Genomic DNA, 288,358 nt, shown 5'->3' with positions numbered 1-288,358 from the left:
CAACTGTATCTAGAGGATCAAGGAGGCAATATAAAAAAATAACTAGACTGTAAAAAAGTTGTTTAGACAATGCATTGAGTGGTAGAACCTCCAACTGGAGAACAACCCCATATATCCATTACTCTTGTAAATATATGGAATATGTAAAATTTTAAACTTCAATGCACTGAAGACCAGAGAAAAATATGAAGTTATTAGAAAATGTGTGTATACAGTGCATCCAGAAAGTATTCAGAGCTTAACTTTTTGCCACATTTTACGTTGGCCTTCTTCCAAAATGGATTAAATTACATTTTCCTCAATTTAATGACTTATGTACTTTTTTTTATTAAATTGCAAAGATTAAAAAAAAGTATTTACAGCCTTTGCCATGACGCTCAAAATTGAGCCATGGTACATCCTGTTCCCACTGATCATCCTTTATATTTCCACAACTTGATTGGGAGTCCACCTGTGGGAAATTCAGTTGATTGGACATGATTAGGAAAGGCATAAACCTGTCTATAGAAGGTCCCACAGTGAATGTCAGAGCACAAACCAAGGAATTGTCTGTAGACCTCCGACAGGATTGTATCAAGGCACAGATTGCTAGGACCAAATGTTATCCTCATCGCTACTTATAAAGATTTGCCCCCACTATTTATTCCTGAAGCATCACTTCCAGAGCCATCTTAAAGATGTTCTAAGATTTAAGTGTTCAACTAGGACAGGAGGCTTGTACAGTTCCCCAGAGTGGATTCAACAAGTTGGTCTCTTGATTATTAGGTGGTTGAAAGGACATATGCAATTTCTACCTCAGCTCCAATAGTCAGTGAGGTTGTCTCATGGTCAGGTATAAGACATGCGGAAGCACTAGCGGTAGCTCTGGAATGGACATCACTTGCTCTGTATGCCATATGTATTACAGTAGGTCTTGTAAGGTATTCTGAAAGCATTTCTGCTTTCCATGGCAAATGAAGATATTTTAGAATATACATGGCTGAGCACCTCTCAGAGGCATTGAGGGCCAAAAGGTCCCAGAACATTTGCCTTAGAACTTCCTCCACTTTTCTGATGCTGAAGTCAGATCCTTTAACTTGCCACCAAGCAAAGTCCCTATACATTGGGTCATGGCCCTCTGCTCCTTTTCAAGGGACTGATTCAGTCATGGCTGTGTAAATCATGACACCAAAGGCCCACACATCAATGCTTGGGTGTAGAATCAATTTTTCTCTTTTCAGGCTGCACAGTTCCGGAGCTGTATAAAGTATGAACCAGGCCATAGATGGAGCTTCGGTACCCTGGAGCCTTGCCAGTCCAAAGTCTGCCACTTTGACCATATTACATTCAAGCCGGACAATATTCTAATAATGGACTTTGATGTCACGGTGGACCATTCCTCTGTTGTGCATGTATTCCAACGCACTCGCTATCTGAGGAACACATCACTTTACAACATCTTCATTTAAACCAACCTATAAAAAAGAAACCAGGACAATTCGTCACTAGACACCGACATGGAAAAATGTAATCATATAAATGCCCATCTTGTCCATCATACAGGGACATAGAATATTAGCTCACTGCACTCAAAGATGCTTAAAGGAAACCTGTTCATATACAAACATGAGAGCTGCTGTTGGTGCAAGATCCTTAAAGACTTTAAAGAAACTAAAAATGATGTCTCTTCTTAACTTAACGATAATTATTCTTTTCAAACTTGCATTTGGCTTTATTGGAGTACAGAGTTCCAACTGTTGTCACCTCCTGGATAAGTGCATATTCTCTGCTTCTATGAAAGGCAACTTCAGAGGTCCTGATGTTCGGATGGCCGCTGAGGCTGACAGACATCCCATATTCAACTAGTCCATTAGCAGAATATTGTCCAGCTTGATGACACGGATTATCCCATTGCTGTGCATGTATTCCAACGCACTCGCTATCTGAGGAACACATCACTTCACAGCAACTTCATTTAAAACATATAAAAAAACAGGACAAAATTAGTCACAAGATGCCAACATGGCAAAATATGGACAGGAACATGGAAAAATGTAGTAAAATCAATCATACATCATGAGACATAGAATATTTGAGGAACACATCGCTTTACTGGATCTTCATTTAAACCAACCTATAAAAAAGAACGGGACAATTAATCACTAGACACCATATGTACTGTATAACAGTACTTGTAAGGTTTTCTGAAAGCAATTCTGCTTTCCGTGGCAGATGAAGATATATTAGAATGTCCATGGCTCTGCACCTTTCGGAAGGCATTGAGGGCCAAAAGGTCCCAGAACATTTGCCTGGCTTCAAGAGAACTTCCACTTTTTTGGTGCTAATGTCAAGTCCTTTGACTTGCCACCAAGCAAAGTCCCTAGACATTGGGTCACAGCCCTCTGCTCTTTTCCAAGGGAATGACCTAGTCATAGCTGTGTAAATGACACCAAAGGTCCATGCATTGATGCTTGGGTGTAGATGCCTGAAACAAGAACAGTTGCTACATTATTCTAGAGCTGTGTATGGTATGAACCAGGACATGGATGGTGCTTCCGTACTTTGGAGCCTTGCCAGTCCAAAATCTTCCTCTTTGATTACATTCAAAGTCCATTAGCAGAATAATGTCCAGCTCGACACGGATCATCCCTTTGCTGTGCATGTATTCCAATGTACTCGCTATCTGAGGAATGCATCACTTCACAGTATCTTCATTTAACCACTAGCCTACAGGGCACTTGTACCTCCTTCTTGCCCAGGCCAATTTCCAACTTTCAGCACTGTCGCACTTTGAATGGCAATTGTGCGGTCATGCAACACTGTACCATATGAATTTTTTTTTTTTTTGGTATTTTAATCACCTCTGGGTTTATTTTTTCTTAAACCAAATTTTGAAGAAAAAATGTTTTTCTTAGTTTTTGTTATAATATTTTGTAAAGTGATTTTTCTCCTTCACTGATGTGTGCTAATGAGGCTGCAGTGATTGGCACTGATTGGCATTGATGGATGACACAAAGGCAGCTCAGATGGGCGCTGATATGTGGCATTGATGGGCACTGGCATGTGGCACTGCTGGGGCTACCCTGATCATCAGTATACATGTCCCCTCCGCGTAAAGCCTATTACCAGCTTTCCTCTCCTCTCAAGCTGTCAGCGTGACAGCTCGAGAGGAGAGAAATGCCGATAACCGGCATTTCCGTGTTTACATGTGATTAGCTCTGATTGGACACAGCTGATCACATGACCAAGCCAACATCTTCGGCTCTTTTTCGTGATTGGTGATCCGCTGTGTCCGAGGGACACAGCGCATTGCTGCGCATGCGTGGTGAGAACGGGAGGACGTCATATGACATCCTCTCAGAATGAGAGAACCACCTTGTGCCAGTCATTGGACTATATGGTGGGTGGGAGGTGGTTAAAGAGCCTATAAAAAAAAGGACAAAATTAGTCAAAATGCCAACACAGCAAAGTATGGATAGGAACAGGGAAAATGTAATCCAATAAATCCATCGTACCATCCTGAGACATAGAATATTTGCTCAATACACTCAAAAGGATGATTAAAGGAAACCTGTTAATGTACAATTGTGAGAGCTGCCATTGATGGTGCAAGATCCTCATACTTTAAGGACACTAAACAGATTAATTCTTAAAGATTCTTTTCATACAATTTTACATTTGGCTTTATTAGAGTGCAGAGTTCCAGCTGTTGCCACCTCCTGGACAAACATTCTCTGCTTATATGAAAGGCAACTTCATGAGTCCTGATTATGTTTGGATGGCCGCTGAGGCTGATAGACATCCCATATTCTACCAGGAAGTTGTGCATTGGAACCTTTTCCTTGCTAAACCACTTCACAGCCACTAACTGACCTGTCAGAAGATAATTAGCAACATAAACCAGATGCAGAATCTTACTAAAAGCCCATTGAAGTGTGCTGAAAGCTTGATTAAATCAACATCCGTGACCCATTAAGATCCATAATCATCACCCCAAAACTGGAAGCGGGGGGGGGGGGGGGGTGCTATAAGAACTTACAAGAATGCTGCTTAAAGGAAGGTTAATCTTTTGTCTTTAGCCTCAGCATTGTGTACAGGAAGCATTTACAAACATCAATGGTTTGAATCTTGGCCAGTTCAGCAGGGTCCAGCTAAGATTCAAACCATGTATGGGCAGGCTGAATGTACCAAAGTTGATCTATCATTCAACTTGGGTACAACCAATCTGTCTAATTTTACATTTTATTGCTGGTGGTTATAGCTTCTAGAAATAACTGCTCCTGGGGACGGCACCCCCTGACCCCCGCTGGGAGAGCTCAATGGTTCCACGGGAAGGAAATCAACAGATTGTTACAGGGAGAAAATTGCCAGCTTTATATTCACAAACTAAGGGTAAACAATTTGTGTACACATGGCTTCAAAGTCATCCTGTTTGACATCCAAGAATCAATAGAATTGCTTACCTGTAGACAGATTCTGCATAATCTTAAACATGCCTCTTCTACCAGAAAAAAAACTACCTGCTGGCAATTTTAGTTTTTTTTTTTTTTTTTTAAAGCTTTGTTCTGCTCGTTCCATGGATTGGTTGTGATGGCTCTGATATGATTTAGAAGCACAACTAATACTAAGTGTTGTCTTTACACCAATTAAGCTGCAAAGTTTACCTGAACCCCGGTGTTTGGCCAGGAGAACCTTTCCATATAAACCCGGCCCAAGTTCTTGGATGGGGTCCGTGTTCTGAAACCTCCCATCAGGTTGTCAGAGGTTTGAGAGATGAGTTGAAGGACATGCTTTGCGGTGGTTTTAGTCACCACCTGGATGTGAGAAGCTATTCTGCAATCATAACAAAAGGGAAATACAGTTCCTCTTGACATTGTTACAAACCACCTTAAACATCCCTCTGGATATTGCCCAGCATCTAGGGACAGGTTTATGTAGGCATATTTGTCCCAGTTGGGGAGCTAACATGTTCTAGGTGTTACATTTTCTTTAACTGAGAGACGTAACAAATTTAAAAGCGGACATAGATGACAAACCAATAAATGAGTTTTGGCTGGAGCTGAGCTTTAACATTTTCCCAACCACCCTATAGCAGATATACAGCTACAAGGCGGCACGGGTACACAAGATTGTCAGTTGTCCTACCTGTGCTGCCATTTGTAGCCTCAGCTGTCAATCACCAGGTCCCGGCCGGTAATTACTCTCCGGCACCCAGTGATCACAGAGTAATATCAACTGGGGGGGGGGTAGAACTGTATGAAGGTGAAGCACGCACACACAGCAGATAATGTGCAACACAGTTAACCCTTTGATTTAGATGTTAACCCCTTCCTACCCAGTGCCATTAGTACCATCAGTGTTTGTTGCTTTTTTTTAAGCACTGATCACTGTATTGGTGCCACTGGGGATGTCAATAACAATTTGTTCTCCCAAGTGTAAGAATGCCCACCACAGTCCTATCCATTGATGATCCTTTGCAAAATCTTGTTGTATATAATCTTTTACAAGCTGAGGATTTACATATAAGATATAGGAGAGGCTAAATATAATTTTTTTAGTTATATTGAACTGCTCACTCAGCACTGCACTTATACATATATATGTTCATCGGAGAGATGGAAAGGAACTTTCCTTGAAATGGAGAAATGTCTATCTTGTAATATTTGTATTTTGTTTCCACAATCTAATTTACTTTAAATGTTCACTTTGATGTCACAAAACGTTGTGCCACTAATGACCCAGATCCCATTGGGGGGCCAAATTACTGTTTAACTGAAGATTAATAAACCCCCCCAATGGAAAAATCCTCCCCCCCCCCCCCCCCCCCTCTAATGGAAAATAATCTTTTTTGGGGTGCCATAGTAAAGGTAAGGTGGCCTCCCCAGTGTGTCCCATACTTCATGTACCTTGTTGAGCAAGGCATAGGGAATCATAGACCAAATGTGGAGGAAATGCAGGAAATGACCAGCTACTCTGCATTAGGTTGGATAGTAGAACATGCTTGATAATTACCTTCTATATCACTAGATTGCCTGATTACCATATTCAGAAAAGCATATTGGAAGAACCAATCAAAGCTGGTCAATTTAATATGAATGTGGAAATGTGTTTGCTTAATTTTTTTTGTAGTTTTATTTTCTTATAAGCAAAACAATTGTGAGTTGCCAGATTATAATTTAGTTTTTAGTTTATATTTTTTTTATTTAAATGAGTTTTGTATTTGTATGAAATAGAAAACCTCCCTGCTACTTACAGCTTTTAATACACATTTTTAACATCCTTTTTAAAAGTAGAACTTTATAAAAGATGTCTAAAGTAAACAAAGTACTAGTTACACTTGGCAGTAACTGTTTCTGGGAAATCTTGCATGATGGCACACATGAGATGACGAGCTCCTCCTGACAGGATCATACTACATTCAAAGTCCATTAGCAGAATATTGTCCAGCTTGGTGTCACGGTGGACCATCCCGTTGCTGTGCATATATTCCAACACTCACTATCTGAGGAACACATCGCTTTACAGTACAGTCTTTCAAACAAACTAAAAAATCACAACAATTAGTCACTAGACACCAACATGGAAACATGTAATCAAATACGCCTGTCTTATCCATCATATAGAGTAGACATATCAGTCACCATTGATGGTGCAAGATCTAGGACTATTGTCCATAACATTGCTTCACAGCTGAGTCACATACCTAAAATAAATCTCACCAATTTATAGTATTTGAGCGTTACGGGACTCCCCACTCACACAGTAAGGAAATTAAGAACAGATTAGATTTTACCTAATTATTATTTATTTTTTTTTATATATATATATATATATATATATATACAAATTTACATTTGGGTTTATTAGGGAGTAAAGTGTTTCAGTTGGTGTCACCTCCTGGACAAATTTGTGGTTTGAAGATCCAACTGAAGTTAAAGGGGCACTCCACATAGGTGCTGGTTCCAGGTATGAGGCTTGTCAGTTTACAGCAGACGTGAGACAAGAACGCACTGGTGAGCAGAGCTGATACAGATAACAGCCAGGTAGGCACTCTAACCAGATGCCAGAACAGAGCAAGGAACAGAAGAATGGTCACAGGGATAGCCAAGGTCAGCTGCAAGTTGGCAGCGAGGTACAGAATCATAAGGCAGAGATGTGGTCAGGAATGGATCCAGGGTCAAACTGGTGACAAGGCTGAATCCAAGTTCAGGACAGAGGCAAGCCGGATCATCAAGGGAACAAGCAGGGAATAGCTAATAGACCAGTCAGCACTTAAGCATGAGCAGAAGCATCCTTAAATAGCCTGTCTGGTGCCAACATGCACTGATTGTGCCCCTGTGGGTAGTCCTGTTCTCTCCAGGTCACCATTCTGTAATGATTTCTGCACCCATGCACACTTCTGTGAGCCAACATCTGATATGCATTATCTGATACCATCCTAAAACCCTAAACCAAACTACCTACTATTAAGAAAAGGAACCCCCTAATTAGTCCTAAAGAAGAATTGTTGGGTCTCATTAAATCCGTGAATACAAGGGGGTTTACACTCCATTCTCCCTAGTCAGATGCTGCAAAAACATCAAAAAAATATATACAGCACACAATATAGTAACTCATATAGCACTGAATACCACTTATAGCACCGCACTGACAGCACACTACCCTAAACTGTCTTTCCCTTTTACAAATGTCAGCTGTACTTCACTCACGCTAAAGTCACTAACACACTGACAAAGGGTGCCGTGAAGTTGGCCTTTTATGGTGTGTGGGCTGATACTTTACTGTGACCCAACATTGGCCAATGTCTTGCACCTGACTGGAGGTCAAGTGTGTGACCTTGGCTAATGACAGCTCAAGCAATGCATTGGAGGACAATTGGTGGGGACATTCCAGCCAAATGTCCTTACAGTTCAGAGTTTCTGCAAATCGCCAAAACAGAATGTTTAGTTAGAAATTCTTCTTGATCTGGAAGTTAGGGCCTTCCCTACCTAATGTATCATGAGTTGTAGATGGTCATTTTTAGCAGAGGTTCCCTGAGATCAGAGGTATTTCAAGGGTTCCTCTGTATTGAAGAGGCTGACATTTTTGCCTACACTGATTTATTTATATTTTTTGTTCCTAAAACATAATTATCTTAAATGTTCATGATGGTTTGATCTGTAGTTCAAGAAAATACTGTATATAAGAAATGATGTGAGCAAAAAAAATCTGTTCTAAGATTTACATGAGGTCAGGTAGAAGACATGCGGCAGCACTTGCTGTAGCTTTGGAATGGGCAACATTTGCTCTGTATGCCATATGTACAACAATACTTGTAAGGTTTTAGAAAGCATGTGTGCTTTCCATGGCAGGTGTATGTATATGTGGTGCTCTCAGCTTGGGAGTGAGGTAGTGAGTTTACCTCAGGAGAGGCTGGGAGGCTTTACAGTTCAGGGCTTATGGGGCCCTCCCACCCCTCCAGAAACCCAGTGAACTTTCTGAAAGGGGTGATGGGGAGAAGGAACCAAATCTGCATGTTTGAGGTTACTTGGTCACCATGCTGAGCCCATCTGGGGATTGGCTAAGGACAGTCTTTAAATGTGTCACTCTGCAGCAGGGAAGTCAGGTGGAAGATGGACAGAAGGCTGGAGTGTGGAGCCTTGGATGCCCCAGGGAGGGGAGCCTACCTACAGCAGTATGCTGGAAATGAGTATCTCCACTGTCCAAGGTCTCTTGGGAAGGACATCCTGTGCAGCAGCAAATGAGCCAGCCTAGTGAAAGGCCTGAAAGCAGCTACTAACCCACCATGCTGACAGGACAGTGAGCACTTCTGCACCCCCTGCAACAGATGGAGGGAGAGGGTGGTCAGGTGCAATACTCAGCTAGTTCTCATCCAGGACTATTTCATTGGTCCTTAAATTCCTTGCCCAGGTATACCCTCAGTGCAGCTGGGTGAAAAGGAAAGATTCATCTGGGGTCTGAGGAGGTACACCAAGGGGACTTTAGTGCTCCTAAGACAGTGCTATGCCATTTCTCTGGACCCACATTTTTGTACAGTGTACAGATTGCTAAGTGTCCAAGTTTTCAGCTCCTTGGGCATCCCATATACCCCCTAGACCCCATCAAAGTTCTTAACTCTTAAACTAAACCCCAGCTCTAGTACTGTTTTACAGACTTGGTGTGGATATGTGGAAAATGCATGTTGCCTGGCCATGCAGAGCTTAGGGCAATCCAAACAAATCCAGCAGCCCTCAAGAGGGTAATGCTACAAATGTGATTGTTTACTTGGATTAAGCTACATTTACCTGACCCCCAATGTTTGGATAGGAGAACCTTTCCATGTGAACCTGTCCCAAGTTCTTGGATGGGGTCAAAGTATAACCATCTCCATCTTCAGGTTTTGAGGTCTGGGAGAGGGGTTTACTTGCCTTGTGCTGTATTTGGTCACTTTCTGGATGTTAGAAGCCATTCTGGAATCATGGCAAAGAATATTAGTTTCTCTTGACATTGTAATTATGGAACACATTAAACATCCCTTTGAATATCTCTCAGCATCTAGGGTCAGGTTTTTAGAAGTATACTTATCCAAGTATTAACATCTGACAAAGGTCACAAAGCAGAAATGGGCTTAGTTGGAGCTGGTCTGTATACTACAGAACTTGTAGAGTTTCTGGTCAAAATAATCAACATTCTAGCCAGAAATATAGGTGCTAATGTGTTATGGTCATTGTGAAAAAATGTATGGCAAGAGATTAAATAATGCTTCCATGTCTATTAAAAATAGAAGGGAATGGTGGAATGTGGAACCCAAGCTACTGTTAAAGAATTGGATTGTACTGTCACATCCAAGTGTTGGATCATGGAGATGGCACAGTTTGATTTTACTTTTATAGATATGTGAAGACAGAACATCTCCATGTATAAAGTTTTTTCTAAAAATGGAAGTGTAGGAAGATAATGTGGATGGTAAACAAATGGCAAGAAATCAAACACCCTAAATATAAGGAACATTAAATATAGTAGTCTACTCTTTTTGGAACAGATAAGCCAGTTAAATGGACAAACTATTTAAAGGAAAACTGTTCTTTAAATGTGTTTAAGTAACCTCAGAAAATGAAGGTGTCCTGGTCTATCCTGCAGAGTTTGGTTTGTATTTCTTACCTCCTTGCTGCAGTGGTTCTGCTAAATCTGATTTAATTCACATGTGCTGCTGGCTTCTGTTTACCTATGGGCGTCACCTGTTCTACTGTGTATTTATACCCTTTTCCCTTCTATTTAATTCCTGGATCACTCCCATTCATGTTCAGCGCAGTCTGTTGCTTGAGCAATGTCCGTTCTGATTGCCTGGGTGGCTGACTGACTTCCCATGTACTGATCCAGGCTTTGTCCATGGTCTGTGCTTTTCTGCCTGTCCTGACCTCAGCTTGTCTATTGGATTTCCTGTTTCCTGCTGTTTTACTCTGCTCAGGTGAGTGGTCTCTGCATCCTCAGCTGGGTGTACCTGGGGGCCGTGACCTGGTTCCAGCTTGCTGCAAGTCCATCCCCACCATCAGGGGAACCTTGAGTTGGCCATTGACAAGATCTCACTACCACAGATGTTTGACAGCAGGTACAGATGGCTTCTCAGTCAGTCTTCACTAATATAATCTTTGTAAACTTCCCAACTGGTCAGTTCTTCTTGAAATAATTGCAATATGACATTTAATCCACCCACATGCTTGTATGCATGCCTGACCATATCTGGGTATGCTTCTGAGATGGTGTCTTGGGGTTGTTCCTCCCAGATCTGGACCAGGGCATCACTGAGCTCTTGGCCAGTCTGAGGTGCAACCTGGCAGCTTCAGTTGGACCAAAACCTATCCCAGAAATGTTCTATTGGGTTTAGGTCAGGTGAGTGTGGGGGCCATTCAATGGTATCAATTCTTTCATCCTCCAGGAACTGCCTGCATACTCTCCCCACATGAGGCTGGACATTGTCATGCACCAGGAGGAACCCAGGACCCACTGCACCAGTGTAGGGTCTGGCAATGGGTCCAAGGATATAATCCCGATACCGAATGGCAGTCAGTGCCAGTCTCACCTGTAGAGGTCTATGCATCCCAGGGATATGACTCCCAAGACCATCACTGACCCACCACCAAAACGGTCATAATGGATGTTACAGGCAGCATAACATTCTCCATGGCTTCTCCAGACCCTTTCATGTCTCAATTTCTCCCCGGGTATGTAAACTTTTGAGCACAACTTTAAGTACCTGACCAGATCAATATCTCATGAGTTTGACGTGATGCTAGACTCCTACTTTTTTACATATGTCAAATCTGTATATCCAAAGCTTGGTGATTGCCAAAGGTCTGACATGGAGGAGATGAAAGGGGAAGACCTGGATCTCTGCAGCATAGCTCTCCTGTTACAATTTTCTAGAGTGTGTGTGTGTGTGTGTGTGTGTGTATATACAATTACCATCCCATTATATCACACTTTTCCATCAAACATTCTATATTCAATACTTGTTTATAGGAGCCCAGAAACATTGTTGGAGTGACCACCATGCTCCATTATAGAAAACAAAAATCAGAAGGAAGATATGTTCTTCAGTGTTTCTTGTCATTGGGGACATCCATTTAATCCTACCAACTCCCCTTTTTCCCATACAGTGGCCAAACCTATAATTCAGGAAAGCTGATCCAAAGGTCATTACTGAATTGGCTGTACCAAATTAAAACTTGAAATGGAAGGTTGATCCAGAAGCTGGTGCAGCATGATCAGATCAGCATTTTGGAATTCATTATTGGACTGTTAATGAGGATCCTTTTTTATAATAACTTGTTACATCTGAAGTCCATTACTGGCTCTAGATACTGAGATCCAAAAATCTGGACTGTACAGATCATTAGATGCTTAAAGGGTCTTTTCAGAATACACTGCCAAAAGCTCCAAATATTAAAGGAGATGAGACAAATCATTATATATGTCCTAGTCTTACTGGGACCAGAAAGGTTATCTGAAATTTCCATTAACAGATGTAATTCTTGTAATTAAATATTTTTTGTTTGAATGTGGCTGTGGAATGTTCTTATCTAATCATGTTCTGGGGATAGTTGGAAATTTATTTATTTATCGAGCTTATATAGCGCCAAAGGGTTTGCTCAGCGCTGTACAATAGAGGGGGGGACAATACATGAAACAGAACAGTAACATCAAACAGCACACAAAGGGTAAGAGGGCCCTACTCTTTTGAGCTTACAATCTAGGAGGGAGGGGGTAGAGGCACAGGAGGAAACGGCTGTGGGGGATGGAGTGGTAGGAGGAGGCTGTTGGGTGAGGGTGGGGTAGGCTTCCCTGAAGAGGTGGGTTTTCAGGGAGCGCCTGAAGGTGAGGAGGGAAGGTGACAGTCTGATGGATTGGGGTAGTGAGTTCCAGAGGATGGGGGAGGACCTGGAGAAGTCTTGCAGTCGTGCGTGGGAGGAGGAGACCAGGGAGCAAGATAGAAGGAGGTCCTGTGAAGAGCGAAGGGTACGGGTAGGGTGGTACCTGGGAATCAGGTCGGTGAGGTAGTTAGGGGCAGTGTTGTGAATGGCCTTATAGGTCAGGGTGAGCAACTTGAATTTAATGCGTTTGGCAATGGGGAGCCAGTGGAGGGAGAGGCAGAGGGGGGTGGCAGAGGTGGAGCGGCTGGTGAGGTGGATGAGTCTGGCAGCTGAGTTCAGGATGGTCTGAAGCGGGGAGAGTTTGCACTGGGGTAGGCCAGTGAGGAGGGAGTTGCAGTAGTCAAGGCGTGAGATAATCAGGGAGTGTACGAGTAGTTTAGTAGTGTCTGGGGTAAGGAAGGAGCGTATCTTGGCGATTGTTCCGGAGGTGGAGCCTGCATGTGTTTGTAAGTGATTTGATATGAGGTTGAAAGGAAAGGTTTGAGTCCAGAATGACGCCAAGGACCTTGGCTTGCTGGGCGGGATTGATGGTGTTGGTAGTGATGGAAAGGATGGGGGGGGCGCGGGCTGGGGGGAAGACGAGAAGCTCGGTTTTGGAGAGGTTGAGCTTGAGGAAATGGAGCGACATCCAGTCAGAGATGTCGTTTAGGATGTGAGTGATGCGGGCGGAGAATGTGGGGGTGAGGTGAGGGGTGGATGGGTAGATTTGAGTATCATCAGCGTAGAGGTGGTAATTGAAGCCATGGGAGTGTATGAGTTTGCCAAGGGAGGAGGTGTAGATGGAGAAGAGGAGGGGTCCAAGGACAGAGCCCTGGGGGACCCCAACAGAGAGGGGGAGGGAAGAGGAGGTGGCATCGTTGTAGGAAACGCTGAAGGAGCGTTGGGATAGATAGGACGAGAACCAAGAGAGAGCGGTGTTTATAAACTACTCTCCCTTGGCATCAGAAAGGAGGAGGGGGTGGTCGACTGTGTCAAAGGCCGCGGAGAGGTCTAGGAGGAGGACAGAGTAGTCGGCTTTGGCGGTTAGTAGATCGTCGGTGATTTTGAGGAGGGCAGTTTCGGTGGAGTGTAGGGGACGGAAGCCGGACTGTAGTGGGTCAAGGAGGTTGCTGTCGGTTAGGTGGGCGCTTAGGCGATCGAAGACCAAGCGCTCAAGGAGCTTGGAAGTGAGTGGCAGCAGGGAAATTGGTCTGAGGTTGTTGAGGTCAGTGGGGTCCAGGGAGGGCTTTTTGAGTATGGGGGTGATGTGCGCATGTTTTAGGGGGGAGGGGAAGACGCCAGTAGAGAGGGAGAGATTGAAGATGTGGGTAAGGGAGCGGATGAGGGAAGAGGGGGGGGGGGGAGGTGACCGGAGGAGTTGAGAGGGGATAGGGTCCAGGGGCAGGTAGTGAGGCGGGCTTCTGAGAAGACTCTGGTGACTTCCTCAGTGGTAGTAGGGCTGAAGGAGTGCAGTGATGGGGGGGGGGGGGGTTACGGCAGGCAGGGCCTTGGGTGTGGTGGGGAGCAGTGCCGTTGCGAGGTCAGAGGAGGGGAGAGATGAGGGGGTGATGGAAGGGGGGAGGCTAGATGGGGAGGTAGATTGCAAGTTGACTATGTCCTTGCGAATTGCGTCAATCTTGTTGTGGAGATGAGTGGCAATCTCGTGGGCGATAAGTGAGGTACTGAGTGGAGGAGAGGGGGGAGAGAGCAGGGAGTTGAAGGTGGATAAGAGTTGGCGAGGGCAGGTGGAGAGGGTGTTGATCAGGTTAACGAAGTAGGCCTGCTTGGCGGCGTGGAGGGAGGAGGTGTAGGTGAGGAAGGCAGATTTGTAGAGGGAGAATGCATGAGGGGACCTGGTTTTGCGCCATAGTCTCTCCAGCGCACGACTGCGACGTTTGAGGCATTTAGTATGGTCGTTCTGCCATGGTTGGAACGGTCTGGGTTTGATGTTGCATGTGGTTAGGGGTGCCAGAGAGTCTAGGGTAGCTGATAGTGAGTCGTTGTACGTGGTGGTGGCTAGGTCAGGACATGACAGTGGAAGGATGCTGTCGTGTAAGCGGTCGGCAGCCGAGTGGAGGGGGGCCGGGTGCAGGTTGCAGAGGTTGCGGCTGGTGATGGTTTGGCGCACTGGGGGGGGGGAGTTAGGGGAAGGGGAGATGGAGAACATGAGGAAGTGGTGGTCGGAGAGAGGGAAGGGGGTGTTAGTGAAGTGGTTAAGGGTACAGAGGTGGGAGAAGACTAGGTCCAGGGTGTTCCCATTGATGTGGGTGGAGGATTGAGTGTATTGTGTGAGCGCGAAGGAGGAGGTTAGGTGGAGGAGTTGGGAGGTAGCTGGGGTGTTGTCGTTGATGGGGATGTTGAAGTCCCCGAGGATGATGGTCGGTAGCTCAGAGGAGAGGAAGGGAAGCCAGGCGGCAAAGTCATCCAGGAAGCGGACTATGGATCCGGGGGGCCTGTAGATCATTGCGATCCTTAGGGGGGTGGGTGAGAAGAGCCAGATGCAGTGAGCCTCGAAGGAGAAGGTTAGGGAGGACCTGGAAGGTGCTCAGCGGTGATAGGAGCAGGCCGACACCACCGCCTTTGTGACCGCTCAGTCTTGGTGAATGGGACCAGACGAGACCTCCATGGGAGAGTGCCGCAGGGGAGGTAGTGTCAGTGGCCTGTACCCAGGTTTTGGTGATGGCTAGGAGGTTGAGGGAGCAGGAGATAAAGAGGTCATGGATGGCAGTTAGTTTGTTGCAAACCAAATGGGCGTTCATAAGTGCAACCGAGAGAGGGGGGATGGATGCGGGGAGGAGGTGCACAGGTATGAGGTTGAGGGGGTTGCGGGGGCACGGGGATCCCTGGAGGGGGGTTCCTGGAGGGGGGGAGAGGTGGTGAGGGACCAGGGTTCGGGGAGATGTCCCCAGCGGATAGAAGGAGAAGGGTGAGGAGGGTGGAATGGGAAGTGTAGGAGCGTGTGGGTCTGGTAGTGGTGGCACGTGGGTCGACCGGGGAGTGGAGTACCAGGAGGAGGTGGTGAGTGCCGTAGTAGGGAGAGGGCAGAAGTGAAGGGGCAATGTAGAGCTGTTTTGGGGGGGTGGGCGGGTAGAGGGAGGCAATTTTTGGGATGGAGGAGAGGAAAACGAGAAGTGCAGGTGGCATGCTGGGGTGAGTGCAGTGCTGTTCGGGTCAGGGGAGGTGAAGGGATACAGGTCAGGGCGAGGTGATGTGGAGAGTCTGCAGCTACTGAAGGACTCTAGTGGACTCCTCCACGGTGATACAATCTGTGGGTGCAGTATGCTGGTGTTCGAGGGGTCTTCAGTGGGTCCGGTGGATCGGCGAGTGGAGGGGTCGTAGGGTGTGATGTCTGGGGGTGTTGGTAGGCACGGCGTCTGGTGATGCTGGCAGCTCGGTGACTAGAGATTCGCTGGGTGGTCCAGGAGATTCGCTGGGCGACGTCTTGATTCGCTGGGTGGTCCGGGTGTTGGGTGTCCAGAGGTGGTAGCTGGGTGCCCGGTAGCTGGGTGCTGGGTGTCCAGGGGTGGTAGCTGGGTGCCCGGTAGCTGGGTGTCCAGGGGTGGTAGCTGGGTGCCCGGTAGCTGGGTGCTGGGTGTCCAGGGGTGGTAGCTGGGTGCCCGGTAGCTGGGTGTCCAGGGGTGGTAGCTGGAAATGGTTTGATTTGGCTCTAATCTGCCAAGCAGGGTAATCTATTCATTACGGGTGATACTGTTGAATAGCATGACAATAGGCTGAGGGCAATCTGGTGGCAGGATAGTTTATCCAAACAATAGGAACCAACTCCAGATATCGGCTTAAAAGGAATCCATTGTTCAGATAAGCACTAAAGCTGGCCATAGACAGGCCGTTTATTGGACAAATTGTCGGCCGATAAACAAAATTGGTCGTTGCTGCCACCAATGCTTATGAAAAACGGATGTTTTTCGTGGATTTTCCAGCATGACCAATTAAAAAGAAACAAGATTTGCGAAAAATGGCCAAAGGGAAGGGGGTGTTAGTGAAGTGGTTAAGGGTACAGAGGTGGGAGAAGACTAGGTCCAGGGTGTTCCCATTGATGTGGGTGGAGGATTGAGTGTATTGTGTGAGCGCGAAGGAGGCCCCACTTGCCCCACTAACAGCGTGCATATCTGCTTTTTTTTTTTCTTTTGTGTGCGAACAAAAATTTGGCTGATAAATGACCCATCTATGGCCTGCATAAGTGTGGCCAACCTTCATCACTCTCGCATGTTTTTAAATCATGACACTTGCATTATTTAACTGTCCTTCTTAGGCATTTTAGGTAAAGTGTTCTAGTGTCAGGATGATTTAAATCGGTGTGACTTTTATTTATTTCACACTTAGCAACAATATAATACAAAAGATAAAATACAGATCAGTGTAGTAAAATAGAACAAAAGCCGTAGCTTATAGAAATGAGCTTTAAAAAAATCAAGCTTCTTGCCCGTTCTATTGTGAAGTAGCAAAGTGTTTCAGCTTTTTTTTTTTTTTTTTTTTCAAAATATACTTTATTTTTTACAAAGTATATAAAAAAATACTTTAGTCGGTACTTCTCACCCTGTACTGCTACACAGCTCTTAATGCACAACATGTCAATACAGTTCCAATTGTACAACAAATATTCAGTGAGCGGTATGATGCCTAAAGTGATGTGCACGGCAGACAAATTTCCCAGACAATACATCATGCATGACACCGCTTACCCCGAGACTGACTGTTGGCCCCCTAAGGGTCCACCAGAGTATCCTGGTTGTGTGATGTCAGACTCCGGTCCCACACATCCTACATGGCACCACCACATAATCATAACATGCAGAATAAACCAATTCAAACAAGCATCGGGTGTGTTGGTGGGGAGGGAGGAAAAGAGGGACAGAGTTAACAGGCCCAAAGCTTTGTTGAAAGGACAAACACACGCAAGGAAGAGGATGTCTGAGGGTCTCCCCTTCCCCCTAAAGTCCAAGTTAGTCTGAGTAAACTAAGGATCCGTCTGCAACATTCCTCAATGGACATCCTCTCCCGCTGGTGGATGAGGCACTTCCTGGCACACAAAGCGTCCCTAAAACACGGCACGTGTCAGGTGCTGTCAATGTCCTCCAGGGTAAAAGTCCCACAAGTCCGTTCAACAGACCAAAGTGTGTGATGGCTGCCTGTGGCACAAAGTCCTTGCTCTGGTTCCAAGGGAAGAAAACTGCTTGTAGACCTTAAGTAATTTGTGTGCCAAAAGTCGACCCACTAAACAGCCATTTCCTAATTCAGTGTGAGCTAAATATGTAATAGCCGTATTTGTAAGTGTGCTAAACATGTGTATGGTTCTTGGCTGTCCTTTGCAAAATATTTTGGTTGACAGAAATAAACAATACTGTTAGACTGTTATGTGATCTTCCCATCACAGAACTTCATTCTTTTTAAAACCTGTTCAACCTTCAATTTAAGGACAGAACACATAAATGCATAAACATAATCCACTATAATTGAGAATATATATCACACTATTCCTAACTAATTCATTAACTATATGAAATTTCTAAGCTATACTATAGTTGGTTATTTTTCTTTATAAAAGACATTGCTTAGCTCTTTACTGCATTCCAAGTGATATATTTTAGGATGTGAAGCCAATGACCTTCTGATCTTAGCCATGAAATACTATGGTACACTTGAACACCGGCTTACAGAGCCATTCACACGCACGGTTCATTTTAAGCTAGCTAATGCTGAGTTTCAATGTGGCTTTGGGGAGTCGGAAATATTAATGAATACAGATGTCTGCTATAAGCTAAATTAATTATATTCTATAATATTCCCCCTAAATATAATTGTCTAATATATGCATTCATGGCCCAACTACACATGCTCTGAATCAGTTGTTCCAGATGCACCACTTTCCATAACCAGGTCCATTAAGCCAGAGAATTCTCTGCCTAAATACCTGACCTGATTTCTTCACTTTTTTTTTTTAAATAAAATCATAAATATTAATGGATGTAGTAAAATATTTCCAGCAGCTGCTGTTACTGAGGTTTCCCCCACATTAATACAGTCATTTTTAAACTTTGACCACCATGAATGAACTGGAAATTCAGACTAATGTCCTATTTCTAGTAGATTTCCCTGTTCATGCTTGAATTGAATTTCTGCTTTCCGAAGTTCTTCAGAGAAAGCAATTTAATAATCCCTTATCCTTTTGTATGATGTCTGCCTGTTCCTTCCATGGAAACTCCTCTACTTGAGATATTATATTGTATCGGTGGAACACTTACATTTTTCATAAGCATATTGGTTAAATTTACTCTAATCCCATTTCTCCTGATTCCTGTAAGATCTCCTTCTATACAATACAAGGCTTCACTGAAGATATCTGTGTGCAGGATGGGAAGAAAGCTTTCAGTGTCTCATGACTTGAAAACAGACCTTCCTTTTACCTACAAGAGTGACCAAGTCAAATGAAGTCACTTTATCTATTCTTGCTGTACATAATGAATGATGGAACCAAGAATGAAAAATACTTTTTTTTTTTTTTTTTTTTTTTTTTTGTCCTGTTTAGGCAAACAGATTACTTTGGATAGGAAATGTAAACAGATCTAGTTCTGGATCAGATCTATTGGTATCCAAAGCAAAGTCTGCAAACTGTAGCTGATCATATAACTGAGTATTACTAACTGGCAGTCCTAAGACTGTAATTGGAACTAATATTTGTTCTTTCCCAGCTATGGGAATCATTGAGGTACCATAACATTCATGTTGATTACATTCTACACACTTATTTACCCATAAATCTGTATGATATTTTTTTTTGCAAATACATATTCATTAGGTAAACTTGGCGTTATTCCACTTTGGAATGCTTGTGCAATTTATTTTTAAAATTTGTAGAATATTCTGCATCTCTAGACATGTCCTGGCTATGTGGGAATGTTCTGTCCATTAATTTTAAAGTAACATCTTGTAAATGGACTGCAGATGGTGCTACAACCGTAGTTTTCTTAACATTTTCTAATACTTGATTTAAATTTCTTTGAGCTTTAATATTTTTACTTCCCACTAAGCCTGCTGTTTCCTGATCAGACTTTAATGTATTAAATCCATACTATTGGTAATACTTCTAATAGTACCAACTCCTCCTAGAATTCCTTCTAAGATACCTCCCGTTCCTGTTTAAATATTGGTTCCAATCCATTTATCCATACCCAATTCCATATTAAATATTATTTGACATTTTTGTAAATGTTTTGGATTCTATACTAGCTTGTATTCCAATAGTTACTATTAAAAAAATAGTTGCATACAACAAGTAGCTCCATAACCTATACAAGCAAGTCCATACAAGTCTACGGCTGTCAGTGTCACTATCTTGGAAAATGTCTCTTGTTTCTGGATAAAAGCAAGTTTCTTTTTGTAGATGATTAGACTTTTGTTTTCTGCTGGGCTGGAAAAAGTCATACATTCTTATAAATAAAAATGTCAATGACAGAGTCCTGTGATGACTATGCTGGAGCCTTCTGCAAACCCTTTCAACACTTCTAAAGCATTTTTCTCATTTAGGACCGCATTGGTCAACTATATTATCTTTACTCCTCAAAAGATGATATAATGGTTTAACGTTCTCAGTAAACCCATGTATGAACTCTCTGCAATGATTTATTTTATTCAAAAATTGCTGGAATGGAAGTGGTGGCGCTCACTGTTTCTTACAATAGTCTCTTTTCTTGACTAATCTGCATGTGAAGGTATTTCACCGGACTTCTCATCAGTTGAACTCTTTCCAGGTTTAACTTTAGGTCTGTAACAACAAACTCTGACAATAGAGCAATATGTTCATCAATGTTCTGGGTACTCAGCATAATTGTATATAAAAGCTGAAAAATACATTCTGGCCTTGAAAATTGTTAGTATTGTCACTATAGACAATTGCTTTGTTTGTAATATATTTATTCAGTGTCCTGAAGTCAACAAACAAACAATATGAATTGTCAGCTTTTTTTTTTTTTTTTTTTGATAGGCCAAATGGTTATTTACCACAGATTGTGCTTTCTTTAAAATGCCAAGTTGTACTAACTCTTGAATGGCACAGTGGTCCAATTGATTCTAGTGGTAACTCATACTGATGAAGAGGTATTGGTGCTTTTCCCTCCAATATTCAATTTTGTATTTTTCAAAGTTCCTATGTCATTTTTGTAAACTTTGACCACAAACTTGGAAAACGTTGTACCACTTCCTTTTAAAGCACAATTGCCATCAGTATCAGGTCATTTTTGTGCTGTAGACCTATTAGTAATGGAACCAACATTCCTGTATATGGAGGAATCCAGTAACACTGATTTGGGCCTAGATGGATATTTTGAAATGGTTTCCCAAGTCAATCCACATCTGTTTAATTGATTACATCAATACCAAGAATATTCTCTGCACCATGACAAAACCAGATGTCAGTGTTAGTTTTCACTAGCCCAGGTACTTCAAATGTTTCATTAGACACCCGTCTAGCAGTGGAATGACCTGTAGTAAAACCCTTTATATTACACGTGGGTGATTTTTAGGTTTCACAGGTATGTTTTCTCTGGTCTGACTAATGTCAGATCCACTATCAACCAAAAATATCATCTTTTTACCATTTAGTAAACCTTGTACATATGGTCTTCCAATACAATTGGAGCAACATATTCCAATGGTATTGGGGATGAATCTCTGATTCTTATATTGGCAATGGTAGTAAACCATCTGTCAGTGACAGCCCTTTTCACCATGTTGTCTAACTAGTTGTTGCCAGTTATATTACTAATCTGACTGAGGCATACAGCAATTCAGTCACACATTTATCATGACACAAGGCAGGTTGTACAAGCTTTTTCATTTTCTATTTCCATAGTTTTTTGAGCCTTTTTAAAATTACCAGCACTGTCTTCTCATATGGCCTGGTACATGACCATAAAAACATGTGGTACTTTCCTTGGTCCGCCTGTGTTTTTTTTTTTTTTGGGACCTGTAGTTCCTGACAACTGCTGCCTGACTATCACATTGAATCATGGATACCTCATAATGAGATTGCTGTTTCAACTGTCTCCTAACTTTATCAATGAAACTTGCTATCTCATTAAGATTTCTTTCCTGTGCTATGGCTAATGTTGGGTCAAGGTACTTAAATTTGCTTTACAAAAGCTTTACTCATAGCTGAGTCTTCCTCATTTTCTACTCCAATTATCACTTTATATGCTTTGGAAATTTTTAATTTTAAATTAAGGGTCTAATTCTGTGGTAGTGTATATAATAGATCTAGCATTTCTATGGAAGGTACGTCCTCACCAGTTGTTCATAACAGCAATTGCTGCAGTTTATCTGATGCGTCACTGTTTCTCATTTCCTTCATCAGGTAATTTTCAGAAGTCTGACAATGTGCAGGTAACCAAAGATAATAGATACGGTCACGCTGTTCATCCATAAGGTGATTGTGATCTGTGTAGGTCTCGAACACGTTGACATTATAAAATGAGTCTGTCTTTGAGTCCTATGCTGGGATGTCTTTTAAAATTTTCATTAATTGATCATGTATTTGTAATTTTAATTTAGTTGCATGATCTAATAGTGTGATTTTTCTTAACTTCGGTTTCATAATCTGCGTCATCTCCCCCCATTTCAGGAGTGCAGGAACTGTGAGGCTTTGACTTCAGTCTTTTTGTCACCTTTTATTACAGCAACTTGTTAACTGTCTTTCTGAAGTCTTAACAAAAGATTTGTTCTGGAGTCAATTTGTCCCTCAAGGTTCTCTATGTAATTACACAAAATTCACCGTTTGGACAATTGAGAGAATCTTGGGACAAACTTTCATACATTGCTGTATTCTGTAAGTGTTACATTCTGTCTGATTTGGTGTACAAACCTTTTTTAGCAGGTAAATCAACATTAAAAATCATTTTGAATATTCTTACCAAATTTTAAGATTGGATATCTTTTGCTGTTTACAGTAAATTCAGATTTATCTATCTGAACATTGGCCTGTAAACATTTTATTGTACATGTGTTGCCATAAACATCCATCAGGATATAAAACATCCTTAAACTCTAACTTGCTTTCTATAGATAGTTTATCAATAAATTCCATGACTTTTACTCATCGTAATCGGATGATTTTCTTGTTTGCAGCCGGCTCAGTCATTGGACTCCACGTCTGACTAAAACTCCTTGTCTATAGGTTCCTGACTGTGGTTTTCCCCCAGACTTGATCAGTCACAACTGTGCTGTATGTCCCCTTGTTGAAGAATGGGAAACTGGTGGAGGCTGGCTTGGCTAAATATTGTCAGCTTCAGTGTGTATGAATGTGTCTGTATGTGACAGTCGTTTCTAAAATATTTTTGAGTCAGCCCACTATACGGCCAATTCCTAATTCGTTTGCAAAATATTTCGGTCGACAGAAATACACAATACTGTTACATTAGACTAATATGTGATCTTCCATCACAACTCATTTTTTTAAAACCGGTTCAACCTTCAATTTAAGGACAGAAAACACAAATGCACAAACATAATTTACCATAACTGAGAATATACGATCACACACTATTCCTAACTAGTTAATTAAAATATGACATGACTATCTAACTAAATTATAGATTAGAAAGTATTTTCTTTATAAAAGACATTACTTAGCTCTTTCCTGCATCCCAAGTGATATATTTTAGGATGTGAAGCCAATGACCTACTGACTAGAGATGAGCGAAGTATTCAAAAATTCGATTCGGCGAATTCGTGGACAATATTCGATTCGAGTCGAATATATTCGCTGTGAATTTAACTTAAAAAAGGGTGTTTCTAAGCTTCAGAGAGACTTAATATTAGTGCAGAACACTGTACCTTTAATTTAAATGCCCTTGGAGTCTGCAGGGGAAGAGAAATAATACTGTCAGTCAGTATGACATGCAGATGAGTGCCGTCGATCTTAGAATCACCGCACACTTCACTCATTTGGCCAGTCACGGGGCCAAAACCAGTGTTTGGAGCCACAGTGTGGCGGTGGAGGCAGCAGCAATGGGAGGCCATACAGCACCCTATGACAAAAATGGAAACCAGCAGGAGTGTGAGGAGACCTCAAAGTGGCACATGGCAGAGTGGGAGCAATGGGAGGCAGTACAGGGACCCATGTCACACTGTGGACCCAGCAGCAGCGTGACCAGGCGGTACGGGGGCCCATTGCAGATTACAGGCCTGGCAGCAGCAATGGGAGGCCCGTAATCTGTCAGCACCCTATGACAAAAAATGGAACACACCAGCAGTGTGAGGAGACCTGAAAGTGGCACATGGCAGAGTGTGGCGATGGAGACAGCAGCAATGGGAGGCCGTACAGGGACCCATGAGAGACTCTGGACTTGGCAGCAGCATGAGGAGGCGGTATAGGGGCCCATGGCAGATTAGGGGCCTGGCAGCAGCTATGGGAGGCCCGTAATCTGCCAGCACCCTATGACAAAAAATGGAACACACCAGCAGTGTGAGGAGACCTGAAAGTGGCACATGTTTGGGGCATGATTCATGGCGGATTTAGTCAGTTGTGTCAGGAACTGGTGGTTTGAAATCCAGACTAATCCATGCCTGATTCATTTTCACAAACGTGAGTCTCTCCACACTTTGGGTGGACAGTCGTGTCCTCTGGAGTTGCAATACCTCCTGCCGCACTAAACACGCGCTCCGATGCCACGCTACTGGCCGGGCATGACAGCCTTTCAAGGGCAAATTCAGCTAGTTGGGGCCAAAGGTCAAGTTTCGTTGCCCAGTAGTCAAGGGGATTGTCTACCTCGGTTGGCAGGGTGCTGTCCAAGTAGGCCCAAGCCTGTTGTTTGAGGTCCTGCTCCAGGTCCACCTGATGCTGCTGCTGCTGCGGCTGGTTAGTAGTTTCCTCACTGCGCTGGTGAAGAAAGCTACTCATCATCGACTGCAGACTGAGGCAGCCGCTGCTGGTGGAGCTGCCACTGCTCCTACCACCCCACCCCTCCCCTGCTGCCATGGCAGCGGAACGCGAGCGCACAGGGTCCACAGTGTCTGAGGATGGACGTTGGCGCAGAAAGGCAGAGACCAACTGACTACATAGGTGGTTTTTATAGTACGTTATTTTGGCCTCCCTCTCAGCAGGTGTGAAAGGCCACCATTTTTGAACGGTAGCGAGGGTCCAACAAGGTGGACAGCCAAAAGTCATCCCTCTGTCTGATGGTTATTATTCGGCTGTCGCTACGCAAGCAACCGAGCATGCTATGGGCCATTTGTGCCAAGGAATGCGAGGGACTCCCTGCCTCCATCTCCACAGCATACTGCCACGGTGCTTCTGGGTCCTCTGTCTCCTCCTCCTCCTCCTCTACCAGATGCTCCTGCTCCTCCACTCCTGTCCGCTGAGTGGAAAAACCACCCATTTCACTCAATAATTCCTGAGCACAAATGTCCTCCTCTACCTCCTCCTCTTCTTCCTGTCCTGCCCCCACAGGGGTCATGTGGCGTTGAGATCTGTGCGCCACGTCTACCGCACCCTGACCAGCCATTAACAGCATTTGTTCCAGGACGTGCAAAAGAGGAATGACGTCGTTCATCCCATAGTCCTGGCGACTCACGAATAGCGTGGCCTCCTCAAAGGGCCTGAGCAAGCGGCAGGTGTCACGCATGAGCTGCCAATGGTTGACATCGAAGTTACACAGGGGAGTACCTTTATCCGCTTGTAACATCAGGAAATCGGTGATGGCCTTTCGCTGTTCGTAAAGGCGGTCTAACGTGTGTAGGGTTGAATTCCACCTTGTTGCAACGTCGCAGATCAGGCGATGCTGTGCAATTCCGTTCTGCCGCTGCAGCTCAAGGAGGGTGTGCTTTGCGGTGTAGGAATGGCTGAAATGCATGCAAAGTTTACGTGACATTTTAAGGATGTCTTGCAGTGGGATGGTGGATTTTAGGAACCGCTTGAAAACCAGATTGAACACGTGAGCCATGCATGGAGCATGGCACAACCTTACTTGACGCAGAGCAGACACCATGTTCTTTCCGTTGTCGGTCAACATGGTTCCGATTTTCAGTTTGCGCGGAGACGGCCATCTGTCGATTTCTCTGTTCATTACACTGAGAAGTTCCTCCCCTGTGTGACTACGTTCGCCTGGACCTGGCAGCAGCATGAGGAGGCCGTACAGGGACCCATGACAGACTCTGGACTTGGCAGCAGCATGAGGAGGCGGTATATAGGGGCCCATGGCAGATTAGGGGCCTGGCAGCAGCTATGGGAGGCCCGTAATCTGCCAGCACCCTATGTCAAAAAATTCAATACACCAGCAGTGTGTGAGGAGACCTGAAAGTGGCACATGGCAGAGTGTGGCGATGGAGACAACCCACCGACTGTTTTGCTCGCTGCCAAGCTGCCACCCTCTTCTCCTGATAATGCGGAAGCAATAGCCTGATGACGACGAGGCTGCCAAGTGCAATCAGCCTCATCATCATCAATTAGGGTCTCCGCCTCACTACTAGCCCCCTCGGCTGCGTGTGGGTCAGGAGACAGACCTGTCTCTACACCGGCTACCGAGCCACTCTCCTCGCCACTACTTCTTCGCCTGGCTGCTGAAGAGGTGGATGTCTCCCCCCGTTCCTGACCGCCCTGTTAGCTCTTCCTCACTGTACTGGATGAGGAGCCTCTGGCTGCGAATAGTGCTGCCTCGACCCCTTCCTCTGCTGCCACGTCTGCTCGCTCCTAAAACATTGCCTCCTCTGCCACTCCTCTGCATGTTGTCTGACATACTCTTTAATTAAACGATTCTGTGGCCCTCAGTAACAATTCTGTGTCTGTCCCTGAGTAACAATTCTGTGTCTGTCCCTGAGTAACAATTCTGTGTCCCTGAGTAACAATTCTGTGGCCCTCAGTAACAATTCTGTGGCCCTCAGTAACAATTCTGTCTGTCCCTGAGTAGCAATTCTGTGGCCCTAACTAACGTTTCTTTGGCCCTAAGTAACGATTCTGTGGCCCTCATTAACAATTCTGTGGCCCTAACTAGCGTTTCTCTGTCCCCAAGTAACGTTTCTGTGGCCCTAACTCTGTCCCTAATACAGAGCGGTCTGCCTCTCTTGAATGACTGGAGGCAAATGAAGAATTCTAAAATGGCCGCTATTTATAGCTCGACCATTACACAGTGCTGGCTGGCTGCTGATTGGCTAATGCGATCACATGTCATTAAGGAATGCATTATGGGTCAGCGCGCCTTGTCTGCGCGCCTTCCCAGACATCCCCGCTCCGTCGCCGCACATGTCCGCCGCCATTTTAGGAAAAATTTCGATTCGCGCGTCCGAAGTAGGCTATTTTTCGGATTCGGCGCGAATTGAAAATTTTCCAATATTCGACTCGAATTCCACTTCGCCTACTTCGATTCGCTCATCTCTACTACTGGCCTCTTAGCCATCACATACTATGGTACACTTGAACACCGTCTTACAGAGCCATTTACACGCACGGTTCATTTTAAGCTAGATAATGCTGAGTTTCTATGTGGCTTTGGAGGGTCAGAAATATTAGACTAGACTTCTGTTATAAGCTAAATCCATTCTATTCTACACACATGCATGATTTTCTCTCCAAAGGGGCCCTCTTGCTGGGCATAGAGTAATGGAACTTTTACTATTCATAAGGGTCCAGCTGAATTTTGATCTGTGACCACTCCTGCTTCATAGAAGTGTATTTAATGATTATAAAACATCAAAGTGCAGCGCTTAGAAAAGTAAATAAGTGATAAACAATAGCAAAGAGTCAAAGCATCCACAATGTTTTACTGGAGAAATGCGAACTTCCACGGCACTTTACTCCTTCAAATAACAAATGCGCACTCACCAGAAAACGCATGTATAATCAAACATCCCAGGTGATGGGAACATCGAAGGTTAGGCAGCAGGCATTTTCCTCATGATGGGTCATCAGACTCTTTAGTCAGGTCCAGAGGTTCCCCTAAGGTCAGCCAGGTGCTCCACACAAAAACTCCTCTTAAGATGGCAGTGTGCTCTCTCTGTGGGAATGATAGCTCTACATAGGAGCCCCAGAAAACAGATGCCAGAGATAGTGTAGTACTTCCCAAAAACTTTTTATTTATAAAAAACGCATAACAGGGCAGTGTGCATAATCAGTTTCATATGTGAATAGAAAAAGTAGCCGTACTGACTCCAGTAAAGATGCCCGCCGGGCCTCCTCGTGGCTCCGGCGGTAATATGACGTCACGCTCTGCACAGCTCCTCCTTGGGCCTTTCGTGCTACAGGCACATCATCAGAGGGGAGGCTGTACAGAAGCGTGACCGACGTCAGTGAAGATATAGGAAAACCGGCACATGCGCAGTTAGTCGCAGCCATCTTCCCGGAGACAACAGGAACTGCGCATGCGTGAGCACGGCAGCGCCATTTTGCCGTGGATCCGCAGTCCGATACATAGCAGGGAAGAGACAGAGATGTCTCATTACACAACCCTTTGGTAACGATTACCTACTATGCCGCAGACCCCAGGGATTTATTATAAGCACTATACTCCCAAATAAATGACAGTGCAAAATACAGTAACAATAACTGTGCGCATATTAATATATGGGGTATAAGAATCCCCTTAGTGAATGGCTTATGGTTGCAGTAACGGACCACGGCAAGATGAAAAAATATAAAATTCAATGTATGTCACAAACGTCATGATGACTCGCAAAATAATTAAATGCAAACAGAACAATAAAGAGGTGAACCTATGCAAACGGATGACATATCTGATCTTAAATTGTCAGACCACATCCAGATAAGTGTAATAGATATGTGTATATACCCCAAAAGGCGTAATAAATAAAAGCAGACAAAGGAATAAAGAGGTAAAAAAAAAAAAATAGGGTTGAATGAACAATGTGAAATAACCCATTAAAATCTAGTACAGTCACAATAGTTCCTCTATTAATCCCCACACCAATGATGCAAACTGGGTAAGGAAAAACATCAGATTGTACATGGACTAATATTTAATAGTCAATGATGAAGGGAAAATGATCCATGATCATTTAGTAAAGGTGAAATCTAAAAAAGCATAAAAATGTATTAAAACATCATACTGATGAAAAAATACCCCACATACTAATAGTAAGAGAACACACTAAGAATTCGACTAATTATGGAATGTAAAAACTTGAATATAACACAATAGGTAAAAATTGGGAAAAATATCATAGAGGGTAAAAGAGAAAAAGGGGGGGGGGAAGGGGCAGATACAGAGATAAATCCCCTCAGCTGTTAGCAATAAAGCAGTTAACGTCTACCTCAATGTTGTGGCCTAAGGGGTGTAAGGTATGAAGCTCAAACACCCATTTTGTTTCGGCTTGGGAAACTGCTCTTGTCTTAATACCCCTCCAGTGGTTGCCGATCACATCAATACCAATGAATTTTAACAAAGATGGATCATTATTGTGATGAAGACGGTAGTGGTTTGATAAAGAATGCTCCCTGAACCCTTTCTTAATATTTGAAACATGCTCGCGTAACCGGTCGCGTAACATTCTTGTTGTCCTGCCAACGTATTGTTTACGTCATGGGCACTGTAGTAAATATACTACGAACTTACTATAGCAGGAAATAAATTGCTTAATATTGTAAGTTCTGCCAGTAATAGATGATTCGAATGTATTGACTTTCTTTTTTCTGGTATTGTTACACTTGCAGATGATACACCTATTACAAGGGTGAAACCCTTTCAGATCATTAAACGGGGATATGTTTTTAGGGGGGTCAACAACATTTGGTGCAATTGTGAGCCTGACAGCGGTAGCCTTGCAGAATACAATTTCCGGTTTGTCAGGTAAAATTGCTGATAAGATTGGGTCCAATTTTCAAAATACCCCAATTGTCATTCTATTAATCGTCTTATATTGGGTTGAAAGACGTGACAAAGGGGCATATTTTCTTTTGGTTATTCTTAGGCTTATTCATCAGCATGGTGTTTCTATCGATCTGCGCCACTGTTTGAATTGTGTGATCAAGGGTTGCCTCATTGTATCCCTTCTCTAAAAATCTGTTTTAAAATATTAGCCTGAGTTTGAAAAGTCTCATCATCCGTACAACTACGCCTAATCCTCATCTGTCCCTTTGGGATATTCAATAGCCATTTAGGATGATGGCAACTCCCAAGAGGGATGAAACTGTTACGGTCAGTTGATTTAAAAAACGATTTTGTGGTGATTCTACCCATATGGTTAACAAGGGTCAAATCTAGAAAATTAATTTCATCCTGGCTATAAGTATAAGAGTTTAATATTGAGGCTGTTGTTTAATGAATTAAAAAAATTTATAAGACTCCTCCTCCCCATTCCATAAAAGCAAGATATCGTCAATATACCTTTTTATAAAACAACTCAGGCCAGTCCCTAGCAAAGATAAGGTCCTCCTCCCAACGGGCCATAAACAGGTTTGCCAGGCTAGGGGCAAACTTTGCCCCCATCGCTACGCCTCTAATCTGCAAATAAAATTCCTTATTGAACCAAAAATAGTTCCTAAACATCGCGAATTCCAATAGGCCTAAAATGAAATCCTTCTGGGTGGCGTGTAGGGAGCTGTAATGCGTCAGAAGTCAGCCGCTTCCATCCCATCATTATGATTGATGTTGGAATACAAGGAAGCAACATCAGCCGTTACCAAAAATTTTTCAGGAGAAGTAACTATAGTGCTGACCTCATTAAGAACCTGTTTGGTGTCTTTTAGATAGGCTGCGGTTTGTAAAACAAGCGGTTGGAGAAAAACGTCCACATATTCACCTATCCTAGAGCATAATGAACCAATACCACTTATTATTGGCCTACTTGGTGGTTTAATGGGATCTTTATGGACCTTCGGCAATATATATAGGACTGGTAATCTCGGTGCTGTTGGGCCCCTGTCGTAAACAATACGTTGGCAGGACAACAAGACGGTTACGCGACCGGTTACGTGAGCATGTTTCAAATATTAAGAAAGGGTTCAGGGAGCATTCTTTATCAAACCAATACCGTCTTAATCACAATAATGATCCATTTTCGTTAGAATTCATTGGTATTGATGTGATCGGCAACCACTGGAGGGGTATTAATAAGACAAGAGCAGTTTCCCAAGCCGAAACAAAATGGGTGTTTTGAGCTTCATACCTTACACCCCTTGGGCCACAACATTGAGGTAGACGTTAACTGCTTTATTGCTAACAGCTGAGGGGATTTATCTCTGTATCCCCCCCCCCCCCATTTTTTCTTTTACCCCTCTGATATTTTGCCCAATTTTTACCTATTGTGTTTTATTCAAGTTTTTACATTCCATAATTAGTCGAATTCTTAGTGTGTTCTCTTACTATTAGTATGTGGGGTATTTTTTCATCAGTATGATGTTTTATTAATACATTTTTATGCTTTTTTAGATTTCACCTTTACTAATGATCATGGATCATTTTCCCTTCATCATTGACTATTAAATATTAGTCCATGTACAATCTGATGTTTTTCCTTACCCAGTTTGCATCATTGATGTGGGGATTAATAGAGGAACTATTGTGACTGTACTAGATTTTAATGGGTTATTTCACATTGTTCATTCAACCCTATTTTTGTTTTTTTTTACCTCTTTTTATTCCTTTGTCTGCTTTTATTTATTACGCCTTTTGGGGTATATACACATCTATTACACTTATCTGGATGTGGTCTGACAATTTAAGATCAGATATGTCATCCGTTGCATAGGTTCACCTCTTTATTGTTCTGTTTGCATTTAATTATTTTGTGAGTCATCATGACGTTTGTGACATACATTGAATTTTATATTTTTTCATCTTGCCGTGGTCCGTTACTGCAACCATAAGCCATTCACTAAGGGGATTCTTATACCCCATATATTAATATGCGCACAGTTATTGTTACTGTATTTTGCACTGTCATTTATTTGGGAGTATAGTGCTTATAATAAATCCCTGGGGTCTGCGGCATAGTAGGTAATCGTTACCGAAGGGTTGTGTAATGAGACATTACTCTGTCTCTTCCCTGCTATGTATCGGACTGCGGATCCACGGCAAAATGGCGCTGCCGCGCTCACGCATGCGCAGTTCCTGTTGTCTCCGGGAAGATGGCCGCGACTAACTGCGCATGTGCCGGTTTTCCTATATCTTCACTGACGTCGGTCACGCTTCTGTACAGCCTCCCCTCTGATGTGCCTGTAGCACGAAAGGCCTAAGGAGGAGCTGTGCAGAGCGTGACGTCATATTACCGCCGGAGCCACGAGGAGGCCCAGCGGGCATCTTTACTGGGGTCAGTACTGCTGCTTTTTCTATTCACATATGAAACTGATTATGCACACTGCCCTGTTATGCGTTTTTTTATAAATAAAGTTTTTTTGGGAAGTACTACACTATCTCTGGCATCTGTTTTCTGGGGCTCCTATGTGGAGCTATCATTCCCACAGAGAGAGCACACTGCCATCTTAAGAGGAGTTTTTGTGTGGAGCACCTGGCTGACCTTAGGGGAACCTCTGGACCTGACTAAAGAGTCTGATGACCCATCATGAGGAAAATGCCTGCTGCCTAACCTTCGATGTTCCTATCACCTGGGATGTTTGCTTATACATGCGCATATCCATGCATTTTCTGGTGAGTGCGCATTTCTGTTATTTGAAGGAGTAAAAGGCCGTGGAAGTTCGCATTTCTCCAGTGAAACATTGTGGATGCTTTATTGACTCTTTGCTATTGTTTATCACTTATTTACTTTTCTAAGCGCTGCACTTTGATGTTTTTATGGTTATATTGATATTTTGAAGGCAGTGTGGTTGCCTTTAGTGTTCTAGCTGCTTTATTTATAAGAGCGCTCACTATCTTCTAAGCGGAATTCTTGTATTTAATGATTGACTTCTGTTGAATGGGAATGTTGGAAAAACATCCAAGTTGTGTGCCGCTGTGACAGCAAGTGCAGAGGTGCTGAACCTTCCCAATCTACTCTGGCTCACAAAGTATACCTTCAACTGCTCATCCTTGTGCATTTCATTGTTGCCAACATCTTCAGGGGCATGGAGCAAGAGGAACATAAGTGTGTGGACCCAGCTGTGTGAGCGGCATCTGCATAACGAACACTGCTGTATCAACCAAATGCAGATAGAAGCATATCTAGAGGACCACAGAGGCAATATAAAGAACTAGACTGTAAAGTCTTATAGATAATAGTAGTACCTCATCCACTGGAGAACAGCCCCATATAGCCATTACTCTTGTAAATATAAGAAATGTAAAACATTTCAACTTCAATGCACTGAAGACCAGAAAATATATTATTTTGGAGGGGTCTGCATACACTTTATTTTTTTTTTTTTTTTAAATCCCTTTTACCTATTAACCCAGAAAATTGCCATTTTTGATTTGGCTACCATTAATTTAAATGAGGTTAAAATTCACCATCTGGTTATCTTTGTAGTTGCCCCAAACCCTGCTTTAATATAACTCAGGGTAGTTTGACTCTTCCCTAATGCTGCTGTTGCTCTCTTAAAATATTATATAACCAAAATAAAATAAAGCCAAAAACTCCTACCCAAAAACATTAAACCAAACTAAAACCTTTTTTTTTTTGTTTACAAACGATTTTATTGTACATGAGTAGACAGTAGAACAACAGCACACTTTAAAAGTGATATTGTCAGCAAAAACAAGGCACTTTTGAAAAGTACAATACATAAAGGTATATTAACATAACAAAGAAGATAAGGAAAAAAAGAGGAAGTTACAAGTGCATGAAGTACGTAAACGACAAAATAGGTTAGGTGATACACCTGTCAATAGTACATGCCAGCCAACTTTTACTGGGGATGTTATTAAGCATGTAATAAGTGTCTGCAATCTCTCCATGACTCCCATTTTTTATCGTATAAGTGCATCTTATCCAGTAGGGTTTAATGAATGCGTTCCATAAGCATTACAGTGTCAATTCTGTGTAAAACGGAGTCCAAGGGTACAACATTGGACCTCCAATGTAGGGCAATAGACCATAAAGTGGCAATACATAATGTGTGTATCAATCTCAGATTGGCATCAGAGACCCCTGGGATATGGGCCCCCAATAAACAGGTCTGCATGGACAATCGTATCGGGGCACCCGACAATAAGGCAGCGACCTCAGAAATCCTACGCCAGATCAAAGATATGGTCGGGCAATCCCAAAATATATGAACCAAAGTACCCATGCAGTCACAGCCCCGAAAACATAGAGGGGACGTTTGTGGAAACAGTACATGTAGTCTTGACGGGGTATAATACCATCTGGTTAGAACTTTAAGGGCCGTCTCACGAACCGGAAGAGATCTAGAGCTCTTGCATATATTATCCACCATGGAATCCCAATCCTCATCCGAAAAAGTGACGCCACAATCCTCCTCCCATTTTCGTCTGTACAAAGGGGGAGCATGAAAAAGACAGATCAAAAATTGGTGATAAAGATTTGAGATAAGACCCCTACCTCTGGGAGAGTCACGGCTGATACGTTCAAAAAAGGAAATCGGAGAGGATGGGGTAAGGCCAAAGTGCGCCTTAAAGTGCCTAATCTGTCTATAACGAAGGTACTCACGAAGAGGAACATCAAACACGCGCAGCATATCAAAGGTAATATAAGATCCTCCTCTTTGGAAATCAGATAATCTGATAAAAGATCGATCATACCACCAACGAAACATATGAGGGGAAGAAAAGGCTACAACAAAAGTAGGATCCCCAAAAAATGACACACCTGGGGGAATAGAAGAGACTAAACCCAATTTAGATTTGTGTTTGGACCAAAGCGTCAGTGAGTGAGTCACTATGGAGTTATGAAAAACAGTCGATCGGGGGGAGATGTTAGACCATAAAATTCCCGGTAAATAAAAAGGACGTATCGACTGAGACTCAAACTTGATCCACGGGATTTGAGAGTTAATAGTAGCCCATTGTGACAATTGCGCAAAACGAGCCGAGAGATAATATAGCCAAAAGTTAGGAAGACCGAGACCTCCCGACCATTGTGAGCGATACAAAATGGATGAGGCAAAACGTGGATGCTTATTTCCCCAAATAAAATTATTAATAGTCCGCTGAAAATGATCCAAAAAGGTTTTTGAGACCGGAACTGGAAGTGCTCTAAAAAGATAAAGCAATTTGGGCAAAATATTCATTTTAACCGCCGTGACTCTACCCAGAAAGGAGATATGATAACCGTGCCAGATCTTCAGTAGAGTAGAGAGACGCGATACACATGGTGGATAATTAGCCGCAAATATATCCGAGTATCTGGGAGTGAGGTTAATCCCCAGATATGATATCCTGTCCTTGACCCAGCAAAATGGGAAAGAACTACGGAGAGATGCACTTAGGGAGTCAGGAACATTAACAGGCATGACCACAGATTTGGTAAAATTAACGGTGAGACCTGACACTTTGGCAAAATCGTTCAATACAGCACACAAGTTAGGTAAAGAAGTCAACGGGTTAGTAATAAAAAGCATAACATCATCGGCATACATGCTCAATTTAAAATGTGAAACTAATAATGAATAGCCAGAAATATCCAAATGTGATTTAATCGCCAATGCCAAAGGTTCCAACACCAGCGCAAATAAAAGGGGTGAAAGAGGACAGCCCTGGAGGGTACCTCTACCCAATGTAAAGAAGTCAGAGTTACAGCCAGGAAGCCTAATTCTCGTTTTAGGAGAGTCATACAGGGCATGTATGCCTGCCAAAAACCCCTCATTAAAGCCCATTTTCTGTAACAAGGAGAACAAGTAGGGCCAAAGAACACTATCAAAGGCCTTGTTTATATCCAAACTCATCAACAGAACCTCTTTGGAATGTAAATTGGCGTCTTGAATAACATTTAGAGTGAGACGAATGTTATCAGTAATAAATCTGTCGGGAATAAAACCCGACTGGTCTGGAGAGACCAAAGAGGAGATGATAGGGGCCAACCGGTCCGCCAAAATACGGCTAAATATCTTTAGATCATTATTCATGACTGAGATTGGTCTATAGTTTTGTGGCAAACAGTGGTCCTTCTGTGGCTTGGGTATTAGAGACATGTTAGCCAATAACATCTCCTCAGGGAACTTACCCCCCTGCAAAACATCATTAAATAAAGTTATCAAGTATGGAGCCAATGTAGAGGCAAAATGTTTATAATAGCTAGCGGTAAATCCATCAGGACCCGGCGCAGTAGAGCGCTTGAGCGCGCCTATCGCACATGTTATTTCCTCTAAAGTACAGGGGGCATTAAGAGTGACAATCTGAGAGGGTGTAAGGGCAGGGAGGGGTATAGAGTCCAGCCAAGAGTCCGACAGAGGGACAGAATCCGACTGCAGAGCAGCTAGTAGTTTAGAATAAAAATGTTCGAAAATACCCAAGACTTCCTGAGGTAGAGATGAGATAGCACCCGAATTTGTGCGTAATTTATACACGTGTGGGGGGCGCAGAGAGTGGTTCAACTTCCTTGCGAACATGGTAGATGCCGAGTTACTATGTAATAGGAATGAGGCCTTCGACCAGCGAAGGGCCTTTTCAGTTTTTTGGGAAAGCAGGGCATTCAGTTCCAAGCGCTTTTGGGACAGTAGCTGTTTATTAAGTAGAGATGGATTAGCGACATGGCTTCTATAGTGTGCTTCTAATTCTCGGGTTAGAAGTAATATTTGCTGCCAACGTTTTCTATTTCTGGATGAGGCCATGGAGATAAGTCTGTCTCGTAGGACCGCCTTGTGGGCTACCCAGAGTGTGGCTGGGGAAATATCAGGGGTTAAATTAGATTGAAAAAATTCCTGAATAGATGTAACCACTTCCTGGCGAGAGTCAATATCGGTTAGCATAGAGTCATTAAGTCTCCAAGAGAAGGGAGTAGGTGCCAATCCCACAAATGTGATAGATAAGGCCACAATACTGTGATCCGACCAGGGGCTCAAATGAATGCAAGCTACCTTAGAGTTAGCTAGTAAAATTGGGGTACAATATATATAGTCTAATCTAGCATAAGAGTCATGTGGATGGGAATAAAATGTGTAATCCCTGGCTCCGGTGTTGTGCGCTCTCCAGGCATCCACCAACTGAAGGGTATCTAATTTCTTAGTAAGGGATTTTGGGAAAGCCTGGGAAGAATGCGAGGGGGAACTACGGTCCAAAAGAGGATTTGCCACCAGATTAAAATCCCCACCCACCAAGAGATGAGGGGACAAAAACCTATCCAGAGTACCAAAAAATTTTGAAAAAAAGGTAGCTTGAGCTGAATTCGGTGCATATACATTAGCAATAGTAAGTTCTCGACCTGAAAGGGTGCCTTTAAGAATAATAAACCTACTGTCCGGATCACGATACACATGTTGAACCTCAAAGGGGAATGAATTATGTAGAAAGATGGCTACGCCCCTACTCTTGGAGGAATGCAGGGTATAATACCCCTGCCTATAAGATCTATGAAAATATGTCGGGTGTTTTGCAGCTGCAAAATGTGTTTCCTGTAATAAGATAATCTTGGCTCCCAGTCGTTTATATTGAAGAAAGGCCGTTTTGCGCTTGTTTGGCGAATTGAAACCCTGGACATTATGCGAAATACATTGAATTACCATAGCAAACAGAGCTTATTACTATCATCATAAAAGTATACATTACAGAGATATCCCCTAAAATTAATTGGCTAGACATAGAGATCCGCAGGTCTATAGCAGACAGACGTACAGGTGGTAGAGCCAGCCCAGGGGACCCCCCGGCCCCAAGATGGGGGCCATGATGTCCATAGACCGACACAACACAATCCTCATGCACTAAAGTGTTGAAAAAAGAGAAGACAAAAAACAATAGAGAGGAGATTTGAAGAGCTCCTACAAATAAGGTAACTAAAGAACATGGATCAGGCTGAAAATTTGTCATACCTGATAAAACAAAAAGTTCAAATATTAAGGGGCCAAATGGGCCCAAACCCTGTCTCCCTAAAACATGGAAAACGGAACTGCCACCCCTCAATCGGGCAGCGACACTTCCGGCCATGTCAGGAGGCAGGGTGGGGTAACGTGTCAAAGAGTTGTGGAACCATAAACCAATGGGCGCAATTAAGAGGGACCAAAGACCCTTGTTATACCTTAACTCGTCCAGCTATCAATGCAAGGCACACATATATTACTCAGGATTATAAAATTAACATAGCAGTAACCATAGAAATACACATCCTGACAGCGTAAGATGTAAGAAACAAAATCCCTGTGTCTCAATTCTTGGTAAAGTCATAAAAGGCAATAGGCAAGACCAAGGACTGTCAAACAATAGGTAATATGCAAGTGAGAATGGACCTATCAACCCGGATCCTGTCTGACTCTCCTTCTATCTCTCCGTGGAGATGGGGTATGCCAAATGGGAGAGACACGAGGGGTAGAGGGTGGACGTTGAGGTGATGGGGCATCCGCTAGGCCCAGTTTGACCAAGATTGCTCTACCTTCAGAAGGAGATGTAGCTATATATGTGCTCCCATTATGTGGAACAATCAACTTAAAGGGAAAGCCCCATTTGTAGCGAACACGAGCTGAGAACAGGACCGTTGTGACTTCTTTCATTTTTCTACGCTTCTCCAACGTGGCCGGGGAAACATCCGGAAAGATTTGTAAGACCGAGCCTTCAAAGGAGATCGTAGGGGTATTGCGAGCAGCTCTGAGTATTTCCTCTTTGGTCAAAAAGTCCCTCATGCACAGGACAACATCCCTAGGTGGCTTGTCAGTAGGAGGTTTAGGGCGTAGGGCTCTATGGATGCGGTCACAGGCAAAAGACCCAGGGTCACGATCCGGGAGGAGTGATTGAAATAATTTGGTCACGATTAAGGAGAGGTCAGACATAGACTCCGGGATTCCCCTGATTCGCAGATTATTCCTGCGATTGCGATTATCAAGGTCCTCCACCTGCGCCTGTAGTTGAAAAAAGGCCGTTTGTAAATGATCATGCTCTCTGGAAAGTTCACCATAGGCCAGGCTAAGTTCATCGTGTTTGGTTTCTAAGCGGTCTGTCCTGGAGCCCAATGTGGCTATTTCCTGAGAGAGAACATTAGTGCTTTTATGCAATTCTGATTGAAATTTGGCGGCTAGTTTGGCGTACATAGATTCCAAGCAGGACTCCAAGTCTCCTTTTGTAAGTTGCTGTGTATTTTCACTGACCAAGGCCGATAAGGGAGCGGTGGTATCCCGCGTGGGATCGGACAGGGATGCTCGCACTGTATTGACTGGAGACATGTTACAAAGTTTGTGTGCCTTAAGTAGGTATGTTGTGAGGGACTTCTGGGCTTGTCCCTTTTTTTTCTTTGTGGACGGCATACAGGGAGTCTCCCGGGGGTGATCAACTGAAAATAGGATAAGGAATGGAGATTATAACCCCAGGGGACCTATAACGCCCAAAATAGGTTCAGGGTTGTAGTTACATGAATGCGGTTAGATTCATCTGCGAGAACATTATATTGTAAAGATAATTAGCAAGTCATGGAAGGATAGAGAGGACATAGATCACAGTAACACGCAGATATAGCACCGGAGCAGGCTGATGGCACCAGATCCCAATCTAGGACACAAGAGGGACAAGTGGGAGGCAGAGGACCTCCAACACCAAGCACAGGGCCCTCCAGGGAGATACTCCACGGGGCAATATCAAGGCCCCAGTAGGCCTCTGAGCCCAACAGGGGCTGTGGTTACAGGAGATGGCAGGCTCCGGGGTCAGCAATGTGAGGCCCACTCCCAGGCCACTGCGGGGGGAGCTAATAATAGGGGGGCACCGGCATCCCCCACTCACTGTGACCAGATGGAGGCTCCAGACCGGTGATGTAGGCCGCCGCCACCGCGGGAAGCAGCAAGGCTCAGTGGCGTCTCTCCCCCAGTCCCAGCAATGCAGAGGGCGCCGCAGATGTTTCCAGGCGATCTCCCACAGCCCGGATGGCAGCAGGTGTGGATGGGATAGCTGACGGGTGGCGCCGGAGCCCCGGCCCGCGCGGCCGCACCAGGCCGCGGATGTCAGCCGCCACGAGGGGCGGAAATATCACCCGGGCCCAGACTCCCCGGGATCAGGGATACCACCCGGGTCCTCCGCCGGCACTCTGTGATCCGCCGCCGCACGGATGGCAGCGGACTTGAAAGTTCGGCACCGGATGGCAGCAGGTGCGGATGGGAGAGCCGATGGGCGGCGCCGGAGCCCCGGCCCGCGCGGCCGCACCAGGCCGCGGACGTCAGCCGCCACGAGGGGCGGAAATATCACCCGGGTTCCGACTCCCCGGGGACAGGGATACTGCCCGGGTCCTCCGCCGGCACTCCGTGACCCGCCGCCGCCCGGATGGCAGCGGATCTAAAAGCACGGCACCGGAGCTCCGGATTATGCGGCCGCTCCGGTCGCCATCTTGGACACGCCCCCACACGGGATGTTTTTAAAGTGGCTTTTTTTTTTTTTTTTTTTTTTCCCCTACAGACAGTAAACTCCCCAGCATGTTATCCTGGGTGTCAATGCACACAGACTAGAATCCATGTTTTTGGCTGGAAAAAAACCCAGGACTATTGTTTCTAGAGCACTTTAAATGTAAAAAACTATCTAACAGTGAAAACCGCACAAACCAGTGTTTTTGAGCAAAAAAAAATACATTTTTGGGGGGGGGTCAAAAAAACCTACTAAAGGCTGAAAAACTTGCAGCCTTTTTTTTTTTTTTTTTAAACTTTACTTTATACAGATAACGTTACACCCCCCCCCCCCCCCCCATGTGCATGGAGCCCTAAATGTATACACTAGCAGAGTAAAATAACAAAACCCTGGATTGATCAACGGTTAGCAAAATGTTCTATTTCAGTATTCGGTGCAGTTCCTCTAATGAAGGAAGGTGGGAGACTACTTCTGATATAACAAACTGAAACACTTAAAGTGCATCCTAAAACCATACGTTTTCAGCAGAGCCATAAAGAGGAAAAAAACTCTATTGCCTACAAACAATACAACCCGATACGATAAATAAGCACCCAACTCCCTAAACATCATCCAATCTCAATGTTTCAACAAGATTTATACAATTCCGGAATAATGATCAGTTTATATCGCCATGCGCAGTACCAGCACTACAGCTTCATAGAGACAGTTAAAGTTCCATTAATGAGTTTGGGATGGATAAGTTATGATACTTGGGCCACAATATCTCACCACTCCCAGGGATGGTGGTCTGGAGATCTTTAGATGGGACAGTAGGCAGGTACAAGTGGTGTTCCTCAGCAAACAGTCTCTCCAGCCAGCAAAAAGTGTGTCCTTTTCAGTAATTGAAAGTGTTAACAAGAAAAATCAAGTGTGAGCAGCAAAAGTCTTTTTAGCAAGCAAGGGGTTTTTTTTTTCCAGCTAGCAAAAGTTCTCCTTTTTTAAGAAAGCAAAATCAGTGTGGTGTTTTTTTTTTTTGTTTGTTTGTTTGTTTTTTTTTCTCCCCCTGTGTAACTACTGTGGGGATCCGTTGTCTGTTGGATTCCCCATAGTAAGTGTTGACTGTCTTTCAGTTTGGGAAGTCAGGATACATTGTTAGTCTGTACCTGTCCACTAGAGGCAGTCGTGTTCCATGAATGAGAATTTTGATTTTACTGTCAGGAAGACTTCTATGAAATGTCATTAATATTGCATGGAAGGTCTGTCATGATGAAACATGCTTTCTGCCTGAGTGCTGTTGTTGTTGGAGTGCTAAGAAGCAGTTGAACACAGCAGTCTAATCATGGCTTCCCTGCTTTTCACAGGTAAATTGCTGCTGTCTGCTCTCCACTCTAAACTGCAACCTCAACAACGCATAGACTCCGGCTATCTCCGAACAAATAGTATATATATTTGTGTCTGATTAGTTCTCACCTCTTGTTGCACTTTTTATGACTGTGGCCTGTGTCTGGTTTGTGTTTTTTAGAAATATCCCCCCCAATTCATGTGATCCTTATCAGTTCCTAATTGGGACGGACAAGAGTGCTCATTTGACCATCTCCCTATAAATTTAGATCAGCTCATGGGGGGAGGTCACAGATCAGGGGAACAGTCACAGATGGGGTGCTGTTTTAACCACTTACCTACCAGGCACTTATACCCCCTTCTTTACTAGGCCAATTTTCAGCGCAGTCGCTCTTTGACAATTGCGCGGTCATGCAGGATTGTACCCATATGAAATTTTTTTTTTTTTTTTTTCTCTCACAAATAGAGCTTTCTTTTGGTGGTATTGAATCGCTGCTGGGCACTTTACTTCTTGCGCTATAAACAAAAAAGTGGAAAAAAATTTGAGAAAAAAAAATTTCCTTTTTCTATTATAACATTTTTCAAACAGGTGGTTTTTTTTTTTTTTTTTTTTTTTCTTCACTGATGTGCGTTGATTAGATGGCACTGACTGGCACAACCGTTGGGCACTGACTGCCAGCACTGCATTGATGGGCACAGGTGGTTGGCACTTCTTTGAACAGGTGGGGGCACTGGTGGGTGGCGGCACTGGTGGGTAGCACTGCTGGGCACAGGTGGGCACTGATCATCAGTGCCCTGATTCGTACCGATCCCCGCTCTGACCACTGCCGATTCTTGGCAGTACTTTCCTCGCGCTCTGACAGCATGAGGAACGTGCAGCCGAGAACCAGGAATTGCATTTCCTGGTGATCAGCGTGTCATTGGATACGGCTGATCATGTGGTAAAAGGCCGTTGTGATTGGCCTATACCACATCACGTGATTAGCTGTGTTTGTAGGACACAGCAATCATGGAGATCGCCGGGGGCGTGCAGGAGAGCGCGTTCTGGGAGGATGTCATATGACGCCCTCCCAGAACTGGCCGGCCGCAGTGTAGCCATCAGTCGGCTATCTGCTGTTGGCAAGAAGTTAATGGAGTGCTAAGAAGCAGTTTAACTCAAGCAGCAGGAAGATACAACAAGAAACTCTACTGCATGCTGGACAGACTGCGAGCAAACACCCCGGGAAACATCTTCTACAAGTCCCACTCCATGAACCCTTTTTTTTTTTTTTTTTTTTTTTTTTTTTTTTTTTTTTTTGTCCCCTCCAACTTAAAAGAAACCATGTTTCCTTTCAGTTTCTTAAAAGATACAAAGTATCCTTTTAGCTCTGGGGAAACTGACAGCTAATGTTGTGAGCTATAGTGAAGAGGCAATTGCTTTTAAAAATCAGCATTGACATACACTTCGTATTGTGAAAAAAAAATTTGTAAACCAAGGCATGATTTTCAATCATAAACCGAAAATTACATTAACAGAGGCATTTGGAAACCGAGATGTTGTGGTTGTCAGCGCTTTACAATATAACGGGAGACAATACAATTCAATACAAGAGGGTTAGGAGGGCCCTGCCGCTTGGCGTTTACAATATAAGAGGTATGTGAAAGACCAGGATGTACTAGGCCAGTGGTCGGCAAGCCGCGGCTCTTGTGTGCCGGGCGCCCACTCCCCTCCCTCCTCTCGGGCGGCAGGGACTCTGCAGCGTGATCCAAAAAAAAAAACAGCCAGGGCAGCGCGCTCAAATGCAATGATTGGCCAGTCTTGCTGCCACTCACATCCTGATAGCCAGTGATTGGCTGTCAGGATGTGTGTAGGCGGGGCAGCGTGACGAACGTGAGAGGAGCTAGGCTCCTCTCTCAGTCCACCCTGAAGACCGGAACGGCGCGGGAACACGGCGAGAGGAACGCGCGGAGCAAAGGTAAGTGAATTGACACAGGGGGGACTTGGCTTACTACTTGCTACTTACTACTACTATATGGGGGGATGAATTACTATATGGGGGGATGAATTACTATATGGGGGGATGAATTACTATATGGGGGATGAGTCTTTGCCGGGACCTGGCAGGTAATCGCCCACAATCGGTGCCGCGGGCAAGGCAATGGCGCGCGCCCCCTACCATGTAAACAGGATGAAGTTTATAAATGTGATCCTGCCTACAGGGGCCACTTTGCAGCAGTAAATGTACTGTGGGTGGTCCCCTTGTGGTTAAACTGTGGCAATTTTTAGTTTGGTTTGAAAGCACAATGTGGGGGGGGGGGGGGGGTTAATGCAATCAGGTCCCAAATTCCACTATTCCCATTTGTCATATTTAGTACATGTGGGGTTCTATGTTCTCTTCCACTATATTGTTACAATGACAAGCTTACATAACATTGACTAGAATGTTGGCAACTCTGACCAGCAACTCAATACAATGGCTGTAGCTAGAGGCCAACTCCAGCCAATCCCATTTATTTGCCTGATTTATGAATGAGTTATAACTTCTGTCAGGTTTTTATTACCACCTGGGTCCTTATTGGGAAGATCCACTAGTGACCCAATACTGGGACACACATGGCAATAAACACCTGACAAAGATATCAGTCTGAGTGCTCCAACTATCTTGTCCTATGACCTGTATATTGCAAAACCTGCCTTTTTATTTCTATCCATGGCTTGCTAGTCTGGCTAGAACTTTCTGTGGCAGATTTTATTTTTGTTGTGTTTTTTTTTTTTTTTTTCCCCAAACCAGGGGGCTGGGTTCTTCAGCGGAGACTTGGAAAATTGCCCCAAATTCCCCAATGACAGTAAGTGGATCAGTCCTGCCTTTTTGTTACACAAACCACAAGTTTGTATTGTGCAGCATTACAACCTTGGGTTCTGTGGGGTCCAGCCGCTGACATCCCAACAACGGATGATGTAATTGGTTGAAAAGGAGGACATCAGTCACCTGAATCCTTGTTTGCCCCTCTCCATCAGCACTGGGGTCACTTTAGCTGAGTGAGGGAGAATGTTGGGACATGTTGGTAGCAATGTGCAAAGGTGCAATAGCTATGAAAGAACAAACCACTTCTAATGTTGGGGGTCCTACTTGTGTGGATGTTGCTGCGTTACGTAAAATGATTTGTTTAGTTCTTTACATTTTAGCATGGGGTGCCTCAAGACTGTGTGGAATTTTAAAGGGCACGTTGACTAAGAAAAGGTTGAGAAACACTCATCTATGGTGTATGCATAGCAAGACCAGTATAGGTCCATGATGAGGGACCCCTTGTATTTCCCTGTTCCTAAATAATGCTAGAATGCAGTTTTTCATTGTCCAGTTATACCTGACTCTGGTATATTTCCTATTGTGAATTGATATTGGTCACCTTTTTAGTCCCCAAAGCTTTGTTTAATAAAAAAGATTGAAGATCAGGTACATAAAGTTTTTTTGCTCTACAATTTTAAACCCTAATAAAGGTTTTCATTCTTCCCCCACATGTGCCTCTTAAAGAGGCTTTGCTGACCACACACATGAAGTGAGGGAAGATCGGACGTCAGAAATGGCAATAAAAAGTTAAAAGATGTTCTAACCTTCCCTTTTTTTTTTTATCCAAATTCTTTGGTTGGATTTGTGCTTGAAGTCGCTTATCTTTAGTAAATTTACTTTATTACAGCAAAGTAAAACCAGGGACTTCCTAGGATGGCATGTAGGGATAGAAAAAGTCAAAACCCAGCTATGAAAGATACTTTCAAATGGTTTAGTCACATCATGCAAAAGTGTAAAGGATTCACACATTATGATCAATACAGAAACTGATGTATGATGTAACTAATACATTTTTGATAACAAGTTTGTTTTGCTCGCAACATGTCAGGGGACTCACCCAGCTGACGCCACTGTACGCCAGGGAGCCATAGACCACCGGGGAGGTTGATAGGCTCTCATTCATTTTTGCATGTGAGTTTTATACCTTCTTATGAAATTTTTCAATAAAGACGTACTTCACCATCAATACTATTTTGCTTTGTGACTCGTTTATTTGCGAGTCATGAAAGTTGAACCGCCATAGGAGGAGTATATACCGTGAGGTTGGACGCCGTTGGACCTACCGGTGAGCTGGATGTGACCCCAGAGCGTGTGCTGACGTCCCCTGAGTGCTTATCCTAGTAACCGGATGCTGTCCGCAGTGTGAACCTGGCTCCTCCTTCCATTGATGACACACCTGAGTATATACATACAACGCTCAGTTTGTATGCCCTAGTGGTAAGCGCATAATTTTGTTGGTATCTTCAGGATTGCACGCTCATGTTATGCTGTTATGAACATTTTTTCCTACAAGTCTACATGGTTTAATTACCATACTGGGAACTTGGGCAAGCTATTAGCATCATCATTTTGTTCCTACAGAACCATTGGGAACAGTGTTTTCTTTATAGCATCTGTTTAGCGCTGCATACCTTGTTTGTATGTTTTTCTTAATATTTTTATATCCCTGGCTGCCATCCTAGGAAGTCCCCGATTGTTACCTTGTTGTAGACATTTGTTGGTTTGGAATGATGGCACTCTCGGTCCTTTGCCCAGTGCCATTCTACATCACTCCTTTCTCTCTTTGGAATCTATAAAATAATTTTACTTCTTGTATTTATCTCTAACATCACAGTAAAGGGTTTGTCAATAGAATCAGTTTTCTATTGTATATTGACAGTTGAATTTGACTGACTTCAGGTGGGTTTTGCTTTACCATAGACTTATATAGGAAAGCAATATCCACTTGCTGTGAATAAAAGCTCATCAACATAAGCCCAACATGTATTTAATTATAATTCTACGCATATAGCAGTTTTGAAACGTAAAATAACTGTCTTAGTTACAATACAATTTTTTTTATTTAATTCCATAATGGCTTCTAACATTGTAGAAGTAACAAAGAACACTGCAAAGAACCTTCTTGAGGTCATCACCGAAAGCTCTAAAAACCTGAGGATGATGGAGGTGACAGACCATTTCCACCCCATTAAAGAGCTTTGGACAGGGTTGTATGGAAAGGTTCTCTTGGCCAAACATCGGGGTTCAGGTAAATTTGTAGCCTAATTCATGTAAAGAGAATGATTTACAGAATCAGTTGTGCTTCTGAATGAGTGGAAATAAACTAAGGAAAAGAGTAACTAGCAGGTAAAGGTTCTTCGGTTGCATGGTGCAACAAGGGGGAATCATACTGTAGATATTGCATCACCAGAGGAGGGGAGACTATAATGAGCAAGTCTGCCATAATATACAAGTCTGATATTTACATATTCTAGTTAATGCTCTGGGTTCCCTCTGCAGATTTAGTTCTATTTACAGCTCAGATGTCTAAAGGATCTTTACTTCTAAACTGAGATATGAGTGTGACATCCAAGATCTAAGAATCCACAGAATGCTTCGGCTGAAGAACATTTCCAAAGCTTTAAGCAGTATTTTTTAAAGTTCTCCAAGCAACCCTCACTTACTGTTTTTGAGTGATTATGAATCCTAATCAGTGCTTTAGATTTATACCAGATTTTAACTTCAGTAGGTTTTTGGTGAGTTTCATTATTTCTCTGTTGGGTTTATGATACTCATTGTCTGTCTGGCTTTTTCTTTTCAACAGATAAGTTGGTGGCTTTGAAACTGATGAGCAGAGACCACTCCAATGGACAACCTCCTAATGGAATATAGAATGTCTTAGTCTCAGCGGTCATCCAAACATCATCACGACCCATGAAATTGCTTTCCATACCAGCAGCAACTATGTATTTGCCCAAGAGGTGGCACCAGCTGGAAGCCTTCAGTCACTGGTAAAGCCAAATGCAAGTTTCTATCAATCTTTAAAGCAACTAAAAGCAGAAATTGTGACTTTTTAAAGCATTTCTGAGTTTTAAAGATTCCTTTCCCAGGGCAGTGAGTTGGTAGGATGTATAATGAGCATATGCTTGTTGTTTTAGGTATGTGTCTCACTCAAGTTATGAAGCAAGGTTTAAAATGGAGTAAGATGGATCTTGCACCATTTTGCATGGTCACAGGTTTCCTTTTATCCTAGTCCTTGTGTATTCAGCTAATGTATGTTTCCCTGTACAAGAGGTAAATGGGTTCAATATGTTGGTCAACCTTGTGCTATTTGTGTCTAGTTATTATATATATGTCATATGCCTTCATCCGCTACAAATCTGCCTTCCACACCTACACCTCCTCCCTCCATGCTGCCAAACAGGCCTACTTCTTGACCCTCATCAAGGCCCTCTCCTCCAATCCTCGCCGACTCTTCTCTGCCTTCAACTCTCTACTCTCTCCACCCCCACCTCCACCCAGCACCTCACTCACTGCCCTTGAGATTGCCAATCACTTCAAAAACAAAATTGACACAATTCGCAAGGACATTGCCGCAACTCACACACCCTCTCAACCCGTCCCCTCTCACACAGCTACCCCCTTATCCCCCCTCCCCCTCGACATAACCCGCAGGGACTTCGTCGCTGCTCAAACTCCCTCCAACCCCCTTCACCCTCACTCAGCTACCCCCTCATCACCCCTCTCCCACAGCCCCACCACTGCTCTGACCTCCTCTTCCACCCCACCCTACATTCCTCATACTGAAACTCCCCCAACACTCCACACCTTTGACCTTACTACCATCGAGGAAGTCTCCAAGATCCTCTCTGATGCCCGCCTCACCACCTGCCCCCTCGACCCTATCCCCTCAACTCCTACGACCTTCCTCCTCCTCCATCCTACGCTCCCTCACCCACATCTTCAATCTCTCCCTCTCCTCAGGCACTTTCCCCTCCCCTCTGAAACATGCACACATCACCCTCATACTTAAAAAGCCCTCCCTGGACCCCAATGACCCGAACAACCTCAGACCCGTCTCCCTGCTCCCATTTACATCTAAACTCCTCGAGCGCCTCGTCTACACCCGCCTATGCTCTCACCTCAACGACAACAACCTCCTCGATCCCCTACAGTCCGGCTTCCGTCCCCTACACTCCACCAAAACTGCCTTACTCAAACTCTCCAACGACCTGCTAACCGCCAAAACTAATGGCCACTATTCAGTGCTCCTACTCCTTGACCTCTCTGCGGCCTTCGACACAGTCGACCACCCCCTCCTCCTCAAAAAACTACACTCCCTCGGCCTCAGAGATTCTGCTCTCTCCTGGCTCTCATCCTACCTGTCACAACGCTCCTTCAGTGTTACCTATAATGCTACCACCTCCCCCTCACTCCCCCTCTCTGTTGGGGTCCCTCAAGGCTCTGTCCTCGGGCCCCTTCTCTTCTCCATCTATACCTCCTCCCTTGGCCAACTCATACACTCTCACGGCTTCAACTACCACCTCTATGCCGACGACACACAAATCTATCTCTCAACCCCCCACCTCACCCCCTTGGTCTCAGCCCGAATCACACACCTACTGAGCGACATATCAGACTGGATGTCGCTCCACTTCCTTAAATTGAACCTCTCCAAAACCGAGTTTCTTGTCTTCCCCCCCAGCCCGGACACCACCCCCCATTGATTTCTCCGTCACATCCAACAACTCCACCATCAAACCCGCCCTGCAGGCCAGAGTACTGGGTGTCATTCTGGACTCCAACCTATCCTTCCAGCCCCAAGTCCAATCTTTAACAAACTCATGCAGACTCCACCTCCGCAACATCGCCAAAATCCGCACGTTCCTAACCCCAGAAACCACTAAACAGCTCATCCACTCCCTCATCATATCACGACTCGACTACTGCAACTCCCTCCTCACTGGCCTGCCTCGCCGCTGGCTATCCCCTCTTCAGTCCATCCTGAACACGGCTGCCAGACTCATTCACCTTTCCAACCGCTCTGTCTCCGCCACCCCCCTCTGCCAATCCCTCCACTGGCTTCCGATTGCGCAACGGATCAAATTCAAAATCCTAACGCTGACGTACAAAGCTGTCCACCATACTGCCCCGTACTACATCTCTGACCCAATATCCAAGTACCGCCCAGCACGCACACTCCGCTCCTCAAAAGACCTCCTTCTCTCTAGTTCCCTGGTCTCCTCCTCCCATGCCCGCCTCCAGGACTTCTCCAGGGTGTCACCCATCCTCTGGAACTCCCTGCCCCAACCCATCAGATTATCACCTACTCTCCTCTCCTTTAGGCGCACCCTGAAAACCCATCTCTTCAGGGAAGCCTACCCCACCCCCTGCTAACTTGCCGACCTCCTCCACTCTTCCTACCACTCCATCCCCCACAGCTATCTCCTCCTGTGCCACCACCCCCTCCCTCCTATATTGTAAGCTCGAAAGAGCAGGGCCCTTGATCCCCTCATGTTTTGCATTATATTGGTATTGTTCTGTCACATGTTCTGTCTCCCTTTGTAATGTGCAGCGCTGAGCGAACTATTGGCGCTTTATAAATACTGTATAATAATAATAATAATATATATATAAAAATAAAAATTGTGTTTTTTTATTTACAGGTTGGTTTTAAATGAAGATGTGAAGCGCCTTGTTCCACAGGTAGCGATTGCATTGGACTTTATGCACAGCAGAGGAATGGGACATTAAACTGGACAATATTCTGCTCATGGACATTGAATGTAATGAGGTCAAAGTAGCAGATTTTGGACTGACCAAGGCTCTGAGGCACTCAAGCACCACCTATGTTCTGTTTCATACCATCACTGCTCCAGAACTGTGCAGCCTAAAAGAAGGGATCAATTGCTGCTGCAATCGAGCATTGATGTGTGGGCCTTTGGAGTCCTGTTGTACACAATTACAACCAGCTCATTGCCCTGGAAAGAAGCAGAGGGTCTTGACCCCATGTATCGGGAGTTTGCTTGGTGGCAAATGAAGAAAGATCTAACATTGGCACCAGGAAAGTGGCTTCAATTCTCCATTGAAGCCATGCAGATGTTCTGGGACTTGTTGGCCCTCAATTCCTCTGAGAGGTGTTCTGCTATGGACATTTTAAAATATGTCCACCTGCCATGGAAATCAGAAATGCCTCCAGAGAATCTAACCAGGAATACGGTCATACATGTGACATAACAGAGTGCATGATGTCCATTGTGGAGCCTCAAGTGCTGACTCATGTCGACATCATGTCTCAGACTAGATGTTGCTCCATTTCCTCAAGCTTAACCTCTCCAAAACCGAACTCCTCGTCTTTCCCCCTGCCCACACCCCCTCCCCCCATCCTATCCATCACCACCACCAACACCACTATCATTCCCGCCCCGCAAGCCAAAGTCCTTGGCGTTATTCTTGACTCGAACCTCTCCTTCCAACCTCATGTCAAATCACTTACAAACACCTGCAGGCTCCATCTCCGCGATATTGCCAAGATACGTGCCTTCCTCACCCCAGACACCACCAAACTTCTTGTACACTCCCTCATCTCACGCCTTGACTATTGCAACTCTATTCTCACCGGCCAACCCAAGTGCAGGCTCTCCCCGCTCCAAACCATCCTGAACTCAGCGGCCAGACTCATCCACCTCACCACCCGCTCCACCTCTGCCACCCCCCTCTGCCTCTCCCTCCACTGGCTCCCGATTGCCCAACGCATCAAATTTAAACTTCTAATCCTGACCTACAAAGCCGTTCATAACACTGCCCCTGACTATCTCACCAACCTGATCCCCAAGTACCACCCTACCCGTATCCTTCGCTCCTCACAGGACCTCCTTCTATCCTGCTCCCTGGTCTCCTCCTTCCATGCAAGATTGCAGGACTTCTCCAGGTCCTCCCCTATCCTCTGGAATTCACTGCCCCAATCCATCTGACTGTCGCCTTCCCTCCCCACATTCAGGCGCTCCCTCAAAACCCATCTCTTCAGGGAAGCCTACCCCTCCCTCACCTAACTGCCTTTCTCCCTCATTCCTCCCACCACTTCATTCCCCTCAGCCACTTCCTACTGTACCACTACCCCCTCCCTCCTAGATTGTAAGCTTGAAAGAGTAGGGCCCTCTTACCCCTCGTACGCTGTCTGTTTTTGTTGTACTGTGCCATGTATTGTCCCCCTATTGTACAGCGCTGAGCAAACCCTTTGGCGCTATATAAACGCGATGTAGGTGTAGGTGACGGTAAGAATCTTAATCGTAAGACTGCTGGATTTTTCTGTAACTGGTCACATGCTTGCTTATATACAGAACGTGCATTTTCACAAAACATGTCAGAAAGCTGCCCTCAGTGACCTTTCCATCCATGTGACTTCTCCTCTTTTGGCCATAAGGCTGTTTGCAATTTCATGTGAGTTTTTTATTTTTGTTATGTCTCTGCACCATAATAAAACAATGTTGCACTAAGATATTTTTGTACTTGGGCTCTTTTTTTCTTGAGCCTATTTTCCCTAAGAGAACCGTTGGATGCTCTCCAGAGCTCTATCTCCCTCTGGTGGTCTCTGAATATATCACACACTTCGGGAAACCTGGTTTTAAGAAGTCTGAAGAGATGCTGGTTGCTGGCTCCCTCTGGTGGTCTCCAATCAGAACTGTCATTCAGAAGCCCTGCTGACATACTGTGATACATGCTGCTGCCAGTCAGAACACCCGGCCCAGATGTTCATACCCAGATGACCTCATCATTTTCATGCGCTTTATATAGCCCTATCTGGTTAGTGCAACATATTCTAATTTTTTATCGCTGATGTCACGAATACAGTTTGCTGGCTACCTATAGACTGTCGCCTATCATCACGACTTTACCTATGGAATCGAATTTATGAACCTATTTATGCATAGTGACTTTAATTTGTGTGCTATACAAAGTTTTGCATTTTATATATGATTAATATCACTTTTTGCAGCGCTGCATGTTTTATATACATTTTATCTACAGTAATTGTTTTCAGGAATACAAACTCGATGAAGGGAAAACCATATATGATCGGCCACAGAAGCACAATTCTAATTGAACCACATGTCTTTTCCACCACAGTTCTCAAAAGCAATTTCACTATTCAAACATTTACCTTTTTTTTTTTTTTAATATATAACACCAACGTATGCTTACATGGTCCCTACTCTAATTACTCATTATATTTTGCTAGTCTCCAAATGCCTCCCCTGTCTAAAACAAAAAAAAAAAACTTGAATTATGGAATCCCCTGCTCCAGGGCCACAGAGCAGCTAAATAGCATGGCCATACTTCATACAAATTACATTACACTTTGTGTGATTGGATCTGGAGGCCTCCCTCCTATCTTTTCCAGGATTTGACACCTAATGTTCAAAATCTTTGAACTCTCAGGGAAATGATTCAGGGAGCAGAGTTCCCTTCATCACATGATCCCAGTTCTCTGCAGCATCATTCAGGACCTGTTTCCTGCTGGAGGATGGGAAAGGCATGTGAATATGTCCAGCCCGCACAGCAAGGAACATTTTTAACTAAAGCTCCTAAAACGTGTGGGTGGTACTGGAATTGGGTTTTAAGGTACCTTACACTATCGCGTTGCACGAATTCAGATTGAAGCTGCATGTTTGGTGTTTGTCCTGGCTCATTCATTCTAAATGCCACCAAACACACATACAGTTGCAAGAAAAAGTATGTGAACCCCTTGGGATTACGTAGAGTTTTGCATGAATTGGGCATAAAATGTGCTCTGAACATCATCTAAGTCACAACAATAGAAGAATACAGTCTGTTGAACATAATACTACACAAACATTAGATGTTGCCATGGTTTAATTGCACATAACATGTAAACATTCACAGTGCAGGGAGGAAAAAGTACGTGAACCTTTGGACTTAATAACTGGTTGACCCTCCTTTGGCAGCAATAACCTCAACCAAACATTTCCTGTAGTTGCAGATCAGACCTGCACAACGATCTGGAGTCATTTTGGACCACTCCTCTTCACAAAACTGTTTCAGTGTAGCAATATTCTTGGCATGTCTGGTGTGAATCGCTCTCTTAAGGTCATGCCACAGCATTTCAATCGGGTTGAGGTCAGGACTCTGACTGGGCCACTCCAGAAGGCGTATTCTGTGCTGTTGCAGCCATTGTTTTGTTGAATGACTTGTATGCTTTGGGTCATTGTCCTGTTGCATCACCCATCCTCTGCGGAGCTTCAGTTGGCGGACAGATGGTTGTACGTTTCCTGCAAAATGTCTTGATAAACTCTGGAATTCATTTTCCCATCAATGACAACAATCCGTCCAGGCCCTGAGGCAGCAAAGCAGCCCCAAACTATGATGCTCCCTCCGCCATGTTTTACAGTGGGGATGAGGTTTTGATGTTGGTGTGCTGTGCCTTTTTTTTCTCCACACATAGTGTTGTGTGTTCTTCCCAAACAACTCAATCTTGGTGTCATCTGTCCACAGTATATTTTGCCAGTAGTGCTGTGGAACATCCAGGTGCTCTTTTGCAAACTTCAAACGTGCTGCAATATTCTTTTTGGACGGCAATGGCTTCCTCCGTGGTGTCCTCCCATGTACTCCATTCTTGTTTAATGTTTTCCTTATTGTAGATGTGTCAACAAAATGTTAGCATGTGCCAGAGATTTCTGTAGGTCTTTAGCTGACACTCTGGGATTCTTCTTTACCTCATGCAGCATTCTGCGCTGTGCTCTTGCAGTCATTTTTACAGGACGACCACACCTAGGGAGAGTAGCAACAGTGCTAAACTTTCTCCATTTGTAGACAGTCTGTCTTACCGTGGACACATGAACATCAAGGCTTTTGGAGATACTTTTGTAACCCTTTCCAGCTTGATGCAAGTCAACAATTCTTGATGGTAGGTCTTCTGAGAGCTCTTTTCTGCGAGGCATGGTTCACATCAGACAGTGCTTCTTGAAACCAGTAAACCCAAAACAGGTGTGTGTTTTTTAAGGGCAGGACAGCTGTCAGCAACACATCCAATATCATCACACTGATTGGAGTCAAGGTTGGCTCACTCCTGGCTCCAATTAGTTCTGGGAGAAGTCATTAAGCTAGGGCTTCACATACTTTTTCCTCCCTGCACTGTGAATGTTTACATGTCATGTGCAATTAAACCATGGCAACATCTAATGTTTGTGTAGTATTATGTTCAGCAGACTGTGTTCTTCTATTGTTGTGACTTAGATGACGTTCAGAGCACATTTTATGCCCAATTCATGCAAAACTCCACGTAATCCCAAGGGGTTCACATACTTTTTCTTGCAACTGTACATTGCAGTGCACTGCCAGATGTATTAAAACTAACATTTTGAAAATTTTTGTTTTTTCTTTTCACTTTTATTGTTCATTGTTAAGTGTATTGGAATGTGTGTTCTGCAATCCTTCTGTACAAGGCATATATGGTAAGTATAATATTGTCATAATAAATGAAGACTTTAATGACTCTATTGCAGGATGAACTAGGGAATCCTTGGATACTGTCAAGGTCCTACCTTTTCCCAGCGGTTATGCTGCTCCATGTGCTGGCATCCATCTTGGGTTTCTGCAAAGCATGGTGGGAGCCTTTTATGCTTTCAGGCCTCTGCAGTCCAGCCCCCAGAGGGGTGTGGTTGAGCACATTTAAGCATGTTGTCTGCACTTGTTCTTTGCATTCGTGTCCTGTTTGATAGTGTTGTTGCAGTTCTTATTCTACTCTCCTGGAAACTGACTCGGCTTTGTCTAAGACTATTCTCAGACTTATCTCTTTATCTGACCTCCCATTGCTGAACCCGGCTTGTGACCCGTGTATTCTTATCTACTGTTCGGTACTGTCTGTCCAGCTGTTATCGACCCGGCCTGTCCGACTACGCTATCGTTCTTATCTGGTTCCTACCAGCTATACGCCATTGGCGGCGGCCATTACCACTGCTGGGGTTTCTCGGGGGCCACGACCTGGTTCCTGACTGTGTCAAGTCCATCCCCACCATCGGGGGCCCTGGTGAAGGACAGCCTGGGGCTTAGACTCTGCTCCCTGAGGCACTCCGGTCTGTGGGTGGTGGTTGCCGTCAGTCTGTGCATGACCCTGCCATTAGGCCTGCCTGTCCATTCCACAGCTCCTGCCCTGACAGATACATTGATGGAATGATGTTATATTACCGAGCCTGCTCCAAGACCATCTTAATCATAGCCCAATAACCCGTACTATGTGGAGAAGCCCAAAAGATGTGTGCCAAGGTGTCTACTCATCCCATGCAACTGTCAGACAGATTTGGGTTGATCACATGAAGCACTTCAGGGGTCCTGTACCAATGCGGCAATATTTTTATATAAATTTTCTTTGTACACAACGAGAGGTCTTAGTAACAGTCCCAAATCATCTGCCAACATTTCAAAAAGATTGGGCATTGAAGTTAGTCTTCCCATCTCTTGATATAATGGTGAGGCTTAACAAGAGAACCTGTATGGAGTAGTTTATATAAAGAGGTAATAAGATGTTGGGAGGGACCTTTAGCAGCTATCCTCTCGCAATCTTTAAGGCGGTCTAGTGTTAGAAATCAAGGCATGGAAAAAGTGATGGAACTGCAACTGGGTATATCTGGCTGATACAGGTATTGTGAATTCCCCCCCCCCCAATCTCCTCAAATGACTGAATTCTATGCAAAACTGGATTGATCAGATGACTGAGTTGAAATATCCTATTGGTTGCCGAAGAGCTCATCTGTGGGTAAGACCGACTATCTGGGAGCTCCGGATTATACAAAACCTTCAATAATGGTGAGTACACAGACTAACTGCTGGGATTTCACACAGGCAGACCAAATTTTTGAGGGTGAATTTCATAGATTCAAGCGTAGGAGGAGGAGACCAGGCTAATGCATAATGAAAATGGTGTAACAATGAACATGTGTGGATCTGATAAATATAGCCTAATTCAATCTTTGCCCATCTATTCTGGGATGTTTGGATGAACCATGATGGTTCATTTTGTCTCAAATGAGTGGATAAATAGTATTGGGTAATATCTGGTACCCCCAGACCTCCATTATTTTTAGATTTCAGAACTGTTCTCGCTATTCGAGGCTTTCTGGCATGCCAAATCAATCTAAAACGCTTGCTGTAGAGTGTGCAGTTGAGCTTAAGGTATTGCCACTGGGGGGGGGGGGGTCTCAAAAAAGGTAAAGTAACTGGCAAAGATGACCTCTTTAACACATTCACTCTACCCCGTAAAGGTATCTTATAGGTATCCCACTGATTTAGGAGAGTGTAGATTTCCCGAAACAGTGGGGAGAGTTGGCTTCAAACGAGCATAAGTTGGAGATATGAGTGCCAATATATTTAATAGATGACCTGCACCAGTGGTAAGAGGAATTGTGTTGGAGCAGTAAAAGGTCTTGGGATGGGATATTAAGGGGCAGAGCTTCCATTTTTGAAGTGTTTCTTTTATAGCCAGACAAGTCCCTAAGCTTGTAAAAGTTTATGCAAAGCAGGTAATGACAAGTGTGGTTTTGTAATAGTCAATACAAGGGGTGGAAAGTGTGTGGGGTTTTTTTTATGGGGGGGGGGGGAGACTTTAACGGCACAATTTACTTAAATGGAAAATTTCAACAATTCAAAAGCTTTTTTAAAACCATATGAAGGTGTGTGTTTTTTTTTTTTTTTTTTTTAATTTTTACAATCTTAAACAAAGCTACAATACATATTGCGGCGGTGTCCTCAAAGATGGGATTGCAAATCTAGTCATGGATCATGCATGGTTTGCTCTTGATGAGTTTCGATAGCAACAAAAATCTCTTCCTCAGAAGTGCTCAAGAAGGCATGATGCCTATAACAAACATATCAATATACATGATGCAATCTAATTATAAACAGTTTGGTAATTTATAATATGGTTCTACACTTACATGATTCCATGTGAGGTAAAAACAGCCAGGAAATTTAAAAACTAATTGTTATATGAACACAGCCACAGATTTCTCACATCTCGGGCAGAAATGATGAAGCAGAAATTAATAGACTGAGACCAGTGGATGATAAACGCCTCCTGCAGGGGCCCTGCCCAAATGCACAGTCAACAAGATTACCTGCTGGTTGGTACTGAGAGGGCAGTGCTGCAATAAATAATGAACAATGATATTAATATCAGTTCGATATCATCAACCCTAGAGGAAGAATTTTAATAGCTAAACCCACTTACTATGGGTGCGGAGCGATGACCACAAGGAATTTTGAGTGAGAATCAGGACTGAGATGTGACAAACGGCCTGCTATGGGGCAATATACCTAAAGAGAAAAGCATGTGTACAAACCATTAGTGAAATGAAAAAACAAATATAAATATGAAAAAAAATACAATGAATAAAATATAAAACAAACCCCTATACTACCCATGTTGCACCTTAAAAAAGACAAAAAAAGGGAGTGAAAAATATAAATTAAATAAATGTTGCAAAAATTGAGTGAAATATGTGATGGACCCACCAGGTCTATCCGAGGCACTCTTGATGGCTGTGAGCAGAGAAATGAGCTCATTAGCCTGGACTAAATGCAGCTAGGGTGGGTTGAGAAAGCGCCAATCCTCTGCAGGCAAAAATGAGTTCAGTGAAACGGACCAATAGCATGGTACGATCAAAATATAGATGGTCCCTCCCTGTCCACATGGCGTCACCACGTCAGTGGTGTAAAGACGTCACGCCGATGCATGGAGACAGACTCAGGAAGAAGGGACGGCCAGAAAGAAGTGGGGACTAAGTCTCACTTTGATGGTATGGGGTGACATGGCTTGAAGGACATGGTTTCATTTAATCCTGGAAAAGAAGTGACTTAATTTGTAGATCCATCTGAGCTCACATTGGAGCAACATTTTTGTTCCAATCACCTCCTCGTGAGCTTGGATGGATCCTGTCAAGAATGAGGAAATGACCTTTGGGAAAAACACCCCTATGAATGCCCACTATGTGACGTCCTAAGGGTAATGCTGTATTGTTGGCCTTCATACTTGAAATCTGGTGATACATTCGATGCCAGCGCTCCAATGTTTTGCCTACATAAAAGCAATTGCAGTCACGTGAGCAGAGAAACTACTCCTTAGTTTTACAATTGCCGTAGTGTTTGGGAATACATTTCTCTCCATTCGGTAGTATAATATATTTTTTTGGTGTTCATAAATTGACAATTACAGCCACCACAGGTAAAGGTACCTGGAACTTTACAAGGATCTCTATTCTTTTGTGAGTGATATTCACTTTTTACTACATTACTTACAGAGTTGGCTCATATAAAAACAAAACTTGGAGTATCTGGTACAAATTTATTGATAATGGGATCAATTGTTAGGAGATGCCAATATTTTTGAAAAATTTTCTTGAAATTGCATATTTAGTTATTCTTACTTGGTGATCCTCTCTCATTCCCCCCCCCCCCTTTTTTTTTTTTTTTTTTTTTTTTTTGTACAGAGGGGAATCTCTAGATTTATGGTCCACTTTCTTTGTGGGCTTTTTTTTTTTTTTTTTCAAGCATGTAGAAGAATATCCTCGTATAAGGAGGCATTTGTCTGCTTAATTTTTATAAGAAATCATCACCGCAATTGCGTCTGTGTAGGTACTGACCGTAGGGAGTGGAATTAACTAAAGTAGCATTTTTAGAAATTTGGATGTCCAGAAATGGAATTTGTTTTTGAGTCAAACATTGTAAACTTCAAATTAAAATCGCTGACACTAATTTTTTCCATAAATAAATTCTCTTAATTGAGTAATGGAACCCTCTCAAATCATGACTACATCTTCAATATATCTATACCATAATAAAATTTTAAATGAATAAGAGCAGCCAACTCAGGAGTGTCCAACAAATTACAATCTCGCTCCCCCAGGTACAGGTTGGCATAGGAGGGGGCACAAGTGCCCATAGCCACGCCTTGCATCTGGAGTAAATGGGGAAACATCAAAAGAGAAAATGTTAGATAAAATTAGCAATACAAATTCTTTTACATTCTCATACAAACATTCACCATATTTTCCCTTATATTCTCCCGTCTACCCCTCTAGTAAAAAAAAACCTCCCTTTCCCTTCCCTGCCCCCCCCCCCGGTCCCCTCCATTTTCCATCCTGCGCTTCTCATCATCCTCCGAAGAGAAAAAAGACTAGAAAAGTATTTTTGTTTATAAAAGTCACCTCTTCGTCATTCCACCTTTGATCTAAACTCTTCCCATTTTTTCCATTTCACGTAATACGTCCCCAACCTATCCTCCTGCATGTAAAATAATTTCTCCATCCTACCACTGTGATCCACTCTATCCAATCTTCCTCTTTTGGGGCCTCTACTTTACGCCAAAACTTGGGAATCAGACTTTTAGCAGCATTTAAAAAGTACCATATACCTGTTTCTTTATATTTATTAACTGATAATTCTGTACTATGTAAAAGGCAGATTCCAGGGTCTAGACTAACCTCTATTTCCGTGATCGTCCTGATCTGATGTACTACTTTCTTCCAGAATACTTGTATTTTTGGACATTCCCATGTGATACATCATGCCCATCTCTCCACACCCCCTCTAACACCAAGGTGATTTCTCCCCACTCATCTTGTGTTCTATACTCCGTGTAATATACCACCTTATCAAACATTTGTAATTTCGTTTCCACCTCACGCATACTTATATTCTCGTGAATCAATCTATATATTTTTCTGTTTAACCTCCTCCTATCTCCACCCCCAAATCTTTTTCCCATTTTTATATATACATTTAGTTTTTTTTTCTGTGTCTAACTCCAGGGAGAATTTTATATATTTTAGCCGTGCCATGTTTCCCATCTTCCCGTGATTCCAACAACCTCTCAAACAAATTCCAATCTTTTTTAGATCTCAAGGGCTTAGGAAGATTCCCAACAAAATATTTTAATTGATTATACCTCCATATATCTTAGTGAAACTCTTTCCCTCTTCCTTTTCCACATCCTTAAGTGATCTCAATTCTACTCCCTTCATTATATCTCTCAACTGGGCATCCTCCTTCTTAATCCATTTTCCTGAGATTTCCTCTCTACCTGGTGGAAACTCTGAATTCCTCAATGGCATTAAAAGTGAGTTAAAATTCCACTTCATCTGCTTGTGCATTTTATCCCACACTCTTAAAACATTTTAAAGTATACACACTTGTGCTCTTTTAAACCTCTATACTGTGTTGGCACCCATATACTCTTACTTAAACTATTACCACTAAGTGAATTTTCGATTGTAACCCAACTTTTCTCTTTTAATTTATGTGTCCAATCAAATATTCTAGCTAAGATTACTGCTTTTTATAGTATCTTTTAAAATCTGGCACTCCCAAACCACCTTTTTTTTTTTTTTTTTTTTTTTTTTTTCTTTTTCTGTTTCACACTTCATAAGATACTCTGGGTTTTTTATTTCTCCAAATATATATCTTGTAATTATCTTTTTAATTTATCTTAAAATATACCTCTGGAAGTTTGAAAGTGACCATTTGGAATTTATATAGGATTTTGGGGACTATTACCATTTTTATTAAATTTATACGTCCTATCCAGGATGGATTTCCTCCTCCTAATCTTTTTAATTACTCTCTGATCTCATTTAACGATGATATATAATTTGATTTATACAGGTTTTTATATGAAGTGAATTTTACCCCTAAATATTTTAATCCTCTCTCTTTCCACACAAAGACTCCCTTTTTTTTATCCCCTCTTTTGTTATTTGGAAGATTTTATATTTAATATCTGTTTTAGTGGGGTTGATTTTTAGATTTGACAACTCCCCATATTTCTTCAATGCCCTCATTAATTTAGGGAGCGTTATCCTAGGATTTCCAACATAAAACAATAAATCATCCACAAATGCAGCCACCTTTTTTTATGTTCTGTATTTCCTATGCATATTCCCTTTTCATATCTGAGTTCTTCCTTATTGTTGACAACAGTGGCTCCAAGGACAAAACATATAACAATGGGCAACCCTGTCTTGTGCCATCTGACATCCCCCCCATTTACCATAACCACTGCAGAGGGCCCATTGTACAACTTTCCTATCCATGCTCTCATTCTGGCTCCCACTCCCAAGACCTCCAATGTATCCATCATAAACCCCCAATTAACTCTATCGAATGCCTTCTCCGCATCGACTGAAAGCACCACCATCAGAGTCTTCCCCTTTCTACTTTTCTGGATAAGCAGCAATGATCTCAACCCATTATCTCTGCCCTCTCTCCCTTGAACAAATCCCACCTGATCTCCATGTATCCACTCCGGCATTAAATATTTCAACCTATTTGCTAAAATCTTTGCATATAACTTTGTATCTGTGTTTAATAACAATATTGGTCTATAGCTTGAGCACTGGGAGGCATCTTTTCCTTTCTTATGAATAAGGACCACCTGAGCCTGCAGGGATTCCCGTCGCATTTCCATCTCTCCCCCCAAGGCATTAAAATAGGACTTCAATTTAGGTATTAACAATTCACTGTATTTTTTATAGTATCTAACAGTGTATCCATCTGGCCCTGGACTTTTACCCGTCATGGAGCTTTTTAATGCTATCTTTATTTCTTCATATGTAATTTCAGAATCCTAGGGAATTCAAAAGTTCTTCATTTAATTTCAGTAAACCTGCGTTTTTTAAGTATAACCTTCTTTTTTCAATAATTGCTGTTCCATCCTTATTTATAGAATCATGTGAGGCAATAATTGCTGTTCCATCCTTATTTATAGAATCATGTGAGGCAATATTATATAGTTTACTATAATAATCCTTAAACACCTTCGCAATATCTTTAGTTGAGTGAACCAGTTCTCCCTTGGGGTTTTTATTTTATCTATATAATTCTTATTCTTCTTTTTCCTCACCTCTCATCAAAAACTTTACTGGTCTATCCCCCCATCTATATCTTTCACATTGTCACTTTATTAAAAACTCTCCTTCTCCTCTTCCATCATTCTCTAATTCTCTTTTTTTCTTACTTTTCTGCATTATCTCTTTTGTTATATTTATTTTTATGCAACTGTTTGAACTCCGCTAATTCCCCTAGGAGCCCACTAATTTTCTCCCTCCTTTCTCTTTCTTTCTTGCCCCAATTGCGATAAGGATTCCTCTTTATACACCTTATGGGCCTACCACACTGTAGCCACCGACACATCTCCTGTTTCATTTTCTTCGACATATCTCCTAATCTCCTCTCCAATCTTCCGCTCCATTTCCTGATCCAGAAGAAGTGCCTCATGCGGCCTCCTTCCCCATCCTATTTTCACAACAACAGGAGCGTGGTCCGATAAGGACATTACTTCTATTGTTACTTTAACCAAAGAGTCAAATAATTGGTTATCTATCAATACGTAATCCAACGTAGAATATGTCTCATGAGCCCTTGAGAAGAATGAATAATCTCTATCTTTCATGTGCATGATTCTCCAACTGTCCACTAATTGATATTCTCATCACTTTCCTCAATCTCAGGGACTTACTCCCCTCCCTTTGTACAGAACATGTTGTATCCATTTGTGGATCCATATATACATTAAAATCTCCAGCTACTATCCAATATCCCTTTCTGAAATCCATCAATCTTTTTAAAACTCCTTTCAAGAATATCTCCGGCTTCTTATTTGGTCAGTAGATGTTAGCAACTGTACATTCAATGTCTTGTAGTGTACCTTTTAGGAATAAGAACCTCCCATCAGGATCAGTCTTTCTATCCTCCAACTCAAATCTAATATTTTTTGCAAATCCTATGACTACCCCTTTTGCTCTCTTGATTGGGGAATCAGCATAATACCATGATGGATGGTATCTGGAGTTCAACCTAACGTTTGACTCTAATTCAAAATGCGTTTCCTGCAAAAAAAAACCCACTGAAGCTGTTCTATGCTGAAATTCCTTAAATAATTTAAACCTTTTCCCTGGACAATTCAACCCATTTACATTATAAGTTATAAACCGTATATCTTCCATTTTCCTTTCTCTACCTTCTCCTCTTCCCTCACTGTCCCCATTACTTTTTTCTTCCCGCAGGATGTCAGCCTTAAATTTTATCTTTCCTATGATCTTGAAAAATATTTAAATTAAAAAAACAAAAGAGAAAATGTGATTTTTAAAATGAATTCAAGTGATTTGCACAATGAACTCACTGAACCGCCAGTTGTCGGGGGGGTGTGTGGTGTTTTTGGGGTTTTTATTTTATTTTTTTTTTTAAATATATATATATATATATATATATATAAATATATATGTCGAATGCATGCTCTAAGCCCTTGGAGTGTGGTATAATGCCTCAACATCTAGAGCTACCAAAAAAGCTGAAGGAGGAACTTTGAAGTAGATGGATTGTGTCCAGCTAATAACATATGGGCTCAAATGTTCATCTATCCATTTACTAAGATTTTCAGCCAATGAACCATTGCCTGAAATGTATTGGTTTCCCTGGGGGCGTTGTGGGGTCCTATATGTATTTTTGGTAGAGAATTGAATGTGGGAGTGCGAGGAAAGCTTGTTCGCCAAAATTCCCATTGGGCTTTAGTAATAACACCCTTTAGTAATAACACCCTTTTAAGTCAAATCAAGAAATTGATAAAAATTTGTCTTGAAATTTGTGAATTACTGTAATAGAAATTGGATGATACTACTCTTTTATTTTGAAGAATTTTAGAACACATTACGATATTGATGTCCATAATTACAAAATTGCCTCCTTTATCGGCTGGCTTTATGGTAATGTTGTGATTAGCAGCCAAATCTCGCAACACGTGTTGCCCTGAAGAAGTCATTTTTCATTTGATTTCTTGATTTCTTGGCTTGTTAATTTAGCAAAAGCTGCAACATTGGCGTTGAGGCTTAAAGAGGGAAATTTGGTGTGTGCGTGTCTGTCTGTCTGTCTGTCTGTCTCTGTGTCTCTCTGTCTGTCTGTCTCTGTCTGTCTGTCTGTCTTCCCAATTCCTTCCTTCCCAATTCCTTCCTTCCCAATTCCTTCCTTCCTTCCTTCCCAATTCCTTCCTTCCTTCCCAATTCCTTCCTTCCTTCCCAATTCATTCCTTCCCAATTCCTTCCCAATTCCTTCCTTCCTTCCTTCCCAATTCCTTCCTTCCCAATTCCTTCCCAATTCCTTCCTTCCCAATTCCTTCCTTCCCAATTCCTTCCTTCCTTCCTTCCCAATTCCTTCCTTCCTTCCTTCCCAATTCCTTCCTTCCCAATTCCTTCCTTCCTTCCTTCCTTCCCAATTCCTTCCTTCCCAATTCCTTCCTTCCTTCCTTCCTTCCTTCCCAATTCCTTCCTTCCCAATTCCTTCCTTCCTTCCTTCCTTCCTTCCCAATTCCTTCCTTCCCAATTCCTTCCTTCCTTCCTTCCCAATTCCTTCCTTCCCAATTCCTTCCTAATTCCTTCCTTCCTTCCTTCCCAATTCCTTCCCTCCCAATTCCTTCCCTCCCAATTCCTTCCTTCCTTCCTTCCTTCCCAATTCCTTTTTAAAGGTTGAACTGACATTTTCCAAGGGGAGAAAGACTTGAACTCTCAGTCCACAGGGATTGATATCTTCTTTGATGTAATTTTTCAAAAGATTGTTCATGCCAAAAAATACTTTAATCTCCAAACTTTAACGTAATTAAAAAAAAAAAGCTGAGAGTTCAGAATCCTTCAAATTCCTTCTGCCCAACCACAAGTCTGTGTATTTATAGACTGTGAATTGCATTATTATACATATATGTGCATAATTAACTTTTATTTATTTATTTTTTTTCTTATTTAATCATCATGATCTACTACAAAGGTGGAGAATGGAAAATCCTTATGTCCAATCACTGAGGAGGATTCCAGAGAAAATCTGGCCTCTGTATTGTGGAGAGTTGATATGGTAATGCTCATGGAACGCATTCAGTACACATTACTGGACAGGATCCATTTATTCAACAGAAAATGCGATGGTTGGATGGTGCATTGGCACTTAATGATTAAATCTCTGCTGTACCATTATTTGTCTTTGACTCTTGTCAGTTATGTGGTTAATCTGCCTCCAATGTTGACTACATCTTTCATGTATTTGATCTTTATTTTTTTGTAATTATCTTTATTTCATTGTAAAGTATTTATGTGCATTTTTTTCTTGCTGTTCATTCTACCTCATGTATGATGTGCAGTTTTTGTAGTCTTTCAATAATGTTTGTAAACTAAAAAACTGAATTAAGTTTGATGTAGATTTTTTTTGGCTTCACTTAAACGTCTCTTTAACATGTTTAGAAATAATTTATAACAAAACCAAATGTGTGGCTATTTATAAAGTATTTACGGCAAAGGTTTGCTGAACATTCATTCATCTGTATCTTATGTTACTAACAGGAGATTCCTTCTCTTGGAAAACATGGAGCAGATGGATGAATCTTATGTGAGAAAGGTAAACAATCTTTAACCGTCATCTACATACAGCATAATAACTTCAACTAAATTTAAGATTTGTCCATTGTATTTAAATAGGATTCACCCATCATTTTCCATCAAGATTTACTCATCAGCAGTGAAGCATATAATTCATGAAAGTGAAAAATTCATTCTCATCAATTCCTATAAATCATACTTCTAATTAAACAATTACATATCCTTATGATCAATATAACTGTGCTCAGTGCAAAAAAAGGGATTCAGAGTAAGGATCCACTTCCAGGAATCCAGCCAAAAAATGCAGCTGATATTAGCGTTCCCCACCCCCACAAGGATATGCAATGAATTATTTATAAATATCACGTATATGGTTTAATACAAATGTATTTGTCATTTTCATGAATTGATTATATGCATCCCTGAATTCATTGAGATGTTACAGAGCTAGCACAACACATTTGATCTGATAATAGTTGGGTTGTTGATGTTTATGGCAACTCTTGTAGCAGCTGCTAATGTAAGCAGTTGTGTCCCTTCCTATAGTGAGATAATCATGTAAATTTGGCATTCCCAGAGGTCCACAGTTGGACATTACTAGTCCCAACAATGGAGGTTGGTTTCCATAAACATGGCCATTGTGATGGAAACAGTATAGGCAGTTACACCTCAGCCAGGTATTCTACCTCCTCTTTACCATATCAATTCACAAGCCCATCATCATTTGAGATGGTCAGTTCTGTCCAGGGGTAACATTTCTCTCTTTAACCGCCTCCCGCCCGCCATATAGTAATATGACTGATGCAAGGTGGTTCTCTCATTTTGGGAGGACGTCATATGATGTCCTCCCATTGTCACCACGCATGCGCGGCGATCAGTGGTGCGCTGTGTCCCTTGGACACAACTGATCACCTCTCCACTGAAAGAGCCGAAGATGTCGGCTCGGTCATGTGATGAGCTGTGTCCAATCACATGTAAACCGGGAAATGCCGGTTATCGGCATTTCTCTCCCTAAGAGCTCGTGAGGAGAACAGGTAATTGGCATTCCTTGGAGGGGACATGTACACAAATCATCAGAGCACTGATGATCTATGTAGCCCCAGCAGCGTCAGTGCCAGCTCTCAGTGCTCATCCATGCAACCTATCAGTGCTGCATATGAGTGCTACCTTTTAGTGATGCCTGTCAATGCCCATCAGTGCCACCTATCAGTGTCCATCACTGCAGCCTCATTAGTGCACATCAGTGAAGGAGAAAAATTACTTATTTACAATTTTATAACAAAAACTAAGAAAAAAAATTTTTTTCAGTGGTTTTTAGTTTAAGAAAAATTTAAAAAACCCCAGAGGTGATTAAATACCACCAAAATAAAGCTCTATCTGTCACAAACAAATGATAAAAATTTCATATGGGTACAGTGTTGCATGACCGCACAATTGTCATTCAAAGTGCTAAAGGGCTGAAAGCTAGAAATTGGCCTGGGCTAGTGGTTAATCTGCAATTACATTGTCATAGAATGAAGAAAAACCAAAGCATATATTAGTGAATATCACAATCTCTGTTGTATTGTTACATTTACCTAAATTGTTACATTATTTGTTTTGTATTTTTCACTACATTTCAGATTTTAGGTGATTCTTTTAGTGACCATCTCCATGCAGTAGGCCTCCTTGATGAACAACAGCTGACATGAGGGGGAAGCTACACAGCAAGTGTATTGATTTTATTCAGTCTGTTCAGACAGGTAGAACAATAATGAGAAGAGGTGAATTACAACAAATATGATAAGATGGAATCAGATTCTCCTTATAATGAGCCAATATGACTACCTTCCTGCACCCCGGTCTATTGTTATGTCATACAGTATCACCTGTAATTAATAGAATATCGCCCCTTGGCAGCTTACATTTAAATAAAACAATTCCCTTCTATCTTCAGAACCCGGACATTATTTTACAGGATTTATATAGCACCAACAGTTTGTACAGCGCTTTGCAATCTAAGGTAGACAGTACAATTACAATACATTTCAGTACAGAAGGAATAGGAGGGCCCGGCTCGTGGAGCTTACAATCTAAAGGAAGGGGGAGGTGATACAAAAGGTGATAGCTGCAGGGGATGATTTGGTGGAGGTGATTCAAGTACATTTCTTAGGTGGAGGTGGGTTAGGCTTCCCTGAAGAAGTGAGTTTTCAAAGATCACCTAAAGGCAGACAGGGTGGGGGCTGACCAGACATGCTGTGGTAAAGAGTTCCAGAGGATGGGAGAGGCTCTGGAGAAGTCCTGGAGGCGAGCGTGGGAGGAGGTGATGAGGGAGCGTACAGTATGGACATACAGTATAAGATATTACACAAAATCATTAATCAAACTCTAGCTAATATATATTTCTCAGTACAAGAACTATTGATATCTACCAATGGAGATTTCACATAAACTCATATTGTAACCGTCACCCCCTTGTAGCCAGTAAAACCAGACCACACATGTAATATTGGTTTATATGCAATCTCCTTTAAGATTTAAACTTTTGCCTTTGTATTCTGAAGACTCTTTAACCACAAAATTATGTCTACGGGCACATTGGACCCCATAGGCAGGCAGCAGGGAGGGGGACTAGACCCCATAGGCAGGCAGCAGGGAGGGGGACTAGACCCCATAGGCAGGCAGCAGGGAGGGGGACTAGACCCCATAGCCAGGCAGAATGGAGGCAGATTGGACCCCATTGGCAAGCAGCATGGAGATAGACTCCAGTACAGCTCTGTGATCTATCTTCCATAGATCTGGATCTCAATATCTATAGTCCATCATTTGCTCTGGCTGTACTAAGTTCATAATCACAAAAGAAAAAAAAAATCACAGATCACAGTTCTCAGTTATCCAATAATAAATAAGTCTGAAATGCCGATCTGATCTGTTGCACTTGTTTCTTGAACATCCTTCCATAATGATTTTAATTTGGTAAAGCTGACTTAGTAAAGTCCTTTGGATCAGCTTTCCTGGCTTCCTGAAATTATACTTTATTAGCATGAGCACAAATTATTATTATTATACAGGATTTATATAGTGCCAGCAGTTTGCTCAGCGCTTTACAATATAACGGGAGACAATACAGCAACAATACAGTTCAATGCAAGAGGGATAGGAGGCCTGGGTATCCAAAGATACTCATTCAAAGTTCTTCTTTTTGAACTTTTAAATGTTCACACTGCTCAACCATCCAACAGCAGCAAATGTTAGCCTTGTCTTTCCATCACATTTACTGAATTTTATCGAACAGCCTTCATTTCACATCCTCCTGTGTCTGGTGCCATGGGCTTCCTTCATTACTTTTATCATTTCAGTCCTTTCTTCAACTTTACCAATCTTGTCCATCAACTTCTCCATAAAGTGCAAAAGTTTTAGTAGCTATTCAACAGTACACCACCACCAAATAAAAAAAAACGTATCCCACAATGTTCTAAGACTGGAATATTCCATACACAGGATGGAGACACAAAATGTAGAATAACAATGGTGTCTACTTTGAATAGCCAACACCTGATAGTCAATAGACAGAGGGGACATGATGAACAATGGTGATGGGATCCTGTATGTACAGTAAGCATGGAATGAACAATAGTACAGGTGGACCCCCCCAGGAGGACAATAGGAACAGTAAACATTGGCAGTGTTATGCTAATAACTACCACAAGCAATTCAACAGCCAATGTTAGGGGGGCAGTACACCTCAAAAGTCAACCTCAACTTATAATAATGTATTCTAGATGTAACAAATATTAAAAACACAATCCAACAAATGCGTATCTGCTAAACTGACCCCACATACACAGCTCCATACCCTAGAACGTTTTTTAGCCTTGCACAGAAAGACCAAAACTCATCTATTTAAAATAATTGGAAGTAATGAATTAATTTCCACTTTCCCAGCAATGAGAATGCTTAAAACATTAAAATCATCTCCATAAGTTTCTCCTAGTTTCACTTTCCTGCAAAATGCAATGGGGTTGATTTAGTAAAACTGGAGAGTGCAAAATCTGGTGCATCCCTGCATAGAAACCAATCAGCTTCCAGGTTTTTTTGTTAAAGCTTAACTGAACGAGCTGAAGTTAGAAGCTGATTGGCTGCCATGCAAAGTTGCACCAGATTTTTCACTCTCCAGTTTTAATAAATCAACCTCAATGCATTTAGGTGACACAACATTTAAAAAAATAAAAAACTGTTAAGTTTTTTATTTTAAAAGTCAAGCTTTTTTCAAAAATCAAAAAATCATAGTGAGAAAAAATAAGTAAAAACTTTAACAAAAAAAACAATCTTTCTGTTAAGAAGTTAATAAAATTATGTCACCAACAAAAACACAAACCCAAGAAACTGAAGTAAGTTGAGCACATTTTAAACAAATCAAATTAAACCCAAAAATTCCCTCTGCTGGTATCCTCCCCATTAAATTGAACTGTGTTTAATGGTTCTTCCAATATATTTATGGGAGATCTAAATATTGAATAACAATTCTGTGGTGTATCCTCCCTGTTTGTTTTGGAGGTCTTCAAATACCCACTATGTTGCACTGAAACCCTCAGTTGAGTGTTCTGACAAGTGGTCACAAATTAAGTTACCCAATCGATATACTTTACTAAATTATACCACTAGAGATAATAGATCCCAGAGAGTTCATTGTCTCAGCAACCTTTCAGCACATTTTTTTGGAGGGAAAATTACAGGGTCAATTTATGCATTCTTGGAAGGCTGGACACTCGTAATGCATATCTAAACAAGAAGATCCTTTAAAACGGATATCTGGAAAACAAAGATTTGGATCCCATTGTCTAGATAACTACCCAGGCACTGGATAGTCTCCGCCTATTGTCACACTTTCAGGCATACAGTATCACCTGCAATTAATAATAGAATATCAAACAATTCCCATCTTTCTTCAGAACTTGGACAGATAAGACAACATATTACACAACCACATCCATCAAACTCTAAATAAAATATATTTCTTGTTATCAGATTATTTACACCTGTCAATGGAGATGTCACATAAACGTAGATTGTAACTCATGGGGACCATTATGTGTAATTCCACTTTAAGCTGAACATTGTCATATACAAATCTAAATGATTTACATTTTGTAGAAAGAGTGTCTATGCCATCCATTCTCAACTTTTTCAACATGGAGGAACCTTTGACATAACTTCCAAGTCTCAGAGAACCTCTGCTAATAATAGATAGAGCTTCATCTCCGTGTACATCAGTGTGATGGTCAGTGGGAAGAATGTTCCTTACATTTGTGGTCAATGGAAAAAAATGTCCCCTACAGATAGCTTGAAAAGATCATTGGTGTCAGTGGCAGAAATTGCTTATTTCTCATAAAATTATGTCACCAACAAAAACACAAACCTAAGAAATTGAAGTAATTTGAGCACATTTTTAAACAAATCAAATGAAACCCAAAAATTCCTTCTGCTGATATCCTCCCCATTCAATTGAATTGTTTTTAATGGTTCTTCCAACATATTTATGGGATATCTAAATATCTACAGATCTGGGTTCCTTGCCTCAACACTTGGTTTGTCATTCACCCAGAACATCATGTCAGTATGATATTTTCCATTACTTGATCTACACATGGCTTGTTCTAGGTCACTGACCCACCAAGTAGTGAAGAAATGATGAGGATGTTTGGAGATGAAACTCTAGAAATAAGCTCAGATATGGAAACTCCAATATTTCTATCCTGACATTTCCTGTTAATCCTGCAAACTATTTTTCTATTGATTACAGTTTATAGTCATTTATTTTTTATTTTCAATCAAGTCATTTTTAAACTAACCCCATTGGTGTACAATGCTGCCAGAAATAAGACCTAATGGTATAAAAGAACAGTAAGAACCTACAGCCATTGTGACAATGAGATTTGTTTCATTTTTTTCATATTTCATTATCTGGTTAATACTCACTCTTGCATTAGTTATTTTAAAATTCTAAGTTCTTCTAAAAATATAAATCTTATAAAATAAAACTAATTTTCCATTTCATTGTTAATATGGTGGAAAGTTTCATTTTAAAATTCAGTAAAGTTTCAACATTCTTGGGTTTCATCATGTTTAATTGTATCACCTATTCTCTAGAAAACCTTTTAATATGCAAATCAGCAACAACAGTCCGGGTTTATTTGCACAACATTTCTATTAGAACTCAGTCAATCAAAAACCTCCCTTCTCTGCCTTTCCCGCCCATCTCCCTTGTATAAAGCGGGCCTCTCCCTCCTCTAATCAGTGACTCTACTTCCAGAGATTCCGGTATACTCATCTACTACAGCCCAGCTGGAGATTTGGTGACGTTGTCCGGAGCTGATCTGCAGAGGAACCCAATACTCAAAGAAAACTAATTTGACTTCATCACAGCGGAATCTTCACCACATTAAGGTAAGGTCACTTTCATCCTTTTCTTTTTTTTCTCTCCAGGACACTATGGCCTCCAGTGCTTATTATGTGGAACGTCTTCTGGATAGAAAGGTCTCCTTTTATTCCCAAGGATTAAAGAAGATAGACTTAGAGAAGCACGTCCACATTGTGAAGAAACTTGGAGAAGGTGGATTTGGGAAAGTATTCTTGGCAAACGACAGGAAAACAGGTCAGTGAATAATTCTATCCACCATTTCAATATCCTCTATAAATATTTATGTATATGCATGTAAATACGATCTGCAACACATAGACTTTTTTTCAAGAGCTCACTGATTTTAGATGTACTCTAAAAGCAGAAGTAAAGTAGAATTCCCATGTAACACTTTAAAGGAAGAATATCAGGAATATGGAGTGAACCTATATGGCCCAATGATAGAATTTATGACATCTTTATGAAAGGAATACTTCAGGGTGCAAGAGATCTTATTAGAATGATTTTCAAGTAAAATATTCAGAAATTACCGGCTTAAAATGTCCAGTTATTGATCTAAGGTAAATTTTTTTTTTGCACAGGTGGAAGAATGGCATTGAAGGTCACAGAAAAAAACCGAACCACTCAGCGATCTTTCCTCTGGGAATTCAGTATTTCGTGTATACTTTCAATCCATCCCAACATCATCAGATGCTATGGCAACGCCTTCATCACCACTGACCACTTTGGATATATCCAAGAATTGGCACCTTTTGGTGATCTGCTCTCCATGATTATACCAAATGTAAGTACATTAAGATTGAAGTATAGAGAATTATTTTTTCTTTGGTTTGCATAGATTTAAGGAGAATTACAACTCCTGTCAAGTTATTTTATGTTGTCTGTATCCTTTTGGAAAGATTTCCTTTCACTTCCTCGCCTAGAGATGCAACAGGAAGTGAGAGGAAACTCTCTTATTTGACATTAGTAGAGGTGTCCATGTTGAAAGATTTTCACTTGCCTTTTGTTCTGACTACTCGTACTTGTTCTGAGCACATACAGATATACTTATGACAAAATAATCCATCCCTAGTCTAAAACTAAAAATGTTGCAGCTATACATATCATTTAATTGTTTCTGGATAAATACTCTATATTTCCAATCTCTGGATAATTAATCTGAAGTTCCCCTTTATTTTTTTAGGTGGGAATTCCAGAAGGTGCAGTAAAGAGGTGTTCTGTGCAAATTTCAAGTGCCCTTGAATTCATGTCAGAAAAAGGACTGGTGCACATGGATGTGAAGCCAGAGAATGTTTTAGTCTTTGACCGGGACTGCTATTCCATCAAGCTCACAGACTTTGGCCTTGCTAAGGTCAAAGGCACAGTGATTCGAGGCAAGTGTGGCACCATGTCCTTCATGGCTCCAGAAATGTTCCAAATTGACACTTCAGTTGGCCTGGTTGTAGGTGACAGCCTTGATGTGTGGGCGTTTGGAGTAGTCATCTGTTGTCTACTTGCAGGAGAGCTTCCATGGGAGGATGCCATTCCGGACGATGAAAAATATCAAGGTTTTGTTGACTGGCAAAACAATGTCAAGAGTGAGAATCCTCCGGAAGCATTGACCAAGGTCGCCTCTGGGATACAAAGGATGATTAGTGATCTTCTGGCCATTGACCATACTAAAAGAAGTCGGACTACGGAAGTGCTGAAATACACAAAGGAAAGCTGGAAAGCAGAAAGCCCAGGTTTAGCCACAAGGCAAAAGGATGAAGATGCCATAGAAATCTATTCGTCTTTGGAATCTGATGAACCCTTGTGTGAGGCCTCCCACCAGAGCAGCAAATCCATTGTGTCAAGTTTCAGCTCCACATCTGGCCAGTTGATCATAGACACTTCTGAATCCCAGTCGGAGATGACTCCAGATCCACCCAAAGATGACATGGAAGAGGCACTAGTGATTTTTGACGATGAATTCTCTTTACACATTGGAGCAGAAATACACATTGAGTAAAGAAGAATTGGTGAGTGATGGCACATCTGAAAGAACATCACATATGGTCAACTTTCTTGAGAAAATTAAAGCATCAAAAGATCCTATATGTATTTTGTAGTAGTCAGCTCCACAATTCAAACTTTTAGGGACAAGCCACACTAGCATTTCTGATCTAAGTGTGTAGTCATTACTCTTTGTCCCACCATATTACCACTGTTGAACTGACCACATGCAGTTTGTCATTATAAATTTAATTTTCTTGTTTGCATTTCACAGATCATTTCTTTATTTTCTTCTAACAATATTTCTTTAATTTTTTTAGATGACAAGTCTTGACTATCCCCAATGGATGAACAAGACCCCTGCCTGGTACATGGGAGATGTAACTTGTACATATATAAGTAGTTACTCCTCCTTGGACCGGGTGGTGCTCTTGATGTGTCTCTGTACAGAAAAATACAGTTTGATCCTGCCAGAAGTCCAGTGAGCTCCTAAATTCCTGTTTGAGCTAACAACACTTTTTCTGTTGCACTGAAATTTCAAGCAAATCTTTCAGCCAGGTTTAGAAATACATGCCTATATGCATACATTAGTAAGTCAACCACTTAGCCATATTTCTTGCATGAATTGGGTTCATCATCTCTTCATCTTTAATCCTCAGCAAAACAACCAGACTTGTGTAGGACAGTCAGGTACATAGAATCTTTAGAATGAAAGGTCAGCAGTGACTCTGTAATGATCTCATTAGAGGTTCTCTCTCTCACTCCCTTGTTTTTCCTTCTCTCTTTTTATCCATTTTCCTCTCAACTTTCTATTCTCCTCTCCATCCTCCTTCCACTCCAATTTCCTGCTCTCTCTCTCTTTCCATTTTCTCTTTCTATTCCCTTTTCTTTACCCCCCCCCCCTTCACTCTCTCACTTTCCTCCACCCTCTCTCTCTCTCTCTCTCTTTCCATCCCTTCCAATCTTTTTCCTCTCTTTTCTCTCTTCCCCTCCTTTCTTTCACCCATCCTGTCCCCTTTCCTTTCTCTCTTTGCCTTCCCTACCCACCATTCTCGCTTCCTCTCTTTTCCATTTTTTCTTCCTCATTTCTACTCCTTCTCTCTCTCATCCTCCTCCCTTGTTCTCTCTCTCTTTCCCAATCTCTACCCTTCTCTCCTCTCCTTTCCTCTCCTTGGATTTTTATAATCATAGTGGTATTAACCATTAAGAGGGTCCAATTATACTGTTTTCAAATATTACATACTTTCTATACATCAGGTATTTATACAGGGCAGGCGGCTTGCCCCCCCCCCAATTTTGTGGGGTCCCCTCATTGACTGGCCTCTCATGGTATGCCCGGATGCTCCCTCCCATTGCCTATGTGCAGATGCATGTATCTTAAGGTATTTTAGTTGTCCAACTGGTCTGATATGTATTTTTTGCAGACCTGTGTAATAGTTGGGTTGTTGATGTTCATGGCAACTCTTGCAATGGTTGCTAATGTAAGCAGTTGTCTCCCTTCCAATACTAAGATTATCATGCAAAATTGGCATTCCTGAGGGCCACAGTTGGACACCCCTAGTCCCAACAATGGAGGGTGGCTTCCATAAACATGACCATTGTGATGGGAACAGTATCATCAGTCACACCTCAGCCAGGTGTTCTACATCCTCTTTACCATATCAGTTCACAAGTCCATCACCATTATTATGGTCAGTTCTGTCCTGGGGGTAAAAGTTCTCTCTATATTTAGCAACTACATTTTGCTATGAAGCAAAACCAAAGTGTATTTTAGTGAATATCACAATCTCTATTGTATTGTTACATTTACCTAAATTGTTACATTATTTGTTTTATATTTTTCACTACATTTCAGGTTTTAGGTGCTTCTTTTAGTGACCATCTCCATGCAGTAGGCCTCCTTGATGAACAACAGCTGACATGAGGGGGAAGCTACACAGCAAGTGTATTGATTGTATTCAGTCTGTTCAGACAGGTAGAACAATAATGAGAAGAGGTGAATTACAACAAATATGATAAGATGGAATCAGATTCTCCTTATAATGAGCCAATATGACTACCTTCCTGCAACCGGTCTATTGTTATGTCATACAGTATCACCTGTAATTAATAGAATATCGCCCCTTGGCAGCTTACATTTAAATCAAACAATTCCCTTCTATCTTCAGAACCCAGACATACAGTATAAGACGTATTACACAACCACATTGATCAAACTCTAGCTAGTATATATTTCTCAGTACAAGAATGTAGTGGATTGTGATAGACAGTCCACGTTTTATTAGATGATCAGTAAAATGACAATTTTATAGTCTTGCTACTGTCTGTATCTTGCTCTTTAAATTCCTTACTCTCTTAAGTAAACAATCAGATATAGGTTGACAGAACAATGATGATAATTAAGATGGCGCCTTCATCCGGAGTCTCACCCTTGGTGACTCATTAGGAGAAAAGTATCTTTTAATGTAAACAACCCCCATAAAAGGGAATGAGTCTCTTTGGGGACAATGATTGGAAGGTATCAACACGGATGGACGAACACGCAGAAACCCAGTGGACTTTTCACCCAATCAATGTATATGCTTTGCCTGCATCATATGCCCTATAAATGATACTGTTAGTTCCTCAATAAAACAGAATTTTAGGAAGTTGGCATTACTGCGAAGTGTCAGTGTCTTACTTCCACGTGCACGTATTCTCATATTAATTTGGCTCACTGGTAGATCACGGTAAATGGTCTGTAAGTGACCTAGTCCAGGACATTTGGCGCCCAACGTGGGGCCCGGGTTCTGAACACCGGCTCAGCCCGACCCAGAGTGGATGAGGGGGACCGTGGAGCATTCCAGACGCGGAGACTGATCACCTCCGAAAGCGGTAAGTGAATTTTTATGTCTAATAATTCCTTACCTGCGTAGTCTGGAATTGCCCAGCGGGACTACTCACCCGTCTGGCTGTCCGTTGATCAGCAAAGTGACAGGTATACTTGCCCGGGGCTCCTTTGAACCCACCTGTCAGTGTAACGTCATCTACCAGTGTGATATGTCTTGTCTTTTGTGTTGTCTGTGTGTACCAGTGTGATTGGTTGGGTTGTTGTTGATGCGCCTGTGAGGGAGGGGAGAATTACGGCAAAATATTCCTCGTCAGGAGTGGACAGGATACACTCTGATTTGAGAGAGGGTGCCGGGCACTCGCAGTCGCGGTGATGGTGACTGTCGAGGGGAAACTCGTAGTCGCAGTAATGGTGACTCGAGGGAAAAAATAACCACAGCCAGGGATTGGCTTGTGGGGGAAAAAGAAAACTAAAAAAAAACAAAAAAAACATTTTACTCCCGACAGGCGTGTCTGAAATACTATGTCATGATCACACTGTGTATGTGGATTAATGTTTGGTGTACACCGCGAAAGAGTGAGGATTGGTGCAAAGAAGTACAGTGACAATCGTAGCTCCTGATATATTGGTTTACAGGGTTAATGTACATTATTCTCAGTGTAGCTGAAAAATAGGGAAGTTACTGGAGGAGAAGCAGGGGGGGCAAGTGCTGCGCCTAAACGTCTCACGACACAGCACTTTCAGAACAAGAGAGAGTGACGGCTTTGGGGACCACCTTAGGGTCCCCGGGAGGGAAGTAAAACAAAATGGGACAGAAACTTATAAAGCCAGAGAACAGTTCGTTTGCTTGTGAACTGGTGGAGGAGAGAGAGGAACCAGAGTATGTAAAAAAGTTAAAACAGTTAAACAAGCTGGGTGGAACATGTAAGAACGGTGGGAGGTTGCAGGCGGAGGACTGGAGAAAGCTGTGTAAAGAGAAGAAAGGGCTTCTACTGAAATATAACATGTTAAAGACAGCAGAAACTTGGTTTAATGTGGCCCGCACCCTACACCAGGAGGGGTGGGTGGAGCAAAAACTGAATCAGGACAGGGGAGTTGTATATGTATATTACAGGAAAGGAGATGCGCCCGGCAAGGCGCCGCCCCCCTATGATGACGGCCCGTCCTGGAGGCGCGAGGCATGTGGAAATACAGGAAGGCCCCACCCCGAGAGTCCAGATTTTTGCATACCGTGTAGTCAGAACCTCCGGATATGTAAGGGGTGTTCAGTTAAGAATCCGGGGTGGGAGGAGATTTGCAAGGGATGTGACCGGAAGCTGACTATGCAACATCCGATGCTTCCAACTCCGTCACCTCCATTTCCGCCTGCGGCCCCCTGCCCCTTCCGCTTCCGCCCTCTTCAAAGATGGCGGCGCCCAGTGAGGCCACCGGAAGCCATGTTGACTCTGGGCTTAGTACACCGATACACCATACACACCTCATACCAGCTACCACCTTGTGCCCAGTGCTTACTGTCTCTGGCTCCCAACCACCTTCGGCCCTCCACACACCCCTAATGCCTGTAGTACCACCACCACCAAAACAAACAGAGGCTTCAGCCCAAGTTGAACTGAAGACACCCACAGAATGGCAGGGCTGGAATTTTACAGATGTGGTAACCCCTACCTCTCTGCCAGACAGAAGAGGATGGGCTCAAGAAAAGACAGTGGCTGCGGCAGTCCGCCAGGGTACCCGAGAGGATGATGCTGTTTCCATTTGTTCCCAACAGAATGATCCGTTCTCAGAAGGCCATGGTCCAGAAAGCAAACCACTCGTTCAACTTCCCCCAACCACACAACCCCATCGTCAAAAATTATCTATGTATGAGTCTGGAATGGGAGCAGACTCAGCACCTCATCCCTTTTCTTCCACTTACCACAATCCTGTCTATCGCCCCCAAGGATCTGAAGAAGACCATCCCCGCCCGGTGCCCAACCTACCTGATGCTCCTATCATGTATGTGGCCTTCACTCCGTCCCAAGCCTCCGCACTAGTCACAACTCTCCCGGACCCGGAGAAACACCCGATGCCTTTTTACCGGCGCATAGCCCAGATCCACAAGACCTATTCCACAGCCTGGAGGGATTTGGTCAGTCTGTGTGAGATCAAGGCTGGGGATGCATATTGGCCTATAATGGAAAAGGATCTCACCAGAGTAAAGCCAAATGAGGACACCACTTATGCCTCGGGAATTTCTTTCTGTGACCAGTTGTAGCAGTGGGCCAGAGAGAGACTGGCGGACCAGGCAACCACATTGCAGGACATTACCCAAGACAAGACTGAGTCGGTGGAAAAGTTCCATACCAGACTAACACAGGTGTTTACAGACCTGGGATTCAGTGTCCATAACAAGGTACATACTCAAATGCTGGCCTCTGCATTTGTATCAGGACTAAAGGAGTCTGTTCGCAAGGGTTTGATCACTGACCGTCCAGAGTACCGTACCCTCCACCTGGATATACTGCTATTGGTGGCAAAAGGTCTAGAGACCGCCCAGGTGGCCCGGAAGCCGACACCACTCATGCTGTCGGCTGGAGAGCAGGTCTCCAGAAGAAACCCACTTATCTGCTTCAACTGTGGAAAACCGGGACATTTCAGAAGGGAATGCAGAGCTCCCAGACGTTCACGACGACCCAATGACTACAACTCAGGGTGGGAAGAGTCTGCAATGCCACCACCTCCACCGCTTCCAGGACCCCCACGCACAGGTCCTACCCAAGAACATCTAAACCTTCTCCAATAGGACAGGGGCAAACCTGTGTCCACTCCCCTTATGACAGTTTCTTCTCATGGATATTGTGCTAGTGGGCCCCTAGCACAGGTCAATGTCCCCATCGAGGGACATCCTACACAATTCTTAGTGGACACAGGTGCAGCCAGAAGCGTTTTGCGGAGAGAAGATTTACCCAATGAAACATACCTCTCAAACATTGATGTTTCCTGCGTTGGAGTAGACGGCTGCCCACAACGCAGTTGGCTTACAAAACCTCTACATATCGGCACCTTACCCAATCTTATGTCTCGTTTTGTGGTGTCAAATACTTGCCCGTTGAATCTGCTGGGAGCTGACGTCTTGTCCAGGTTGCAAGCAACTATATCCTACCAACCAGATGGCACCATTCAGCTCTCCACCCCCTTGGGAGAGGAAGACACCTCGGCTCTATGTTCATTACCACTGATGATGTCTCTACAAGAAGTTTCAGGCCACCCCTTGACAGACCATGTAGAACAGGCCTTACAGGAACTGCCACTCACTCTTTGGTCCACCGGCCCTGAGGATATTGGCCATCTGAAAGTTGCTCCAGTGTTAGTCCAGCTTAAGCCTGGAGCACCATTGCCACGGAAGCCTCAATACCCTCTGAAGCAAGCCCAGATGGACGCCATCTCCAAACAAGTCAATATACTTCTGGAAAATGGGGCATTAATTCCCTGTGTGTCCCCATGCAATACACCCCTTTTCCCAGTGAAGAAAAGAACTCCAAAAGGTGAGCCCACCAAATATCGCATGGTTCAAGATCTGAGGGCAGTCAATGAGGCAACTATTTTGGAAACCCCCATTGTACCAAACCCCCACACCCTGCTTGCAGGGGTACCTCCCACAGCCCAAGTGTTCACAGTTATTGACTTGGCAAATGCCTTCTTCAGTGTTCCGCTGGACCCCTCTTGCATGTATCTCTTCGCCTTTACCCATGCTGGCCGACAGTATACCTGGAGAGTTATGCCCCAAGGGGCCCAAAATTCGCCAAGCCAATTTACAAAGGCCATGACAACTATCCTCAGCACCTGGCAACAGTCACACCCGGAAGTCATAGTGCTCCAATATGTGGATGACTTGCTCCTATGTGCCACCAACCATTCTGAAGGAAAAATCGCCTCTCTGAGCCTCCTCCACCACCTGGCTGAACAGGGCTGCAAGGTTTCTAAGGACAAGTTACAGTGGTGCCAAACTTCTGTCATTTTCTTGGGACATTGCATTTCCCAAGCCACTCGTCACCTCACACCGGATAGAGTACGGGCTATCCAGAATGTCCCAATATCTCAGGGACCAAAAACCCTGCATGCTTTTCTAGGGTTGGTTTCCTATTGTCGTTCCTGGATCCCAGAAGCTTCCGTCTTGATGCAGTCCCTTTATGATGCCCTGAAATCTGAACCCTTTTCCCTGACAGAAGAAGCTGTACTTGATTTCCATCGCCTGAAAAAAGCCATCTCCACTGCACCTGCATTAGGTCTACCAGATTATGATGAGCCCTTCAAGCTTTTTGTGGCTGAGAGACAGGGTCATGCAACAGGAGTTCTGGCACAACGCCATGGGGGTCGCCTCCGGCCTCTGGGTTATTACTCCTGCAGGCTAGACCCGGTTGCACGAGGTGGTCCCTCCTGTCTGAGGGCTGTTTTTGCTGCTCATCTTCTTCTGGATAAAATGGCAGATTTGGTCTTAGGACATCCACTCACACTTCTGGCCCCCCATGACATTACCGCAATACTGAACCAAACCCAACCAAAACATCTATCTGCCGCCAGGCATCTGCGACTGCAAGGCTCCCTTCTTTTACCTGATCATGTCACCCTGGTCAGATGCACCCAGATAAACCCTGCAACTCTTCTCCCTCTTCCAGGGGGGGGGGGTAGACGAAGTAGAAGAAGACACCAAAGACATGGCACCAGAGGATGTGGTACATGACTGTTTGGAACTTATGCAGGCAGAAACTACACACCTACCAACAGTCCATGATACGCCCCTATCAAATCCTGACCTAATACTTTTTGTGGATGGATCCCGTTTTGCAGATAATGCTGGCACCTACCACACTGGATATGCTGTGACTACCGACACAATGGTACTGCAAGCTAGACCTCTTCCACCTTTCATGTCTGCGCAAGAGGCTGAACTAAGGGCCCTCACCAAAGCCTGTGAATTAACAAAAGGACAGACAGCTAACATTTACACGGACTCCAGATATGCACCGGGGGTTGCACTGGATTTTGGCCTAATCTGGAAAATGAGGGGCTTTCTCACGGCAGCTGGGACTCCTGTAAAGCATGGAAAGGCGATCAACCACCTTATGGAAGCACTTTTACTACCAGCCCAAGTGGCCATACTGAAGGTGAAGGCCCACGGTAAATTGACCACTATGGAAGCAAAAGGAAATCATCTGGCAGACATGGCTGCTAAGCAAGCTGCGGTCAGGGAGCAGGAAGAGGGTGAAGAGATGTGCAGTGAGGTGATGTCTGTGTTAATTCATCAGCCCAAGGACAACCAACTCCAGGAAGCCCACGATAATGCTTCAGAAAAAGAAAGGAAGGAATGGATGCAGAAAGGAGCAGTTGAGGACAAAGGATTTTGGGTGGTGGGGAAGAAGGTTTTGCTCCCCCGATCCTTATATCCGGCAACAGTGCAGTGGGCACATGGAGCGTCACACCTGTCCAAGATGCTAATGAACTCTTTGATCAGTAAATACTATGTGGCACCCGGAATTACGGCTTACACAGACAGATTCTGTAAGTCTTGTGTTGTATGTGCCAAGTGCAATCCTGGAAGACCTGAGAAACCTCCAAGCAAGCATCTGGCTAGGGCACTATATCCATTTCAGAGGATCCAGATAGATCATATCCAGATGCCAAAAAGTGGACGATTTGAATATGCCCTAGTGGTGGTGGATATGTTCTCAGGATGGCCAGAGGCATTCGCAGTAACCAACCAGACGGCAAGAACCACTGCCAAGAAGCTGCTCACGGAGATAGTCTGCAGATATGGAGTGCCGGAGGTGGTTGGAAGCGATCAGGGACCGGCTTTTACTGCCAATGTCACGAAAGAGATCTGGGGGGCTCTGGGGGTCACTCTTGCGTTTCACACACCCTATCATCCCCAGAGTAGTGGGAAGGTAGAGCGCCTAAATGGGGTCCTGAAGTCAAGAATGTTAAAAATGGCCCAAGAGGTAGGCATGGGATGGCCGGACAGCTTGCCTATTGCTCTTTTCAGCGTTAGATACACACCAAGGGGACGTCATGGGTTGTCTCCCTATGAGATTTTGTTTGGGTCCGCCCCTAGACTGGGTACCTACTATCCTCAACAATTACAGTTGCAGTCTGACTCGTTGACAAAGTATGTGATATCTTTGGCACGTGTGTTGACTAATATCCATGCGCAAGTTTTCTCCTCCATTCCAGATCCTGAGGCGGACACTGAAACGCACACTTTGCAACCTGGAGACTGGGTCTTGGTCAAGAAGTTTCTGCGGAAACACACATTGGAACCCAGATATGACGGTCCTTTCCAGGTGCTTCTGGTGACGGCCACCTCAGTGAAGCTAAAAGGAAAGAGTACCTGGATCCATGCCTCTCACTGCAAGAAAGTTGCACCCCCAGAAGACAACTAGAAACATGAGACTATACACATATATCCTTTTGTATGTGCTTTCGGGAATGGGTAGGGGACAAAGAGTGGCAATCACAAGGGAAGGTGGGACACCCGAACAGAGTGGCCTGATAACATTTTGATACAATTCTTCCAACACCCGTGTGGCCACTTTTGCCTTTGACTTCTGCTTCATAGCACCTTGTCCGAAACAACCTTGGCAGTGTACTACGTATCAGGATCACTCCAGTAGTATATATACAGTCATGGCCGAAATTGTTGGCACCCTTGATATTTCTCCAGGAAATCATGTATTTCTCACGAAACGTATTGCATTAACACATGTTTTGCTATACACATGTTTATTCCCTTTGTGTGTATTGGGACAAAACAAAAAAAGGGAGGAAAGAAAGCAAATTCGACATAATGTCACACAAACCTCCAAAAATGGGCTGGACAAAAGTATTGGCACCCTTTCACAACTGCGGATAAATAAGAATGTTACAAGCATGTGATGCTCCTGTAAACTCACCTGGGGCAAGTAACAGGTGTGGGCAATATAGAAATCACACCTGAAAGCAGATAAAAAGGAGAGACGTTCACTTAACCTTTGCATTGTGTGTCTGTCTGTGCCACACTAAGCATGGACAACAGAAAGAGGAGACGAGAACTGTCTGAGGACCTGAGAACCAAAATTGTGGCAAAATATCAACAATCTCAAGGTTACAAGTCCATCTCCAGAGAACTAGATTTGCCTTTGTCCACAGTGCGCAACATTATCAAGAAGTTTGCAACCCATGGCACTGTAGCTAATCTCCCTGGTCGTGGACGGATGAGGAAAATTGATGAAAGATTGCAACGCAGAATAGTCCGGATGGTGGATAAGCAGCCCCAAACATGTTCCAAAGACATTCAAGCTGTCCTGCAGGCTCAGGGAGCATCAGTGTCAGCGCGAACTATCCGTCGACATTTAAATGAAATGAAACGCTATGGCAGGAGACCCAGGAGGACCCCACTGCTGACACAGAGACATAAAAAAGCAAGACTACAGTTTGCCAAAATGTACTTGAGTAAGCCAAAAGCCTTCTGGGAAAACGTCTTGTGGACAGATGAGACCAAGATAGAGCTTTTCGGTAAAGCACATCATTCTACTGTTTACCGAAAACGGAATGAGGCCTACAAAGAACAAAACACAGTACCTACGGTAAAATATGGTGGAGGTTCAATGATGTTTTGGGGTTGTTTTGCTGCCTCTGGCACTGGGTGCCTTGACTGTGTGCAAGGCATCATGAAATCTGAGGATTACCAAAGGATTTTGGGTCGCACTGTAGGGCCCAGTGTCAGAAAGCTGGGTTTGCGTCCAAGATCCTGGGTCTTCCAGCAGGACAATGACCCCAAACATACGTCAAAAAGCACTCAGAAATGGATGGCAAAGAAGCGCTGGAGAGTTCTGAAGTGGCCAGCAATGAGCCCAGATCTAAATCCCATTGAACACCTGTGGAGAGATCTTAAAATTGCTGTTGGGAAAAGGTGTCCTTCCAATAAGAGAGACCTGGAGCTGTTTGCAAAGGAAGAGTGGTCCAAAATTCCGGGTGAGAGGTGTCAGAAGCTTATTGATGGTTATAGGAAGCGACTGATTTCAGTTATGTTTTCCAAAGGGTGTGCAACCAAATATTAAGTTAAGGGTGCCAATACTTTTGTCCAGCCCATTTTTGGGGTTTTGTGTGACATTATGTCATATTTGCTTTTCTGCCTCTGTTTTATATTTGTTCCAATACATACAAAGGGAATAAACATGTGTATAGCAAAACATGTGTTAATGCAATACCTTTTTTGTGTGAAATACTTGATTTTCAGGAAAAATATCAAGGGTGCCAACAATTTCGGCCATGACTGTATATGTGTGACGGATGACTATTGGGGAGACAAATGCAGATACTGGGGCTCAGTAGGATGGAATACGGGGCCTGACTGGGGGTATAAACCGCTAAGTGCCTTAAACCGCAAAGATAAAAATGGGAAGAGCCTAATTGATAGATTGACTATATTTAAAAAAGGCACATGTTCATATGAAAACCCAACAGGGAGAACTATGCCACTCACCCTCACCATAGAGAACCCCAGCCCAGGAGATGAGGGGCTTTACTGGTTGGGATACTGGGGACATGGGGGAGTGATGGGACAATTCCGGATAAGGGATATGTATAGATCAAACCGATGGAAATCTTCCAGAGATACTGCTCCCACCTATAACCCACTTATGCCAAAGATCAAAACGTTGGCAGAGATGGTGGCCATAGCAAACCCTACATACGAAGATACTATAGCAGTAGAAACCGGCCTCTCAGACACTAATCTGTGGTTAGAATGGATGAGATACAATGCAAACTCGCATAATAAGTCCAACTGCTATGTGTGTGGGCATGCCAGACCACATCTGGGGACGGTGCCACTAACCCTACCAGATTCCATAGAGGAGTGTGTCTTAAGCCTGTATACTAACGTCTCTACGAACCAGTCTTTATGTGAGGACTGGAAGAAGCGTTACCCCTTAATCCAAGGAGACGAAAAGGCCCCAAATGGTTTAACTATATATCCCGGTAATTATACAGTTGTGTCCAAAATTATTCAACCCCCAATGCTGTAAAGGGGTTTAGGGACTATAGTGTACATTTGGAATTGTATTCAGAATCAAATCCTACAAGGACGTTGTAACTACCCAAATGCAACTAAAATGACATCAATTGTTTATGTAATACAGTAGTAAATGGTTCTTATGTGGTTTCTTCATTGCCACAATTATTCAACCCCTTAAAGACTACCACTCTGAAGAACAGAGGTTCATACAGGTGCTTTCCATCAGGTATTGAAAACACCTGTGGATGTCACCGAGCAGCAATCAAGCATAATAAGCACCAATTAGGCAGCTTTAAAATGACTGTGATACTCAGCTCCTTCTAGACATTTACTGGTGTGGTTACAAACATGGTGAAGGCAAGAGAATGGTCCAGGAAGACAAGAGAAGAGGTGATTTCTCTTCACAGGAAGGGCAATGGCTATAAGAAGATTGCAAAGATGTTAAACATACCAAGAGACACCTTAGGAAGCATCATTCGCAAATTCAAGGCAAAGGGCACTGTTGAAACGCTACCTGGTCGTGGCAGAAAGAAGATGCTGACTTCGACTGCTGTGCGCTACCTGAAGCGTAGAGTGGAGAGAAGTCCCCGTGTGACTGCTGAGGAACTGAGAAAAGATTTGTCAGATGTGGGTACAGAAGTTTCAGCCCAGACAATAAGACGCACACTGCGTAATGAAGGCCTCCGTGCCAGAACTCCCAGGCGTACCCCCTTGCTGTCTCCAAAGAATAAGAAGAGTCGACTGCAGTATGCCAAAAGCCATGTGGACAAACCACAAAAGTTGTGGGATAGTGTTCTGTGGACTGATGAAACAAAATTAGAACTGTTTGGGCCCATGGATCAACGCTATGTTTGGAGGAGGAAGAACAAGGCCTATGATGAAAAGAACACCTTGCCTACTGTGAAGCATGGTGGAGGGTCAATCATGCTTTGGGGCTGTTTTGCTTCTGCAGGTACAGGGAAGCTTCAGCGTGTGCAAGGTACCATGAATTCTCTTCAGTACCAGGAGATATTGGATGGAAACGTGATGCAGTCCGTCACACACCTGAGGCTTGGGAGACGTTGGACCTTTCAACAGGACAATGATCCCAAGCATACCTCCAAGTCCACTAGAGCATGGTTGCAGAGGAAAGGCTGGAACATTTTGGAGTGGCCATCGCAGTCACCAGACTTAAATCCGATTGAGAACCTCTGGTGGGACTTAAAGAAAGCAGTTGCAGTGCGCAAGCCTAAGAATGTGACTGAACTGGAGGCCTTTGCCCATGAAGAATGGGCGAAGATACCCGTAGATCGCTGCAAGACACTTGTGTCAAGCTATGCTTCACGTTTAAAAGCTGTTATAACTGTAAAAGGATGCTGTACTAAGTACTAAGATTGAATGTCACTTGGGGGTTGAATAAAACTGATAATGCTGTGAGCAAAGAAAAGACATTTGTGGTTATTTCATTATAACTGTTATGTTATATTTGTCTGACCTACAAGTGCCTCTTTAATGTAAATGTAAGCAAGATGACTGAATGATCAAAAGCAATGTCAAACTGGCCAAAACACTCAATTTCAGTGGGGGTTGAATAATTTTGGACACAACTGTACCTGCTATGCCAACTATGAGGGAGGAGGAAGGTTTCTGGGGAACTTCACAAAGGGATTCTGTGCTGCTTATAGTACAGCCCGGTCAGATCTCACCCAGAACCAGGTCATGTCATTGGGGGATATATTCTGGATCTGTGGTGATCAGAAGATTAGGACCCGACTGATAGGGAAATGGAGAGGGGAATGTACCCTTGCCAATGCCATAATGCCATTGCACATCCTCTCAGATCCATAACTTAAGGGGCCGCCTAACCCCCCCCATGCAACCAAGCACAAACGAAGTGCCCCACAAGGGAGTTTTGACCCCCATGTCTATATAGATGCGATAGGAGTCCCAAGGGGGGTACTCGATGAATTCAAGGCCAGAGACCAGGTGGCCGCGGGATTTGAATCCCTATTCCTCTTCATCACTGAGAACAAGAATGTAGATTGGATAAACTACATCTACTATAATCAACAACGGTTTGTAAACTACACACGAGATGCCCTAAAGGGGATAGCAGAGCAGTTGGAGGCTACTTCTAACATGGTCTTTCAAAATCGTATGACACTCGATATGTTATTAGCTGAAAAAGGGGGGGTCTGTAAAATGATACCAAAGACCATGACCTGCTGTACGTATATCCCAGATAACACAGGCCCAAATGGGAAGGTGACACTGGCCATCAAGAGGTTGGAGGACCTGTCAAATGAGCTTAAGGAAAACTCTGGTATTACACATCCCTGGGATCAGTGGTTTGGATGGCTGAGTGGCTGGCAGAAAGCCCTCGCCCAAGCAGGGGTGGTTATCCTGGGTATTATCATTCTAATGGCAATAGTCGCCTGCTGTGTGATCCCTTGCATTAAGAGGCTAATAGGAAAAGCTGTGAACGAGATCTCCCCTACATTCCTGAACTATAACAATGTTGAACATCCCCGTGAAGAAAGGGAATCCTATACTCCCTTACAGACTATGGCCCCTGATCATCATATTTCAGACTTATAAAAAAAAAGGGAATGCTACAAATTTCCCCCCCCCTAACAGGCAACTATAAGCAGGGAAAGACAGTGCCTGACTGTGGCCTTCTCAGGACGTATCGAGACTCTAGGGATGGATTAGCCACTCAGGGGCTCTATATGCGTCTTAAAAGAGTTCCAGAGGGAGGGCCACCAGGCAGTTAGGACATCAGAAGATATAGGGACAGTCAGGAATAAAATAGCCATTTTAAGGGGGGATTGTAGTGGATTGTGATTGACAGTCCACGTTTTATTAGATGATCAGTAAAATGACAATTTTATAGTCTTGCTACTGTCTGTATCTTGCTCTTTAAATTCCTTACTTTCTTAAGTAAACAATCAGATATAGGTTGACAGAACAATGATGATAATTAAGATGGCGCCTTCATCCGGAGTCTCACCCTTGGTGACTCATTAGGAGAAAAGTATCTTTTAATGTAAACAACCCCCATAAAAGGGAATGAGTCTCTTTGGGGACAATGATTGGAAGGTATCAACACGGATGGACAAACACGCAGAAACCCAGTGGACTTTTCACCCAATCAATGTATATGCTTTGCCTGCATCATATGCCCTATAAATGATACTGTTAGTTCCTCAATAAAACAGAATTTTAGGAACTTGGCATTACTGCGAAGTGTCAGTGTCTTACTTCCACGTGCACGTATTCTCATATTAATTTGGCTCACTGGTAGATCACGGTAAATGGTCTGTAAGTGACCTAGTCCAGGACAAGAACTATTGATATCTACCAATGGAGATTTCACATAAACTCCTATTGTAACAGTCACCCCCTTGTAGCCAGTAAAACCAGACCACACATGTAATAATGGTTTATATGCAATCTCCTTTACGATTTATAGTTTTGCCTTTGTATTCTGAAGACTCTTTAAGCACAAAATGAAGTCTACTGACCCATTGGACCCCTTTGGAAGGCAGCAGGGAGGGGGACTAGACCCCATAGCCAGGCAGAATGGAGGCAGATTGGACCCCATTGGCAGCCAGCATGGAGGTAGACTCCAGTACAGCTCTGTGATCTCTTTTCCATAGATCTGGATCTCAATATCTGTAGTCCATCATTTGCTCTGGATGTACTAAATTCATAATCACAAAAGAAAAAAAAATCACAGATCACAGTTCTCAGCAGTCCAATAATAAATAAGTCTGAAATGCGATCTGATCATGTTGCATTTTTTTCTTGAACATCCTTCCATAAAGATTTTAATTTGGTATAGCTGACTTAGTTAAGTCCTTTGGATCAGCTTTCTTGACTTCCTGAAATTATACTTTTTTAGTGTGAGCACAAATTATTATTATTATACAGGATTTATATAGCGCCAGCAGTTTGCTCAGCGCTTTACAATATAACGGGAGACAATACAGCAACAATACAGTTCAATGCAAGAGGGATAGGAGGCCCTGGTATCCAAAGATACTCAGTCAAAGTTCTTCTTTTTGAACCTTTAAATATTCACATTGCTCAACCATCCAACAGCAGCAAATGTTAGCCTTGTCTTTCCATCACATTTACTGAATTTTATCGATAAGCCTTAATTTCACATCCTCCTGTGTCTGGTGCCATGGGCTTCCTTCATTACTTTTATCATTTCAGTCCTTTCTTCAACTTTACCAATCTTGTCCATCAACTTCTCCATAAAGCTCAAAATTTTTAGTAGCTATTCAACAGTACACCACCACCAAATAAAAAAAAACGTATCCCACAATGTTCTAAGACTGGAATATTCCATAGAAAGGATTGAGGCACAAAATTTAGAATAACAATGGTGTCTACTTTGAATAGCCAACACCTGATAGTCAATAGACAGAGGGGACATGATGAACAATGGTGATGGGATCCTGTATGTACAGTAAGCATGGAATGAACAATAGTACAGGTGGACCCCCCAGGAAGACAATAGGAACAGTAAACATTGGCAGTGTTATGCTAATAACTACCACAACCAATTCACCAGCCAATGTTAGGGGGGCAGTACACCTCAAAAGTCATCCTCAACTTATAATAATGTATTCTAGATGTAACAGATATTAAAAACACAATCCAACAAATACGTATCTGCTAAACTGACCACACATACACAGCTCCATACCCTAGAATGTTTTTTAGCCTTGCACAGAAAGACCAAAACTCATCTATTTAAAATAATTGGAAGTAATGAATTCATTTCCACTTTCCCAGCAATTAGAATGCTTAAAACATTAAAATCATCTCCATAAGTTTCTCCTAGTTTCACTTTCCTGCAAAATGCAATGGGGTTGATTTAGTAAAACTGGAGAGTGCAAAATCTGGTGCATCCCTGCATAGAAACCAATCAGCTTCCAGGTTTTTTTGTCAAAGCTTAACTGAACGAGCTGAAGTTAGAAGCTGATTGGCTGCCATGCAAAGTTGCAGCAGATTTTTCACTTTCCAGTTTTAATAAATCAACCCCAATGCATTTAGGTGACACAAAATTTCAATAATGAAAAAACTGTTAATGCTTTTATTAAAAAAAGTCAAGCTTTTTTGCCTTATAAAAAAAAAAACCATACTGAGAAAAAAATAAGTAAAAACTTTAACAAAAAAAAACAATCTTTCTGTTCCTTCTTAATAAAAATATGTCACCGACAAAAACACAAACCCAAGAAACTGAAGTAAGTTGAGCACATTTTAACCAAATCAAATTAAACACAAAAATTCCCTCTACTGGTATCCTCCCCATTAAATTGAACTGTGTTTAATGGTTCTTCCAATATATTTATGGGAGATCCAAATATTGAAAAACAATTCTGTGGTGTATCCTCCCTGTTTGTTTTGGAGGGCTTCTAATACCCACTATGTTGCACTGAAACCCTCAGTTGAGTGTTCTGACAAGTGGTCACAAATTCAGTTACCCAATCGATATACTTTACTAAATTATACCACTAGAGATAATAGATCTCAGAGAGTTCATTGTCTCAGCAACCTTTCAGCACATTTTTTTGGAGCAAGAATTACAGGGTCGCCAATGGTCAAGTTATGCATTCCTGGAAGGCTGGACACCCTTATTGCATATCTAACCAAGAGGATCCTTTGAAATGGATATCTGGAAAACAAAGATTTGGATCCCATTGTCTAGATAACTACCCAGGCACTGGATAGTCTCCGCCTATTGTCACACTTTCAGGCATACAGTATCACCTGTAATTAATAATAGAATATCAAACAATTCCCATCTTTCTTCAGAACTTGGACAGATAAGACAACATATTACACAACCACATCCATCAAACTCTAAATAAAATACATTTCTTGTTATAAGATTATTTACATCTGTCAATGGAGATGTCACATAAACGTAGATTGTAACTCATGGGGACCATTATGTGTAATTCCACTTTAAGCTGAACATTGTCATATACAAATCTAAATGATTTACATTTTGTAGAAAGAGTGTCTATGCCATCCATTCTCAACTTTTTCAACAAGGAGGAACCTTTGACATAACTTCCAAGTCTCAGAGAACCTCTGCTAATAATAGATAGAGCTTCATCTCCGTGTACATCAGTGTGATGGTCAGTGGGAAGAATGTTCCTTACATTTGTGGTCAATGGAAGAAAATGCCACCTACAGATAGCTTGAAAAGATCATTGGTGTCAGTGGCAGAAATTGCTTCTTTCTCATAAAATTATGTCACCAACAAAAGCACAAACCTAAGAAACTGAAGTAAGTTGAGCACATTTTTAAACATATCAAATTAAACCCAAAAATTCCTTCTGATATCCTCCCCATTCAATTGAATTGTTTTTAATGGTTCTTCCAACATATTTATGGGATATCTAAATATCTACAGATCTGGGTTCCTTGCCTCAACACTTGGTTTGTCATTCACCCAGAACATCATGTCAGTATGATATTTTCCATTACTTGATCTACACATGGCTTGTTCTAGGTCACTGACCCACCAAGTAGTGAAGAAATGATGAGGATGTTTGGAGATGAATCTCCAGAAATAAGCTCAGACATGGAAGCTCCAATATTTCTATCCTGACAGGTCCTTTTAATCCTGCAAACTCGTTTTCTATTGATTACAGTTTATAGTCATTTATTTTTTATTTTCAATCAAGTCATTTTTAAACTAACCCCATTGGTGTACAATGCTGCCAGAAATAAGACCTAATGGTATAAAAGAACAGTAAGAACCTACAGCCATTGTGACAATGAGATTTTTTTCGTTTTTTTCATATTTCATTATTTGGTTAGTACTCACTCTTGCATTAGTTATTTTAAAATTCTAAGTTCTTCTAAAAATATAAATCTTATAAAATAAAACTAATTTTCCATGTCATTGTTAATATGGTGGAAAGTTTCATTTTAAAATTCAGTAAAGTTTCAACATTCTTGGGTTTCATCATGTTTAATTGTATCACCTATTCTCTTGAAAACCTTTTAATATGCAAATCAGCAACAACAGTCCGGGTTTATTTACACAACATTTCTATTAGAAGTCAGCCAATCAAAAACCTCCCTTCTCTGCCTTTCCCGCCCATCTCCCTTGTATAAAGCGGGCCTCTCCCTCCTCTAATCAGTGACTCTACTTTCAGAGATTCCGGTATACTCATCTACTACAGCCCAGCTGGAGATTTGGTGACGTTGTCCGGAGCTGATCTGCAGAGGAACCCAATACTCAAAGAAAACTGATTTGACTTCATCACAGCGGAATCTTCACCACATTAAGGTAAGGTCACTTTCATCCTTTTCTTTTTTTTCTCTCCAGGACACTATGGCCTCCAGTGCTTATTATGTGGAACGTCTTCTGGATAGAAAGGTCTCCTTCTATTCCCGAGGATTAAAGAAGATAGACTTAGAGAAGCACGTCCACATTGTGAAGAAACTTGGAGAAGGTGGATTTGGGAAAGTATTCTTGGCAAACGACAGGAAAACAGGTCAGTGAATAATTCTATCCACCATTTCAATATCCTCTATAAATATTTATGTATATGCATGTAAATACGATCTGCAACACATAGACTTTTTTTTCAAAAGCTCACTGATTTGTAGATGTACTCTAAAATATAAGCAGAAGTAAAGTAGAATTCCCATGTAACACTTTAAATGAAGAATAGCAGGAATATGGAGTGAACCTATATGGCCCAATGATAGAATTTATGACATCTTTATGAAAGGAATACATCTGGGTGCAAGAGATCTTTTTAGAATGATTTTCAAGTAAAATATCCAGAAATTACCGGCTTAACATGTCCAGTTATTGATCTAAGGTAAATTTATTTTTTTTGCACAGGTGGAAGAATGGCATTGAAGGTCACAGAAAAAAACCGAACCACTCAGCGGTCTTTCCTCTGGGAATTCAGTATTTCGTGCTTACTTTCCATTCATCCTAACATCATCAGATGCTATGGCAACGCCTTCACCACCACCGACCACTTTGGATTTATTCAAGAATTGGCACCTTTTGGTGATCTGCTCTCCATGATTATACCAAATGTAAGTACATTAAGATTGAAGTATAGAGAATTATTTTTTCTTTGGTTTGCATAGAGTTAAGAAGAGTTACAACTCCTGTCAAGTTATTTTATGTTGTCTGTATCCTTTTGGAAAGATTTCCTTTCACTTCCTCGCCTAGAGATGCAACAGGAAGTGAGGGAAACTCTCTTATTTGACATTAGTAGAGGTGTCCATGTTGAAAGATTTTCACTTGCCTTTTGTTCTGACTACTCGTACTTGTTCTGAGCACATACAGATATACTTATGACAAAATAATCCATCCCTAGTCTAAAACTAAAAATGTTGCAGCTATACATATCATTTAATTGTTTCTGGATAAATACTCTATATTTCCAATCTCTGGATAATTAATCTGAAGTTCCCCTTTATTTTTTTAGGTGGGAATTCCAGAAGATGCAGTAAAGAGGTGTTCTGTGCAAATTTCAAGTGCCCTTGAATTCATGTCAGAAAAAGGACTGGTGCACATGGATGTGAAGCCAGAGAATGTTTTAGTCTTTGACCGGGACTGCCATTCCATCAAGCTCACAGACTTTGGCCTTGCTAAGGTCAAAGGCACAGTGATTCGAGGCAAGTGTGGCACCATGTCCTTCATGGCTCCAGAAATGTTCCAAATTGACACTTCAGTTGGCCTGGTTGTAGGTGGCAGCCTTGATGTGTGGGCGTTTGGAGTAGTCATCTGTTGTCTACTTACAGGAGAGCTTCCATGGGAGGATGCCATTCCGGACGATGAAAAATATCAAGGTTTTGTTGACTGGCAAAACAATGTCAAGAGTGAGAATCCTCCGGAAGCATTGACCAAGGTCGCCTCTGGGATACAAAGGATGATTAGTGATCTTCTGGCCATTGACCATACTAAAAGAAGTCGGACTACGGAAGTGCTGAAATACACAAAGGAAAGCTGGAAAGCAGAAAGCCCAGGTTTAGCCACAAGGCAAAAGGATGAAGATGCCATAGAAATCTATTCGTCTTTGGAATCTGATGAACCCTTGTGTGAGGCCTCCCACCAGAGCAGCAAATCCATTGTGTCAAGTTTCAGCTCCACATCTGGCCAGTTGATCATAGACAGTTCTGAATCCCAGTCGGAGATGACTCCAGATCCACCCAAAGATGACATGGAAGAGGCACTAGTGATTTTTGACGATGAATTCTCTTTACACATTGGAGCAGAAATACACATTGAGTAAAGAAGAATTGGTGAGTGATGGCGCATCTGAAAGAACATCACATATGGTCAACTTTCTCAGGTATGTGGCTTTCTTGAGAAAATTAAATCATCAAAAGATCCTATATGTATTTTGTAGTAGTCAGCTCCACAATTCAAACTTTTAGGGGCAAGCCACACTAGCATTTCTGATCTAAGTGTGTAGTCATTACTCTTTGTCCCACCATATTACCACTGTTGAACTGACCACATGCAGTTTGTCATTATAAATTTAATTTTCTTGTTTGCATTTCACAGATCATTTCTTTATTTTCTTCTAACAATATTTCTTTAATTTTTTTAGATGACAAGTCTGGACTATCCCCAATGGATGAACAAGACCCCTGCCTGGTACATGGGAGATGTAACTTGTACATATATAAGTAGTTACTCCTCCTTTGCACCGGGTGGTGCTCTTGATGTGTCTCTGTACAGAAAAATACAGTTTGATCCTGCCAGAAGTCCAGTGAGCTCCTAAATTCCTGTTTGAGCTAACAACACTTTTTCTGTTGCACTGAAATTTCAAGCAAATCTTTCAGCCGCCAGGTTTAGAAATACATGCCTATATGCATACATTAGTAAGTCAACCACTTAGCCATATTTCTTGCATGAATTTGGTTCATCATCTCTTCATCTTTAATCCTCAGCAAAACAACCAGACTTGTGTAGGACAGTCAGGTACATAGAATCTTTAGAATGAAAGGTCAGCAGTGACTCTGTAATGATCTCATTAGAGGTTCTCTCTCTCACTCCCTTGTTTTTCCTTCTCTCTTTTTATCCATTTTCCTCTCAACTTTCTATTCTCCTCTCCATCCTCCTTCCACTCCAATTTCCTGCTCTCTCTCTCTTTCCATTTTCTCTTTCTATTCCCTTTTATTTACCCCCCCCCCTTCACTCTCTCACTTTCCTCCACCCTCTCTCTCTCTCTCTTTCCATCCCTTCCAATCTTTCTCCTCTCTTTTCTCTCTTCCCCTCCTTTCTTTCACCCATCCTGTCCCCTTTCCTTTCTCTCTTTGCCTTCCCTACCCACCATTCTCGCTTCCTCTCTTTTCCATTCTTTCTTCCTCATTTCTACTCCTTCTCTCTCTCATCCTCCTCCCCTGTTCTCTCTCTCTTTCCCAATCTCTCCTCTCCTTTCCTCGGATTTTTATAATCATAGAGGTATTAACCATTAAGAGGGTCCAATTATACTGTTTTCAAATATTACATACTTTCTATACATCAGGTATTTACACAGGGCAGGTGGCTTGCCCCCCCCCAACTTTGTGGGGTCCCCTCATTGACTGGCCTCTCATGGTATGCCCGGATGCTCCCTCCCATTGCCTTTGTGCAGATGCATGTATCTTAAGGTATTTTAGTTGTCCAACTGGTCTGATATGTATTTTTTGCAGACCTGTGTAATAGTTGCGTTGTTGATGTTTATGGCAACTCTTGCAATGGTTGCTAATGTAAGCAGTTGTGTCCCTTCCAATACTAAGATTATCATGCAAAATTGGCAGTCCTGAGGGCCACAGTTGGACACCCCTAGTCCCAACAATGGAGGGTGGCTTCCATAAACATGTCCATTGTGATGGGAACAGTATCATCAGTCACACCTCAGCCAGGTGTTCTACCTCCTCTTTACCATATCAGTTCACAAGTCCATCACCATTATTATGGTCAGTTCAGTCCTGGGGGTAAAAGTTCTCTCTATATTTAGCAACTACATTTTGCTATGAAGCAAAACCAAAGTGTATTTTAGTGAATATGACAATCTCTATTGTATTGTTACATTTACCTAAATTGTTACATTATGTGTTTTATATTTTTCACTACATTTCAGGTTTTAGGTGCTTCTTTTAGTGAACATCTCCATGCAGTAGGCCTCCTTGATGAACAACAGCTGACATGAGGGGGAAGCTACACAGCAAGTGTATTGATTGTATTCAGTCTGTTCAGACAGTTAGAACAATAATGAGAAGAGGTGAATTACAACAAATATGATAAGATGGAATCAGATTCTCCTTATAATGAGCCAATATGACTACCTTCCTGCACCCCGGTCTATTGTTATGTCATACAGTATCACCTGTAATTAATAGAATATCGCCCCTTGGCAGCTTACATTTAAATCAAACAATTCCCATCTATCTTCAGAACCCGGACATACAATATAAGACGTATTACACAACCACATTGATCAAACTCTAGCTAATATATATTTCTCAGTACAAGAACTATTGATATCTACCAATGGAGATTTCACATAAACTCATATTGTAACAGTCACCCCCTTGTAGCCAGTAAAACCAGACCACACATGTAATATTGGTTTATATGCAATCTCCTTTACGATTTATAGTTTTGCCTTTGTATTCTGAAGACTCTTTAAGCACAAAATGATGTCTACTGACACATTGGACCCCTTTGGAAGGCAGCAGGGAGGGGGACTAGACCCCATAGGCAGGCAGCAGGGAGGGGGACTAGACCCCATAGGCAGGCAGCAGGGAGGGGGACTAGACCCCATAGGCAGGCAGCAGGGAGGGGGACTAGACCCCATAGCCAGGCAGAATGGAGGCAGATTGGACCCCATTGGCAGGCAGCATGGAGGTAGACTCCAGTACAGCTCTGTGATCTCTCTTCCATAGATCTGGATCTCAATATCTGTAGTCCATCATTTGCTCTGGATGTACTAAGTTCATAATCACAAAAGAAAAAAAAAATCACAGATCACAGTTCTCAGCAGTCCAATAATAAATAAGTCTGAAATGCGATCTGATCATGTTGCACTTTTTTCTTGAACATGCTTCCATAAAGATTTTAATTTGGTACAGCTGACTTAGTTAAGTCCTTTGGATCAGCTTTCTTGACTTCCTGAAATTATACTTTATTAGTGTGAGCACAAATTATTATTATTATACAGGATTTATATAGCGCCAGCAGTTTGCTCAGCGCTTTACAATATAACGGGAGACAATACAGCAACAATACAGTTCAATGCAAGAGGGATAGGAGGCCTGGGTATCCAAAGATACTCATTCAAAGTTCTTCTTTTTGAACCTTTAAATGTTCACATTGCTCAACCATCCAACAGCAGCAAATGTTAGCCTAGTCTTTCCATCACATTTACTGAATTTTATCGATAAGCCTTAATTTCACATCCTCCTGTGTCTGGTGCCATGGGCTTCCTTCATTACTTTTATCATTTCAGTCCTTTCTTCAACTTTACCAATCTTGTCCATCAACTTCCCCATAAAGCTCAAAATTTTTAGTAGCTATTCAACAGTACACCACCACCAAATAAAAAAAAAAAACGTATCCCACAATGTTCTAAGACTGGAATATTCCATAGAAAGGATTGAGGCACAAAATTTAGAATAACAATGAAGTCTACTTTGAATAGCCAACACCTGATAGTCAATAGACAGAGGGGACATGATGAACAATGGTGATGGGATCCTGTATGTACAGTATGCTTAGAATGAACAATAGTACAGATGGACCCCCCAGGAAGACAATAGGAACAGTAAACATTGGCAGTGTTATGCTAATAACTACCACAAGCAATTCACCAGCCAATGTTAGGGGGGCAGAACACCTCAAAAGTCAACCTCAACTTATAATAATGTATTCTAGATGTAACAGATATTAAAAACACAATCCAACAAATACGTATTTGCTAAACTGACCACACACACACAGCTCCATACCCTAGAATGTTTTTTAGCCTTGCACAGAAAGACCAAAACTCATCTATTTAAAATAATTGGAAGTAATGAATTCATTTCCACTTTCCCAGCAATGAGAATGCTTAAAACATTAAAATCATCTCCATAAGTTTCTCCTAGTTTCACTTTCCTGCAAAATAAAATGGGGTTGATTTAGTAAAACTGGAGAGTGCAAAATCTGGTGCATCCCTGCATAGAAACCAATCAGCTTCCAGTTTTGTTTGTGTCAAAGCTTAATTGAATGAGCTGAAGTTAGAAGCTGATTGGCTACCATGCAAAGTTGCACCAGATTTTTCACTCTCCAGTTTTTATAAATCAACCCCAATGCATTTCAGTGACACAAAATTTAAATAATGAAAAAACTGTTAAGGCTTTTATTAAAAAAAAGTCAAGCTTTTTTACCTTATAAAAAAAAAATATCATAGTGAGAAAAAATAAGTAAAAACTTTAGGAAAAAAAACAATCTTTCAATTCCTTCTTAATAAAAATATGTCACCAACAAAAACACAAACCCAAGAAACTGAAGTAAGTTGAGCACATTTTAAACAAATCAATTAAACCAAAAATTCCCACTACTGATATCCTCCCCATTAAATTGAACTGTGTTTAATGGTTCTTCCAATATATTTATGGGAGATCTAAATATTGAAAAACAATTCTGTGGTGTATCCTCCCTGTTTGTTTTGGAGGGATTCTAATACCCACTATGTTGCACTGAAACCCTCAGTTGAGTGTTCTGACAAGTGGTCACAAATTAAGTTACCCAATCAATATACTTTACTAAATTATACCACTAGAGATAATAGATCCCAGAGAGTTCATTGTCTCAGCAACCTTTCAGCACATTTTTTTGGAGCTAGAATTACAGGGTCTCCAATGGTCAAGTTATGCATTCCTGGAAGGCTGGACACCCTTATTGCATATCTAACCAAGAGGATCCTTTGAAATGGATATCTGGAAAACAAAGATTTGGATCCCATTGTCTAGATAACTACCCAGGCACTGGATAGTCTCCGCCTATTGTCACACTTTCAGGCATACAGTATCACCTGTAATTAATAATAGAATATCAAACAATTCCCATCTTTCTTCAGAACTTGGACAGATAAGACAACATATTACACAACCACATCCATCAAACTCTAAATAAAATATATTTCTTGTTATCAGATTATTTACATCTGTCAATGGAGATGTCACATAAATGTAGATTGTAACTCATGGGGACCATTATGTGTAATTCCACTTTAAGCTGAACATTGTCATATACAAATCTAAATGATTTACATTTTGTAGAAAGAGTGTCTATGCCATCCATTCTCAACTTTTTCAACAAGGAGGAACCTTTGACATAACTTCCAAGTCTCAGAGAACCTCTGCTAATAATAGATAGAGCTTCAGCTCCGTGTACATTAGTGTGATGGTCAGTGGGAAGAATGTTCCTTACATTTGTGGTCAATGGAAGAAAATGCCACCTACAGATAGCTTGAAAAGATCATTGGTGTCAGTGGCAGAAATTGCTTCTTTCTCGTAAAATTATGTCAGCAACAAAAACACAAACCTAAGAAACTGAAGTAAGTTGAGCACATTTTTAAACATATCAAATTAAACCCAAAAATGCCTTCTGATATCCTCCCCATTCAATTGAATTGTTTTTAATGGTTCTTCCAACATATTTATGGGATATCTAAATATCTACAGATCTGGGTTCCTTGCCTCAACACTTGGTTTGTCATTCACCCAGAACATCATGTCAGTATGATATTTTCCATTACTTGATCTACACATGGCTTGTTCTAGGTCACTGACCCACCAAGTAGCGAAGAAATGATGAGGATGTTTGGAGATGAATCTCCAGAAATAAGCTCAGACATGGAAGCTCCAATATTTCTATCCTGACAGGTCCTTTTAATCCTGCAAACTCGTTTTCTATTGATTACAGTTTATAGTCATTTATTTTTTATTTTCAATCAAGTCATTTTTAAAGTAACCCCATTGGTGTACAATGCTGCCAGAAATAAGACCTAATGGTATAAAAGAACAGTAAGAACCTACAGCCATTGTGACAATGAGATTTTTTTCGTTTTTTTCATATTTCATTATCTGGTTAGTACTCACTCTTGCATTAGTTATTTTAAAATTCTAAGTTCTTCTAAAAATATAAATCTTATAAAATAAAACTAATTTTCCATTTCATTGTTAATATGGTGGAAAGTTTCATTTTAAAATTCAGTAAAGTTTCAACATTCTTGGGTTTCATCATGTTTAATTGTATCACCTATTCTCTAGAAAACCTTTTAATATGCAAATCAGCAACAACAGTCCGGGTTTATTTACACAACATTTCTATTAGAAGTCAACCAATCAAAAACCTCCCTTCTCTGCCTTTCCCGCCCATCTCCCTTGTATAAAGCGGGCCTCTCCCTCCTCTAATCAGTGACTCTACTTCCAGAGATTCCGGTATACTCATCTACTACAGCCCAGCTGGAGATTTGGTGACGTTGTCCGCTGTTGATCTGCAGAGGAACCCAATACTCAAAGAAAACTGATTTGACTTCATCACAGCGGAATCTTCACCACATTAAGGTAAGGTCACTTTCATCCTTTTCTTTTTTTTCTCTCCAGGACACTATGGCCTCCAGTGCTTATTATGTGGAACGTCTTCTGGATAGAAAGGTCTCCTTCTATTCCCGAGGATTAAAGAAGATAGACTTAGAGAAGCACGTCCACATTGTGAAGAAACTTGGAGAAGGTGGATTTGGGAAAGTATTCTTGGCAAACGACAGGAAAACAGGTCAGTGAATAATTCTATCCACCATTTCAATATCCTCTATAAATATTTATGTATATGCATGTAAATACGATCTGCAACACATAGACTTTTTTTTCAAAAGCTCACTGATTTGTAGATGTACTCTAAAATATAAGCAGAAGTAAAGTAGAATTCCCATGTAACACTTTAAATGAAGAATAGCAGGAATATGGAGTGAACCTATATGGCCCAATGATAGAATTTATGACATCTTTATGAAAGGAATACATCTGGGTGCAAGAGATCTTTTTAGAATGATTTTCAAGTAAAATATCCAGAAATTACCGGCTTAAAATGTCCAGTTATTGATCTAAGGTAAATTTATTTTTTTTGCACAGGTGGAAGAATGGCATTGAAGGTCACAGAAAAAAACCGAACCACTCAGCGGTCTTTCCTCTGGGAATTCAGTATTTCGTGCTTACTTTCCATTCATCCTAACATCATCAGATGCTATGGCAACGCCTTCACCACCACCGACCACTTTGGATTTATTCAAGAATTGGCACCTTTTGGTGATCTGCTCTCCATGATTATACCAAATGTAAGTACATTAAGATTGAAGTATAGAGAATTATTTTTTCTTTGGTTTGCATAGAGTTAAGAAGAGTTACAACTCCTGTCAAGTTATTTTATGTTGTCTGTATCCTTTTAGAAAGATTTCCTTTCACTTCCTCGCCTAGAGATGCAACAGGAAGTGAGGGAAACTCTCTTATTTGACATTAGTAGAGGTGTCCATGTTGAAATATTTTCACTTGCCTTTTGTTCTGACTACTTGTTCTTGTTCTGAGCACATACAGATATACTTATGACAAAATAATCCATCCCTAGTCTAAAACTAAAAATGTTGCAGCTATACATATCATTTAATTGTTTCTGGATAAATACTCTATATTTCCAATCTCTGGATAATTAATCTGAAGTTCCCCTTTATTTTTTTAGGTGGGAATTCCAGAAGATGCAGTAAAGAGGTGTTCTGTGCAAATTTCAAGTGCCCTTGAATTCATGTCAGAAAAAGGACTGGTGCACATGGATGTGAAGCCAGAGAATGTTTTAGTCTTTGACCGGGACTGCTATTCCATCAAGCTCACAGACTTTGGCCTTGCTAAGGTCAAAGGCACAGTGATTCGAGGCAAGTGTGGCACCATGTCCTTCATGGCTCCAGAAATGTTCCAAATTGACACTTCAGTTGGCCTGGTTGTAGGTGGCAGCCTTGATGTGTGGGCGTTTGGAGTAGTCATCTGTTGTCTACTTACAGGAGAGCTTCCATGGGAGGATGCCATTCCGGACGATGAAAAATATCAAGGTTTTGTTGACTGGCAAAACAATGTCAAGAGTGAGAATCCTCCGGGAGCATTGACCAAGGTCGCCTCTGGGATACAAAGGATGATTAGTGATCTTCTGGCCATTGACCATACTAAAAGAAGTCGGACTACGGAAGTGCTGAAATACACAAAGGAAAGCTGGAAAGCAGAAAGCCCAGGTTTAGCCACAAGGCAAAAGGATGAAGATGCCATAGAAATCTATTCGTCTTTGGAATCTGATGAACCCTTGTGTGAGTCCTCCCACCAGAGCAGCAAATCCATTCTGTCAAGTTTCAGCTCCACATCTGGCCAGTTGATCATAGACACTTCTGAATCCCAGTCGGAGATGACTCCAGATCCACCCAAAGATGACATGGAAGAGGCACTAGTGATTTTTGACGATGAATTCTCTTTACACATTGGAGCAGAAATACACATTGAGTAAAGAAGAATTGGTGAGTGATGGCACATCTGAAAGAACATCACATATGGTCAACTTTCTCAGGTATGTGGCTTTCTTGAGAAAATTAAAGCATCAAAAGATCCTATATGTATTTTGTAGTAGTCAGCTCCACAATTCAAACTTTTAGGGACAAGCCACACTAGCATTTCTGATCTAAGTGTGTAGTCATTACTCTTTGTCCCACCATATTACCACTTTTGAACTGACCACATGCAGTTTGTCATTATAAATTTAATTTTCTTGTTTGCATTTCACAGATCATTTCTTTATTTTCTTCTAACAATATTTCTTTAATTTTTTTAGATAACAAGTCTGGACTATCCCCAATGGATGAACAAGACCCCTGCCTGGTACATGGGAGATGTAACTTGTACATATATAAGTAGTTACTCCTCCTTTGCACCGGGTGGTGCTCTTGATGTGTCTCTGTACAGAAAAATACAGTTTGATCCTGCCAGAAGTCCAGTGAGCTCCTAAATTCCTGTTTGAGCTAACAACACTTTTTCTGTTGCACTGAAATTTCAAGCAAATCTTTCAGCCGCCAGGTTTAGAAATACATGCCTATATGCATACATTAGTAAGTCAACCACTTAGCCATATTTCTTGCATGAATTGGGTTCATCATCTCTTCATCTTTAATCCTCAGCAAAACAACCAGACTTGTGTAGGACAGTCAGGTACATAGAATCTTTAGAATGAAAGGTCAGCAGTGACTCTGTATTGATCTCATTAGAGGTTCTCTCTCTCACTCCCTTGTTTTTCCTTCTCAATTTTCCTCTCAACTTTCTATTCTCCTCTCCATCCTCCTTCCACTCCAATTTCCTGCTCTCTCTCTCTTTCCATTTTCTCTTCCCTTTTCTTTACCCCCCCCCCCTTTCACTCTCTCACTTTCCTCCACCCTCTCTCTCTCTCTCTTTCCATCCCTTCCAATCTTTCTCCTCTCTTTTCTCTCTTCCCCTCCTTTCTTTCACCCATCCTGTCCCCTTTCCTTTCTCTCTTTGCCTTCCCTACCCACCATTCTCGCTTCCTCTCTTTTCCATTCTTTCTTCCTCATTTCTACTCCTTCTCTCTCTCATCCTCCTCCCCTGTTCTCTCTCTCTTTCCCAATCTCTCCTCTCCTTTCCTCGGATTTTTATAATCATAGTGGTATTAACCATTAAGAGGGTCCAATTATACTGTTTTCAAATATTACATACTTTCTATACATCAGGTATTTACACAGGGCAGGTGGCTTGCCCCCCCCAACTTTGTGGGGTCCCCTCATTGACTGGCCTCTCATGGTATGCCCGGATGCTCCCTCCCATTGCCTTTGTGCAGATGCATGTATCTTAAGGTATTTTAGTTGTCCAACTGGTCTGATATGTATTTTTTGCAGACCTGTGTAATAGTTGCGTTGTTGATGTTTATGGCAACTCTTGCAATGGTTGCTAATGTAAGCAGTTGTGTCCCTTCCAATACTAAGATTATCATGCAAAATTGGCAGTCCTGAGGGCCACAGTTGGACACCCCTAGTCCCAACAATGGAGGGTGGCTTCCATAAACATGTCCATTGTGATGGGAACAGTATCATCAGTCACACCTCAGCCAGGTGTTCTACCTCCTCTTTACCATATCAGTTCACAAGTCCATCACCATTATTATGGTCAGTTCTGTCCTGGGGGTAAAAGTTCTCTCTATATTTAGCAACTACATTTTGCTATGAAGCAAAACCAAAGTGTATTTTAGTGAATATCACAATCTCTATTGTATTGTTACATTTACCTAAATTGTTACATTATTTGTTTTATATTTTTCACTACATTTCAGGTTTTAGGTGCTTCTTTTAGTGACCATCTCCATGCAGTAGGCCTCCTTGATGAACAACAGCTGACATGAGGGGGAAGCTACACAGCAAGTGTATTGATTTTATTCAGTCTGTTCAGACAGGTAGAACAATAATGAGAAGAGGTGAATTACAACAAATATGATAAGATGGAATCAGATTCTCCTTATAATGAGCCAATATGACTACCTTCCTGCACCCCGGTCTATTGTTATGTCATACAGTATCACCTGTAATTAATAGAATATCGCCCCTTGGCAGCTTACATTTAAATCAAACAATTCCCATCTATCTTCAGAACCCGGACATACAATATAAGACGTATTACACAACCACATTGATCAAACTCTAGCTAATATATATTTCTCAGTACAAGAACTATTGATATCTACCAATGGAGATTTCACATAAACTCATATTGTAACAGTCACCCCCTTGTAGCCAGTAAAACCAGACCACACATGTAATATTGGTTTATATGCAATCTCCTTTACGATTTATAGTTTTGCCTTTGTATTCTGAAGACTCTTTAAGCACAAAATGATGTCTAATGACACATTGGACCCCTTTGGAAGGCAGCAGGGAGGGGGACTAGACCCCATAGGCAGGCAGCAGGGAGGGGGACTAGACCCCATAGGCAGGCAGCAGGGAGGGGGACTAGACCCCATAGCCAGGCAGAATGGAGGCAGATTGGACCCCATTGGCAGGCAGCATGGAGATAGACTCCAGTACAGCTCTGTGATCTCTCTTCCATAGATCTGGATCTCAATATCTGTAGTCCATCATTTGCTCTGGATGTACTAAGTTCATAATCACAAAAGAAAAAAAAAATCACAGATCACAGTTCTCAGTAGTCCAATAATAAATAAGTCTGAAATGCGATCTGATCATGTTGCACTTTTTTCTTGAACATCCTTCCATAAAGATTTTAATTTGGTATAGCTGACTTAGTTAAGTCCTTTGGATCAGCTTTCTTGACTTCCTGAAATTATACTTTATTAGTGTGAGCACAAATTATTATTATTATACAGGATTTATATAGCGCCAACAGTTTGCTCAGCGCTTTACAATATAACGGGAGACAATACAGCAACAATACAGTTCAATGCAAGAGGGATAGGAGGCCTGGGTATCCAAAGATACTCATTCAAAGTTCTTCTTTTTGAACCTTTAAATGTTCACATTGCTCAACCATCCAACAGCAGCAAATGTTAGCCTAGTCTTTCCATCACATTTACTGAATTTTATCGATAAGCCTTAATTTCACATCCTCCTGTGTCTGGTGCCATGGGCTTCCTTCATTACTTTTATCATTTCAGTCCTTTCTTCAACTTTACCAATCTTGTCCATCAACTTCCCCATAAAGCTCAAAATTTTTAGTAGCTATTCAACAGTACACCACCACCAAATAAAAAAAAAAGTATCCCACAATGTTCTAAGACTGGAATATTCCATAGAAAGGATTGAGGCACAAAATTTAGAATAACAATGGTGTCTACTTTGAATAGCCAACACCTGATAGTCAATAGACAGAGGGGACATGATGAACAATGGTGATGGGATCCTGTATGTACAGTAAGCATGGAATGAACAATAGTACAGGTGGACCCCCCCAGGAAGACAATAGGAACAGTAAACATTGGCAGTGTTATGCTAATAACTACCACAAGCAATTCACCAGCCAATGTTAGGGGGGCAGTACACCTCAAAAGTCAACCTCAACTTATAATAATGTATTCTAGATGTAACAGATATTAAAAACACAATCCAACAAATACGTATTTGCTAAACTGACCACACATACACAGCTCCATACCCTAGAACGTTTTTTAGCCTTGCACAGAAGACCAAAACTCATCTATTTAAAATAATTGGAAGTAATGAATTCATTTCCACTTTCCCAGCAATGATAATGCTTAAAACATTAAAATCATCTCCATAAGTTTCTCCTAGTTTCACTTTCCTGCAAAATAAAATGGGGTTGATTTAGTAAAACTGGAGAGTGCAAAATCTGGTGCATCCCTGCATAGAAACCAATCAGCTTCCAGTTTTGTTTGTGTCAAAGCTTAATTGAATGAGCTGAAGTTAGAAGCTGATTGGCTACCATGCAAAGTTGCACCAGATTTTTCACTCTCCAGTTTTTATAAATCAACCCCAATGCATTTCAGTGACACAAAATTTAAATAATGAAAAAACTGTTAAGGCTTTTATTAAAAAAAGTCAAGCTTTTTTACCTTATAAAAAAAAAATATCATAGTGAGAAAAAATAAGTAAAAACTTTAGGAAAAAAAACAATCTTTCAATTCCTTCTTAATAAAAATATGTCACCAACAAAAACACAAACCCAAGAAACTGAAGTAAGTTGAGCACATTTTAAACAAATCAATTAAACCAAAAATTCCCACTACTGATATCCTCCCCATTAAATTGAACTGTGTTTAATGGTTCTTCCAATATATTTATGGGAGATCTAAATATTGAAAAACAATTCTGTGGTGTATCCTCCCTGTTTGTTTTGGAGGGCTTCTAATACCCACTATGTTGCACTGAAACCCTCAGTTGAGTGTTCTGACAAGTGGTCACAAATTCAGTTACCCAATCGATATACTTTACTAAATTATACCACTAGAGATAATAGATCCCAGAGAGTTCATTGTCTCAGCAACCTTTCAGCACATTTTTTTGGAGCAAGAATTACAGGGTCTCCAATGGTCAAGTTATGCATTCCTGGAAGGCTGGACACCCTTATTGCATATCTAACCAAGAGGATCCTTTGAAATGGATATCTGGAAAACAAAGATTTGGATCCCATTGTCTAGATAACTACCCAGGCACTGGATAGTCTCCACCTATTGTCACACTTTCAGGCATACAGTATCACCTGTAATTAATAATAGAATATCAAACAATTCCCATCTTTCTTCAGAACTTGGACAGATAAGACAACATATTACACAACCACATCCATCAAACTCTAAATAAAATATATTTCTTGTTATCAGATTATTTACATCTGTCAATGGAGATGTCACATAAACGTAGATTGTAACTCATGGGGACCATTATGTATAATTCCACTTTAAGCTGAACATTGTCATATACAAATCTAAATGATTTACATTTTGTAGAAAGAGTGTCTATGCCATCCATTCTCAACTTTTTCAACAAGGAGGAACCTTTGACATAACTTCCAAGTCTCAGAGAACCTCTGCTAATAATAGATAGAGCTTCAGCTCCGTGTACATTAGTGTGATGGTCAGTGGGAAGAATGTTCCTTACATTTGTGGTCAATGGAAGAAAATGTCCCCTACAGATAGCTTGAAAAGATCATTGGTGTCAGTGGCAGAAATTGCTTCTTTCTCATAAAATGATGTCACCAACAAAAACACAAACCTAAGAAATTGAAGTAAGTTGAGCACATTTTTAAACATATCAAATTAAACCCAAAAATGCCTTCTGATATCCTCCCCATTCAATTGAATTGTTTTTAATGGTTCTTCCAACATATTTATGGGATATCTAAATATCTACAGATCTGGGTTCCTTGCCTCAACACTTGGTTTGTCATTCACCCAGAACATCATGTCAGTATGATATTTTCCATTACTTGATCTACACATGGCTTGTTCTAGGTCACTGACCCACCAAGTAGTGAAGAAATGATGAGGATGTTTGGAGATGAATCTCCAGAAATAAGCTCAGACATGGAAGCTCCAATATTTCTATCCTGACAGGTCCTTTTAATCCTGCAAACTCGTTTTCTATTGATTACAGTTTATAGTCATTTATTTTTTATTTTCAATCAAGTCTTTTTTAAACTAACCCCATTGGTGTACAATGCTGCCAGAAATAAGACCTAATGGTATAAAAGAACAGTAAGAACCTACAGCCATTGTGACAATGAGATTTTTTTCGTTTTTTTCATATTTCATTATCTGGTTAGTACTCACTCTTGCATTAGTTATTTTAAAATTCTAAGTTCTTCTAAAAATATAAATCTTATAAAATAAAACTAATTTTCCATTTCATTGTTAATATGGTGGAAAGTTTCATTTTAAAATTCAGTAAAGTTTCAACATTCTTGGGTTTCATCATGTTTAATTGTATCACCTATTCTCTAGAAAACCTTTTAATATGCAAATCAGCAACAACAGTCCGGGTTTATTTACACAACATTTCTATTAGAAGTCAGCCAATCAAAAACCTCCCTTCTCTGCCTTTCCCGCCCATCTCCCTTGTATAAAGCGGGCCTCTCCCTCCTCTAATCAGTGACTCTACTTCCAGAGATTCCGGTATACTCATCTACTACAGCCCAGCTGGAGATTTGGTGACGTTGTCCGCTGTTGATCTGCAGAGGAACCCAATACTCAAAGAAAACTGATTTGACTTCATCACAGCGGAATCTTCACCACATTAAGGTAAGGTCACTTTCATCCTTTTCTTTTTTTTCTCTCCAGGACACTATGGCCTCCAGTGCTTATTATGTGGAACGTCTTCTGGATAGAAAGGTCTCCTTCTATTCCCGAGGATTAAAGAAGATAGACTTAGAGAAGCACGTCCACATTGTGAAGAAACTTGGAGAAGGTGGATTTGGGAAAGTATTCTTGGCAAACGACAGGAAAACAGGTCAGTGAATAATTCTATCCACCATTTCAATATCCTCTATAAATATTTATGTATATGCATGTAAATATGATCTGCAACACATAGACTTTTTTTTCAAAAGCTCACTGATTTGTAGATGTACTCTAAAATATAAGCAGAAGTAAAGTAGAATTCCCATGTAACACTTTAAATGAAGAATAGCAGGAATATGGAGTGAACCTATATGGCCCAATGATAGAATTTATGACATCTTTATGAAAGGAATACATCTGGGTGCAAGAGATCTTTTTAGAATGATTTTCAAGTAAAATATTCAGAAATTACCGGCTTAAAATGTCCAGTTATTGATCTAAGGTAAATTTATTTTTTTTGCACAGGTGGAAGAATGGCATTGAAGGTCACAGAAAAAAACCGAACCACTCAGCGGTCTTTCCTCTGGGAATTCAGTATTTCGTGCTTACTTTCCATTCATCCTAACATCATCAGATGCTATGGCAACGCCTTCACCACCACCGACCACTTTGGATTTATTCAAGAATTGGCACCTTTTGGTGATCTGCTCTCCATGATTATACCAAATGTAAGTACATTAAGATTGAAGTATAGAGAATTATTTTTTCTTTGGTTTGCATAGAGTTAAGAAGAGTTACAACTCCTGTCAAGTTATTTTATGTTGTCTGTATCCTTTTGGAAAGATTTCCTTTCACTTCCTCGCCTAGAGATGCAACAGGAAGTGAGGGAAACTCTCTTATTTGACATTAGTAGAGGTGTCCATGTTGAAAGATTTTCACTTGCCTTTTGTTCTGACTACTCGTACTTGTTCTGAGCACATACAGATATACTTATGACAAAATAATCCATCCCTAGTCTAAAACTAAAAATGTTGCAGCTATACATATCATTTAATTGTTTCTGGATAAATACTCTATATTTCCAATCTCTGGATAATTAATCTGAAGTTCCCCTTTATTTTTTTAGGTGGGAATTCCAGAAGATGCAGTAAAGAGGTGTTCTTTGCAAATTTCAAGTGCCCTTGAATTCATGTCAGAAAAAGGACTGGTGCACATGGATGTGAAGCCAGAGAATGTTTTAGTCTTTGACCGGGACTGCTATTCCATCAAGCTCACAGACTTTGGCCTTGCTAAGGTCAAAGGCACAGTGTGTCAGGGATCCCCGCGATCCGTCCCTCGATGGTCCCGGCGCAGGCGCACTGCTCCTCCCAGTACACGGGCACTAGGTCCGGGCCGGCCGCGGCGTTCGAGTTCGCGCATGCGCAGTAGAAGCCGCGGCCGCCCGCTGGGCACCAATGGCAGCGCAGGGCGGGATATTTAAAGGTCCCTGAGCTGTCATTTCGTTGCCTTCTGGTCTTACCTGCATTCCTGATCCTGTGAACCTGTATCCTGTAAGTTATTGACCCGGATTGCTCTTGACCTTGCTGATTTCTCCTGCCCAGACCCTTGCTTGCCTGACCTCTCTCCCTGGATGCCCCTCTGTAGATCTGACCTCCTGTTGCTGACCTGGCGTGTGACCCGACGATTCTCTGCCTGCTCCCTTGTACCTTACCGTCCTCTACATTACCGACTCGGCCTGTCTGACTACGCACTTGCTCAGCCATCCATCCATCCATCCCATCAGGGTCACCCGACCTCCTCACATTTGGCTCTCCCTGGTTGGAACCCCTGGCGGACACCCCTACCACTGACAGGTGTGCTCAGTAGAGGCGACCTGGTCTCAGGGTACTACAAGTCCATCCCCACCATCAGGGGCCCTGGTGAACAAGTACCCTGGGGCTTAGATTCCGCGCTCTGGGCATGCCTGACCGGTGGAGTGCTAGTGGTGCCGCTCGGCGGTCCCTCACAGTACCAGAAGGCCATGACTGAGCCTCGAGGAGGACTCACCCCGTTGGACGAGGTGTGCAGGCACCTGTCTACCCTGACGCAAGCTGTAAACACATTACAGGACAGATGTCTGCAGATCGAGAATCGGTTTCAGGCCTGCACCATATCTGTTCCTGTTTCACAGGCCCCGGCTCCTGCACCTCCAGTCGCAGCAGCCCACGAGCCGGCTCCTGGGCCTCCCACATCACTCCCTATGGCGGAACCCCGAGTACCCTTACCCGAGCGCTTCCATGGGGATCGCACACGTTTTCGGTCATTTCGTGACTCTTGTCTGCTCTTTTTTGAACTACAGCCACGGACCTTTTTGACAGAGTCAGTGAAAGTGGGGTTTGTTGTCTCCCTGCTGCAGGGTGAACCCCAAGACTGGGCCCACCGACTAAGGGGAAACAATGACCCTCACCTGGTTTCGGTCGACAGCTTCTTTAACGCTATGGCCATCTTATATGATGACCCACAACGGGCGGCCTCGGCCGAGGCCACGTTATACGCACTCCGACAAGGTCGGCGGACGGCTGAGGAATACGCCTCTGACTTTAGGCGCTGGATGGGTGACACTCGTTGGAACGAGTTCGCCCTTTTACACCAGTTTCGTATGGGCCTATCTGAGGCTCTGAAAGACGAGCTCGCCCGGGTAGAGGTGCCCGAGATATTAGAAGACTTGTTTGCACTCACTATTAAAATTGACCGTAGGCTACGGGAGCGCAGATTGGAGAGGTCTGGTCAGGGTCGCGGAAATCCCTGGGGGTCATTTCAGGGATCCGGTCAACATACTAGGCCAAGCATCCAGAACCTGCCGGCTGAAGATGCCCCCGAACCCATGCAGCTAGGCCTGGCTCGGCCTAAACTATCGCCTGAGGAACGCCAGCGCAGACGCTCCCAGAATCTGTGCCTGTACTGCGGCGAAGCTGGTCACATGGTGCGTTCCTGCCCGCAGAAACTGAGTAAGTTCACTTCATCTTCTTTATCTGTTGGCGATATGACCCCGTCCCAGTACTTAGTTGTTCCCCTCTCCTTTCAGCTTTCCGAAAGGACCGTGGAGGTGTCGGCCATAGTTGATTCGGGGGCATGCAGCTGTTTTGTGGATATCAATTTTGCTCACCAGCAGGGTATTCCCCTCCGCCCAAAGGAGAAGGGGTTTCATATCTTTTTAGCTGATGGTTCCCGGATAAAGTCAGGAGTAGTCAACCAGGAGACCCCTTCCATTATGACTTCCATTGCCGGTCAGCACCGGGAACTCCTCCGCCTAGATGCTATTGCATCACCCCTTTTCCCAGTCATTCTGGGGCTCCCTTGGTTGCGGGCCCATAACCCCCAAATTGACTGGGAAACTGGGGTTGTCTCGTTCCCTTCCCCATATTGTCGGGAACTGTGTCGAACTTCGGGCCCGGGGGTCCCCCAGGTTCTTCTGTGCTCTGAAGGGGATGACAGCCTGAAACAAGTGGTTCCTGCAGCCTATCACAAGTTCCTTGACGTGTTCAGTGAACGGGGAGCAGATGCTCTACCCCCCCACCGCCCATATGACTGTCCGATTGATCTGTTGCCCGGTTCTGAAATCCCGTTCGGACGAATTTTTCCCCTTTCTGAGCTGGAATTAGGGGCCCTGAAGGACTATATTGAGGATAGCCTCCGTAAGGGATTCATCCGTCCCTCCACTTCCCCAGCAGGTGCAGGGATCTTCTTTGTAGAAAAGAAGGACAAGACTTTGAGGCCATGCATTGACTATCGGGAGCTGAATAGGGTCACCATTAAAAATCGTTACCCATTACCTCTGGTGCCTGAATTGTTCCAGAGCTTAAAGGCTGCGGTAGTATTTACCAAGTTGGACTTAAGGGGAGCCTACAATTTGGTTCGCATAAGGGAGGGGGATGAGTGGAAGACGGCCTTCCGCACCCGATTCGGCCATTTTGAATACCTGGTCATGCCTTTCGGGTTATGCAATGCGCCAGCCACCTTCCAGCACTTTGTAAACGACATCTTTAGGGACTTCCTGGACATCTTTGTCATCGTCTACTTAGACGACATTTTGATTTTCTCATCCTCCCTGGGGGAGCACAGGGTACATGTAACAAAGGTGTTGGGGCGGTTGCGGCAGCACGGGTTGTACGCTAAAGCAGAAAAATGCTGCTTTGAACAGGCTAGCGTTACATTCCTGGGTCTGATTATCTCCACCACGGGGGTCGCAATGGACCCTCAGAAGGTCTCAGCGATCCTAGATTGGCCTGAACCCACGGACAGGAAAAGTGTCCAACGTTTTATTGGGTTCGCAAATTTCTACCGGAAGTTCATCAAGAACTTCTCGGGTCTGGTCTCCCCTATCACTCAATTAACTAAGCTTGGGACGCGATTCAGATGGACGCCCGAGGCACAGGAAGCCTTTGAGGCACTAAAAAGGTTATTTACCTCGGCACCCATTCTGGGTCATCCCGACGCCTCCCTGCCCTACATCTTAGAAGTAGATGCATCTGAAAACGCGGTTGGCTCCATCCTTTCCCAGCGGAAGGGCGCCAAGGAATTACTTCACCCAGTAGCATTCTTTTCATGGAAACTTACCCCGGCGGAGAGGAACTACGACATTGGGGATCGCGAGCTACTGGCTATCAAAACCGCTTTAGAGGAATGGAGGTACCTGCTGGAAGGTGCCTCCCATCCCATCCTGATATTCACGGACCACAAGAACCTGGAATATCTGAGGACGGCCAAACGTCTACGCCCACGACAAGCAAGATGGGCATTGTTTTTCTCGAGGTTCCAGTTCCACATCACATACAGGCCCGGCTCGAAAAACACGAAGCCTGACGCATTGTCGCGCATGTATGAGGACACCAAGGAGATCCCAGTGCCCGACACTATTCTTCCGGCAGGGAATTTCTTGGCCCTTCAGACAAACCTTCGCTCCGAGATCCTGAGGGCGTCCACAGCAATGTCTACCTCCGATGGGGCCCCCCTCCAGAACAAGGAGGGACTCCTATGGAGGGAGGACCGGATTGTGGTGCCAGAGGATGCCCGAACCTTAGTCTTGGGACATTGCCATGACCACCCACTGGCAGGACATTTTGGACCAGTCAAGACCCTGGAACTTCTCCGGCGTTCCTTCTGGTGGCCGGACATGGCCAAGGATTGTAAGATCTACGTGGGCTCCTGTGCCATCTGCCAGCGGAACAAGCCTTCAAGGAACAAGGCATGGGGCCTGCTACGTCCATTACCCATCCCTGAACGGCCCTGGCAGAGAATCTCTATGGACTTCATAGTCGAGCTCACTCCTTCGCTGGACCACACAGCAATTCTCGTGGTTGTGGACCGCTTATCCAAGATGGCCCATTTCATCCCTTTACGGAAGACTCCATCTGCAGCCGAGACGGCACAAGTCTTTATTCGAGAGATCGTTAGACTGCATGGGGTTCCCGAAGACATCGTCTCGGACCGAGGGGTGCAGTTTACCTCGCGGTTTTGGAGGGCGCTGTGCAAAGCCCTGGATATCAAGCTGTCTCTTTCCTCGGCATTTCACCCTCAGACCAATGGCCAGACCGAGAGGACCAATCAGACCCTGGAGCAATACCTGCGATGCTACACATCATTCTCTCAGGACGACTGGGCGCCACTCCTCCCTTTGGCAGAATTCGCGTACAACAACGCTTGCCATTCAGCAACTGGGCAGTCCCCGTTCTTCGCCAACTATGGGTTTCATCCGGTCTTCCTCCCGGACTTGGTCCCGGAATTCCCGATTCCAGCGACGCAGGATGCACTGACCTTCTTCACCTCCAACAATAAGAAATTACAGGAAGCCATCCGTCAAGCCCAAGAAGACTACAAGAGGGCTTTCAATAGGAAGCGAAGAGGGAACCTGGTGTTGCAGCCCGGAGAGAAGGTTTGGCTGGCTACGTCAAACTTGAGGATGCTTTGCCCGTCAAAGAAATTGGGACCTAAATTCATAGGCCCTTTTTGCATCAAACGGATGGTCAATGAGGTGGCCTATGAACTTGTTCTCCCTGACACACTCAAGATCCACCCTGTCTTCCACGTGTCCCTGTTGAAACCGATAGTCCCTGATGCCTTCCCGGAACGGGAATCCAGGCCCCCGGAGGCCGTAACAGTTGAAGAGGAAGAGGAATTCGAGGTAGAGGCAATCTTGAAGTGCCGTCGAAGGGGGGGCCAGACCCAATTTCTCATCAAGTGGAAGGGCTACGGCCCTGAGGACAATTCGTGGGAACCAGCCCATAATGTCCATGCACCTAGGCTTGTCCGGAGGTTTCTTTGTGATCACCTGTGGTGGAGAGATCGGGTGGGCATCCGGAGGTTGCCCGTAGGGGGGGGCAATGTCAGGGATCCCCGCGATCCGTCCCTCAATGGTCCCGGCGCAGGCGCACTGCTCCTCCCAGTACACGGGCACTAGGTCCGGGCCGGCCGCGGCGTTCGAGTTCGCGCATGCGCAGTAGAAGCCGCGGCCGCCCGCTGGGCACCAATGGCAGCGCAGGGCGGGATATTTAAAGGTCCCTGAGCTGTCATTTCGTTGCCTTCTGGTCTTACCTGCATTCCTGATCCTGTGAACCTGTATCCTGTAAGTTATTGACCCGGATTGCTCTTGACCTTGCTGATTTCTCCTGCCCAGACCCTTGCTTGCCTGACCTCTCTCCCTGGATGCCCCTCTGTAGATCTGACCTCCTGTTGCTGACCTGGCGTGTGACCCGACGATTCTCTGCCTGCTCCCTTGTACCTTACCGTCCTCTACATTACCGACTCGGCCTGTCTGACTACGCACTTGCTCAGCCATCCATCCATCCATCCCATCAGGGTCACCCGACCTCCTCACATTTGGCTCTCCCTGGTTGGAACCCCTGGCGGACACCCCTACCACTGACAGGTGTGCTCAGTAGAGGCGACCTGGTCTCAGGGTACTACAAGTCCATCCCCACCATCAGGGGCCCTGGTGAACAAGTACCCTGGGGCTTAGATTCCGCGCTCTGGGCACGCCTGACCGGTGGAGTGCTAGTGGTGCCGCTCGGCGGTCCCTCACACAGTGATTCGAGGCAAGTGTGGCACCATGTCCTTCATGGCTCCAGAAATGTTCCAAATTGACACTTCAGTTGGCCTGGTTGTAGGTGGCAGCCTTGATGTGTGGGCGTTTGGAGTAGTCATCTGTTGTCTACTTGCAGGAGAGCTTCCATGGGAGGATGCCATTCCGGACGATGAAAAATATCAAGGTTTTGTTGACTGGCAAAACAATGTCAAGAGTGAGAATCCTCCGGAAGCATTGACCAAGGTCGCCTCTGGGATACAAAGGATGATTAGTGATCTTCTGGCCATTGACCATACTAAAAGAAGTCGGACTACGGAAGTGCTGAAATACACAAAGGAAAGCTGGAAAGCAGAAAGCCCAGGTTTAGCCACAAGGCAAAAGGATGAAGATGCCATAGAAATCTATTCGTCTTTGGAATCTGATGAACCCTTGTGTGAGGCCTCCCACCAGAGCAGCAAATCCATTGTGTCAAGTTTCAGCTCCACATCTGGCCAGTTGATCATAGACACTTCTGAATCCCAGTCGGAGATGACTCCAGATCCACCCAAAGATGACATGGAAGAGGCACTAGTGATTTTTGACGATGAATTCTCTTTACACATTGGAGCAGAAATACACATTGAGTAAAGAAGAATTGGTGAGTGATGGCACATCTGAAAGAACATCACATATGGTCAACTTTCTCAGGTATGTGACTTTCTTGAGAAAATTAAAGCATCAAAAAATCCTATATGTATTTTGTAGTAGTCAGCTCCACAATTCAAACTTTTAGGGACAAGCCACACTAGCATTTCTGATCTAAGTGTGTAGTCATTACTCTTTGTCCCACCATATTACCACTGTTGAACTGACCACATGCAGTTTGTCATTATAAATTTAATTTTCTTGTTTGCATTTCACAGATCATTTCTTTATTTTCTTCTAACAATATTTCTTTAATTTTTTTAGATGACAAGTCTGTACTATCCCCAATGGATGAACAAGACCCCTGCCTGGTACATGGGAGATGTAACTTGTACATATATAAGTAGTTACTCCTCCTTGGACCGGGTGGTGCTCTTGATGTGTCTCTGTACAGAAAAATACAGTTTGATCCTGCCAGAAGTCCAGTGAGCTCCTAAATTCCTGTTTGAGCTAACAACACTTTTTCTGTTGCACTGAAATTTCAAGCAAATCTTTCAGCCGCCAGGTTTAGAAATACATGCCTATATGCATACATTAGTAAGTCAACCACTTAGCCATATTTCTTGCATGAATTGGGTTCATCATCTCTTCATCTTTAATCCTCAGCAAAACAACCAGACTTGTGTAGGACAGTCAGGTACATAGAATCTTTAGAATGAAAGGTCAGCAGTGACTCTGTAATGATCTCATTAGAGGTTCTCTCTCTCACTCCCTTGTTTTTCCTTCTCTCTTTTTATCCATTTTCCTCTCAACTTTCTATTCTCCTCTCCATCCTCCTTCCACTCCAATTTCCTGCTCTCTCTCTCTTTCCATTTTCTCTTCCCTTTTCTTTACCTTCCCCCCGCCTTCACTCTCTCACTTTCCTCCACCCTCTCTCTCTCTCTCTTTCCATCCCTTCCAATCTTTCTCCTCTCTTTTCTCTCTTCCCCTCCTTTCTTTCACCCATCCTGTCCCCTTTCCTTTCTCTCTTTGCCTTCCCTACCCACCATTCTCGCTTCCTCTCTTTTCCATTCTTTTTTCCTCATTTCTACTCCTTCTCTCTCTCATCCTCCTCCCCTGTTCTCTCTCTCTTTCCCAATCTCTCCTCTCCTCTCCTCTCCTTTCCTCGGATTTTTATAATCATAGTGGTATTAACCATTAAGAGGGTCCAATTATACTGTTTTCAAATATTACATACTTTCTATACATCAGGTATTTACACAGGGCAGGCGGCTTGCCCCCCCCCCAACTTTGTGGGGTCCCCTCATTGACTGGCCTTTCATGGTATGCCCGGATGCTCCCTCCCATTGCCTTTGTGCAGATGCATGTATCTTAAGGTATTTTAGTTGTCCAACTGGTCTGATATGTATTTTTTGCAGACCTGTGTAATAGTTGCGTTGTTGATGTTTATGGCAACTCTTGCAATGGTTGCTAATGTAAGCAGTTGTGTCCCTTCCAATACTAAGATTATCATGCAAAATTGGCAGTCCTGAGGGCTACAGTTGGACACCCCTAGTCCCAACAATGGAGGGTGGCTTCCATAAATATGTCCATTGTGATGGGAACAGTATCATCAGTCACACCTCAGCCAGGTGTTCTACCTCCTCTTTACCATATCAGTTCACAAGTCCATCACCATTATTATGGTCAGTTCTGTCCTGGGGGTAAAAGTTCTCTCTATATTTAGCAACTACATTTTGCTTTGAAGCAAAACCAAAGTGTATTTTAGTGAATATCACAATCTCTATTGTATTGTTACATTTACCTAAATTGTTACATTATTTGTTTTATATTTTTCACTACATTTCAGATTTTAGGTGCTTCTTTTAGTGATCATCTCCATGCAGTAGGCCTCCTTGATGAACAACAGCTGACATGAGGGGGAAGCTACACAGCAAGTGTATTGATTGTATTCAGTCTGTTCAGACAGGTAGAACAATAATGAGAAGAGGTGAATTACAACAAATATGATAAGATGGAATCAGATTCTCCTTATAATGAGCCAATATGACTACCTTCCTGCACCCCGGTCTATTGTTATGTCATACAGTATCACCTGTAATTAATAGAATATCGCCCCTTGGCAGCTTACATTTAAATCAAACAATTCCCATCTATCTTCAGAACCCGGACATACAATATAAGACGTATTACACAACCACATTGATCAAACTCTAGCTAATATATATTTCTCAGTACAAGAACTATTGATATCTACCAATGGAGATTTCACATAAACTCATATTGTAACAGTCACCCCCTTGTAGCCAGTAAAACCAGACCACACATGTAATATTGGTTTATATGCAATCTCCTTTACGATTTATAGTTTTGCCTTTGTATTCTGAAGACTCTTTAAGCACAAAATGATGTCTACTGACACATTGGACCCCTTTGGAAGGCAGCAGGGAGGGGGACTAGACCCCATAGGCAGGCAGCAGGGAGGGGGACTAGACCCCATAGGCAGGCAGCAGGGAGGGGGACTAGACCCCATAGCCAGGCAGAATGGAGGCAGATTGGACCCCATTGGCAGGCAGCATGGAGATAGACTCCAGTACAGCTCTGTGATCTCTCTTCCATAGATCTGGATCTCAATATCTGTAGTCCATCATTTGCTCTGGATGTACTAAGTTCATAATCACAAAAGAAAAAAAAAATCACAGATCACAGTTCTCGGTAGTCCGATAATAAATAAATCTGAAATGTGATCTGATCATGTTGCACTTTTTTCTTGAACATCCTTCCATAAAGATTTTAATTTGGTATAGCTGACTTAGTTAAGTCCTTTGGATCAGCTTTCTTGACTTCCTGAAATTATACTTTATTAGTGTGAGCACAAATTATTATTATTATACAGGATTTATATAGCGCCAGCAGTTTGCTCAGCGCTTTACAATATAACGGGAGACAATACAGCAACAATACAGTTCAATGCAAGAGGGATAGGAGGCCTGGGTATCCAAAGATACTCATTCAAAGTTCTTCTTTTTGAACCTTTAAATGTTCACATTGCTCAACCATCCAACAGCAGCAAATGTTAGCCTAGTCTTTCCATCACATTTACTGAATTTTATCGATAAGCCTTAATTTCACATCCTCCTGTGTCTGGTGCCATGGGCTTCCTTCATTACTTTTATCATTTCAGTCCTTTCTTCAACTTTACCAATCTTGTCCATCAACTTCCCCATAAAGCTCAAAATTTTTAGTAGCTATTCAACAGTACACCACCACCAAATAAAAAAAAACGTATCCCACAATGTTCTAAGACTGGAATATTCCATAGAAAGGATTGAGGCACAAAATTTAGAATAACAATGGTGTCTACTTTGAATAGCCAACACCTGATAGTCAATAGACAGAGGGGACATGATGAACAATGGTGATGGGATCCTGTATGTACAGTAAGCATGGAATGAACAATAGTACAGGTGGACCCCCCAGGAGGACAATAGGAACAGTAAACATTGGCAGTGTTATGCTAATAACTACCACAACCCATTCACCAGCCAATGTTAGGGGGGCAGTACACCTCAAAAGTCAACCTCAACTTATAATAATGTATTCTAGATGTAACAGATATTAAAAACACAATCCAACAAATACGTATCTGCTAAACTGACCACACATACACAGCTCCATACCCTAGAACGTGTTTTAGCCTTGCACAGAAAGACCAAAACTCATCTATTTAAAATAATTGGAAGTAATGAATTCATTTCCACTTTCCCAGCAATGAGAATGCTTAAAACATTAAAATCATCTCCATAAGTTTCTCCTAGTTTCCCTTTCCTGCAAAATAAAATGGGGTTGATTTAGTAAAACTGGAGAGTGCAAAATCTGGTGCATCCCTGCATAGAAACCAATCAGCTTCCAGTTTTGTTTGTGTCAAAGCTTAATTGAATGAGCTGAAGTTAGAAGCTGATTGGCTACCATGCAAAGTTGCACCAGATTTTTCACTCTCCAGTTTTTATAAATCAACCCCAATGCATTTCAGTGACACAAAATTTAAATAATGAAAAAACTGTTAAGGCTTTTATTAAAAAAAGTAAAGTTTTTTAACCTTATAAAAAAAAAATATCATAGTGAGAAAAAATAAGTAAAAACTTTAGGAAAAAAAACAATCTTTCAATTCCCTCTCAATAAAAATATGTCACCAACAAAAACACAAACCCAAGAAACTGAAGTAAGTTGAGCACATTTTAAACAAATCAATTAAACCAAAAATTCCCACTACTGATATCCTCCCCATTAAATTGAACTGTGTTTAATGGTTCTTCCAATATATTTATGGGAGATCTAAATATTGAAAAACAATTCTGTGGTGTATCCTCCCTGTTTTTTTTTTAGGGCTTCTAATACCCACTATGTTGCACTGAAACCCTCAGTTGAGTCTTCTGACAAGTGGTCACAAATTAAGTTACCCAATCGATATACTTTACTAAATTATACCACTAGAGATAATAGATCCCAGAGAGTTCATTGTCTCAGCAACCTTTCAGCACATTTTTTTGGAGCAAGAATTACAGGGTCTCCAATGGTCAAGTTATGCATTCCTGGAAGGCTGGACACCCTTATTGCATATCTAACCAAGAGGATCCTTTGAAATGGATATCTGGAAAACAAAGATTTGGATCCCATTGTCTAGATAACTACCCAGGCACTGGATAGTCTCCGCCTATTGTCACACTTTCAGGCATACAGTATCACCTGTAATTAATAATAGAATATCAAACAATTCCCATCTTTCTTCAGAACTTGGACAGATAAGACAACATATTACACAACCACATCCATCAAACTCTAAATAAAATACATTTCTTGTTATCAGATTATTTACATCTGTCAATGGAGATGTCACATAAACGTAGATTGTAACTCATGGGGACCATTATGTATAATTCCACTTTAAGCTGAACATTGTCATATACAAATCTAAATGATTTACATTTTGTAGAAAGAGTGTCTATGCCATCCATTCTCAACTTTTTCAACAAGGAGGAACCTTTGACATAACTTCCAAGTCTCAGAGAACCTCTGCTAATAATAGATAGAGCTTCATCTCCGTGTACATCAGTGTGATGGTCAGTGGGAAGAATGTTCCTTACATTTGTGGTCAATGGAAGAAAATGCCACCTACAGATAGCTTGAAAAGATCATTGGTGTCAGTGGCAGAAATTGCTTCTTTCTCATAAAATTATGTCACCAACAAAAACACAAACCTAAGAAACTGAAGTAAGTTGAGCACATTTTTAAACATATCAAATTAAACCCAAAAATGCCTTCTGATATCCTCCCCATTCAATTGAATTGTTTTTAATGGTTCTTCCAACATATTTATGGGATATCTAAATATCTACAGATCTGGGTTCCTTGCCTCAACACTTGGTTTGTCATTCACCCAGAACATCATGTCAGTATGATATTTTCCATTACTTGATCTACACATGGCTTGTTCTAGGTCACTGACCCACCAAGTAGTGAAGAAATGATGAGGATGTTTGGAGATGAATCTCCAGAAATAAACTCAGATATGGAAGCTCCAATATTTCTATCCTGACAGGTCCTTTTAATCCTGCAAACTCGTTTTCTATTGATTACAGTTTATAGTCATTTATTTTTTATTTTTAATCAAGTCATTTTTAAACTAACCCCATTGGTGTACAATGCTGCCAGAAATAAGACCTAATGGTATAAAAGAACAGTAAGAACCTACAGCCATTGTGACAATGAGATTTTTTTCGTTTTTTTCATATTTCATTATCTGGTTAGTACTCACTCTTGCATTAGTTATTTTAAAATTCTAAGTTCTTCTAAAAATATAAATCTTATAAAATAAAACTAATTTTCCATTTCATTGTTAATATGGTGGAAAGTTTCATTTTAAAATTCAGTAAAGTTTCAACATTCTTGGGTTTCATCATGTTTAATTGTATCACCTATTCTCTAGAAAACCTTTTAATATGCAAATCAGCAACAACAGTCCGGGTTTATTTACACAACATTTCTATTAGAAGTCAGCCAATCAAAAAACTCCCTTCTCTGCCTTTCACGCCCATCTCCCTTGTATAAAGCGGGCCTCTCCCTCCTCTAATCAGTGACTCTACTTCCAGAGATTCCGGTATACTCATCTACTACAGCCCAGCTGGAGATTTGGTGGCGTTGTCCGCTGTTGATCTGCAGAGGAACCCAATACTCAAAGAAAACTGATTTGACTTCATCACAGCGGAATCTTCACCACATTAAGGTAAGGTCACTTTCATCCTTTTCTTTTTTTTCTCTCCAGGACACTATGGCCTCCAGTGCTTATTATGTGGAACGTCTTCTGGATAGAAAGGTCTCCTTCTATTCCCGAGGATTAAAGAAGATAGACTTAGAGAAGCACGTCCACATTGTGAAGAAACTTGGAGAAGGTGGATTTGGGAAAGTATTCTTGGCAAACGACAGGAAAACAGGTCAGTGAATAATTCTATCCACCATTTCAATATCCTCTATAAATATTTATGTATATGCATGTAAATACGATCTGCAACACATAGACTTTTTTTTCAAGAGCTCACTGATTTGTAGATGTACTCTAAAATATAAGCAGAAGTAAAGTAGAATTCCCATGTAACACTTTAAATGAAGAATAGCAGGAATATGGAGTGAACCTATATGGCCCAATGATAGAATTTATGACATCTTTATGAAAGGAATACATCTGGGTGCAAGAGATCTTTTTAGAATGATTTTCAAGTAAAATATCCAGAAATTACCGGCTTAAAATGTCCAGTTATTGATCTAAGGTAAATTTATTTTTTTTGCACAGGTGGAAGAATGGCATTGAAGGTCACAGAAAAAAACCGAACCACTCAGCGGTCTTTCCTCTGGAAATTCAGTATTTCGTGCTTACTTTCCATTCATCCTAACATCATCAGATGCTATGGCAACGCCTTCACCACCACCGACCACTTTGGATTTATTCAAGAATTGGCACCTTTTGGTGATCTGCTCTCCATGATTATACCAAATGTAAGTACATTAAGATTGAAGTATAGAGAATTATTTTTTCTTTGGTTTGCATAGAGTTAAAAAGAGTTACAACTCCTGTCAAGTTATTTTATGTTGTCTGTATCCTTTTGGAAAGATTTGCTTTCACTTCCTCGCCTAGAGATGCAACAGGAAGTGAGGGAAACTCTCTTAGTTGACATTAGTAGAGGTGTCCATGTTAAAAGATTTGCACTTGCCTTTTGTTCTGACTACTCGTACTTGTTCTGAGCACATACAGATATACTTATGACAAAATAATCCATCCCTAGTCTAAAACTAAAAATGTTGCAGCTATACATATCATTTAATTGTTTCTGGATAAATACTCTATATTTCCAATCTCTGGATAAGTAATCTGAAGTTCCCCTTTATTTTTTTAGGTGGGAATTCCAGACGATGCAGTAAAGAGGTGTTCTGTGCAAATTTCAAGTGCCCTTGAATTCATGTCAGAAAAAGGACTGGTGCACATGGATGTGAAGCCAGAGAATGTTTTAGTCTTTGACCGGGACTGCCATTCCATCAAGCTCACAGACTTTGGCCTTGCTAAGGTCAAAGGCACAGTGATTTGAGGCAAGTGTGGCACCGCGTCCTACATGGCTCCAGAAATGTTCCAAATTGACACTTCAGATGGCCTGGTTGTAGGTGGCAGCCTTGATGTGTGGGCGTTTGGAGTAGTCATCTGTTGTCTACTTACAGGAGAGCTTCCATGGGAGGATGCCATTCCAGACGATGAAAAATATCAAGGTTTTGTTGACTGGCAAAACAATGTCAAGAGTGAGAATCCTCCGGAAGCATTGACCAAGGTCGCCTCTGGGATACAAAGGATGATTAGTGATCTTCTGGCCATTGACCATACTAAAAGAAGTCGGACTACGGAAGTGCTGAAATACACAAAGGAAAGCTGGAAAGCAGAAAGCCCAGGTTTAGCCACAAGGCAAAAGGATGAAGATGCCATAGAAATCTATTCGTCTTTGGAATCTGATGAACCCTTGTGTGAGGCCTCCCACCAGAGCAGCAAATCCATTGTGTCAAGTTTCAGCTCCACATCTGGCCAGTTGATCATAGACACTTCTGAATCCCAGTCGGAGATGACTCCAGATCCACCCAAAGATGACATGGAAGAGGCACTAGTGATTTTTGACGATGAATTCTCTTTACACATTGGAGCAGAAATACACATTGAGTAAAGAAGAATTGGGGAGTGATGGCGCATCTGAAAGAACATCACATATGGTCAACTTTCTCAGGTATGTGGCTTTCTTGAGAAAATTAAAGCATCAAAAGATCCTATATGTATTTTGTAGTAGTCAGCTCCACAATTCAAACTTTTAGGGGCAAGCCACACTAGCATTTCTGATCTAAGTGTGTAGTCATTACTCTTTGTCCCACCATATTACCACTGTTGAACTGACCACATGCAGTTTGTCATTATAAATTTAATTTTCTTGTTTGCATTTCACAGATAATTTCTATATTTTCTTCTAACAATATTTCTTTAATTTTTTTAGATGACAAGTCTTGACTATCCCCAATGGATGAACAAGACCCCTGCCTGGTACATGGGAGATGTAACTTGTACATATATAAGTAGTTACTCCTCCTTTGCACCGGGTGGTGCTCTTGATGTGTCTCTGTACAGAAAAATACAGTTTGATCCTGCCAGAAGTCCAGTGAGCTCCTAAATTCCTGTTTGAGCTAACAGCACTTTTTCTGTTGCACTGAAATTTCAAGCAAATCTTTCAGCCAGGTTTAGAAATACATGCCTATATGCATACATTAGTAAGTCAACCACTTAGCCATATTTCTTGCATGAATTGGGTTCATCATCTCTTCATCTTTAATCCTCAGCAAACCAACCAGACTTGTTTAGGACAGTCAGGTACATAGAATCTTTAGAATGAAAGGTCAGCAGTGACTCTGTAATGATTTCATTAGAGGTTCTCTCTCTCAATCCCTTGTTTTTCCTTCTCTCTTTTTACCCCTTTTCCTCTCAAATTTCTATTGTCCTCTCCATCCTCCTTCCACTCCAATTTCCTGCTCTCTCTTTCCATTTTCTCTTTCTCTTCCCCTCTCTTTACCCCCCCCCCTTCACTCTCTCACTTTCCTCCACCCTCTCTCTCTCTCTCTCTTTCCATCCCTTCCAATCTTTTTCCTCTCTTTTCTCTCTTCCCCTCCTTTCTTTCACCCATCCTGTCCCCTTTCCTTTCTCTCTTTGCCTTCCCTACCCACCATTCTCGCTTCCTCTCTTTTCCATTTTTTCTTCCTCATTTCTACTCCTTCTCTCTCTCATCCTCCTCCCTTGTTCTCTCTCTCTTTCCCAATCTCTACTCTTCTCTCCTCTCCTCTCCTTTCCTCTCCTCGGATTTTTATAATCATAGTGGTATTAACCATTAAGAGGGTCCAATTATACTGTTTTCAAATATTACATACTTTCTATACATCAGGTATTTATACAGGGCAGGCGGCTTGCCCCCCCCCCCCAATTTTGTGGGGTCCCCTCATTGACTGGCCTCTCATGGTATGCCCGGATGCTCCCTCCCATTGCCTTTGTGCAGATGCATGTATCTTAAGGTATTTTAGTTGTCCAACTGGTCTGATATGTATTTTTTGCAGACCTGTGTAATAGTTGGTTTGTTGATGTTCATGGCAACTCTTGCAATGGTTGCTAATGTAAGCAGTTGTCTCCCTTCCAATACTAAGATTATCATGCAAAATTGGCATTCCTGAGGGCCACAGTTGGACACCCCTAGTCCCAACAATGGAGGGTGGCTTCCATAAACATGACCATTGTGATGGGAACAGTATCATCAGTCACACCTCAGCCAGGTGTTCTACATCCTCTTTACCATATCAGTTCACAAGTCCATCACCATTATTATGGTCAGTTCTGTCCTGGGGGTAAAAGTTCTCTCTATATTTAGCAACTACATTTTGCTATGAAGCAAAACCAAAGTGTATTTTAGTGAATATCACAATCTCTATTGTATTGTTACATTTACCTAAATTGTTACATTATTTGTTTTATATTTTTCACTACATTTCAGGTTTTAGGTGCTTCTTTTAGTGACCATCTCCATGCAGTAGGCCTCCTTGATGAACAACAGCTGACATGAGGGGGAAGCTACACAGCAAGTGTATTGATTGTATTCAGTCTGTTCAGACAGGTAGAACAATAATGAGAAGAGGTGAATTACAACAAATATGATAAGATGGAATCAGATTCTCCTTATAATGAGCCAATATGACTACCTTCCTGCAACCCGGTCTATTGTTATGTCATACAGTATCACCTGTAATTAATAGAATATCGCCCCTTGGCAGCTTACATTAAAATCAAACAATTCCCTTCTATCTTCAGAACCCGGACATACAGTATAAGACATATTACACAACCACATTGATCAAACTCTAGCTAGTATATATTTCTCAGTACAAGAATGTAGTGGATTGTGATAGACAGTCCACGTTTTATTAGATGATCAGTAAAATGACAATTTTATAGTCTTGCTACTGTCTGTATCTTGCTCTTTAAATTCCTTACTCTCTTAAGTAAACAATCAGATATAGGTTGACAGAACAATGATGATAATTAAGATGGCGCCTTCATCCGGAGTCTCACCCTTGGTGACTCATTAGGAGAAAAGTATCTTTTAATGTAAACAACCCCCATAAAAGGGAATGAGTCTCTTTGGGGACAATGATTGGAAGGTATCAACACGGATGGACGAACACGCAGAAACCCAGTGGACTTTTCACCCAATCAATGTATATGCTTTGCCTGCATCATATGCCCTATAAATGATACTGTTAGTTCCTCAATAAAACAGAATTTTAGGAAGTTGGCATTACTGCGAAGTGTCAGTGTCTTACTTCCACGTGCACGTATTCTCATATTAATTTGGCTCACTGGTAGATCACGGTAAATGGTCTGTAAGTGACCTAGTCCAGGACATTTGGCGCCCAACGTGGGGCCCGGGTTCTGAACACCGGCTCAGCCCGACCCAGAGTGGATGAGGGGGACCGTGGAGCATTCCAGACGCGGAGACTGATCACCTCCGAAAGCGGTAAGTGAATTTTTATGTCTAATAATTCCTTACCTGCGTAGTCTGGAATTGCCCAGCGGGACTACTCACCCGTCTGGCTGTCCGTTGATCAGCAAAGTGACAGGTATACTTGCCCGGGGCTCCTTTGAACCCACCTGTCAGTGTAACGTCATCTACCAGTGTGATATGTCTTGTCTTTTGTGTTGTCTGTGTGTACCAGTGTGATTGGTTGGGTTGTTGTTGATGCGCCTGTGAGGGAGGGGAGAATTACGGCAAAATATTCCTCGTCAGGAGTGGACAGGATACACTCTGATTTGAGAGAGGGTGCCGGGCACTCGCAGTCGCGGTGATGGTGACTGTCGAGGGGAAACTCGTAGTCGCAGTAATGGTGACTCGAGGGAAAAAATAACCACAGCCAGGGATTGGCTTGTGGGGGAAAAAGAAAACTAAAAAAAAACAAAAAAAACATTTTACTCCCGACAGGCGTGTCTGAAATACTATGTCATGATCACACTGTGTATGTGGATTAATGTTTGGTGTACACCGCGAAAGAGTGAGGATTGGTGCAAAGAAGTACAGTGACAATCGTAGCTCCTGATATATTGGTTTACAGGGTTAATGTACATTATTCTCAGTGTAGCTGAAAAATAGGGAAGTTACTGGAGGAGAAGCAGGGGGGGCAAGTGCTGCGCTTAAACGTCTCACGACACAGCACTTTCAGAACAAGAGAGAGTGACGGCTTTGGGGACCACCTTAGGGTCCCCGGGAGGGAAGTAAAACAAAATGGGACAGAAACTTATAAAGCCAGAGAACAGTTCGTTTGCTTGTGAACTGGTGGAGGAGAGAGAGGGACCAGAGTATGTAAAAAAGTTAAAACAGTTAAACAAGCTGGGTGGAACATGTAAGAACGGTGGGAGGTTGCAGGCGGAGGACTGGAGAAAGCTGTGTAAAGAGAAGAAAGGGCTTCTACTGAAATATAACATGTTAAAGAGAGCAGAAACTTGGTTTAATGTGGCCCGCACCCTACACCAGGAGGGGTGGGTGGAGCAAAAACTGAATCAGGACAGGGGAGTTGTATATGTATATTACAGGAAAGGAGATGCGCCCGGCAAGGCGCCGCCCCCCTATGATGACGGCCCGTCCTGGAGGTGCGAGGCATGTGGAAATACAGGAAGGCCCCACCCCGAGAGTCCAGATTTTTGCATACCGTGTAGTCAGAACCTCCGGATATGTAAGGGGTGTTCAGTTAAGAATCCGGGGTGGGAGGAGATTTGCAAGGGATGTGACCGGAAGCTGACTATGCAACATCCGATGCTTCCAACTCCGTCACCTCCATTTCCGCCTGCGGCCCCCTGCCCCTTCCGCTTCCGCCCTCTTCAAAGATGGCGGCGCCCAGTGAGGCCACCGGAAGCCATGTTGACTCTGGGCTTAGTACACCGATACACCATACACACCTCATACCAGCTACCACCTTGTGCCCAGTGCTTACTGTCTCTGGCTCCCAACCACCTTCGGCCCTCCACACACCCCTAATGCCTGTAGTACCACCACCACCAAAACAAACAGAGGCTTCAGCCCAAGTTGAACTGAAGACACCCACAGAATGGCAGGGCTGGAATTTTACAGATGTGGTAACCCCTACCTCTCTGCCAGACAGAAGAGGATGGGCTCAAGAAAAGACAGTGGCTGCGGCAGTCCGCCAGGGTACCCGAGAGGATGATGCTGTTTCCATTTGTTCCCAACAGAATGATCCGTTCTCAGAAGGCCATGGTCCAGAAAGCAAACCACTCGTTCAACTTCCCCCAACCACACAACCCCATCGTCAAAAATTATCTATGTATGAGTCTGGAATGGGAGCAGACTCAGCACCTCATCCCTTTTCTTCCACTTACCACAATCCTGTCTATCGCCCCCAAGGATCTGAAGAAGACCATCCCCGCCCGGTGCCCAACCTACCTGATGCTCCTATCATGTATGTGGCCTTCACTCCGTCCCAAGCCTCCGCACTAGTCACAACTCTCCCGGACCCGGAGAAACACCCGATGCCTTTTTACCGGCGCATAGCCCAGATCCACAAGACCTATTCCACAGCCTGGAGGGATTTGGTCAGTCTGTGTGAGATCAAGGCTGGGGATGCATATTGGCCTATAATGGAAAAGGATCTCACCAGAGTAAAGTCAAATGAGGACACCACCACTTATGCCTCGGGAATTTCTTTCTGTGACCAGTTGCAGCAGTGGGCCAGAGAGAGACTGGCGGACCAGGCAACCACATTGCAGGACATTACCCAAGACAAGACTGAGTCGGTGGAAAAGTTCCATACCAGACTAACACAGGTGTTTACAGACCTGGGATTCAGTGTCCATAACAAGGTACATACTCAAATGCTGGCCTCTGCATTTGTATCAGGACTAAAGGAGTCTGTTCGCAAGGGTTTGATCACTGCCCGTCCAGAGTACCGTACCCTCCACCTGGATATACTGCTATTGGTGGCAAAAGGTCTAGAGACCGCCCAGGTGGCCCGGAAGCCGACACCACTCATGCTGTCGGCTGGAGAGCAGGTCTCCAGAAGAAACCCACTTATCTGCTTCAACTGTGGAAAACCGGGACATTTCAGAAGGGAATGCAGAGCTCCCAGACGTTCACGACGACCCAATGACTACAACTCAGGGTGGGAAGAGTCTGCAATGCCACCACCTCCACCGCTTCCAGGACCCCCACGCACAGGTCCTACCCAAGAACATCTAAACCTTCTCCAATAGGACAGGGGCAAACCTGTGTCCACTCCCCTTATGACAGTTTCTTCTCATGGATATTGTGCTAGTGGGCCCCTAGCACAGGTCAATGTCCCCATCGAGGGACATCCTACACAATTCTTAGTGGACACAGGTGCAGCCAGAAGCGTTTTGCGGAGAGAAGATTTACCCAATGAAACATACCTCTCAAACATTGATGTTTCCTGCGTTGGAGTAGACGGCTGCCCACAACGCAGTTGGCTTACAAAACCTCTACATATCGGCACCTTACCCAATCTTATGTCTCGTTTTGTGGTGTCAAATACTTGCCCGTTGAATCTGCTGGGAGCTGACGTCTTGTCCAGGTTGCAAGCAACTATATCCTACCAACCAGATGGCACCATTCAGCTCTCCACCCCCTTGGGAGAGGAAGACACCTCGGCTCTATGTTCATTACCACTGATGATGTCTCTACAAGAAGTTTCAGGCCACCCCTTGCCAGACCATGTAGAACAGGCCTTACAGGAGCTGCCACTCACTCTTTGGTCCACCGGCCCTGAGGATATTGGCCATCTGAAAGTTGCTCCAGTGTTAGTCCAGCTTAAGCCTGGAGCACCATTGCCACGGAAGCCTCAATACCCTCTGAAGCAAGCCCAGATGGACGCCATCTCCAAACAAGTCAATATACTTCTGGAAAATGGGGCATTAATTCCCTGTGTGTCCCCATGCAATACACCCCTTTTCCCAGTGAAGAAAAGAACTCCAAAAGGTGAGCCCACCAAATATCGCATGGTTCAAGATCTGAGGGCAGTCAATGAGGCAACTATTTTGGAAACCCCCATTGTACCAAACCCCCACACCCTGCTTGCAGGGGTACCTCCCACAGCCCAAGTGTTCACAGTTATTGACTTGGCAAATGCCTTCTTCAGTGTTCCGCTGGACCCCTCTTGCATGTATCTCTTCGCCTTTACCCATGCTGGCCGACAGTATACCTGGAGAGTTATGCCCCAAGGGGCCCAAAATTCGCCAAGCCAATTTACAAAGGCCATGACAACTATCCTCAGCACCTGGCAACAGTCACACCCGGAAGTCATAGTGCTCCAATATGTGGATGACTTGCTCCTATGTGCCACCAACCATTCTGAAGGAAAAATCGCCTCTCTGAGCCTCCTCCACCACCTGGCTGAACAGGGCTGCAAAGTTTCTAAGGACAAGTTACAGTGGTGCCAAACTTCTGTCATTTTCTTGGGACATTGCATTTCCCAAGCCACTCGTCACCTCACACCGGATAGAGTACGGGCTATCCAGAATGTCCCAATATCTCAGGGACCAAAAACCCTGCATGCTTTTCTAGGGTTGGTTTCCTATTGTCGTTCCTGGATCCCAGAAGCTTCCGTCTTGATGCAGTCCCTTTATGATGCCCTGAAATCTGAACCCTTTTCCCTGACAGAAGAAGCTGTACTTGATTTCCATCGCCTGAAAAAAGCCATCTCCACTGCACCTGCATTAGGTCTACCAGATTATGATGAGCCCTTCAAGCTTTTTGTGGCTGAGAGACAGGGTCATGCAACAGGAGTTCTGGCACAACGCCATGGGGGTCGCCTCCGGCCTCTGGGTTATTACTCCTGCAGGCTAGACCCGGTTGCACGAGGTGGTCCCTCCTGTCTGAGGGCTGTTTTTGCTGCTCATCTTCTTCTGGATAAAATGGCAGATTTGGTCTTAGGACATCCACTCACACTTCTGGCCCCCCATGACATTACCGCAATACTGAACCAAACCCAACCAAAACATCTATCTGCCGCCAGGCATCTGCGACTGCAAGGCTCCCTTCTTTTACCTGATCATGTCACCCTGGTCAGATGCACCCAGATAAACCCTGCAACTCTTCTCCCTCTTCCAGGGGGGGGGGGTAGACGAAGTAGAAGAAGACACCAAAGACATGGCACCAGAGGATGTGGTACATGACTGTTTGGAACTTATGCAGGCAGAAACTACACACCTACCAACAGTCCATGATACGCCCCTATCAAATCCTGACCTAATACTTTTTGTGGATGGATCCCGTTTTGCAGATAATGCTGGCACCTACCACACTGGATATGCTGTGACTACCGACACAATGGTACTGCAAGCTAGACCTCTTCCACCTTTCATGTCTGCGCAAGAGGCTGAACTAAGGGCCCTCACCAAAGCCTGTGAATTAACAAAAGGACAGACAGCTAACATTTACACGGACTCCAGATATGCACCGGGGGTTGCACTGGATTTTGGCCTAATCTGGAAAATGAGGGGCTTTCTCACGGCAGCTGGGACTCCTGTAAAGCATGGAAAGGCGATCAACCACCTTATGGAAGCACTTTTACTACCAGCCCAAGTGGCCATACTGAAGGTGAAGGCCCACGGTAAATTGACCACTATGGAAGCAAAAGGAAATCATCTGGCAGACATGGCTGCTAAGCAAGCTGCGGTCAGGGAGCAGGAAGAGGGTGAAGAGATGTGCAGTGAGGTGATGTCTGTGTTAATTCATCAGCCCAAGGACAACCAACTCCAGGAAGCCCAGGATAATGCTTCAGAAGAAGAAAGGAAGGAATGGATGCAGAAAGGAGCAGTTGAGGACAAAGGATTTTGGGTGGTGGGGAAGAAGGTTTTGCTCCCCCGATCCTTATATCCGGCAACAGTGCAGTGGGCACATGGAGCGTCACACCTGTCCAAGATGCTAATGAACTCTTTGATCAGTAAATACTATGTGGCACCCGGAATTACGGCTTACACAGACAGATTCTGTAAGTCTTGTGTTGTATGTGCCAAGTGCAATCCTGGAAGACCTGAGAAACCTCCAAGCAAGCATCTGGCTAGGGCACTATATCCATTTCAGAGGATCCAGATAGATCATATCCAGATGCCAAAAAGTGGACGATTTGAATATGCCCTAGTGGTGGTGGATATGTTCTCAGGATGGCCAGAGGCATTCGCAGTAACCAACCAGACGGCAAGAACCACTGCCAAGAAGCTGCTCACGGAGATAGTCTGCAGATATGGAGTGCCGGAGGTGGTTGGAAGCGATCAGGGACCGGCTTTTACTGCCAATGTCACGAAAGAGATCTGGGGGGCTCTGGGGGTCACACTTGCGTTTCACACACCCTATCATCCCCAGAGTAGTGGGAAGGTAGAGCGCCTAAATGGGGTCCTGAAGTCAAGAATGTTAAAAATGGCCCAAGAGGTAGGCATGGGATGGCCGGACAGCTTGCCTATTGCTCTTTTCAGCGTTAGATACACACCAAGGGGACGTCATGGGTTGTCTCCCTATGAGATTTTGTTTGGGTCCGCCCCTAGACTGGGTACCTACTATCCTCAACAATTACAGTTGCAGTCTGACTCGTTGACAAAGTATGTGATATCTTTGGCACGTGTGTTGACTAATATCCATGCGCAAGTTTTCTCCTCCATTCCAGATCCTGAGGCGGACACTGAAACGCACACTTTGCAACCTGGAGACTGGGTCTTGGTCAAGAAGTTTCTGCGGAAACACACATTGGAACCCAGATATGACGGTCCTTTCCAGGTGCTTCTGGTGACGGCCACCTCAGTGAAGCTAAAAGGAAAGAGTACCTGGATCCATGCCTCTCACTGCAAGAAAGTTGCACCCCCAGAAGACAACTAGAAACATGAGACTATACACATATATCCTTTTGTATGTGCTTTCGGGAATGGGTAGGGGACAAAGAGTGGCAATCACAAGGGAAGGTGGGACACCCGAACAGAGTGGCCTGATAACATTTTGATACAATTCTTCCAACACCCGTGTGGCCACTTTTGCCTTTGACTTCTGCTTCATAGCACCTTGTCCGAAACAACCTTGGCAGTGTACTACGTATCAGGATCACTCCAGTAGTATATATATATGTGTGACGGATGACTATTGGGGAGACAAATGCAGATACTGGGGCTCAGTAGGATGGAATACGGGGCCTGAATGGGGGTATAAACCGCTAAGTGCCTTAAACCGCAAAGATAAAAATGGGAAGAGCCTAATTGATAGATTGACTATATTTAAAAAAGGCACATGTTCATATGAAAACCCAACAGGGAGAACTATGCCACTCACCCTCACCATAGAGAACCCCAGCCCAGGAGATGAGGGGCTTTACTGGTTGGGATACTGGGGACATGGGGGAGTGATGGGACAATTCCGGATAAGGGATATGTATAGATCAAACCGATGGAAATCTTCCAGAGATACTGCTCCCACCTATAACCCACTTATGCCAAAGATCAAAACGTTGGCAGAGATGGTGGCCATAGCAAACCCTACATACGAAGATACTATAGCAGTAGAAACCGGCCTCTCAGACACTAATCTGTGGTTAGAATGGATGAGATACAATGCAAACTCGCATAATAAGTCCAACTGCTATGTGTGTGGGCATGCCAGACCACATCTGGGGACGGTGCCACTAACCCTACCAGATTCCATAGAGGAGTGTGTCTTAAGCCTGTATACTAACGTCTCTACGAACCAGTCTTTATGTGAGGACTGGAAGAAGCGTTACCCCTTAATCCAAGGAGACGAAAAGGCCCCAAATGGTTTAACTATATATCCCGGTAATTATACCTGCTATGCCAACTATGAGGGAGGAGGAAGGTTTCTGGGGAACTTCACAAAGGGATTCTGTGCTGCTTATAGTACAGCCCGGTCAGATCTCACCCAGAACCAGGTCATGTCATTGGGGGATATATTCTGGATCTGTGGTGATCAGAAGATTAGGACCCGACTGATAGGGAAATGGAGAGGGGAATGTACCCTTGCCAATGCCATAATGCCATTGCACATCCTCTCAGATCCATTACTTAAGGGGCCGCCTAACCCCCCCCATGCAACCAAGCACAAACGAAGTGCCCCACAAGGGAGTTTTGACCCCCATGTCTATATAGATGCGATAGGAGTCCCAAGGGGGGTACTCGATGAATTCAAGGCCAGAGACCAGGTGGCCGCGGGATTTGAATCCCTATTCCTCTTCATCACTGAGAACAAGAATGTAGATTGGATAAACTACATCTACTATAATCAACAACGGTTTGTAAACTACACACGAGATGCCCTAAAGGGGATAGCAGAGCAGTTGGAGGCTACTTCTAACATGGTCTTTCAAAATCGTATGACACTCGATATGTTATTAGCTGAAAAAGGGGGGGTCTGTAAAATGATACCAAAGACCATGACCTGCTGTACGTATATCCCAGATAACACAGGCCCAAATGGGAAGGTGACACTGGCCATCAAGAGGTTGGAGGACCTGTCAAATGAGCTTAAGGAAAACTCTGGTATTACACATCCCTGGGATCAGTGGTTTGGATGGCTGAGTGGCTGGCAGAAAGCCCTCGCCCAAGCAGGGGTGGTTATCCTGGGTATTATCATTCTAATGGCAATAGTCGCCTGCTGTGTGATCCCTTGCATTAAGAGGCTAATAGGAAAAGCTGTGAACGAGATCTCCCCTACATTCCTGAACTATAACAATGTTGAACATCCCCGTGAAGAAAGGGAATCCTATACTCCCTTACAGACTATGGCCCCTGATCATCATATTTCAGACTTATAAAAAAAAAGGGAATGCTACAAATTTCCCCCCCCCTAACAGGCAACTATAAGCAGGGAAAGACAGTGCCTGACTGTGGCCTTCTCAGGACGTATCGAGACTCTAGGGATGGATTAGCCACTCAGGGGCTCTATATGCGTCTTAAAAGAGTTCCAGAGGGAGGGCCACCAGGCAGTTAGGACATCAGAAGATATAGGGACAGTCAGGAATAAAATAGCCATTTTAAGGGGGGATTGTAGTGGATTGTGATTGACAGTCCACGTTTTATTAGATGATCAGTAAAATGACAATTTTATAGTCTTGCTACTGTCTGTATCTTGCTCTTTAAATTCCTTACTTTCTTAAGTAAACAATCAGATATAGGTTGACAGAACAATGATGATAATTAAGATGGCGCCTTCATCCGGAGTCTCACCCTTGGTGACTCATTAGGAGAAAAGTATCTTTTAATGTAAACAACCCCCATAAAAGGGAATGAGTCTCTTTGGGGACAATGATTGGAAGGTATCAACACGGATGGACAAACACGCAGAAACCCAGTGGACTTTTCACCCAATCAATGTATATGCTTTGCCTGCATCATATGCCCTATAAATGATACTGTTAGTTCCTCAATAAAACAGAATTTTAGGAACTTGGCATTACTGCGAAGTGTCAGTGTCTTACTTCCACGTGCACGTATTCTCATATTAATTTGGCTCACTGGTAGATCACGGTAAATGGTCTGTAAGTGACCTAGTCCAGGACAAGAACTATTGATATCTACCAATGGAGATTTCACATAAACTCCTATTGTAACAGTCACCCCCTTGTAGCCAGTAAAACCAGACCACACATGTAATAATGGTTTATATGCAATCTCCTTTACGATTTATAGTTTTGCCTTTGTATTCTGAAGACTCTTTAAGCACAAAATGAAGTCTACTGACCCATTGGACCCCTTTGGAAGGCAGCAGGGAGGGGGACTAGACCCCATAGCCAGGCAGAATGGAGGCAGATTGGACCCCATTGGCAGCCAGCATGGAGGTAGACTCCAGTACAGCTCTGTGATCTCTTTTCCATAGATCTGGATCTCAATATCTGTAGTCCATCATTTGCTCTGGATGTACTAAATTCATAATCACAAAAGAAAAAAAAATCACAGATCACAGTTCTCAGCAGTCCAATAATAAATAAGTCTGAAATGCGATCTGATCATGTTGCATTTTTTTCTTGAACATCCTTCCATAAAGATTTTAATTTGGTATAGCTGACTTAGTTAAGTCCTTTGGATCAGCTTTCTTGACTTCCTGAAATTATACTTTTTTAGTGTGAGCACAAATTATTATTATTATACAGGATTTATATAGCGCCAGCAGTTTGCTCAGCGCTTTACAATATAACGGGAGACAATACAGCAACAATACAGTTCAATGCAAGAGGGATAGGAGGCCCTGGTATCCAAAGATACTCAGTCAAAGTTCTTCTTTTTGAACCTTTAAATATTCACATTGCTCAACCATCCAACAGCAGCAAATGTTAGCCTTGTCTTTCCATCACATTTACTGAATTTTATCGATAAGCCTTAATTTCACATCCTCCTGTGTCTGGTGCCATGGGCTTCCTTCATTACTTTTATCATTTCAGTCCTTTCTTCAACTTTACCAATCTTGTCCATCAACTTCTCCATAAAGCTCAAAATTTTTAGTAGCTATTCAACAGTACACCACCACCAAATAAAAAAAAACGTATCCCACAATGTTCTAAGACTGGAATATTCCATAGAAAGGATTGAGGCACAAAATTTAGAATAACAATGGTGTCTACTTTGAATAGCCAACACCTGATAGTCAATAGACAGAGGGGACATGATGAACAATGGTGATGGGATCCTGTATGTACAGTAAGCATGGAATGAACAATAGTACAGGTGGACCCCCCAGGAAGACAATAGGAACAGTAAACATTGGCAGTGTTATGCTAATAACTACCACAACCAATTCACCAGCCAATGTTAGGGGGGCAGTACACCTCAAAAGTCATCCTCAACTTATAATAATGTATTCTAGATGTAACAGATATTAAAAACACAATCCAACAAATACGTATCTGCTAAACTGACCACACATACACAGCTCCATACCCTAGAATGTTTTTTAGCCTTGCACAGAAAGACCAAAACTCATCTATTTAAAATAATTGGAAGTAATGAATTCATTTCCACTTTCCCAGCAATTAGAATGCTTAAAACATTAAAATCATCTCCATAAGTTTCTCCTAGTTTCACTTTCCTGCAAAATGCAATGGGGTTGATTTAGTAAAACTGGAGAGTGCAAAATCTGGTGCATCCCTGCATAGAAACCAATCAGCTTCCAGGTTTTTTTGTCAAAGCTTAACTGAACGAGCTGAAGTTAGAAGCTGATTGGCTGCCATGCAAAGTTGCAGCAGATTTTTCACTTTCCAGTTTTAATAAATCAACCCCAATGCATTTAGGTGACACAAAATTTCAATAATGAAAAAACTGTTAATGCTTTTATTAAAAAAAGTCAAGCTTTTTTGCCTTATAAAAAAAAAAACCATACTGAGAAAAAAATAAGTAAAAACTTTAACAAAAAAAAACAATCTTTCTGTTCCTTCTTAATAAAAATATGTCACCGACAAAAACACAAACCCAAGAAACTGAAGTAAGTTGAGCACATTTTAACCAAATCAAATTAAACACAAAAATTCCCTCTACTGGTATCCTCCCCATTAAATTGAACTGTGTTTAATGGTTCTTCCAATATATTTATGGGAGATCCAAATATTGAAAAACAATTCTGTGGTGTATCCTCCCTGTTTGTTTTGGAGGGCTTCTAATACCCACTATGTTGCACTGAAACCCTCAGTTGAGTGTTCTGACAAGTGGTCACAAATTCAGTTACCCAATCGATATACTTTACTAAATTATACCACTAGAGATAATAGATCTCAGAGAGTTCATTGTCTCAGCAACCTTTCAGCACATTTTTTTGGAGCAAGAATTACAGGGTCGCCAATGGTCAAGTTATGCATTCCTGGAAGGCTGGACACCCTTATTGCATATCTAACCAAGAGGATCCTTTGAAATGGATATCTGGAAAACAAAGATTTGGATCCCATTGTCTAGATAACTACCCAGGCACTGGATAGTCTCCGCCTATTGTCACACTTTCAGGCATACAGTATCACCTGTAATTAATAATAGAATATCAAACAATTCCCATCTTTCTTCAGAACTTGGACAGATAAGACAACATATTACACAACCACATCCATCAAACTCTAAATAAAATACATTTCTTGTTATAAGATTATTTACATCTGTCAATGGAGATGTCACATAAACGTAGATTGTAACTCATGGGGACCATTATGTGTAATTCCACTTTAAGCTGAACATTGTCATATACAAATCTAAATGATTTACATTTTGTAGAAAGAGTGTCTATGCCATCCATTCTCAACTTTTTCAACAAGGAGGAACCTTTGACATAACTTCCAAGTCTCAGAGAACCTCTGCTAATAATAGATAGAGCTTCATCTCCGTGTACATCAGTGTGATGGTCAGTGGGAAGAATGTTCCTTACATTTGTGGTCAATGGAAGAAAATGCCACCTACAGATAGCTTGAAAAGATCATTGGTGTCAGTGGCAGAAATTGCTTCTTTCTCATAAAATTATGTCACCAACAAAAGCACAAACCTAAGAAACTGAAGTAAGTTGAGCACATTTTTAAACATATCAAATTAAACCCAAAAATTCCTTCTGATATCCTCCCCATTCAATTGAATTGTTTTTAATGGTTCTTCCAACATATTTATGGGATATCTAAATATCTACAGATCTGGGTTCCTTGCCTCAACACTTGGTTTGTCATTCACCCAGAACATCATGTCAGTATGATATTTTCCATTACTTGATCTACACATGGCTTGTTCTAGGTCACTGACCCACCAAGTAGTGAAGAAATGATGAGGATGTTTGGAGATGAATCTCCAGAAATAAGCTCAGACATGGAAGCTCCAATATTTCTATCCTGACAGGTCCTTTTAATCCTGCAAACTCGTTTTCTATTGATTACAGTTTATAGTCATTTATTTTTTATTTTCAATCAAGTCATTTTTAAACTAACCCCATTGGTGTACAATGCTGCCAGAAATAAGACCTAATGGTATAAAAGAACAGTAAGAACCTACAGCCATTGTGACAATGAGATTTTTTTCGTTTTTTTCATATTTCATTATTTGGTTAGTACTCACTCTTGCATTAGTTATTTTAAAATTCTAAGTTCTTCTAAAAATATAAATCTTATAAAATAAAACTAATTTTCCATGTCATTGTTAATATGGTGGAAAGTTTCATTTTAAAATTCAGTAAAGTTTCAACATTCTTGGGTTTCATCATGTTTAATTGTATCACCTATTCTCTTGAAAACCTTTTAATATGCAAATCAGCAACAACAGTCCGGGTTTATTTACACAACATTTCTATTAGAAGTCAGCCAATCAAAAACCTCCCTTCTCTGCCTTTCCCGCCCATCTCCCTTGTATAAAGCGGGCCTCTCCCTCCTCTAATCAGTGACTCTACTTTCAGAGATTCCGGTATACTCATCTACTACAGCCCAGCTGGAGATTTGGTGACGTTGTCCGGAGCTGATCTGCAGAGGAACCCAATACTCAAAGAAAACTGATTTGACTTCATCACAGCGGAATCTTCACCACATTAAGGTAAGGTCACTTTCATCCTTTTCTTTTTTTTCTCTCCAGGACACTATGGCCTCCAGTGCTTATTATGTGGAACGTCTTCTGGATAGAAAGGTCTCCTTCTATTCCCGAGGATTAAAGAAGATAGACTTAGAGAAGCACGTCCACATTGTGAAGAAACTTGGAGAAGGTGGATTTGGGAAAGTATTCTTGGCAAACGACAGGAAAACAGGTCAGTGAATAATTCTATCCACCATTTCAATATCCTCTATAAATATTTATGTATATGCATGTAAATACGATCTGCAACACATAGACTTTTTTTTCAAAAGCTCACTGATTTGTAGATGTACTCTAAAATATAAGCAGAAGTAAAGTAGAATTCCCATGTAACACTTTAAATGAAGAATAGCAGGAATATGGAGTGAACCTATATGGCCCAATGATAGAATTTATGACATCTTTATGAAAGGAATACATCTGGGTGCAAGAGATCTTTTTAGAATGATTTTCAAGTAAAATATCCAGAAATTACCGGCTTAACATGTCCAGTTATTGATCTAAGGTAAATTTATTTTTTTTGCACAGGTGGAAGAATGGCATTGAAGGTCACAGAAAAAAACCGAACCACTCAGCGGTCTTTCCTCTGGGAATTCAGTATTTCGTGCTTACTTTCCATTCATCCTAACATCATCAGATGCTATGGCAACGCCTTCACCACCACCGACCACTTTGGATTTATTCAAGAATTGGCACCTTTTGGTGATCTGCTCTCCATGATTATACCAAATGTAAGTACATTAAGATTGAAGTATAGAGAATTATTTTTTCTTTGGTTTGCATAGAGTTAAGAAGAGTTACAACTCCTGTCAAGTTATTTTATGTTGTCTGTATCCTTTTGGAAAGATTTCCTTTCACTTCCTCGCCTAGAGATGCAACAGGAAGTGAGGGAAACTCTCTTATTTGACATTAGTAGAGGTGTCCATGTTGAAAGATTTTCACTTGCCTTTTGTTCTGACTACTCGTACTTGTTCTGAGCACATACAGATATACTTATGACAAAATAATCCATCCCTAGTCTAAAACTAAAAATGTTGCAGCTATACATATCATTTAATTGTTTCTGGATAAATACTCTATATTTCCAATCTCTGGATAATTAATCTGAAGTTCCCCTTTATTTTTTTAGGTGGGAATTCCAGAAGATGCAGTAAAGAGGTGTTCTGTGCAAATTTCAAGTGCCCTTGAATTCATGTCAGAAAAAGGGACTGGTGCACATGGATGTGAAGCCAGAGAATGTTTTAGTCTTTGACCGGGACTGCTATTCCATCAAGCTCACAGACTTTGGCCTTGCTAAGGTCAAAGGCACAGTGATTCGAGGCAAGTGTGGCACCATGTCCTTCATGGCTCCAGAAATGTTCCAAATTGACACTTCAGTTGGCCTGGTTGTAGGTGGCAGCCTTGATGTGTGGGCGTTTGGAGTAGTCATCTGTTGTCTACTTACAGGAGAGCTTCCATGGGAGGATGCCATTCCGGACGATGAAAAATATCAAGGTTTTGTTGACTGGCAAAACAATGTCAAGAGTGAGAATCCTCCGGAAGCATTGACCAAGGTCGCCTCTGGGATACAAAGGATGATTAGTGATCTTCTGGCCATTGACCATACTAAAAGAAGTCGGACTACGGAAGTGCTGAAATACACAAAGGAAAGCTGGAAAGCAGAAAGCCCAGGTTTAGCCACAAGGCAAAAGGATGAAGATGCCATAGAAATCTATTCGTCTTTGGAATCTGATGAACCCTTGTGTGAGGCCTCCCACCAGAGCAGCAAATCCATTGTGTCAAGTTTCAGCTCCACATCTGGCCAGTTGATCATAGACAGTTCTGAATCCCAGTCGGAGATGACTCCAGATCCACCCAAAGATGACATGGAAGAGGCACTAGTGATTTTTGACGATGAATTCTCTTTACACATTGGAGCAGAAATACACATTGAGTAAAGAAGAATTGGTGAGTGATGGCGCATCTGAAAGAACATCACATATGGTCAACTTTCTCAGGTATGTGGCTTTCTTGAGAAAATTAAATCATCAAAAGATCCTATATGTATTTTGTAGTAGTCAGCTCCACAATTCAAACTTTTAGGGGCAAGCCACACTAGCATTTCTGATCTAAGTGTGTAGTCATTACTCTTTGTCCCACCATATTACCACTGTTGAACTGACCACATGCAGTTTGTCATTATAAATTTAATTTTCTTGTTTGCATTTCACAGATCATTTCTTTATTTTCTTCTAACAATATTTCTTTAATTTTTTTAGATGACAAGTCTGGACTATCCCCAATGGATGAACAAGACCCCTGCCTGGTACATGGGAGATGTAACTTGTACATATATAAGTAGTTACTCCTCCTTTGCACCGGGTGGTGCTCTTGATGTGTCTCTGTACAGAAAAATACAGTTTGATCCTGCCAGAAGTCCAGTGAGCTCCTAAATTCCTGTTTGAGCTAACAACACTTTTTCTGTTGCACTGAAATTTCAAGCAAATCTTTCAGCCGCCAGGTTTAGAAATACATGCCTATATGCATACATTAGTAAGTCAACCACTTAGCCATATTTCTTGCATGAATTTGGTTCATCATCTCTTCATCTTTAATCCTCAGCAAAACAACCAGACTTGTGTAGGACAGTCAGGTACATAGAATCTTTAGAATGAAAGGTCAGCAGTGACTCTGTAATGATCTCATTAGAGGTTCTCTCTCTCACTCCCTTGTTTTTCCTTCTCAATTTTCCTCTCAACTTTCTATTCTCCTCTCCATCCTCCTTCCACTCCAATTTCCTGCTCTCTCTCTCTTTCCATTTTCTCTTCCCTTTTCTTTACCCCCCCCCCCTTTCACTCTCTCACTTTCCTCCACCCTCTCTCTCTCTCTCTTTCCATCCCTTCCAATCTTTCTCCTCTCTTTTCTCTCTTCCCCTCCTTTCTTTCACCCATCCTGTCCCCTTTCCTTTCTCTCTTTGCCTTCCCTACCCACCATTCTCGCTTCCTCTCTTTTCCATTCTTTCTTCCTCATTTCTACTCCTTCTCTCTCTCATCCTCCTCCCCTGTTCTCTCTCTCTTTCCCAATCTCTCCTCTCCTTTCCTCGGATTTTTATAATCATAGTGGTATTAACCATTAAGAGGGTCCAATTATACTGTTTTCAAATATTACATACTTTCTATACATCAGGTATTTACACAGGGCAGGTGGCTTGCCCCCCCCCAACTTTGTGGGGTCCCCTCATTGACTGGCCTCTCATGGTATGCCCGGATGCTCCCTCCCATTGCCTTTGTGCAGATGCATGTATCTTAAGGTATTTTAGTTGTCCAACTGGTCTGATATGTATTTTTTGCAGACCTGTGTAATAGTTGCGTTGTTGATGTTTATGGCAACTCTTGCAATGGTTGCTAATGTAAGCAGTTGTGTCCCTTCCAATACTAAGATTATCATGCAAAATTGGCAGTCCTGAGGGCCACAGTTGGACACCCCTAGTCCCAACAATGGAGGGTGGCTTCCATAAACATGTCCATTGTGATGGGAACAGTATCATCAGTCACACCTCAGCCAGGTGTTCTACCTCCTCTTTACCATATCAGTTCACAAGTCCATCACCATTATTATGGTCAGTTCTGTCCTGGGGGTAAAAGTTCTCTCTATATTTAGCAACTACATTTTGCTATGAAGCAAAACCAAAGTGTATTTTAGTGAATATCACAATCTCTATTGTATTGTTACATTTACCTAAATTGTTACATTATTTGTTTTATATTTTTCACTACATTTCAGGTTTTAGGTGCTTCTTTTAGTGACCATCTCCATGCAGTAGGCCTCCTTGATGAACAACAGCTGACATGAGGGGGAAGCTACACAGCAAGTGTATTGATTTTATTCAGTCTGTTCAGACAGGTAGAACAATAATGAGAAGAGGTGAATTACAACAAATATGATAAGATGGAATCAGATTCTCCTTATAATGAGCCAATATGACTACCTTCCTGCACCCCGGTCTATTGTTATGTCATACAGTATCACCTGTAATTAATAGAATATCGCCCCTTGGCAGCTTACATTTAAATCAAACAATTCCCATCTATCTTCAGAACCCGGACATACAATATAAGACGTATTACACAACCACATTGATCAAACTCTAGCTAATATATATTTCTCAGTACAAGAACTATTGATATCTACCAATGGAGATTTCACATAAACTCATATTGTAACAGTCACCCCCTTGTAGCCAGTAAAACCAGACCACACATGTAATATTGGTTTATATGCAATCTCCTTTACGATTTATAGTTTTGCCTTTGTATTCTGAAGACTCTTTAAGCACAAAATGATGTCTACTGACACATTGGACCCCTTTGGAAGGCAGCAGGGAGGGGGACTAGACCCCATAGGCAGGCAGCAGGGAGGGGGACTAGACCCCATAGGCAGGCAGCAGGGAGGGGGACTAGACCCCATAGCCAGGCAGAATGGAGGCAGATTGGACCCCATTGGCAGGCAGCATGGAGATAGACTCCAGTACAGCTCTGTGATCTCTCTTCCATAGATCTGGATCTCAATATCTGTAGTCCATCATTTGCTCTGGATGTACTAAGTTCATAATCACAAAAGAAAAAAAAAATCACAGATCACAGTTCTCAGTAGTCCAATAATAAATAAGTCTGAAATGCGATCTGATCATGTTGCACTTTTTTCTTGAACATCCTTCCATAAAGATTTTAATTTGGTATAGCTGACTTAGTTAAGTCCTTTGGATCAGCTTTCTTGACTTCCTGAAATTATACTTTATTAGTGTGAGCACAAATTATTATTATTATACAGGATTTATATAGCGCCAACAGTTTGCTCAGCGCTTTACAATATAACGGGAGACAATACAGCAACAATACAGTTCAATGCAAGAGGGATAGGAGGCCTGGGTATCCAAAGATACTCATTCAAAGTTCTTCTTTTTGAACCTTTAAATGTTCACATTGCTCAACCATCCAACAGCAGCAAATGTTAGCCTAGTCTTTCCATCACATTTACTGAATTTTATCGATAAGCCTTAATTTCACATCCTCCTGTGTCTGGTGCCATGGGCTTCCTTCATTACTTTTATCATTTCAGTCCTTTCTTCAACTTTACCAATCTTGTCCATCAACTTCCCCATAAAGCTCAAAATTTTTAGTAGCTATTCAACAGTACACCACCACCAAATAAAAAAAAAAGTATCCCACAATGTTCTAAGACTGGAATATTCCATAGAAAGGATTGAGGCACAAAATTTAGAATAACAATGGTGTCTACTTTGAATAGCCAACACCTGATAGTCAATAGACAGAGGGGACATGATGAACAATGGTGATGGGATCCTGTATGTACAGTAAGCATGGAATGAACAATAGTACAGGTGGACCCCCCCAGGAAGACAATAGGAACAGTAAACATTGGCAGTGTTATGCTAATAACTACCACAAGCAATTCACCAGCCAATGTTAGGGGGGCAGTACACCTCAAAAGTCAACCTCAACTTATAATAATGTATTCTAGATGTAACAGATATTAAAAACACAATCCAACAAATACGTATTTGCTAAACTGACCACACATACACAGCTCCATACCCTAGAACGTTTTTTAGCCTTGCACAGAAGACCAAAACTCATCTATTTAAAATAATTGGAAGTAATGAATTCATTTCCACTTTCCCAGCAATGAGAATGCTTAAAACATTAAAATCATCTCCATAAGTTTCTCCTAGTTTCACTTTCCTGCAAAATAAAATGGGGTTGATTTAGTAAAACTGGAGAGTGCAAAATCTGGTGCATCCCTGCATAGAAACCAATCAGCTTCCAGTTTTGTTTGTGTCAAAGCTTAATTGAATGAGCTGAAGTTAGAAGCTGATTGGCTACCATGCAAAGTTGCACCAGATTTTTCACTCTCCAGTTTTTATAAATCAACCCCAATGCATTTCAGTGACACAAAATTTAAATAATGAAAAAACTGTTAAGGCTTTTATTAAAAAAAGTCAAGCTTTTTTACCTTATAAAAAAAAAATATCATAGTGAGAAAAAATAAGTAAAAACTTTAGGAAAAAAAACAATCTTTCAATTCCTTCTTAATAAAAATATGTCACCAACAAAAACACAAACCCAAGAAACTGAAGTAAGTTGAGCACATTTTAAACAAATCAATTAAACCAAAAATTCCCACTACTGATATCCTCCCCATTAAATTGAACTGTGTTTAATGGTTCTTCCAATATATTTATGGGAGATCTAAATATTGAAAAACAATTCTGTGGTGTATCCTCCCTGTTTGTTTTGGAGGGCTTCTAATACCCCCTATGTTGCACTGAAACCCTCAGTTGAGTGTTCTGACAAGTGGTCACAAATTAAGTTACCCAATCGATATACTTTACTAAATTATACCACTAGAGATAATAGATCCCAGAGAGTTCATTGTCTCAGCAACCTTTCAGCACATTTTTTTGGAGCAAGAATTACAGGGTCTCCAATGGTCAAGTTATGCATTCCTGGAAGGCTGGACACCCTTATTGCATATCTAACCAAGAGGATCCTTTGAAATGGATATCTGGAAAACAAAGATTTGGATCCCATTGTCTAGATAACTACCCAGGCACTGGATAGTCTCCACCTATTGTCACACTTTCAGGCATACAGTATCACCTGTAATTAATAATAGAATATCAAACAATTCCCATCTTTCTTCAGAACTTGGACAGATAAGACAACATATTACACAACCACATCCATCAAACTCTAAATAAAATATATTTCTTGTTATCAGATTATTTACATCTGTCAATGGAGATGTCACATAAACGTAGATTGTAACTCATGGGGACCATTATGTATAATTCCACTTTAAGCTGAACATTGTCATATACAAATCTAAATGATTTACATTTTGTAGAAAGAGTGTCTATGCCATCCATTCTCAACTTTTTCAACAAGGAGGAACCTTTGACATAACTTCCAAGTCTCAGAGAACCTCTGCTAATAATAGATAGAGCTTCAGCTCCGTGTACATTAGTGTGATGGTCAGTGGGAAGAATGTTCCTTACATTTGTGGTCAATGGAAGAAAATGTCCCCTACAGATAGCTTGAAAAGATCATTGGTGTCAGTGGCAGAAATTGCTTCTTTCTCATAAAATGATGTCACCAACAAAAACACAAACCTAAGAAATTGAAGTAAGTTGAGCACATTTTTAAACATATCAAATTAAACCCAAAAATGCCTTCTGATATCCTCCCCATTCAATTGAATTGTTTTTAATGGTTCTTCCAACATATTTATGGGATATCTAAATATCTACAGATCTGGGTTCCTTGCCTCAACACTTGGTTTGTCATTCACCCAGAACATCATGTCAGTATGATATTTTCCATTACTTGATCTACACATGGCTTGTTCTAGGTCACTGACCCACCAAGTAGTGAAGAAATGATGAGGATGTTTGGAGATGAATCTCCAGAAATAAGCTCAGACATGGAAGCTCCAATATTTCTATCCTGACAGGTCCTTTTAATCCTGCAAACTCGTTTTCTATTGATTACAGTTTATAGTCATTTATTTTTTATTTTCAATCAAGTCTTTTTTAAACTAACCCCATTGGTGTACAATGCTGCCAGAAATAAGACCTAATGGTATAAAAGAACAGTAAGAACCTACAGCCATTGTGACAATGAGATTTTTTTCGTTTTTTTCATATTTCATTATCTGGTTAGTACTCACTCTTGCATTAGTTATTTTAAAATTCTAAGTTCTTCTAAAAATATAAATCTTATAAAATAAAACTAATTTTCCATTTCATTGTTAATATGGTGGAAAGTTTCATTTTAAAATTCAGTAAAGTTTCAACATTCTTGGGTTTCATCATGTTTAATTGTATCACCTATTCTCTAGAAAACCTTTTAATATGCAAATCAGCAACAACAGTCCGGGTTTATTTACACAACATTTCTATTAGAAGTCAGCCAATCAAAAACCTCCCTTCTCTGCCTTTCCCGCCCATCTCCCTTGTATAAAGCGGGCCTCTCCCTCCTCTGATCAGTGACTCTACTTCCAGAGATTCCGGTATACTCATCTACTACAGCCCAGCTGGAGATTTGGTGACGTTGTCCGCTGTTGATCTGCAGAGGAACCCAATACTCAAAGAAAACTGATTTGACTTCATCACAGCGGAATCTTCACCACATTAAGGTAAGGTCACTTTCATCCTTTTCTTTTTTTTCTCTCCAGGACACTATGGCCTCCAGTGCTTATTATGTGGAACGTCTTCTGGATAGAAAGGTCTCCTTCTATTCCCGAGGATTAAAGAAGATAGACTTAGAGAAGCACGTCCACATTGTGAAGAAACTTGGAGAAGGTGGATTTGGGAAAGTATTCTTGGCAAACGACAGGAAAACAGGTCAGTGAATAATTCTATCCACCATTTCAATATCCTCTATAAATATTTATGTATATGCATGTAAATATGATCTGCAACACATAGACTTTTTTTTCAAAAGCTCACTGATTTGTAGATGTACTCTAAAATATAAGCAGAAGTAAAGTAGAATTCCCATGTAACACTTTAAATGAAGAATAGCAGGAATATGGAGTGAACCTATATGGCCCAATGATAGAATTTATGACATCTTTATGAAAGGAATACATCTGGGTGCAAGAGATCTTTTTAGAATGATTTTCAAGTAAAATATCCAGAAATTACCGGCTTAAAATGTCCAGTTATTGATCTAAGGTAAATTTATTTTTTTTGCACAGGTGGAAGAATGGCATTGAAGGTCACAGAAAAAAACCGAACCACTCAGCGGTCTTTCCTCTGGGAATTCAGTATTTCGTGCTTACTTTCCATTCATCCTAACATCATCAGATGCTATGGCAACGCCTTCACCACCACCGACCACTTTGGATTTATTCAAGAATTGGCACCTTTTGGTGATCTGCTCTCCATGATTATACCAAATGTAAGTACATTAAGATTGAAGTATAGAGAATTATTTTTTCTTTGGTTTGCATAGAGTTAAGAAGAGTTACAACTCCTGTCAAGTTATTTTATGTTGTCTGTATCCTTTTGGAAAGATTTCCTTTCACTTCCTCGCCTAGAGATGCAACAGGAAGTGAGGGAAACTCTCTTATTTGACATTAGTAGAGGTGTCCATGTTGAAAGATTTTCACTTGCCTTTTGTTCTGACTACTCGTACTTGTTCTGAGCACATACAGATATACTTATGACAAAATAATCCATCCCTAGTCTAAAACTAAAAATGTTGCAGCTATACATATCATTTAATTGTTTCTGGATAAATACTCTATATTTCCAATCTCTGGATAATTAATCTGAAGTTCCCCTTTATTTTTTTAGGTGGGAATTCCAGAAGATGCAGTAAAGAGGTGTTCTTTGCAAATTTCAAGTGCCCTTGAATTCATGTCAGAAAAAGGACTGGTGCACATGGATGTGAAGCCAGAGAATGTTTTAGTCTTTGACCGGGACTGCTATTCCATCAAGCTCACAGACTTTGGCCTTGCTAAGGTCAAAGGCACAGTGTGTCAGGGATCCCCGCGATCCGTCCCTCGATGGTCCCGGCGCAGGCGCACTGCTCCTCCCAGTACACGGGCACTAGGTCCGGGCCGGCCGCGGCGTTCGAGTTCGCGCATGCGCAGTAGAAGCCGCGGCCGCCCGCTGGGCACCAATGGCAGCGCAGGGCGGGATATTTAAAGTTCCCTGAGCTGTCATTTCGTTGCCTTCTGGTCTTACCTGCATTCCTGATCCTGTGAACCTGTATCCTGTAAGTTATTGACCCGGATTGCTCTTGACCTTGCTGATTTCTCCTGCCCAGACCCTTGCTTGCCTGACCTCTCTCCCTGGATGCCCCTCTGTAGATCTGACCTCCTGTTGCTGACCTGGCGTGTGACCCGACGATTCTCTGCCTGCTCCCTTGTACCTTACCGTCCTCTACATTACCGACTCGGCCTGTCTGACTACGCACTTGCTCAGCCATCCATCCATCCATCCCATCAGGGTCACCCGACCTCCTCACATTTGGCTCTCCCTGGTTGGAACCCCTGGCGGACACCCCTACCACTGACAGGTGTGCTCAGTAGAGGCGACCTGGTCTCAGGGTACTACAAGTCCATCCCCACCATCAGGGGCCCTGGTGAACAAGTACCCTGGGGCTTAGATTCCGCGCTCTGGGCATGCCTGACGGGTGGAGTGCTAGTGGTGCCGCTCGGCGGTCCCTCACAGTACCAGAAGGCCATGACTGAGCCTCGAGGAGGACTCACCCCGTTGGACGAGGTGTGCAGGCACCTGTCTACCCTGACGCAAGCTGTAAACACATTACAGGACAGATGTCTGCAGATCGAGAATCGGTTTCAGGCCTGCACCATATCTGTTCCTGTTTCACAGGCCCCGGCTCCTGCACCTCCAGTCGCAGCAGCCCACGAGCCGGCTCCTGGGCCTCCCACATCACTCCCTATGGCGGAACCCCGAGTACCCTTACCCGAGCGCTTCCATGGGGATCGCACACGTTTTCGGTCATTTCGTGACTCTTGTCTGCTCTTTTTTGAACTACAGCCACGGACCTTTTTGACATATCAGTGAAAGTGGGGTTTGTTGTCTCCCTGCTGCAGGGTGAACCCCAAGACTGGGCCCACCGACTAAGGGGAAACAATGACCCTCACCTGGTTTCGGTCGACAGCTTCTTTAACGCTATGGCCATCTTATATGATGACCCACAACGGGCGGCCTCGGCCGAGGCCACGTTATACGCACTCCGACAAGGTCGGCGGACGGCTGAGGAATACGCCTCTGACTTTAGGCGCTGGATGGGTGACACTCGTTGGAACGAGTTCGCCCTTTTACACCAGTTTCGTATGGGCCTATCTGAGGCTCTGAAAGACGAGCTCGCCCGGGTAGAGGTGCCCGAGATATTAGAAGACTTGATTGCACTCACTATTAAAATTGACCGTAGGCTACGGGAGCGCAGATTGGAGAGGTCTGGTCAGGGTCGCGGAAATCCCTGGGGGTCATTTCAGGGATCCGGTCAACATACTAGGCCAAGCATCCAGAACCTGCCGGCTGAAGATGCCCCCGAACCCATGCAGCTAGGCCTGGCTCGGCCTAAACTATCGCCTGAGGAACGCCAGCGCAGACGCTCCCAGAATCTGTGCCTGTACTGCGGCGAAGCTGGTCACATGGTGCGTTCCTGCCCGCAGAAACTGAGTAAGTTCACTTCATCTTCTTTATCTGTTGGCGATATGACCCCGTCCCAGTACTTAGTTGTTCCCCTCTCCTTTCAGCTTTCCGAAAGGACCGTGGAGGTGTCGGCCATAGTTGATTCGGGGGCATGCAGCTGTTTTGTGGATATCAATTTTGCTCACCAGCAGGGTATTCCCCTCCGCCCAAAGGAGAAGGGGTTTCATATCTTTTTAGCTGATGGTTCCCGGATAAAGTCAGGAGTAGTCAACCAGGAGACCCCTTCCATTATGACTTCCATTGCCGGTCAGCACCGGGAACTCCTCCGCCTAGATGCTATTGCATCACCCCTTTTCCCAGTCATTCTGGGGCTCCCTTGGTTGCGGGCCCATAACCCCCAAATTGACTGGGAAACTGGGGTTGTCTCGTTCCCTTCCCCATATTGTCGGGAACTGTGTCGAACTTCGGGCCCGGGGGTCCCCCAGGTTCTTCTGTGCTCTGAAGGGGATGACAGCCTGAAACAAGTGGTTCCTGCAGCCTATCACAAGTTCCTTGACGTGTTCAGTGAACGGGGAGCAGATGCTCTACCCCCCCACCGCCCATATGACTGTCCGATTGATCTGTTGCCCGGTTCTGAAATCCCGTTCGGACGAATTTTTCCCCTTTCTGAGCTGGAATTAGGGGCCCTGAAGGACTATATTGAGGATAGCCTCCGTAAGGGATTCATCCGTCCCTCCACTTCCCCAGCAGGTGCAGGGATCTTCTTTGTAGAAAAGAAGGACAAGACTTTGAGGCCATGCATTGACTATCGGGAGCTGAATAGGGTCACCATTAAAAATCGTTACCCATTACCTCTGGTGCCTGAATTGTTCCAGAGCTTAAAGGCTGCGGTAGTATTTACCAAGTTGGACTTAAGGGGAGCCTACAATTTGGTTCGCATAAGGGAGGGGGATGAGTGGAAGACGGCCTTCCGCACCCGATTCGGCCATTTTGAATACCTGGTCATGCCTTTCGGGTTATGCAATGCGCCAGCCACCTTCCAGCACTTTGTAAACGACATCTTTAGGGACTTCCTGGACATCTTTGTCATCGTCTACTTAGACGACATTTTGATTTTCTCATCCTCCCTGGGGGAGCACAGGGTACATGTAACAAAGGTGTTGGGGCGGTTGCGGCAGCACGGGTTGTACGCTAAAGCAGAAAAATGCTGCTTTGAACAGGCTAGCGTTACATTCCTGGGTCTGATTATCTCCACCACGGGGGTCGCAATGGACCCTCAGAAGGTCTCAGCGATCCTAGATTGGCCTGAACCCACGGACAGGAAAAGTGTCCAACGTTTTATTGGGTTCGCAAATTTCTACCGGAAGTTCATCAAGAACTTCTCGGGTCTGGTCTCCCCTATCACTCAATTAACTAAGCTTGGGACGCGATTCAGATGGACGCCCGAGGCACAGGAAGCCTTTGAGGCACTAAAAAGGTTATTTACCTCGGCACCCATTCTGGGTCATCCCGACGCCTCCCTGCCCTACATCTTAGAAGTAGATGCATCTGAAAACGCGGTTGGCTCCATCCTTTCCCAGCGGAAGGGCGCCAAGGAATTACTTCACCCAGTAGCATTCTTTTCACGGAAACTTACCCCGGCGGAGAGGAACTACGACATTGGGGATCGCGAGCTACTGGCTATCAAAACCGCTTTAGAGGAATGGAGGTACCTGCTGGAAGGTGCCTCCCATCCCATCCTGATATTCACGGACCACAAGAACCTGGAATATCTGAGGACGGCCAAACGTCTACGCCCACGACAAGCAAGATGGGCATTGTTTTTCTCGAGGTTCCAGTTCCACATCACATACAGGCCCGGCTCGAAAAACACGAAGCCTGACGCATTGTCGCGCATGTATGAGGACACCAAGGAGATCCCAGTGCCCGACACTATTCTTCCGGCAGGGAATTTCTTGGCCCTTCAGACAAACCTTCGCTCCGAGATCCTGAGGGCGTCCACAGCAATGTCTACCTCCGATGGGGCCCCCCTCCAGAACAAGGAGGGACTCCTATGGAGGGAGGACCGGATTGTGGTGCCAGAGGATGCCCGAACCTTAGTCTTGGGACATTGCCATGACCACCCACTGGCAGGACATTTTGGACCAGTCAAGACCCTGGAACTTCTCCGGCGTTCCTTCTGGTGGCCGGACATGGCCAAGGATTGTAAGATCTACGTGGGCTCCTGTGCCATCTGCCAGCGGAACAAGCCTTCAAGGAACAAGGCATGGGGCCTGCTACGTCCATTACCCATCCCTGAACGGCCCTGGCAGAGAATCTCTATGGACTTCATAGTCGAGCTCACTCCTTCGCTGGACCACACAGCAATTCTCGTGGTTGTGGACCGCTTATCCAAGATGGCCCATTTCATCCCTTTACGGAAGACTCCATCTGCAGCCGAGACGGCACAAGTCTTTATTCGAGAGATCGTTAGACTGCATGGGGTTCCCGAAGACATCGTCTCGGACCGAGGGGTGCAGTTTACCTCGCGGTTTTGGAGGGCGCTGTGCAAAGCCCTGGATATCAAGCTGTCTCTTTCCTCGGCATTTCACCCTCAGACCAATGGCCAGACCGAGAGGACCAATCAGACCCTGGAGCAATACCTGCGATGCTACACATCATTCTCTCAGGACGACTGGGCGCCACTCCTCCCTTTGGCAGAATTCGCGTACAACAACGCTTGCCATTCAGCAACTGGGCAGTCCCCGTTCTTCGCCAACTATGGGTTTCATCCGGTCTTCCTCCCGGACTTGGTCCCGGAATTCCCGATTCCAGCGACGCAGGATGCACTGACCTTCTTCACCTCCAACAATAAGAAATTACAGGAAGCCATCCGTCAAGCCCAAGAAGACTACAAGAGGGCTTTCAATAGGAAGCGAAGAGGGAACCTGGTGTTGCAGCCCGGAGAGAAGGTTTGGCTGGCTACGTCAAACTTGAGGATGCTTTGCCCGTCAAAGAAATTGGGACCTAAATTCATAGGCCCTTTTTGCATCAAACGGATGGTCAATGAGGTGGCCTATGAACTTGTTCTCCCTGACACACTCAAGATCCACCCTGTCTTCCACGTGTCCCTGTTGAAACCGATAGTCCCTGATGCCTTCCCGGAACGGGAATCCAGGCCCCCGGAGGCCGTAACAGTTGAAGAGGAAGAGGAATTCGAGGTAGAGGCAATCTTGAAGTGCCGTCGAAGGGGGGGCCAGACCCAATTTCTCATCAAGTGGAAGGGCTACGGCCCTGAGGACAATTCGTGGGAACCAGCCCATAATGTCCATGCACCTAGGCTTGTCCGGAGGTTTCTTTGTGATCACCTGTGGTGGAGAGATCGGGTGGGCATCCGGAGGTTGCCCGTAGGGGGGGGCAATGTCAGGGATCCCCGCGATCCGTCCCTCAATGGTCCCGGCGCAGGCGCACTGCTCCTCCCAGTACACGGGCACTAGGTCCGGGCCGGCCGCGGCGTTCGAGTTCGCGCATGCGCAGTAGAAGCCGCGGCCGCCCGCTGGGCACCAATGGCAGCGCAGGGCGGGATATTTAAAGGTCCCTGAGCTGTCATTTCGTTGCCTTCTGGTCTTACCTGCATTCCTGATCCTGTGAACCTGTATCCTGTAAGTTATTGACCCGGATTGCTCTTGACCTTGCTGATTTCTCCTGCCCAGACCCTTGCTTGCCTGACCTCTCTCCCTGGATGCCCCTCTGTAGATCTGACCTCCTGTTGCTGACCTGGCGTGTGACCCGACGATTCTCTGCCTGCTCCCTTGTACCTTACCGTCCTCTACATTACCGACTCGGCCTGTCTGACTACGCACTTGCTCAGCCATCCATCCATCCATCCCATCAGGGTCACCCGACCTCCTCACATTTGGCTCTCCGTGGTTGGAACCCCTGGCGGACACCCCTACCACTGACAGGTGTGCTCAGTAGAGGCGACCTGGTCTCAGGGTACTACAAGTCCATCCCCACCATCAGGGGCCCTGGTGAACAAGTACCCTGGGGCTTAGATTCCGCGCTCTGGGCACGCCTGACCGGTGGAGTGCTAGTGGTGCCGCTCGGCGGTCCCTCACACAGTGATTCGAGGCAAGTGTGGCACCATGTCCTTCATGGCTCCAGAAATGTTCCAAATTGACACTTCAGTTGGCCTGGTTGTAGGTGGCAGCCTTGATGTGTGGGCGTTTGGAGTAGTCATCTGTTGTCTACTTGCAGGAGAGCTTCCATGGGAGGATGCCATTCCGGACGATGAAAAATATCAAGGTTTTGTTGACTGGCAAAACAATGTCAAGAGTGAGAATCCTCCGGAAGCATTGACCAAGGTCGCCTCTGGGATACAAAGGATGATTAGTGATCTTCTGGCCATTGACCATACTAAAAGAAGTCGGACTACGGAAGTGCTGAAATACACAAAGGAAAGCTGGAAAGCAGAAAGCCCAGGTTTAGCCACAAGGCAAAAGGATGAAGATGCCATAGAAATCTATTCGTCTTTGGAATCTGATGAACCCTTGTGTGAGGCCTCCCACCAGAGCAGCAAATCCATTGTGTCAAGTTTCAGCTCCACATCTGGCCAGTTGATCATAGACACTTCTGAATCCCAGTCGGAGATGACTCCAGATCCACCCAAAGATGACATGGAAGAGGCACTAGTGATTTTTGACGATGAATTCTCTTTACACATTGGAGCAGAAATACACATTGAGTAAAGAAGAATTGGTGAGTGATGGCACATCTGAAAGAACATCACATATGGTCAACTTTCTCAGGTATGTGACTTTCTTGAGAAAATTAAAGCATCAAAAAATCCTATATGTATTTTGTAGTAGTCAGCTCCACAATTCAAACTTTTAGGGACAAGCCACACTAGCATTTCTGATCTAAGTGTGTAGTCATTACTCTTTGTCCCACCATATTACCACTGTTGAACTGACCACATGCAGTTTGTCATTATAAATTTAATTTTCTTGTTTGCATTTCACAGATCATTTCTTTATTTTCTTCTAACAATATTTCTTTAATTTTTTTAGATGACAAGTCTTGACTATCCCCAATGGATGAACAAGACCCCTGCCTGGTACATGGGAGATGTAACTTGTACATATATAAGTAGTTACTCCTCCTTTGCACCGGGTGGTGCTCTTGATGTGTCTCTGTACAGAAAAATACAGTTTGATCCTGCCAGAAGTCCAGTGAGCTCCTAAATTCCTGTTTGAGCTAACAACACTTTTTCTGTTGCACTGAAATTTCAAGCAAATCTTTCAGCCGCCAGGTTTAGAAATACATGCCTATATGCATACATTAGTAAGTCAACCACTTAGCCATATTTCTTGCATGAATTGGGTTCATCATCTCTTCATCTTTAATCCTCAGCAAAACAACCAGACTTGTGTAGGACAGTCAGGTACATAGAATCTTTAGAATGAAAGGTCAGCAGTGACTCTGTAATGATCTCATTAGAGGTTCTCTCTCTCACTCCCTTGTTTTTCCTTCTCTCTTTTTATCCATTTTCCTCTCAACTTTCTATTCTCCTCTCCATCCTCCTTCCACTCCAATTTCCTGCTCTCTCTCTCTTTCCATTTTCTCTTCCCTTTTCTTTACCTTCCCCCCGCCTTCACTCTCTCACTTTCCTCCACCCTCTCTCTCTCTCTCTTTCCATCCCTTCCAATCTTTCTCCTCTCTTTTCTCTCTTCCCCTCCTTTCTTTCACCCATCCTGTCCCCTTTCCTTTCTCTCTTTGCCTTCCCTACCCACCATTCTCGCTTCCTCTCTTTTCCATTCTTTTTTCCTCATTTCTACTCCTTCTCTCTCTCATCCTCCTCCCCTGTTCTCTCTCTCTTTCCCAATCTCTCCTCTCCTCTCCTCTCCTTTCCTCGGATTTTTATAATCATAGTGGTATTAACCATTAAGAGGGTCCAATTATACTGTTTTCAAATATTACATACTTTCTATACATCAGGTATTTACACAGGGCAGGCGGCTTGCCCCCCCCCCAACTTTGTGGGGTCCCCTCATTGACTGGCCTTTCATGGTATGCCCGGATGCTCCCTCCCATTGCCTTTGTGCAGATGCATGTATCTTAAGGTATTTTAGTTGTCCAACTGGTCTGATATGTATTTTTTGCAGACCTGTGTAATAGTTGCGTTGTTGATGTTTATGGCAACTCTTGCAATGGTTGCTAATGTAAGCAGTTGTGTCCCTTCCAATACTAAGATTATCATGCAAAATTGGCAGTCCTGAGGGCTACAGTTGGACACCCCTAGTCCCAACAATGGAGGGTGGCTTCCATAAATATGTCCATTGTGATGGGAACAGTATCATCAGTCACACCTCAGCCAGGTGTTCTACCTCCTCTTTACCATATCAGTTCACAAGTCCATCACCATTATTATGGTCAGTTCTGTCCTGGGGGTAAAAGTTCTCTCTATATTTAGCAACTACATTTTGCTTTGAAGCAAAACCAAAGTGTATTTTAGTGAATATCACAATCTCTATTGTATTGTTACATTTACCTAAATTGTTACATTATTTGTTTTATATTTTTCACTACATTTCAGATTTTAGGTGCTTCTTTTAGTGATCATCTCCATGCAGTAGGCCTCCTTGATGAACAACAGCTGACATGAGGGGGAAGCTACACAGCAAGTGTATTGATTGTATTCAGTCTGTTCAGACAGGTAGAACAATAATGAGAAGAGGTGAATTACAACAAATATGATAAGATGGAATCAGATTCTCCTTATAATGAGCCAATATGACTACCTTCCTGCACCCCGGTCTATTGTTATGTCATACAGTATCACCTGTAATTAATAGAATATCGCCCCTTGGCAGCTTACATTTAAATCAAACAATTCCCATCTATCTTCAGAACCCGGACATACAATATAAGACGTATTACACAACCACATTGATCAAACTCTAGCTAATATATATTTCTCAGTACAAGAACTATTGATATCTACCAATGGAGATTTCACATAAACTCATATTGTAACAGTCACCCCCTTGTAGCCAGTAAAACCAGACCACACATGTAATAATGGTTTATATGCAATCTCCTTTACGATTTATAGTTTTGCCTTTGTATTCTGAAGACTCTTTAAGCACAAAATGATGTCTACTGACACATTGGACCCCTTTGGAAGGCAGCAGGGAGGGGGACTAGACCCCATAGGCAGGCAGCAGGGAGGGGGACTAGACCCCATAGGCAGGCAGCAGGGAGGGGGACTAGACCCCATAGCCAGGCAGAATGGAGGCAGATTGGACCCCATTGGCAGGCAGCATGGAGATAGACTCCAGTACAGCTCTGTGATCTCTCTTCCATAGATCTGGATCTCAATATCTGTAGTCCATCATTTGCTCTGGATGTACTAAGTTCATAATCACAAAAGAAAAAAAAAATCACAGATCACAGTTCTCGGTAGTCCGATAATAAATAAATCTGAAATGTGATCTGATCATGTTGCACTTTTTTCTTGAACATCCTTCCATAAAGATTTTAATTTGGTATAGCTGACTTAGTTAAGTCCTTTGGATCAGCTTTCTTGACTTCCTGAAATTATACTTTATTAGTGTGAGCACAAATTATTATTATTATACAGGATTTATATAGCGCCAGCAGTTTGCTCAGCGCTTTACAATATAACGGGAGACAATACAGCAACAATACAGTTCAATGCAAGAGGGATAGGAGGCCTGGGTATCCAAAGATACTCATTCAAAGTTCTTCTTTTTGAACCTTTAAATGTTCACATTGCTCAACCATCCAACAGCAGCAAATGTTAGCCTTGTCTTTCCATCACATTTACTGAATTTTATCGATAAGCCTTAATTTCACATCCTCCTGTGTCTGGTGCCATGGGCTTCCTTCATTACTTTTATCATTTCAGTCCTTTCTTCAACTTTACCAATCTTGTCCATCAACTTCCCCATAAAGCTCAAAATTTTTAGTAGCTATTCAACAGTACACCACCACCAAATAAAAAAAAACGTATCCCACAATGTTCTAAGACTGGAATATTCCATAGAAAGGATTGAGGCACAAAATTTAGAATAACAATGGTGTCTACTTTGAATAGCCAACACCTGATAGTCAATAGACAGAGGGGACATGATGAACAATGGTGATGGGATCCTGTATGTACAGTAAGCATGGAATGAACAATAGTACAGGTGGACCCCCCAGGAGGACAATAGGAACAGTAAACATTGGCAGTGTTATGCTAATAACTACCACAACCCATTCACCAGCCAATGTTAGGGGGGCAGTACACCTCAAAAGTCAACCTCAACTTATAATAATGTATTCTAGATGTAACAGATATTAAAAACACAATCCAACAAATACGTATCTGCTAAACTGACCACACATACACAGCTCCATACCCTAGAACGTGTTTTAGCCTTGCACAGAAAGACCAAAACTCATCTATTTAAAATAATTGGAAGTAATGAATTCATTTCCACTTTCCCAGCAATGAGAATGCTTAAAACATTAAAATCATCTCCATAAGTTTCTCCTAGTTTCCCTTTCCTGCAAAATAAAATGGGGTTGATTTAGTAAAACTGGAGAGTGCAAAATCTGGTGCATCCCTGCATAGAAACCAATCAGCTTCCAGTTTTGTTTGTGTCAAAGCTTAATTGAATGAGCTGAAGTTAGAAGCTGATTGGCTACCATGCAAAGTTGCACCAGATTTTTCACTCTCCAGTTTTTATAAATCAACCCCAATGCATTTCAGTGACACAAAATTTAAATAATGAAAAAACTGTTAAGGCTTTTATTAAAAAAAGTAAAGTTTTTTAACCTTATAAAAAAAAAATATCATAGTGAGAAAAAATAAGTAAAAACTTTAGGAAAAAAAACAATCTTTCAATTCCCTCTCAATAAAAATATGTCACCAACAAAAACACAAACCCAAGAAACTGAAGTAAGTTGAGCACATTTTAAACAAATCAATTAAACCAAAAATTCCCACTACTGATATCCTCCCCATTAAATTGAACTGTGTTTAATGGTTCTTCCAATATATTTATGGGAGATCTAAATATTGAAAAACAATTCTGTGGTGTATCCTCCCTGTTTTTTTTTTAGGGCTTCTAATACCCACTATGTTGCACTGAAACCCTCAGTTGAGTCTTCTGACAAGTGGTCACAAATTAAGTTACCCAATCGATATACTTTACTAAATTATACCACTAGAGATAATAGATCCCAGAGAGTTCATTGTCTCAGCAACCTTTCAGCACATTTTTTTGGAGCAAGAATTACAGGGTCTCCAATGGTCAAGTTATGCATTCCTGGAAGGCTGGACACCCTTATTGCATATCTAACCAAGAGGATCCTTTGAAATGGATATCTGGAAAACAAAGATTTGGATCCCATTGTCTAGATAACTACCCAGGCACTGGATAGTCTCCGCCTATTGTCACACTTTCAGGCATACAGTATCACCTGTAATTAATAATAGAATATCAAACAATTCCCATCTTTCTTCAGAACTTGGACAGATAAGACAACATATTACACAACCACATCCATCAAACTCTAAATAAAATACATTTCTTGTTATCAGATTATTTACATCTGTCAATGGAGATGTCACATAAACGTAGATTGTAACTCATGGGGACCATTATGTATAATTCCACTTTAAGCTGAACATTGTCATATACAAATCTAAATGATTTACATTTTGTAGAAAGAGTGTCTATGCCATCCATTCTCAACTTTTTCAACAAGGAGGAACCTTTGACATAACTTCCAAGTCTCAGAGAACCTCTGCTAATAATAGATAGAGCTTCATCTCCGTGTACATCAGTGTGATGGTCAGTGGGAAGAATGTTCCTTACATTTGTGGTCAATGGAAGAAAATGCCACCTACAGATAGCTTGAAAAGATCATTGGTGTCAGTGGCAGAAATTGCTTCTTTCTCATAAAATTATGTCACCAACAAAAACACAAACCTAAGAAACTGAAGTAAGTTGAGCACATTTTTAAACATATCAAATTAAACCCAAAAATGCCTTCTGATATCCTCCCCATTCAATTGAATTGTTTTTAATGGTTCTTCCAACATATTTATGGGATATCTAAATATCTACAGATCTGGGTTCCTTGCCTCAACACTTGGTTTGTCATTCACCCAGAACATCATGTCAGTATGATATTTTCCATTACTTGATCTACACATGGCTTGTTCTAGGTCACTGACCCACCAAGTAGTGAAGAAATGATGAGGATGTTTGGAGATGAATCTCCAGAAATAAACTCAGATATGGAAGCTCCAATATTTCTATCCTGACAGGTCCTTTTAATCCTGCAAACTCGTTTTCTATTGATTACAGTTTATAGTCATTTATTTTTTATTTTTAATCAAGTCATTTTTAAACTAACCCCATTGGTGTACAATGCTGCCAGAAATAAGACCTAATGGTATAAAAGAACAGTAAGAACCTACAGCCATTGTGACAATGAGATTTTTTTCGTTTTTTTCATATTTCATTATCTGGTTAGTACTCACTCTTGCATTAGTTATTTTAAAATTCTAAGTTCTTCTAAAAATATAAATCTTATAAAATAAAACTAATTTTCCATTTCATTGTTAATATGGTGGAAAGTTTCATTTTAAAATTCAGTAAAGTTTCAACATTCTTGGGTTTCATCATGTTTAATTGTATCACCTATTCTCTAGAAAACCTTTTAATATGCAAATCAGCAACAACAGTCCGGGTTTATTTACACAACATTTCTATTAGAAGTCAGCCAATCAAAAAACTCCCTTCTCTGCCTTTCACGCCCATCTCCCTTGTATAAAGCGGGCCTCTCCCTCCTCTAATCAGTGACTCTACTTCCAGAGATTCCGGTATACTCATCTACTACAGCCCAGCTGGAGATTTGGTGGCGTTGTCCGCTGTTGATCTGCAGAGGAACCCAATACTCAAAGAAAACTGATTTGACTTCATCACAGCGGAATCTTCACCACATTAAGGTAAGGTCACTTTCATCCTTTTCTTTTTTTTCTCTCCAGGACACTATGGCCTCCAGTGCTTATTATGTGGAACGTCTTCTGGATAGAAAGGTCTCCTTCTATTCCCGAGGATTAAAGAAGATAGACTTAGAGAAGCACGTCCACATTGTGAAGAAACTTGGAGAAGGTGGATTTGGGAAAGTATTCTTGGCAAACGACAGGAAAACAGGTCAGTGAATAATTCTATCCACCATTTCAATATCCTCTATAAATATTTATGTATATGCATGTAAATACGATCTGCAACACATAGACTTTTTTTTCAAGAGCTCACTGATTTGTAGATGTACTCTAAAATATAAGCAGAAGTAAAGTAGAATTCCCATGTAACACTTTAAATGAAGAATAGCAGGAATATGGAGTGAACCTATATGGCCCAATGATAGAATTTATGACATCTTTATGAAAGGAATACATCTGGGTGCAAGAGATCTTTTTAGAATGATTTTCAAGTAAAATATCCAGAAATTACCGGCTTAAAATGTCCAGTTATTGATCTAAGGTAAATTTATTTTTTTTGCACAGGTGGAAGAATGGCATTGAAGGTCACAGAAAAAAACCGAACCACTCAGCGGTCTTTCCTCTGGAAATTCAGTATTTCGTGCTTACTTTCCATTCATCCTAACATCATCAGATGCTATGGCAACGCCTTCACCACCACCGACCACTTTGGATTTATTCAAGAATTGGCACCTTTTGGTGATCTGCTCTCCATGATTATACCAAATGTAAGTACATTAAGATTGAAGTATAGAGAATTATTTTTTCTTTGGTTTGCATAGAGTTAAAAAGAGTTACAACTCCTGTCAAGTTATTTTATGTTGTCTGTATCCTTTTGGAAAGATTTGCTTTCACTTCCTCGCCTAGAGATGCAACAGGAAGTGAGGGAAACTCTCTTAGTTGACATTAGTAGAGGTGTCCATGTTAAAAGATTTGCACTTGCCTTTTGTTCTGACTACTCGTACTTGTTCTGAGCACATACAGATATACTTATGACAAAATAATCCATCCCTAGTCTAAAACTAAAAATGTTGCAGCTATACATATCATTTAATTGTTTCTGGATAAATACTCTATATTTCCAATCTCTGGATAAGTAATCTGAAGTTCCCCTTTATTTTTTTAGGTGGGAATTCCAGACGATGCAGTAAAGAGGTGTTCTGTGCAAATTTCAAGTGCCCTTGAATTCATGTCAGAAAAAGGACTGGTGCACATGGATGTGAAGCCAGAGAATGTTTTAGTCTTTGACCGGGACTGCCATTCCATCAAGCTCACAGACTTTGGCCTTGCTAAGGTCAAAGGCACAGTGATTTGAGGCAAGTGTGGCACCGCGTCCTACATGGCTCCAGAAATGTTCCAAATTGACACTTCAGATGGCCTGGTTGTAGGTGGCAGCCTTGATGTGTGGGCGTTTGGAGTAGTCATCTGTTGTCTACTTACAGGAGAGCTTCCATGGGAGGATGCCATTCCAGACGATGAAAAATATCAAGGTTTTGTTGACTGGCAAAACAATGTCAAGAGTGAGAATCCTCCGGAAGCATTGACCAAGGTCGCCTCTGGGATACAAAGGATGATTAGTGATCTTCTGGCCATTGACCATACTAAAAGAAGTCGGACTACGGAAGTGCTGAAATACACAAAGGAAAGCTGGAAAGCAGAAAGCCCAGGTTTAGCCACAAGGCAAAAGGATGAAGATGCCATAGAAATCTATTCGTCTTTGGAATCTGATGAACCCTTGTGTGAGGCCTCCCACCAGAGCAGCAAATCCATTGTGTCAAGTTTCAGCTCCACATCTGGCCAGTTGATCATAGACACTTCTGAATCCCAGTCGGGGATGACTCCAGATCCACCCAAAGATGACATGGAAGAGGCACTAGTGATTTTTGACGATGAATTCTCTTTACACATTGGAGCAGAAATACACATTGAGTAAAGAAGAATTGGGGAGTGATGGCGCATCTGAAAGAACATCACATATGGTCAACTTTCTCAGGTATGTGGCTTTCTTGAGAAAATTAAAGCATCAAAAGATCCTATATGTATTTTGTAGTAGTCAGCTCCACAATTCAAACTTTTAGGGGCAAGCCACACTAGCATTTCTGATCTAAGTGTGTAGTCATTACTCTTTGTCCCACCATATTACCACTGTTGAACTGACCACATGCAGTTTGTCATTATAAATTTAATTTTCTTGTTTGCATTTCACAGATAATTTCTATATTTTCTTCTAACAATATTTCTTTAATTTTTTTAGATGACAAGTCTTGACTATCCCCAATGGATGAACAAGACCCCTGCCTGGTACATGGGAGATGTAACTTGTACATATATAAGTAGTTACTCCTCCTTTGCACCGGGTGGTGCTCTTGATGTGTCTCTGTACAGAAAAATACAGTTTGATCCTGCCAGAAGTCCAGTGAGCTCCTAAATTCCTGTTTGAGCTAACAGCACTTTTTCTGTTGCACTGAAATTTCAAGCAAATCTTTCAGCCAGGTTTAGAAATACATGCCTGTATGCATACATTAGTAAGTCAACCACTTAGCCATATTTCTTGCATGAATTGGGTTCATCATCTCTTCATCTTTAATCCTCAGCAAACCAACCAGACTTGTTTAGGACAGTCAGGTACATAGAATCTTTAGAATGAAAGGTCAGCAGTGACTCTGTAATGATTTCATTAGAGGTTCTCTCTCTCAATCCCTTGTTTTTCCTTCTCTCTTTTTACCCCTTTTCCTCTCAAATTTCTATTGTCCTCTCCATCCTCCTTCCACTCCAATTTCCTGCTCTCTCTTTCCATTTTCTCTTTCTCTTCCCCTCTCTTTACCCCCCCCCCCTTCACTCTCTCACTTTCCTCCACCCTCTCTCTCTCTCTCTCTTTCCATCCCTTCCAATCTTTTTCCTCTCTTTTCTCTCTTCCCCTCCTTTCTTTCACCCATCCTGTCCCCTTTCCTTTCTCTCTTTGCCTTCCCTACCCACCATTCTCGCTTCCTCTCTTTTCCATTTTTTCTTCCTCATTTCTACTCCTTCTCTCTCTCATCCTCCTCCCTTGTTCTCTCTCTCTTTCCCAATCTCTACCCTTCTCTCCTCTCCTCTCCTTTCCTCTCCTCGGATTTTTATAATCATAGTGGTATTAACCATTAAGAGGGTCCAATTATACTGTTTTCAAATATTACATACTTTCTATACATCAGGTATTTATACAGGGCAGGCGGCTTGCCCCCCCCCCCAATTTTGTGGGGTCCCCTCATTGACTGGCCTCTCATGGTATGCCCGGATGCTCCCTCCCATTGCCTTTGTGCAGATGCATGTATCTTAAGGTATTTTAGTTGTCCAACTGGTCTGATATGTATTTTTTGCAGACCTGTGTAATAGTTGGGTTGTTGATGTTCATGGCAACTCTTGCAATGGTTGCTAATGTAAGCAGTTGTCTCCCTTCCAATACTAAGATTATCATGCAAAATTGGCATTCCTGAGGGCCACAGTTGGACACCCCTAGTCCCAACAATGGAGGGTGGCTTCCATAAACATGACCATTGTGATGGGAACAGTATCATCAGTCACACCTCAGCCAGGTGTTCTACATCCTCTTTACCATATCAGTTCACAAGTCCATCACCATTATTATGGTCAGTTCTGTCCTGGGGGTAAAAGTTCTCTCTATATTTAGCAACTACATTTTGCTATGAAGCAAAACCAAAGTGTATTTTAGTGAATATCACAATCTCTATTGTATTGTTACATTTACCTAAATTGTTACATTATTTGTTTTATATTTTTCACTACATTTCAGGTTTTAGGTGCTTCTTTTAGTGACCATCTCCATGCAGTAGGCCTCCTTGATGAACAACAGCTGACATGAGGGGGAAGCTACACAGCAAGTGTATTGATTGTATTCAGTCTGTTCAGACAGGTAGAACAATAATGAGAAGAGGTGAATTACAACAAATATGATAAGATGGAATCAGATTCTCCTTATAATGAGCCAATATGACTACCTTCCTGCAACCCGGTCTATTGTTATGTCATACAGTATCACCTGTAATTAATAGAATATCGCCCCTTGGCAGCTTACATTAAAATCAAACAATTCCCTTCTATCTTCAGAACCCGGACATACAGTATAAGACATATTACACAACCACATTGATCAAACTCTAGCTAGTATATATTTCTCAGTACAAGAATGTAGTGGATTGTGATAGACAGTCCACGTTTTATTAGATGATCAGTAAAATGACAATTTTATAGTCTTGCTACTGTCTGTATCTTGCTCTTTAAATTCCTTACTCTCTTAAGTAAACAATCAGATATAGGTTGACAGAACAATGATGATAATTAAGATGGCGCCTTCATCCGGAGTCTCACCCTTGGTGACTCATTAGGAGAAAAGTATCTTTTAATGTAAACAACCCCCATAAAAGGGAATGAGTCTCTTTGGGGACAATGATTGGAAGGTATCAACACGGATGGACGAACACGCAGAAACCCAGTGGACTTTTCACCCAATCAATGTATATGCTTTGCCTGCATCATATGCCCTATAAATGATACTGTTAGTTCCTCAATAAAACAGAATTTTAGGAAGTTGGCATTACTGCGAAGTGTCAGTGTCTTACTTCCACGTGCACGTATTCTCATATTAATTTGGCTCACTGGTAGATCACGGTAAATGGTCTGTAAGTGACCTAGTCCAGGACATTTGGCGCCCAACGTGGGGCCCGGGTTCTGAACACCGGCTCAGCCCGACCCAGAGTGGATGAGGGGGACCGTGGAGCATTCCAGACGCGGAGACTGATCACCTCCGAAAGCGGTAAGTGAATTTTTATGTCTAATAATTCCTTACCTGCGTAGTCTGGAATTGCCCAGCGGGACTACTCACCCATCTGGCTGTCCGTTGATCAGCAAAGTGACAGGTATACTTGCCCGGGGCTCCTTTGAACCCACCTGTCAGTGTAACGTCATCTACCAGTGTGATATGTCTTGTCTTTTGTGTTGTCTGTGTGTACCAGTGTGATTGGTTGGGTTGTTGTTGATGCGCCTGTGAGGGAGGGGAGAATTACGGCAAAATATTCCTCGTCAGGAGTGGACAGGATACACTCTGATTTGAGAGAGGGTGCCGGGCACTCGCAGTCGCGGTGATGGTGACTGTCGAGGGGAAACTCGTAGTCGCAGTAATGGTGACTCGAGGGAAAAAATAACCACAGCCAGGGATTGGCTTGTGGGGGAAAAAGAAAACTAAAAAAAAACAAAAAAAACATTTTACTCCCGACAGGCGTGTCTGAAATACTATGTCATGATCACACTGTGTATGTGGATTAATGTTTGGTGTACACCGCGAAAGAGTGAGGATTGGTGCAAAGAAGTACAGTGACAATCGTAGCTCCTGATATATTGGTTTACAGGGTTAATGTACATTATTCTCAGTGTAGCTGAAAAATAGGGAAGTTACTGGAGGAGAAGCAGGGGGGGCAAGTGCTGCGCTTAAACGTCTCACGACACAGCACTTTCAGAACAAGAGAGAGTGACGGCTTTGGGGACCACCTTAGGGTCCCCGGGAGGGAAGTAAAACAAAATGGGACAGAAACTTATAAAGCCAGAGAACAGTTCGTTTGCTTGTGAACTGGTGGAGGAGAGAGAGGGACCAGAGTATGTAAAAAAGTTAAAACAGTTAAACAAGCTGGGTGGAACATGTAAGAACGGTGGGAGGTTGCAGGCGGAGGACTGGAGAAAGCTGTGTAAAGAGAAGAAAGGGCTTCTACTGAAATATAACATGTTAAAGAGAGCAGAAACTTGGTTTAATGTGGCCCGCACCCTACACCAGGAGGGGTGGGTGGAGCAAAAACTGAATCAGGACAGGGGAGTTGTATATGTATATTACAGGAAAGGAGATGCGCCCGGCAAGGCGCCGCCCCCCTATGATGACGGCCCGTCCTGGAGGCGCGAGGCATGTGGAAATACAGGAAGGCCCCACCCCGAGAGTCCAGATTTTTGCATACCGTGTAGTCAGAACCTCCGGATATGTAAGGGGTGTTCAGTTAAGAATCCGGGGTGGGAGGAGATTTGCAAGGGATGTGACCGGAAGCTGACTATGCAACATCCGATGCTTCCAACTCCGTCACCTCCATTTCCGCCTGCGGCCCCCTGCCCCTTCCGCTTCCGCCCTCTTCAAAGATGGCGGCGCCCAGTGAGGCCACCGGAAGCCATGTTGACTCTGGGCTTAGTACACCGATACACCATACACACCTCATACCAGCTACCACCTTGTGCCCAGTGCTTACTGTCTCTGGCTCCCAACCACCTTCGGCCCTCCACACACCCCTAATGCCTGTAGTACCACCACCACCAAAACAAACAGAGGCTTCAGCCCAAGTTGAACTGAAGACACCCACAGAATGGCAGGGCTGGAATTTTACAGATGTGGTAACCCCTACCTCTCTGCCAGACAGAAGAGGATGGGCTCAAGAAAAGACAGTGGCTGCGGCAGTCCGCCAGGGTACCCGAGAGGATGATGCTGTTTCCATTTGTTCCCAACAGAATGATCCGTTCTCAGAAGGCCATGGTCCAGAAAGCAAACCACTCGTTCAACTTCCCCCAACCACACAACCCCATCGTCAAAAATTATCTATGTATGAGTCTGGAATGGGAGCAGACTCAGCACCTCATCCCTTTTCTTCCACTTACCACAATCCTGTCTATCGCCCCCAAGGATCTGAAGAAGACCATCCCCGCCCGGTGCCCAACCTACCTGATGCTCCTATCATGTATGTGGCCTTCACTCCGTCCCAAGCCTCCGCACTAGTCACAACTCTCCCGGACCCGGAGAAACACCCGATGCCTTTTTACCGGCGCATAGCCCAGATCCACAAGACCTATTCCACAGCCTGGAGGGATTTGGTCAGTCTGTGTGAGATCAAGGCTGGGGATGCATATTGGCCTATAATGGAAAAGGATCTCACCAGAGTAAAGTCAAATGAGGACACCACCACTTATGCCTCGGGAATTTCTTTCTGTGACCAGTTGCAGCAGTGGGCCAGAGAGAGACTGGCGGACCAGGCAACCACATTGCAGGACATTACCCAAGACAAGACTGAGTCGGTGGAAAAGTTCCATACCAGACTAACACAGGTGTTTACAGACCTGGGATTCAGTGTCCATAACAAGGTACATACTCAAATGCTGGCCTCTGCATTTGTATCAGGACTAAAGGAGTCTGTTCGCAAGGGTTTGATCACTGCCCGTCCAGAGTACCGTACCCTCCACCTGGATATACTGCTATTGGTGGCAAAAGGTCTAGAGACCGCCCAGGTGGCCCGGAAGCCGACACCACTCATGCTGTCGGCTGGAGAGCAGGTCTCCAGAAGAAACCCACTTATCTGCTTCAACTGTGGAAAACCGGGACATTTCAGAAGGGAATGCAGAGCTCCCAGACGTTCACGACGACCCAATGACTACAACTCAGGGTGGGAAGAGTCTGCAATGCCACCACCTCCACCGCTTCCAGGACCCCCACGCACAGGTCCTACCCAAGAACATCTAAACCTTCTCCAATAGGACAGGGGCAAACCTGTGTCCACTCCCCTTATGACAGTTTCTTCTCATGGATATTGTGCTAGTGGGCCCCTAGCACAGGTCAATGTCCCCATCGAGGGACATCCTACACAATTCTTAGTGGACACAGGTGCAGCCAGAAGCGTTTTGCGGAGAGAAGATTTACCCAATGAAACATACCTCTCAAACATTGATGTTTCCTGCGTTGGAGTAGACGGCTGCCCACAACGCAGTTGGCTTACAAAACCTCTACATATCGGCACCTTACCCAATCTTATGTCTCGTTTTGTGGTGTCAAATACTTGCCCGTTGAATCTGCTGGGAGCTGACGTCTTGTCCAGGTTGCAAGCAACTATATCCTACCAACCAGATGGCACCATTCAGCTCTCCACCCCCTTGGGAGAGGAAGACACCTCGGCTCTATGTTCATTACCACTGATGATGTCTCTACAAGAAGTTTCAGGCCACCCCTTGCCAGACCATGTAGAACAGGCCTTACAGGAGCTGCCACTCACTCTTTGGTCCACCGGCCCTGAGGATATTGGCCATCTGAAAGTTGCTCCAGTGTTAGTCCAGCTTAAGCCTGGAGCACCATTGCCACGGAAGCCTCAATACCCTCTGAAGCAAGCCCAGATGGACGCCATCTCCAAACAAGTCAATATACTTCTGGAAAATGGGGCATTAATTCCCTGTGTGTCCCCATGCAATACACCCCTTTTCCCAGTGAAGAAAAGAACTCCAAAAGGTGAGCCCACCAAATATCGCATGGTTCAAGATCTGAGGGCAGTCAATGAGGCAACTATTTTGGAAACCCCCATTGTACCAAACCCCCACACCCTGCTTGCAGGGGTACCTCCCACAGCCCAAGTGTTCACAGTTATTGACTTGGCAAATGCCTTCTTCAGTGTTCCGCTGGACCCCTCTTGCATGTATCTCTTCGCCTTTACCCATGCTGGCCGACAGTATACCTGGAGAGTTATGCCCCAAGGGGCCCAAAATTCGCCAAGCCAATTTACAAAGGCCATGACAACTATCCTCAGCACCTGGCAACAGTCACACCCGGAAGTCATAGTGCTCCAATATGTGGATGACTTGCTCCTATGTGCCACCAACCATTCTGAAGGAAAAATCGCCTCTCTGAGCCTCCTCCACCACCTGGCTGAACAGGGCTGCAAGGTTTCTAAGGACAAGTTACAGTGGTGCCAAACTTCTGTCATTTTCTTGGGACATTGCATTTCCCAAGCCACTCGTCACCTCACACCGGATAGAGTACGGGCTATCCAGAATGTCCCAATATCTCAGGGACCAAAAACCCTGCATGCTTTTCTAGGGTTGGTTTCCTATTGTCGTTCCTGGATCCCAGAAGCTTCCGTCTTGATGCAGTCCCTTTATGATGCCCTGAAATCTGAACCCTTTTCCCTGACAGAAGAAGCTGTACTTGATTTCCATCGCCTGAAAAAAGCCATCTCCACTGCACCTGCATTAGGTCTACCAGATTATGATGAGCCCTTCAAGCTTTTTGTGGCTGAGAGACAGGGTCATGCAACAGGAGTTCTGGCACAACGCCATGGGGGTCGCCTCCGGCCTCTGGGTTATTACTCCTGCAGGCTAGACCCGGTTGCACGAGGTGGTCCCTCCTGTCTGAGGGCTGTTTTTGCTGCTCATCTTCTTCTGGATAAAATGGCAGATTTGGTCTTAGGACATCCACTCACACTTCTGGCCCCCCATGACATTACCGCAATACTGAACCAAACCCAACCAAAACATCTATCTGCCGCCAGGCATCTGCGACTGCAAGGCTCCCTTCTTTTACCTGATCATGTCACCCTGGTCAGATGCACCCAGATAAACCCTGCAACTCTTCTCCCTCTTCCAGGGGGGGGGGGTAGACGAAGTAGAAGAAGACACCAAAGACATGGCACCAGAGGATGTGGTACATGACTGTTTGGAACTTATGCAGGCAGAAACTACACACCTACCAACAGTCCATGATACGCCCCTATCAAATCCTGACCTAATACTTTTTGTGGATGGATCCCGTTTTGCAGATAATGCTGGCACCTACCACACTGGATATGCTGTGACTACCGACACAATGGTACTGCAAGCTAGACCTCTTCCACCTTTCATGTCTGCGCAAGAGGCTGAACTAAGGGCCCTCACCAAAGCCTGTGAATTAACAAAAGGACAGACAGCTAACATTTACACGGACTCCAGATATGCACCGGGGGTTGCACTGGATTTTGGCCTAATCTGGAAAATGAGGGGCTTTCTCACGGCAGCTGGGACTCCTGTAAAGCATGGAAAGGCGATCAACCACCTTATGGAAGCACTTTTACTACCAGCCCAAGTGGCCATACTGAAGGTGAAGGCCCACGGTAAATTGACCACTATGGAAGCAAAAGGAAATCATCTGGCAGACATGGCTGCTAAGCAAGCTGCGGTCAGGGAGCAGGAAGAGGGTGAAGAGATGTGCAGTGAGGTGATGTCTGTGTTAATTCATCAGCCCAAGGACAACCAACTCCAGGAAGCCCAGGATAATGCTTCAGAAAAAGAAAGGAAGGAATGGATGCAGAAAGGAGCAGTTGAGGACAAAGGATTTTGGGTGGTGGGGAAGAAGGTTTTGCTCCCCCGATCCTTATATCCGGCAACAGTGCAGTGGGCACATGGAGCGTCACACCTGTCCAAGATGCTAATGAACTCTTTGATCAGTAAATACTATGTGGCACCCGGAATTACGGCTTACACAGACAGATTCTGTAAGTCTTGTGTTGTATGTGCCAAGTGCAATCCTGGAAGACCTGAGAAACCTCCAAGCAAGCATCTGGCTAGGGCACTATATCCATTTCAGAGGATCCAGATAGATCATATCCAGATGCCAAAAAGTGGACGATTTGAATATGCCCTAGTGGTGGTGGATATGTTCTCAGGATGGCCAGAGGCATTCGCAGTAACCAACCAGACGGCAAGAACCACTGCCAAGAAGCTGCTCACGGAGATAGTCTGCAGATATGGAGTGCCGGAGGTGGTTGGAAGCGATCAGGGACCGGCTTTTACTGCCAATGTCACGAAAGAGATCTGGGGGGCTCTGGGGGTCACTCTTGCGTTTCACACACCCTATCATCCCCAGAGTAGTGGGAAGGTAGAGCGCCTAAATGGGGTCCTGAAGTCAAGAATGTTAAAAATGGCCCAAGAGGTAGGCATGGGATGGCCGGACAGCTTGCCTATTGCTCTTTTCAGCGTTAGATACACACCAAGGGGACGTCATGGGTTGTCTCCCTATGAGATTTTGTTTGGGTCCGCCCCTAGACTGGGTACCTACTATCCTCAACAATTACAGTTGCAGTCTGACTCGTTGACAAAGTATGTGATATCTTTGGCACGTGTGTTGACTAATATCCATGCGCAAGTTTTCTCCTCCATTCCAGATCCTGAGGCGGACACTGAAACGCACACTTTGCAACCTGGAGACTGGGTCTTGGTCAAGAAGTTTCTGCGGAAACACACATTGGAACCCAGATATGACGGTCCTTTCCAGGTGCTTCTGGTGACGGCCACCTCAGTGAAGCTAAAAGGAAAGAGTACCTGGATCCATGCCTCTCACTGCAAGAAAGTTGCACCCCCAGAAGACAACTAGAAACATGAGACTATACACATATATCCTTTTGTATGTGCTTTCGGGAATGGGTAGGGGACAAAGAGTGGCAATCACAAGGGAAGGTGGGACACCCGAACAGAGTGGCCTGATAACATTTTGATACAATTCTTCCAACACCCGTGTGGCCACTTTTGCCTTTGACTTCTGCTTCATAGCACCTTGTCCGAAACAACCTTGGCAGTGTACTACGTATCAGGATCACTCCAGTAGTATATATATATGTGTGACGGATGACTATTGGGGAGACAAATGCAGATACTGGGGCTCAGTAGGATGGAATACGGGGCCTGAATGGGGGTATAAACCGCTAAGTGCCTTAAACCGCAAAGATAAAAATGGGAAGAGCCTAATTGATAGATTGACTATATTTAAAAAAGGCACATGTTCATATGAAAACCCAACAGGGAGAACTATGCCACTCACCCTCACCATAGAGAACCCCAGCCCAGGAGATGAGGGGCTTTACTGGTTGGGATACTGGGGACATGGGGGAGTGATGGGACAATTCCGGATAAGGGATATGTATAGATCAAACCGATGGAAATCTTCCAGAGATACTGCTCCCACCTATAACCCACTTATGCCAAAGATCAAAACGTTGGCAGAGATGGTGGCCATAGCAAACCCTACATACGAAGATACTATAGCAGTAGAAACCGGCCTCTCAGACACTAATCTGTGGTTAGAATGGATGAGATACAATGCAAACTCGCATAATAAGTCCAACTGCTATGTGTGTGGGCATGCCAGACCACATCTGGGGACGGTGCCACTAACCCTACCAGATTCCATAGAGGAGTGTGTCTTAAGCCTGTATACTAACGTCTCTACGAACCAGTCTTTATGTGAGGACTGGAAGAAGCGTTACCCCTTAATCCAAGGAGACGAAAAGGCCCCAAATGGTTTAACTATATATCCCGGTAATTATACCTGCTATGCCAACTATGAGGGAGGAGGAAGGTTTCTGGGGAACTTCACAAAGGGATTCTGTGCTGCTTATAGTACAGCCCGGTCAGATCTCACCCAGAACCAGGTCATGTCATTGGGGGATATATTCTGGATCTGTGGTGATCAGAAGATTAGGACCCGACTGATAGGGAAATGGAGAGGGGAATGTACCCTTGCCAATGCCATAATGCCATTGCACATCCTCTCAGATCCATTACTTAAGGGGCCGCCTAACCCCCCCCATGCAACCAAGCACAAACGAAGTGCCCCACAAGGGAGTTTTGACCCCCATGTCTATATAGATGCGATAGGAGTCCCAAGGGGGGTACTCGATGAATTCAAGGCCAGAGACCAGGTGGCCGCGGGATTTGAATCCCTATTCCTCTTCATCACTGAGAACAAGAATGTAGATTGGATAAACTACATCTACTATAATCAACAACGGTTTGTAAACTACACACGAGATGCCCTAAAGGGGATAGCAGAGCAGTTGGAGGCTACTTCTAACATGGTCTTTCAAAATCGTATGACACTCGATATGTTATTAGCTGAAAAAGGGGGGGTCTGTAAAATGATACCAAAGACCATGACCTGCTGTACGTATATCCCAGATAACACAGGCCCAAATGGGAAGGTGACACTGGCCATCAAGAGGTTGGAGGACCTGTCAAATGAGCTTAAGGAAAACTCTGGTATTACACATCCCTGGGATCAGTGGTTTGGATGGCTGAGTGGCTGGCAGAAAGCCCTCGCCCAAGCAGGGGTGGTTATCCTGGGTATTATCATTCTAATGGCAATAGTCGCCTGCTGTGTGATCCCTTGCATTAAGAGGCTAATAGGAAAAGCTGTGAACGAGATCTCCCCTACATTCCTGAACTATAACAATGTTGAACATCCCCGTGAAGAAAGGGAATCCTATACTCCCTTACAGACTATGGCCCCTGATCATCATATTTCAGACTTATAAAAAAAAAGGGAATGCTACAAATTTCCCCCCCCCTAACAGGCAACTATAAGCAGGGAAAGACAGTGCCTGACTGTGGCCTTCTCAGGACGTATCGAGACTCTAGGGATGGATTAGCCACTCAGGGGCTCTATATGCGTCTTAAAAGAGTTCCAGAGGGAGGGCAACCAGGCAGTTAGGACATCAGAAGATATAGGGACAGTCAGGAATAAAATAGCCATTTTAAGGGGGGATTGTAGTGGATTGTGATTGACAGTCCACGTTTTATTAGATGATCAGTAAAATGACAATTTTATAGTCTTGCTACTGTCTGTATCTTGCTCTTTAAATTCCTTACTTTCTTAAGTAAACAATCAGATATAGGTTGACAGAACAATGATGATAATTAAGATGGCGCCTTCATCCGGAGTCTCACCCTTGGTGACTCATTAGGAGAAAAGTATCTTTTAATGTAAACAACCCCCATAAAAGGGAATGAGTCTCTTTGGGGACAATGATTGGAAGGTATCAACACGGATGGACAAACACGCAGAAACCCAGTGGACTTTTCACCCAATCAATGTATATGCTTTGCCTGCATCATATGCCCTATAAATGATACTGTTAGTTCCTCAATAAAACAGAATTTTAGGAACTTGGCATTACTGCGAAGTGTCAGTGTCTTACTTCCACGTGCACGTATTCTCATATTAATTTGGCTCACTGGTAGATCACGGTAAATGGTCTGTAAGTGACCTAGTCCTGTAAGTGACCTAGTCCAGGACAAGAACTATTGATATCTACCAATGGAGATTTCACATAAACTCCTATTGTAACAGTCACCCCCTTGTAGCCAGTAAAACCAGACCACACATGTAATAATGGTTTATATGCAATCTCCTTTACGATTTATAGTTTTGCCTTTGTATTCTGAAGACTCTTTAAGCACAAAATGAAGTCTACTGACCCATTGGACCCCTTTGGAAGGCAGCAGGGAGGGGGACTAGACCCCATAGCCAGGCAGAATGGAGGCAGATTGGACCCCATTGGCAGCCAGCATGGAGGTAGACTCCAGTACAGCTCTGTGATCTCTTTTCCATAGATCTGGATCTCAATATCTGTAGTCCATCATTTGCTCTGGATGTACTAAATTCATAATCACAAAAGAAAAAAAAATCACAGATCACAGTTCTCAGCAGTCCAATAATAAATAAGTCTGAAATGCGATCTGATCATGTTGCATTTTTTTCTTGAACATCCTTCCATAAAGATTTTAATTTGGTATAGCTGACTTAGTTAAGTCCTTTGGATCAGCTTTCTTGACTTCCTGAAATTATACTTTTTTAGTGTGAGCACAAATTATTATTATTATACAGGATTTATATAGCGCCAGCAGTTTGCTCAGCGCTTTACAATATAACGGGAGACAATACAGCAACAATACAGTTCAATGCAAGAGGGATAGGAGGCCCTGGTATCCAAAGATACTCAGTCAAAGTTCTTCTTTTTGAACCTTTAAATATTCACATTGCTCAACCATCCAACAGCAGCAAATGTTAGTCTTGTCTTTCCATCACATTTACTGAATTTTATCGATAAGCCTTAATTTCACATCCTCCTGTGTCTGGTGCCATGGGCTTCCTTCATTACTTTTATCATTTCAGTCCTTTCTTCAACTTTACCAATCTTGTCCATCAACTTCTCCATAAAGCTCAAAATTTTTAGTAGCTATTCAACAGTACACCACCACCAAATAAAAAAAAACGTATCCCACAATGTTCTAAGACTGGAATATTCCATAGAAAGGATTGAGGCACAAAATTTAGAATAACAATGGTGTCTACTTTGAATAGCCAACACCTGATAGTCAATAGACAGAGGGGACATGATGAACAATGGTGATGGGATCCTGTATGTACAGTAAGCATGGAATGAACAATAGTACAGGTGGACCCCCCAGGAAGACAATAGGAACAGTAAACATTGGCAGTGTTATGCTAATAACTACCACAACCCATTCAACAGCCAATGTTAGGGGGGCAGTACACCTCAAAAGTCATCCTCAACTTATAATAATGTATTCTAGATGTAACAGATATTAAAAACACAATCCAACAAATACGTATCTGCTAAACTGACCACACATACACAGCTCCATACCCTAGAATGTTTTTTAGCCTTGCACAGAAAGACCAAAACTCATCTATTTAAAATAATTGGAAGTAATGAATTCATTTCCACTTTCCCAGCAATTAGAATGCTTAAAACATTAAAATCATCTCCATAAGTTTCTCCTAGTTTCACTTTCCTGCAAAATGCAATGGGGTTGATTTAGTAAAACTGGAGAGTGCAAAATCTGGTGCATCCCTGCATAGAAACCAATCAGCTTCCAGGTTTTTTTGTCAAAGCTTAACTGAACGAGCTGAAGTTAGAAGCTGATTGGCTGCCATGCAAAGTTGCAGCAGATTTTTCACTTTCCAGTTTTAATAAATCAACCCCAATGCATTTAGGTGACACAAAATTTCAATAATGAAAAAACTGTTAATGCTTTTATTAAAAAAAGTCAAGCTTTTTTGCCTTATAAAAAAAAAAACCATACTGAGAAAAAAATAAGTAAAAACTTTAACAAAAAAAAACAATCTTTCTGTTCCTTCTTAATAAAAATATGTCACCGACAAAAACACAAACCCAAGAAACTGAAGTAAGTTGAGCACATTTTAACCAAATCAAATTAAACACAAAAATTCCCTCTACTGGTATCCTCCCCATTAAATTGAACTGTGTTTAATGGTTCTTCCAATATATTTATGGGAGATCCAAATATTGAAAAACAATTCTGTGGTGTATCCTCCCTGTTTGTTTTGGAGGGCTTCTAATACCCACTATGTTGCACTGAAACCCTCAGTTGAGTGTTCTGACAAGTGGTCACAAATTCAGTTACCCAATCGATATACTTTACTAAATTATACCACTAGAGATAATAGATCTCAGAGAGTTCATTGTCTCAGCAACCTTTCAGCACATTTTTTTGGAGCAAGAATTACAGGGTCGCCAATGGTCAAGTTATGCATTCCTGGAAGGCTGGACACCCTTATTGCATATCTAACCAAGAGGATCCTTTGAAATGGATATCTGGAAAACAAAGATTTGGATCCCATTGTCTAGATAACTACCCAGGCACTGGATAGTCTCCGCCTATTGTCACACTTTCAGGCATACAGTATCACCTGTAATTAATAATAGAATATCAAACAATTCCCATCTTTCTTCAGAACTTGGACAGATAAGACAACATATTACACAACCACATCCATCAAACTCTAAATAAAATACATTTCTTGTTATAAGATTATTTACATCTGTCAATGGAGATGTCACATAAACGTAGATTGTAACTCATGGGGACCATTATGTGTAATTCCACTTTAAGCTGAACATTGTCATATACAAATCTAAATGATTTACATTTTGTAGAAAGAGTGTCTATGCCATCCATTCTCAACTTTTTCAACAAGGAGGAACCTTTGACATAACTTCCAAGTCTCAGAGAACCTCTGCTAATAATAGATAGAGCTTCATCTCCGTGTACATCAGTGTGACGGTCAGTGGGAAGAATGTTCCTTACATTTGTGGTCAATGGAAGAAAATGCCACCTACAGATAGCTTGAAAAGATCATTGGTGTCAGTGGCAGAAATTGCTTATTTCTCATAAAATTATGTCACCAACAAAAGCACAAACCTAAGAAACTGAAGTAAGTTGAGCACATTTTTAAACATATCAAATTAAACCCAAAAATGCCTTCTGATATCCTCCCCATTCAATTGAATTGTTTTTAATGGTTCTTCCAACATATTTATGGGATATCTAAATATCTACAGATCTGGGTTCCTTGCCTCAACACTTGGTTTGTCATTCACCCAGAACATCATGTCAGTATGATATTTTCCATTACTTGATCTACACATGGCTTGTTCTAGGTCACTGACCCACCAAGTAGTGAAGAAATGATGAGGATGTTTGGAGATGAATCTCCAGAAATAAGCTCAGACATGGAAGCTCCAATATTTCTATCCTGACAGGTCCTTTTAATCCTGCAAACTCGTTTTCTATTGATTACAGTTTATAGTCATTTATTTTTTATTTTCAATCAAGTCATTTTTAAACTAACCCCATTGGTGTACAATGCTGCCAGAAATAAGACCTAATGGTATAAAAGAACAGTAAGAACCTACAGCCATTGTGACAATGAGATTTTTTTCGTTTTTTTCATATTTCATTATCTGGTTAGTACTCACTCTTGCATTAGTTATTTTAAAATTCTAAGTTCTTCTAAAAATATAAATCTTATAAAATAAAACTAATTTTCCATGTCATTGTTAATATGGTGGAAAGTTTCATTTTAAAATTCAGTAAAGTTTCAACATTCTTGGGTTTCATCATGTTTAATTGTATCACCTATTCTCTTGAAAACCTTTTAATATGCAAATCAGCAACAACAGTCCGTGTTTATTTACACAACATTTCTATTAGAAGTCAGCCAATCAAAAACCTCCCTTCTCTGCCTTTCCCGCCCATCTCCCTTGTATAAAGCGGGCCTCTCCCTCCTCTAATCAGTGACTCTACTTTCAGAGATTCCGGTACACTCATCTACTACAGCCCAGCTGGAGATTTGGTGACGTTGTCCGGAGCTGATCTGCAGAGGAACCCAATACTCAAAGAAAACTGATTTGACTTCATCACAGCGGAATCTTCACCACATTAAGGTAAGGTCACTTTCATCCTTTTCTTTTTTTTCTCTCCAGGACACTATGGCCTCCAGTGCTTATTATGTGGAACGTCTTCTGGATAGAAAGGTCTCCTTCTATTCCCGAGGATTAAAGAAGATAGACTTAGAGAAGCACGTCCACATTGTGAAGAAACTTGGAGAAGGTGGATTTGGGAAAGTATTCTTGGCAAACGACAGGAAAACAGGTCAGTGAATAATTCTATCCACCATTTCAATATCCTCTATAAATATTTATGTATATGCATGTAAATACGATCTGCAACACATAGACTTTTTTTTCAAAAGCTCACTGATTTGTAGATGTACTCTAAAATATAAGCAGAAGTAAAGTAGAATTCCCATGTAACACTTTAAATGAAGAATAGCAGGAATATGGAGTGAACCTATATGGCCCAATGATAGAATTTATGACATCTTTATGAAAGGAATACATCTGGGTGCAAGAGATCTTTTTAGAATGATTTTCAAGTAAAATATCCAGAAATTACCGGCTTAACATGTCCAGTTATTGATCTAAGGTAAATTTATTTTTTTTGCACAGGTGGAAGAATGGCATTGAAGGTCACAGAAAAAAACCGAACCACTCAGCGGTCTTTCCTCTGGGAATTCAGTATTTCGTGCTTACTTTCCATTCATCCTAACATCATCAGATGCTATGGCAACGCCTTCACCACCACCGACCACTTTGGATTTATTCAAGAATTGGCACCTTTTGGTGATCTGCTCTCCATGATTCTACCAAATGTAAGTACATTAAGATTGAAGTATGGAGAATTATTTTTTCTTTGGTTTGCATAGAGTTAAGAAGAGTTACAACTCCTGTCAAGTTATTTTATGTTGTCTGTATCCTTTTGGAAAGATTTCCTTTCACTTCCTCGCCTAGAGATGCAACAGGAAGTGAGGGAAACTCTCTTATTTGACATTAGTAGAGGTGTCCATGTTGAAAGATTTTCACTTGCCTTTTGTTCTGACTACTCGTACTTGTTCTGAGCACATACAGATATACTTATGACAAAATAATCCATCCCTAGTCTAAAACTAAAAATGTTGCAGCTATACATATCATTTAATTGTTTCTGGATAAATACTCTATATTTCCAATCTCTGGATAATTAATCTGAAGTTCCCCTTTATTTTTTTAGGTGGGAATTCCAGAAGATGCAGTAAAGAGGTGTTCTGTGCAAATTTCAAGTGCCCTTGAATTCATGTCAGAAAAAGGACTGGTGCACATGGATGTGAAGCCAGAGAATGTTTTAGTCTTTGACCGGGACTGCTATTCCATCAAGCTCACAGACTTTGGCCTTGCTAAGGTCAAAGGCACAGTGATTCGAGGCAAGTGTGGCACCATGTCCTTCATGGCTCCAGAAATGTTCCAAATTGACACTTCAGTTGGCCTGGTTGTAGGTGGCAGCCTTGATGTGTGGGCGTTTGGAGTAGTCATCTGTTGTCTACTTACAGGAGAGCTTCCATGGGAGGATGCCATTCCGGACGATGAAAAATATCAAGGTTTTGTTGACTGGCAAAACAATGTCAAGAGTGAGAATCCTCCGGAAGCATTGACCAAGGTCGCCTCTGGGATACAAAGGATGATTAGTGATCTTCTGGCCATTGACCATACTAAAAGAAGTCGGACTACGGAAGTGCTGAAATACACAAAGGAAAGCTGGAAAGCAGAAAGCCCAGGTTTAGCCACAAGGCAAAAGGATGAAGATGCCATAGAAATCTATTCATCTTTGGAATCTGATGAACCCTTGTGTGAGTCCTCCCACCAGAGCAGCAAATCCATTGTGTCAAGTTTCAGCTCCACATCTGGCCAGTTGATCATAGACACTTCTGAATCCCAGTCGGAGATGACTCCAGATCCACCCAAAGATGACATGGAAGAGGCACTAGTGATTTTTGACGATGAATTCTCTTTACACATTGGAGCAGAAATACACATTGAGTAAAGAAGAATTGGTGAGTGATGGCACATCTGAAAGAACATCACATATGGTCAACTTTCTCAGGTATGTGGCTTTCTTGAGAAAATTAAAGCATCAAAAGATCCTATATGTATTTTGTAGTAGTCAGCTCCACAATTCAAACTTTTAGGGACAAGCCACACTAGCATTTCTGATCTAAGTGTGTAGTCATTACTCTTTGTCCCACCATATTACCACTGTTGAACTGACCACATGCAGTTTGTCATTATAAATTTAATTTTCTTGTTTGCATTTCACAGATCATTTCTTTATTTTCTTCTAACAATATTTCTTTAATTTTTTTAGATGACAAGTCTGGACTATCCCCAATGGATGAACAAGACCCCTGCCTGGTACATGGGAGATGTAACTTGTACATATATAAGTAGTTACTCCTCCTTTGCACCGGGTGGTGCTCTTGATGTGTCTCTGTACAGAAAAATACAGTTTGATCCTGCCAGAAGTCCAGTGAGCTCCTAAATTCCTGTTTGAGCTAACAACACTTTTTCTGTTGCACTGAAATTTCAAGCAAATCTTTCAGCCGCCAGGTTTAGAAATACATGCCTATATGCATACATTAGTAAGTCAACCACTTAGCCATATTTCTTGCATGAATTGGGTTCATCATCTCTTCATCTTTAATCCTCAGCAAACCAACCAGACTTGTGTAGGACAGTCAGGTACATAGAATCTTTAGAATGAAAGGTCAGCAGTGACTCTGTAATGATCTCATTAGAGGTTCTCTCTCTCACTCCCTTGTTTTTCCTTCTCTCTTTTTATCCATTTTCCTCTCAACTTTCTATTCTCCTCTCCATCCTCCTTCCACTCCAATTTCCTGCTCTCTCTCTCTTTCCATTTTCTCTTTCTCTTCCCTTTTCTTTACCCCCCCCGCCCCTTCACTCTCTCACTTTCCTCCACCCTCTCTCTCTCTCTCTCTTTCCATCCCTTCCAATCTTTCTCCTCTCTTTTCTCTCTTCCCCTCCTTTCTTTCACCCATCCTGTCCCCTTTCCTTTCTCTCTTTGCCTTCCCTACCCACCATTCTCGCTTCCTCTCTTTTCCATTCTTTCTTCCTCATTTCTACTCCTTCTCTCTCTCATCCTCCTCCCCTGTTCTCTCTCTCTTTCCCAATCTCTCCTCTCCTCTCCTCTCCTTTCCTCGGATTTTTATAATCATAGTGGTATTAACCATTAAGAGGGTCCAATTATACTGTTTTCAAATATTACATACTTTCTATACATCAGGTATTTACACAGGACAGGCGGCTTGCCCCCCCCCCAACTTTGTGGGGTCCCCTCATTGACTGGCCTCTCATGGTATGCCCGGATGCTCCCTCCCATTGCCTTTGTGCAGATGCATGTATCTTAAGGTATTTTAGTTGTCCAACTGGTCTGATATGTATTTTTTGCAGACCTGTGTAATAGTTGGGTTGTTGATGTTTATGGCAACTCTTGCAATGGTTGCTAATGTAAGCAGTTGTGTCCCTTCCAATACTAAGATTATCATGCAAAATTGGCAGTCCTGAGGGCCACAGTTGGACACCCCTAGTCCCAACAATGGAGGGTGGCTTCCATAAATATGTCCATTGTGATGGGAACAGTATCATCAGTCACACCTCAGCCAGGTGTTCTACCTCCTCTTTACCATATCAGTTCACAAGTCCATCACCATTATTATGGTCAGTTCTGTCCTGGGGGTAAAAGTTCTCTCTATATTTAGCAACTACATTTTGCTATGAAGCAAAACCAAAGTGTATTTTAGTGAATATCACAATCTCTATTGTATTGTTACATTTACCTAAATTGTTACATTATTTGTTTTATATTTTTCACTACATTTCAGATTTTAGGTGCTTCTTTTAGTGACCATCTCCATGCAGTAGGCCTCCTTGATGAACAACAGCTGACATGAGGGGGAAGCTACACAGCAAGTGTATTGATTGTATTCAGTCTGTTCAGACAGGTTGAACAATAATGAGAAGAGGTGAATTACAACAAATATGATAAGATGGAATCAGATTCTCCTTATAATGAGCCAATATGACTACCTTCCTGCAACCCGGTCTATTGTTATGTCATACAGTATCACCTGTAATTAATAGAATATCGCCCCTTGGCAGCTTACATTTAAATCAAACAATTCCCATCTATCTTCATAACCCGGACATACAATATAAGATGTATTACACAACCACATTGATCAAACTCTAGCTAATATATATTTCTCAGTACAAGAACTATTGATATCTACCAATGGAGATTTCACATAAACTCATATTGTAACAGTCACCCCCTTGTAGCCAGTAAAACCAGACCACACATGTAATATTGGTTTATATGCAATCTCCTTTACGATTTATAGTTTTGCCTTTGTATTCTGAAGACTCTTTAAGCACAAAATGATGTCTACTGACACATTGGACCCCTTTGGAAGGCAGCAGGGAGGGGGACTAGACCCCATAGGCAGGCAGCAGGGAGGGGGACTAGACCCCATAGGCAGGCAGCAGGGAGGGGGACTAGACCCCATAGCCAGGCAGAATGGAGGCAGATTGGACCCCATTGGCAGGCAGCATGGAGATAGACTCCAGTACAGCTCTGTGATCTCTCTTCCATAGATCTGGATCTCAATATCTGTAGTCCATCATTTGCTCTGGATGTACTAAGTTCATAATCACAAAAGAAAAAAAAAATCACAAATCACAGTTCTCAGTAGTCCAATAATAAATAAGTCTGAAATGCGATCTGATCATGTTGCACTTTTTTCTTGAACATCCTTCCATAAAGATTTTAATTTGGTATAGCTGACTTAGTTAAGTCCTTTGGATCAGCTTTCTTGACTTCCTGAAATTATACTTTATTAGTGTGAGCACAAATTATTATTATTATACAGGATTTATATAGCGCCAGCAGTTTGCTCAGCGCTTTACAATATAACGGGAGACAATACAGCAACAATACAGTTCAATGCAAGAGGGATAGGAGGCCCGGGTATCCAAAGATACTCATTCAAAGTTCTTCTTTTTGAACCTTTAAATGTTCACATTGCTCAACCATCCAACAGCAGCAAATGTTAGCCTTGTCTTTCCATCACATTTACTGAATTTTATCGATAAGCCTTAATTTCACATCCTCCTGTGTCTGGTGCCATGGGCTTCCTTCATTACTTTTATCATTTCAGTCCTTTCTTCAACTTTACCAATCTTGTCCATCAACTTCCCCATAAAGCTCAAAATTTTTAGTAGCTATTCAACAGTACACCACCACCAAATAAAAAAAAATGTATCCCACAATGTTCTAAGACTGGAATATTCCATAGAAAGGATTGAGGCACAAAATTTAGAATAACAATGGTGTCTACTTTGAATAGCCAACACCTGATAGTCAATAGACAGAGGGGACATGATGAACAATGGTGATGGGATCCTGTATGTACAGTATGCTTAGAATGAACAATAGTACAGGTGGACCCCCCCAGGAGGACAATAGGAACAGTAAACATTGGCAGTGTTATGCTAATAACTACCACAAGCAATTCACCAGCCAATGTTAGGGGGGCAGTACACCTCAAAAGTCATCCTCAACTTATAATAATGTATTCTAGATGTAACAGATATTAAAAACACAATCCAACAAATACGTATCTGCTAAACTGACCACACATACACAGCTCCATACCCTAGAAGGTTTTTTAGCCTTGCACAGAAAGACCAAAACTCATCTATTTAAAATAATTGGAAGTAATGAATTCATTTCCACTTTCCCAGCAATGAGAATGCTTAAAACATTAAAATCATCTCCATAAGTTTCTCCTAGTTTCCCTTTCCTGCAAAATAAAATGGGGTTGATTTAGTAAAACTGGAGAGTGCAAAATCTGGTGCATCCCTGCATAGAAACCAATCAGCTTCCAGTTTTGTTTGTGTCAAAGCTTAATTGAATGAGCTGAAGTTAGAAGCTGATTGGCTACCATGCAAAGTTGCACCAGATTTTTCACTCTCCAGTTTTTATAAATCAACCCCAATGCATTTCAGTGACACAAAATTTAAATAATGAAAAAACTGTTAAGGCTTTTATTAAAAAAAGTCAAGCTTTTTTACCTTATAAAAAAAAAATATCATAGTGAGAAAAAATAAGTAAAAACTTTAGGAAAAAAAACAATCTTTCAATTCCTTCTTAATAAAAATATGTCACCAACAAAAACACAAACCCAAGAAACTGAAGTAAGTTGAGCACATTTTAAACAAATCAATTAAACCAAAAATTCCCACTACTGATATCCTCCCCATTAAATTGAACTGTGTTTAATGGTTCTTCCAATATATTTATGGGAGATCTAAATATTGAAAAACAATTCTGTGGTGTATCCTCCCTGTTTGTTTTGGAGGGCTTCTAATACCCACTATGTTGCACTGAAACCCTCAGTTGAGTGTTCTGACAAGTGGTCACAAATTAAGTTACCCAATCGATATACTTTACTAAATTATACCACTAGAGATAATAGATCCCAGAGAGTTCATTGTCTCAGCAACCTTTCAGCACATTTTTTTGGAGCAAGAATTACAGGGTCTCCAATGGTCAAGTTATGCATTCCTGGAAGGCTGGACACCCTTATTGCATATCTAACCAAGAGGATCCTTTGAAATGGATATCTGGAAAACAAAGATTTGGATCCCATTGTCTAGATAACTACCCAGGCACTGGATAGTCTCCACCTATTGTCACACTTTCAGGCATACAGTATCACCTGTAATTAATAATAGAATATCAAACAATTCCCATCTTTCTTCAGAACTTGGACAGATAAGACAACATATTACACAACCACATCCATCAAACTCTAAATAAAATATATTTCTTGTTATCAGATTATTTACATCTGTCAATGGAGATGTCACATAAACGTAGATTGTAACTCATGGGGACCATTATGTGTAATTCCACTTTAAGCTGAACATTGTCATATACAAATCTAAATGATTTACATTTTGTAGAAAGAGTGTCTATGCCATCCATTCTCAACTTTTTCAACAAGGAGGAACCTTTGACATAACTTCCAAGTCTCAGAGAACCTCTGCTAATAATAGATAGAGCTTCAGCTCCGTGTACATCAGTGTGATGGTCAGTGGGAAGAATGTTCCTTACATTTGTGGTCAATGGAAGAAAATTACCCCTACAGATAGCTTGAAAAGATCATTGGTGTCAGTGGCAGAAATTGCTTCTTTCTCATAAAATTATGTCACCAACAAAAACACAAACCTAAGAAACTGAAGTAAGTTGAGCACATTTTTAAACATATCAAATTAAACCCAAAAATGCCTTCTGATATCCTCCCCATTCAATTGAATTGTTTTTTTTTTGTAATAACAATTTTTATTGATTTTCAAAAATATACAAACAGTATGTTTAAGAAAAAAAAAAAAAAAGGATAAGAAAAGAAAACAAGCAAAATAGAAAGTTACATCGATGGCAAAACTGCGTAAGGACAGGACCAACAAAAACATAAAATAACAGTGTGAAGGTTATCAGGACCTTAGATTTTGGGCCGGCATAGAGGAAATGAAGGTATCCCATGGGAGCCAAATCATCTTAAACACAGCAAACGAACAATTATGTAGTGCAGTCAAGTATTCCATCTGTCTAACATCAGCAATAAGTTTGTACAGAATCGCCATTGAAGGAGGGGTAGAAGACAACCAACACATAGGAATGCTTCTCCTAGCCGCGGTCAGAACATGTACAGCAAGTTTTCCGGATGGTTTAGGTAAACCCGGAAATGGTAGACCTAGCAAAAAATGTAGTGGATCAAGTGGGAGAGAGGTACGCATTAGTGATTGTAACAGGGAGAGAACATCTTTCCAGAAAGGAGTAATGGAGCTGCATGTCCAAAAGATATGGTAGAGAGAACCCTGGTCTCCACCACAGCGCCAGCAGGCAGGAGAAGCATTCGGATTATAAGCATGAAGAACTTCAGGTGTTTTGTACCATAACATCATGAGCTTGTAAATATTTTCCTTAAAAACCACACAAACAGAAGATCTAGATGCATTTTCCCAAATTTTCTTCCACGTTAATAGTTAAATATCACATTGTACGAATTGAGACCACCTACGCATGTAAAGGTGAGTGGCATTGGACAAGGAGGGGGCATCTAGAAGTAGTTTATATGTGTTAGAAATAATACCCCTTTGGTGGGGGCCCTGCATACATAAACGTTCAAAGGAAGTAGGCTTCCCCAGGGTTAATGAGGGTGATAAGGTAGAAAAGAAGTGGCGTATTTGAAGGTAAATATATAGGTGTTGAGAAGGTAGAAGAGATTTTTTCTGGAGATCTGGGAATGAGTGTAACTTACGAGTCACCGGGTGTACCAAGTGACGCAATTGAAAAAGGTTAGCTGCTACCCAAAGAGACATCCGGGACATGGCCATATTATCTGGAAGATTAGGGTTATGGAGAATATTTGTCAGTGGGGAGCAATCAGAGGCCAGTGTAAATTTAGCCTTACATTTCCGCCAAACAGCCAGAGAAAAGTGCATGGGACCAAGGAATAGGTGGCGAAAAGAAGAGACATCCACTGTTGAGGTCGACCAAAGGAGGGAGCATGGATGAGCCAGAGACAATTGTAAAGATTCAATCTCAGCCCACGTGTTGGGAGGATAGTGAGTAGACCATGACATGAGAAAACGAAGATGAGTTGCATAGTAGTATGTTATTATATCCGGTACCCCCAAGCCCCCCCTAGAACGCGGAGAAAGCAAAACAGAACGTGCAATCCTGTGCCGCTTGTTGTGCCAAATAAAATGCAGGAAAGATTTCTGGAGGGAGTGAAGTTTGGACATAGGAACGGGAACGGGGAGAGTCGCAAACAGGTATAACAGTTTGGGTAACACGGTCATTTTTAGTACATTAATGCGTCCGAGAAAAGAAATGGGTAGGGCATCCCAGTGTTTCAGAGAACGAGAAATTGCTATAAATAATGGGGGGAAATTGGCCTCGTATATGGATTGGTAAGAGGAAGTCAGATTAGTACCTAAATATTTTAAAGAGTGGGTGCACCACCGGTAGGGAAAGGCTTCCTGAAGCGAGGATAAAACGCCAGAAGGGACATGTATCGGAAGTGCCTCAGTTTTAGACGTGTTAACTTTGTAGCCAGATATGGCCCCAAATTGTTTCAAGGTCTTATGCAAAATCGGTAGGGAGGTATGAGGACTCGCAAGCGTGAGGAGGATGTCATCAGCAAACAGCGATAATTTGTATTCATGGTTATGGGATCGTATCCCGCGAATATCCGGATTCGACCTTATGGCGATGGCTAATGGTTCCAGACAAAGAATGAACAGTAAAGGAGAGAGTGGGCAACCCTGACGTGTACCATTTGACATCTGAAAGGGGAGTGAAAAAAAAGAGGCTAATCTGACCTGCGAAAAGGGGGAAGAATAAAGGGCCTTCAAGGCTGCTACAAATGGACCCCTGAAACCATATCTTTCCAAGACCATGAACATGTAAGGCCAACTTAAACGGTCAAAAGCTTTTTGAGCATCTAAACTTAATAATATAGCGGGGGTGGAGGATCGGTTAATCAAGTCAACCAGATCAATGGATCGCCTGGTGTTATCTGCAGCGTGTCTGGCAGGTACAAAGCCCACTTGGTCCCTGTGTATGAGTTTGGAAATAATTCCAGACAGTCGGTTGGCCAAGATTTTAGTGAAAATCTTGTAATCGGAGTTAAGTAGGGCAATGGGGTGGTAGTTGTCTACTATAGAGTGATCTTTATCGGGTTTGGGGATAACCGAGATATATGCTCGGGAGAATTCAGTCTGGGGTGTGACCCCCTTGAAAAGATCTCGATAAAAGGAGAGGAGATGAGGAGCCAGGATACCAATAAAAGATTTAAAGTAGGAGTAGGGCAATCCGTCCGGTCCTGGGGCTTTACGAGAGGGAAGATGTTTAATTGTGTCAAACAATTCCTCTGGCGTAATATCAGCGTTAAGGGTGGCAATGTCTGAGGGTGAAAGACTCGGAAGTGACAGGGGGTCAAAAAAATTATCAAAAGATAACTGTGTGAGGGGCGGGTGAAGGTCTGGGGTCAAACAGTTATAAAGATTCTTATAGTATGAGCCAAAAAGGGATGCCATGACCTGAGGATCATAGGTAGGGCTTCCATTTGGTTGGATTAAAAGATCATCGTGGAAGGAGACTGAGCTTTGAGTCGATTGACTAACATACGATGAGGTTTGTTGGAAAATTCGTAAAATTTTTGCTTAACCCATAAGCGGGATTGCGCAGACCTACTAGAGTCAAGAGTTTTAATGCGGTCACGTAGAGATGTTACCTTCCGGAGCCCAGAAATGGACGGCTTGGCCAACAACTGTCGTTCTGCCAAAGACAGTTGATGGATGAGAGAAGCCCTAGCACTCGCTGAAGATTTTTTTAAATGAGAACCCATAGAAATACAGAGTCCTCGAAATACCGCCTTATGAGCCTCCCATAGGGTTGAGGAAGAAGCTACGGAGCCAACATTGAGGGTGAAATAGGTATCAAGTCCCCGTGACAGTTCATCCCTAAGATGTTCTGTAGAAAGAAAGGTCTCATTAAGGTGCCAATGACATGGTTTGGGTATAATAGGAGGGAAAAAAAGGTTTAAAGTCAGAGAGGCATGGTCAGACCAGGTAATGGGGTTGATTTCAGAGGCGACCAGGAGTGGAAGAAGTGGGGCAGAGATAAAAAAAATGATCTAGGCGGGAAAAACTACGGTGAGGGGTGGAGTAGAAAGTAAATTGTTTATGGAGGGGGTGTTTAATCCGCCAGGCATCAAAGAGACGATGCTCCCTTATCAGTCTACGGAAAGATTTTGAAGAGGAGCATTGCCGCTTCGGGGGTGTGTACTCGAAAAGAACTTTCCTGTCTTTATGGGGGGAAAAAACCAAGTTGAAATCGCCCCCAACAATCACATGCGAAATGGGAAAGGAATCTAAGTTGGCGAGTGTTTGTGAAAGAAATTGCAATTGACCCGAATTTGGGGCGTATAGATTCAACAAAACAAGGGGAGTGTCACCAAGCATACATTCCAAAATAATAAAGCGACCCTGTTGGTCAACCCTGGAGGAAACAACCCGAAGGGAGCAGTGAGACCTAATCAAAATTGCCACCCCAGCCTTTCCGGAAGGATCAAAGGCCGAATAGGCTTGAGAAAAAAATCTCGAGGCAAAACGGAAGGAGCCAGTTGATTTGAAATGGGTCTCCTGGACAAAAATAATGTCTGCTCCTGAGGATCGAAATTCCCGCAAAGCCATCCAACGTTTTTGAATGGAATTGAGACCCTTGACATTAGATGACAAAAACCTCAAAGCCATTATAAAATAATAATAAATTAAGCACATGTATTAGCATGAGAAATGCATAATATACCATCAATGTAAAAAAATGGAGAACAAAAAACATTAAACTAACACAAGAAAGAACAAACACAGTAGTTGACATAAGTATCCGCAAGGATATAAACTTGGGAGCAACAATTTGGCCCAAGTCGTCTAGGCCTATGGCTAGACAAAATCGGGAGCAACACGACAACCAAGACATCAGGGAGATCGCCAAACCCGGCCAGAAAAAACAAAAGTGAAAAAAAAACAAAAAAAAAACCAAAACACCCAACAATGGTTCGGCCGGCCAGAAATGAAAAACCTGTGGAAAAAAACATGTATAAACCAGGAGGGAAGGATCGGCATCGAAGTCACTTCGGAGAAGCACCCCAGGGAATCAACAGACAGGTGGATCAGTTGTCCGAGGATGTCGTGGACGTTGTGGGGTACGTGAGAGCCTCTTCCGGCCTCTGTGGACTGGAGTCCAGATCTTGTTGGGGGTGGCAGAAGGACGGACTGGAGTGGGTGGCAGAGGGGTCATGTCATCTGACAAAGGTGGAAGTCCCAGGCGCTTAAAAAAAGAATCCGCCTCATGAAGATCACGGAGCACAACTTGAGTATTGTCCCTAGTTACGATCAGCCTGAAGGGGAACCCCCACCGATAAAGGACACGGTGTTGCTGGAGGTGTGAGGTGATCGGCTTCAGAGCTCGCCGCTTGGCCAGGGTAATCGGGGACAGATCGCAGAAGAGTTGGAGTCTGTCACCTTTAAATTCCAGAGATGGCTTGTGGCGAACTGCTGATAATAAGGCTTCCTTGCTTTGAAAAAAATGGAAGGGAACAATGACGTCGCGAGGTCTGGTGCCTTCAACAGGTTTTGGGCCCAAGGAGCGATGAGCCCTGTCCATACGCCAATCAGCTTCTGGAACCAAGGGAGCAGTTGCGGTGAAAAAGGATAATAGGTGACGGTGTAGTTGTGCATCATCAATAGATTCGGACATACCGCGTATACGGATATTTTGGCGCCGTTCCCTGTTTTCCAAATCCTCTTGTTGGAGCTGCATTTGGGACATGGAATGTTTCAAATACGCGTTGTCCTCTTCCAGAACATGAACGTATTGCACCAAATCATCAAACTCAGTTTCCAATTTATCCATGCGGTCACCAATCTGCGCTATTTCCCCTCTGAGATCCAACGCCAGTTTTCCAATTTCAGTGGAAATGGATGCGGTGATATTGCGTAAGAATATTTGCAATTTATCATCTAGCGCTGAAATTGTGAGAGAAGATGATGTGACAGCCTGCTGGGAAATCTGGGTGGAGGGGTGTTGATTGCCTGAGGCAGGATGAACTATTGCCCCCCCAGTTATATTCTGGGGATCAGGATCCTCCATCTGGGGCTGGAGCAGGGCAGAGGCAGTCAGAGGAGCTGTAATGCTTGAGGGTGCAGTACCCTCTGTGACCACCGGGAGTCCGGGATCGTTCCCTGGGTTCCTGGACATGCCAGAGGCCGGGGATTGCGGCCTGGATAGGAACCGCCGAAGCGGTGACGGCCGCGGATCCTGTGGCTGCGGGGAGGGGGGCTTCCAGCGCCCTATCTTCCCCATAAAGGGCTCGTTCTGGTGCCGTGCCAGGTGCAGAGGGTGTATGACTCACCCGGAGCTGAAGTAAGGCAGTGGAGCGTGACGGGTGAGTCCGTGCTGGCCGGGGATGAGCGGAGCTCAGGGATTACACATCCGCCATCGTCCCTGGTCGCGCATGCGCCCCAATTGAATTGTTTTTAATGGTTCTTCCAACATATTTATGGGATATCTAAATATCTACAGATCTGGGTTCCTTGCCTCAACACTTGGTTTGTCATTCACCCAGAACATCATGTCAGTATGATATTTTCCATTACTTGATCTACACATGGCTTGTTCTAGGTCACTGACCCACCAAGTAGTGAAGAAATGATGAGGATGTTTGGAGATGAATCTCCAGAAATAAGCTCAGACATGGAAGCTCCAATATTTCTATCCTGACAGGTCCTTTTAATCCTGCAAACTCATTTTCTATTGATTACAGTTTATAGTCATTTATTTTTTATTTTCAATCAAGTCATTTTTAAACTAACCCCATTGGTGTACAATGCTGCCAGAAATAAGACCTAATGGTATAAAAGAACAGTAAGAACCTACAGCCATTGTGACAATGAGATTTTTTTCGTTTTTTTCATATTTCATTATCTGGTTAGTACTCACTCTTGCATTAGTTATTTTAAAATTCTAAGTTCTTCTAAAAATATAAATTTTATAAAATAAAACTAATTTTCCATTTCATTGTTAATATGGTGGAAAGTTTCATTTTAAAATTCAGTAAAGTTTCAACATTCTTGGGTTTCATCATGTTTAATTGTATCACCTATTCTCTAGAAAACCTTTTAATATGCAAATCAGCAACAACAGTCCGGGTTTATTTACACAACATTTCTATTAGAAGTCAACCAATCAAAAACCTCCCTTCTCTGCCTTTCCCGCCCATCTCCCTTGTATAAAGCGGGCCTCTCCCTCCTCTAATCAGTGACTCTACTTCCAGAGATTCCGGTATACTCATCTACTACAGCCCAGCTGGAGATTTGGTGACGTTGTCCGGAGCTGATCTGCAGAGGAACCCAATACTCAAAGAAAACTGATTTGACTTCATCACAGCGGAATCTTCACCACATTAAGGTAAGGTCACTTTCATCCTTTTCTTTTTTTTCTCTCCAGGACACTATGGCCTCCAGTGCTTATTATGTGGAACGTCTTCTGGATAGAAAGGTCTCCTTCTATTCCCGAGGATTAAAGAAGATAGACTTAGAGAAGCACGTCCACATTGTGAAGAAACTTGGAGAAGGTGGATTTGGGAAAGTATTCTTGGCAAACGACAGGAAAACAGGTCAGTGAATAATTCTATCCACCATTTCAATATCCTCTATAAATATTTATGTATATGCATGTAAATACGATCTGCAACACATAGACTTTTTTTTCAAAAGCTCACTGATTTGTAGATGTACTCTAAAATATAAGCAGAAGTAAAGTAGAATTCCCATGTAACACTTTAAATGAAGAATAGCAGGAATATGGAGTGAACCTATATGGCCCAATGATAGAATTTATGACATCTTTATGAAAGGAATACATCTGGGTGCAAGAGATCTTTTTAGAATGATTTTCAAGTAAAATATCCAGAAATTACCGGCTTAAAATGTCCAGTTATTGATCTAAGGTAAATTTATTTTTTTTGCACAGGTGGAAGAATGGCATTGAAGGTCACAGAAAAAAACCGAACCACTCAGCGGTCTTTCCTCTGGGAATTCAGTATTTCGTGCTTACTTTCCATTCATCCTAACATCATCAGATGCTATGGCAACGCCTTCACCACCACCGACCACTTTGGATTTATTCAAGAATTGGCACCTTTTGGTGATCTGCTCTCCATGATTATACCAAATGTAAGTACATTAAGATTGAAGTATAGAGAATTATTTTTTCTTTGGTTTGCATAGAGTTAAGAAGAGTTACAACTCCTGTCAAGTTATTTTATGTTGTCTGTATCCTTTTGGAAAGATTTCCTTTCACTTCCTCGCCTAGAGATGCAATAGGAAGTGAGGGAAACTCTCTTATTTGACATTAGTAGAGGTGTCCATGTTGAAAGATTTTCACTTGCCTTTTGTTCTGACTACTTGTACTTGTTCTGAGCACATACAGATATACTTATGACAAAATAATCCATCCCTAGTCTAAAACTAAAAATGTTGCAGCTATACATATCATTTAATTGTTTCTGGATAAATACTCTATATTTCCAATCTCTGGATAATTAATCTGAAGTTCCCCTTTATTTTTTTAGGTGGGAATTCCAGAAGATGCAGTAAAGAGGTGTTCTGTGCAAATTTCAAGTGCCCTTGAATTCATGTCAGAAAAAGGACTGGTGCACATGGATGTGAAGCCAGAGAATGTTTTAGTCTTTGACCGGGACTGCTATTCCATCAAGCTCACAGACTTTGGCCTTGCTAAGGTCAAAGGCACAGTGATTCGAGGCAAGTGTGGCACCATGTCCTTCATGGCTCCAGAAATGTTCCAAATTGACACTTCAGTTGGCCTGGTTGTAGGTGGCAGCCTTGATGTGTGGGCGTTTGGAGTAGTCATCTGTTGTCTACTTACAGGAGAGCTTCCATGGGAGGATGCCATTCCGGACGATGAAAAATATCAAGGTTTTGTTGACTGGCAAAACAATGTCAAGAGTGAGAATCCTCCGGAAGCATTGACCAAGGTCGCCTCTGGGATACAAAGGATGATTAGTGATCTTCTGGCCATTGACCATACTAAAAGAAGTCGGACTACGGAAGTGCTGAAATACACAAAGGAAAGCTGGAAAGCAGAAAGCCCAGGTTTAGCCACAAGGCAAAAGGATGAAGATGCCATAGAAATCTATTCGTCTTTGGAATCTGATGAACCCTTGTGTGAGGCCTCCCACCAGAGCAGCAAATCCATTGTGTCAAGTTTCAGCTCCACATCTGGCCAGTTGATCATAGACACTTCTGAATCCCAGTCGGAGATGACTCCAGATCCACCCAAAGATGACATGGAAGAGGCACTAGTGATTTTTGACGATGAATTCTCTTTACACATTGGAGCAGAAATACACATTGAGTAAAGAAGAATTGGTGAGTGATGGCACATCTGAAAGAACATCACATATGGTCAACTTTCTCAGGTATGTGGCTTTCTTGAGAAAATTAAAGCATCAAAAGATCCTATATGTATTTTGTAGTAGTCAGCTCCACAATTCAAACTTTTAGGGTCAAGCCACACTAGCATTTCTGATCTAAGTGTGTAGTCATTACTCTTTGTCCCACCATATTACCACTGTTGAACTGACCACATGCAGTTTGTCATTATAAATTTAATTTTCTTGTTTGCATTTCACAGATCATTTCTTTATTTTCTTCTAACAATATTTCTTTAATTTTTTTAGATGACAAGTCTGGACTATCCCCAATGGATGAACAAGACCCCTGCCTGGTACATGGGAGATGTAACTTGTACATATATAAGTAGTTACTCCTCCTTTGCACCGGGTGGTGCTCTTGATGTGTCTCTGTACAGAAAAATACAGTTTGATCCTGCCAGAAGTCCAGTGAGCTCCTAAATTCCTGTTTGAGCTAACAACACTTTTTCTGTTGCACTGAAATTTCAAGCAAATCTTTCAGCCAGGTTTAGAAATACATGCCTATATGCATACATTAGTAAGTCAACCACTTAGCCATATTTCTTGCATGAATTGGGTTCATCATCTCTTCATCTTTAATCCTCAGCAAAACAACCAGACTTGTTTAGGACAGTCAGGTACATAGAATCTTTAGAATGAAAGGTCAGCAGTGACTCTGTAATTTTTTTTTTTTTTTTTAATTTAAATATTTATTAAATTTTTCATGTTAATACAAAAACTCAAACAGGGAAGTAATTCTCATACAAGTATACATTTATAACATTTCTGTCTTTCCCTTACTTAAAACTCTTTTCTTTCCCATCCCACTACCCCTCCCTCCCACCCCTCTTCCCCCTCTGCAGACTCTATCCCATTCTATTCTCTTGAGGCTTTTTAATGTTATGTTAACATCCTAGTTTATGTTTTCTTATATTTCTCTTTCAATCCTGCTCTTTCCCACTTTTCCCATCTCCTTAGATACACTCCCATTCTGTCTTCCTGCATATGATATGATCTTTCCATTCTACCTATCTGGTTTACTCTGTTAATCCAGTCCACCTCCTTCGGTACCTCGACTTTCCGCCAAAACTTGGGTATCAACCCTTTCGCTGCATTCAAGAAGTACCAAATACCTGAATCTTTATATTTATTTACAGATGTCTCCACAACGTGTAGGAGACACGTCGTTGGATCTAATCCTATGTCAATTTCCGTTATTTCTTTAATCAACTTGACTATTGTCTTCCAAAAAGCCTGGATTTTCGGACATTCCCACCATATGTGAAACACCGTGCCTATATCTCCACATCCTCTCCAACACATATTTGAACTTTCCCCATTCATCTTGTGTTCAACACTTGGTGTGATGTGCCATCGTGTCACAAACTTATAATTAACCTCCACCTCTCTCATACTAACATTATCGTGTATCAATCTAAACATCCTTCTCTGTCTATCCTCATCAAACTCAACTCCCATATCTCTTTCCCATTTTGTCATAAAATTTAACTTTGTGTTTGTGTCTAATTCTGTGAGAATTCTATACACTTTTGAAACACCGTGCTTCCCATCCCTTCGTGTCTCCAACAACCTTTCAAACATATTCCACTCCTGTTTTATTCTCAAAGGTTTCGGTAGTTTTCCAATAAAACTTTTCAATTGATGGTATTTCCACTCATCCATTCTAAAAAAAATGTCTCCCTTCTTCTCTATTAACTCTTTAAGTGATCTCAATTCCCCCTCCACCAATACATCTCTCAATTGGGTATCTTCCTTTCTGAACCATCTCCCCGAAATCTTGTTCTTTCCCGGAGGAAAGTACTCAGAATTCGTGAGAGGCATTAATGTTGAATTAAATTCCCATTTCATATTTTTATGTAAATTGTCCCATACCCTAAAGACATTTAAAGTGTAAATACTTGTGCTTTCTTTGGTTCCCCTAAACTGTGGTGGGACCCATATCATCTGACTCAATCCAATTCCACTAAGTTCATTCTCTATTGTTACCCAACTTTTCCCCTTATGGTTAAATGTCCAGTCATATATTCTTGCCAAAACCACTGCTTTATAATATCTCTTGACATCTGGTAAACCCAATCCCCCTTTCTCTTTAGTCCTACTCAATGTTTCATATGCTATTCTAGGTTTTTTATTCTTCCATATGTATCTTGTTAACATTTTTTTCATTATCTTAAAGAAGGCTTCTGGAATTTTAATTGGTACCATTTGAAATCTATACAGTATTTTAGGCATAATTACCATTTTGACTAAGTTTATACGTCCTATCCAGGATGGATTTCCTCCTTCTAGTCTTTTTAAATCTTCCCTGATCTCATTAATCAAAGAGATATAATTTACTCTATACAAATGCTTGGATGAGGCAGTGATTTTTATTCCTAGGTATTTTATCTCTTTTTCTCTCCAAATAAAGGGGAATTCTTTTTGTAATTTTTCTTTTTCATTCTTTGATATATTAATATTCAGGATCTCTGTTTTCGTTGGGTTAATTTTTAAATTTGATAGTTCACTGTACTCCTTCAGAATCTTCATTATATTTGGGAGAGTTATTCTGGGATTCCCCACATAGAACAATAAATCGTCCGCAAAGGCCGCTACTCTATGTTCTATGGATTCTATCTGAATTCCCTTTACCGATCCACTATTTCTTATTATTGACAGCAGAGGTTCGAGTGACAATACATATAGCAGGGGAGACAGAGGACAGCCCTGTCTTGTACCATTTGACATTCCAATGGGTTCTGATCTCTCCCCATTTACCGTGATGATTGCAGTAGGCTCCCTATATAGTTTACTTATCCACTCTCGCATTCTATCTCCTAACCCCAGCACTTTTAAGTTGTCCATCATAAAGCCCCAGTCCACTCTATCAAATGCCTTCTCCGCATCAATTGACAAGAGCACCACCGGGGCTTTCCCTCTTCTACTCTTCTGAATAAGCATCAGGGTTCTCAAGCCATTATCTCTACCTTCTCTCCCCGGTACAAAGCCCACCTGATCTCCGTGGATCCATTCAGGCATCAGATCTCTCAACCTGTTTGCTAACACCTTTGCATACAGTTTAGTGTCTGTGTTCAATAATGAGATCGGTCTATAGCTGGAGCACTGCGATGGGTCCTTTCCCTCCTTGTGAATAAGTACTACATGTGCCTGTAGGGATTCTCTCCTCATTTCCATCCCACCTCCCAGTGCATTCATATATTTCTCCAGTTTGGGTAACAATACTTCACTAAATTTCTTATAGTACCTAACTGTATAGCCATCCGGACCTGGACTTTTTCCCCCTCCTGTACTTCTTAATGCTATTTTAATTTCTTCCTGGGAGATTTCTACGTCTAGGGAGTTCAACTGTGCTTCACTTAGTTTTGGTAATCCCACATTTTTTAAGTATGTCATCTTTTTTTCCTTAATTCCCTCTTGGAATTCCTTTAGAGGGTCTTGGGGGCTAATATTATATAACTTTTTATAATACTCCGTAAACACTTTAATAATCTCTTTATTTGAGTGGGCCAGCTCCCCCTTTGAACTTTTTATCTTTTCTATATAATTCCTATTTTTCTTTTTATTCAAAGCTCTCATTAAATATCTTCCTGGTCTGTCTCCCCATCTATACCTCTCGTTCAAAACCCTGTTGTATACTCTTCTCTTCTCCTCATCCATCAACCTCTCTAACTCCTCTTTTTTATCCAGTAAGTTCTGTCTCGTATCTTTTGTTATTTTCTTCTTATGGATCTGCTCCAAGTCTAATATTTCTTTTAAGAGCCCACTGACCTTCTCTCTTCTTTCCTTTTTCTTCCTTGCTCCAGCCGCAATCAAGATTCCTCTTATGAATACCTTATGACTTTCCCAGACTGTAGCTATCGATACTTCCTCTGTTTCGTTCTCCTTAAAGTATTCCTTAATCTCTTTCTCGATTTTCTGAACTACATCCTCATCCAGAAGAAGGGCCTCATTTAACCTCCACCCTAATCCTCCCGTCCACCTTCTTCCCCATCTCAACTTCATCACGACCGGAGCATAGCAGTGACTCTGTAATGATCTCATTAGAGGTTCTCTCTCTCACTCCCTTGTTTTTCCTTCTCTCTTTTTATCCATTTTCCTCTCAACTTTCTATTCTCCTCTCCATCCTCCTTCCACTCCAATTTCCTGCTCTCTCTCTCTTTCCATTTTCTCTTCCCTTTTCTTTACCCCCCCCCCTTCACTCTCTCACTTTCCTCCACCCTCTCTCTCTCTCTCTCTTTCCATCCCTTCCAATCTTTCTCCTCTCTTTTCTCTCTTCCCCTCCTTTCTTTCACCCATCCTGTCCCCTTTCCTTTCTCTCTTTGCCTTCCCTACCCACCATTCTCGCTTCCTCTCTTTTCCATTCTTTCTTCCTCATTTCTACTCCTTCTCTCTCTCATCCTCCTCCCCTGTTCTCTCTCTCTTTCCCAATCTCTCCTCTCCTCTCCTTTCCTCGGATTTTTATAATCATAGTGGTATTAACCATTAAGAGGGTCCAATTATACTGTTTTCAAATATTACATACTTTCTATACATCAGGTATTTACACAGGGCAGGCGGCTTGCCCCCCCCAACTTTGAGGGGTCCCCTCATTGACTGGCCTCTCATGGTATGCCCGGATGCTCCCTCCCATGGCCTTTGTGCAGATGCATGTATCTTAAGGTATTTTAGTTGTCCAACTGGTCTGATATGTATTTTTTGCAGACTGTGTAATAGTTGCGTTGTTGATGTTTATGGCAACTCTTGCAATGGTTGCTAATGTAAGCAGTTGTGTCCCTTCCAATACTAAGATTATCATGCAAAATTGGCAGTCCTGAGGGCCACAGTTGGACACCCCTAGTCCCAACAATGGAGGGTGGCTTCCATAAACATGTCCATTGTGATGGGAACAGTATCATCAGTCACACCTCAGCCAGGTGTTCTACCTCCTCTTTACCATATCAGTTCACAAGTCCATCACCATTATTATGGTCAGTTCAGTCCTGGGGGTAAAAGTTCTCTCTATATTTAGCAACTACATTTTGCTATGAAGCAAAACCAAAGTGTATTTTAGTGAATATCACAATCTCTATTGTATTGTTACATTTACCTAAATTGTTACATTATGTGTTTTATATTTTTCACTACATTTCAGATTTTAGGTGCTTCTTTTAGTGACCATCTCCATGCAGTAGGCCTCCTTGATGAACAACAGCTGACATGAGGGGGAAGCTACACAGCAAGTGTATTGATTGTATTCAGTCTGTTCAGACAGGTTGAACAATAATGAGAAGAGGTGAATTACAACAAATATGATAAGATGGAATCAGATTCTCCTTATAATGAGCCAATATGACTACCTTCCTGCAACCCGGTCTATTGTTATGTCATACAGTATCACCTGTAATTAATAGAATATCGCCCCTTGGCAGCTTACATTTAAATCAAACAATTCCCATCTATCTTCATAACCCGGACATACAATATAAGACGTATTACACAACCACATTGATCAAACTCTAGCTAATATATATTTCTCAGTACAAGAACTATTGATATCTACCAATGGAGATTTCACATAAACTCATATTGTAACAGTCACCCCCTTGTAGCCAGTAAAACCAGACCACACATGTAATATTGGTTTATATTCAATCTCCTTTACGATTTATAGTTTTGCCTTTGTATTCTGAAGACTCTTTAAGCACAAAATGATGTCTACTGACACATTGGACCCCTTTGGAAGGCAGCAGGGAGGGGGACTAGACCCCATAGGCAGGCAGCAGGGAGGGGGACTAGACCCCATAGGCAGACAGCAGGGAGGGGGACTAGACCCCATAGCCAGGCAGAATGGAGGCAGATTGGACCCCATTGGCAGGCAGCATGGAGATAGACTCCAGTACAGCTCTGTGATCTCTCTTCCATAGATCTGGATCTCAATATCTGTAGTCCATCATTTGCTCTGGATGTACTAAGTTCATAATCACAAAAGAAAAAAAAAATCACAAATCACAGTTCTCAGTAGTCCAATAATAAATAAGTCTGAAATGCGATCTGATCATGTTGCACTTTTTTCTTGAACATCCTTCCATAAAGATTTTAATTTGGTATAGCTGACTTAGTTAAGTCCTTTGGATCAGCTTTCTTGACTTCCTGAAATTATACTTTATTAGTGTGAGCACAAATTATTATTATTATACAGGATTTATATAGCGCCAGCAGTTTGCTCAGCGCTTTACAATATAACGGGAGACAATACAGCAACAATACAGTTCAATGCAAGAGGGATAGGAGGCCCGGGTATCCAAAGATACTCATTCAAAGTTCTTCTTTTTGAACCTTTAAATGTTCACATTGCTCAACCATCCAACAGCAGCAAATGTTAGCCTTGTCTTTCCATCACATTTACTGAATTTTATCGATAAGCCTTAATTTCACATCCTCCTGTGTCTGGTGCCATGGGCTTCCTTCATTACTTTTATCATTTCAGTCCTTTCTTCAACTTTACCAATCTTGTCCATCAACTTCCCCATAAAGCTCAAAATTTTTAGTAGCTATTCAACAGTACACCACCACCAAATAAAAAAAAATGTATCCCACAATGTTCTAAGACTGGAATATTCCATAGAAAGGATTGAGGCACAAAATTTAGAATAACAATGGTGTCTACTTTGAATAGCCAACACCTGATAGTCAATAGACAGAGGGGACATGATGAACAATGGTGATGGGATCCTGTATGTACAGTATGCTTAGAATGAACAATAGTACAGGTGGACCCCCCCAGGAGGACAATAGGAACAGTAAACATTGGCAGTGTTATGCTAATAACTACCACAAGCAATTCACCAGCCAATGTTAGGGGGGCAGTACACCTCAAAAGTCAACCTCAACTTATAATAATGTATTCTAGATGTAACAGATATTAAAAACACAATCCAACAAATACGTATCTGCTAAACTGACCACACATACACAGCTCCATACCCTAGAACGTTTTTTAGCCTTGCACAGAAAGACCAAAACTCATCTATTTAAAATAATTGGAAGTAATGAATTCATTTCCACTTTCCCAGCAATGAGAATGCTTAAAACATTAAAATCATCTCCATAAGTTTCTCCTAGTTTCCCTTTCCTGCAAAATAAAATGGGGTTGATTTAGTAAAACTGGAGAGTGCAAAATCTGGTGCATCCCTGCATAGAAACCAATCAGCTTCCAGTTTTGTTTGTGTCAAAGCTTAATTGAATGAGCTGAAGTTAGAAGCTGATTGGCTACCATGCAAAGTTGCACCAGATTTTTCACTCTCCAGTTTTTATAAATCAACCCCAATGCATTTCAGTGACACAAAATTTAAATAATGAAAAAACTGTTAAGGCTTTTATTAAAAAAAGTCAAGCTTTTTTACCTTATAAAAAAAAAATATCATAGTGAGAAAAAATAAGTAAAAACTTTAGGAAAAAAACCAATCTTTCAATTCCTTCTTAATAAAAATATGTCACCAACAAAAACACAAACCCAAGAAACTGAAGTAAGTTGAGCACATTTTAAACAAATCAATTAAACCAAAAATTCCCACTACTGATATCCTCCCCATTAAATTGAACTGTGTTTAATGGTTCTTCCAATATATTTATGGGAGATCTAAATATTGAAAAACAATTCTGTGGTGTATCCTCCCTGTTTGTTTTGGAGGGCTTCTAATACCCACTATGTTGCACTGAAACCCTCAGTTGAGTGTTCTGACAAGTGGTCACAAATTAAGTTACCCAATCGATATACTTTACTAAATTATACCACTAGAGATAATAGATCCCAGAGAGTTCATTGTCTCAGCAACCTTTCAGCACATTTTTTTGGAGCAAGAATTACAGGGTCTCCAATGGTCAAGTTATGCATTCCTGGAAGGCTGGACACCCTTATTGCATATCTAACCAAGAGGATCCTTTGAAATGGATATCTGGAAAACAAAGATTTGGATCCCATTGTCTAGATAACTACCCAGGCACTGGATAGTCTCCACCTATTGTCACACTTTCAGGCATACAGTATCACCTGTAATTAATAATAGAATATCAAACAATTCCCATCTTTCTTCAGAACTTGGACAGATAAGACAACATATTACACAACCACATCCATCAAACTCTAAATAAAATATATTTCTTGTTATCAGATTATTTACATCTGTCAATGGAGATGTCACATAAACGTAGATTGTAACTCATGGGGACCATTATGTGTAATTCCACTTTAAGCTGAACATTGTCATATACAAATCTAAATGATTTACATTTTGTAGAAAGAGTGTCTATGCCATCCATTCTCAACTTTTTCAACAAGGAGGAACCTTTGACATAACTTCCAAGTCTCAGAGAACCTCTGCTAATAATAGATAGAGCTTCAGCTCCGTGTACATCAGTGTGATGGTCAGTGGGAAGAATGTTCCTTACATTTGTGGTCAATGGAAGAAAATTACCCCTACAGATAGCTTGAAAAGATCATTGGTGTCAGTGGCAGAAATTGCTTCTTTCTCATAAAATTATGTCACCAACAAAACACAAACCTAAGAAATTGAAGTAAGTTGAGCACATTTTTAAACATATCAAATTAAACCCAAAAATGCCTTCTGATATCCTCCCCATTCAATTGAATTGTTTTTTTTTTGTAATAACAATTTTTATTGATTTTCAAAAATATACAAACAGTATGTTTAAGAAAAAAAAAAAAAAAGGATAAGAAAAGAAAACAAGCAAAATAGAAAGTTACATCGATGGCAAAACTGCGTAAGGACAGGACCAACAAAAACATAAAATAACAGTGTGAAGGTTATCAGGACCTTAGATTTTGGGCTGGCATAGAGGAAATGAAGGTATCCCATGGGAGCCAAATCATCTTAAACACAGCAAACGAACAATTATGTAGTGCAGTCAAGTATTCCATCTGTCTAACATCAGCAATAAGTTTGTACAGAATCGCCATTGAAGGAGGGGTAGAAGACAACCAACACATAGGAATGCTTCTCCTAGCCGCGGTCAGAACATGTACAGCAAGTTTTCCGGATGGTTTAGGTAAACCCGGAAATGGTAGACCTAGCAAAAAATGTAGTGGATCAAGTGGGAGAGAGGTACGCATTAGTGATTGTAACAGGGAGAGAACATCTTTCCAGAAAGGAGTAATGGAGCTGCATGTCCAAAAGATATGGTAGAGAGAACCCTGGTCTCCACCACAGCGCCAGCAGGCAGGAGAAGCATTCGGATTATAAGCATGAAGAACTTCAGGTGTTTTGTACCATAACATCATGAGCTTGTAAATATTTTCCTTAAAAACCACACAAACAGAAGATCTAGATGCATTTTCCCAAATTTTCTTCCACGTTAATAGATCAATATCACATTGTACGAATTGAGACCACCTACGCATGTAAAGGTGAGTGGCATTGGACAAGGAGGGGGCATCTAGAAGTAGTTTATATGTGTTAGAAATAATACCCCTTTGGTGGGGGCCCTGCATACATAAACGTTCAAAGGAAGTAGGCTTCCCCAGGGTTAATGAGGGTGATAAGGAGGAAAAGAAGTGGCGTATTTGAAGGTAAATATATAGGTGTTGAGAAGGTAGAAGAGATTTTTTCTGGAGATCTGGGAATGAGTGTAACTTACGAGTCACCGGGTGTACCAAGTGACGCAATTGAAAAAGGTTAGCTGCTACCCAAAGAGACATCCGGGACATGGCCATATTATCTGGAAGATTAGGGTTATGGAGAATATTTGTCAGTGGGGAGCAATCAGAGGCCAGTGTAAATTTAGCCTTACATTTCCGCCAAACAGCCAGAGAAAAGTGCATGGGACCAAGGAATAGGTGGCGAAAAGAAGAGACATCCACTGTTGAGGTCGACCAAAGGAGGGAGCATGGATGAGCCAGAGACAATTGTAAAGATTCAATCTCAGCCCACGTGTTGGGAGGATAGTGAGTAGACCATGACATGAGAAAACGAAGATGAGTTGCATAGTAGTATGTTATTATATCCGGTACCCCCAAGCCCCCCCTAGAACGCGGAGAAAGCAAAACAGAACGTGCAATCCTGTGCCGCTTGTTGTGCCAAATAAAATGCAGGAAAGATTTCTGGAGGGAGTGAAGTTTGGACATAGGAACGGGAACGGGGAGAGTCGCAAACAGGTATAACAGTTTGGGTAACACGGTCATTTTTAGTACATTAATGCGTCCGAGAAAAGAAATGGGTAGGGCATCCCAGTGTTTCAGAGAACGAGAAATTGCTATAAATAATGGGGGGAAATTGGCCTCGTATATGGATTGGTAAGAGGAAGTCAGATTAGTACCTAAATATTTTAAAGAGTGGGTGCACCACCGGTAGGGAAAGGCTTCCTGAAGCGAGGATAAAACGCCAGAAGGGACATGTATCGGAAGTGCCTCAGTTTTAGACGTGTTAACTTTGTAGCCAGATATGGCCCCAAATTGTTTCAAGGTCTTATGCAAAATCGGTAGGGAGGTATGAGGACTCGCAAGCGTGAGGAGGATGTCATCAGCAAACAGCGATAATTTGTATTCATGGTTATGGGATCGTATCCCGCGAATATCCGGATTCGACCTTATGGCGATGGCTAATGGTTCCAGACAAAGAATGAACAGTAAAGGAGAGAGTGGGCAACCCTGACGTGTACCATTTGACATCTGAAAGGGGAGTGAAAAAAAAGAGGCTAATCTGACCTGCGAAAAGGGGGAAGAATAAAGGGCCTTCAAGGCTGCTACAAATGGACCCCTGAAACCATATCTTTCCAAGACCATGAACATGTAAGGCCAACTTAAACGGTCAAAAGCTTTTTGAGCATCTAAACTTAATAATATAGCGGGGGTGGAGGATCGGTTAATCAAGTCAACCAGATCAATGGATCGCCTGGTGTTATCTGCAGCGTGTCTGGCAGGTACAAAGCCCACTTGGTCCCTGTGTATGAGTTTGGAAATAATTCCAGACAGTCGGTTGGCCAAGATTTTAGTGAAAATCTTGTAATCGGAGTTAAGTAGGGCAATGGGGCGGTAGTTGTCTACTATAGAGTGATCTTTATCGGGTTTGGGGATAACCGAGATATATGCTCGGGAGAATTCAGTCTGGGGTGTGACCCCCTTGAAAAGATCTCGATAAAAGGAGAGGAGATGAGGAGCCAGGATACCAATAAAAGATTTATAGTAGGAGTAGGGCAATCCGTCCGGTCCTGGGGCTTTACGAGAGGGAAGATGTTTAATTGTGTCAAACAATTCCTCTGGCGTAATATCAGCGTTAAGGGTGGCAATGTCTGAGGGTGAAAGACTCGGAAGTGACAGGGGGTCAAAAAAATTATCAAAAGATAACTGTGTGAGGGGCGGGTGAAGGTCTGGGGTCAAACAGTTATAAAGATTCTTATAGTATGAGCCAAAAAGGGATGCCATGACCTGAGGATCATAGGTAGGGCTTCCATTTGGTTGGATTAAAAGATCAGGCATCGTGGAAGGAGACTGAGCTTTGAGTCGATTGACTAACATACGATGAGGTTTGTTGGAAAATTCGTAAAATTTTTGCTTAACCCATAAGCGGGATTGCGCAGACCTACTAGAGTCAAGAGTTTTAATGCGGTCACGTAGAGATGTTACCTTCCGGAGCCCAGAAATGGACGGCTTGGCCAACAACTGTCGTTCTGCCAAAGACAGTTGATGGATGAGAGAAGCCCTAGCACTCGCTGAAGATTTTTTTAAATGAGAACCCATAGAAATACAGAGTCCTCGAAATACCGCCTTATGAGCCTCCCATAGGGTTGAGGAAGAAGCTACGGAGCCAACATTGAGGGTGAAATAGGTATCAAGTCCCCGTGACAGTTCATCCCTAAGATGTTCTGTAGAAAGAAAGGTCTCATTAAGGCGCCAATGACATGGTTTGGGTATAATAGGAGGGAAAAAAAGGTTTAAAGTCAGAGAGGCATGGTCAGACCAGGTAATGGGGTTGATTTCAGAGGCGACCAGGAGTGGAAGAAGTGGGGCAGAGATAAAAAAATGATCTAGGCGGGAAAAACTACGGTGAGGGGTGGAGTAGAAAGTAAATTGTTTATGGAGGGGGTGTTTAATCCGCCAGGCATCAAAGAGACGATGCTCCCTTATCAGTCTACGGAAAGATTTTGAAGAGGAGCATTGCCGCTTCGGGGGTGTGGACTCGAAAAGAACTTTCCTGTCTTTATGGGGGGAAAAAACCAAGTTGAAATCGCCCCCAACAATCACATGCGAAATGGGAAAGGAATCTAAGTTGGCGAGTGTTTGTGAAAGAAATTGCAATTGACCCGAATTTGGGGCGTATAGATTCAACAAAACAAGGGGAGTGTCACCAAGCATACATTCCAAAATAATAAAGCGACCCTGTTGGTCAACCCTGGAGGAAACAACCCGAAGGGAGCAGTGAGACCTAATCAAAATTGCCACCCCAGCCTTTCCGGAAGGATCAAAGGCCGAATAGGCTTGAGAAAAAAATCTCGAGGCAAAACGGAAGGAGCCAGTTGATTTGAAATGGGTCTCCTGGACAAAAATAATGTCTGCTCCTGAGGATCGAAATTCCCGCAAAGCCATCCAACGTTTTTGAATGGAATTGAGACCCTTGACATTATATGACAAAAACCTCAAAGCCATTATAAAATAATAATAAATTAAGCACATGTATTAGCATGAGAAATGCATAATATACCATCAATGTAAAAAAATGGAGAACAAAAAACATTAAACTAACACAAGAAAGAACAAACACAGTAGTTGACATAAGTATCCGCAAGGATATAAACTTGGGAGCAACAATTTGGCCCAAGTCGTCTAGGCCTATGGCTAGACAAAATCGGGAGCAACACGACAACCAAGACATCAGGGAGATCGCCAAACCCGGCCAGAAAAAACAAAAGTGAAAAAAAAACAAAAAAAAAAAACAAAACACCCAACAATGGTTCGGCCGGCCAGAAATGAAAAACCTGTGGAAAAAAACATGTATAAACCAGGAGGGAAGGATCGGCATCGAAGTCACTTCGGAGAAGCACCCCAGGGAATCAACAGACAGGTGGATCAGTTGTCCGAGGATGTCGTGGACGTTGTGGGGTACGTGAGAGCCTCTTCCGGCCTCTGTGGACTGGAGTCCAGATCTTGTTGGGGGTGGCAGAAGGACGGACTGGAGTGGGTGGCAGAGGGGTCATGTCATCTGACAAAGGTGGAAGTCCCAGGCGCTTAAAAAAAGAATCCGCCTCATGAAGATCACGGAGCACAACTTGAGTATTGTCCCTAGTTACGATCAGCCTGAAGGGGAACCCCCACCGATAAAGGACACGGTGTTGCTGGAGGTGTGAGGTGATCGGCTTCAGAGCTCGCCGCTTGGCCAGGGTAATCGGGGACAGATCGCAGAAGAGTTGGAGTCTGTCACCTTTAAATTCCAGAGATGGCTTGTGGCGAACTGCTGATAATAAGGCTTCCTTGCTTTGAAAAAAATGGAAGGGAACAATGACGTCGCGAGGTCTGGTGCCTTCAACAGGTTTTGGGCCCAAGGAGCGATGAGCCCTGTCCATACGCCAATCAGCTTCTGGAACCAAGGGAGCAGTTGCGGTGAAAAAGGATAATAGGTGACGGTGTAGTTGTGCATCATCAATAGATTCGGACATACCGCGTATACGGATATTTTGGCGCCGTTCCCTGTTTTCCAAATCCTCTTGTTGGAGCTGCATTTGGGACATGGAATGTTTCAAATACGCGTTGTCCTCTTCCAGAACATGAACGTATTGCACCAAATCATCAAACTCAGTTTCCAATTTATCCATGCGGTCACCAATCTGCGCTATTTCCCCTCTGAGATCCAACGCCAGTTTTCCAATTTCAGTGGAAATAGATGCGGTGATATTGCGTAAGAATATTTGCAATTTATCATCTAGCGCTGAAATTGTGAGAGAAGATGATGTGACAGCCTGCTGGGAAATCTGGGTGGAGGGGTGTTGATTGCCTGAGGCAGGATGAACTATTGCCCCCCCAGTTATATTCTGGGGATCAGGATCCTCCATCTGGGGCTGGAGCAGGGCAGAGGCAGTCAGAGGAGCTGTAATGCTTGAGGGTGCAGTACCCTCTGTGACCACCAGGAGTCCGGGATCGTTCCCTGGGTTCCTGGACATGCCAGAGGCCGGGGATTGCGGCCTGGATAGGAACCGCCGAAGCGGTGACGGCCGCGGATCCTGTGGCTGCGGGGAGGGGGGCTTCCAGAGCCCTATCTTCCCCATAAAGGGCTCGTTCTGGTGCCGTGCCAGGTGCAGAGGGTGTATGACTCACCCGGAGCTGAAGTAAGGCAGTGGCGCGTGACGGGTAAGTCCGTGCTGGCCGGGGATGAGCGGAGCTCAGGGATTACACATCCGCCATCGTCCCTGGTCGCGCATGCGCCCCAATTGAATTGTTTTTAATGGTTCTTCCAACATATTTATGGGATATCTAAATATCTACAGATCTGGGTTCCTTGCCTCAACACTTGGTTTGTCATTCACCCAGAACATCATGTCAGTATGATATTTTCCATTACTTGATCTACACATGGCTTGTTCTAGGTCACTGACCCACCAAGTAGTGAAGAAATGATGAGGATGTTTGGAGATGAATCTCTAGAAATAAACTCAGATATGGAAGCTCCAATATTTCTATCCTGACAGGTCCTTTTAATCCTGCAAACTCGTTTTCTATTGATTACAGTTTATAGTCATTTATTTTTTATTTTCAATCAAGTCATTTTTAAACTAACCCCATTGGTGTACAATGCTGCCAGAAATAAGACCTAATGGTATAAAAGAACAGTAAGAACCTACAGCCATTGTGACAATGAGATTTTTTTCGTTTTTTTCATATTTCATTATCTGGTTAGTACTCACTCTTGCATTAGTTATTTTAAAATTCTAAGTTCTTCTAAAAATATAAATTTTATAAAATAAAACTAATTTTCCATTTCATTGTTAATATGGTGGAAAGTTTCATTTTAAAATTCAGTAAAGTTTCAACATTCTTGGGTTTCATCATGTTTAATTGTATCACCTATTCTCTAGAAAACCTTTTAATATGCAAATCAGCAACAACAGTCCGGGTTTATTTACACAACATTTCTATTAGAAGTCAACCAATCAAAAACCTCCCTTCTCTGCCTTTCCCGCCCATCTCCCTTGTATAAAGCGGGCCTCTCCCTCCTCTAATCAGTGACTCTACTTCCAGAGATTCCGGTATACTCATCTACTACAGCCCAGCTGGAGATTTGGTGACGTTGTCCGGAGCTGATCTGCAGAGGAACCCAATACTCAAAGAAAACTGATTTGACTTCATCACAGCGGAATCTTCACCACATTAAGGTAAGGTCACTTTCATCCTTTTCTTTTTTTTCTCTCCAGGACACTATGGCCTCCAGTGCTTATTATGTGGAACGTCTTCTGGATAGAAAGGTCTCCTTCTATTCCCGAGGATTAAAGAAGATAGACTTAGAGAAGCACGTCCACATTGTGAAGAAACTTGGAGAAGGTGGATTTGGGAAAGTATTCTTGGCAAACGACAGGAAAACAGGTCAGTGAATAATTCTATCCACCATTTCAATATCCTCTATAAATATTTATGTATATGCATGTAAATACGATCTGCAACACATAGACTTTTTTTTCAAAAGCTCACTGATTTGTAGATGTACTCTAAAATATAAGCAGAAGTAAAGTAGAATTCCCATGTAACACTTTAAATGAAGAATAGCAGGAATATGGAGTGAACCTATATGGCCCAATGATAGAATTTATGACATCTTTATGAAAGGAATACATCTGGGTGCAAGAGATCTTTTTAGAATGATTTTCAAGTAAAATATCCAGAAATTACCGGCTTAAAATGTCCAGTTATTGATCTAAGGTAAATTTATTTTTTTTGCACAGGTGGAAGAATGGCATTGAAGGTCACAGAAAAAAACCGAACCACTCAGCGGTCTTTCCTCTGGGAATTCAGTATTTCGTGCTTACTTTCCATTCATCCTAACATCATCAGATGCTATGGCAACGCCTTCACCACCACCGACCACTTTGGATTTATTCAAGAATTGGCACCTTTTGGTGATCTGCTCTCCATGATTATACCAAATGTAAGTACATTAAGATTGAAGTATAGAGAATTATTTTTTCTTTGGTTTGCATAGAGTTAAGAAGAGTTACAACTCCTGTCAAGTTATTTTATGTTGTCTGTATCCTTTTGGAAAGATTTCCTTTCACTTCCTCGCCTAGAGATGCAACAGGAAGTGAGGGAAACTCTCTTATTTGACATTAGTAGAGGTGTCCATGTTGAAAGATTTTCACTTGCCTTTTGTTCTGACTACTCGTACTTGTTCTGAGCACATACAGATATACTTATGACAAAATAATCCATCCCTAGTCTAAAACTAAAAATGTTGCAGCTATACATATCATTTAATTGTTTCTGGATAAATACTCTATATTTCCAATCTCTGGATAATTAATCTGAAGTTCCCCTTTATTTTTTTAGGTGGGAATTCCAGAAGATGCAGTAAAGAGGTGTTCTGTGCAAATTTCAAGTGCCCTTGAATTCATGTCAGAAAAAGGACTGGTGCACATGGATGTGAAGCCAGAGAATGTTTTAGTCTTTGACCGGGACTGCTATTCCATCAAGCTCACAGACTTTGGCCTTGCTAAGGTCAAAGGCACAGTGATTCGAGGCAAGTGTGGCACCATGTCCTTCATGGCTCCAGAAATGTTCCAAATTGACACTTCAGTTGGCCTGGTTGTAGGTGGCAGCCTTGATGTGTGGGCCTTTGGAGTAGTCATCTGTTGTCTACTTACAGGAGAGCTTCCATGGGAGGATGCCATTCCGGACGATGAAAAATATCAAGGTTTTGTTGACTGGCAAAACAATGTCAAGAGTGATAATCCTCCGGAAGCATTGACCAAGGTCGCCTCTGGGATACAAAGGATGATTAGTGATCTTCTGGCCATTGACCATACTAAAAGAAGTCGGACTACGGAAGTGCTGAAATACACAAAGGAAAGCTGGAAAGCAGAAAGCCCAGGTTTAGCCACAAGGCAAAAGGATGAAGATGCCATAGAAATCGATTCGTCTTTGGAATCTGATGAACCCTTGTGTGAGGCCTCCCACCAGAGCAGCAAATCCATTGTGTCAAGTTTCAGCTCCACATCTGGCCAGTTGATCATAGACACTTCTGAATCCCAGTCGGAGATGACTCCAGAGCCACCCAAAGATGACATGGAAGAGGCACTAGTGATTTTTGACGATGAATTCTCTTTACACATTGGAGCAGAAATACACATTGAGTAAAGAAGAATTGGTGAGTGATGGCACATCTGAAAGAACATCACATATGGTCAACTTTCTCAGGTATGTGGCTTTCTTGAGAAAATTAAAGCATCAAAAGATCCTATATGTATTTTGTAGTAGTCAGCTCCACAATTCAAACTTTTAGGGGCAAGCCACACTAGCATTTCTGATCTAAGTGTGTAGTCATTATTCTTTGTCCCACCATATTACCACTGTTGAACTGACCACATGCAGTTTGTCATTATAAATTTAATTTTCTTGTTTGCATTTCACAGATCATTTCTTTATTTTCTTCTAACAATATTTCTTTAATTTTTTTAGATGACAAGTCTGGACTATCCCCAATGGATGAACAAGACCCCTGCCTGGTACATGGGAGATGTAACTTGTACATATATAAGTAGTTACTCCTCCTTTGCACCGGGTGGTGCTCTTGATGTGTCTCTGTACAGAAAAATACAGTTTGATCCTGCCAGAAGTCCAGTGAGCTCCTAAATTCCTGTTTGAGCTAACAGCACTTTTTCTGTTGCACTGAAATTTCAAGCAAATCTTTAGGCGCCAGGTTTAGAAATACATGCCTATATGCATACATTAGTAAGTCAACCACTTAGCCATATTTCTTGCATGAATTTGGTTCATCATCTCTTCATCTTTAATCCTCAGCAAACCAACCAGACTTGTTTAGGACAGTCAGGTACATAGAATCTTTAGAATGAAAGGTCAGCAGTGACTCTGTAATGATCTCATTAGAGGTTCTCTCTCTCACTCCCTTGTTTTTCCTTCTCTCTTTTTATCCATTTTCCTCTCAACTTTCTATTCTCCTCTCCATCCTCCTTCCACTCCAATTTCCTGCTCTCTCTCTCTTTCCATTTTCTCTTCCCTTTTCTTTACCCCCCCCTTCACTCTCTCACTTTCCTCCACCCTCTCTCTCTCTCTCTCTTTCCATCCCTTCCAATCTTTTTCCTCTCTTTTCTCTCTTCCCCTCCTTTCTTTCACCCATCCTGTCCCCTTTCCTTTCTCTCTTTGCCTTCCCTACCCACCATTCTCGCTTCCTCTCTTTTCCATTCTTTCTTCCTCATTTCTACTCCTTCTCTCTCTCATCCTCCTCCCTTGTTCTCTCTCTCTTTCCCAATCTCTACCCTTCTCTCCTCTCCTCTCCTCGGATTTTTATAATCATAGTGGTATTAACCATTAAGAGGGTCCAATTATACTGTTTTCAAATATTACATACTTTCTATACATCAGGTATTTATACAGGGCAGGCGGCTTGCCCCCCCCCCCCAATTTTGTGGGGTCCCCTCATTGACTGGCCTCTCATGGTATGCCCGGATGCTCCCTCCCATTGCCTTTGTGCAGATGCATGTATCTTAAGGTATTTTAGTTGTCCAACTGGTCTGATATGTATTTTTTGCAGACCTGTGTAATAGTTGGGTTGTTGATGTTTATGGCAACTCTTGCAATGGTTGCTAATGTAAGCAGTTGTCTCCCTTCCAATACTAAGATTATCATGGAAAATTGGCATTCCTGAGGGCCACAGTTGGACACCCCTAGTCCCAACAATGGAGGGTGGCTTCCATAAACATGACCATTGTGATGGGAACAGTATCATCAGTCACACCTCAGCCAGGTGTTCTACCTCCTCTTTACCATATCAGTTCACAAGTCCATCACCATTATTATGGTCAGTTCTGTCCTGGGGGTAAAGGTTCTCTCTATATTTAGCAACTACATTTTGCTATGAAGCAAAACCAAAGTGTATTTTAGTGAATATCACAATCTCTATTGTATTGTTACATTTACCTAAATTGTTACATTATTTGTTTTATATTTTTCACTACATTTCAGATTTTAGGTGCTTCTTTTAGTGACCATCTCCATGCAGTAGGCCTCCTTGATGAACAACAGCTGACATGAGGGGGAAGCTACACAGCAAGTGTATTGATTGTATTCAGTCTGTTCAGACAGGTAGAACAATAATGAGAAGAGGTGAATTACAACAAATATGATAAGATGGAATCAGATTCTCCTTATAATGAGCCAATATGACTACCTTCCTGCACCCCGGTCTATTGTTATGTCATACAGTATCACCTGTAATTAATAGAATATCGCCCCTTGGCAGCTTACATTAAAATCAAACAATTCCCTTCTATCTTCAGAACCCGGACATACAGTATAAGACATATTACACAACCACATTGATCAAACTCTAGCTAGTATATATTTCTCAGTACAAGAATGTAGTGGATTGTGATAGACAGTCCACGTTTTATTAGATGATCAGTAAAATGACAATTTTATAGTCTTGCTACTGTCTGTATCTTGCTCTTTAAATTCCTTACTCTCTTAAGTAAACAATCAGATATAGGTTGACAGAACAATGATGATAATTAAGATGGCGCCTTCATCCGGAGTCTCACCCTTGGTGACTCATTAGGAGAAAAGTATCTTTTAATGTAAACAACCCCCATAAAAGGGAATGAGTCTCTTTGGGGACAATGATTGGAAGGTATCAACACGGATGGACGAACACGCAGAAACCCAGTGGACTTTTCACCCAATCAATGTATATGCTTTGCCTGCATCATATGCCCTATAAATGATACTGTTAGTTCCTCAATAAAACAGAATTTTAGGAACTTGGCATTACTGCGAAGTGTCAGTGTCTTACTTCCACGTGCACGTATTCTCATATTAATTTGGCTCACTGGTAGATCACGGTAAATGGTCTGTAAGTGACCTAGTCCAGGACATTTGGCGCCCAACGTGGGGCCCGGGTTCTGAACACCGGCTCAGCCCGACCCAGAGTGGATGAGGGGGACCGTGGAGCATTCCAGACGCGGAGACTGATCACTTCCGAAAGCGGTAAGTGAATTTTTATGTCTAATAATTCCTTACCTGCGTAGTCTGGAATTGCCCAGCGGGACTACTCACCCGTCTGGCTGTCCGTTGATCAGCAAAGTGACAGGTATACTTGCCCGGGGCTCCTTTGAACCCACCTGTCAGTGTAACGTCATCTACCAGTGTGATATGTCTTGTCTTTTGTGTTGTCTGTGTGTACCAGTGTGATTGGTTGGGTTGTTGTTGATGCGCCTGTGAGGGAGGGGAGAATTACGGCAAAATATTCCTCGTCAGGAGTGGACAGGATACACTCTGATTTGAGAGAGGGTGCCGGGCACTCGCAGTCGCGGTGATGGTGACTGTCGAGGGGAAACTCGTAGTCGCAGTAATGGTGACTCGAGGGAAAAAATAACCACAGCCAGGGATTGGCTTGTGGGGGAAAAAGAAAACTAAAAAAAAAAAAAAAAAACATTTTACTCCCGACAGGCGTGTCTGAAATACTATGTCATGATCACACTGTGTATGTGGATTAATGTTTGGTGTACACCGCGAAAGAGTGAGGATTGGTGCAAAGAAGTACAGTGACAATCGTAGCTCCTATTCTATTGGTTTACAGGGTTAATGTACATTATTCTCAGTGTAGCTGAAAAATAGGGAAGTTACTGGAGGAGAAGCAGGGGGGGCAAGTGCTGCGCTTAAACGTCTCACGACACAGCACTTTCAGAACAAGAGAGAGTGACGGCTTTGGGGACCACCTTAGGGTCCCCGGGAGGGAAGTAAAACAAAATGGGACAGAAACTTATAAAGCCAGAGAACAGTTCGTTTGCTTGTGAACTGGTGGAGGAGAGAGAGGGACCAGAGTATGTAAAAAAGTTAAAACAGTTAAACAAGCTGGGTGGAACATGTAAGAACGGTGGGAGGTTGCAGGCGGAGGACTGGAGAAAGCTGTGTAAAGAGAAGAAAGGGCTTCTACTGAAATATAACATGTTAAAGACAGCAGAAACTTGGTTTAATGTGGCCCGCACCCTACACCAGGAGGGGTGGGTGGAGCAAAAACTGAATCAGGACAGGGGAGTTGTATATGTATATTACAGGAAAGGAGATGCGCCCGGCAAGGCGCCGCCCCCCTATGATGACGGCCCGTCCTGGAGGTGCGAGGCATGTGGAAATACAGGAAGGCCCCACCCCGAGAGTCCAGATTTTTGCATACCGTGTAGTCAGAACCTCCGGATATGTAAGGGGTGTTCAGTTAAGAATCCGGGGTGGGAGGAGATTTGCAAGGGATGTGACCGGAAGCTGACTATGCAACATCCGATGCTTCCAACTCCGTCACCTCCATTTCCGCCTCCGGCCCCCTGCCCCTTCCGCTTCCGCCCTCTTCAAAGATGGCGGCGCCCAGTGAGGCTACCGGAAGCCATGTTGACTCTGGGCTTAGTACACCGATACACCATACACACCTCATACCAGCTACCACCTTGTGCCCAGTGCTTACTGTCTCTGGCTCCCAACCACCTTCGGCCCTCCACACACCCCTAATGCCTGTAGTACCACCACCACCAAAACAAACAGAGGCTTCAGCCCAAGTTGAACTGAAGACACCCACAGAATGGCAGGGCTGGAATTTTACAGATGTGGTAACCCCTACCTCTCTGCCAGACAGAAGAGGATGGGCTCAAGAAAAGACAGTGGCTGCGGCAGTCCGCCAGGGTACCCGAGAGGATGATGCTGTTTCCATTTGTTCCCAACAGAATGATCCGTTCTCAGAAGGCCATGGTCCAGAAAGCAAACCACTCGTTCAACTTCCCCCAACCACACAACCCCATCGTCAAAAATTATCTATGTATGAGTCTGGAATGGGAGCAGACTCAGCACCTCATCCCTTTTCTTCCACTTACCACAATCCTGTCTATCGCCCCCAAGGATCTGAAGAAGACCATCCCCGCCCGGTGCCCAACCTACCTGATGCTCCTATCATGTATGTGGCCTTCACTCCGTCCCAAGCCTCCGCACTAGTCACAACTCTCCCGGACCCGGAGAAACACCCGATGCCTTTTTACCGGCGCATAGCCAAGATCCACAAGACCTATTCCACAGCCTGGAGGGATTTGGTCAGTCTGTGTGAGATCAAGGCTGGGGATGCATATTGGCCTATAATGGAAAAGGATCTCACCAGAGTAAAGCCAAATGAGGACACCACTTATGCCTCGGGAATTTCTTTCTGTGACCAGTTGCAGCAGTGGGCCAGAGAGAGACTGGCGGACCAGGCAACCACATTGCAGGACATTACCCAAGACAAGACTGAGTCGGTGGAAAAGTTCCATACCAGACTAACACAGGTGTTTACAGACCTGGGATTCAGTGTCCATAACAAGGTACATACTCAAATGCTGGCCTCTGCATTTGTATCAGGACTAAAGGAGTCTGTTTGCAAGGGTTTGATCACTGCCCGTCCAGAGTACCGTACCCTCCACCTGGATATACTGCTATTGGTGGCAAAAGGTCTAGAGACCGCCCAGGTGGCCCGGAAGCCGACACCACTCATGCTGTCGGCTGGAGAGCAGGTCTCCAGAAGAAACCCACTTATCTGCTTCAACTGTGGAAAACCGGGACATTTCAGAAGGGAATGCAGAGCTCCCAGACGTTCACGACGACCCAATGACTACAACTCAGGGTGGGAAGAGTCTGCAATGCCACCACCTCCACCGCTTCCAGGACCCCCACGCACAGGTCCTACCCAAGAACATCTAAACCTTCTCCAATAGGACAGGGGCAAACCTGTGTCCACTCCCCTTATGACAGTTTCTTCTCATGGATATTGTGCTAGTGGGCCCCTAGCACAGGTCAATGTCCCCATCGAGGGACATCCTACACAATTCTTAGTGGACACAGGTGCAGCCAGAAGCGTTTTGCGGAGAGAAGATTTACCCAATGAAACATACCTCTCATACATTGATGTTTCCTGCGTTGGAGTAGACGGCTGCCCACAACGCAGTTGGCTTACAAAACCTCTACATATCGGCACCTTACCCAATCTTATGTCTCGTTTTGTGGTGTCAAATACTTGCCCGTTGAATCTGCTGGGAGCTGACGTCTTGTCCAGGTTGCAAGCAACTATATCCTACCAACCAGATGGCACCATTCAGCTCTCCACCCCCTTGGGAGAGGAAGACACCTCGGCTCTATGTTCATTACCACTGATGATGTCTCTACAAGAAGTTTCAGGCCACCCCTTGCCAGACCATGTAGAACAGGCCTTACAGGAGCTGCCACTCACTCTTTGGTCCACCGGCCCTGAGGATATTGGCCATCTGAAAGTTGCTCCAGTGTTAGTCCAGCTTAAGCCTGGAGCACCATTGCCACGGAAGCCTCAATACCCTCTGAAGCAAGCCCAGATGGACACCATCTCCAAACAAGTCAATATACTTCTGGAAAATGGGGCATTAATTCCCTGTGTGTCCCCATGCAATACACCCCTTTTCCCAGTGAAGAAAAGAACTCCAAAAGGTGAGCCCACCAAATATCGCATGGTTCAAGATCTGAGGGCAGTCAATGAGGCAACTATTTTGGAAACCCCCATTGTACCAAACCCCCACACCCTGCTTGCAGGGGTACCTCCCACAGCCCAAGTGTTCACAGTTATTGACTTGGCAAATGCCTTCTTCAGTGTTCCGCTGGACCCCTCTTGCATGTATCTCTTCGCCTTTACCCATGCTGGCCGACAGTATACCTGGAGAGTTATGCCCCAAGGGGCCCAAAATTCGCCAAGCCAATTTACAAAGGCCATGACAACTATCCTCAGCACCTGGCAACAGTCACACCCGGAAGTCATAGTGCTCCAATATGTGGATGACTTGCTCCTATGTGCCACCAACCATTCTGAAGGAAAAATCGCCTCTCTGAGCCTCCTCCACCACCTGGCTGAACAGGGCTGCAATGTTTCTAAGGACAAGTTACAGTGGTGCCAAACTTCTGTCATTTTCTTGGGACATTGCATTTCCCAAGCCACTCGTCACCTCACACCGGATAGAGTACGGGCTATCCAGAATGTCCCAATATCTCAGGGACCAAAAACCCTGCATGCTTTTCTAGGGTTGGTTTCCTATTGTCGTTCCTGGATCCCAGAAGCTTCCATCTTGATGCAGTCCCTTTATGATGCCCTGAAATCTGAACCCTTTTCCCTGACAGAAGAAGCTGTACTTGATTTCCATCGCCTGAAAAAAGCCATCTCCACTGCACCTGCATTAGGTCTACCAGATTATGATGAGCCCTTCAAGCTTTTTGTGGCTGAGAGACAGGGTCATGCAACAGGAGTTCTGGCACAACGCCATGGGGGTCGCCTCCGGCCTCTGGGTTATTACTCCTGCAGGCTAGACCCGGTTGCACGAGGTGGTCCCTCCTGTCTGAGGGCTGTTTTTGCTGCTCATCTTCTTCTGGATAAAATGGCAGATTTGGTCTTAGGACATCCACTCACACTTCTGGCCCCCCATGACATTACCGCAATACTGAACCAAACCCAACCAAAACATCTATCTGCCGCCAGGCATCTGCGACTGCAAGGCTCCCTTCTTTTACCTGATCATGTCACCCTGGTCAGATGCACCCAGATAAACCCTGCAACTCTTCTCCCTCTTCCAGGGGGGGGGGGTAGACGAAGTAGAAGAAGACACCAAAGACATGGCACCAGAGGATGTGGTACATGACTGTTTGGAACTTATGCAGGCAGAAACTACACACCTACCAACAGTCCATGATACGCCCCTATCAAATCCTGACCTAATACTTTTTGTGGATGGATCCCGTTTTGCAGATAATGCTGGCACCTACCACACTGGATATGCTGTGACTACCGACACAATGGTACTGCAAGCTAGACCTCTTCCACCTTTCATGTCTGCGCAAGAGGCTGAACTAAGGGCCCTCACCAAAGCCTGTGAATTAACAAAAGGACAGACAGCTAACATTTACACGGACTCCAGATATGCACCGGGGGTTGCACTGGATTTTGGCCTAATCTGGAAAATGAGGGGCTTTCTCACGGCAGCTGGGACTCCTGTAAAGCATGGAAAGGCGATCAACCACCTTATGGAAGCACTTTTACTACCAGCCCAAGTGGCCATACTGAAGGTGAAGGCCCACGGTAAATTGACCACTATGGAAGCAAAAGGAAATCATCTGGCAGACATGGCTGCTAAGCAAGCTGCGGTCAGGGAGCAGGAAGAGGGTGAAGAGATGTGCAGTGAGGTGATGTCTGTGTTAATTCATCAGCCCAAGGACAACCAACTCCAGGAAGCCCAGGATAATGCTTCAGAAGAAGAAAGGAAGGAATGGATGCAGAAAGGAGCAGTTGAGGACAAAGGATTTTGGGTGGTGGGGAAGAAGGTTTTGCTCCCCCCGATCCTTATATCCGGCAACAGTGCAGTGGGCACATGGAGCGTCACACCTGTCCAAGATGCTAATGAACTCTTTGATCAGTAAATACTATGTGGCACCCGGAATTACGGCTTACACAGACAGATTCTGTAAGTCTTGTGTTGTATGTGCCAAGTGCAATCCTGGAAGACCTGAGAAACCTCCAAGCAAGCATCTGGCTAGGGCACTATATCCATTTCAGAGGATCCAGATAGATCATATCCAGATGCCAAAAAGTGGACGATTTGAATATGCCCTAGTGGTGGTGGATATGTTCTCAGGATGGCCAGAGGCATTCGCAGTAACCAACCAGACGGCAAGAACCACTGCCAAGAAGCTGCTCACGGAGATAGTCTGCAGATATGGAGTGCCCGAGGTGGTTGGAAGCGATCAGGGACCGGCTTTTACTGCCAATGTCACGAAAGAGATCTGGGGGGCTCTGGGGGTCACACTTGCGTTTCACACACCCTATCATCCCCAGAGTAGTGGGAAGGTAGAGCGCCTAAATGGGGTCCTGAAGTCAAGAATGTTAAAAATGGCCCAAGAGGTAGGCATGGGATGGCCGGACAGCTTGCCTATTGCTCTTTTCAGCGTTAGATACACACCAAGGGGAAGTCATGGGTTGTCTCCCTATGAGATTTTGTTTGGGTCCGCCCCTAGACTGGGTACCTACTATCCTCAACAATTACAGTTGCAGTCTGACTCGTTGACAAAGTATGTGATATCTTTGGCACGTGTGTTGACTAATATCCATGCGCAAGTTTTCTCCTCCATTCCAGATCCTGAGGCGGACACTGGAACGCACACTTTGCAACCTGGAGACTGGGTCTTGGTCAAGAAGTTTCTGCGGAAACACACATTGTAACCCAGATATGACGGTCCTTTCCAGGTGCTTCTGGTGACGGCCACCTCAGTGAAGCTAGAAGGAAAGAGTACCTGGATCCACGCCTCTCACTGCAAGAAAGTTGCACCCCCAGAAGACAACTAGAAACATGAGACTATACACATATATCCTTTTGTATGTGCTTTCGGGAATGGGTAGGGGACAAAGAGTGGCAATCACAAGGGAAGGTGGGACACCCGAACAGAGTGGCCTGATAACATTTTGATACAATTCTTCCAACACCCGTGTGGCCACTTTTGCCTTTGACTTCTGCTTCATAGCACCTTGTCCGAAACAACCTTGGCAGTGTACTACGTATCAGGATCACTCCAGTAGTATATATATATGTGTGACGGATGACTATTGGGGAGACAAATGCAGATACTGGGGCTCAGTAGGATGGAATACGGGGGCCTGACTGGGGGTATAAACCGCTAAGTGCCTTAAACCGCAAAGATAAAAATGGGAAGAGCCTAATTGATAGATTGACTATATTTAAAAAAGGCACATGTTCATATGAAAACCCAACAGGGAGAACTATGCCACTCACCCTCACCATAGAGAACCCCAGCCCAGGAGATGAGGGGCTTTACTGGTTGGGATACTGGGGACATGGGGGAGTGATGGGACAATTCCGGATAAGGGATATGTATAGATCAAACCGATGGAAATCTTCCAGAGATACTGCTCCCACCTATAACCCACTTATGCCAAAGATCAAAACGTTGGCAGAGATGGTGGCCATAGCAAACCCTACATACGAAGATACTATAGCAGTAGAAACCGGCCTCTCAGACACTAATCTGTGGTTAGAATGGATGAGATACAATGCAAACTCGCATAATAAGTCCAACTGCTATGTGTGTGGGCATGCCAGACCACATCTGGGGACGGTGCCACTAACCCTACCAGATTCCATAGAGGAGTGTGTCTTAAGCCTGTATACTAACGTCTCTACGAACCAGTCTTTATGTGAGGACTGGAAGAAGCGTTACCCCTTAATCCAAGGAGACGAAAAGGCCCCAAATGGTTTAACTATATATCCCGGTAATTATACCTGCTATGCCAACTATGAGGGAGGAGGAAGGTTTCTGGGGAACTTCACAAAGGGATTCTGTGCTGCTTATAGTACAGCCCGGTCAGATCTCACCCAGAACCAGGTCATGTCATTGGGGGATATATTCTGGATCTGTGGTGATCAGAAGATTAGGACCCGACTGATAGGGAAATGGAGAGGGGAATGTACCCTTGCCAATGCCATAATGCCATTGCACATCCTCTCAGATCCATTACTTAAGGGGCCGCCTAACCCCCCCCATGCAACCAAGCACAAACGAAGTGCCCCACAAGGGAGTTTTGACCCCCATGTCTATATAGATGCGATAGGAGTCCCAAGGGGGGTACCCGATGAATTCAAGGTCAGAGACCAGGTGGCCGCGGGATTTGAATCCCTATTCCTCTTCATCACTGAGAACAAGAATGTAGATTGGATAAACTACATCTACTATAATCAACAACGGTTTGTAAACTACACACGAGATGCCCTAAAGGGGATAGCAGAGCAGTTGGAGGCTACTTCTAACATGGTCTTTCAAAATCGTATGACACTCGATATGTTATTAGCTGAAAAAGGGGGGGTCTGTAAAATGATACCAAAGACCATGACCTGCTGTACGTATATCCCAGATAACACAGGCCCAAATGGGAAGGTGACACTGGCCATCAAGAGGTTGGAGGACCTGTCAAATGAGCTTAAGGAAAACTCTGGTATTACACATCCCTGGGATCAGTGGTTTGGATGGCTGAGTGGCTGGCAGAAAGCCCTCGCCCAAGCAGGGGTGGTTATCCTGGGTATTATCATTCTAATGGCAATAGTCGCCTGCTGTGTGATCCCTTGCATTAAGAGGCTAATAGGAAAAGCTGTGAACGAGATCTCCCCTACATTCCTGAACTATAACAATGTTGAACATCCCCGTGAAGAAAGGGAATCCTATACTCCCTTACAGACTATGGCCCCTGATCATCATATTTCAGACTTATAAAAAAAAAGGGAATGCTACAAATTTCCCCCCCCCTAACAGGCAACTATAAGCAGGGAAAGACAGTGCCTGACTGTGGCCTTCTCAGGACGTATCGAGACTCTAGGGATGGATTAGCCACTCAGGGGCTCTATATGCGTCTTAAAAGAGTTCCAGAGGGAGGGCCACCAGGCAGTTAGGACATCAGAAGATATAGGGACAGTCAGGAATAAAATAGCCATTTTAAGGGGGGATTGTAGTGGATTGTGATAGACAGTCCACGTTTTATTAGATGATCAGTAAAATGACAATTTTATAGTCTTGCTACTGTCTGTATCTTGCTCTTTAAATTCCTTACTCTCTTAAGTAAACAATCAGATATAGGTTGACAGAACAATGATGATAATTAAGATGGCGCCTTCATCCGGAGTCTCACCCTTGGTGACTCATTAGGAGAAAAGTATCTTTTAATGTAAACAACCCCCATAAAAGGGAATGAGTCTCTTTGGGGACAATGATTGGAAGGTATCAACACGGATGGACGAACACGCAGAAACCCAGTGGACTTTTCACCCAATCAATGTATATGCTTTGCCTGCATCATATGCCCTATAAATGATACTGTTAGTTCCTCAATAAAACAGAATTTTAGGAACTTGGCATTACTGCAAAGTGTCAGTGTCTTACTTCCACGTGCACGTATTCTCATATTAATTTGGCTCACTGGTAGATCACGGTAAATGGTCTGTAAGTGACCTAGTCCAGGACAAGAACTATTGATATCTACCAATGGAGATTTCACATAAACTCCTATTGTAACAGTCACCCCCTTGTAGCCAGTAAAACCAGACCACACATGTAAAAGTGGTTTATATGCAATCTCCTTTACGATTTATAGTTTTGCCTTTGTATTCTGAAGACTCTTTAAGCACAAAATGAAGTCTACTGACCCATTGGACCCCTTTGGAAGGCAGCAGGGAGGGGGACTAGATCCCATAGCTAGGCAGAATGGAGGCAGATTGGACCCAATCGATATACTTTACTAAATTATACCACTAGAGATAATAGATCCCAGAGAGTTCATTGTCTCAGCAACCTTTCAGCACATTTTTTTGGAGCAAGAATTACAGGGTCTCCAATGGTCAAGTTATGCATTCCTGGAAGGCTGGACACCCTTATTGCATATCTAACCAAGAGGATCCTTTGAAATGGATATCTGGAAAACAAAGATTTGGATCCCATTGTCTAGATAACTACCCAGGCACTGGATAGTCTCCACCTATTGTCACACTTTCAGGCATACAGTATCACCTGTAATTAATAATAGAATATCAAACAATTCCCATCTTTCTTCAGAACTTGGACAGATAAGACAACATATTACACAACCACATCCATCAAACTCTAAATAAAATATATTTCTTGTTATCAGATTATTTACATCTGTCAATGCAGATGTCACATAAACGTAGATTGTAACTCATGGGGACCATTATGTGTAATTCCACTTTAAGCTGAACATTGTCATATACAAATCTAAATGATTTACATTTTGTAGAAAGAGTGTCTATGCCATCCATTCTCAACTTTTTCAACAAGGAGGAACCTTTGACATAACTTCCAAGTCTCAGAGAACCTCTGCTAATAATAGATAGAGCTTCAGCTCCGTGTACATTAGTGTGATGGTCAGTGGGAAGAATGTTCCTTACATTTGTGGTCAATGGAAGAAAATGCCCCCTACAGATAGCTTGAAAAGATCATTGGTGTCAGTGGCAGAAATTGCTTCTTTCTCATAAAATTATGTCACCAACAAAAACACAAACCTAAGAAACTGAAGTAAGTTGAGCACATTTTTAAACATATCAAATTAAACCCAAAAATTCCTTCTGATATCCTCCCCATTCAATTGAATTGTTTTTAATGGTTCTTCCTACATATTTATGGGATATCTAAATATCTACAGATCTGGGTTCCTTGCCTCAACACTTGGTTTGTCATTCACCCAGAACATCATGTCAGTATGATATTTTCCATTACTTGATCTACACATGGCTTGTTCTAGGTCACTGACCCACCAAGTAGTGAAGAAATGATGAGGATGTTTGGAGATGAATCTCCAGAAATAAGCTCAGACATGGAAGCTCCAATATTTCTATCCTGACAGGTCCTTTTAATCCTGCAAACTCGTTTTCTATTGATTACAGTTTATAGTCATTTATTTTTTATTTTCAATCAAGTCATTTTTAAACTAACCCCATTGGTGTACAATGCTGCCAGAAATAAGACCTAATGGTATAAAAGAACAGTAAGAACCTACAGCCATTGTGACAATGAGATTTTTTTCGTTTTTTTCATATTTCATTATCTGGTTAGTACTCACTCTTGCATTAGTTATTTTAAAATTCTAAGTTCTTCTAAAAATATAAATCTTATAAAATAAGACTAATTTTCCATTTCATTGTTAATATGGTGGAAAGTTTCATTTTAAAATTCAGTAAAGTTTCAACATTCTTGGGTTTCATCATATTTAATTGTATCACCTATTCTCTAGAAAACCTTTTAATATGCAAATCAGCAACAACAGTCCGGGTTTATTTACACAACATTCCTATTAGAAGTCAACCAATCAAAAACCTCCCTTCTCTGCCTTTCCCGCCCATCTCCCTTGTATAAAGCGGGCCTCTCCCTCCTCTAATCAGTGACTCTACTTCCAGAGATTCCAGTATACTCATCTACCACAGCCCAGCTGGAGATTTGGTGACGTTGTCCGCTGTTGATCTGCAGAGGAACCCAATACTCAAAGAAAACTGATTTGACTTCATCACAGCGGAATCTTCACCACATTAAGGTAAGGTCACTTTCATCCTTTTCTTTTTTTTCTCTCCAGGACACTATGGCCTCCAGTGCTTATTATGTGGAACGTCTTCTGGATAGAAAGGTCTCCTTCTATTCCCGAGGATTAAAGAAGATAGACTTAGAGAAGCACGTCCACATTGTGAAGAAACTTGGAGAAGGTGGATTTGGGAAAGTATTCTTGGCAAACGACAGGAAAACAGGTCAGTGAATAATTCTATCCACCATTTCAATATCCTCTATAAATATTTATGTATATGCATGTAAATACGATCTGCAACACATAGACTTTTTTTTCAAAAGCTCACTGATTTGTAGATGTACTCTAAAATATAAGCAGAAGTAAAGTAGAATTCCCATGTAACACTTTAAATGAAGAATAGCAGGAATATGGAGTGAACCTATATGGCCCAATGATAGAATTTATGACATCTTTATGAAAGGAATACATCTGGGTGCAAGAGATCTTTTTAGAATGATTTTCAAGTAAAATATCCAGAAATTACCGGCTTAAAATGTCCAGTTATTGATCTAAGGTAAATTTATTTTTTTTGCACAGGTGGAAGAATGGCATTGAAGGTCACAGAAAAAAACCGAACCACTCAGCGGTCTTTCCTCTGGGAATTCAGTATTTCGTGCTTACTTTCCATTCATCCTAACATCATCAGATGCTATGGCAACGCCTTCACCACCACCGACCACTTTGGATTTATTCAAGAATTGGCACCTTTTGGTGATCTGCTCTCCATGATTATACCAAATGTAAGTACATTAAGATTGAAGTATAGAGAATTATTTTTTCTTTGGTTTGCATAGAGTTAAGAAGAGTTACAACTCCTGTCAAGTTATTTTATGTTGTCTGTATCCTTTTGGAAAGATTTCCTTTCACTTCCTCGCCTAGAGATGCAACAGGAAGTGAGGGAAACTCTCTTATTTGACATTAGTAGAGGTGTCCATGTTGAAAGATTTTCACTTGCCTTTTGTTCTGACTACTCGTACTTGTTCTGAGCACATACAGATATACTTATGACAAAATAATCTATCCCTAGTCTAAAACTAAAAATGTTGCAGCTATACATATCATTTAATTGTTTCTGGATAAATACTCTATATTTCCAATCTCTGGATAATTAATCTGAAGTTCCCCTTTATTTTTTTAGGTGGGAATTCCAGAAGATGCAGTAAAGAGGTGTTCTGTGCAAATTTCAAGTGCCCTTGAATTCATGTCAGAAAAAGGACTGGTGCACATGGATGTGAAGCCAGAGAATGTTTTAGTCTTTGACCGGGACTGCTATTCCATCAAGCTCACAGACTTTGGCCTTGCTAAGGTCAAAGGCACAGTGATTCGAGGCAAGTGTGGCACCATGTCCTTCATGGCTCCAGAAATGTTCCAAATTGACACTTCAGTTGGCCTGGTTGTAGGTGGCAGCCTTGATGTGTGGGCCTTTGGAGTAGTCATCTGTTGTCTACTTACAGGAGAGCTTCCATGGGAGGATGCCATTCCGGACGATGAAAAATATCAAGGTTTTGTTGACTGGCAAAACAATGTCAAGAGTGATAATCCTCCGGAAGCATTGACCAAGGTCGCCTCTGGGATACAAAGAATGATTAGTGATCTTCTGGCCATTGACCATACTAAAAGAAGTCGGACTACGGAAGTGCTGAAATACACAAAGGAAAGCTGGAAAGCAGAAAGCCCAGGTTTAGCCACAAGGCAAAAGGATGAAGATGCCATAGAAATCGATTCGTCTTTGGAATCTGATGAACCCTTGTGTGAGGCCTCCCACCAGAGCAGCAAATCCATTGTGTCAAGTTTCAGCTCCACATCTGGCCAGTTGATCATAGACACTTCTGAATCCCAGTCGGAGATGACTCCAGATCCACCCAAAGATGACATGGAAGAGGCACTAGTGATTTTTGACGATGAATTCTCTTTACACATTGGAGCAGAAATACACATTGAGTAAAGAAGAATTGGTGAGTGATGGCACATCTGAAAGAACATCACATATGGTCAACTTTCTCAGGTATGTGGCTTTCTTGAGAAAATTAAAGCATCAAAAGATCCTATATGTATTTTGTAGTAGTCAGCTCCACAATTCAAACTTTTAGGGACAAGCCACACTAGCATTTCTGATCTAAGTGTGTAGTCATTACTCTTTGTCCCACCATATTACCACTGTTGAACTGACCACATGCAGTTTGTCATTATAAATTTAATTTTCTTGTTTGCATTTCACAGATCATTTCTTTATTTTCTTCTAACAATATTTCTTTAATTTTTTTAGATGACAAGTCTGGACTATCCCCAATGGATGAACAAGACCCCTGCCTGGTACATGGGAGATGTAACTTGTACATATATAAGTAGTTACTCCTCCTTTGCACCGGGTGGTGCTCTTGATGTGTCTCTGTACAGAAAAATACAGTTTGATCCTGCCAGAAGTCCAGTGAGCTCCTAAATTCCTGTTTGAGCTAACAGCACTTTTTCTGTTGCACTGAAATTTCAAGCAAATCTTTAGGCGCCAGGTTTAGAAATACATGCCTATATGCATACATTAGTAAGTCAACCACTTAGCCATATTTCTTGCATGAATTTGGTTCATCATCTCTTCATCTTTAATCCTCAGCAAACCAACCAGACTTGTTTAGGACAGTCAGGTACATAGAATCTTTAGAATGAAAGGTCAGCAGTGACTCTGTAATGATCTCATTAGAGGTTCTCTCTCTCACTCCCTTGTTTTTCCTTCTCTCGTTTTATCCATTTTCCTCTCAACTTTCTATTCTCCTCTCCATCCTCCTTCCACTCCAATTTCCTGCTCTCTCTCTCTTTCCATTTTCTCTTCCCTTTTCTTTACCCCCCCCTTCACTCTCTCACTTTCCTCCACCCTCTCTCTCTCTCTCTCTTTCCATCCCTTCCAATCTTTCTCCTCTCTTTTCTCTCTTCCCCTCCTTTCTTTCACCCATCCTGTCCCCTTTCCTTTCTCTCTTTGCCTTCCCTACCCACCATTCTCGCTTCCTCTCTTTTCCATTCTTTCTTCCTCATTTCTACTCCTTCTCTCTCTCATCCTCCTCCCCTGTTCTCTCTCTCTTTCCCAATCTCTCCTCTCCTCTCCTTTCCTCGGATTTTTATAATCATAGTGGTATTAACCATTAAGAGGGTCCAATTATACTGTTTTCAAATATTACATACTTTCTATACATCAGGTATTTACACAGGGCAGGCGGCTTGCCCCCCCCCAACTTTGAGGGGTCCCCTCATTGACTGGCCTCTCATGGTATGCCCGGATGCTCCCTCCCATTGCCTTTGTGCAGATGCATGTATCTTAAGGTATTTTAGTTGTCCAACTGGTCTGATATGTATTTTTTGCAGACCTGTGTAATAGTTGCGTTGTTGATGTTTATGGCAACTCTTGCAATGGTTGCTAATGTAAGCAGTTGTGTCCCTTCCAATACTAAGATTATCATGCAAAATTGGCAGTCCTGAGGGCCACAGTTGGACACCCCTAGTCCCAACAATGGAGGGTGGCTTCCATAAACATGTCCATTGTGATGGGAACAGTATCATCAGTCACACCTCAGCCAGGTGTTCTACCTCCTCTTTACCATATCAGTTCACAAGTCCATCACCATTATTATGGTCAGTTCAGTCCTGGGGGTAAAAGTTCTCTCTATATTTAGCAACTACATTTTGCTATGAAGCAAAACCAAAGTGTATTTTAGTGAATATCACAATCTCTATTGTATTGTTACATTTACCTAAATTGTTACATTATGTGTTTTATATTTTTCACTACATTTCAGATTTTAGGTGCTTCTTTTAGTGACCATCTCCATGCAGTAGGCCTCCTTGATGAACAACAGCTGACATGAGGGGGAAGCTACACAGCAAGTGTATTGATTGTATTCAGTCTGTTCAGACAGGTTGAACAATAATGAGAAGAGGTGAATTACAACAAATATGATAAGATGGAATCAGATTCTCCTTATAATGAGCCAATATGACTACCTTCCTGCACCCCGGTCTATTGTTATGTCATACAGTATCACCTGTAATTAATAGAATATCGCCCCTTGGCAGCTTACATTTAAATCAAACAATTCCCATCTATCTTCATAACCCGGACATACAATATAAGACGTATTACACAACCACATTGATCAAACTCTAGCTAATATATATTTCTCAGTACAAGAACTATTGATATCTACCAATGGAGATTTCACATAAACTCATATTGTAACAGTCACCCCCTTGTAGCCAGTAAAACCAGACCACACATGTAATAATGGTTTATATGCAATCTCCTTTACGATTTATAGTTTTGCCTTTGTATTCTGAAGACTCTTTAAGCACAAAATGATGTCTACTGACACATTGGACCCCTTTGGAAGGCAGCAGGGAGGGGGACTAGACCCCATAGGCAGGCAGCAGGGAGGGGGACTAGACCCCATAGGCAGGCAGCAGGGAGGGGGACTAGACCCCATAGCCAGGAAGAATGGAGGCAGATTGGACCCCATTGGCAGGCAGCATGGAGATAGACTCCAGTACAGCTCTGTGATCTCTCTTCCATAGATCTGGATCTCAATATCTGTAGTCCATCATTTGCTCTGGATGTACTAAGTTCATAATCACAAAAGAAAAAAAAAATCACAAATCACAGTTCTCAGTAGTCCAATAATAAATAAGTCTGAAATGCGATCTGATCATGTTGCACTTTTTTCTTGAACATCCTTCCATAAAGATTTTAATTTGGTATAGCTGACTTAGTTAAGTCCTTTGGATCAGCTTTCTTGACTTCCTGAAATTATACTTTATTAGTGTGAGCACAAATTATTATTATTATACAGGATTTATATAGCGCCAGCAGTTTGCTCAGCGCTTTACAATATAACGGGAGACAATACAGCAACAATACAGTTCAATGCAAGAGGGATAGGAGGCCTGGGTATCCAAAGATACTCATTCAAAGTTCTTCTTTTTGAACCTTTAAATGTTCACATTGCTCAACCATCCAACAGCAGCAAATGTTAGTCTTGTCTTTCCATCACATTTACTGAATTTTATCGATAAGCCTTAATTTCACATCCTCCTGTGTCTGGTGCCATGGGCTTCCTTCATTACTTTTATCATTTCAGTCCTTTCTTCAACTTTACCAATCTTGTCCATCAACTTCCCCATAAAGCTCAAAATTTTTAGTAGCTATTCAACAGTACACCACCACCAAATAAAAAAAAACGTATCCCACAATGTTCTAAGACTGGAATATTCCATAGAAAGGATTGAGGCACAAAATTTAGAATAACAATGGTGTCTACTTTGAATAGCCAACACCTGATAGTCAATAGACAGAGGGGACATGATGAACAATGGTGATGGGATCCTGTATGTACAGTAAGCATGGAATGAACAATAGTACAGGTGGACCCCCCCAGGAGGACAATAGGAACAGTAAACATTGGCAGTGTTATGCTAATAACTACCACAAGCAATTCACCAGCCAATGTTAGGGGGGCAGTACACCTCAAAAGTCAACCTCAACTTATAATAATGTATTCTAGATGTAACAGATATTAAAAACACAATCCAACAAATACGTATCTGCTAAACTGACCACACATACACAGCTCCATACCCTAGAACGTTTTTTAGCCTTGCACAGAAAGACCAAAACTCATCTATTTAAAATAATTGGAAGTAATGAATTCATTTCCACTTTCCCAGCAATGAGAATGCTTAAAACATTAAAATCATCTCCATAAGTTTCTCCTAGTTTCACTTTCCTGCAAAATAAAATGGGGTTGATTTAGTAAAACTGGAGAGTGCAAAATCTGGTGCATCCCTGCATAGAAACCAATCAGCTTCCAGTTTTGTTTGTGTCAAAGCTTAATTGAATGAGCTGAAGTTAGAAGCTGATTGGCTACCATGCAAAGTTGCACCAGATTTTTCACTCTCCAGTTTTTATAAATCAACCCCAATGCATTTCAGTGACACAAAATTTAAATAATGAAAAAACTGTTAAGGCTTTTATTAAAAAAAGTCAAGCTTTTTTACCTTATAAAAAAAAAATATCATAGTGAGAAAAAATAAGTAAAAACTTTAGGAAAAAAAACAATCTTTCAATTCCTTCTTAATAAAAATATGTCACCAACAAAAACACAAACCCAAGAAACTGAAGTAAGTTGAGCACATTTTAAACAAATCAATTAAACCAAAAATTCCCACTACTGATATCCTCCCCATTAAATTGAACTGTGTTTAATGGTTCTTCCAATATATTTATGGGAGATCTAAATATTGAAAAACAATTCTGTGGTGTATCCTCCCTGTTTGTTTTGGAGGGCTTCTAATACCCACTATGTTGCACTGAAACCCTCAGTTGAGTGTTCTGACAAGTGGTCACAAATTAAGTTACCCAATCGATATACTTTACTAAATTATACCACTAGAGATAATAGATCTCAGAGAGTTTATAGTCTCAGCAACCTTTCAGCACATTTTTTTGGAGCAAGAATTACAGGGTCTCCAATGGTCAAGTTATGCATTCCTGGAAGGCTGGACACCCTTATTGCATATCTAACCAAGAGGATCCTTTGAAATGGATATCTGGAAAACAAAGATTTGGATCCCATTGTCTAGATAACTACCCAGGCACTGGATAGTCTCCGCCTATTGTCACACTTTCAGGCATATAGTATCACCTGTAATTAATAATAGAATATCAAACAATTCCCATCTTTCTTCAGAACTTGGACAGATAAGACAACATATTACACAACCACATCCATCAAACTCTAAATAAAATATATTTCTTGTTATCAGATTATTTACATCTGTCAATGGAGATGTCACATAAACGTAGATTGTAACTCATGGGGACCATTATGTGTAATTCCACTTTAAGCTGAACATTGTCATATACAAATCTAAATGATTTACATTTTGTAGAAAGAGTGTCTATGCCATCCATTCTCAACTTTTTCAACAAGGAGGAACCTTTGACATAACTTCCAAGTCTCAGAGAACCTCTGCTAATAATAGATAGAGCTTCAGCTCCGTGTACATCAGTGTGATGGTCAGTGGGAAGAATGTTCCTTACATTTGTGGTCAATGGAAGAAAATGCCCCCTACAGATAGCTTGAAAAGATCATTGGTGTCAGTGGCAGAAATTGCTTCTTTCTCATAAAATGATGTCACCAACAAAAACACAAACCTAAGAAACTGAAGTAAGTTGAGCACATTTTTAAACATATCAAATTAAACCCAAAAATGCCTTCTGATATCCTCCCCATTCAATTGAATTGTTTTTTTTTTGTAATAACAATTTTTATTGATTTTCAAAAATATACAAACAGTATGTTTAAGAAAAAAAAAAAAAAAGGATAAGAAAAGAAAACAAGCAAAATAGAAAGTTACATCGATGGCAAAACTGCGTAAGGACAGGACCAACAAAAACATAAAATAACAGTGTGAAGGTTATCAGGACCTTACATTTTGGGCCGGCATAGAGGAAATGAAGGTATCCCATGGGAGCCAAATCATCTTAAACACAGCAAACGAACAATTATGTAGTGCAGTCAAGTATTCCATCTGTCTAACATCAGCAATAAGTTTGTACAGAATCGCCATTGAAGGAGGGGTAGAAGACAACCAACACATAGGAATGCTTCTCCTAGCCGCGGTCAGAACATGTACAGCAAGTTTTCCGGATGGTTTAGGTAAACCCGGAAATGGTAGACCTAGCAAAAAATGTAGTGGATCAAGTGGGAGAGAGGTACGCATTAGTGATTGTAACAGGGAGAGAACATCTTTCCAGAAAGGAGTAATGGAGCTGCATGTCCAAAAGATATGGTAGAGAGAACCCTGGTCTCCACCACAGCGCCAGCAGGCAGGAGAAGCATTCGGATTATAAGCATGAAGAACTTCAGGTGTTTTGTACCATAACATCATGAGCTTGTAAATATTTTCCTTAAAAACCACACAAACAGAAGATCTAGATGCATTTTCCCAAATTTTCTTCCACGTTAATAGTTAAATATCACATTGTACGAATTGAGACCACCTACGCATGTAAAGGTGAGTGGCATTGGACAAGGAGGGGGCATCTAGAAGTAGTTTATATGTGTTAGAAATAATACCCCTTTGGTGGGGGCCCTGCATACATAAACGTTCAAAGGAAGTAGGCTTCCCCAGGGTTAATGAGGGTGATAAGGTAGAAAAGAAGTGGCGTATTTGAAGGTAAATATATAGGTGTTGAGAAGGTAGAAGAGATTTTTTCTGGAGATCTGGGAATGAGTGTAACTTACGAGTCACCGGGTGTACCAAGTGACGCAATTGAAAAAGGTTAGCTGCTACCCAAAGAGACATCCGGGACATGGCCATATTATCTGGAAGATTAGGGTTATGGAGAATATTTGTCAGTGGGGAGCAATCAGAGGCCAGTGTAAATTTAGCCTTACATTTCCGCCAAACAGCCAGAGAAAAGTGCATGGGACCAAGGAATAGGTGGCGAAAAGAAGAGACATCCACTGTTGAGGTCGACCAAAGGAGGGAGCATGGATGAGCCAGAGACAATTGTAAAGATTCAATCTCAGCCCACGTGCTGGGAGGATAGTGAGTAGACCATGACATGAGAAAACGAAGATGAGTTGCATAGTAGTATGTTATTATATCCGGTACCCCCAAGCCCCCCCTAGAACGCGGAGAAAGCAAAACAGAACGTGCAATCCTGTGCCGCTTGTTGTGCCAAATAAAATGCAGGAAAGATTTCTGGAGGGAGTGAAGTTTGGACATAGGAACGGGAACGGGGAGAGTCGCAAACAGGTATAACAGTTTGGGTAACACGGTCATTTTTAGTACATTAATGCGTCCGAGAAAAGAAATGGGTAGGGCATCCCAGTGTTTCAGAGAACGAGAAATTGCTATAAATAATGGGGGGAAATTGGCCTCGTATATGGATTGGTAAGAGGAAGTCAGATTAGTACCTAAATATTTTAAAGAGTGGGTGCACCACCGGTAGGGAAAGGCTTCCTGAAGCGAGGATAAAACGCCAGAAGGGACATGTATCGGAAGTGCCTCAGTTTTAGACGTGTTAACTTTGTAGCCAGATATGGCCCCAAATTGTTTCAAGGTCTTATGCAAAATCGGTAGGGAGGTATGAGGACTCGCAAGCGTGAGGAGGATGTCATCAGCAAACAGCGATAATTTGTATTCATGGTTATGGGATCGTATCCCGCGAATATCCGGATTCGACCTTATGGCGATGGCTAATGGTTCCAGACAAAGAATGAACAGTAAAGGAGAGAGTGGGCAACCCTGACGTGTACCATTTGACATCTGAAAGGGGAGTGAAAAAAAAGAGGCTAATCTGACCTGCGAAAAGGGGGAAGAATAAAGGGCCTTCAAGGCTGCTACAAATGGACCCCTGAAACCATATCTTTCCAAGACCATGAACATGTAAGGCCAACTTAAACGGTCAAAAGCTTTTTGAGCATCTAAACTTAATAATATAGCGGGGGTGGAGGATCGGTTAATCAAGTCAACCAGATCAATGGATCGCCTGGTGTTATCTGCAGCGTGTCTGGCAGGTACAAAGCCCACTTGGTCCCTGTGTATGAGTTTGGAAATAATTCCAGACAGTCGGTTGGCCAAGATTTTAGTGAAAATCTTGTAATCGGAGTTAAGTAGGGCAATGGGGCGGTAGTTGTCTACTATAGAGTGATCTTTATCGGGTTTGGGGATAACCGAGATATATGCTCGGGAGAATTCAGTCTGGGGTGTGACCCCCTTGAAAAGATCTCGATAAAAGGAGAGGAGATGAGGAGCCAGGATACCAATAAAAGATTTATAGTAGGAGTAGGGCAATCCGTCCGGTCCTGGGGCTTTACGAGAGGGAAGATGTTTAATTGTGTCAAACAATTCCTCTGGCGTAATATCAGCGTTAAGGGTGGCAATGTCTGAGGGTGAAAGACTCGGAAGTGACAGGGGGTCAAAAAAATTATCAAAAGATAACTGTGTGAGGGGCGGGTGAAGGTCTGGGGTCAAACAGTTATAAAGATTCTTATAGTATGAGCCAAAAAGGGATGCCATGACCTGAGGATCATAGGTAGGGCTTCCATTTGGTTGGATTAAAAGATCAGGCATCGTGGAAGGAGACTGAGCTTTGAGTCGATTGACTAACATACGATGAGGTTTGTTGGAAAATTCGTAAAATTTTTGCTTAACCCATAAGCGGGATTGCGCAGACCTACTAGAGTCAAGAGTTTTAATGCGGTCACGTAGAGATGTTACCTTCCGGAGCCCAGAAATGGACGGCTTGGCCAACAACTGTCGTTCTGCCAAAGACAGTTGATGGATGAGAGAAGCCCTAGCACTCGCTGAAGATTTTTTTAAATGAGAACCCATAGAAATACAGAGTCCTCGAAATACCGCCTTATGAGCCTCCCATAGGGTTGAGGAAGAAGCTACGGAGCCAACATTGAGGGTGAAATAGGTATCAAGTCCCCGTGACAGTTCATCCCTAAGATGTTCTGTAGAAAGAAAGGTCTCATTAAGGCGCCAATGACATGGTTTGGGTATAATAGGAGGGAAAAAAAGGTTTAAAGTCAGAGAGGCATGGTCAGACCAGGTAATGGGGTTGATTTCAGAGGCGACCAGGAGTGGAAGAAGTGGGGCAGAGATAAAAAAATGATCTAGGCGGGAAAAACTACGGTGAGGGGTGGAGTAGAAAGTAAATTGTTTATGGAGGGGGTGTTTAATCCGCCAGGCATCAAAGAGACGATGCTCCCTTATCAGTCTACGGAAAGATTTTGAAGAGGAGCATTGCCGCTTCGGGGGTGTGGACTCGAAAAGAACTTTCCTGTCTTTATGGGGGGAAAAAACCAAGTTGAAATCGCCCCCAACAATCACATGCGAAATGGGAAAGGAATCTAAGTTGGCGAGTGTTTGTGAAAGAAATTGCAATTGACCCGAATTTGGGGCGTATAGATTCAACAAAACAAGGGGAGTGTCACCAAGCATACATTCCAAAATAATAAAGCGACCCTGTTGGTCAACCCTGGAGGAAACAACCCGAAGGGAGCAGTGAGACCTAATCAAAATTGCCACCCCAGCCTTTCCGGAAGGATCAAAGGCCGAATAGGCTTGAGAAAAAAATCTCGAGGCAAAACGGAAGGAGCCAGTTGATTTGAAATGGGTCTCCTGGACAAAAATAATGTCTGCTCCTGAGGATCGAAATTCCCGCAAAGCCATCCAACGTTTTTGAATGGAATTGAGACCCTTGACATTATATGACAAAAACCTCAAAGCCATTATAAAATAATAATAAATTAAGCACATGTATTAGCATGAGAAATGCATAATATACCATCAATGTAAAAAAATGGAGAACAAAAAACATTAAACTAACACAAGAAAGAACAAACACAGTAGTTGACATAAGTATCCGCAAGGATATAAACTTGAGAGCAACAATTTGGCCCAAGTCGTCTAGGCCTATGGCTAGACAAAATCGGGAGCAACACGACAACCAAGACATCAGGGAGATCGCCAAACCCGGCCAGAAAAAACAAAAGTGAAAAAAAAACAAAAAAAAAACCAAAACACCCAACAATGGTTCGGCCGGCCAGAAATGAAAAACCTGTGGAAAAAAACATGTATAAACCAGGAGGGAAGGATCGGCATCGAAGTCACTTCGGAGAAGCACCCCAGGGAATCAACAGACAGGTGGATCAGTTGTCCGAGGATGTCGTGGACGTTGTGGGGTACGTGAGAGCCTCTTCCGGCCTCTGTGGACTGGAGTCCAGATCTTGTTGGGGGTGGCAGAAGGACGGACTGGAGTGGGTGGCAGAGGGGTCATGTCATCTGACAAAGGTGGAAGTCCCAGGCGCTTAAAAAAAGAATCCGCCTCATGAAGATCACGGAGCACAACTTGAGTATTGTCCCTAGTTACGATCAGCCTGAAGGGGAACCCCCACCGATAAAGGACACGGTGTTGCTGGAGGTGTGAGGTGATCGGCTTCAGAGCTCGCCGCTTGGCCAGGGTATTCGGGGACAGATCGCAGAAGAGTTGGAGTCTGTCACCTTTAAATTCCAGAGATGGCTTGTGGCGAACTGCTGATAATAAGGCTTCCTTGCTTTGAAAAAAATGGAAGGGAACAATGACGTCGCGAGGTCTGGTGCCTTCAACAGGTTTTGGGCCCAAGGAGCGATGAGCCCTGTCCATACGCCAATCAGCTTCTGGAACCAAGGGAGCAGTTGCGGTGAAAAAGGATAATAGGTGACGGTGTAGTTGTGCATCATCAATAGATTCGGACATACCGCGTATACGGATATTTTGGCGCCGTTCCCTGTTTTCCAAATCCTCTTGTTGGAGCTGCATTTGGGACATGGAATGTTTCAAATACGCGTTGTCCTCTTCCAGAACATGAACGTATTGCACCAAATCATCAAACTCAGTTTCCAATTTATCCATGCGGTCACCAATCTGCGCTATTTCCCCTCTGAGATCCAACGCCAGTTTTCCAATTTCAGTGGAAATGGATGCGGTGATATTGCGTAAGAATATTTGCAATTTATCATCTAGCGCTGAAATTGTGAGAGAAGATGATGTGACAGCCTGCTGGGAGATCTGGGTGGAGGGGTGTTGATTGCCTGAGGCAGGATGAACTATTGCCCCCCCAGTTATATTCTGGGGATCAGGATCCTCCATCTGGGGCTGGAGCAGGGCAGAGGCAGTCAGAGGAGCTGTAATGCTTGAGGGTGCAGTACCCTCTGTGACCACCGGGAGTCCGGGATCGTTCCCTGGGTTCCTGGACATGCCAGAGGCCGGGGATTGCGGCCTGGATAGGAACCGCCGAAGCGGTGACGGCCGCGGATCCTGTGGCTGCGGGGAGGGGGGCTTCCAGCGCCCTATCTTCCCCATAAAGGGCTCGTTCTGGTGCCGTGCCAGGTGCAGAGGGTGTATGACTCACCCGGAGCTGAAGTAAGGCAGTGGCGCGTGACGGGTGAGTCCGTGCTGGCCGGGGATGAGCGGAGTTCAGGGATTACACATCCGCCATCGTCCCTGGTCGCGCATGCGCCCCAATTGAATTGTTTTTAATGGTTCTTCCAACATATTTATGGGATATCTAAATATCTACAGATCTGGGTTCCTTGCCTCAACACTTGGTTTGTCATTCACCCAGAACATCATGTCAGTATGATATTTTCCATTACTTGATCTACACATGGCTTGTTCTAGGTCACTGACCCACCAAGTAGTGAAGAAATGATGAGGATGTTTGGAGATGAATCTCCAGAAATAAGCTCAGACATGGAAGCTCCAATATTTCTATCCTGACAGGTCCTTTTAATCCTGCAAACTCATTTTCTATTGATTACAGTTTATAGTCATTTATTTTTTATTTTCAATCAAGTCATTTTTAAACTAACCCCATTGGTGTACAATGCTGCCAGAAATAAGACCTAATGGTATAAAAGAACAGTAAGAACCTACAGCCATTGTGACAATGAGATTTTTTTCGTTTTTTTCATATTTCATTATCTGGTTAGTACTCACTCTTGCATTAGTTATTTTAAAATTCTAAGTTCTTCTAAAAATATAAATCTTATAAAATAAAACTAATTTTCCATTTCATTGTTAATATGGTGGAAAGTTTCATTTTAAAATTCAGTAAAGTTTCAACATTCTTGGGTTTCATCATGTTTAATTGTATCACCTATTCTCTAGAAAACCTTTTAATATGCAAATCAGCAACAACAGTCCGGGTTTATTTACACAACATTTCTATTAGAAGTCAACCAATCAAAAACCTCCCTTCTCTGCCTTTCCCGCCCATCTCCCTTGTATAAAGCGGGCCTCTCCGTCCTCTAATCAGTGACTCTACTTCCAGAGATTCCGGTATACTCATCTACTACAGCCCAGCTGGAGATTTGGTGACGTTGTCCGGAGCTGATCTGCAGAGGAACCCAATACTCAAAGAAAACTGATTTGACTTCATCACAGCGGAATCTTCACCACATTAAGGTAAGGTCACTTTCATCCTTTTCTTTTTTTTCTCTCCAGGACACTATGGCCTCCAGTGCTTATTATGTGGAACGTCTTCTGGATAGAAAGGTCTCCTTCTATTCCCGAGGATTAAAGAAGATAGACTTAGAGAAGCACGTCCACATTGTGAAGAAACTTGGAGAAGGTGGATTTGGGAAAGTATTCTTGGCAAACGACAGGAAAACAGGTCAGTGAATAATTCTATCCACCATTTCAATATCCTCTATAAATATTTATGTATATGCATGTAAATACGATCTGCAACACATAGACTTTTTTTTCAAAAGCTCACTGATTTGTAGATGTACTCTAAAATATAAGCAGAAGTAAAGTAGAATTCCCATGTAACACTTTAAATGAAGAATAGCAGGAATATGGAGTGAACCTATATGGCCCAATGATAGAATTTATGACATCTTTATGAAAGGAATACATCTGGGTGCAAGAGATCTTTTTAGAATGATTTTCAAGTAAAATATCCAGAAATTACCGGCTTAAAATGTCCAGTTATTGATCTAAGGTAAATTTATTTTTTTTGCACAGGTGGAAGAATGGCATTGAAGGTCACAGAAAAAAACCGAACCACTCAGCGGTCTTTCCTCTGGGAATTCAGTATTTCGTGCTTACTTTCCATTCATCCTAACATCATCAGATGCTATGGCAACGCCTTCACCACCACTGACCACTTTGGATTTATTCAAGAATTGGCACCTTTTGGTGATCTGCTCTCCATGATTATACCAAATGTAAGTACATTAAGATTGAAGTATAGAGAATTATTTTTTCTTTGGTTTGCATAGAGTTAAGAAGAGTTACAACTCCTGTCAAGTTATTTTATGTTGTCTGTATCCTTTTGGAAAGATTTCCTTTCACTTCCTCGCCTAGAGATGCAACAGGAAGTGAGGGAAACTCTCTTATTTGACATTAGTAGAGGTGTCCATGTTGAAAGATTTTCACTTGCCTTTTGTTCTGACTACTTGTACTTGTTCTGAGCACATACAGATATACTTATGACAAAATAATCCATCCCTAGTCTAAAACTAAAAATGTTGCAGCTATACATATCATTTAATTGTTTCTGGATAAATACTCTATATTTCCAATCTCTGGATAATTAATCTGAAGTTCCCCTTTATTTTTTTAGGTGGGAATTCCAGAAGATGCAGTAAAGAGGTGTTCTGTGCAAATTTCAAGTGCCCTTGAATTCATGTCAGAAAAAGGACTGGTGCACATGGATGTGAAGCCAGAGAATGTTTTAGTCTTTGACCGGGACTGCTATTCCATCAAGCTCACAGACTTTGGCCTTGCTAAGGTCAAAGGCACAGTGATTCGAGGCAAGTGTGGCACCATGTCCTTCATGGCTCCAGAAATGTTCCAAATTGACACTTCAGTTGGCCTGGTTGTAGGTGGCAGCCTTGATGTGTGGGCCTTTGGAGTAGTCATCTGTTGTCTACTTACAGGAGAGCTTCCATGGGAGGATGCCATTCCGGACGATGAAAAATATCAAGGTTTTGTTGACTGGCAAAACAATGTCAAGAGTGATAATCCTCCGGAAGCATTGACCAAGGTCGCCTCTGGGATACAAAGGATGATTAGTGATCTTCTGGCCATTGACCATACTAAAAGAAGTCGGACTACGGAAGTGCTGAAATACACAAAGGAAAGCTGGAAAGCAGAAAGCCCAGGTTTAGCCACAAGGCAAAAGGATGAAGATGCCATAGAAATCGATTCGTCTTTGGAATCTGATGAACCCTTGTGTGAGGCCTCCCACCAGAGCAGCAAATCCATTGTGTCAAGTTTCAGCTCCACATCTGGCCAGTTGATCATAGACACTTCTGAATCCCAGTCGGAGATGACTCCAGATCCACCCAAAGATGACATGGAAGAGGCACTAGTGATTTTTGACGATGAATTCTCTTTACACATTGGAGCAGAAATACACATTGAGTAAAGAAGAATTGGTGAGTGATGGCACATCTGAAAGAACATCACATATGGTCAACTTTCTCAGGTATGTGGCTTTCTTGAGAAAATTAAAGCATCAAAAGATCCTATATGTATTTTGTAGTAGTCAGCTCCACAATTCAAACTTTTAGGGACAAGCCACACTAGCATTTCTGATCTAAGTGTGTAGTCATTACTCTTTGTCCCACCATATTACCACTGTTGAACTGACCACATGCAGTTTGTCATTATAAATTTAATTTTCTTGTTTGCATTTCACAGATCATTTCTTTATTTTCTTCTAACAATATTTCTTTAATTTTTTTAGATGACAAGTCTGGACTATCCCCAATGGATGAACAAGACCCCTGCCTGGTACATGGGAGATGTAACTTGTACATATATAAGTAGTTACTCCTCCTTTGCACCGGGTGGTGCTCTTGATGTGTCTCTGTACAGAAAAATACAGTTTGATCCTGCCAGAAGTCCAGTGAGCTCCTAAATTCCTGTTTGAGCTAACAACACTTTTTCTGTTGCACTGAAATTTCAAGCAAATCTTTAGGCGCCAGGTTTAGAAATACATGCCTATATGCATACATTAGTAAGTCAACCACTTAGCCATATTTCTTGCATGAATTTGGTTCATCATCTCTTCATCTTTAATCCTCAGCAAACCAACCAGACTTGTGTAGGACAGTCAGGTACATAGAATCTTTAGAATGAAAGGTCAGCAGTGACTCTGTAATGATCTCATTAGAGGTTCTCTCTCTCACTCCCTTGTTTTTCCTTCTCTCTTTTTATCCATTTTCCTCTCAACTTTCTATTCTCCTCTCCATCCTCCTTCCACTCCAATTTCCTGCTCTCTCTCTCTTTCCATTTTCTCTTCCCTTTCTTTACCCCCCCCTTCACTCTCTCACTTTCCTCCACCCTCTCTCTCTCTCTCTTTCCATCCCTTCCAATCTTTCTCCTCTCTTTTCTCTCTTCCCCTCCTTTCTTTCACCCATCCTGTCCCCTTTCCTTTCTCTCTTTGCCTTCCCTACCCACCATTCTCGCTTCCTCTCTTTTCCATTCTTTCTTCCTCATTTCTACTCCTTCTCTCTCTCATCCTCCTCCCCTGTTCTCTCTCTCTTTCCCAATCTCTCCTCTCCTCTCCTTTCCTCGGATTTTTATAATCATAGTGGTATTAACCATTAAGAGGGTCCAATTATACTGTTTTCAAATATTACATACTTTCTATACATCAGGTATTTACACAGGGCAGGCGGCTTGCCCCCCCCAACTTTGAGGGGTCCCCTCATTGACTGGCCTCTCATGGTATGCCCGGATGCTCCCTCCCATTGCCTTTGTGCAGATGCATGTATCTTAAGGTATTTTAGTTGTCCAACTGGTCTGATATGTATTTTTTGCAGACCTGTGTAATAGTTGCGTTGTTGATGTTTATGGCAACTCTTGCAATGGTTGCTAATGTAAGCAGTTGTGTCCCTTCCAATACTAAGATTATCATGCAAAATTGGCAGTCCTGAGGGCCACAGTTGGACACCCCTAGTCCCAACAATGGAGGGTGGCTTCCATAAACATGTCCATTGTGATGGGAACAGTATCATCAGTCACACCTCAGCCAGGTGTTCTACCTCCTCTTTACCATATCAGTTCACAAGTCCATCACCATTATTATGGTCAGTTCAGTCCTGGGGGTAAAAGTTCTCTCTATATTTAGCAACTACATTTTGCTATGAAGCAAAACCAAAGTGTATTTTAGTGAATATCACAATCTCTATTGTATTGTTACATTTACCTAAATTGTTACATTATGTGTTTTATATTTTTCACTACATTTCAGATTTTAGGTGCTTCTTTTAGTGACCATCTCCATGCAGTAGGCCTCCTTGATGAACAACAGCTGACATGAGGGGGAAGCTACACAGCAAGTGTATTGATTGTATTCAGTCTGTTCAGACAGGTTGAACAATAATGAGAAGAGGTGAATTACAACAAATATGATAAGATGGAATCAGATTCTCCTTATAATGAGCCAATATGACTACCTTCCTGCACCCCGGTCTATTGTTATGTCATACAGTATCACCTGTAATTAATAGAATATCGCCCCTTGGCAGCTTACATTTAAATCAAACAATTCCCATCTATCTTCATAACCCGGACATACAATATAAGACGTATTACACAACCACATTGATCAAACTCTAGCTAATATATATTTCTCAGTACAAGAACTATTGATATCTACCAATGGAGATTTCACATAAACTCATATTGTAACAGTCACCCCCTTGTAGCCAGTAAAACCAGACCACACATGTAATAATGGTTTATATGCAATCTCCTTTACGATTTATAGTTTTGCCTTTGTATTCTGAAGACTCTTTAAGCACAAAATGATGTCTACTGACACATTGGACCCCTTTGGAAGGCAGCAGGGAGGGGGACTAGACCCCATAGGCAGGCAGCAGGGAGGGGGACTAGACCCCATAGGCAGGCAGCAGGGAGGGGGACTAGACCCCATAGCCAGGCAGAATGGAGGCAGATTGGACCCCATTGGCAGGCAGCATGGAGATAGACTCCAGTACAGCTCTGTGATCTCTCTTCCATAGATCTGGATCTCAATATCTGTAGTCCATCATTTGCTCTGGATGTACTAAGTTCATAATCACAAAAGAAAAAAAAAATCACAAATCACAGTTCTCAGTAGTCCAATAATAAATAAGTCTGAAATGCGATCTGATCATGTTGCACTTTTTTCTTGAACATCCTTCCATAAAGATTTTAATTTGGTATAGCTGACTTAGTTAAGTCCTTTGGATCAGCTTTCTTGACTTCCTGAAATTATACTTTATTAGTGTGAGCACAAATTATTATTATTATACAGGATTTATATAGCGCCAGCAGTTTGCTCAGCGCTTTACAATATAACGGGAGACAATACAGCAACAATACAGTTCAATGCAAGAGGGATAGGAGGCCTGGGTATCCAAAGATACTCATTCAAAGTTCTTCTTTTTGAACCTTTAAATGTTCACATTGCTCAACCATCCAACAGCAGCAAATGTTAGCCTTGTCTTTCCATCACATTTACTGAATTTTATCGATAAGCCTTAATTTCACATCCTCCTGTGTCTGGTGCCATGGGCTTCCTTCATTACTTTTATCATTTCAGTCCTTTCTTCAACTTTACCAAACTTGTCCATCAACTTCCCCATAAAGCTCAAAATTTTTAGTAGCTATTCAACAGTACACCACCACCAAATAAAAAAAAATGTATCCCACAATGTTCTAAGACTGGAATATTCCATAGAAAGGATTGAGGCACAAAATTTAGAATAACAATGGTGTCTACTTTGAATAGCCAACACCTGATAGTCAATAGACAGAGGGGACATGATGAACAATGGTGATGGGATCCTGTATGTACAGTAAGCATGGAATGAACAATAGTACAGGTGGACCCCCCCAGGAGGACAATAGGAACAGTAAACATTGGCAGTGTTATGCTAATAACTACCACAAGCAATTCACCAGCCAATGTTAGGGGGGCAGTACACCTCAAAAGTCAACCTCAACTTATAATAATGTATTCTAGATGTAACAGATATTAAAAACACAATCCAACAAATACGTATCTGCTAAACTGACCACACATACACAGCTCCATACCCTAGAACGTTTTTTAGCCTTGCACAGAAAGACCAAAACTCATCTATTTAAAATAATTGGAAGTAATGAATTCATTTCCACTTTCCCAGCAATGAGAATGCTTAAAACATTAAAATCATCTCCATAAGTTTCTCCTAGTTTCACTTTCCTGCAAAATAAAATGGGGTTGATTTAGTAAAACTGGAGAGTGCAAAATCTGGTGCATCCCTGCATAGAAACCAATCAGCTTCCAGTTTTGTTTGTGTCAAAGCTTAATTGAATGAGCTGAAGTTAGAAGCTGATTGGCTACCATGCAAAGTTGCACCAGATTTTTCACTCTCCAGTTTTTATAAATCAACCCCAATGCATTTCAGTGACACAAAATTTAAATAATGAAAAAACTGTTAAGGCTTTTATTAAAAAAAGTCAAGCTTTTTTACCTTATAAAAAAAAAATATCATAGTGAGAAAAAATAAGTAAAAACTTTAGGAAAAAAAACAATCTTTCAATTCCTTCTTAATAAAAATATGTCACCAACAAAAACACAAACCCAAGAAACTGAAGTAAGTTGAGCACATTTTAAACAAATCAATTAAACCAAAAATTCCCACTACTGATATCCTCCCCATTAAATTGAACTGTGTTTAATGGTTCTTCCAATATATTTATGGGAGATCTAAATATTGAAAAACAATTCTGTGGTGTATCCTCCCTGTTTGTTTTGGAGGGCTTCTAATACCCACTATGTTGCACTGAAACCCTCAGTTGAGTGTTCTGACAAGTGGTCACAAATTAAGTTACCCAATCGATATACTTTACTAAATTATACCACTAGAGATAATAGATCCCAGAGAGTTCATTGTCTCAGCAACCTTTCAGCACATTTTTTTGGAGCAAGAATTACAGGGTCTCCAATGGTCAAGTTATGCATTCCTGGAAGGCTGGACACCCTTATTGCATATCTAACCAAGAGGATCCTTTGAAATGGATATCTGGAAAACAAAGATTTGGATCCCATTGTCTAGATAACTACCCAGGCACTGGATAGTCTCCACCTATTGTCACACTTTCAGGCATACAGTATCACCTGTAATTAATAATAGAATATCAAACAATTCCCATCTTTCTTCAGAACTTGGACAGATAAGACAACATATTACACAACCACATCCATCAAACTCTAAATAAAATATATTTCTTGTTATCAGATTATTTACATCTGTCAATGCAGATGTCACATAAACGTAGATTGTAACTCATGGGGACCATTATGTGTAATTCCACTTTAAGCTGAACATTGTCATATACAAATCTAAATGATTTACATTTTGTAGAAAGAGTGTCTATGCCATCCATTCTCAACTTTTTCAACAAGGAGGAACCTTTGACATAACTTCCAAGTCTCAGAGAACCTCTGCTAATAATAGATAGAGCTTCAGCTCCGTGTACATCAGTGTGATGGTCAGTGGGAAGAATGTTCCTTACATTTGTGGTCAATGGAAGAAAATGCCCCCTACAGATAGCTTGAAAAGATCATTGGTGTCAGTGGCAGAAATTGCTTCTTTCTCATAAAATGATGTCACCAACAAAAACACAAACCTAAGAAACTGAAGTAAGTTGAGCACATTTTTAAACATATCAAATTAAACCCAAAAATTCCTTCTGATATCCTCCCCATTCAATTGAATTGTTTTTTTTTTGTAATAACAATTTTTATTGATTTTCAAAAATATACAAACAGTATGTTTAAGAAAAAAAAAAAAAAAGGATAAGAAAAGAAAACAAGCAAAATAGAAAGTTACATCGATGGCAAAACTGCGTAAGGACAGGACCAACAAAAACATAAAATAACAGTGTGAAGGTTATCAGGACCTTAGATTTTGGGCCGGCATAGAGGAAATGAAGGTATCCCATGGGAGCCAAATCATCTTAAACACAGCAAACGAACAATTATGTAGTGCAGTCAAGTATTCCATCTGTCTAACATCAGCAATAAGTTTGTACAGAATCGCCATTGAAGGAGGGGTAGAAGACAACCAACACATAGGAATGCTTCTCCTAGCCGCGGTCAGAACATGTACAGCAAGTTTTCCGGATGGTTTAGGTAAACCCGGAAATGGTAGACCTAGCAAAAAATGTAGTGGATCAAGTGGGAGAGAGGTACGCATTAGTGATTGTAACAGGGAGAGAACATCTTTCCAGAAAGGAGTAATGGAGCTGCATGTCCAAAAGATATGGTAGAGAGAACCCTGGTCTCCACCACAGCGCCAGCAGGCAGGAGAAGCATTCGGATTATAAGCATGAAGAACTTCAGGTGTTTTGTACCATAACATCATGAGCTTGTAAATATTTTCCTTAAAAACCACACAAACAGAAGATCTAGATGCATTTTCCCAAATTTTCTTCCACGTTAATAGATCAATATCACATTGTACGAATTGAGACCACCTACGCATGTAAAGGTGAGTGGCATTGGACAAGGAGGGGGCATCTAGAAGTAGTTTATATGTGTTAGAAATAATACCCCTTTGGTGGGGGCCCTGCATACATAAACGTTCAAAGGAAGTAGGCTTCCCCAGGGTTAATGAGGGTGATAAGGTAGAAAAGAAGTGGCGTATTTGAAGGTAAATATATAGGTGTTGAGAAGGTAGAAGAGATTTTTTCTGGAGATCTGGGAATGAGTGTAACTTACGAGTCACCGGGTGTACCAAGTGACGCAATTGAAAAAGGTTAGCTGCTACCCAAAGAGACATCCAGGACATGGCCATATTATCTGGAAGATTAGGGTTATGGAGAATATTTGTCAGTGGGGAGCAATCAGAGGCCAGTGTAAATTTAGCCTTACATTTCCGCCAAACAGCCAGAGAAAAGTGCATGGGACCAAGAAATAGGTGGCGAAAAGAAGAGACATCCACTGTTGAGGTCGACCAAAGGAGGGAGCATGGATGAGCCGGAGACAATTGTAAAGATTCAATCTCAGCCCACGTGTTGGGAGGATAGTGAGTAGACCATGACATGAGAAAACGAAGATGAGTTGCATAGTAGTATGTTATTATATCCGGTACCCCCAAGCCCCCCCTAGAACGCGGAGAAAGCAAAACAGAACGTGCAATCCTGTGCCGCTTGTTGTGCCAAATAAAATGCAGGAAAGATTTCTGGAGGGAGTGAAGTTTGGACATAGGAACGGGAACGGGGAGAGTCGCAAACAGGTATAACAGTTTGGGTAACACGGTCATTTTTAGTACATTAATGCGTCCGAGAAAAGAAATGGGTAGGGCATCCCAGTGTTTCAGAGAACGAGAAATTGCTATAAATAATGGGGGGAAATTGGCCTCGTATATGGATTGGTAAGAGGAAGTCAGATTAGTACCTAAATATTTTAAAGAGTGGGTGCACCACCGGTAGGGAAAGGCTTCCTGAAGCGAGGATAAAACGCCAGAAGGGACATGTATCGGAAGTGCCTCAGTTTTAGACGTGTTAACTTTGTAGCCAGATATGGCCCCAAATTGTTTCAAGGTCTTATGCAAAATCGGTAGGGAGGTATGAGGACTCGCAAGCGTGAGGAGGATGTCATCAGCAAACAGCGATAATTTGTATTCATGGTTATGGGATCGTATCCCGCGAATATCCGGATTCGACCTTATGGCGATGGCTAATGGTTCCAGACAAAGAATGAACAGTAAAGGAGAGAGTGGGCAACCCTGACGTGTACCATTTGACATCTGAAAGGGGAGTGAAAAAAAAGAGGCTAATCTGACCTGCGAAAAGGGGGAAGAATAAAGGGCCTTCAAGGCTGCTACAAATGGACCCCTGAAACCATATCTTTCCAAGACCATGAACATGTAAGGCCAACTTAAACGGTCAAAAGCTTTTTGAGCATCTAAACTTAATAATATAGCGGGGGTGGAGGATCGGTTAATCAAGTCAACCAGATCAATGGATCGCCTGGTGTTATCTGCAGCGTGTCTGGCAGGTACAAAGCCCACTTGGTCCCTGTGTATGAGTTTGGAAATAATTCCAGACAGTCGGTTGGCCAAGATTTTAGTGAAAATCTTGTAATCGGAGTTAAGTAGGGCAATGGGGCGGTAGTTGTCTACTATAGAGTGATCTTTATCGGGTTTGGGGATAACCGAGATATATGCTCGGAAGAATTCAGTCTGGGGTGTGACCCCCTTGAAAAGATCTCGATAAAAGGAGAGGAGATGAGGAGCCAGGATACCAATAAAAGATTTATAGTAGGAGTAGGGCAATCCGTCCGGTCCTGGGGCTTTACGAGAGGGAAGATGTTTAATTGTGTCAAACAATTCCTCTGGCGTAATATCAGCGTTAAGGGTGGCAATGTCTGAGGGTGAAAGACTCGGAAGTGACAGGGGGTCAAAAAAATTATCAAAAGATAACTGTGTGAGGGGCGGGTGAAGGTCTGGGGTCAAACAGTTATAAAGATTCTTATAGTATGAGCCAAAAAGGGATGCCATGACCTGAGGATCATAGGTAGGGCTTCCATTTGGTTGGATTAAAAGATCAGGCATCGTGGAAGGAGACTGAGCTTTGAGTCGATTGACTAACATACGATGAGGTTTGTTGGAAAATTCGTAAAATTTTTGCTTAACCCATAAGCGGGATTGCGCAGACCTACTAGAGTCAAGAGTTTTAATGCGGTCACGTAGAGATGTTACCTTCCGGAGCCCAGAAATGGACGGCTTGGCCAACAACTGTCGTTCTGCCAAAGACAGTTGATGGATGAGAGAAGCCCTAGCACTCGCTGAAGATTTTTTTAAATGAGAACCCATAGAAATACAGAGTCCTCGAAATACCGCCTTATGAGCCTCCCATAGGGTTGAGGAAGAAGCTACGGAGCCAACATTGAGGGTGAAATAGGTATCAAGTCCCCGTGACAGTTCATCCCTAAGATGTTCTGTAGAAAGAAAGGTCTCATTAAGGCGCCAACGACATGGTTTGGGTATAATAGGAGGGAAAAAAAGGTTTAAAGTCAGAGAGGCATGGTCAGACCAGGTAATGGGGTTGATTTCAGAGGCGACCAGGAGTGGAAGAAGTGGGGCAGAGATAAAAAAATGATCTAGGCGGGAAAAACTACGGTGAGGGGTGGAGTAGAAAGTAAATTGTTTATGGAGGGGGTGTTTAATCCGCCAGGCATCAAAGAGACGATGCTCCCTTATCAGTCTACGGAAAGATTTTGAAGAGGAGCATTGCCGCTTCGGGGGTGTGGACTCGAAAAGAACTTTCCTGTCTTTATGGGGGGAAAAAACCAAGTTGAAATCGCCCCCAACAATCACATGCGAAATGGGAAAGGAATCTAAGTTGGCGAGTGTTTGTGAAAGAAATTGCAATTGACCCGAATTTGGGGCGTATTGATTCAACAAAACAAGGGGAGTGTCACCAAGCATACATTCCAAAATAATAAAGCGACCCTGTTGGTCAACCCTGGAGGAAACAACCCGAAGGGAGCAGTGAGACCTAATCAAAATTGCCACCCCAGCCTTTCCGGAAGGATCAAAGGCCGAATAGGCTTGAGAAAAAAATCTCGAGGCAAAACGGAAGGAGCCAGTTGATTTGAAATGGGTCTCCTGGACAAAAATAATGTCTGCTCCTGAGGATCGAAATTCCCGTAAAGCCATCCAACGTTTTTGAATGGAATTGAGACCCTTGACATTAGATGACAAAAACCTCAAAGCCATTATAAAATAATAATAAATTAAGCACATGTATTAGCATGAGAAATGCATAATATACCATCAATGTAAAAAAATGGAGAACAAAAAACATTAAACTAACACAAGAAAGAACAAACACAGTAGTTGACATAAGTATCCGCAAGGATATAAACTTGGGAGCAACAATTTGGCCCAAGTCGTCTAGGCCTATGGCTAGACAAAATCGGGAGCAACACGACAACCAAGACATCAGGGAGATCGCCAAACCCGGCCAGAAAAAACAAAAGTGAAAAAAAAACAAAAAAAAACCCAAAACACCCAACAATGGTTCGGCCGGCCAGAAATGAAAAACCTGTGGAAAAAAACATGTATAAACCAGGAGGGAAGGATCGGCATCGAAGTCACTTCGGAGAAGCACCCCAGGGAATCAACAGACAGGTGGATCAGTTGTCCGAGGATGTCGTGGACGTTGTGGGGTACGTGAGAGCCTCTTCCGGCCTCTGTGGACTGGAGTCCAGATCTTGTTGGGGGTGGCAGAAGGACGGACTGGAGTGGGTGGCAGAGGGGTCATGTCATCTGACAAAGGTGGAAGTCCCAGGCGCTTAAAAAAAGAATCCGCCTCATGAAGATCACGGAGCACAACTTGAGTATTGTCCCTAGTTACGATCAGCCTGAAGGGGAACCCCCACCGATAAAGGACACGGTGTTGCTGGAGGTGTGAGGTGATCGGCTTCAGAGCTCGCCGCTTGGCCAGGGTATTCGGGGACAGATCGCAGAATAGTTGGAGTCTGTCACCTTTAAATTCCAGAGATGGCTTGTGGCGAACTGCTGATAATAAGGCTTCCTTGCTTTGAAAAAAATGGAAGGGAACAATGACGTCGCGAGGTCTGGTGCCTTCAACAGGTTTTGGGCCCAAGGAGCGATGAGCCCTGTCCATACGCCAATCAGCTTCTGGAACCAAGGGAGCAGTTGCGGTGAAAAAGGATAATAGGTGACGGTGTAGTTGTGCATCATCAATAGATTCGGACATACCGCGTATACGGATATTTTGGCGCCGTTCCCTGTTTTCCAAATCCTCTTGTTGGAGCTGCATTTGGGACATGGAATGTTTCAAATACGCGTTGTCCTCTTCCAGAACATGAACGTATTGCACCAAATCATCAAACTCAGTTTCCAATTTATCCATGCGGTCACCAATCTGCGCTATTTCCCCTCTGAGATCCAACGCCAGTTTTCCAATTTCAGTGGAAATGGATGCGGTGATATTGCGTAAGAATATTTGCAATTTATCATCTAGCGCTGAAATTGTGAGAGAAGATGATGTGACAGCCTGCTGGGAAATCTGGGTGGAGGGGTGTTGATTGCCTGAGGCAGGATGAACTATTGCCCCCCCAGTTATATTCTGGGGATCAGGATCCTCCATCTGGGGCTGGAGCAGGGCAGAGGCAGTCAGAGGAGCTGTAATGCTTGAGGGTGCAGTACCCTCTGTGACCACCAGGAGTCCGGGATCGTTCCCTGGGTTCCTGGACATGCCAGAGGCCGGGGATTGCGGCCTGGATAGGAACCGCCGAAGCGGTGACGGCCGCGGATCCTGTGGCTGCGGGGAGGGGGGCTTCCAGAGCCCTATCTTCCCCATAAAGGGCTCGTTCTGGTGCCGTGCCAGGTGCAGAGGGTGTATGACTCACCCGGAGCTGAAGTAAGGCAGTGGCGCGTGACGGGTAAGTCCGTGCTGGCCGGGGATGAGCGGAGCTCAGGGATTACACATCCGCCATCGTCCCTGGTCGCGCATGCGCCCCAATTGAATTGTTTTTAATGGTTCTTCCAACATATTTATGGGATATCTAAATATCTACAGATCTGGGTTCCTTGCCTCAACACTTGGTTTGTCATTCACCCAGAACATCATGTCAGTATGATATTTTCCATTACTTGATCTACACATGGCTTGTTCTAGGTCACTGACCCACCAAGTAGTGAAGAAATGATGAGGATGTTTGGAGATGAATCTCCAGAAATAAGCTCAGACATGGAAGCTCCAATATTTCTATCCTGACAGGTCCTTTTAATCCTGCAAACTCGTTTTCTATTGATTACAGTTTATAGTCATTTATTTTTTATTTTCAATCAAGTCATTTTTAAACTAACCCCATTGGTGTACAATGCTGCCAGAAATAAGACCTAATGGTATAAAAGAACAGTAAGAACCTACAGCCATTGTGACAATGAGATTTGTTTCGTTTTTTTCATATTTCATTATCTGGTTAGTACTCACTCTTGCATTAGTTATTTTAAAATTCTAAGTTCTTCTAAAAATATAAATCTTATAAAATAAAACTAATTTTCCATTTCATTGTTAATATGGTGGAAAGTTTCATTTTAAAATTCAGTAAAGTTTCAACATTCTTGGGTTTCATCATGTTTAATTGTATCACCTATTCTCTAGAAAACCTTTTAATATGCAAATCAGCAACAACAGTCCGGGTTTATTTACACAACATTTCTATTAGAAGTCAGCCAATCAAAAACCTCCCTTCTCTGCCTTTCCCGCCCATCTCCCTTGTATAAAGCGGGCCTCTCCCTCCTCTAATCAGTGACTCTACTTCCAGAGATTCCGGTATACTCATCTACTACAGCCCAGCTGGAGATTTGGTGACGTTGTCCGGTGTTGATCTGCAGAGGAACCCAATACTCAAAGAAAACTAATTTGACTTCATCACAGCGGACTCTTCACCACATTAAGGTAAGGTCACTTTCATCCTTTTCTTTTTTTTCTCTCCAGGACACTATGGCCTCCAGTGCTTATTATGTGGAACGTCTTCTGGACAGAAAGGTCTCCTTTTATTCCCGAGGATTAAAGAAGATAGACTTAGAGAAGCACGTCCACATTGTGAAGAAACTTGGAGAAGGTGGATTTGGGAAAGTATTCTTGGCAAACGACAGGAAAACAGGTCAGTGAATAATTCTATCCACCATTTCAATATCCTCTATAAATATTTATGTATATGCATGTAAATACGATCTGCAACACATAGACTTTTTTTCAAGAGCTCACTGATTTTAGATGTACTCTAAAAGCAGAAGTAAAGTAGAATTCCCATGTAACACTTTAAATGAAGAATATCAGGAATATGGAGTGAACCTATATGGCCCAATGATAGAATTTATGACATCTTTATGAAAGGAATACTTCAGGGTGCAAGAGATCTTATTAGAATGATTTTCAAGTAAAATATTCAGAAATTACCGGCTTAAAATGTCCAGTTATTGATCTAAGGTAAATTTTTTTTTTGCACAGGTGGAAGAATGGCATTGAAGGTCACAGAAAAAAACCGAACCACTCAGCGGTCTTTCCTCTGGGAATTCAGTATTTCGTGTATACTTTCAATCCATCCCAACATCATCAGATGCTATGGCAACGCCTTCACCACCACTGACCACTTTGGATTTATCCAAGAATTGGCACCTTTTGGTGATCTGCTCTCCATGATTATACCAAATGTAAGTACATTAAGATTTAAGTATAGAAAATTATTTTTTCTTTGGTTTGCATAGAGTTAAGGAGAGTTACAACTCCTGTCAAGTTATTTTATGTTGTCTGTATCCTTTTGGAAAGATTTCCTTTCACTTCCTCGCCTAGAGATGCAACAGGAAGTGAGAGGAAACTCTTTTAGTTGACATTAGTAGAGGTGTCCATGTTGAAAGATTTTCACTTGCCTTTTGTTCTGACTACTCGTACTTGTTCTGAGCACATTCGGACATACTTATGACAAAAGAATCCATCCCTAGTCTAAAACTAAATATGTTGTAGCTATACATATCATTTAATTGTTTCTGGATAAATACTCTATATTTCCAGTCTCTGGATAAGTAATCTGAAGTTCCCCTTTATTTTTTTAGGTGGGAATTCCAGACGATGCAGTAAAGAGGTGTTCTGTGCAAATTTCAAGTGCCCTTGAATTCATGTCAGAAAAAGGACTGGTGCACATGGATGTGAAGCCAGAGAATGTTTTAGTCTTTGACCGGGACTGCCATTCCATCAAGCTCACAGACTTTGGCCTTGCTAAGGTCAAAGGAACAGTGATTCGAGGCAAGTGTGGCACCGCGTCCTACATGGCTCCAGAAATGTTCCAAATTGACACTTCAGATGGCCTGGTTGTAGGTGGCAGCCTTGATGTGTGGGCGTTTGGAGTAGTCATCTGTTGTCTACTTACAGGAGAGCTTCCATGGGAGGATGCCATTCCGGACGATGAAAAATATCAAGGTTTTGTTGACTGGCAAAACAATGTCAAGAGTGAGAATCCTCCGGAAGCACTGACCAAGGTCGCCTCTGGGATACAAAGGATGATTAGTGATCTTTTGGCCATTGACCATACTAAAAGAAGTCGGACTACGGAAGTGCTGAAATACACAAAGGAAAGCTGGAAAGCAGAAAGCCCAGGTTTAGCCACAAGGCAAAAGGATGAAGATGCCATAGAAATCTATTCGTCTTTGGAATCTGATGAACCCTTGTGTGAGGCCTCCCACCAGAGCAGCAAATCCATTGTGTCAAGTTTCAGCTCCACATCTGGCCAGTTGATCATAGACACTTCTGAATCCCAGTCGGAGATGACTCCAGATCCACCCAAATATGACATGGAAGAGGCACTAGTGATTTTTGATGATGAATTCTCTTTACACATTGGAGCAGAAATACACATTGAGTAAAGAAGAATTGGTGAGTGATGGCGCATCTGAAAGAACATCACATATGGTCAACTTTCTCAGGTATGTGGCTTTCTTGAGAAAATTAAAGCATCAAAAGATCCTATATGTATTTTGTAGTAGTCAGCTCCACAATTCAAACTTTTAGGGACAAGCCACACTAGCATTTCTGATCTAAGTGTGTAGTCATTACTCTTTGTCCCACCATATTACCACTGTTGAACTGACCACATGCAGTTTGTCATTATAAATTTCATTTTCTTGTTTGCATTTCACAGATCATTTCTATATTTTCTTCTAACAATATTTCTTTAATTTTTTTAGATGACAAGTCTTGACTATCCCCAATGGATGAACAAGACCCCTGCCTGGTACATGGGAGATGTAACTTGTACATATATAAGTAGTTACTCCTCCTTTGCACCGGGTGGTGCTCTTGATGTGTCTCTGTACAGAAAAATACAGTTTGATCCTGCCAGAAGTCCAGTGAGCTCCTAAATTCCTGTTTGAGCTAACAACACTTTTTCTGTTGCACTGAAATTTCAAGCAAATCTTTCAGCCAGGTTTAGAAATACATGCCTATATGCATACATTAGTAAGTCAACCACTTAGCCATATTTCTTGCATGAATTGGGTTCATCATCTCTTCATCTTTAATCCTCAGCAAACCAACCAGACTTGTGTAGGACAGTCAGGTACATAGAATCTTTAGAATGAAAGGTCAGCAGTGACTCTGTAATGATTTCATTAGAGGTTCTCTCTCTCAATCCCTTGTTTTTCCTTCTCTCTTTTTACCCCTTTTCCTCTCAAATTGTCCTCTCCATCCTCCTTCCACTCCAATTTCCTGCTCTCTCTTTCCATTTTCTCTTTCTCTTCCCCTCTCTTTACCCCCCCCCCTTCACTCTCTCACTTTCCTCCACCCTCTCTCTCTCTCTCTCTTTCCATCCCTTCCAATCTTTTTCCTCTCTTTTCTCTCTTCCCCTCCTTTCTTTCACCCATCCTGTCCCCTTTCCTTTCTCTCTTTGCCTTCCCTACCCACCATTCTCGCTTCCTCTCTTTTCCATTCTTTCTTCCTCATTTCTACTCCTTCTCTCTCTCATCCTCCTCCCTTGTTCTCTCTCTCTTTCCCAATCTCTACCCTTCTCTCCTCTCCTCTCCTTTCCTCTCCTCGGATTTTTATAATCATAGTGGTATTAACCATTAAGAGGGTCCAATTATACTGTTTTCAAATATTACATACTTTCTATACATCAGGTATTTATACAGGGCAGGCGGCTTGCCCCCCCCCCCCCAATTTTGTGGGGTCCCCTTATTGACTGGCCTCTCATGGTATGCCCGGATGCTCCCTCCCATTGCCTTTGTGCAGATGCATGTATCTTAAGGTATTTTAGTTGTCCAACTGGTCTGATATGTATTTTTTGCAGACCTGTGTAATAGTTGGGTTGTTGATGTTTATGGCAACTCTTGCAATGGTTGCTAATGTAAGCAGTTGTCTCCCTTCCAATACTAAGATTATCATGCAAAATTGGCATTCCTGAGGGCCACAGTTGGACACCCCTAGTCCCAACAATGGAGGGTGGCTTCCATAAACATGACCATTGTGATGGGAACAGTATCATCAGTCACACCTCAGCCAGGTGTTCTACCTCCTCTTTACCATATCAGTTCACAAGTCCATCACCATTATTATGGTCAGTTCTGTCCTGGGGGTAAAAGTTCTCTCTATATTTAGCAACTACATTTTGCTATGAAGCAAAACCAAAGTGTATTTTAGTGAATATCACAATCTCTATTGTATTGTTACATTTACCTAAATTGTTACATTATGTGTTTTATATTTTTCACTACATTTCAGGTTTTAGGTGCTTCTTTTAGTGACCATCTCCATGCAGTAGGCCTCCTTGATGAACAACAGCTGACATGAGGGGGAAGCTACACAGCAAGTGTATTGATTGTATTCAGTCTGTTCAGACAGGTAGAACAATAATGAGAAGAGGTGAATTACAACAAATATGATAAGATGGAATCAGATTCTCCTTATAATGAGCCAATATGACTACCTTCCTGCACCCCGGTCTATTGTTATGTCATACAGTATCACCTGTAATTAATAGAATATCGCCCCTTGGCAGCTTACATTAAAATCAAACAATTCCCTTGTATCTTCAGAACCCGGACATACAGTATAAGACATATTACACAACCACATTGATCAAACTCTAGCTAGTATATATTTCTCAGTACAAGAATGTAGTGGATTGTGATAGACAGTCCACGTTTTATTAGATGATCAGTAAAATGACAATTTTATAGTCTTGCTACTGTCTGTATCTTGCTCTTTAAATTCCTTACTCTCTTAAGTAAACAATCAGATATAGGTTGACAGAACAATGATGATAATTAAGATGGCGCCTTCATCCGGAGTCTCACCCTTGGTGACTCATTAGGAGAAAAGTATCTTTTAATGTAAACAACCCCCATAAAAGGGAATGAGTCTCTTTGGGGACAATGATTGGAAGGTATCAACACGGATGGACGAACACGCAGAAACCCAGTGGACTTTTCACCCAATCAATGTATATGCTTTGCCTGCATCATATGCCCTATAAATGATACTGTTAGTTCCTCAATAAAACAGAATTTTAGGAACTTGGCATTACTGCGAAGTGTCAGTGTCTTACTTCCACGTGCACGTATTCTCATATTAATTTGGCTCACTGGTAGATCACGGTAAATGGTCTGTAAGTGACCTAGTCCAGGACATTTGGCACCCAACGTGGGGCCCGGGTTCTGAACACCGGCTCAGCCCGACCCAGAGTGGATGAGGGGGACCGTGGAGCATTCCAGACGCGGAGACTGATCACCTCCGAAAGCGGTAAGTGAATTTTTATGTCTAATAATTCCTTACCTGCGTAGTCTGGAATTGCCCAGCGGGACTACTCACCCGTCTGGCTGTCCGTTGATCAGCAAAGTGACAGGTATACTTGCCCGGGGCTCCTTTGAACCCACCTGTCAGTGTAACGTCATCTACCAGTGTGATATGTCTTGTCTTTTGTGTTGTCTGTGTGTACCAGTGTGATTGGTTGGGTTGTTGTTGATGCGCCTGTGAGGGAGGGGAGAATTACGGCAAAATATTCCTCGTCAGGAGTGGACAGGATACACTCTGATTTGAGAGAGGGTGCCGGGCACTCGCAGTCGCGGTGATGGTGACTGTCGAGGGGAAACTCGTAGTCGCAGTAATGGTGACTCGAGGGAAAAAATAACCACAGCCAGGGATTGGCTTGTGGGGGAAAAAGAAAACTAAAAAAAAAAAAAAAAAACATTTTACTCCCGACAGGCGTGTCTGAAATACTATGTCATGATCACACTGTGTATGTGGATTAATGTTTGGTGTACACCGCGAAAGAGTGAGGATTGGTGCAAAGAAGTACAGTGACAATCGTAGCTCCTATTCTATTGGTTTACAGGGTTAATGTACATTATTCTCAGTGTAGCTGAAAAATAGGGAAGTTACTGGAGGAGAAGCAGGGGGGGCAAGTGCTGCGCTTAAACGTCTCACGACACAGCACTTTCAGAACAAGAGAGAGTGACGGCTTTGGGGACCACCTTAGGGTCCCCGGGAGGGAAGTAAAACAAAATGGGACAGAAACTTATAAAGCCAGAGAACAGTTTGTTTGCTTGTGAACTGGTGGAGGAGAGAGAGGGACCAGAGTATGTAAAAAAGTTAAAACAGTTAAACAAGCTGGGTGGAACATGTAAGAACGGTGGGAGGTTGCAGGCGGAGGACTGGAGAAAGCTGTGTAAAGAGAAGAAAGGGCTTCTACTGAAATATAACATGTTAAAGACAGCAGAAACTTGGTTTAATGTGGCCCGCACCCTACACCAGGAGGGGTGGGTGGAGCAAAAACTGAATCAGGACAGGGGAGTTGTATATGTATATTACAGGAAAGGAGATGCGCCCGGCAAGGCGCCGCCCCCCTATGATGACGGCCCGTCCTGGAGGTGCGAGGCATGTGGAAATACAGGAAGGCCCCACCCCGAGAGTCCAGATTTTTGCATACCGTGTAGTCAGAACCTCCGGATATGTAAGGGGTGTTCAGTTAAGAATCCGGGGTGGGAGGAGATTTGCAAGGGATGTGACCGGAAGCTGACTATGCAACATCCGATGCTTCCAACTCCGTCACCTCCATTTCCGCCTCCGGCCCCCTGCCCCTTCCGCTTCCGCCCTCTTCAAAGATGGCGGCGCCCAGTGAGGCTACCGGAAGCCATGTTGACTCTGGGCTTAGTACACCGATACACCATACACACCTCATACCAGCTACCACCTTGTGCCCAGTGCTTACTGTCTCTGGCTCCCAACCACCTTCGGCCCTCCACACACCCCTAATGCCTGTAGTACCACCACCACCAAAACAAACAGAGGCTTCAGCCCAAGTTGAACTGAAGACACCCACAGAATGGCAGGGCTGGAATTTTACAGATGTGGTAACCCCTACCTCTCTGCCAGACAGAAGAGGATGGGCTCAAGAAAAGACAGTGGCTGCGGCAGTCCGCCAGGGTACCCGAGAGGATGATGCTGTTTCCATTTGTTCCCAACAGAATGATCCGTTCTCAGAAGGCCATGGTCCAGAAAGCAAACCACTCGTTCAACTTCCCCCAACCACACAACCCCATCGTCAAAAATTATCTATGTATGAGTCTGGAATGGGAGCAGACTCAGCACCTCATCCCTTTTCTTCCACTTACCACAATCCTGTCTATCGCCCCCAAGGATCTGAAGAAGACCATCCCCGCCCGGTGCCCAACCTACCTGATGCTCCTATCATGTATGTGGCCTTCACTCCGTCCCAAGCCTCCGCACTAGTCACAACTCTCCCGGACCCGGAGAAACACCCGATGCCTTTTTACCGGCGCATAGCCCAGATCCACAAGACCTATTCCACAGCCTGGAGGGATTTGGTCAGTCTGTGTGAGATCAAGGCTGGGGATGCATATTGGCCTATAATGGAAAAGGATCTCACCAGAGTAAAGCCAAATGAGGACACCACTTATGCATCGGGAATTTCTTTCTGTGACCAGTTGCAGCAGTGGGCCAGAGAGAGACTGGCGGACCAGGCAACCACATTGCAGGACATTACCCAAGACAAGACTGAGTCGGTGGAAAAGTTCCATACCAGACTAACACAGGTGTTTACAGACCTGGGATTCAGTGTCCATAACAAGGTACATACTCAAATGCTGGCCTCTGCATTTGTATCAGGACTAAAGGAGTCTGTTTGCAAGGGTTTGATCACTGCCCGTCCAGAGTACCGTACCCTCCACCTGGATATACTGCTATTGGTGGCAAAAGGTCTAGAGACCGCCCAGGTGGCCCGGAAGCCGACACCACTCATGCTGTCGGCTGGAGAGCAGGTCTCCAGAAGAAACCCACTTATCTGCTTCAACTGTGGAAAACCGGGACATTTCAGAAGGGAATGCAGAGCTCCCAGACGTTCACGACGACCCAATGACTACAACTCAGGGTGGGAAGAGTCTGCAATGCCACCACCTCCACCGCTTCCAGGACCCCCACGCACAGGTCCTACCCAAGAACATCTAAACCTTCTCCAATAGGACAGGGGCAAACCTGTGTCCACTCCCCTTATGACAGTTTCTTCTCATGGATATTGTGCTAGTGGGCCCCTAGCACAGGTCAATGTCCCCATCGAGGGACATCCTACACAATTCTTAGTGGACACAGGTGCAGCCAGAAGCGTTTTGCGGAGAGAAGATTTACCCAATGAAACATACCTCTCATACATTGATGTTTCCTGCGTTGGAGTAGACGGCTGCCCACAACGCAGTTGGCTTACAAAACCTCTACATATCGGCACCTTACCCAATCTTATGTCTCGTTTTGTGGTGTCAAATACTTGCCCGTTGAATCTGCTGGGAGCTGACGTCTTGTCCAGGTTGCAAGCAACTATATCCTACCAACCAGATGGCACCATTCAGCTCTCCACCCCCTTGGGAGAGGAAGACACCTCGGCTCTATGTTCATTACCACTGATGATGTCTCTACAAGAAGTTTCAGGCCACCCCTTGCCAGACCATGTAGAACAGGCCTTACAGGAGCTGCCACTCACTCTTTGGTCCACCGGCCCTGAGGATATTGGCCATCTGAAAGTTGCTCCAGTGTTAGTCCAGCTTAAGCCTGGAGCACCATTGCCACGGAAGCCTCAATACCCTCTGAAGCAAGCCCAGATGGACGCCATCTCCAAACAAGTCAATATACTTCTGGAAAATGGGGCATTAATTCCCTGTGTGTCCCCATGCAATACACCCCTTTTCCCAGTGAAGAAAAGAACTCCAAAAGGTGAGCCCACCAAATATCGCATGGTTCAAGATCTGAGGGCAGTCAATGAGGCAACTATTTTGGAAACCCCCATTGTACCAAACCCCCACACCCTGCTTGCAGGGGTACCTCCCACAGCCCAAGTGTTCACAGTTATTGACTTGGCAAATGCCTTCTTCAGTGTTCCGCTGGACCCCTCTTGCATGTATCTCTTCGCCTTTACCCATGCTGGCCGACAGTATACCTGGAGAGTTATGCCCCAAGGGGCCCAAAATTCGCCAAGCCAATTTACAAAGGCCATGACAACTATCCTCAGCACCTGGCAACAGTCACACCCGGAAGTCATAGTGCTCCAATATGTGGATGACTTGCTCCTATGTGCCACCAACCATTCTGAAGGAAAAATCGCCTCTCTGAGCCTCCTCCACCACCTGGCTGAACAGGGCTGCAATGTTTCTAAGGACAAGTTACAGTGGTGCCAAACTTCTGTCATTTTCTTGGGACATTGCATTTCCCAAGCCACTCGTCACCTCACACCGGATAGAGTACGGGCTATCCAGAATGTCCCAATATCTCAGGGACCAAAAACCCTGCATGCTTTTCTAGGGTTGGTTTCCTATTGTCGTTCCTGGATCCCAGAAGCTTCCATCTTGATGCAGTCCCTTTATGATGCCCTGAAATCTGAACCCTTTTCCCTGACAGAAGAAGCTGTACTTGATTTCCATCGCCTGAAAAAAGCCATCTCCACTGCACCTGCATTAGGTCTACCAGATTATGATGAGCCCTTCAAGCTTTTTGTGGCTGAGAGACAGGGTCATGCAACAGGAATTCTGGCACAACGCCATGGGGGTCGCCTCCGGCCTCTGGGTTATTACTCCTGCAGGCTAGACCCGGTTGCACGAGGTGGTCCCTCCTGTCTGAGGGCTGTTTTTGCTGCTCATCTTCTTCTGGATAAAATGGCAGATTTGGTCTTAGGACATCCACTCACACTTCTGGCCCCCCATGACATTACCGCAATACTGAACCAAACCCAACCAAAACATCTATCTGCCGCCAGGCATCTGCGACTGCAAGGCTCCCTTCTTTTACCTGATCATGTCACCCTGGTCAGATGCACCCAGATAAACCCTGCAACTCTTCTCCCTCTTCCAGGGGGGGGGGGTAGACGAAGTAGAAGAAGACACCAAAGACATGGCACCAGAGGATGTGGTACATGACTGTTTGGAACTTATGCAGGCAGAAACTACACACCTACCAACAGTCCATGATACGCCCCTATCAAATCCTGACCTAATACTTTTTGTGGATGGATCCCGTTTTGCAGATAATGCTGGCACCTACCACACTGGATATGCTGTGACTACCGACACAATGGTACTGCAAGCTAGACCTCTTCCACCTTTCATGTCTGCGCAAGAGGCTGAACTAAGGGCCCTCACCAAAGCCTGTGAATTAAGAAAAGGACAGACAGCTAACATTTACACGGACTCCAGATATGCACCGGGGGTTGCACTGGATTTTGGCCTAATCTGGAAAATGAGGGGCTTTCTCACGGCAGCTGGGACTCCTGTAAAGCATGGAAAGGCGATCAACCACCTTATGGAAGCACTTTTACTACCAGCCCAAGTGGCCATACTGAAGGTGAAGGCCCACGGTAAATTGACCACTATGGAAGCAAAAGGAAATCATCTGGCAGACATGGCTGCTAAGCAAGCTGCGGTCAGGGAGCAGGAAGAGGGTGAAGAGATGTGCAGTGAGGTGATGTCTGTGTTAATTCATCAGCCCAAGGACAACCAACTCCAGGAAGCCCAGGATAATGCTTCAGAAGAAGAAAGGAAGGAATGGATGCAGAAAGGAGCAGTTGAGGACAAAGGATTTTGGGTGGTGGGGAAGAAGGTTTTGCTCCCCCGATCCTTATATCCGGCAACAGTGCAGTGGGCACATGGAGCGTCACACCTGTCCAAGATGCTAATGAACTCTTTGATCAGTAAATACTATGTGGCACCCGGAATTACGGCTTACACAGACAGATTCTGTAAGTCTTGTGTTGTATGTGCCAAGTGCAATCCTGGAAGACCTGAGAAACCTCCAAGCAAGCATCTGGCTAGGGCACTATATCCATTTCAGAGGATCCAGATAGATCATATCCAGATGCCAAAAAGTGGACGATTTGAATATGCCCTAGTGGTGGTGGATATGTTCTCAGGATGGCCAGAGGCATTCGCAGTAACCAACCAGACGGCAAGAACCACTGCCAAGAAGCTGCTCACGGAGATAGTCTGCAGATATGGAGTGCCCGAGGTGGTTGGAAGCGATCAGGGACCGGCTTTTACTGCCAATGTCACGAAAGAGATCTGGGGGGCTCTGGGGGTCACACTTGCGTTTCACACACCCTATCATCCCCAGAGTAGTGGGAAGGTAGAGCGCCTAAATGGGGTCCTGAAGTCAAGAATGTTAAAAATGGCCCAAGAGGTAGGCATGGGATGGCCGGACAGCTTGCCTATTGCTCTTTTCAGCGTTAGATACACACCAAGGGGAAGTCATGGGTTGTCTCCCTATGAGATTTTGTTTGGGTCCGCCCCTAGACTGGGTACCTACTATCCTCAACAATTACAGTTGCAGTCTGACTCGTTGACAAAGTATGTGATATCTTTGGCACGTGTGTTGACTAATATCCATGCGCAAGTTTTCTCCTCCATTCCAGATCCTGAGGCGGACACTGGAACGCACACTTTGCAACCTGGAGACTGGGTCTTGGTCAAGAAGTTTCTGCGGAAACACACATTGTAACCCAGATATGACGGTCCTTTCCAGGTGCTTCTGGTGACGGCCACCTCAGTGAAGCTAGAAGGAAAGAGTACCTGGATCCACGCCTCTCACTGCAAGAAAGTTGCACCCCCAGAAGACAACTAGAAACATGAGACTATACACATATATCCTTTTGTATGTGCTTTCGGGAATGGGTAGGGGACAAAGAGTGGCAATCACAAGGGAAGGTGGGACACCCGAACAGAGTGGCCTGATAACATTTTGATACAATTCTTCCAACACCCGTGTGGCCACTTTTGCCTTTGACTTCTGCTTCATAGCACCTTGTCCGAAACAACCTTGGCAGTGTACTACGTATCAGGATCACTCCAGTAGTATATATATATGTGTGACGGATGACTATTGGGGAGACAAATGCAGATACTGGGGCTCAGTAGGATGGAATACGGGGCCTGACTGGGGGTATAAACCGCTAAGTGCCTTAAACCGCAAAGATAAAAATGGGAAGAGCCTAATTGATAGATTGACTATATTTAAAAAAGGCACATGTTCATATGAAAACCCAACAGGGAGAACTATGCCACTCACCCTCACCATAGAGAACCCCAGCCCAGGAGATGAGGGGCTTTACTGGTTGGGATACTGGGGACATGGGGGAGTGATGGGACAATTCCGGATAAGGGATATGTATAGATCAAACCGATGGAAATCTTCCAGAGATACTGCTCCCACCTATAACCCACTTATGCCAAAGATCAAAACGTTGGCAGAGATGGTGGCCATAGCAAACCCTACATACGAAGATACTATAGCAGTAGAAACCGGCCTCTCAGACACTAATCTGTGGTTAGAATGGATGAGATACAATGCAAACTCGCATAATAAGTCCAACTGCTATGTGTGTGGGCATGCCAGACCACATCTGGGGACGGTGCCACTAACCCTACCAGATTCCATAGAGGAGTGTGTCTTAAGCCTGTATACTAACGTCTCTACGAACCAGTCTTTATGTGAGGACTGGAAGAAGCGTTACCCCTTAATCCAAGGAGACGAAAAGGCCCCAAATGGTTTAACTATATATCCCGGTAATTATACCTGCTATGCCAACTATGAGGGAGGAGGAAGGTTTCTGGGGAACTTCACAAAGGGATTCTGTGCTGCTTATAGTACAGCCCGGTCAGATCTCACCCAGAACCAGGTCATGTCATTGGGGGATATATTCTGGATCTGTGGTGATCAGAAGATTAGGACCCGACTGATAGGGAAATGGAGAGGGGAATGTACCCTTGCCAATGCCATAATGCCATTGCACATCCTCTCAGATCCATTACTTAAGGGGCCGCCTAACCCCCCCCATGCAACCAAGCACAAACGAAGTGCCCCACAAGGGAGTTTTGACCCCCATGTCTATATAGATGCGATAGGAGTCCCAAGGGGGGTACCCGATGAATTCAAGGTCAGAGACCAGGTGGCCGCGGGATTTGAATCCCTATTCCTCTTCATCACTGAGAACAAGAATGTAGATTGGATAAACTACATCTACTATAATCAACAACGGTTTGTAAACTACACACGAGATGCCCTAAAGGGGATAGCAGAGCAGTTGGAGGCTACTTCTAACATGGTCTTTCAAAATCGTATGACACTCGATATGTTATTAGCTGAAAAAGGGGGGGTCTGTAAAATGATACCAAAGACCATGACCTGCTGTACGTATATCCCAGATAACACAGGCCCAAATGGGAAGGTGACACTGGCCATCAAGAGGTTGGAGGACCTGTCAAATGAGCTTAAGGAAAACTCTGGTATTACACATCCCTGGGATCAGTGGTTTGGATGGCTGAGTGGCTGGCAGAAAGCCCTCGCCCAAGCAGGGGTGGTTATCCTGGGTATTATCATTCTAATGGCAATAGTCGCCTGCTGTGTGATCCCTTGCATTAAGAGGCTAATAGGAAAAGCTGTGAACGAGATCTCCCCTACATTCCTGAACTATAACAATGTTGAACATCCCCGTGAAGAAAGGGAATCCTATACTCCCTTACAGACTATGGCCCCTGATCATCATATTTCAGACTTATAAAAAAAAAGGGAATGCTACAAATTTCCCCCCCCCTAACAGGCAACTATAAGCAGGGAAAGACAGTGCCTGACTGTGGCCTTCTCAGGACGTATCGAGACTCTAGGGATGGATTAGCCACTCAGGGGCTCTATATGCGTCTTAAAAGAGTTCCAGAGGGAGGGCCACCAGGCAGTTAGGACATCAGAAGATATAGGGACAGTCAGGAATAAAATAGCCATTTTAAGGGGGGATTGTAGTGGATTGTGATTGACAGTCCATGTTTTATTAGATGATCAGTAAAATGACAATTTTATAGTCTTGCTACTGTCTGTATCTTGCTCTTTAAATTCCTTACTCTCTTAAGTAAACAATCAGATATAGGTTGACAGAACAATGATGATAATTAAGATGGCGCCTTCATCCGGAGTCTCACCCTTGGTGACTCATTAGGAGAAAAGTATCTTTTAATGTAAACAACCCCCATAAAAGGGAATGAGTCTCTTTGGGGACAATGATTGGAAGGTATCAACACGGATGGACGAACACGCAGAAACCCAGTGGACTTTTCACCCAATCAATGTATATGCTTTGCCTGCATCATATGCCCTATAAATGATACTGTTAGTTCCTCAATAAAACAGAATTTTAGGAACTTGGCATTACTGCAAAGTGTCAGTGTCTTACTTCCACGTGCACGTATTCTCATATTAATTTGGCTCACTGGTAGATCACGGTAAATGGTCTGTAAGTGACCTAGTCCAGGACAAGAACTATTGATATCTACCAATGGAGATTTCACATAAACTCCTATTGTAACAGTCACCCCCTTGTAGCCAGTAAAACCAGACCACACATGTAATAATGGTTTATATGCAATCTCCTTTACGATTTATAGTTTTGCCTTTGTATTCTGAAGACTCTTTAAGCACAAAATGAAGTCTACTGACCCATTGGACCCCTTTGGAAGGCAGCAGGGAGGGGGACTAGATCCCATAGCTAGGCAGAATGGAGGCAGATTGGACCCAATCGATATACTTTACTAAATTATACCACTAGAGATAATAGATCCCAGAGAGTTCATTGTCTCAGCAACCTTTCAGCACATTTTTTTGGAGCAAGAATTACAGGGTCTCCAATGGTCAAGTTATGCATTCCTGGAAGGCTGGACACCCTTATTGCATATCTAACCAAGAGGATCCTTTGAAATGGATATCTGGAAAACAAAGATTTGGATCCCATTGTCTAGATAACTACCCAGGCACTGGATAGTCTCCACCTATTGTCACACTTTCAGGCATACAGTATCACCTGTAATTAATAATAGAATATCAAACAATTCCCATCTTTCTTCAGAACTTGGACAGATAAGACAACATATTACACAACCACATCCATCAAACTCTAAATAAAATATATTTCTTGTTATCAGATTATTTACATCTGTCAATGCAGATGTCACATAAACGTAGATTGTAACTCATGGGGACCATTATGTGTAATTCCACTTTAAGCTGAACATTGTCATATACAAATCTAAATGATTTACATTTTGTAGAAAGAGTGTCTATGCCATCCATTCTCAACTTTTTCAACAAGGAGGAACCTTTGACATAACTTCCAAGTCTCAGAGAACCTCTGCTAATAATAGATAGAGCTTCAGCTCCGTGTACATTAGTGTGATGGTCAGTGGGAAGAATGTTCCTTACATTTGTGGTCAATGGAAGAAAATGCCCCCTACAGATAGCTTGAAAAGATCATTGGTGTCAGTGGCAGAAATTGCTTCTTTCTCATAAAATTATGTCACCAACAAAAACACAAACCTAAGAAACTGAAGTAAGTTGAGCACATTTTTAAACATATCAAATTAAACCCAAAAATTCCTTCTGATATCCTCCCCATTCAATTGAATTGTTTTTAATGGTTCTTCCTACATATTTATGGGATATCTAAATATCTACAGATCTGGGTTCCTTGCCTCAACACTTGGTTTGTCATTCACCCAGAACATCATGTCAGTATGATATTTTCCATTACTTGATCTACACATGGCTTGTTCTAGGTCACTGACCCACCAAGTAGTGAAGAAATGATGAGGATGTTTGGAGATGAATCTCCAGAAATAAGCTCAGACATGGAAGCTCCAATATTTCTATCCTGACAGGTCCTTTTAATCCTGCAAACTCGTTTTCTATTGATTACAGTTTATAGTCATTTATTTTTTATTTTCAATCAAGTCATTTTTAAACTAACCCCATTGGTGTACAATGCTGCCAGAAATAAGACCTAATGGTATAAAAGAACAGTAAGAACCTACAGCCATTGTGACAATGAGATTTTTTTCGTTTTTTTCATATTTCATTATCTGGTTAGTACTCACTCTTGCATTAGTTATTTTAAAATTCTAAGTTCTTCTAAAAATATAAATCTTATAAAATAAAACTAATTTTCCATTTCATTGTTAATATGGTGGAAAGTTTCATTTTAAAATTCAGTAAAGTTTCAACATTCTTGGGTTTCATCATGTTTAATTGTATCACCTATTCTCTAGAAAACCTTTTAATATGCAAATCAGCAACAACAGTCCGGGTTTATTTACACAACATTCCTATTAGAAGTCAACCAATCAAAAACCTCCCTTCTCTGCCTTTCCCGCCCATCTCCCTTGTATAAAGCGGGCCTCTCCCTCCTCTAATCAGTGACTCTACTTCCAGAGATTCCAGTATACTCATCTACCACAGCCCAGCTGGAGATTTGGTGACGTTGTCCGCTGTTGATCTGCAGAGGAACCCAATACTCAAAGAAAACTGATTTGACTTCATCACAGCGGAATCTTCACCACATTAAGGTAAGGTCACTTTCATCCTTTTCTTTTTTTTCTCTCCAGGACACTATGGCCTCCAGTGCTTATTATGTGGAACGTCTTCTGGATAGAAAGGTCTCCTTCTATTCCCGAGGATTAAAGAAGATAGACTTAGAGAAGCACGTCCACATTGTGAAGAAACTTGGAGAAGGTGGATTTGGGAAAGTATTCTTGGCAAACGACAGGAAAACAGGTCAGTGAATAATTCTATCCACCATTTCAATATCCTCTATAAATATTTATGTATATGCATGTAAATACGATCTGCAACACATAGACTTTTTTTTCAAAAGCTCACTGATTTGTAGATGTACTCTAAAAGCAGAAGTAAAGTAGAATTCCCATGTAACACTTTAAATGAAGAATAGCAGGAATATGGAGTGAACCTATATGGCCCAATGATAGAATTTATGACATCTTTATGAAAGGAATACATCTGGGTGCAAGAGATCTTTTTAGAATGATTTTCAAGTAAAATATCCAGAAATTACCGGCTTAAAATGTCCAGTTATTGATCTAAGGTAAATTTATTTTTTTTGCACAGGTGGAAGAATGGCATTGAAGGTCACAGAAAAAAAACGAACCACTCAGCGGTCTTTCCTCTGGGAATTCAGTATTTCGTGCTTACTTTCCATTCATCCTAACATCATCAGATGCTATGGCAACGCCTTCACCACCACTGACCACTTTGGATTTATTCAAGAATTGGCACCTTTTGGTGATCTGCTCTCCATGATTATACCAAATGTAAGTACATTAAGATTGAAGTATAGAGAATTATTTTTTCTTTGGTTTGCATAGAGTTAAGAAGAGTTACAACTCCTGTCAAGTTATTTTATGTTGTCTGTATCCTTTTGGAAAGATTTCCTTTCACTTCCTCGCCTAGAGATGCAACAGGAAGTGAGGGAAACTCTCTTATTTGACATTAGTAGAGGTGTCCATGTTGAAAGATTTTCACTTGCCTTTTGTTCTGACTACTCGTACTTGTTCTGAGCACATACAGATATACTTATGACAAAATAATCCATCCCTAGTCTAAAACTAAATATGTTGTAGCTATACATATCATTTAATTGTTTCTGGATAAATACTCTATATTTCCAATCTCTGGATAATTAATCTGAAGTTCCCCTTTATTTTTTTAGGTGGGAATTCCAGAAGATGCAGTAAAGAGGTGTTCTGTGCAAATTTCAAGTGCCCTTGAATTCATGTCAGAAAAAGGACTGGTGCACATGGATGTGAAGCCAGAGAATGTTTTAGTCTTTGACCGGGACTGCTATTCCATCAAGCTCACAGACTTTGGCCTTGCTAAGGTCAAAGGCACAGTGATTCGAGGCAAGTGTGACACCGCGTCCTACATGGCTCCAGAAATGTTCCAAATTGACACTTCAGTTGGCCTGGTTGTAGGTGGCAGCCTTGATGTGTGGGCGTTTGGAGTAGTCATCTGTTGTCTACTTACAGGAGAGCTTCCATGGGAGGATGCCATTCCGGACGATGAAAAATATCAAGGTTTTGTTGACTGGCAAAACAATGTCAAGAGTGAGAATCCTCCGGAAGCATTGACCAAGGTCGCCTCTGGGATACAAAGGATGATTAGTGATCTTCTGGCCATTGACCATACTAAAAGAAGTCGGACTACGGAAGTGCTGAAATACACAAAGGAAAGCTGGAAAGCAGAAAGCCCAGGTTTAGCCACAAGGCAAAAGGATGAAGATGCCATAGAAATCTATTCATCTTTGGAATCTGATGAACCCTTGTGTGAGTCCTCCCACCAGAGCAGCAAATCCATTGTGTCAAGTTTCAGCTCCACATCTGGCCAGTTGATCATAGACACTTCTGAATCCCAGTCGGAGATGACTCCAGATCCACCCAAAGATGACATGGAAGAGGCACTAGTGATTTTTGACGATGAATTCTCTTTACACATTGGAGCAGAAATACACATTGAGTAAAGAAGAATTGGTGAGTGATGGCACATCTGAAAGAACATCACATATGGTCAACTTTCTCAGGTATGTGGCTTTCTTGAGAAAATTAAAGCATCAAAAGATCCTATATGTATTTTGTAGTAGTCAGCTCCACAATTCAAACTTTTAGGGACAAGCCACACTAGCATTTCTGATCTAAGTGTGTAGTCATTACTCTTTGTCCCACCATATTACCACTGTTGAACTGACCACATGCAGTTTGTCATTATAAATTTAATTTTCTTGTTTGCATTTCACAGATTATTTCTTTATTTTCTTCTAACAATATTTCTTTAATTTTTTTAGATGACAAGTCTGGACTATCCCCAATGGATGAACAAGACCCCTGCCTGGTACATGGGAGATGTAACTTGTACATATATAAGTAGTTACTCCTCCTTTGCACCGGGTGGTGCTCTTGATGTGTCTCTGTACAGAAAAATACAGTTTGATCCTGCCAGAAGTCCAGTGAGCTCCTAAATTCCTGTTTGAGCTAACAACACTTTTTCTGTTGCACTGAAATTTCAAGCAAATCTTTCAGCCGCCAGGTTTAGAAATACATGCCTATATGCATACATTAGTAAGTCAACCACTTAGCCATATTTCTTGCATGAATTGGGTTCATCATCTCTTCATCTTTAATCCTCAGCAAACCAACCAGACTTGTGTAGGACAGTCAGGTACATAGAATCTTTAGAATGAAAGGTCAGCAGTGACTCTGTAATGATCTCATTAGAGGTTCTCTCTCTCACTCCCTTGTTTTTCCTTCTCTCTTTTTATCCATTTTCCTCTCAACTTTCTATTCTCCTCTCCATCCTCCTTCCACTCCAATTTCCTGCTCTCTCTCTCTTTCCATTTTCTCTTTCTCTTCCCTTTTCTTTACCCCCCCCGCCCCTTCACTCTCTCACTTTCCTCCACCCTCTCTCTCTCTCTCTCTTTCCATCCCTTCCAATCTTTCTCCTCTCTTTTCTCTCTTCCCCTCCTTTCTTTCACCCATCCTGTCCCCTTTCCTTTCTCTCTTTGCCTTCCCTACCCACCATTCTCGCTTCCTCTCTTTTCCATTCTTTCTTCCTCATTTCTACTCCTTCTCTCTCTCATCCTCCTCCCCTGTTCTCTCTCTCTTTCCCAATCTCTCCTCTCCTCTCCTCTCCTTTCCTCGGATTTTTATAATCATAGTGGTATTAACCATTAAGAGGGTCCAATTATACTGTTTTCAAATATTACATACTTTCTATACATCAGGTATTTACACAGGACAGGCGGCTTGCCCCCCCCCCAACTTTGTGGGGTCCCCTCATTGACTGGCCTCTCATTGTATGCCCGGATGCTCCCTCCCATTGCCTTTGTGCAGATGCATGTATCTTAAGGTATTTTAGTTGTCCAACTGGTCTGATATGTATTTTTTGCAGACCTGTGTAATAGTTGGGTTGTTGATGTTTATGGCAACTCTTGCAATGGTTGCTAATGTAAGCAGTTGTGTCCCTTCCAATACTAAGATTATCATGCAAAATTGGCAGTCCTGAGGGCCACAGTTGGACACCCCTAGTCCCAACAATGGAGGGTGGCTTCCATAAATATGTCCATTGTGATGGGAACAGTATCATCAGTCACACCTCAGCCAGGTGTTCTACCTCCTCTTTACCATATCAGTTCACAAGTCCATCACCATTATTATGATCAGTTCTGTCCTGGGGGTAAAAGTTCTCTCTATATTTAGCAACTACATTTTGCTATGAAGCAAAACCAAAGTGTATTTTAGTGAATATCACAATCTCTATTGTATTGTTACATTTACCTAAATTGTTACATTATTTGTTTTATATTTTTCACTACATTTCAGATTTTAGGTGCTTCTTTTAGTGACCATCTCCATGCAGTAGGCCTCCTTGATGAACAACAGCTGACATGAGGGGGAAGCTACACAGCAAGTGTATTGATTGTATTCAGTCTGTTCAGACAGGTTGAACAATAATGAGAAGAGGTGAATTACAACAAATATGATAAGATGGAATCAGATTCTCCTTATAATGAGCCAATATGACTACCTTCCTGCAACCCGGTCTATTGTTATGTCATACAGTATCACCTGTAATTAATAGAATATCGCCCCTTGGCAGCTTACATTTAAATCAAACAATTCCCATCTATCTTCATAACCCGGACATACAATATAAGACGTATTACACAACCACATTGATCAAACTCTAGCTAATATATATTTCTCAGTACAAGAACTATTGATATCTACCAATGGAGATTTCACATAAACTCATATTGTAACAGTCACCCCCTTGTAGCCAGTAAAACCAGACCACACATGTAATAATGGTTTATATGCAATCTCCTTTACGATTTATAGTTTTGCCTTTGTATTCTGAAGACTCTTTAAGCACAAAATGATGTCTACTGACACATTGGACCCCTTTGGAAGGCAGCAGGGAGGGGGACTAGACCCCATAGGCAGGCAGCAGGGAGGGGGACTAGACCCCATAGGCAGGCAGCAGGGAGGGGGACTAGACCCCATAGCCAGGCAGAATGGAGGCAGATTGGACCCCATTGGCAGGCAGCATGGAGATAGACTCCAGTACAGCTCTGTGATCTCTCTTCCATAGATCTGGATCTCAATATCTGTAGTCCATCATTTGCTCTGGATGTACTAAGTTCATAATCACAAAAGAAAAAAAAAATCACAAATCACAGTTCTCAGTAGTCCAATAATAAATAAGTCTGAAATGCGATCTGATCATGTTGCACTTTTTTCTTGAACATCCTTCCATAAAGATTTTAATTTGGTATAGCTGACTTAGTTAAGTCCTTTGGATCAGCTTTCTTGACTTCCTGAAATTATACTTTATTAGTGTGAGCACAAATTATTATTATTATACAGGATTTATATAGCGCCAGCAGTTTGCTCAGCGCTTTACAATATAACGGGAGACAATACAGCAACAATACAGTTCAATGCAAGAGGGATAGGAGGCCCGGGTATCCAAAGATACTCATTCAAAGTTCTTCTTTTTGAACCTTTAAATGTTCACATTGCTCAACCATCCAACAGCAGCAAATGTTAGCCTTGTCTTTCCATCACATTTACTGAATTTTATCGATAAGCCTTAATTTCACATCCTCCTGTGTCTGGTGCCATGGGCTTCCTTCATTACTTTTATCATTTCAGTCCTTTCTTCAACTTTACCAATCTTGTCCATCAACTTCCCCATAAAGCTCAAAATTTTTAGTAGCTATTCAACAGTACACCACCACCAAATAAAAAAAAATGTATCCCACAATGTTCTAAGACTGGAATATTCCATAGAAAGGATTGAGGCACAAAATTTAGAATAACAATGGTGTCTACTTTGAATAGCCAACACCTGATAGTCAATAGACAGAGGGGACATGATGAACAATGGTGATGGGATCCTGTATGTACAGTATGCTTAGAATGAACAATAGTACAGGTGGACCCCCCCAGGAGGACAATAGGAACAGTAAACATTGGCAGTGTTATGCTAATAACTACCACAAGCAATTCACCAGCCAATGTTAGGGGGGCAGTACACCTCAAAAGTCATCCTCAACTTATAATAATGTATTCTAGATGTAACAGATATTAAAAACACAATCCAACAAATACGTATCTGCTAAACTGACCACACATACACAGCTCCATACCCTAGAACGTTTTTTAGCCTTGCACAGAAAGACCAAAACTCATCTATTTAAAATAATTGGAAGTAATGAATTCATTTCCACTTTCCCAGCAATGAGAATGCTTAAAACATTAAAATCATCTCCATAAGTTTCTCCTAGTTTCCCTTTCCTGCAAAATAAAATGGGGTTGATTTAGTAAAACTGGAGAGTGCAAAATCTGGTGCATCCCTGCATAGAAACCAATCAGCTTCCAGTTTTGTTTGTGTCAAAGCTTAATTGAATGAGCTGAAGTTAGAAGCTGATTGGCTACCATGCAAAGTTGCACCAGATTTTTCACTCTCCAGTTTTTATAAATCAACCCCAATGCATTTCAGTGACACAAAATTTAAATAATGAAAAAACTGTTAAGGCTTTTATTAAAAAAAGTCAAGCTTTTTTACCTTATAAAAAAAAAATATCATAGTGAGAAAAAATAAGTAAAAACTTTAGGAAAAAAAACAATCTTTCAATTCCTTCTTAATAAAAATATGTCACCAACAAAAACACAAACCCAAGAAACTGAAGTAAGTTGAGCACATTTTAAACAAATCAATTAAACCAAAAATTCCCACTACTGATATCCTCCCCATTAAATTGAACTGTGTTTAATGGTTCTTCCAATATATTTATGGGAGATCTAAATATTGAAAAACAATTCTGTGGTGTATCCTCCCTGTTTGTTTTGGAGGGCTTCTAATACCCACTATGTTGCACTGAAACCCTCAGTTGAGTGTTCTGACAAGTGGTCACAAATTAAGTTACCCAATCGATATACTTTACTAAATTATACCACTAGAGATAATAGATCCCAGAGAGTTCATTGTCTCAGCAACCTTTCAGCACATTTTTTTGGAGCAAGAATTACAGGGTCTCCAATGGTCAAGTTATGCATTCCTGGAAGGCTGGACACCCTTATTGCATATCTAACCAAGAGGATCCTTTGAAATGGATATCTGGAAAACAAAGATTTGGATCCCATTGTCTAGATAACTACCCAGGCACTGGATAGTCTCCACCTATTGTCACACTTTCAGGCATACAGTATCACCTGTAATTAATAATAGAATATCAAACAATTCCCATCTTTCTTCAGAACTTGGACAGATAAGACAACATATTACACAACCACATCCATCAAACTCTAAATAAAATATATTTCTTGTTATCAGATTATTTACATCTGTCAATGGAGATGTCACATAAACGTAGATTGTAACTCATGGGGACCATTATGTGTAATTCCACTTTAAGCTGAACATTGTCATATACAAATCTAAATGATTTACATTTTGTAGAAAGAGTGTCTATGCCATCCATTCTCAACTTTTTCAACAAGGAGGAACCTTTGACATAACTTCCAAGTCTCAGAGAACCTCTGCTAATAATAGATAGAGCTTCAGCTCCGTGTACATCAGTGTGATGGTCAGTGGGAAGAATGTTCCTTACATTTGTGGTCAATGGAAGAAAATTACCCCTACAGATAGCTTGAAAAGATCATTGGTGTCAGTGGCAGAAATTGCTTCTTTCTCATAAAATGATGTCACCAACAAAAACACAAACCTAAGAAACTGAAGTAAGTTGAGCACATTTTTAAACATATCAAATTAAACCCAAAAATGCCTTCTGATATCCTCCCCATTCAATTGAATTGTTTTTTTTTTGTAATAACAATTTTTATTGATTTTCAAAAATATACAAACAGTATGTTTAAGAAAAAAAAAAAAAAAGGATAAGAAAAGAAAACAAGCAAAATAGAAAGTTACATCGATGGCAAAACTGCGTAAGGACAGGACCAACAAAAACATAAAATAGGAATGCTTCTCCTAGCCGCGGTCAGAACATGTACAGCAAGTTTTCCGGATGGTTTAGGTAAACCCGGAAATGGTAGACCTAGCAAAAAATGTAGTGGATCAAGTGGGAGAGAGGTACGCATTAGTGATTGTAACAGGGAGAGAACATCTTTCCAGAAAGGAGTAATGGAGCTGCATGTCCAAAAGATATGGTAGAGAGAACCCTGGTCTCCACCACAGCGCCAGCAGGCAGGAGAAGCATTCGGATTATAAGCATGAAGAACTTCAGGTGTTTTGTACCATAACATCATGAGCTTGTAAATATTTTCCTTAAAAACCACACAAACAGAAGATCTAGATGCATTTTCCCAAATTTTCTTCCACGTTAATAGTTAAATATCACATTGTACGAATTGAGACCACCTACGCATGTAAAGGTGAGTGGCATTGGACAAGGAGGGGGCATCTAGAAGTAGTTTATATGTGTTAGAAATAATACCCCTTTGGTGGGGGCCCTGCATACATAAACGTTCAAAGGAAGTAGGCTTCCCCAGGGTTAATGAGGGTGATAAGGTAGAAAAGAAGTGGCGTATTTGAAGGTAAATATATAGGTGTTGAGAAGGTAGAAGAGATTTTTTCTGGAGATCTGGGAATGAGTGTAACTTACGAGTCACCGGGTGTACCAAGTGACGCAATTGAAAAAGGTTAGCTGCTACCCAAAGAGACATCCGGGACATGGCCATATTATCTGGAAGATTAGGGTTATGGAGAATATTTGTCAGTGGGGAGCAATCAGAGGCCAGTGTAAATTTAGCCTTACATTTCCGCCAAACAGCCAGAGAAAAGTGCATGGGACCAAGGAATAGGTGGCGAAAAGAAGAGACATCCACTGTTGAGGTCGACCAAAGGAGGGAGCATGGATGAGCCAGAGACAATTGTAAAGATTCAATCTCAGCCCACGTGTTGGGAGGATAGTGAGTAGACCATGACATGAGAAAACGAAGATGAGTTGCATAGTAGTATGTTATTATATCCGGTACCCCCAAGCCCCCCCTAGAACGCGGAGAAAGCAAAACAGAACGTGCAATCCTGTGCCGCTTGTTGTGCCAAATAAAATGCAGGAAAGATTTCTGGAGGGAGTGAAGTTTGGACATAGGAACGGGAACGGGGAGAGTCGCAAACAGGTATAACAGTTTGGGTAACACGGTCATTTTTAGTACATTAATGCGTCCGAGAAAAGAAATGGGTAGGGCATCCCAGTGTTTCAGAGAACGAGAAATTGCTATAAATAATGGGGGGAAATTGGCCTCGTATATGGATTGGTAAGAGGAAGTCAGATTAGTACCTAAATATTTTAAAGAGTGGGTGCACCACCGGTAGGGAAAGGCTTCCTGAAGCGAGGATAAAACGCCAGAAGGGACATGTATCGGAAGTGCCTCAGTTTTAGACGTGTTAACTTTGTAGCCAGATATGGCCCCAAATTGTTTCAAGGTCTTATGCAAAATCGGTAGGGAGGTATGAGGACTCGCAAGCGTGAGGAGGATGTCATCAGCAAACAGCGATAATTTGTATTCATGGTTATGGGATCGTATCCCGCGAATATCCGGATTCGACCTTATGGCGATGGCTAATGGTTCCAGACAAAGAATGAACAGTAAAGGAGAGAGTGGGCAACCCTGACGTGTACCATTTGACATCTGAAAGGGGAGTGAAAAAAAAGAGGCTAATCTGACCTGCGAAAAGGGGGAAGAATAAAGGGCCTTCAAGGCTGCTACAAATGGACCCCTGAAACCATATCTTTCCAAGACCATGAACATGTAAGGCCAACTTAAACGGTCAAAAGCTTTTTGAGCATCTAAACTTAATAATATAGCGGGGGTGGAGGATCGGTTAATCAAGTCAACCAGATCAATGGATCGCCTGGTGTTATCTGCAGCGTGTCTGGCAGGTACAAAGCCCACTTGGTCCCTGTGTATGAGTTTGGAAATAATTCCAGACAGTCGGTTGGCCAAGATTTTAGTGAAAATCTTGTAATCGGAGTTAAGTAGGGCAATGGGGCGGTAGTTGTCTACTATAGAGTGATCTTTATCGGGTTTGGGGATAACCGAGATATATGCTCGGGAGAATTCAGTCTGGGGTGTGACCCCCTTGAAAAGATCTCGATAAAAGGAGAGGAGATGAGGAGCCAGGATACCAATAAAAGATTTAAAGTAGGAGTAGGGCAATCTGTCCGGTCCTGGGGCTTTACGAGAGGGAAGATGTTTAATTGTGTCAAACAATTCCTCTGGCGTAATATCAGCGTTAAGGGTGGCAATGTCTGAGGGTGAAAGACTCGGAAGTGACAGGGGGTCAAAAAAATTATCAAAAGATAACTGTGTGAGGGGCGGGTGAAGGTCTGGGGTCAAACAGTTATAAAGATTCTTATAGTATGAGCCAAAAAGGGATGCCATGACCTGAGGATCATAGGTAGGGCTTCCATTTGGTTGGATTAAAAGATCAGGCATCGTGGAAGGAGACTGAGCTTTGAGTCGATTGACTAACATACGATGAGGTTTGTTGGAAAATTCGTAAAATTTTTGCTTAACCCATAAGCGGGATTGCGCAGACCTACTAGAGTCAAGAGTTTTAATGCGGTCACGTAGAGATGTTACCTTCCGGAGCCCAGAAATGGACGGCTTGGCCAACAACTGTCGTTCTGCCAAAGACAGTTGATGGATGAGAGAAGCCCTAGCACTCGCTGAAGATTTTTTTAAATGAGAACCCATAGAAATACAGAGTCCTCGAAATACCGCCTTATGAGCCTCCCATAGGGTTGAGGAAGAAGCTACGGAGCCAACATTGAGGGTGAAATAGGTATCAAGTCCCCGTGACAGTTCATCCCTAAGATGTTCTGTAGAAAGAAAGGTCTCATTAAGGTGCCAATGACATGGTTTGGGTATAATAGGAGGGAAAAAAAGGTTTAAAGTCAGAGAGGCATGGTCAGACCAGGTAATGGGGTTGATTTCAGAGGCGACCAGGAGTGGAAGAAGTGGGGCAGAGATAAAAAAATGATCTAGGCGGGAAAAACTACGGTGAGGGGTGGAGTAGAAAGTAAATTGTTTATGGAGGGGGTGTTTAATCCGCCAGGCATCAAAGAGACGATGCTCCCTTATCAGTCTACGGAAAGATTTTGAAGAGGAGCATTGCCGCTTCGGGGGTGTGGACTCGAAAAGAACTTTCCTGTCTTTATGGGGGGAAAAAACCAAGTTGAAATCGCCCCCAACAATCACATGCGAAATGGGAAAGGAATCTAAGTTGGCGAGTGTTTGTGAAAGAAATTGCAATTGACCCGAATTTGGGGCGTATAGATTCAACAAAACAAGGGGAGTGTCACCAAGCATACATTCCAAAATAATAAAGCGACCCTGTTGGTCAACCCTGGAGGAAACAACCCGAAGGGAGCAGTGAGACCTAATCAAAATTGCCACCCCAGCCTTTCCGGAAGGATCAAAGGCCGAATAGGCTTGAGAAAAAAATCTCGAGGCAAAACGGAAGGAGCCAGTTGATTTGAAATGGGTCTCCTGGACAAAAATAATGTCTGCTCCTGAGGATCGAAATTCCCGCAAAGCCATCCAACGTTTTTGAATGGAATTGAGACCCTTGACATTATATGACAAAAACCTCAAAGCCATTATAAAATAATAATAAATTAAGCACATGTATTAGCATGAGAAATGCATAATATACCATCAATGTAAAAAAATGGAGAACAAAAAACATTAAACTAACACAAGAAAGAACAAACACAGTAGTTGACATAAGTATCCGCAAGGATATAAACTTGGGAGCAACAATTTGGCCCAAGTCGTCTAGGCCTATGGCTAGACAAAATCGGGAGCAACACGACAACCAAGACATCAGGGAGATCGCCAAACCCGGCCAGAAAAAACAAAAGTGAAAAAAAAACAAAAAAAAAACCAAAACACCCAACAATGGTTCGGCCGGCCAGAAATGAAAAACCTGTGGAAAAAAACATGTATAAACCAGGAGGGAAGGATCGGCATCGAAGTCACTTCGGAGAAGCACCCCAGGGAATCAACAGACAGGTGGATCAGTTGTCCGAGGATGTCGTGGACGTTGTGGGGTACGTGAGAGCCTCTTCCGGCCTCTGTGGACTGGAGTCCAGATCTTGTTGGGGGTGGCAGAAGGACGGACTGGAGTGGGTGGCAGAGGGGTCATGTCATCTGACAAAGGTGGAAGTCCCAGGCGCTTAAAAAAAGAATCCGCCTCATGAAGATCACGGAGCACAACTTGAGTATTGTCCCTAGTTACGATCAGCCTGAAGGGGAACCCCCACCGATAAAGGACACGGTGTTGCTGGAGGTGTGAGGTGATCGGCTTCAGAGCTCGCCGCTTGGCCAGGGTAATCGGGGACAGATCGCAGAAGAGTTGGAGTCTGTCACCTTTAAATTCCAGAGATGGCTTGTGGCGAACTGCTGATAATAAGGCTTCCTTGCTTTGAAAAAAATGGAAGGGAACAATGACGTCGCGAGGTCTGGTGCCTTCAACAGGTTTTGGGCCCAAGGAGCGATGAGCCCTGTCCATACGCCAATCAGCTTCTGGAACCAAGGGAGCAGTTGCGGTGAAAAAGGATAATAGGTGACGGTGTAGTTGTGCATCATCAATAGATTCGGACATACCGCGTATACGGATATTTTGGCGCCGTTCCCTGTTTTCCAAATCCTCTTGTTGGAGCTGCATTTGGGACATGGAATGTTTCAAATACGCGTTGTCCTCTTCCAGAACATGAACGTATTGCACCAAATCATCAAACTCAGTTTCCAATTTATCCATGCGGTCACCAATCTGCGCTATTTCCCCTCTGAGATCCAACGCCAGTTTTCCAATTTCAGTGGAAATGGATGCGGTGATATTGCGTAAGAATATTTGCAATTTATCATCTAGCGCTGAAATTGTGAGAGAAGATGATGTGACAGCCTGCTGGGAAATCTGGGTGGAGGGGTGTTGATTGCCTGAGGCAGGATGAACTATTGCCCCCCCAGTTATATTCTGGGGATCAGGATCCTCCATCTGGGGCTGGAGCAGGGCAGAGGCAGTCAGAGGAGCTGTAATGCTTGAGGGTGCAGTACCCTCTGTGACCACCAGGAGTCCGGGATCGTTCCCTGGGTTCCTGGACATGCCAGAGGCCGGGGATTGCGGCCTGGATAGGAACCGCCGAAGCGGTGACGGCCGCGGATCCTGTGGCTGCGGGGAGGGGGGCTTCCAGCGCCCTATCTTCCCCATAAAGGGCTCGTTCTGGTGCCGTGCCAGGTGCAGAGGGTGTATGACTCACCCGGAGCTGAAGTAAGGCAGTGGAGCGTGACGGGTGAGTCCGTGCTGGCCGGGGATGAGCGGAGCTCAGGGATTACACATCCGCCATCGTCCCTGGTCGCGCATGCGCCCCAATTGAATTGTTTTTAATGGTTCTTCCAACATATTTATGGGATATCTAAATATCTACAGATCTGGGTTCCTTGCCTCAACACTTGGTTTGTCATTCACCCAGAACATCATGTCAGTATGATATTTTCCATTACTTGATCTACACATGGCTTGTTCTAGGTCACTGACCCACCAAGTAGTGAAGAAATGATGAGGATGTTTGGAGATGAATCTCCAGAAATAAGCTCAGACATGGAAGCTCCAATATTTCTATCCTGACAGGTCCTTTTAATCCTGCAAACTCATTTTCTATTGATTACAGTTTATAGTCATTTATTTTTTATTTTCAATCAAGTCATTTTTAAACTAACCCCATTGGTGTACAATGCTGCCAGAAATAAGACCTAATGGTATAAAAGAACAGTAAGAACCTACAGCCATTGTGACAATGAGATTTTTTTCGTTTTTTTCATATTTCATTATCTGGTTAGTACTCACTCTTGCATTAGTTATTTTAAAATTCTAAGTTCTTCTAAAAATATAAATTTTATAAAATAAAACTAATTTTCCATTTCATTGTTAATATGGTGGAAAGTTTCATTTTAAAATTCAGTAAAGTTTCAACATTCTTGGGTTTCATCATGTTTAATTGTATCACCTATTCTCTAGAAAACCTTTTAATATGCAAATCAGCAACAACAGTCAGGGTTTATTTACACAACATTTCTATTAGAAGTCAACCAATCAAAAACCTCCCTTCTCTGCCTTTCCCGCCCATCTCCCTTGTATAAAGCGGGCCTCTCCCTCTTCTAATCAGTGACTCTACTTCCAGAGATTCCGGTATACTCATCTACTACAGCCCAGCTGGAGATTTGGTGACGTTGTCCGGAGCTGATCTGCAGAGGAACCCAATACTCAAAGAAAACTGATTTGACTTCATCACAGCGGAATCTTCACCACATTAAGGTAAGGTCACTTTCATCCTTTTCTTTTTTTTCTCTCCAGGACACTATGGCCTCCAGTGCTTATTATGTGGAACGTCTTCTGGATAGAAAGGTCTCCTTCTATTCCCGAGGATTAAAGAAGATAGACTTAGAGAAGCACGTCCACATTGTGAAGAAACTTGGAGAAGGTGGATTTGGGAAAGTATTCTTGGCAAACGACAGGAAAACAGGTCAGTGAATAATTCTATCCACCATTTCAATATCCTCTATAAATATTTATGTATATGCATGTAAATACGATCTGCAACACATAGACTTTTTTTTCAAAAGCTCACTGATTTGTAGATGTACTCTAAAATATAAGCAGAAGTAAAGTAGAATTCCCATGTAACACTTTAAATGAAGAATAGCAGGAATATGGAGTGAACCTATATGGCCCAATGATAGAATTTATGACATCTTTATGAAAGGAATACATCTGGGTGCAAGAGATCTTTTTAGAATGATTTTCAAGTAAAATATCCAGAAATTACCGGCTTAAAATGTCCAGTTATTGATCTAAGGTAAATTTATTTTTTTTGCACAGGTGGAAGAATGGCATTGAAGGTCACAGAAAAAAACCGAACCACTCAGCGGTCTTTCCTCTGGGAATTCAGTATTTCGTGCTTACTTTCCATTCATCCTAACATCATCAGATGCTATGGCAACGCCTTCACCACCACCGACCACTTTGGATTTATTCAAGAATTGGCACCTTTTGGTGATCTGCTCTCCATGATTATACCAAATGTAAGTACATTAAGATTGAAGTATAGAGAATTATTTTTTCTTTGGTTTGCATAGAGTTAAGAAGAGTTACAACTCCTGTCAAGTTATTTTATGTTGTCTGTATCCTTTTGGAAAGATTTCCTTTCACTTCCTCGCCTAGAGATGCAATAGGAAGTGAGGGAAACTCTCTTATTTGACATTAGTAGAGATGTCCATGTTGAAAGATTTTCACTTGCCTTTTGTTCTGACTACTTGTACTTGTTCTGAGCACATACAGATATACTTATGACAAAATAATCCATCCCTAGTCTAAAACTAAAAATGTTGCAGCTATACATATCATTTAATTGTTTCTGGATAAATACTCTATATTTCCAATCTCTGGATAATTAATCTGAAGTTCCCCTTTATTTTTTTAGGTGGGAATTCCAGAAGATGCAGTAAAGAGGTGTTCTGTGCAAATTTCAAGTGCCCTTGAATTCATGTCAGAAAAAGGACTGGTGCACATGGATGTGAAGCCAGAGAATGTTTTAGTCTTTGACCGGGACTGCTATTCCATCAAGCTCACAGACTTTGGCCTTGCTAAGGTCAAAGGCACAGTGATTCGAGGCAAGTGTGGCACCATGTCCTTCATGGCTCCAGAAATGTTCCAAATTGACACTTCAGTTGGCCTGGTTGTAGGTGGCAGCCTTGATGTGTGGGCCTTTGGAGTAGTCATCTGTTGTCTACTTACAGGAGAGCTTCCATGGGAGGATGCCATTCCGGACGATGAAAAATATCAAGGTTTTGTTGACTGGCAAAACAATGTCAAGAGTGAGAATCCTCCGGAAGCATTGACCAAGGTCGCCTCTGGGATACAAAGGATGATTAGTGATCTTCTGGCCATTGACCATACTAAAAGAAGTCGGACTACGGAAGTGCTGAAATACACAAAGGAAAGCT

Source organism: Staurois parvus, unplaced genomic scaffold, assembly GCF_062004578.1.
Source record: "Staurois parvus isolate SC_StPar_1 unplaced genomic scaffold, SC_StPar_1.0 ptg000417l, whole genome shotgun sequence".
NCBI classification, from domain to species: Eukaryota; Metazoa; Chordata; class Amphibia; order Anura; family Ranidae; genus Staurois; species Staurois parvus.
The sequence above is the reverse complement of the archived record's forward strand: the minus strand, read 5'-3'. Positions refer to the sequence as shown.